At 36.4% G+C, this 238194-nt stretch overlaps 2 protein-coding genes across 4 annotated transcripts in view; both read left to right on the top strand.

Annotated features, from left to right (window-relative positions):
- The first annotated feature begins 19150 nt into the window (after nucleotides 1-19150).
- Nucleotides 19151-197178, top strand: pard3ba (par-3 family cell polarity regulator beta a). Of its 2 annotated transcripts, XM_039648339.2 has the most exons (24): nucleotides 19151-19577; nucleotides 30507-30608; nucleotides 64277-64445; nucleotides 74917-75017; nucleotides 83208-83299; nucleotides 90436-90522; nucleotides 93064-93189; nucleotides 94474-94910; nucleotides 99654-99793; nucleotides 100116-100241; nucleotides 109565-109750; nucleotides 112862-113035; nucleotides 121196-121313; nucleotides 124771-124900; nucleotides 126003-126115; nucleotides 131186-131230; nucleotides 137732-137947; nucleotides 140164-140347; nucleotides 155802-155843; nucleotides 156150-156254; nucleotides 156421-156666; nucleotides 168277-168385; nucleotides 184442-184512; nucleotides 195105-197178. In XM_039648339.2, exons 1-24 carry the CDS (start codon nucleotides 19461-19463, stop codon nucleotides 195445-195447), a joined length of 3579 nt encoding a protein of 1192 aa, XP_039504273.2. In that variant the 5' UTR covers nucleotides 19151-19460; the 3' UTR covers nucleotides 195448-197178. The 2 variants fall into 2 exon arrangements, with proteins under 2 accessions (XP_039504273.2, XP_039504274.2); XM_039648340.2 differs by lacking the exon at nucleotides 155802-155843.
- A 29402-nt stretch (nucleotides 197179-226580) lies between these two features.
- nrp2a (neuropilin 2a) overlaps nucleotides 226581-238194 on the top strand; it is an 87550-nt gene continuing 75936 nt past the window's right edge. Inside the window, exons 1-2 of one of the 2 annotated variants that reach the window (XM_039648322.2) lie at nucleotides 226581-227285; nucleotides 236338-236515. In XM_039648322.2, the coding sequence (XP_039504256.2) occupies nucleotides 227213-227285; nucleotides 236338-236515 (251 nt within the window). In that variant the 5' untranslated portion in view covers nucleotides 226581-227212. The remainder of the gene's footprint in view (nucleotides 227286-236337; nucleotides 236516-238194) is intronic. The other variant, XM_039648321.2, reaches the window with a different exon arrangement.

Here is a 238194-nt window from a genome sequence, read left to right on the forward strand (position 1 = left end):
AACCGTGCTTTTTAGTTGTTCTTTCACTCATTTAAACCACACTCTAAAAAATGCTGGGTTGTTTCAACCCAAATTTGAGTCAAATATGGACAAACCCAAATGTTGGTTTAAAAATGTACCGTTGAAAGTGAAAGTTGAAGTTGGGTTAACATTTTAAATGACAATTTTAACCCAACATTTGGGTTTGCCTATATTTGACCCAGTGCACTATAACATATGCTAATTAAGGGAAAACATTGATTCTTTGATCAAATATACTCTAATTATCTCTATTTTCAGAAGTTGCAAAAGATTTTCACACAAAACACACTGCAGATTCCCTCACGACTCCACAAAGCGTGTTTATCAGGTGGTGTGTTGTGTTAGTCTTTCACAGAATTTTATGACATGCTGTGCTAAACACTCTGACACAGGAGGAAGCTGCGAGAGGACAGGTCTCAGATCAGTTGGAGCTGCCTATCAACCCTATTATGCCGTTCTGAGTAACTCTATTAATGGCCTCTAATTTGGCCCAGGGGATCTGAATGGGACCGGTGGCGTCTGCGACTCCGGAGCCAGAAAGCAAGGGCCATCTGCTGGGGACCGCAGGAAGCAGGTATCCATGACCCCATACTCCCCACAGACACAGACAGGCAGCAGCTGCTCATTATGAAACATGCTAAATGAGCTCTGAGTACTGTCATATAGAGAGGCTCATACCACTAGAGGGCAGCGGCAGCTGTAATTATGTTGCATTTAGCAGATGAGAGCTTTGGAAGACTTTCAGGCTGGATAAATTCAGAATAGCATTCTACCCTTATCATTTCTGCTTTATATGGCAGATATTGTAGTATGATTATGCTGTTCCAAATTCAGTATATGTTTTGGCTAATTTTGCGGTATCTATACTCTGCACACAGTGTGCATCTTTTCCAGATGCATGACCAAATTTGTCAAAATATGCAGTATACAACCTTGAAAAATCACACACAAAAACATCTCTTTAATATCTCACTTGTTTTTTCCAATAATGAGATTAAACGGAAAGCATGTAGAGACTAATTTCTTGTTTCTATCACTCACTCTCACATGCACAAACACACATCAATTTAATAATTAATTAAATCAATAATTGATTTATAAGAAATTATACATTTCCGTTGAATTATAAGAAAAAACACAATTTTAAACACAATTTTTTTTTTACTTTTTTTTTTTTTACATTTGTGCAGTAAAATTAACTTTAAAGATCTACATTTCCAACGCGTTCACATCCTGGGGCATCATTTAGTGACACTTTTGAAATTTCATCTAAATTCAACACACATGGCACCCTTTAGCGTCAAAATAACATCCACAGAGCGTCAAATCTGTGCACGTCAAATTTGCGTCTACCGCGTCTAGTTTGACGCTTGACCACTTTGTGTTAATTCGCTTCAAACTTTTGATTTTACGTGCGTCAGTTTCGCTCTTGACGCGCAAATTAACACAAAGTGGTCAAGCGTCAAACTAGACGCTGTAGACGCAAATTTGACGCGCTATTCAAGTCCGGTGTGAACGTAGCATTAGTCTATTATACAAAAACTGCTTCTACGGGGCCATAACGTAAGATACAAAGTAATAGAGACTTTTATACATTGTCGTGTTACTTTAGAAATACATAATGGATAAACGGAGTCTTTGGACGCCTCAGATATAAAGTTATTCGCTGTCAAAGTGACGCCAAAATCAATGGGAGTCAATGGAATGCTAACAGCAGGTGATGGTCGGCTACAACAGCGGCTCCCGCGAGGCTTCAGTTTCCGGAGGATGGATTAACCCCTTGGTTTTAAAGGGACCTGAGATGATTACGAATTAGTATAGGCCTACAAATTACGGATAGTGCTTTTGATTAAATTGCACCTTAAGGTAACAATATGAATTAATTAGTCAAGTGTCATTCAACAGCATTGACTTGATTTAGGCTACCAACAGTTTGGCGTTTTTTTGCAGTGAAACCCAAATACATGAAATAAAAATGATTGCAATGACTTTTATTTTTATTCCTTTAAAGGAAAAGTCTCCATTTGATCTCCATGTAATCTCATATCTGGTAAGGAGAAACAATCGAGACATTAAAAAGATCTCATTTGTGATCCTTCCTACGGGTCGGCAATCTACACAATGCTTTCAGCGGTGTGTTTCTTTGTGTGGCAGCAGCGTGCTGAGAAACGATAAAGAAAGCTTGCCAAGAGCTTGGCTCTGAGTGGATGCGGATGACAAATGTTTAACCGCGAGAAGTGAATCGGGCAGCTTTACGTGTCTATTGACTGCTCCGAAGCCTTCTGCTCTCACACATCTGCCGGCGCTCGTCTTTGTTTAACCCGTGCTTTGTTATTTCAGAGCCCGAGCACTCAGAGAGTCACATGATCACAGGCTCCTCTGAGCCCATCAAATATTTCGGAGGTGCAGCTGGATTTCTCCTCCAGATAACAGCGTTGTGTGGGAGTGAGGTGCTCGAGGACCTCTCAACACAAGCTTCTCTGGGCTGGTTGAGACTTAATCAAGGTTTCAGTTTAATACGTTTGTTTCTGTTGTTCATGTGATTCTCCACCTATGAATTTAGAAGACAACAGTTGACATACAGTGAAAATACAGACATAAAGTTACACAGCAGCTCAGATCATTGGGCCATGGATGAATTTGCTGAGAAATGTTTGATCGCCCGCGCGCTTTGTTTCTGACGCACTTCACATTTGGTTTTACTCGCTGCTTCAGCCATGACAACATACAGAGGTAAAAAAAAAACACTTGTTGGGCTCTCGCGTCGGAATTTGAGGAAGTGAGGAAAGTGACGTATGCTGTAAAGCAGTCGAATTTTGTAGTTCTTTTTGTCCTCGGGTTCCTACCCACTCCCTGAAGTTACAGAGTGCCAGTAAAAGCGATACAGACCCCGTCAGGCTATGGCAGACCTGTCATTCAACCTATTGTAAGTCGATGTACCATCTCAGGGGTTTTGGAAGTCATAGTGCCGCTTTAAACATGAGCCACGGCATACAACAATGACCTCGCACAAGTCACCACTGCATTCAAAAGACAAAAGGTAATTCAGTCATCTCTCCGATAATAAACTTCAGCTCTCTGGTGCCGCAGCATCATAGATGGACATTACTGCCTTTATTAGGTTATTCTTATTGACCACACAATATTAGCTCTCTCTTTATTATGCATCTTCATTACCATTTTTCAATCAAGGTAATGGCATAGAGATGGAAAAATAGAGTAATGCTTAGTGACAGTGAATGAAATAATGACTGGCGGTAATTTGGTAATTTTGAGTCCGAAAACTACTCTCACGTGCATCGAAATATATGCGCATTCAGAGGCAATTACACAGTCCCTCATTTCACTGCATTACTGTTTGTGAAGTTGCACTCCAAACACATTTAGCAGCCAGTTATCCATCATGTCTGATTGTGTGATTTTGCAGTAATTAAACCCCCCGGGACACACACAAGATATATTCTCTGGTTTATCTGCATTTGCTTTGGGAAATCTCATTATAACTTTCTCTTTGATAAATCAACACCGGTATTTGCTAACAAAATGGAAATGCATGAAAGGCTGGTGTTATTCTCAACAATTCCTGTGGTCTGGATGACCGTCTCTGACATCTGGAATTCACACACATAATGCGACTAGCTGTCTCACTGAGAAACACTATGTTGTATTGTAGTGTGTAGTATGTGACACAGTGTAAAACTAAAACCCCATTTTTAATGAGATTGAGTGTTTGGGTCTTTATCCCCACAGAACTACACAGCAGGGGACAGAGGAGGGTAGTTTGTCTTTGTCACATTAGGGAAAGACCAGGGGAAGTAGTAGGCTAACACAGTCTCATCCCAAAAAGTCATATAACTGACGTCTTTTGACCATACGTCAATATCCGCCTTTTTAGGGCCCCCTTAAACGTCGTTAGATGGCGATCCCGGGCCGTCATACAACTGACGCTTTACCTTTAACGTCAGTTAGGTGACGGGTTAGGTTTAGGTCTGGGGTAGAGTTAGGATCCCATAACCTCATCTACCGACGTTTAAGGGGGCCCTAAAAAGGCGAATATTGACGTATGGTCAAAAGACGTCCCAAAACGTCAGTTATATGACGTCTTGGGATGAGACCGGGTTGACTAGGCGCAGATCTCACAAAAAATTAGGGGTGTTTATGAAGTCAACCATTAGTATTATTGTGGGTTAGTGATTTAAAAGCTTTTTTGGGGTTAAAACTTATCCAAAATTCATATTTGAGAAAATACATAACCAGTCAGAGTTCAACGCTATCTGCTTGCCTTAGCTCGATTCAAAACGGTAAGCTTGTAATAGTGTTTTTAATTCCAGTGGTACTGGCGGATTTCCGTGGGAGATTCGAGCATGTCTTTACGTCATTACGTCACATCTGTACACAAAAAGAAGGAGTCTCGGCTTGAAGTACAACTCATGTAAAGTTGGTAATTCCGCGAATGACTGCAATTGCATATTTTGAACATAGAGGGCGACAAAGAGGAAAAACGCCAGACTGCAGCTTTAAAGGAATGGTTCACCATAGACATATACACTAGACGTCACCTTGGGGTTCTAAGCATAGATATCTATATAAAGGCTAGATATCTCGTCTGCCCTGCTGGCCAATGGAGGTCGACATCAACACTTGGGCGGCAGTGGCTCAGTGGTTCATGTGGGTTGTCCACGAACCGAAAGGTTGGTTCCTCGGTTCCACCTGACCAAGTGTCGAGGTGTCCATGAGCAAGACACCTAACCCCAGCTGCTCCCGACGAGCTGGCTGAGTGTATGAATGGGTGAATGTGAGGCAAAATGTAAAGCGCTTTGGTGGCCATTAGGTCTATGAAGGCGCTATATAAATGCAGTCCATTTACCATTTACCATTTTACCTGGCGGCCATCTTGTCACAGGCAGCTCGCTCACTGGTAACATTGTTTTAATGGTGCATGTACTTTTTAAATCACTGTAACTTGCTCAATTTTCTACCGATTTTCAAACGGTCTGGTTTGTTATAAACGGCAGAGATGTAGTTATGATACTGCATACTTAGGAATAATAAGTGTATAAATAAATAATCATCCAGAATTATAGCCACGTTAATAACGTTTGTAAGAAACCAAACCGTTTGTAAATCCGTCAAGATTTCAACGAGATAAGAGTATTTCTTACATCAGATACCACAGAGCCCGCCAGAAAGCCTGTCTGTGACAAGATGGCCACCAGTGATGACAATAAATACTCCGCCGTGAGACATCTAGCCTTTATATAGATATCTGTGGTTAAGCATGCGTTAAAACCGCCGCCATCTTGGAACAGGGGTGTTGTCATAGGAAGTAGCTAGGTAATGCTGCTATCTGCCTTTACTTCGAATTCATTGATGGTGGCGGACTTTTGTGCTGTGTATGATGCTCATGGATAAAATCTGAACTAGGAAGTTCAGAATGTTTAAAAAAAAAAATTAATTTTTTTTTTTCTGGAATCAATGATAAATACATGTCTGACCACTGGAACAAAAAAAAAAAAACAAGAAAAATCACATTCATGATGATTTATGGTGATTTTATTTCCGTTAGACTTATGTCTACATTGATACTGATGCATTCAAGTGGAGGGGCTCCCCTGTTCCAAGATGGCGGCTCTATTGACGCATTCGTTCCAATGAACTGCCGTGGCCAAGGTGACGTCTGGCTGGCTATGTCTATGATGGTTCACCCCAAAATTAAAATGATCCAATTATGTACTCACCCTCAACCCATCCTAGGCGTATATGACGTTCTTCTTTCAGCCAAACATAATCAGAGTTATATTAATAATATCCTGGCTCTTCCCAGCTTTGTAATGTTATTGAATAGTGTAATGATATTTGAAGCTCTAAAAAGCACATCCATCCATCCATCATAAAATAAATCCATACAACTCCAGTGAGTTAATAAATGCCTTGGAAGATAAAAAATGTTTTTTTTTTTTTTTTTGGTAAGAAAAACTTTATAAACTATAGTCACTGGCAGGGCCGTGCAGAGACCTCTGTGGGGCAGGTGCTCAAAGTATAAAATGGGGCACGGAAACAAGGCTTTATAGGGCTGTGCTCAAAATATCAATACAGTAATATTTCAATACAGATGATTCTGCATCGATACAGCAGCAAATGCATTGATGCAGTTTTGAAAAAGAACCAGAACAGAAAAGACAAATTTAAAGTTTAAAATTAAAAAAAATAATAATTGATGTGCTCTATATATAACTCTGGGATTAGAAACTGAAGCATCTTAAGTTGTCCCAACCTGATGGCTTTTTCTTCTCTGTTATACAGAATAATAAAGAACAGCTGTTATAGTGAACTGTATAGGACAAAATCAACGTGGCCCATGTTTCGTGCAGTACAGTATAGTTTTATTTAATGGAATATCAGCATCTGTGGATTTTTTCATGGCAAAAACTGATTTACAAAAATACAAGAGTTACATTTTATACAATGAAAATAAAAAACAAAGCAAACAGAAACAGCAATTAATACTTTACAAGATTTTTAACATTAATGTGATGCCTGTTCTGGTAAATTCTTACTTAAGTCCTTAAGTGAGTTTGCTGCCTTTGCTGTTGATGTTGTTACTGCTGCTGCTGATACTGCTGGAGTTGATCTGAGACTGTAGACATTAAAATAAACAGAAATATAGGGTATTAGCTGAATAAACCATTTTTATGTGACCATGTCAAGATGTAAAGATTGCTGACAGTGTTTGGAACTGGCTCACTAGTCCACTGACCTGCTAAAGCTACAGATTCTACCCAGGCTGCTAAAGTATATAATACAATAATAGTATATAATAGTAACGTTACTAGGGCAGATGTTCACAGAGGCTTCTGCACACAAAACATAAGATACTAACTGGTATGCCTATGTGATAACTTACCAGAGTTGTGATAATCATTTTTATGTGAAAATATTTTTTTTAATAAATACTGTAATAATAATAATAGTTTAAAGTAAAAATAATAGTTTTTAGTCAAATAACACCCCTCCACGCCCGTGAAACTTTTCTCCCTCAAACAGCAAGCTAACGTTACTTCTACAGCCTACACACAGCAATACAAACAACATCTCTCTGCATGCTCTCTTCACGTCGTTCTAGTAAAATAATAATAATAAGTAAACAAACATCAAAATCACTTCGCTGAGAATAGAACACCACTTACCAGCAACCGCAAGACTTGCAGATATCCTCTGGGAATGCGCGATTGCGCGATTGCGCGTAGCCGCGCGAAATTATAAAATGCGCGTGCAGCGTGAGGAATCAGGTGAAAGGTCATCATGTGGGTCATTTTATTTACGGCTAAATTATTATTCATTCATTTTACTACTAGTTAGATGGGGCAGGCATCCACAAAAGTGCCTTTAAATACAAAAAAAGCTAGGAGAGGAAATTTTGTCTTGACAAAAGGGCACTTGGGCACCAAGGGGCAAAAGGGCAGGTGCTCGAGCACCCAACGCCCCCCCCTCTGCACGTGCCTGGTCACTGGCTTCCGACAGCGGCCACATGTGCTTTCACGAGAGTCGAGCTCTGGCAGAAGTGTGAACTCTGGCCCGATGACGTAGGCGTAAGGAAAGACACCTACGACTTATATTACCTCTTAAAAATAGCATAGGTCCCCTTTAATTAGAAAACAGTATGAACCTAAACGAATGGTCTTATCTGACGGTTCTGACTGATCAGTTTGAGGCAGTCTGACGAATCCTTCACTGAACTGAATCTGAATATAGTCAAGGGTGGACCACCACGCACTCTACATTGCAGCATTCTTGTCAGTAACCTACATATTTTACGCTCATTCTGTCCTCTGTGTTTTCCTCCTCTAAATATAAGTGGGAAATGTATGTAATAAATAAATTGAACAGTGTCATAACAGTTCAATGTCTGTAGGTGGCACTGTGTAGCTAAAGCCAAGCACACTGCCTTCAGCGTCAATCTCACACTTCCCTCCGGGGCTTGGAAAAGATGGTTCTCTGACAATAACGTGCTGTTTGCTCTGAAGCCTTGAGGAGAGGTTTTAGCTTCCTGGCTGTCGAATGACTGGCTGCTGACCTTTCGAGTTTGTGTTTTCACACACCAGCACTGTGCGAAACTGTACATCTACTGATTTCCTTTGTAGATGTTGAAACAGGGCCATGGATAATTTTAATCAGTCCACTAAGAACAAAGAGTGATTAAAATCATGTCTGTGTGGTCTTGGTTGATGTTAATTCCAAAATATTAATCATTTCACTTAAGCCGATTTCTTACAATTAATGCACAGAACATTAAGTGTGATCAGTTAATATTTAGCCCTACAGTTGGATATAGCCTATTTATTTAGATTATGGACTTGAGATTTTTGATATATTGAACAAGAGACTTGTGCCAGTGAGTAAACAACATAGAATCCATCCAGAATGCCCTAGCAACTGTATAGCAACACCCTAGCAACCATGCAGCAATGACCTGGCAATACCCTAAAGCATGTGTAGGTGTTTAAAAATGACTTAAAAATGTAATAAATTAATTTTCAACATGGCACTTGTGATGATTAACAAAAGAGGTCAAATATTATAGAACGCCCTGGGAACATTTAAAACAACATTTCAATGCATTCTCTAATAATGAAGTATATGCTTAAAACGCATCATTGATTTGATATGGAGTTGTTGAGCAATTTCATTGGGAGAAGTACAGTAAAGCTAGCAGGATGTGAAAACACAGCACTAAAGCTGCCACCAATGTCAAAATTATAACTTTTTATTAACTATTTACGCACTTGTGCAATGTAGTACAACCACTATGCATAAATGCAGGATAGAAAAAGAGGAAAAATTAAGAAGCTTTAACGATATACCAAAAATGTCTCCATTTAATCTCCATTAATTCTCAACACAGAGAAGCACTTGAGATATTAAAGAGGTCTCGCTTGTGATTTTTATTTCCCATGACATGATCTTCATTTCAAAATGCTTCTTTAGTCTATGGTGACTCCCATTATGATGCAAATAATACTCATATATGGCTTGAGTCTGGCCTGGATCAATTGTGCCTCTGGACTCATGACATTTATGGAAATTATGATCATAGATCAATACATCCTGCTTACTGCAACTCAATTGTAATTGATCTGTTGTTGGATATAGAGGGCAAGACAGACTTTCTCAGGCTGAGAAAATGAGCTTCTTTGTCGTTGCTGCGGTTTGGAAAGAACTGAAAAACACTTCAAACAGAGACAAGAGAAAAGGTTATTTCTGCCTAGAATTATTTCTGCTTTATGATAAAGAGATTATTTCATAATAGATCTGAATGAACCCGTCTAGGCTGCTTTTATCTTGCTTTCCACTATTCTATGAGGCAGAGCGACCCTAGAAGGAAGTTATTTTGCCTTTCCTTTGAGTATAATGAGATTCACACACATACTTTGATTACTCAAAGTCCCTTTAGGGCAAATCGGTTCACTCTGCGGCCCTTTTGGTAACTTCCCTGTCACACGCGTCATACAAGTACAGCGCAGCATTTTTTTTTTTTAAATGAGTGATCATTTCGCTTGATAAGACCCTTATTCGTCTGAAATCGTTTAAAGCCCTTTGAACAGTTTGCACTGAAACTGTCTTTTGGACCTTGAACCGTTTGGTTCCCATTGAAGTCCATTATATGGAGAAAATCCTGGAATGTTTTCATCAAAAACCTTAATTTCTTTTTTCGACTGAAGAAAGAAAGACATGGACATCTTGGATGACATGATGGGGGTGACGTAAATTATCAGCAAAAGTTATTTTTAAAAGTGAACTATATCTTTAAGCAGAAAAAAAATGCAATAATTGTTAATCAATCTGAATATCCCCATTACTAAAACTAATGTCAGAATATAATTGCTGTGCTATTGCATCAATTGTTCTCAGAGCGTACCCTCGTACCTGAACGAATTTGTTTTCCTCTGAATAATGAAGCTCAAAACACTCCCGATATGCGTCATAATCGGAAACTGTGGAACTAATCGAAATACAACAATTGAAAAGTAAACATGTCAGAGGGAGCTCTCGGCTCCTTTTATCCGGAGTCCGTTTAACAACATCAACCAAAGCATCCTCTGCTCTTTCCTTTCATAATGACTCGTTCATTGAACCTTTTCTTCCTCTCTTTCCTCCTCGTCTCTCTTGAGACTCTCATGCTCCTTTCTTCCTTTCTCTATAGAAGTCAACCGAAATCTTCCATAGCGTTCCTTTGAACGCTCAGCACGTTTAAGGGTCATCTCAGCCAGCACTTCAAAGACGGAGGCTAGAGTTCGTGCCATGCTAGGGGCTCCTAGATCAGGGATGTGATCCGACTGTTGAAACAAAAAGAAAGAACATGTCAGTCTCATAATCTCTGTCAATACAAATTCTCTTTTGATGTGTTTGAAAGCGGAGGAATTTGTGGGGGCTGAGAAGTTTTGATGGTTTAAGTAGTTTAGCATCATGAAAGTCTTTCAAATTCTTCGTAAATCTGTCTGATTTGTTAATATTTACAATCACAAATTTATACAACGCACTGCAGCATAAATGTTCATCAAAATGAACGAATCTTTTTACGAGTCATTTCGTTTGTTGAATGAACCAAATGACTCGGAAAAAGATTTGTTCATTTTGATGAACGAGTTTGAACAGGAGAGTCAGGAACGTGCATCACAGAACAGAGCAAGGTTGAGCTTATAAAACTTAAACTTTATTTGTTTATTTTTTAAATGAGCGATCGTTTCGCTTGATAAGACCCTTATTCGTCGTCTGAAATCATTTAAAGCCCTTTGAACAGTTTGCAGTTTGCACTGAAAGTGTCTTTTGGACCTTGAACCATTTGGTTCCCATTGAAGTCCATTATATGGAGAAGACTCATTCAATTGTTTCATCAAAACCTTAATTTCTTTTCGAATGATGAAAGAAAGAATGATGAATGATCTTAGATGACATGGGGGTGAGTAAATTATCAGCAAAAGTTTTTTTTAAAAGTGAACTACTTCTTTAAGTAACAGAGAAACATATAGCAGAGATCTCATACAGTCTCTCATTATCTCATTTTGTTCTCCACTAACACCTGAGCAAGGGTGACATCATTGATAGTTGTTTTAGTGATCTACAACATAGACTCTTACAACCAAAATAATCTTTACAGCTCTAAAAGCTATTTAAAGAGAAATAAAGCATTAGTATGCTTCTGTGAGGTGTGGTAAATGAATAATTGTAGCTACTCTGACAGGTTTAAGGATCCAGCTGGCTCCAAAAAGCAGAGGAATGTATTAGCGTAATGTTGTCAGTGGTCGTGGTGAGCATGTGTTGCACACCCCAACATGTTTTTCACTGTGATAAATGAACAGTGCCATTCAGTCATATTAAACTGCGAGTTTTCAACGCCAGCCAGCTGTTCCCTCGGTGAAACAATCCCGTTCCTCCCTCAATTTAAGTTCATCACAACCTCACCAAGCCAATTCCTGTTATTAGCGTTATTAGCTGCACCCTGTTTGCTTTTATTCGAAATGTACCTCATGAACGCCCAAATCGCTGTTAGACATTTGCTGCAATTAGTGGGGAAATTAGGACTGTCGTGCTCACTCCAGAATTGCCGTAGTTTTTTCATACAGGATTTGTTCCCTCTTTGCTAAGTGTTAGCATGTCATAATGAACTTTAATTAAGCAGCTCACCAAATGTAGAGTAAATTGCAGTGCGAGCGAGACGCCAGCGAGGTGGGGAAAGATTTGTGACAATCCGCTAATTTGATCCATTAGGCACAGGTGTAAGCCTGCGCTAATGCTAGCGCTTCTGTCTTAGCACCTTACAAAGTGTGAGGATTTTAGTTAGCTTCTTCATTTTTTTTTTTTAATTTTCAACAGGGCAGGTCAAAAAAAAGAAAAGTTTTCATGTAACTTGTAGGGAAATCTATAAAAAAAAAAGACCCATTAGAAATGCAATGTTTAAGCTAAAAATGACAATTCTTTCATTATTTATTCACCGTCACGTCATTTCAAACCTGAATTTTTTTTAATATAGATCGTTTTATACAACAGCAAACTAGTAATCTATCAAACTCAATTTCTCTCTCTTAAAGGGCTAGTTCACTTTTACATTCATTTTTGGTATGTTTTAGCTTTAGCTCAGCCACAAAGCTCCCACACCCTCAGATAACTTGGACGCAGCTGTGGTTACAAGAGGTAAAAAGTTAAAGATATAAATACTGTTTGTTTTCTCACACAAACCACTCGTTTCATGTCTTAGGCCATCAATGTGTACTTACATTTACGAGTCATTAAATCATGTTTAATTTGGACTTCTGTGCATGCTCTTTGGGGTGGTGACCATAGACCTCCATTATAGGCTCTGACTGATAGACATGAACGGTTAGACCTAAAAATATCAAAATTGAAACTACTGCAGAAACAAAGACGCCAAAGGATGCCCTGTAAGCTAAAACATACCAAAATTTTATTTCAAAGTGAACTATCCCTTTAAAGTTTCCTTTTGCACTTTATTGGGATAGAACTGCATCTTAGCATCTATGCTACTGGTGTCAATGGACTTTTGTTTCCAGTGAAGATCAAGGATGATATATTTGGCTATTAAAGTAATGAAGCTGGTACTGTAATTGCTTTTACAGTGGGGTCAAGAAAGTAGGCCTACATAACCCCAAATGTAGCTCTGTACCTTAGCAATCACCTCTTGACTTTCATCAGTCATGAACAGAGAGGGCTTTGTGTTAGCCATCTTTAGACATGGTTGAAGCTGTTTTCATTGCTTAAAGGCTGCTTTGTTCACGAGTAAGTGATTAAAGGAACAGCGCACTGTCACGGCTGCCCACATGAGTTCCTCTGAGAGCCCACAATGGACCTTTAAAAACAAAACTCAGTAAATGACCCAATAAATCTAAGAAAGCAGCAAATCAGCATCTTAGAATGATTTATGATCACGTGACACTGAAGAGTGGAGTAATGATGCTGAAAACTCAGATTTGACATTACAGAAAAAAACAGAACATTTAATAATGAAAATAATATATATATATATATATATATATAATGAAATTGATATTAATTAATTTAATATATTAATATATATTAATTATAATTAATATATTAATTAATATATTAATATTTCTAAAATTATGTTTTGTGCTGTGTTTTTGATTACATAAATGCAGCCACATATATTATGTAAACACAAACTTTTATTTTGGATGCGATTAATCGCAATTAATCGTTTGTCAGCCCTTATATATATATATATATATATATATATATATATATACACAAGTACCAACTTTGTATGTTTCTCTTACAAGTAAAAAGACAAATTGAAATAAAAAAGGGAGTTTGATAGGGAACCAACAGATCTTCTTTATATCCCATATCTATACACCACTGAATCTAAGCTGTTCTCATTCCAGACATGGTGGGTTCAAGGCAAACAGATCTGGGAACCCCGTCTGCTGTTTGGCTATGAGGTGGAAATTGATTTAGGATTGTTAAAACATCGCTTGGTACCCACCGAAGACCAGATTAGGCAATGAAAACAGATGACACAATCCCGTCTGTTTGCACAAGCCTGTCATATCCTGACACATCCAAACCCTGGCCTACCATAACTGTGCGTATAATGAGCATATTCCTCAAAAACAATATGTCTTCTGCTCATGCAAAGTGAACGGTCTCTGTAGGGGTCTATGATGGATTAAATGGAGGATACTGGGCAGATGTGGAGGAGAGGCTGATGAGAATGATTGAATAAGAGCCAAGACAATGTCCACAAAGATCTTCAGAGGAAAGGTAACCTCTGAAAATGCAATCAGGTTTGTTTGTTTGTGTGTGCTCAAACGTTCTGCACATACACTAGATACAAATACACCCGTATAGAATGCAAAGCAAGTCATGTGCAGGCATACCAATGCAAGGAATGTGGAGCGCAACCATGCATGAAGAATTTACATGATAAACAAGCGTCCATCTTGTACTCTAATACCTCATAATTTGGTTTCACTGACCCGGGAAGTTTAAAACAGGCCTTGTATTTCATTTCTCACAAGTCTAAACGATCTCTCTTGGTGGTTATAGATAAGGAGAGCAGAACTGCATCATGGGGGAAGTCATGTCTAGTGAAAATCTCCTCGACATGAGTTAAAATTTAGGAAGCTGCTTTTCTATAAACAGACACACAGTGTATTCAACGGATCTGTTCCCTTTGCTTCACCAGGTTCACAGAGAATAAACCACAAAGTTCCACCCAAAACAGGAGGAACTAATGAACAACAGTGCTAAACAAAGTCAACAAAGATCCAACCCTACAATACACCTTCTATGCTTATGTTCGAATTAGCATACTAGCATACTCAATGTTTTTGCACAAGTAAGATTATTGTACTAGAAAATAGTGTTTTACTTTTCACATTTACCATAATTCATTGTGTTATTAGTTTTTTTTTTCTAGTAATTTCTGAGTGAAATGGTTTCAAACTAAATCCCACTGCAAAGATTACTGGAGTATGTTTTACAAGAGAATACTATTTTAGTCTCGACTTTGTGAAACTCACTAGCAATTTTTGTGTGAAAATGATATTTACATTGTAAAAGTAATGTAAAAAAAAATTATATGATCAATAGGTTATGACAGTATAGTTTGCTTTAACTCATGCAAGTCAATGTAATTAAGTTAAAATGACTTAAACATCCAAGTTGAATGTACTTAAGAATTTAAGGCAGGAACTTTTTTTTTCAGTTGTAAAGCCAATATTTTGAAAAGTAGCATATGCTTTTACATAGCAATATTTTGCAAATGAAGCATTTATGATTGTGATTCATATTACTGAACTGGTTCACTCAGGTTCATTCGACTGAATAATTTATTTAATGATTCAATGATCCATTTAAGTGCCTGTACGTTTGCATATTTTTTGTAACATTACATATTGTAATACTCTGTTTTTAATACAAAATTGTATTTCATTATTTGATAGAACTTTAAAAGCTACACTGTGTTTATTCTTAGCTAAAAACACTTAGTTCTTTCAAAAATATATGTGCTCATTAATGTATATTTACTTCGTATCAGTAATAAAGTATTATCGTGAGTGTATAATATGCCATTGAAAATACATACGGCCATGTTGCCCCTCCATCTTGAAAGTACATTAGCCAAAGAGGGACATACCCTTTAATTCAAGCTTCGCCTTTCGCGTTTACATTTGAGTTAACACACACGAGGTCGCACTAGAAGCCCATAGATATACACTAGACCTCACCTTGGATACGGCAGTTCATTGGAACGAATGCGTCAATAGAGCCGCCATCTTGAAACAGGGGAGCCCCTCCACTTTAATGCATCAGCATATTTGCGCTAGGCACAGGTCTAGCGCAAATAAAATCACCATAAATCATCATGAATGCGATTTTTCTTGTTTTTTTTGGTTAGCTCCAACGGTCAGACATGTATTTATCATTGATTCCAGAAAGAAATTTTTTTTTTTTAAACATTCTTCCTAGATCAGATTTCATCCGTGAACATCATACGCTGCACAAAAGTCCGCCACCATCAATGAATTCGAAGTAAAGGCAGAGATAGCAGCTTTACCTAGCTACTTCCTATGACAAGACCCCTGTTCCAAGATGGCGGCGGTTTTGATGCATGCTTAGAACCCCCAGGTGAGGTCTAGTGTATATATGCTAGAAGCCATGTTAATCTTGGACTACATTGGCCACCGTAGGAGTTAAAACGAAATCGGAATTGAGAGGAACAGAAACTAATATTCAATGGATGGTCATATACATTTTCACCACTAGATGGAGGTAAAAATCACACAATAGCTTTAAAGAGCTAAGACACAAATAGTTTTTGTACACAATTGGATTAAAAATGCACGCCAAATAATATTTTTTTACTTCAAAGAAGGTCTACAGCAACTATATGCCTCTTTTTTCCATCAACAGTGTATAATAATCTCTCTTACTTGAAGGCAAACCATAAAGAACTGAAGACATGAAATAATCATTCGTTTGAACAAGCTATTTTTGCGTGCACAAACATCCCTCTCTCCCTCCTGAGCACATTATTTCACAATAAGGAAAAGATAAACAGCTTTTCTTCAACAAAAAGCGAGCCTCATTCTTTCTCTTGCCCTCTCCATGAACTCATTGAGTGAGCTATGAAATGATGCTCACTGTCTAGCAGCTGTCGTAATTCTTTACTACTTTCAGACTTGCCAGTGCAATCGCAATAAGCATTTAATCAAGCCCAATCAATTAAAACACTAGACGAGGTTATAAGCGTGAAATGAATACTTTGCCGCCACACAAAATGAGAGTGGTAAAATTGTATTATACTCTCCCGCAACAGAGCCATGAAGAAAACATTAGCTTCCTTGTTGTTTTGGTCTGTCGCTTATTTCTTTTTTTCTGTTAGATATTTATAAAAATGATGTATGATAAAGGGAAGCATATACTGAACATGTAACGCTTCCTTTTTACTTAATTATTCAAGGAAGTTTTTTTTAAACACTGCGCACTCTAAACAATGCTGGGTTGTTTTAACCCAAATTTGGGTCAAATATGGACAAACCCAAATGTTGGGTCAAAAAAATATATAATTTAAAAGTTTAACCCAACTTCAACTTTCACTTTCTATTGTACATTTTTACCCAATTTTGGGTTTGTCCATATTTGACCCACATTTCAAAATTAATACAATGAAGGAGATTGATTTAATCATCAGAAACTCAAAATATTATGTTATCTTAACTATATAAATCATTTAAGTTGATTTGACAAAAGAAAAAACGTTGTGATTACAAATCTGTATTACAAATCAGTCTGTAGTCTGTATTTGTAGTCTGTAACATGCACACTTTTTCACTGCACAATAAAAAATATTTCTAATCTATTTGTACTTAATGTTGGCCTCTACTTAATCACTATAGCAGGCATGAAAACAACATAAATTAATTTGTGCATACCTATAAATGATATGACACACATGAGAGCACTTGATTGGCTTGCGAAGTTAATTGCCTTAGAATAGTTGATTTATGTTAGCACTGATTATAACCATCATGTTAACTAGTATCTTGATACCCTTGAGATTTGTCTAATGCTCTCTTACTTAAACAATTCTGAGCATTTGAGGCATGCTGTTTTATAGTTATAATGGTTACCGGATAGCTCCATTAACTCCTCTGTGCTGGCGAAGCAGTATTTTTGATGTCTGGCACATCGGTCATACTCACTTTGAATGTGTGCCTCATAAACCTTATGTACTGTGAGACCATCTATACCCTTCCTAAATAAATGAGTGTTCCAAAAACATTCCCCATTATATTTTATGGCGAAGAAAGGGATTATAAACCATAACTTTCTCCAAATGGCTGTGGTGAGGCTATAGCATTAAATCTGTTGTTGAATTGCATATGAAAAATTGGATATCAGAAAGAGACAAGAGGATTTTGGCTGGCACAGTCACTCCTCCAGATGGCAGAGTTTGGCATCTCCTGTTATAATGATGGGGCGATCCCGGACTAAAGCAGCAGCGCCAGTTTACTATCAAGCGTATTGTTGTCACATTGGTGTTTATACTGCATTTCAATGCTAATAAGAAGGTTTAAGTGTTCAGACTTTGTCTAAACGTAGGCCCTGATGTAACAAATATTCAAATGTGTGTGGTCGGTAAAATGAAAAAATAAATATATTTTATTTAAACTGGGGGAGCGATATAGAATATGTGCATTATTCATCTAAACTAAGAACATGAATGCTATTTTGAATTCAATCAAACTGTGGGAATAATAAAGCTGTCACATCACTATCTTCATGTATATGGCTGATGAGAAGGGTGTAGAAGAAGGTTGGAGAGGTTGATAGTGTAATTGGGTCAATGAAACACTAGGGACACACAATAGTCCTCTGATAATAGCCCATTGTCACTGGAATATGTAGTTGCAAAGTAAGGCCTGGGGACTGTGAACTAATATTTCAAACAGGAAGTAAGGAAGTCTTCTTTAATTTAGATGCACTTTGTACATGTAATTTACACCCACAGGCTAGTCATTAATCTTTTTACTTCATGCAGTGAACATTCTCAGGGTATCTTTCCTTTTTAAGGAGTAGTTCCCTTTAAAAAACTTTTGCTGATAATTTACTCACCCCCATGTCATCCAAGATGTCCACGTCTTTCTTTCTTCAGTCGAAAAGAAATTAAGGTTTTTAATGAAAACATTCCAGGATTTTCTCCGACTTTATAGGGAACCAAACGGTTCAATGTCCAAATGAGAGTTTCAGTGCAGCTTCAAAGGGCTTTAAAGGACACCAGACGATGAATAAGGGTCTTGTACCCTTCGAGTCATGACTCGAAAAAAGATTTGTTAATTTTGATGAACGCGTTTGAACAGGAGAGTTACGAACGTGCATCACAGAAGGCGAGCGTTTGTGCTTATAAAACTTAAACTTTGTTATTTATTTTTGAAATGAGCGATCGTTTCACTAGATAAGACGCTTATTCATCGTCTGGTATCGGTTAAAGCTCTTTGAAGCTGCACTGAAACTCACATTTGGACCTTGAACCGTTTGGTTCCCATTGAAGTCCATTATATGGAGAAATTCCTGGAATGTTTTCATCAAAAACCTTAATTTCTTTTCGACTGAAGAAAGAAAGACATGGACATCTTGGATGACATGGGGGTGAGTAAATCATCAGCAAAAGTTTTTTTTTTAAAAGTGAACTACTCCTTTTGTAATCAATTTCTGCACAAAGTCTCTGCTGCAAAATAGCGGGAAAGGTTCATTTATAAATCTATCTATCTATCTATCTATCTATCTATCTATCTATCTATCTATCTATCTATCTATCTATCTATCTATCTATCTATCTATCTATCTATCTATCTATCATTATGATAGTTTACTTTTAGTTTAGAAACTCTCTATTCTCTATTTCTATCTTATTTTCTAATATGTGAGATTCCCTATAACTTTAGTTGGCTACTTATTCATTCTGTGTCAAGTGAGTCATTCATATCTGTAAATAGGCTACATCTTTCTCTCCGCAGTGATTATTCTAGGGAACTGAGAGTTTAAAGCTGTCTGTCAGTCAATCACGATAGTTTTGCTCTATCTGCCGCTTCCGGTTTCACTCTGGACTTCAGCGCGCGCGTGAACTCTGGAAAAAACACATCAGGACTTTTCTCTGTCATCCAGGATTGTGTCTTTCTCTTCAAAGTGTGGTTTGGGAATGTGTTTACTGGACGATTATTCCGTTCGTGGATTAATATTGCCTTACTGAAGACTTTATTTGTACACTAAAGAGAAGGAGGAACATCACCTGTAACACTTGACCAATGACACCTGTTGACTCTTCGGCGCTGGTTTTAAGAGAAACTGTGTAATAAACAAACTACGAGGATACCTGAACGTTTCATGAGCGAATTAAGATGAAAGTCACGGTCAATTTCGGGGAAACGAGGGTTGTCGTCCCGTGTAAAGACAGTTGGATGGTACGGGATTTGATCGAACAAGCCACTCAAAGATACAAGAAGATTGTTGAACAGGTAACGTGCTGTTTTTAAGTTTGAAATCGAAACACAACTAGATAAATATTAATTTATGAGTCGGATTGTTTAAATAGACTTACTTTGGCATTTTTAATCGGAATTATTTTAAAAACTACACCTGTTTATCGGGTGGCGAATCCTACTATGGCGAAGGCCTGGTTCATGAATATTAATATTAAAGCTTAACCGGGTGCGCCCTCAAGCTCATATCACGTGATCTTGATCTGTCTGTCAACGCTGCTCTTTTTCAGATTTCTGGTTATTGTTTTAAATATTCGTTATCTTTAGACATTCCTGCAATCTGATACTGTGGTAAAAGATTCGTTCTGCACCTATGATCTTTAGGTCTACACAGTATATGTCTGGGAAATTGACTTAGATTGTTAGTCCTCTGTTATCAGTGAGTTTCTCTGCACTTTTGTTTGGATTTATTACAGTTTTAAAACACACACACACACACACACACACACACACACACACACACACACACACACACACACACACACACACACACACACACACACACACACACACAAACACATTATTATTATTATTAGCCTATATAGATGCATAAATATTACACACAGTACTGGTCAAAAGTTTGAAAACATGACTATTTTTATTGTTTTTGAAAGAAGTCTCTTTGCTCATCAAGCCTGCCTTTATTTGTTCAAATATACAGAAAAAAACAGTAATATCGTGAAATATCGCAATTTAAAATAATGGTATTCTATTTTAAATATACTTTCAAATATACATTTTTTTTGATGCAAAGCTGAATTTTCAGCATCATTACTCCAGTCTCTTTTAGAAATCATCTGTATGTAGTACGTGTGCGCGCACATTATTTACAATTACTTTGAAGTTTGTTATTTGGAGTATTTGACAGCTTGGTGATTGTACAGATTGATTATTAATGTGAAAGTGTCATGCATTTATTGTAGTAAAATATTTTTAAAAGTGCACTTCTAATGGCTCAGTTATTGCACTCCAATCTTCAAGTTGTTAATATCATCATTAACTTATACATAAATATGTCCCAACTATATTCCACATAAGAGTTTTTTTTTTTTAATATCAATACATGCTTATATTAGTCCTCACTGAGCATAATCACACTTTTGATAGTATAATGCTTGGTCACTGTTAACTATGCTGGTCCTTTTGTCCAGCTCCTGCAGTAAATGCCAGTTGGAATAAAGCTGGACTGATGTGATGAATACAGCCGTGTCATTAATCGCTCCCTATCTCCAAATGCAGGTGGCAGGCTGTGTTTGATTAGTTTGGCCTGGGCTCTCTGGCTGAGATGGCTGGCTTTATGGGAGGTTTTAGTATGAGGTTTTAGACTGATGGACGTTATCGGCTGAGATTGGCTCAGTCGGATGGGATGGGCCTGTGCCAGGCGTGCTGGGGTAGACGTGGGCGCTGTATCCATTCTGTCAACCCACCTCTCGGGTCTCATGCGTCACTGAAGTATTGAGCCCTTCATCTGTGATAGCGGTGCGTGATGCACTTCACCTTGCTAATTGTGCATATTCACAACAAGCAGGTTGTGTTGATGTTAGATGTAAATTTTGAAATGCAAATGTGTCTGTGGATGGATGTTTAATTTACATTTACTTTGACAGATGAGCTGTTATTAGTTTTAATGGCCGATTTACAATGATGTCAACAATGAAAACACATTATGCATTATTAATGAAGACCAGGGTCCTGTTTTGAAAATGTGACAGGATGATTACTCAAATAAGCTTCAGATTAACTCTAGTAGAGCTGCACAATTATGATTGTGACCTACTGCAGAGGATACAATACATTTGCTGCATTTATGTATTGCAGTCAAGTTTTAAATTCAAATTACAACCTAAGATGTCTATTTTAATTTCAACACTTTTTCTTTTCTGTTCTTGGTTGATGTTTGTTTAGTGTCATGTTAAATCTACTTTTGCTTAAAAAAAAAGAAGCAATTCTGGAAATCTGGCTTAAGAAAATTGTTACAGAATAGGAGAAAGTTATCATTAAATTTAAAAAAAGGTTATAAAGGCAACATTTTGTTTTCTTTAGGAAAACTGACGCACGGCACTGGTGAATCGTTTTATATATTATTAAGACCAAGAACATATGTTAAAGGGTTAGGCTAGTTCACCCAAAAATGAATTTTTTTGTCATTAATGTAATGACACTCCCTCATGTCTTTTCAAGCCCGTAAGACCTCTGTTCATCTTCAGAACACAGTTTAAGATATTTTAGATTTAGTCTGAGAGCTTTCTGTCCCTCCGTTGAAAATGTGTACGGTATACTGTCCTTGTCCAGAAAGGTAATAAAGACATCATCAAAGTAGTCCATGTGACATGTGTGGGTTAGTTACAATGTTTTGAAGCATTGAAAATACATTTTGGTCCAAAAATAACAAAACTACTACGTCTTTATTCAGCATTGTATTGTCTTCCGGTTCTGTTGTGCATCCGCGTTCAGTGACACTGCTGACTTGTATCGGGTGCGTCCGAGCTTCGGTTACAGTCTGAGAGAGACGCACGCTGTACAAAAAAATCTTCGCCGATATATCGGCAGGCCGATATTAGACATTTTCCAAATTATCGGTATCGGCAGTTATAATGGCCAATAAATGAATATTTTGTATCATATTTTGATAATGAATATTTTACCAAAATTTGTGACTATCATGTCCAGTTTTGCTGCTGTTAAATAAGCCGAGAATGAAGCAGAATTAGCTAGTACATTATGTTGTTACAGTGTAGTCCTTTTAACTTTTGACAATGTGACTGAAGTATTTCTTTAATAACGTGTGACGGTTATAGCAATGAGACGCATCATCTCTCCTTGGCCTGTTATATTGAAAATGTATGTTTTACAATTTGTTGCGTGTTTCTGAAATAATAATTAAGAAAAAATATCGGCCGATGTATCGGATTTTAAAACCAATAAATATTTGTATCGGTATCGGACTACAAAATCCTTTATCGGTCTGGCTCTATTCGCAAACATGTCTAAGGATTTCCACACAGAGGAAGATTTGCAGTTTTTTTTTGCCCAGCTATAGCCTATTTATTTGAACCCGAATACAGGGACGCACCAGATACATTTCAGCAGCGTCACTGAATGCGTATTGACAACAGAACCGGAAGACAATATAATGCTGAATAAAGTCGTAGTTTTTGTTATTTTTGGACCAAAATGTATTTTCGATGCTTCAAAACATTGTAACTACCCCACTGATGTCACATGGACTACTTTGATGATGTCTTTATTACCTTTCTGGACAAGGACAGTATACCGTACACTTTTTCACAGGAGAAAGCTCTCTGACTAAATCTAAAATATCTTAAACTGTGATCCGAAGATGAACGGAGGTTTTACGGGCTTGTGACATAGTGATGACATAGTTTTCATTTTTGGGTGAACTAACCCTTTAAGGAAATGAAAAAAAACTACATTTTGGTTTTATGTATAGACGGGGTCGTAACAATGTTGATGTTGGTTTAAATGCTTCTTAAAATATAGTTAGTAGTCTGTCTACCCCCAAAACCAATCCTAAGAATACTGCATTAAAAGTGTCCGTCCCACTCAGTGATGTTTGCGTGTCTAGCAAGATCTTACTGACTGGTTGCAGATTAACTGACATGTGAGGAAAACCGCTTTATTGTCCTGCCATAGCTGGGCTCTGCCGGGCCGCTGCTAACCTCTGAGGGTTGCTGGAGAGCTGACTTGGCAGGCAGTGCTGCTGAGATCACTACACACGGCACACTTCCAAGAGCACAAAGCCATCGGTGTCAGCAGCCATCCCTACAACAAATTGCCTCGGATTTAAATGTCACAATGGGTATGCAATATAGAGCCCTATAGGACTGTTCCTATTTGCTGAAAACTGACCCTATTTACTTTCTGAAGGGGTCATACTTTCTGAAATGACATGATATTTTTATTTTACTATGTTCCTTGAGGTTCACTTATGTTAAAGTTTTTTTTTTTTTTTTTTGCACAAAAATATGCAGAAAAACAATTACTTTCAACCTTCGGATTGATAGGGACGCTAACGATTCATCAACGATCAATTAATTGTCGATAATAATTTAATCGATAAAACTCATTAGAGTGCATAGTTTTGATATGCAAAACACGGGCTGCAAACATGCAAGAAAATTGAGCGCACCATGTTTACATATTCTAAATGTATTAATATCTTCAAGCTATGCAATGATTAGTCTGCCATTTAATTCGAAACAGGCTAGTTAACCAAGGGTCCAAAAAAAAATTCCAAACAAGCGATTTTACTGAGCAAGAACTACTTGTGTACTTTACACGTTTCCAGTAATTTTCCCTTAACAAAATATATCTTAATAGAAAATGTATTTCTTAGTATGTGTTCATTGTTTCAAATCATGGAACGGGGTTGTTGCCTGACTTGTCACGTATCTTCGGCACTTCGGTTTGCAGTGAACGGTGCAATATTAATAATATTACAATATTAATAATATGTTTTGTCTCTTAGAAACATACATTTGACAGTAGTAGTACCTTGAGTTAGGATGCAGATGGATTTATGTCCATTAACACAAACGGTAGCATCTGTAATAATTGTAACAACCTCATTATTATATGGTAAAATTTAAATATTTTGATTGTTTGAGATTTATTAAATTGAAACCTTGGTCCTCCATATAGTAGCATACATTTATCTTAGGTCTGTCAAACGATTAATCCCGATTAATCGCATCCAAAATAAAAGTTTGTGTTTACATAATATATGTGTTATGTAACACATATATGGAGGAAGTGAAAAATATATATGTGAGTGCACTGTGTATAATTATTTTGTATAGAAATAAATACACACACATGCATGTATATTTAAGTAAAAAATATTATTTATATATAAAATATATTTATATATAATATAAATGATGTATAAATCTATATACAGTACAGTCACTATACAAGCATGTGTGCATGGTAACAGCTAGTTAGTCATACTGGCTCTTACAACACAATCTTAATTTAATGGCTTTGTTTAAGCAACTGCCCTCAGATTATGACGGTAAAATGGGTTGCAAATTTTAAAGCGGTTATTAGCCATAATTGATTAATGACTTCAAGATTGAAGCAAATTATTGTGCATTCATGATTGCGAAATGCAAGTCTTTTGGGTCGATTTATCAAAAAATATAAGTGTTATCACTTATAAAATCACTCTTCTCAATAAATTTGAGGTATTTTATCACAAAGTGTTCTGGATGAATTACATGCTGACATTTCATATGCATAAGGGATGTGTTCAGATAGAATATTAATAACCCATCAGTATATACACCTTAGTAATCATAATATGCTTGCCTTTACAAAAAAACAACGCTAATTAAAGGTTGTAGCTGTGAGGAATCATTTACAGTTAGTGCATGTAGAATAACTTCTCAGTTCTCATATGGAGAGGCTGATTACTGTGTGTTTGACATTTGAGACCAAACAACTTCCTGCTGTTTAATCACAGGTAATTGGATCTTGTATTTTCGGATTTCTCATTGTGTTGTATGGATTTCATGGGAGAAAAAACTAAAAGACAATAAATCACTGGAAAATTCAGAATTTAGTTTGTTAAAATTAGAGATAGTGATAGTAAACAAAATAATGTGATTTATTAGATGTTCTGACAAAATTCAATGACTCATTCATAAAGACATTATTGGATGAATCCGCATTTTTGAACTAATCTTGAATAAATGACAACCATAAAGATGTAATCGATACAATCTTTATTTGAAGCGTCAAGTTATTTTCATATCCGAATTAGAAACGTTTATTCCAGTACTTCTGTGATAATTCAAATAATTGTAATAGTGTCATAACTATACGATATATGATAGCATTCTCTGGATCAGCAAATTTGTTTACTGTGATCATAATTCCACGAAATAGTCCGTAGCTTCTCACTTATATTAATTTGTTTCTTCTTGTCGTTACCAAGATGTATGTTAATGATAATGAATCTGTACTAATATTACAGGTTGTTTTGGTGTGGGAAGCTTTAAATGTCTAAAGTGTTACGGGAGTTTGTGTGTGTAAAATGCACCAGGTGTGTTGTTCATCCAAAGCAAATGTTTCTCAGATGGTTTCGTGAAGCTGAAAACAGTCCCAGCAGACATATCTGCCTAAACAGCATGAACACTTTTCCACACCAGCAGGGTGGACGCAAACGGCTGCTTCCTGTTGAGTCTGAAGCAGAGAAAGCGCCTTCACAAAAAATATCAGTGTGTGTTAATCTGGGTTGAATTGAGAGTCACTGTTTCATTCTGGATAGGGGGAACTGCCTCTTTCAGTATCTGATGGTATCAGCTTCCGTTTTAACATGTTTTCGGAGGGTTGAAACTGTATTTTGAGCAAATATAGAGGTTTGGATGCTTGTGAATAGATTGAGCATTTAGTTTCCATTGAACTTCAGAATATTTGCTTGTGTGTAAAAAGAAACTCAGACATCCCTCCTCTCCACGAATCTCACACGGATTGATTGCGGCTGGCTGACACCTGCAAATTATATGCATGTACAATTTCCCAGGAATATCAAGCTAGCAAGGGTGATGCGATCACAAGTGGTCAGCCAAGAAACATTAGTTTAATTACTCTTGGTGCAAAAATATATTAGTCTTGGGTGCATCAATCTATCTATCACAGATCATTCACAGTTTTGAGCAAACTTCTTTTAGGTTTCTATTCTATATTGCACATGTTGAAGTTCACAATGATAGAACATTTAATGCAGTTTTCACCAAAAACAGTTTAGTTGTCTGCTGTTTAACATTCAGAATGACTGGGTGACATGGAGATTTTAGCATTTTCCGTCATGCGTGTCAACAGTTTGATTGAAGTTTCTGCTGAAAAAAAGGCGTTGACCTGGATCTGTTTTGTCATCATGCGTTTCTAGCCAAACACGTTCTTTTAAACCATTGTAGCATTTTTTTTTCTTCCCCAACCCAAGTTGAAAAGTTGTTCGGCGAGTTTGTTTTGTAATGAGCTGATGGTATTCAAACTATGAAAACTGACTTATCTTATCTGGTTACATGTGTACACACGATTGTATGCATTCCCACCGTACATTTTCAAGTTCTCATTCGTCTTGTCAAGGTCAATAAGGAAATTCATTGCAGCCATTTGAGACTTTGTGAAGGATTATTACAATTTAAAATAATTTGTTTCTATATATTATAAAATAAAATGAATTTTCAGCATCATTACTCCAGTCTTCAGTGTCACATGGTCCTTCAGAAATCATTCTAATATGCTGATTTTCTGCACAAGAAACATGTATTATCAATGTTGAAAACACTCATGCTTTTTAATATTTTTGTGCAAGCATGATCATTTTTTTTCAGGATTCTTCGTACAGAACGTTTGGAAGAACAGCATTCATTTAAAATAGAAATCTTCTAATTACTGTGAATGTTAATCAATTTACTGCATCCTTGCTGAATAAAAGTATTAATTTCATTCTTTAAGAAAAATTGTACTGACCCCAAACCTTTGAACAGTAGTGCATGTATGTGTATTTTTTTGTAAATAGTTTAAGTTGTCACGCTGTGGTTAATGGTAATGTGGTTAGTAGTAATTCTTGTTTTGTGTACCTTAAAGGGTAATTCCACCGGTGGAGACATGAATATGTATAGTATTGAAAGTGGGTCATATATGTAGTAGAATAGGATCATAAATTTCTAATTTGGGTCCTTCTTGGCCAATCAAAGGCAGAAAATGACTTTTTAGTGCTTGTGGATTGTAGACAACAATTCCCATAGTGCATTGCAATGCTCAGCTCCGCAGGCCACTCCCACTACTCCACCCATCAATGTAGACTAGAGTTGAGCTCCACTCTACGCTACCGCCTGGAAATCATTTCGCACAATGAAATCAGATAACGCACGCTAATATAATATGACGACCTAAGAGCGTCAAGGCGGCGCCCGCGCCATCAGCCAATGGATTGGCGTGATTCTATATGGGCTTCAGACAATCGCCACATTTACTCTGACGCGTAATTTTACATGTGAAATGCAGATAAACCTTGGAGCATTTTCGGTTATTACAGTTTACGTCGGAACGGTTCCCTATTGGCACCGCGTTTCGGTACCCAACCCTATCCATAATGCACCCGTCTGCATATTCAGTACCTTCGTCCATATTTTTAAAAAGTTTCTGTCGGTGAAATCAAACGCACTGGCACTGATCTGTGATTGGTCTGTTAGCGCATTAGGCCCAACCCCCTATGGGCGGGTTTGAAAGGGAGGGAACCAGTGCTTGTAGTCTTTACAGAAATCCCCCCCCCCCCTCTTACACTTCCTCCTACAATGGCGTAAAATGACGATGATTTTCTCTCATCTCAGGGGAAAATGAGAGAGTGTTGCACGTCACGACCATTCAATAGCATGACTGGATTTCTAACAATGTAAATCTTAATGCAAATGGGTGGAGTGTCCCTTTAAAGCAGTAAGGTACTCAAGGCCATGCTGAATAAAAGAAAAATGTATTTTAGCTGTAAATATATTCATAACATCGCATAGCCATAGTTTATTCCTTAATGCTATGAATCTATGTGCTCTGTGGATCATATATATCAGTCTGTGCTGTGAATGTGCTGTAAAATCAAGCCTTTCAGCAACAGGAAACACACCTTTTATTGTCATCACTTCCTTAGTTTCCATACATTCATCCACATGGAAACACAGATGGACATAAAAGCTGCTATTGTTTCCTAATCATGACTAAAGGGCTTTCTGGCTAAACAAATGTGAGTTCTTTCAGCCAGCATGTCAGACGAGGGCGTATTTTGCATGTGTTGTTATCTTTTTATGTAATGGAGACATTCTCAAATACAGTAAGATATTAAGCATTACCCAACCGCAGTCTGTGTGTTGCAGTGATTTAAGTGGTGGTAACAACATCATGATAAAATGCTGAACAAATAATTTTAATTGGTTAGTAAATATAACCAATGACTAAGCCACGCCCCCTCCACTCACTCGGACAAACAGTCAACATTCGGGGACAGGCGCTATGGCAGCTGTCACAGTAAGAGACATTTCATTGGAGGCAATTGGTGAAAGATTATACTTTATATCATCTCGAAGTCACCTAAAGGGCCTCATTGGAGGGTTATATTAATAATTTTATTGTTGAGAAGGTCGATGAAAAGCTTCAGCCCCAGGCAAAAATGTACAGGTCACAGTGTAAACATGATAAACCGCATATCGTTGCCATCACCGTTTGGTGCTACAGTTAGGGTTGGGTATCGTTTGAATTTGAACGATTCTGATTCCGATTCCGATTCCTTGTTTCGATTCCGGTTCCTAACGATTCTCGATTCCGATTCTTTTAAGAGGCAGGGTCAAAAAAGTTTAGCTAACCTTGCTAACCAACGGTCTTTCTGAAGGAAATAATCCTTTCTGAAGGAAATACTCCTTCTGTAAAAATACTCCTTTTGTCACAAATTTTGCATTTTGCCGAGATTTCGTTATTTTTAGAAAAGTGAAGCCACACTTTGGACCGCCGACGTAAGCTACTCATGTTCGACTCGCGCGGTTATGCTAACACTTCCGGTAGACGCTTCTTCGTTGGTGTTGTTCAGCGGTTTCTTCTTCCGGTCGGCGGACTGTGAATATCGAAACTAGGAATCGAAAGTTTAACTTTTGAACGATTCCGGGAAAAACGAAAAGTTAGTCCCGGTTCCAATCGATACTCGATTCTCGATACCCAACCTACAGTATTTACATGAATCATTCAGCACAAGATTGTTAGCATTTGTTATCTTGTTATTTACAGATACGTTAAAGCTACAATGTGTAACTCTTTTAGTTTACTCTTAGCTAAAAACACTTCGTTCTTTCAAAAATATATATGCTCATTAATGTATATTTACTTCGTTCAAGTAATAAAGTATTCTCGTGAGTGTATAATATGCCATTGAAAACACATACGGGTAAGGGGTTCTAATGTCGGTCACCATGTTGCCCCTCCATCTTAGCCAAAGAGGGACATACCCGTTAATTCAAGCTTTGCCTTTTGCGTTTACGTTTGAGTTAACAATCAAGGACGAGGTCGAACTGGAAGCCATGTTAATCTTGGACTACATTGGCCACCGTAGGAGTTAAAACGAAATCGGAATTGAGAAGAACAGAAACTAATATTTACTGGATGATCATATACCTTTTCACCACTAGATGAAAAAATCACACAGTGTAGCTTTAATGAAGCTAAGTGACATGATGTATAGCGCAGCTAGAACGTTAACGTTTTCTAATGTTAGGCTAACGTTATCCTAAAGTTACGTTAGAGATTTTAAAGATAACGTTCAAATACGTTGTTGACTTAACTTAGCTCAGATGTAGACATCCTTGTTTTATTTATCCACGTTTAGTTGGTGTCGTGGTCTATCGCATAACTTAATCCAGAGCAGACTCTTATCTCGGTTGAGATGTGGCTTGGGAAAGGGTAAAAAAATACACACCATCGCCCAGCCTCTCGGGAACCTAGTGTCGGAGTTGCACGCACCCCATGCACACCGTTTGACCATTTTAAACTTAAAAAGACAAGAAAAAACGAATGAAAACTGACTAACTGCAATGCATTTCAATGGATGTGGGAGCAGAGAGTGTCTGAGTGTATTGGGTTAGCTGTGCAGCCATAGGTCAATTATTCTGTGGCTTAACCAATCAGATTTCTATCCTAATCATTTAATAATTATAAACATAACATGACATTTCTATCTGCTAATATGTTTGTATATCCTTTGATTACATAAATCATTTTTTATAGTTGTAAGAACAAAACAGCATGTTGCATGTCTAAAAACGTCCAAATTCATCTGGTTAGTCTCTGGTATTGTTGTTGAGCGGAGAACTTCACTGATGGACCTATTGTTTTCAACAGGATGGGGAATTCCTGGTACGGACGCACCATGTGGAGTACGAGGACGGGGGGATCCTGGACCCAGATGACATGCTAACAGATCTGGTGGAGGACAAAGACAAGGTACGTCTACCGTGGTACCTTATACATGAGCACTAGAGCTGGACTGAGAGATTTTACTTACTATGAACATTATCTAACATGTTTGTCACAGAAAATGTGCGGTAAACACGTTCAAATGTAGTTAAGTTTGTCTGGAAGTGTCAAATCACTTAGCTTGTCTGTAGCAGTGGTTCCTGAATGAGTTTTTAGTTTACTGAATTCAATTTTCATGATGTTTAGACAGCTTCCAAGTTCAATCTTATTATCTCTAGCAGCTGTTTGGATATTTTTAAGAACAACAACATTTTCTGACCATTAGTCGATGTCACAGACGTAGGATGTGGCCAAAAGTGAGGCAGTCTGAGTGGGTTGTTTAGTCTGTAATTAGTCTATTTTTACCAGTTTGACACATTCATTCAGGTTTTTGGACCAGCTATTAGCATTATTGGTGGGCATTATCGCATTGACAGGGTAATCAGCCAGTCACAGCAACATGGAGGCTGTACCTTCTTTCACACGACTTGTCAAGGTGACAAATAAGAGTGTAATCGACTTTATAGATCTCTAAGCTACAGTTACTAAAACTATCTTTGCAGTCTAGCAGCACGAACAAGCACAGCAAGTTATTTAAGTGTGCTAAACTGATGTTTAGCTGAGACTTGTTTAGCCTGTCCTCCCTGCCTTCAGCGGATTGGTGTACGTGCCAATGACATCATCACTATTTTAGTTTAGAACAAGTTTGGGAACATTTACTTATTTTCTGTCTGTCTTTTTGTATAACAAACTGTGAAACAATATAAACGCAGAGCCCTGACTGAATATTTTCAGCTTGTTGAATAACTACATCTGCCCAGCATAATAATAATGTTAATATTCACACCATTTGTGAGATAAATGTCCATTTTGCATAGCATAATCTCATAAATTGCAATAAATTCAAATGATAAGCCTAATAATAAGTCGCATAAATGGAACAAATTATAAAACCTTAGTCAGCTGGAGCTGAATAATTACTACTAAAATATTCATATGATATTCAGAGCAGCTTATAATGATTAAGTCGTTTTCTTTCTTTTGAATTTGGATCAGTTTATTAGGAATGTAATTGTTCTGGGGGAGAAGTTAGTGGCAGAATGTTATTGGGGACATTGGGAAATGATATGATATTCACTCGGCTTTCTAATTCTTTTGTTTTATTCATATAAACCCTGTGGTTTTGTTGTATTAAGTATAACTTACAAATCTGCAGATGTTAACACGAGGACGCATGGAAATTTAGCACACGTGCATATTATAGGGTGTATAATATGTGTATAATACGTGCATATTATAGGGTGTCAACTATTGATTAAGTCATTCATAATTTATTAAAATTACTAGGGCTGTCAAACCGCGATTAATCGCATCCAAACCTGTCAAACCGTGACTAATCGCAATTAATCACATCCAAAATAAAAGTTTGTGTTTACATAATATATGTGGGTGCACTGTGTATAATTATTTTGCGTATATATGTGTATATATATATATATATATATATATATATATATATATATACTGTATATATTAGGGCTGTGCAAAAATTAATTGCGATTAATCGCATGCAAAATAAAAGTCTGTGTTTACATCATATATGTGTGTGTGCTGTATATAATTATTTTGTATATATAAATACCTATGCATGCATGTATATATTTAAGAATTATTTGCGCTTAAAGTCTGTATATATATATATATATATATATACATAATCTATATTATATAAATATAAATATTTTTTATATGAATAACACATTTTCTTAAATATATATGCATGTGTGTGTATTTATATATAAAAAAATAATTATATACAGCACACACAAATATATTATGTAAACACAGACTTTTATTTTGGATGCGATTAATCGCAATTAATTTTTGCACAGACCTAATATATATATATATATATATATATATATATATATACACACACATGCATGTTTATTTAAGAAAAAAAATATTTATATACAACATATTTATATTTTATATATAATATAAATTGTATATAAATCTATATACAGTATATATACATAAAATATTTCTTAAATATATACAAACATGTGTGTATATATATTTATATTTATATATATATAAAATAATTTTACACAGATAGTACACCCACATATATTATTTAAACACAAACTTTTATTTTGGATGCGATTAATTGCGATTAATCGTTTTAACAGCCCTAGAAATTGCATTGTTACTGGTGCCAGGGAGTTACTTTGCAATTTCTAAGGTGTTTTGTGTGTGTGTGTGTATTTTAAGCATTTTGCTATGCCCTTGTTAGGATGTCCTTGGTAGTTGGTTGCTTTTGTAGTCTCTAGATGTTTCATGTAAACTAGTGGGATTTGTTCACCCATTTTATTGTCCAGGTGAAAATAATTTGTAAATCACTTACAGTAAGTAATAAACCAACTCTGTTTTGAGATGTCATTCATGTCTGTAGCACGGATGGTGCTGGCCGAACTGTGTGCTGAGGTTTAATACTTAGGCCCAGATTTACTAAACAGGGCAATTTAGCACGAAAAAAGCGCAGATGCAAGTTGAATGTTCTGCGCTTGATCTACAAATTACAAAACTTATCTGGACGCAGTCGGATCATTTCCATAATGAACAACATTATCCAGGAGCATGGTAAATTAGCGTCTGGTTTAAGACATGCTTTTTTGGGGTGTTAAATAATGGTGCAAACACCAGTAAATTAACTAGTGCAAACCTTAGTAAATCACCTTGCATAAATGCTCTCCTCCCCAAAATGTTGTGTCTGGAAGGGAAACTCCTACAAATGCATGCAATAAGGTCAGCCACAAAAATACCCTGTCCACGCGCTAATTTTTCACTGTGTAAATCCTGACAGTAGTTTTTTAACGGCAAAAGAGGGTTTGCGATGACGTAAATCTGTAAAGTGTTATGAGTTTGAGCAACAGTGAAAGTGATGCTTGCATTAGTGTTTTTGTTTGTTGTCTCTTAGTTTTGGAACAGAGCTGTTTTGTCTCCAATAAAACAGATTATTGGCAAACGTTCTGGCGTTAAATTTAGGCTTAATAGGAAATGAGAGACCTTTTTCTCTTTAGCTCGCTGCTATCGATTCCTGAACGATATTGCGTTCTAAACGCATTTTTCTTTTTCTTCCTGAAAGTGTTTTCCCTCCATTTAGACTGAAAAACCATTCTTGCGAACTCATTTTTCACACTGACCGGGCCCATTATTGCCCATTATGCAGTCAAGCGGCTTTCGTCTCCGTTATAATAATCTTTATCATCCTTTGGAAACATTCCACCGAGGCGAGGTCTCACCGTTAGTGGCGCATGCTAATCAACTTTAATGCAAAGCCAGTGCGAGGGAGTCACAACATCTTCATTAGACCGTTCTTCACCTCCAACGGAGGTTGATTAGGGTGAAGTTGCCATGGCGATGGAATCAGATTACGGCCCCACCCCTGCTCTGATGCACATTAACCCCCAGCAGGAAATGATGGCGCTTGGCTTGACCCCCGGGCCCGGCCCATGAATATTCAGCGCGGGATGATGAATGACGTTAATGCGTAGAGTTGCTGTAGTCGGCCCCCGGTGGACTCTGGGAGACGGAGAGGTCATGCTAGGAGGACTTGCCACACTGTTTCCTTCAGTCAATTAAACGATTAATCACTCTAGTTCTTCTCTTTTAAATGTAGGACTCTGTTTTCATGGCGGTATTGTGAACTTGCACAAATTTTGAGTTGATTATGATGTTCTTTGGTGTCTCCTTGAGTGGGTAGAGGTCTGAATGTGATTATTCATCCAAAAATCTTTTTCATTTACTTGCCTTCATTCATGTTGGAGTAAATCTGGTTGTGGATGATTTTCTTTTTCCAGCGGAATATAAAATGAGTTCACTAACATAATCTCTGAACTTGTTTTTCACACAGTGAAAGTGAAAAATAAAAATCTAGTAGGTTGTCTAGCCCTTGATAACCTATGATTTCTCTTAAACATATTGGCATGTCATCATTTGTTTGGTGTAAATGTTCATATTAGGGCTGTCAAATGATTAATAGCGATTAATCACATCAAAAATAAAAGTTTGTGTTTACATAATATATGTGGGTGCACTTTGTATAATTATTTTGTGTGTATATATATATATATATATATATATATATATAAATACACACACATGCATGTATATTTAAGAAAAAAAAGTATATATAAAATATCTATATATAATATAAATTATATATAAATCAAATATATACAAGCATGTGTGTGTGTGTATTTATAAATATATACAACATAATTATACACAGTGCACCCACATATATTATGTAAACACAAACTTTTATTTTGAATGCGATTAATCGTGATTAATCGCTTGACAGCCCTAGGTCATATATTCATTATTCATTCATTTTATCATGGTGCCATGTATTTTATGTGATTCGATGAATATTGAATTTTTTTTTTCATTTTCATACATAAATGTTCTGTATTGGTTCAACAGACTTGGGATTTAGTCATATGCACTAATTTTGTAATACTTTTATAGAGTTGTTTTAGAGCTCAGCAACTCCTATTCACTGTCATTGTGCAAAATAGCTCTTTTTGTGCTCCACTGAATAAAAAACACATCATGGTGATTTGGTCAATGGCAGAATTTCATTGTTGGATAACTTTTCACATAAATAAGCACTTATTTTAAAGAAAATCAACACAAATATATGAACAAATCTGTTTTTTAAATTGATAAAGAAGAAACTTCCTTGTTCACTTTTATTCACCAAGTGATTGGACGATGTTGATTTTCTTAAATTGATAAATTGGTATAACACAATTTCTAAGGTAAAACCACTTCTAAGGTTACTCCTACTTGGGTTTTTTTGGATATTATTGAATTACTCCCCCAACCACATTCTGCATTCATTAAACTGCCGTCAGCCTCCAAAGACAAATGTTCAGAGTACAATGTCAATAATACCTGATATCCTGCGATATCATCAAACTGACCATAAAGGATTCCTCACCCACCTTCATGAGCTTATCGTCATGCTTTCAACCCGCTTGTCTTTTTGCCTCATGCCCATAATCAGCCACTCCAGATGATGAATGGTGATTATGTGTGTATGTGTGTGTTTCTTTGAGCTCACTGATAATGACCTAAATCCCCTACTACACCCTATGATAACAGGGCACTTTACTTTCCCAAGATCCGCATTACCTGTACAGCCCTGTCATTCACTTCCACTCACTGTCACCCACTGATGCATTATGGGTCTGTCCCTGTGTGCTCATGCTGTCACAGCAGCCCATCAGTATGGGCAGGTTAACAGCCATAGAGAGGAGAGTTTTATTCAGCATCAAGTCAGGAAAAAATGTAGGGCCTAATTTACGGCCCTATGATTTCCGCGACTTTATTTAAACTTATATAAACTAATATAATTTATATTACTGGACAGGACAGTTTAAACAGCTCATAACCATATTTTGTTGTTACTTGAAGAGTGCAGTGTTATGTTGCATCATGCAATATTTGTCCTGAAAAGGCTACTGAGTAAATGTCTGTATTATATCAATAAATTTAAGGTCATTCCTGATTTATTTATTTATTTTAATACATTTTAATCATTAACTTTAAAAGCACACTCTTTTTACGAATAAAATAACAGTCAAGGTTAAAATTAAAACGGATAAAATGGAATTTGGGAAAAAATAAAACGGATTTCATAGGGTCCTATTTTGGACCAATCGTTTGTCATTTTTAGGATTCTCTAACATCTTACTTTGATGAACTGAAATTTGCTCACCGAATATTATTATTTGATTTAATTTGTCATGTTCAGTTGTTCTTTGTAATGGGATAGTATTGGAATAACAGTATATTAGAATTATGTAAAATTAATGCACTTTCTATTTTCATTTTCATATTTTTGGTGATCAGACATGGTTCATTTTACTTAGTATGAATAAAATGATTCTCTTGGTGAGAATGTTTTGGTAGTTTTTATACACTATACCATATAAAAGTCTGGGTTGTCAGCAAGGCTGCATTTATTTGATCTTAAATAAAAACAGCAATATTGTGAAATATTACAACCTATTTTCTATTTTACTACATTTTAAAATGTCGTTTATTACTGTCATGCAAAGCATCATTACTCTAGTCTTCAGTGTCACATGATCCTTCAGAAATCATTCTAATATGATGATTTTCTGCTGAAGAAACATGTCTTCTGTTTGTGGAAACGGTGGTAATAAAAAAAAATGTAAATGCATTTATTTGAAATAGAAATCTTTTTTTTTAACACACACACGCACGCGTCCATACATTCATGATCTTTCTGTTTTTTTTTACTAAAGAAAAAAATCGTACTGACCCCAAACTTTGAACACTAGTATACTTTTAGTATTGTTAAGTTAAAGTTCTGCAACATTAATATTTATGGCATGCTGGGCAGTCTCATTGCTTCTTGTTAATCAAACTAAACGACCTGTTGCTCTTTTAGGTTTGAGGTTCTACAGTCATATAGTGTATTCAACATGCACTTTAAAATAAAAAAAAAACAAAAAACAACTAATTCTCAAAATCTCATTAACAGTTTTGTGAGGGGAAAACGGTGAAATTCGCTATTAAAAAGTAAAGAAAGAACGTGCGAGAGAATAAAAGGCAGCTTTGTCAGATGTCTGTTTGACTCATTTTAATGAACTTCAATGATAATTCAGATCCTTCTGTTTTAACTGTGCAATTTACCAGCTCTGGATTCCTTGCATACTTCTGATTATTTATAAATATTTCCCCCCCTATTTTAATTGTTTTTTTTTTTCTCTCTAACTCACGGTCATCTTTGTGATGTTTTGGACCTTGTAAGGAGGCCTAATGAATTTGCCATGCTAATTAGCACATATTTCAAAAGCTAATTCAGAATAAACAACTAAGTAATTGGCGTTATTGCAGACTGCAAATTAATATGCAGATTGTGGTGTGTCTCTGGGTCACAAACATTTAAAATATATAGAGGGCCAGCATGAATGCTAAGTCAATAGTTGGCGTCAGTGGCATCCAGCTAATTTTGAAATGCATTTGTCTTTTTTTCATTTCACGTCTGGCGTCATTGTGAGAACGATCATGCTTGCTGAATAGAGCCTGATTGCTCAAGCTGAGCGTTTAACTACTGCGCTTTTCTCAATTTGCCAGCATAGTTAAGGACTATTCAGCTAATATGAGCCGCGGGTTCATTCGATTACATTTCAAATGCAGAAGGATGATTCTAATAAAAAAAAATCTCATAATATATGAAGAATTTGATTGATTAAGGCTATTCAGAAACTGGGGAAATAGCTGTGGGAACTCATTTTCACTGATGAACAAAACAGCCGTGATTTCGTGCCCCGATTTGATGCCCCAAAATCGCAGTTTCAGAAGCATTCAGGAGTGAATAGAATTGTGTAAACTGATATTCTCTGTAAATGTATTCGTGTGAGTTGATGGTCAATGATCTGATGTATTTCCTCCAGCTTTTTTGGCCTTACTTTTTAAAGTTAGAATTTAATGTCTTGTGTAAGTTTTTTTTTTTTTATGTTTATGTGCATCTTTTTATTCCTGTGCTGCATTTACATCTTACTGGTCATGTTTTTGTGTGTGCTGCTGCCAGGGCTGCCAGCGGGTCAAGTAGGACCCGGGTGGAGGGGTTACATTGGTGCCGTGACCCGGATTCAAAGCCTGCTCGGAGCGGGGCAAGTAGGACCCTAGTTGAGGGGTTACATTGGTGCCGTGACCCGGATTCGAGGCCTACTCGGAGTGGGTCGAGTAGGACCCGGGTGGAGGGGTTACATTGGTGCCATGACCCGGATTCGAGGCCTGCTCGGAGCGGGTCAAGTAGGACCCGGGTGGAGGGGTTACATTGGTGCCGTGACCCGGATTTGAGGTCCGCTCAGAGCGGGTCGAGTAGGACCCTAGTAGAGGGGTTACATTGGTGCCGTGACCCGGATTCGAGGCCTACTCGGAGCGGGTCAAGTAGGACCCGGGTGGAGGGGTTACATTGGTGCCGTGACCCGGATTCAAAGCCTGCTCGGAGCGGGGCAAGTAGGACCCTAGTTGAGGGGTTACATTGGTGCCGTGACCCGGATTCGAGGCCTACTCGGAGCGGGTCGAGTAGGACCCGGGTGGAGGGGTTACATTGGTGCCATGACCCGGATTCAAAGCCTGCTCGGAGCTGGGCAAGTAGGACCCTAGTTGAGGGGTTACATTGGTGCCGTGACCCGGATTTGAGGCCTACTCGGAGCGGGTCGAGTAGGACCCTAGTTGAGGGGTTACATTGGTGCCGTGACCCGGATTCAAAGCCTGCTCGGAGCGGGTCGAGTAGGACCCTAGTGGAGGGGTTACATTGGTGCCGTGACCCGGATTCGAGGCCTGTTCGGAGCGGGTCAAGTAGGACCCTAGTGGAGGGGTTACATTGGTGCCATGACCCTGATTTGAGGCCCGCTCGGAGCGGGTCAAGTAGGACCCTAGTGGAGGGGGTTACATTGGTGCCGTGACCCGGATTCGAGGCCCGCTCGGAGCGGGTCAAGTAGGACCCTAGTTGAGGGGTTACATTGGTGCCGTGACCCGGATTTGAGGCCCGCTCGGAGCGGGTCGAGTAGGACCCGGGTGGAGGGGTTACACTGCAGTGATGATGTGTTTTTGTAGGCCAAACCAGAATTTAACAAAAACCTGATAGGATTTTTCCCCATTGGCTGGTGGTATTGCAGAAATAAGCTGTGTGACTAACACAAGTTTATGATTCTTACATGTTTTATTTATCATGATAATCTTCACAAATGGACACCACTTTTATGAATTTCGAAGCCTAAATGCAATCGTCAGAAGTCTTAATGTAGGATATGAACTGATTACATCACAGGCGCATGACTTCAACTTAATTCTTTATTTAAAAAAAAAATAAAACCCTGAAAGTTTGAGTTATAATAGTTTGCAAGAGCGTGATTATAAACACAATTGCTAAGCAGTAGGTTTCCCATGACACTAAATATTAATATTCATTGTAGTTGTGATGGGTGGGCTGATGCTGTCACTTTGCATTTCTAAGAGCATGAGCTGCTTTTAGTTTCGGCTTCTAATATTAGTAGAAGAAAGGAATAGCAGTATGATGCAGGTCGGATCTCATTGGGTATCCATGTATTATGCATTCTCATTTCCATGTGTTTTGCTCTAACCCAGTCTTGGAAATCAATGCTGTGAAGAGGATGATGTTCCTCAATTCTGGGAACAAAGGCTTTGATCAGAGAACTCTGTCCTTTGCCAGTAGTTGAGTTTTGAACACACTGAGAAGAGAAGCACGCTGTAATGAACTTCTCTATTTAATCACATCTTTAGCAACAAACATGAAACATGCGTCATTTAGACTGACCTCTTTCAAAGAATAGCTGATGTACAAATCAACGCTCATTCAGGCGTTCATTGTTGGGGCTTGAGAACTCCATTTGCATTGATATTTTGATATTTTTTCTAATTTGCTTGATCATTTGCAACTTGTGTATTACTATAGTGTTTTTGTATAAATATTACTGTGTAAGTATTGTGATTCATTGATGGTAATATCAACTGCTAATGCCATTATGCTGTTCGATGACCTTAGGGATGCAGTGAGTGCACCATATGGTTATTGTTGAAAAATATATTGGTACAGATTTGAATATTTAGTTGTTTCTGTTTATTTAATTTTTTAGACCTCAATAGATTATAGTAAAGATTTAATATTTGAAGAGGAATGGAGATTTATTTTATTTTATTTTATTTTATTTTATTTTATTTTATTTTATTTTATTTTATTTTATTTTATTTTATTTTATTTTATTTTATTTTATTTTATTTTATTTTATTTTATTTCTGTTGACATTGCCAGTAGAGAGTTAAGTACATCTGGTTTTTTTTTTTTTTTATTTTTTTTTTTTACTTTTTTCTGTTTTATTAAAGTAATTATTGTGTAAAATGAGCATTCATTACATTTTAGCAGTTTTTTTCTTTTTTTTTTTGTAAATTATATTTGATAATATTATATAATCAGCATTTACATATCAGCTATGTTTATTTCAGTATCAGTTTTAAAAGCAGGGTTTTTCCTGAAAATATTTGGGTGGCTGCCAAATTAATCTTTGTATCACCAAAAGATCATTTAATGTGATGATATCTGCCGTTCTGCAATGAGGAGTACTACTTTCAAATAGCTTTAGAAACGCTCCCGTGATTTTTTGTGTTTACACTCTGAAGAGTGTCAAAGCCAAGTTTTCTATTTCCAAGGTGTTTTTGCAGTCTTCACAGATATAGCTGTTGAGTGTGTGAACACAATGGCCAAACAGATGTTTAAGTTATTCAGAATCCGCTCAACAATGGTCAAAATGGCGGAGTTTTTGTTCACTGTTGGTTCTGCATGCTCGCAAATCCTTTCATTGTAACCAACAAAATATAAACGCAATGTCAACTAGAGATTCATTGCACATCATTGACAACTTCATGATTCTAGGATTTTTCACAAGAGTGAAGCTTTTGTACCTATTGACAGCTTCAGTGATTATAATGGAAGACATTTTTGCTCTCTTCATATGAATCATGAGTGTTAATGTTATGGCAGTGTATTTATTTTTTCCTTGACATATTTTTAGAGTAATATCATGGTATTTTTTTTTCTTCTCTAAGGGTTTCAGTGGATTATTCCCATCATCTTTTCTAGACTGTCTTATCGGTTATACATATGATGAATGAGAAATGAACTGGGACTTCCTCTGCTCATTTATGATTCCTCAACTTTCCACATTTGAAACAGTCAAAGTGTCAGTCAGACTTTGTTTTTTCAAGTCTCTACTTACTTTTGTGTTTGACAGTTTCTCTAGACTTTGCTGATGAGAACAGCCTGTTTAACAACCATTCTGTGCGTTGACGATTTCTTTCTTTCATGTGGTCAGATGGCATCATTATGGATGTATTACAGTGACCAAACCAACGGTGTTAAAATTGTAATGGCTGACCAACTTTTCATAAACTTTTATTAAAGGGATAGTTCACTTTGAAGTGAATTTTTGGTATATTTTAGCTTACCTCAAGGGCATCCGAGATGTAGGTGTCTTTGTTTTCGCAGTAGTTTCAATTTTGGTATTTTTAGGTCAAACCGTTCTTGTCTGTCAATCATATAATGGAGGTCTACGGTCACCACCTCAAAGAGCATGCACAGAGAAGTCCAAATTAAACATGATTTAATGACTCGTAAATGTAAGTACACATTGATGGCCTAAGAGATGAAACGAGCGTTTTTTTTTGTAAAAACTATATAAATACTGTTCGTTTTCTCACACAAACCGCTCGTTTCATGTCTTAGGCCATCAATGTGTACTTACATTTACGAGTCATTAAATCATGTTTAATTTGGACTTATCTGTGCATGCTCTTTGAGGTGGTGACCATAGACCTCCATTATATGACTGACAGACAAGAACGGTTTGACCTAAAAATATCAAAATTGAAACTACTGCGTATAGTTTCATACCAAAAATTAATTTCAAAGTGATCTATCCCTTTAAGAATTAAGTCATGTTCTCAATGAATGGGGATTTGTCATTTGTGAGATTAGTGTGGGGTTGGTATTTATTTAACTTTAATTAATGTGCCGACATTACGGTTTAGTTCCCTTTCTAAACTGTTAAATCCAGCGGGGCTCCACGGCGTCTTCATTAGGCCTCACACACTCAGAAACACTTGACTGACAGCTTGAGAACGTTTCTCAAATCTCAGCTCATCCTCTTCACTGATAATTTGCTAACACTTCACATAAGAGACAAGTCACACATATCAGCGCTCCTCGCGCAGAGGTTAGCAAGCCAACCACGGCGAATACAACTAATAAAACGCATTGTGCAAAACGCTCGGCTGCAATTAAAAATCGTAAACCCGCACCTGGGTCCTTGCCCCGTCGACCAATCAGCAGTCATCACACCCTTCATTATTATTATTATCAATTTCCACAGGCGTTCGCTACTAATTAATTGTCTTAACGAATGGGCCTTTCTTGATGAGATAGTAATGAGTCTCAATAGCCCTCTTGAAACAGACGTGGTTTGTCTGGGCTGGATACACACGCTTATCAGATACATGCTGTCACCACCTATTTCTCGGAGAACGTCTCAAAGCATTGATGGATTGTAATTGTTTGTGTCTCATGGTTTAGCATAAAGTAATGGCTTTTATTAGAGATGATATATTGCACTGGAACAAGGCTTCTTTCTGAGGCAACTTCATTTTTTTTATTATGCAAATTGCTTATATGTTCTTCTGAAAGGTGTATACTCGCGTTTCTAAAGTTTAAGGCATCAGCCTGCCCAAAAGACCACATTTACAAGAATGCATCATGTGATCTGATTTTATTATACCAAATATGTTCTGTAAAATCTAAACATTTTCTGTGGACAGTTAAAAGTCAACATGTTGCTTGTAATACATTTTACTAAATTTTTGTGTGAAAGAAGATATGTAAGAAAAATTATATGGTGGGACTTTTTTAGGAGTTTTAGGATTTAAGAGATATCTCTAAATGACAGGTGGCTTTATCTATATATTTGATATTTGATATTTCTATCTATCCATCTGTCAAAGGATTCGGGTGAAAACGTTTTGAGAGACAGTAATACTTTTATTAAGCAAATTAAATTGACCGAAAGTGACGGTAGCCTGAAGACATTATTTCTATTTCAAATAAATACTATTATTTTGAACATTTTTATTCATCAAATAATCCTGTAAAAAAAAAAAAAAAAAAAAACAGTTTCTGACATGGATGACAATCAGAAATGTTTCTTGATCAGCAAATCAGCAGACTGATTTCTGAAGGTCATGTGACACTGAAGACTGGAGTAATGATGCTGAAAATGACATTTTATAATATATTAAAAAAAGGAAAACACTCATTTTACATTGTAATGATATTCCACTATATTAAAGTATTTTTGATCAAATAAATGCCACTTTGGTGAGCACACTACTTAAATATCTATAGGAAACACTGGACGGACACACAGATAGATGGATAAAACACCTTTCATATATAGAGAGAATTCCTAATGGATAAAAAAGTCCCACCATATTTATTTTCTTATATATCTTGTTTCACTTGGAAATGGGCCACTAGCATGTGGATGTCCTGAACACTGCAAGAGGCTGGTAAGGTGTGTGTGCATGTGTGCCCTCTGCTGGGAGATCAATTCTCTCTTCATTTTGTTTTGTCTGTTTTTCAGTTGCAATTTTAGAGACACGACCAATGATATTAACATGTTAAACCCTTCAAACACGCGCACACACACACACACACACACACACACACTGTGTATATATAGTAGGGCTGTCAAATGATTAATCGCGATTAATCGCATCCAAAATAAAAGTTTGTGTTTACATAATATATGTGAATGTACTGTGTATAATTATTTTGTATATACAGTATATATATAAATACACACACATAGAAAAAAAAATATTACTTTATATATAAAATATTTATATTTACATATCATATAAATGATATATAAATCTATATACAATAAAATATTTCTTAAATATATACAAGCATGTGTGTGTATTTTTATGTATAATAATATATATAAAAAATATATATAATAATTATAAAAATATATATAAATATAGCTGCGAGCAGCGATGGCGGGCCCAAGCCGGAGGCACCGCAACCCCGGTTCCTTTAGTTACCTAAAGGCACCCGGGTGGCGGTGCCGAAGGCTTTGGCCCTTTCATGATTAAATGTTAAAGCGGCTTGCCATACTCTGTCATTTCGACTAGTCACAATTATGTTACAGATATCTTAAATGATAATACAAACTATCCAAAGTGTAACGACTAGACAGAAAGACGTTGTTGATATCTACAATGTTAATTCCGGACAGGCAAACTTAGCTTTTAAATGTTAAAAGGGCTTGCCATACAGGGACGTAGGCTCAGAGAGAGGCTCACCATATTCAGACCAAAATATCTGACTTCCTCTTGGTCCGAGCTAATGACTATGTATTAGAAAGTTGTACGGCTTGAGGAGTACAATGTATATACCGATTTTTGTAACTGTAGATAAAACTAACAACCCCACTTTTGTCAAAAGGTGGCGCTATTTAGTCCTTGCACATTGCCCGTTTCTGAAACTTTGCACGTCTACTGGCTAATAAATGTGATGTATCTGTTGAGTTTCAAGCAATTTCAATTTCAATTTGACTGTTGAAAAGAAGTGCGCCGATTAGATACTCAGGATCGGTATCGGCTCTGACACTGCCATCTTTGACGAGGCTGATTCAAATTCTATATTGTGCATATACTATTCTGTTAGGCACAAAGGCACAAAAACTTTCTAAAGTACCATAAAGTTTTTGTGTACTGTATTATTAGTGTTCTGAAGCTATTATGTGATATAGAAATTAATATTTAAGTCATTAAATTCAAGAACACAAACTTTTCCCTCTCTGCGCCTGTCAGTCATTCTCCATTCAGCATTCAAACAGCACGTCACATTCGGTTACAGTCAATGATGAAACGATCTTCAATGATTCAATGTTAATCCTATTATACTGGATCTTTAAGATAAAGGTCTAAAGGTCTATATTTTCGAATGAAGAAACTTTTTCTTGCTGGACTTTATTGCTGTAACTTAATCGTGTTACTTTCTACCGGGTGTCGGACGCTGTCGGTTAGATCACAACACTAGAGTCAGAGCACTATAATTGTTCTTCACGCACACAGTAACTGAAATTTAAAACCTTTAAAAGAAAAGGCTCAATAAACTATTGCATAGATAGATAATGTATAATACACTGTTCATAAATATGTATTTCCTTTGTGCTTTGAACTTTTCAATACGGACTCAATGCGCTGTAACTTCATGTGGCTTCAAGCACATCATTCTCCGCTCGGGATGCACATAAGTGCTTTGTGCTGCACCGTATTGGAGCCGTAATATCATAATGCAGTGACGTAATGACAGATTATTAATTGCCTTTCAATTATATGTTGCTTTATAGCAGCCATGGCTATATTTTTTTTTAATGATTTTTGTTATCTTGTTTTTCATGAATGTATTTTTCAAAAATAAGAGCAATGTGTATTATCTATTATTAATATGGTTTATAATAGCATTTTTGTCATAGATTATGACAAAGTAATCATATGATCCACCAGCGAGGAACCAGCAGAACAGAGTGAACATTCTTTCTGTTTAGTTCAATCCTACTTAATAGGAATTTATTTAAAATGCTCGCTCTACTCCACACCATTAATGTCTTGTGCGGACATCCGTATTTTGACTTTCGGTTTTAAGTAAGCGATTTAAAAGCTCCCAAGTCCCAGCGGAGTCACACGTTGATTAACCGGTGGGAATATACACAATAGGCCTACCTGATATTGAACACAAGAGGGCAGTATAGCACTACGTATGACTCAGATTATTATTTTTTTATGAATTTTACAACAATTCTGGCTGTTTTTGAACGTAAACACAATTCTTAAATGAAAAAAAAGGAAAAATTGGGGAAGTTATAATATTTGTATAATTTAATTTAGAAACAAATGATGTATAATTACATTTTTAGAAGATATGAGGCTTTTAGTGTTTACTTTTTTGACATTACTTTAATCTTTTGCCATAGTTGCACATGTCTATTGGCTAATAAATGTGATGTATCTGTTGAGTTTCAAGCAATTTCAAGCAAGCTAAGAGTCCCAAAAGCATCAAAAAATAATGTTAAAGTTTGTTTCGTTGCCACGGCATTTTGAAAGTGACACACTTCCTGCTGCCAGTTGGTGGCGCTATAACTTTGACTCACAATAGTCACATCCATGTGATCGGTCTCTTACAGCGAAAACACTGCTGAAGTTTCGTCAAGATCAGTTAATGTATGCTGAAGTTATAACACACATCCTGTTCCATGTTTCTCGCCATAATTTCGTTTCCTCGCCACGGCCAAACCGTTCGAGATATCAAAAATCCCGTGGCACTTTTTCATCCTTAATGTCTTGACTTCACGCTGATCGAGTTTCGTCGAATTTGGTTCAGTGCTCTAGGAGCAATAATTTAAATTACATTGCATGTGTTTTAAACACAACCCTAAATAGCCAACTTCCTGTTGGGCTGGGGTAAAAAGTAAGAGTGTGAAGTATATATGAAACGATGAGATCTATATGTGTACCAAGTTTCATATTATTACATGCAAGTGTGTTTGATTTATGGACCAAATTTTCAGACCAAGTTTATTGACCAAGTTAATCTGATTAATAAACTAATTATATAAAACTATTGTCAATTCACTACAATTAAACTAGTTATATGCCTTTACTTATAAAAAATAAAAATAAAAACTTATTTAAAAAATACCAGGCTTGAGAAATGTATTTTCTTTATGCAGGTCATACACACAGCAGTGAAATGGTTAAGCCCCCTCCCCCTGCACACACACACACACACAGACAGCCAGCCAGCCAGCCAAAGGCTCAGAGTGGCCATATTCAAACAAAAATATCTGAGTTTCTGTGGGTCCTAGCTAATAAGTGTCAATTAGAAAGTTGTCCGGCTCGAGGAGTACAATATACATACCAATTTTTGTAACTCTAGTTAAAACTAACCACCCCACTTTTGTCAAAAGGTGGCGCTACTGAGCCCTCACCACGCCCGTTTCTGCAACTTTGCACATGTCTACTGGCTAATAAATGTGATGTGTCTGTCGAGTTTCATGCAATTTGAAGCATGCTAAGGGTCTCAAAAGCATCCTAAAAGCATCCTAAAAGAAGGGCAAAGTTTGATGCGTCGCCACGGCAACAGTTTCAAAGATATCAAGAATCCATTCACAGGTCTACATCTGCCGTATGTTTACATTATACAGATGAAGTTTGAAGCAAATCGGGTAAAAATAAAAGGGTGATTTCAAAGCATTTTGAAAGTGACACACTTCCTGCTGCCAGTTGGTGGCGCTATAACTTTTACTCACAATAGTCACATCCATGTGATCGTCCTCTTACAGCGAACACACTGCTGAAGTTTCATCAAGATCAGTTAATGTATGCTGAAGTTATAACACACTTCCTGTTTCACGTTTCTCGCCATGATTTCGTTTCCTCGCCACGGACAAACCGTTCGAGATATCAAAAATCCCCTCGCAAACTTTCATCCTCAATGTCTTGACTTCACGCTGACCGAGTTTCGTCGAATGTGGATCAAAGCTCTAGGAGGAGTATTTCAAATACCATTGCGAGCGTTTTACAAACAAACCTCAATAGCCGACTTCCTGTTGGGCTGGGGTAAAAAGTAAGAGCGCGAGGTATAGATGAAACGATGAGATCAACATGTGTACCGAGTTTCATATTATTACATGCAAGCGTGTTTGAGTTATGGACCGAGTGTTCGGACCCCGTTCCAGGGGGCGCTGACGAGCCCCCCTGCCACGCCCAGGTACCAGCTTCAGCCCGGCTCTGATGGCCGCGGGTTCTGACCCGTGTGCAAAGTTTCAAGAGTTTTCGAGCACGTTAAGGGCCCCAAAAGTGCCCAAAAGGTAGTAAAATAATAATTATTATAATAAATATAGCTGCGAGCAGCGATGAAGGGCCCAAGCCGGTGGCACCGCAACCCCGGTTCCTTAGTTACCTAAAAGCACCAGGGTGGCCATGCCACTGGCTTTGGCCCTTCATCGCGGATCACAGCTATATATATATATATATATATATATATATATATATACTGTATATATACTGTATATATACATATATATATGAAGCCGGTGGCACCGCCACCCTGGTGCCTTTAGGTTTATTGTGCACGACATGCAAAATGTAACCCTGCTTTGACTGATGCAAGCTCTACAGCACAGTTTATAGTAAGAAAGAATATAGTAAGAAAGAAAAGTAAGCTGTTACTCTGAGATGGTTTGGGAAACAAACATTCATCATGTCGCATTGGTTTTAGTTACTTGTCCTCGAACAGAGCCCTAATCTGTTTATATTTCAGTTACACATTCTACATTGATTAATAAAGAAAAATCAAATGTGTTTTTAATTCATACAGAAATAAAATATTTATAATTCAGCTGAGAATAAAGTTAGTTCAAATTTTAAGAAAAACAAATATATGATCTGAAATATAGCACATTCATTTTTAAATTCATTCAGGTTCAATTACCAAAAATACAATCTTAATTTAATTTAAAGCAAATAATAAATCTAAAATATATGGGTTATATGCATATTTTGTAAAAAAAAGAAAAAAAAAAGAAAGAAAGATATATATCCAAAAACACAAGGCCTTAAACTTTAACAAGGGTGCAACTCTTATCACTACAACAAACATAGTCACACACACAAGTCAAGTCACTTACATTTTATATGCAATATTGACTTTTTAGATGCAATATTGACTTTTTTCTGTTTCAGCAGAGAAAATAGTTAAACAAAGATCACAGCGACCCATCGCGCATCTCAAAGCAATGTGTTTTCTCATTACTGAATGATTCAGCATTTTGAATCCATGACTCGTTCATTAAGACGGTCATCTGGCGACACCTTATGGTGATTTAGGGTTATGTTTAAAAGTATCGTTCTTTACAGCGATTTTTAATTGACTCCTGTTAAACCAATCTCGTAACATTATTGTGTAACCGATTTAATTTGATCAGCCTTACCTAGGGTAACAGCCCTATAGTGTCTTATTATTCTAAATTATTGAATTTATTGATCAAATTTACTAATGAAAAATGAAGCATACATTTACTAGGCTGCCCTGCAGATATTAGGCTACAATATGCAGATTTAAATATACCATTTATCAAATAATCTGTTTATTTTTAGGTTACACATTACATTGTTTAAAAAATAAAAATCAAATGTGACCCGCTCTGGCGAAATGAGTCGGAAGTTGCAACCTTCCATTTTAAGATATGGGCCGATTATGTGGAAAAACCACGAAATAACAAAAAAACAAAAAAAAAAAAAAATTTTTTTTTTGCTAATTTCAAAGAACAGACATTCAAAAATAATCTCACAGGGTTTCGTAGTCGAGATAATTGAGTAAAGGTATTTAAATAACGATTAAAGTTGTCAAAGCTTTAAATTCGCTGAAATAAACATTGCTCTTCTCAACTCCCCTCGTCACCTCTGAGCATTTCCCGGGTATCCCCTGAAACGTTGAACTCACTGGAGGCTTCTAACCTAAACTGCGTGAGTATATTTATCTGCAAGAAGAATATAGCCTATGTAAGGCTGTAACGATCGCGACACTCAGATCCACGAACCTGTGTCGCGGTGTGAGAAGACAGAATCACGACACCGACACGTCCCTTCAACTCCCGAAGTTATCCTTCACGTCCAGACCCAATGCTAGCTACAACATCTTTAAATTACTAGGCTATTAGTATTATTTGAAGTTAACATTATAAAATACGTAGACTTACACCACAAAACTTAAATTATTACTAATTTTTTTTTTAAATTGGGCAATTTCAGCATTATGGAGGAGATCCAATTCCCAGATAATTAAATATTTTAATAAATTGGCCTATGTGAACCACACTGCACAAACCAAAAGTAATACTCACCCGATGAAGAAGGGTTGACTCTCTCCAGAACATAAAATCTTTATTTTATTTTCCGTGTTCGCATTTATGAGGAAAAACAATCCGAACGTGACCGTTCTCTGGAAGCAGCACTAAAACTTTCACATAGCTTAAACATGCAAGCACAAAGCCTTTCTTTAAAGTAAATTTCGTTTTAAAATAATTATCTTAATTTAAATCAATGTTTCATCAACCAATTACTAGGATTTAATAATAAGAAATAAATTGCAGACAATAGGCTAGGCCTAATCACGACGCGGAGACGCGCGGCACGTGAACTGAAGCTTGTCTCATGAACCGAAAGTCAGCGTTTAAGGTATCCTCACAGACATATATATTGAAATGTCTACTTTTAAACACAACCATTCAAAATGAAAGAAAACAGACTGCTCTCTGCTTATGTGGGCTAATCCGTATGAAAACTGAATTTCTCTCTGACTCCTCTTTAATCTTTCTGATTTTAGAACATTTTTGTAAAAGTGACTTTTTAATTATTTATTTCAAAAAAATTAAAAATAAGTTGAGTTTCAGCCTCGTTAAATTGCATTTATATATGTTAATCTATTTGGTCAAATTAAGCTATATAAAATAAATAGTTTATCCCTTAAAATGCTATGGATTTTGAAAGATATCAAAAAAAAAAAAAAAAAAAAACGGGCAAAAAAACTTTAAAAGCGATTTTCTTAGGTTTTCAATTGGAAAAAAAAGGGCAGACGACCAGAATTCAAATCTGTATATCGTTACAACCATTCAAGGTATGACCAAGGTATCATTTGAAAGCTTACAGTGTCCTCTTTCCATATCAAAATCTCAATTTTTAAATTTGGGTCACTGTGACTAATTTTGCTGGATCAGGTCGGTCACAAATGTGTTTTTTATTGTAGTATTATTTTATACAGAAATACATTATAATTATATATAATATACACAATATAACCGTGGGCGCGATTAAACAGTGTTACAATAAAACTCAACATTGTGTTTTTTAAAAATAAATTCAAATAATACAAATCCCGAAATTGCGCTAATTTTAAAATTAAACTAAAACTCATGGCTGCACAAGCATTCATAACTGTGCGCGCCAACAGCGAGGAACCAGCAGAACAGAGTGAACGTTCATTCTGTTTAGTTCAATCCTACTTAATAGGAATTTATTTAAAATGCTTGCTCTACTCCACAACATTAATGTCTTGTGCGGATATCTGTATTTTGACTTTCGGTTTTAAGTAAGCGATTTAAAAGTTCCCGAGTCCCAGCGGAGTCACACGTTGATTAACCGGTGGGAATATACACAATAGGCCTACCTGATATTGAACACAAGAGGGCAGTATAGCACTACGTATGACTCAGATTATTTTTTCTTCTTCTGAATTTTAAAACCATTCTGGCTGTTTTTGAACGTAAACATAATTCTTAAATGAAAAAAGGGAAAAACTGGTTTAATTATAATATTTGTATAATTTAATTTAGAAACAAATGATGTATAATTACATTTTTAGAAGATATGAGGCTTTTAGTGTTTACTGTTTACTTTTTTGACATTACTTTAATCTTTTGCCAAAGTTGCACATGCCTACTGGCTAATAAATGTGATGTATCTGTCGAGCTATCTGTATCTATCTGTTTCAAGCAATTTCAAGCATGCTAAGAGTCCCAAAAGTATCAAAAAAGAATGTTAAAGTTTGATTTGTTGCCACAGCAACAGTATCAAAGATATCAAGAATCCATTCACAGGTCTACATCTGCTGTATTTTTACATTATACAGATGAAGTTTGAAGCAAATCGGTTAAAAATAAGAGGGTGATATCAAAGCATTTTGAAAGTGACACACTTCCTGCTGCCAGTTGGTGGCGCTAAAACTTTGACTCACAATAGTCACATCCATGTAATCAGCCTCTTACAGTGAACACACTGCTGAAGTTTCATCAAGATCAGTTAATGTATGCTGAAGTTATAACACACTTCCTGTTTCACGTTTCTCGCCATAATTTTGTTTCCTCGCCACGGCCAAACCGTTCGAGATATCAAAAATCCCCTCGCAAACTTTCATCCTCAATGCCTTGACTTCATGCTGACCGAGTTTCGTGCCGTGTGTTTGAATTTTCTAGGAGGAGTATTGCACATTCCATTGCGAGCGTTTTACAAACAAACCTCAATAGCCGACTTCCTGTTTGGCTGGGGTAAAAAGTAAGAGCGTGAGGTATAGATGAAACGATGAGATCAACATGTGTACCGAGTTTCATATTATTACATGCAAGCGTGTTTGATTTATGGACCAAGTGTTCGGACCCCGTTCCAGGGGGCGCTGTCTAGCCCCCCTGCCACACCCAGGTACCATCTTCAGCCCGGCTCTGATGGCTGTGGGATCTGACCTGTGTGCAAAGTTTCAAGAGTTTTCAAACCCGTTAAGGGCCCCAAAAGCCGCTAAGAGTCTCAAAATCATAAAAAAAAGGAATTTTAAAGTTTGATGCGTTGCCACGGCAACAGTATCAAAGATATCAAGAATCCATTCACAGGTCTTCATCTGCTATGTATTTACATTATACAGATTAAGTTTGAAGCACATCGGGTAAAAATAAAAGGGTGAGTTCAAAGCATTTTGAAAGTGACACACTTCCTGCTGCCAGTTGGTGGCGCTATAACTCTGACTCACAATAGTCACATCCATGTGATCGTCCTCTTACAGCGAACAAACTGCTGAAGTTTCATCAAGATCAGTTAATGTATGCTGAAGTTATAACACACTTCCTGTTTCACGTTTCTCGCCATAATTTCGTTTCCTCGCCATGGCCAAACCGTTCGAGATATCAAAAATCCCCTCGCAAACTTTCATCGTCAATGCCTTGACTTCATGCTGACCGAGTTTCGTGCCGTGAGTTTGAATTCTCTAGGAGTAGTACTTCAAATTCCATTGCGAGTGTTTTATGAACAACCCTAAATAACCGACTTCCTGTTGGGCTGGGGTAAAAAGTAATAGTTTGAGGTATATATGAACGATGAGATCTATATGTGCACCGAGTTTCATATTATTACATGCAAGCGTGTTTGATTTATGGACCAAGTTTTCGGACCCCGTTCCAGGGGGCGCTGTCTAGCCCCCCTGCCACGCCCGGGTACCATCTTCAGCCCGGCCCTGATGGCCGCGGGTTCTGACCCGTGTGCTAAGTTTCAAGAGTTTTTGAGCATGTTAAGGGCCCCAAAAGTGCCCGAATAGTCGTATAAATAATAATAATAATAATAATAATAATAATAATAATCCTAAGGAAAACAATAGGGCCTTCGCCCTTTCAGGGCTTGGGCCCTAATAATAGAGAAGAAAAATAATCGCAAGGAAAACAATAGGGCCTTCGCCCTTTCAGGGCTTGGGCCCTAATAATTATACACAGTGCACCCACATTTATTATGTAAACACAAACTTTTATTTTGGATGCGATTAATCGCGATTAATCGTTTGACAGCCCTAGAAAATACAAATAAATAGGCTTTGGATTTGGTCATGCAGACTGCCTATGATTACCAACACACAACAGTATTTGGCTATTTGTTTAGAGGTCTTTTTAATCAGTGCAGCAATTTGCCAACCCCTGACGCATAATCTGTGCACATGTCCTAAACTACCAAAGATTAGGAGGATCAGTTTTGTGCTGTGACCACACACTGATAAAGCATTTGTTAATGACTGGTATTGTAACATTTTCTCAGAAAAACACAAGTCCATGTTAGTATCAAAACAACAACCCACTTCCAGAATCAGAACGTTTTTAGAAAGTTCATTGACAACGACAGTGTGTGGATTTTGATGTTGGATTTTCTCCGAGGACACTTCGTAGAAGGTTAATGTTATCATTCAGATTGGAGAACCAACTTGAACAGTCTCCAGAAACTTTGCACAGTCCTTGAGCTGTTGTGTTTACGATGCGATAGTTGCGCGCAATGTAAATACACACACACACATTTTTATCTGGATTGGATTTGCATGCCTTAAATATTTTATTGGAATTCCTAGTGGGATCTCTGTAATAATTGGAGCCAATCCTAAAATATCCCAGTGGGATCATGTTAAATCCCTTAATATTCAAATACGGCCCTTGTGGACAAACTGTAATTCATACAGGGTTTCTTGATTCAAATTTCACTCTCAGAGTCCTATTGGCTGTTGTGTTGGAATAACATCTTCCTAATTTGACATTTAAAGGATGTTCCATGGGAAACCTAAAAAAAGAAGATATTCTTTCAATTCTTTGGGGAGGTGTGATTGACCTCTCAGTTTCCGGCTTGTTAGGTCTTCTTGTGAGATGCCCGATTAGTGCTTTTGATTTCACCTCCGTGCTTTTTTTTTTTTCTGTGCATCCTCCCTTTTCCTGCTGGTCAGGCTTGAGGAACAAAGAGACCAAACATATAAGTGAGATGGACAGCTTGCTTCCAGCTACTGGGATGTCAAACGCCTTGTAGTCAATTTGTCTCAAGCTGTGCTTGTGTGTGTGTGTGTCTGATTACTACCATAGCAAGGCTCTTAAAGCCAGAAAATGAACATCTCTGGCTTTTCTAAGCATCAGCAATGTTGCAAAAAACTGCCTGCCGTCTCAAAGCAGCACAAATGTGTTTTGGTCTCCATGGTAACTCCCTAGAAACCACTGCTGACTCCGGAGTGAAACTCTTCATTTCATTGTGTTCTGTTCAGTGTAATCGACTACATGTACTTACAGTACTATAGGGTTAGGTTAGAATTCGGGTTTAGTTTAGGGTTAGTAATTATGCATCATTTATAGTTATTATAGTAACTATGAAGCATATGTAACAATATGTTACCCATTTATCCCCCCCAACCTTCTCAGTGAATGTAATTTTCTGGTCTGGTTCTGTCTCTTTCATTTATGCGTGTCCATTTTTTTTGTGTGTCTGGATCTATTCTTTCATTTCAAAAAATGAAATGCAAGTCATAGACAAGTATAGGTATATGAAATGTTGTGTTAGTGTAACTGTCATTTATGCATGCATTTATAGTACAATAAATGGGTAAATAAACCTTTTTATTTATTTACAGTATGTGTTTAGCAATTTAGTTATTTTAGTGACTTTTTTTATTTACTTTATTTGCTTTATTTGAAAAGTATTGTCTACCAATGCCAAAAAAATCTTGATATTCATGATATTTAAAAAGCTTACTAAACCTTGATGTGTTTTTACAAAAACAATAAAACCAAACAATTTCTTGAACATTTTCATCAACACTTCATCTTGGTTATAATCTGTCATTGACCTGCCTGCGTGATTCCCTGCCGCTCAGACGTGCGGACGAAACATCACAGTGAGTTTCAGCTCCCAAATCTAGTTCACACACATTCAACATGTTTCCAAACGTGTGTCACAGCCGCGATTCCTCATAAACCCCCTGAAGCACAGATCCGAATGGAGAACAGCCCCCTCCCCACACACTCACACACACGCTTTGATTTACTGCAGGTTCCAGTAAAAGGCAGCTGCGCTTGCACAGCGCACCCTGCAACGTGACAGGTCTTATTATTATTTATAAGCATTCATAAAGAGAAAGGGTACATTTGTCATTAATCTTACACACACACCATATAGGCCCGGGGGGGATTTTGGCACATTGTGCTTCCCACAAAGTAGCTCACGTTAAAAAAGCCCACTCATTCATCAAGAAACTCATGCAAACACATCCGTCATGTATTTTTTCCCCCCTTCCAACGGTCTAATAATTAGCTCTCTCTAATGCTAAGCTAATGCCAGCTGCTCTCTTTCACCCTCTCGTTCAGTGGCACATTTACCCCCCTCAGAGGCACCAGAGGGGCTGACGCTCAAATGGAAGGAGTGATTAAAGAGAGGAGGGGGGGGGGGATACCTGTGGAGCAGCGCCGCCACAATAACCACTTCCTCTTTGACCTGCCATCGCTCACACTTTTTCAGTTTCATTCTTTGCTTTATTCCCCTTTGTAATGTCCTTTTCATTTCCATTTTAATTCCTTTACAGCACAACTTATCACATTTTTTTTGTTGAAAAGTTCTGAGATGTTAACTTTTAATATTTAAATAATTTAGTGACTCATTTCCATGTTTGTGGTTCTCTTATGGTTAATGTTCGCATGCAAGTAAACATAAAATATATATATTTATTACTATGCTTTATTCTGATTGTCTTCATTTATTTTATTTGTATTTTATATATATATATATATATACACACACAACACATTCTCTTCCTAGGGCGTCATATAGTGACGCTTTTGATATTGCATATACATCCAACGCACATGGCACCCTTTAGCGTCAATATAACACGCTTCGGTAATGGGTCTGGGGTAGTCTTAGGGTCGGTCGGTCGGTCAGTATCTAAGTCAGTCACTCAGTCAGTATCTCAGTCACTCACTCACTCAGTCAGTCACTCACTCAGTCAGTCACTCAGTCAGTCAGTCACTCAGTCAGTCACTCACTCAGTGAGTCACTCACTCAGTCAGTCAGTCACTCAGTGAGTCAGTCAGTCACTCAGTCAGTCAGTCAGTCAGTCAGTCACTCAGTCAGTCAGTCACTCAGTCACTCACTCAGTGAGTCAGTCAGTCACTCAGTGAGTCAGTCAGTCACTCAGTGAGTCAGTCAGTCACTCAGTGAGTCAGTCAGTCACTCAGTGAGTCAGTCACTCAGTGAGTCAGTCACTCAGTGAGTCAGTCACTCAGTGAGTCAGTCACTCAGTGAGTCAGTCACTCAGTGAGTCAGTCACTCAGTGAGTCAGTCACTCAGTGAGTCAGTCACTCAGTCAGTCAGTCACTCAGTCAGTCACTCACTCAGTCAGTCACTCACTCAGTGAGTCAGTCAGTCACTCAGTGAGTCAGTCAGTCACTCAGTGAGTCAGTCAGTCACTCAGTGAGTCAGTCAGTCACTCATTCAGTCAGTCACTCAGTCAGTCAGTCACTCAGTCAGTCAGTCACTCAGTCAGTCAGTCACTCAGTCACTCAGTCACTCAGTCAGTCAGTCACTCAGTCACTCAGTCAGTCAGTCAGTCACTCAGTCAGTCAGTCAGTCAGTCAGTCACTCAGTCAGTCAGTCACTCAGTCACTCAGTCAGTATCTCAGTCACTCAGTCACTCAGTCAGTCAGTCAGTCACTCAGTCAGTCAGTCAGTCAGTCAGTCAGTCAGTCAGTATCTCAGTCACTCACTCACTCAGTCAGTCAGTCACTCACTCAGTCAGTCACTCACTCACTCAGTCAGTCACTCACTCAGTCAGTATCTCAGTCACTCAGTCACTCAGTCACTCAGTCACTCAGTCAGTCACTCAGTCACTCAGTCACTCAGTCACTCAGTCACTCAGTCACTCAGTCACTCAGTCAGTCAGTCAGTATCTCAGTCACTCACTCACTCCGTCAGTCCGTCAGTCCAGTGAGTCAGTCACTCAGTGAGTCAGTCACTCAGTGAGTCAGTCACTCAGTGAGTCAGTCACTCAGTGAGTCAGTCACTCAGTGAGTCAGTCACTCAGTGAGTCAGTCACTCAGTGAGTCAGTCACTCAGTGAGTCAGTCACTCAGTGAGTCAGTCACTCAGTGAGTCAGTCACTCAGTGAGTCAGTCACTCAGTGAGTCAGTCACTCAGTGAGTCAGTCACTCAGTGAGTCAGTCACTCAGTCACTCAGTCACTCAGTGAGTCAGTCACTCAGTGAGTCAGTCACTCAGTCACTCAGTCAGTCACTCAGTCACTCAGTCAGTCACTCAGTCACTCAGTCAGTCACTCAGTCACTCAGTGAGTCAGTCACTCGGTGAGTCAGTCACTCGGTGAGTCAGTCACTCAGTCAGTCACTCAGTCAGTCATTCACTCAGTCACTCAGTCAGTCACTCAGTCAGTCATTCACTCAGTCACTCAGTGAGTCAGTCACTCAGTGAGTCAGTCACTCAGTGAGTCAGTCACTCAGTGAGTCAGTCACTCAGTGAGTCAGTCACTCAGTGAGTCAGTCACTCACTCAGTCAGTCACTCACTCAGTCAGTCACTCTCTCAGTCTCTCAGTCTCTCAGTCAGTCAGTCAGTCAGTCAGTCAGTCAGTATCTCAGTCACTCACTCACTCACTCACTCACTCACTCACTCACTCACTCACTCAGTCAGTCAGTCAGTCCGTCCGTCCGTCCCTCAGTCAGTCAGTCACATTTATTCATTTTTAGCTGACGCTTTTATCCAAAGCGACTTACAAAGTGCTATATATGTCAGAGGTCGCCTCTGGAGCAACTAGGGGTTAATTGTCTTGCTCAGGGACACATAGGTGTCTCACAGTGGATTTGAACCTGCGTCTCTCACACCAAAGGCATGTGTCTTATCCACTGCTCACTCACTCACTCACTCACTCACTCACTCACTCACTCACTCACTCACTCACTCACTCACTCACTCACAAAATGTCTGTTTATATACTATATCTCAAAATCATTGCACCGTGGACATGGTACTTCTTTTAGTTTGTCTCTGGTGGCCAGTCAAGTCATGTTCTCTCATTATCCGACACTTACCACTACATTACTGCAGGTTTGCAGTGCACATGGTAGAATTAGGTGTCTCTCTCACACACACAGACACATGCAGAGCTGTAGGTGTGTTTGATTAGCAGGGGTCAGGTGTCATGTTCTCTTCAAAGACTGGGAATGAGGTGCTTCATTTCCTGAGTGTTCACAGCCTGTCTCTGTGTCTCCAACACTTTGTTAAAGAGGAATTCAACTGAGATTAGGAATGTGTGTGAGAGTAATAAGAGAGCAAAAAATACGAGTAAATAAGGAATAAATTGTTAGGCCTCAATGTCATAAAAATATTAGAAAATTATAATACATTTACTTTTTTATTGAATAGTCATCTTTTATCATACTGCTTTGTATTAAAATGATAAGCCTTATTGCTTTTAGAAAATGGCAGCAGTAGTAATATGCTAAAAATATGAAATAAATCCATAATTTATTTTTTCATTCCTTGATTAGCATATCTAAAGTATATAAACGAGTGATTGGCACATTAATATAAAATCCAGTTGTTAGTGAGTCACATTTGTCTATCAGCTTTGAACTAATATGATTTTGTTTTAATATGATTACATCTAAGAAAATGTGTGTATGTGAACACATTATGCATTCATTCATGCATTTAGTTTTTATTTGCATTTATGCATGTATTTATTTGTTTATTTCAGAATACTTTTTCTAATAATGTTTCTCTACTACAGTATTCTTTTAAAACATGTTTATTTACAATTTTTTATTTATAATTGAACAATTTATAACAACACAATTAGAAGTATCATTTTATTTAGAAAATGTGAGTGCAACTTGCCTTTTTGCCTCAGTAAACACCACCAATAACATATTAGAATTAGTAGACATTAAAGACATAAAAAAACCCTTAAACTATGTGTGTAATGAACACTTGAGCGTTCGAATATATATATATATATATATATATATATATATATATATATGTGTGTGTGTGTGTGTGTGTGTGTTATCCAATACTGCGGTTCAGGTGTTTCTTTTCGAGAGGTAATCTCACACATCTGGAGCCGATGTTCAGCACACACATGGAGGCCGGTCTCAGATTAGTCTGGTCTCCTTCTTAATCCCTGTAATTCCAGACTTGTTTGCACAGCATCACCTGAAATCACATTCCAAGGATTTTACCTGTGTGTGTGTGTGTGTGCCGAAGGTCTGTTTGTGAAGGCCTCAGCGCAGGTCACATGGGTGTGATTGATGTCGATGCCCCTCCGTGGGCGATCACGGCAGGAGATTTAGAGAGACTTTTTGTCAGGTTTATTTGTCATCTAGAGTGAGAAAGGGGAGAGATTGAGAAGATGGAGGACTATACAGGGAACGGGTGTGAAAATTAGGAAAGTGATATAAAGTAGGCTCAATGATTTCTGCGATGCAAAAACACTGACAGTCATAAAATCCAGCGATAAAAATGGAATTTACGGTATACTGCGGGGCGTCAGGGAATTTGGCAAAAAAATATTCAAGAATAAATAATGGTGTGGACTTGTGTACGGACTCTAAAAAAAGCTGGGTTGTTTCAACCCAAATGTGGGTCAAATATGGACAAACCCAAATGTTGGGTTAAAAATGTAAGAAAAAATGTATAGCTGAAAGTGAAAGTTGAAGTTGGGTTAATTTTAAATTACATTTTTATTACATTTGGGTTTGTCCATATTTGACCCAAATTTGGGTTGAAACAACCCAGCATTTTTTAGAGTGTGTGAATATTAAACCGCAAAAAGACCAATATTTAAAGCAACACTAAACAAGATTTTTTTTATTCTTGTTCTGCGCTTCGCGTCGTGACCGCATTACCATCTCGGGTGTGCATTGTTTTTCTAATAATTCAATGGCCTGTCGTCAATTATTCCGTACACTCTAAAAATTCTAGGTTGTTTTAACCCATTTTTGGGTCAAATATGGACAAACTCAGTCATTGGGTTATTGGGATTTTTAACCCAACATTTGGGTTTGACCATATTTGACCCAAATTTGGGTTAAAACAATCTAGTATTTTTTAGAGTGTAGATTATCATATCATGACATTGGGTCTGGGTAAAATGGTAGAAATATATCTATACACAATATTGGGTTGTTTTAAGCCACATTCTGGGTAAAATATGGACAAATGCTGGGTTAATGTAATTTAAAATTTTAACCCACCTTCAACTTTCACTGTAAACTTTATTTTGCATTTTTAACCCAACATTTGGGTTTGTCCATATTTGTAACAACCCATCATTTTTTAGAGTGTATAAAATGTATTTAAAAAGTAGAAAAAAGTTGCCACGTTGGCACAGTAAAAGTTATATTGTGTTCTTTCTGTAACCAATAAAAAATATATAACAATAAAACCGAATACCGAATAAAAACGCCTGTCGTTGATGAAACACCTGTGTTTTTGTCTTTGCCGCGCACTTATAGTATAAATTATATCCATTGTTGACGAACTACAACGTCCGTGGGAAGCCCGAACACAGAAGACCTGACAACAGGATGAAAATAACACACTCGACGAGCCGCAGAAATATGGCCATGCCCTTTTTTGCATATTCCGGAGGGAGGGTTGATGCAAATGTTTGTGTTAGTTACATATAAATCCCGTTGTTGTCCCATTCGAGTCGTTTTTGTAGGCATTAAACTTCCTGATTTTTAAAAGGCAATATCTCTATTTACATTGAACTTTCAGCGCTGCAACTTTGCAGATACTGTTCATGCACCAACAGCAACATTACACACTATTCAAAATTAAAAAGGTGAAATCGCAATCAACCACCCCTTTAATATCTCAAGTGTGACTGTATAGGACACAATGAGAATTTATTAGACGGTTTTGACTGGTTATCTCACAATTTTGAATATATATATGCCACAAAGGGTCGGGATTTTTGACTCACAACTCACAGTGACTGTTTTAAAATGATTATTTTTTTAAAAGCTGAGAGTGTGTTTATGTTACGGCCCTCACGAGGACATCTGTGACCTGCCATCCATCATTAATAATATTCCAGTGGCGTTTTAAAGCATTAGGCAGTTTATTGCCCAGCTACTGTTATGAAGGAAGGAGTTTTCATTGTTTGATGTCCAGTTTGCTGGTCTCTGATTAGCTGGAATTGACATGTGCTCTTTTCAGTGAGTCACACTACGATGTTTCAGGAATAATGTGCAGTGTGTATACGGCACACACAGCTGCGGTGATGAATATGTCCGCTCGCACGCTTCAGGCCCAGGAATAGAGTTTGATCAGGTATGAAGCACTTAGAGGAAGAACCAGAGAGAGAGACGGCCATCTATCAAACCCGTGAGGAAGTGATTCCCTGAGATTACTTTTCCCTCTCTCTCTCACTTTTGCCATCTGATCTGGACGATTTTGGTTTATTTTTTAGCACGACAAACGTCAGCCCATCGAATCACGCGGCCCGGGCTCGGGGAGCGCGGCGCAATATTTCCCTGTGATTGATGATGCGTCTTCCTGTTGCGTGTCACTGGTTATTGTTTTCCTGAAAAACAGTTACGGATGCAGATGACTTCATATGGAGCTCCCTTAGTTCTCACCCTCCTCCGCGCTCGCCGTTGATGCTCCTTGTCTTTCATTAAGCCATTGTTTCCTCTGCCAGGTCTTTGACGTGATTGGAAAGGCGAGCGCGGGCAAAGAAGGGAAGTGCTAATTCATTAGTGCCTGGCGAATGAATTCATCAACCGCCGCGGCTTTATGGCCGCTTGTCAACGTGCCAATCCGAGACGGTCAGAGTCCACGGCGGGCGCGCGCGTATACTCTCTCTCATTACCGTCAACCTCCTCTCGGCTCATAACGCTACCGTGACATTATGTTTGACAGCTTCTGATTCCCTTGTCACATCTAATTTGACCATTGATGCTTAACGCACGTGCTCACAAACACAGACACCTGTCGGCTCAGATTTTGTTTTTTAATTTAATTTTATATTTGTTTATCACACTGCCCGCCGTGCTTATAATATGGTTTGGGAAAGACGCTGTATGCTATACTCAACCGAACACACACACACAAGCTCTCAGCCTTTACAGTCTGATCTATAGACAATTAAAGTATGGTTGCCTGTGTAATGTGTCTAATTATTGCCTGATGGTTGTGTACATTAATTTGTCTGTAATTAGTATTTTTAGACGCCTGCATGAATAATAGCATCTCTCAACAAGAGATAATAAGTGCGTGGGTGTGTATTTTCTGAATAGCATATTACTATTCCTTGCAATATATTTGCAGTATGCATAATGTGCACTGTTTGATAAGTTTCTGAATGCATGAAATAACGGGATTCCCTATATTTGCCAACATGTGAACAGTAAAAAATACAAAAATTACAAAAATACAAACTTAAAAAAATGGAATAAAAAAAATCATTTAACAAAACAAAAAAAACACAAATGAAAAAATAAATAAATTAATTAAAAATAATAAAATAAACGAAAAAAACAACAATAAAACAAAACGAAATAAATTAAAATAAAACAAAATCAAATAAAACAAAACATAACAAAAAAAAATATATAAAAATAAAAAAAATAAAACAAAATAAATAAAATAAAATAAAATAAAACAAAATAAAACAAAATAAATAAAATAAAATAAAATAAAACAATTGGACTGCCAACATCAAGACATGCTAAATATATGAATGTGAATTGATAAATATTTTTATAATGTTTAATGCAATTTTAAATGTTTTTATTTTTGTTTAATGTATTCATATATTTAAGATTAGTTAGATAATAAATAAGATAGTTAAATAATAAATAAATATATTTTTAAAAGTATGTCTGCAGTACTTTTGTGAAAAATATTTCATTTTAATTTATAACATTATTTGAAATCAAGCTTTAAAGCTTATTTTAATATTTGAGATAATAACTGGACACTCTTTTGAGTTAAAACAGTGACAACAATGTAGCATGGCTGTTACTGAGTGTTTGACTTGATATCTGTTGTCGTCTAATATGATATATTACATTCAGATGATTTTTATGTGTGACTGAAGTGTCCAAATATATTTTGGGGCCACAATAACTCATTTTGCTCTTAGGAATTTCACATTCACACGTTTCCATACTGTATTCTTTGCAGTCTTACATTTACTGTCATTTTTGAAGCATCTGTTAGTGACATTAGCTAGTTTTTCCATTCAGGGCTTTGCTCTGAGTGAGAATGAAATATCAGTATTGCATCATGACACAGTATCAGACACAAATCATCCTCTCTACCTTCCAAAGAACACCTTTTGCATATTTGAACTTTATGAGCTTGAAGAAAGATGAGAAATTCAATATTAAGCAGTCAAATGCTGTAATTCCAGTTGTGCATGATTAATGGTATGGATTTTGTACAAAACAAACAAGGAAAACTGTTTGATCGATGCACATATAGTATACTGGTACCTCTTTGTTTTCAACATTGTGTCTCTTTTGATGCCCTTGTAAAATGTATTGTTTGTATATATATTTTCAGCTGTGTGTCTTGTTTGTTTGTTAGTTAGTCAAGTTTCTTCTTGTCTGTCCTCAGCTGAAGGCTGTGTACGAGAAGATGGAGGTCCAGCAGAGGGCGATGGTGAGTCCCGAGGGGAGTGTGAGGTCGGGTGTCTCCAGCCCTGACCACTCTGAACCCGAGCTCAGCGTCCTACAGCCCTACCTGGGCAGCGAGATCGAGGTCACCACATCTGCCCTCAAATCAAGTACGTATAGCAGCGCTAGCACTCACATGTCTGCATCAATCAAAAACAAAATCTATAATAGAATCATGCTAAACATTTTTATTTTATTTTATTTTGTTTTATTTATTTTTATTTTATTTTATTTTGTTTTTTTGTTTTATGTATTTTTATTTTATTTTATTTTGTTTTGTTTTGTTATTTTTCAATTTATTTATTTATTCATTTTTTTGTCAAATGATTTTCTTTCTATTTTTATTATAAAATTATTATATTTATTTTGCAATAGATAATTCTTCTGTCAAATAGTAATAGATACTGAATACTTCATACTGAATACTTCTGCTTTGGTCAAAGAGAGATTAAAATCCATAATAGAATCATGCTAAACATTTTTTTTGTTTTGTTTTACTTTATTTTATTTTATTTTATTGTTTATTTTTTTGTTTTATTTTATGTTTTGTTTTGTTTATTTTATTTTATTATTTTTAATTTATTTATTTATTCATTTGTTTTTTTGTTTTGTTAAATTATTTTTTTTCTATTTTCATTATAAAATTATTATATTTATTTTGCAATAGATAATTCTTCTGTCAAATAGTAATAGATAATAGTATCTTAAATCTATTAGTCTCATACTGAATACTTCTGCTTTGGTCAAAGAGATATTACAATCCATAATATAATCATGCTAAACATTTTTATTTTATTTATTTATTTATTTATTTATTTTATTTTTTTTTGTTTTATTTTATGTTTTGTTTTTTATTATTTTTAATTTATTTATTATTTTTTTGTTTTGTTAAATGTTTTTTTTTCTATTTTTATTATAAAATGTATGATTTTTTTTTTACAATAGATAATTCTTCTGTCAAATAGTAATAGATAGTATCTTAAATACTTCTACTTTGGTCAAAGAAAGATTAAAAGGCAGTAAAAGCAGCTGTAGGTGAGTGAGGTATATTTGTGGGTTCAGTTTAAATCGCTGAAACCTCTAAGGGTTAACCAATACTCTGTTTCCCACATGCACAAGTGTCTTTCATTCCCAGCGACCACAGACCGACTGAATGGAGAAAACATCTGTATGTGCACATCGGCATGAGTGTGTGTGTGGTGGTTTTAAAGTGTGTGTAGATAATGTGTTCGTTTTCATAGTAATGTGTGAACTTGTGTGGTTGCATTAGTTGCTGCCAATAATTGAGCTGATTTTGTGTGCATGTCTGTATGTTTGTGTGGTTTGGTGTTAACTTGTGTGTTTTGAAATAACATGAGGGTGAATAAATGATGACAATTCTTATTTTTTTCGGGCGAACCATCCCGTTAAAAATCCTTAGTGACCACCCTCAATGCCCTAGCAACCAGATTTGTGACACAGACGACTGTTAAAGTGGCTAACGCTCGCTCAACGTCCGGCTGTCGGAGCTGTATCAATTCAAATGAATGCAAATGTTACACTTGCCATTCCTGAATCCATCATTGTGACTGCTCACTCAGGCTTGCCCTGGCTAACCTTCCCATAATGCCCCTCTCTGAAGCCAGACTGCAGGCAGATGTCCCTGTGTACACCTCAAGCACTACGATGTCATTACATTACAAAAAGCCCACTGTCAGCTGCACACACAATGCTCGTCTCGCTCATTTATCAATTAAATGATGTTGAGGACAAAGAAACCGTGCCCAATGTAGTTTAGTAGCCGTGCCGTAGCCCTGGTGTGTGTGTGTGTGTGTGTCAGCACTTGGGATTTGATGTTGAAACCTAGCCGAGGCGATAGGGAAGTCAAAGAAGAGTCTTATTGAATCAGTGGCACTAAGGAGGAGAAAGGCCTTCATGGGATCAGGGGTAACTTAATTAGTGTGTGTGTGTGTGTGTGAGAGTGTGTGTGTGAGAGTGTGTGTGGGGTGCAAACAGGAATAATGACAGCATTTGAATGAGTTCATGCTTGGCCAGATCTCAGTTAACTTCTGAAAAGTGTACACTGATAATCTGGTCGAATGTGTGTGTGTGTGGGTTTACGTTGCTATACTTTAAGGGAAAATTTGTCCCCAGAAGTTTGTTATATATGACCAAATATTTTATTCCTTTTTTTTATACAGAGACCCACTGCTGGAAAACTGCAAAACAAAGCAATTAATAAGTAATATCTATTTACGTGGGTCAAAACAGCAGCTCACAAAACAGCATATATAAGCTTTACAACATTTTATTTTATCAATAACTGTTTTGTTTTGTTTCTTTTTTGTTTTCAACTTATTTTTGAATTTAAATTAGGAGTTAAATTATCTTGTTTTTTGTTAAATCAACTATTTATTGATTTTTTAACTATTTTGTTTTTGAAATTTGTCCCCAGATATTTGCTTTTGAAGTTTGACCAAACATAATTCATACTTTTGTTTTTATTTATATGTAAAATTCCATAATTAATATGTTAAAACTATAATTTTATCAATCAAGATTTACAACATTTTATTTTATTTTATTTTAACTGGTATTTGTTTTTCCTTTCGCTAAACCTCTGACAATATTGAGAAGAAACAGTATCGTCTGCAGTGGCTGTGTTGTGTTAAGTGTGAGCTGCTGTTTTGTCTAAATTTGAGTGATAAATAGATAAAACTTATTTGCTTTGTTGCTGTTTTCCAGCAGTGAGTCTCGGAGGGACCCAGAGCGTCCTTGACAAAAGCACAAAGAGATTTGGAAGGCACTTTTACTTCTGTTCTGTCAGGGGCGGGGCATAAGAGTGAGTGACAGTTGGTGACTGCTGAATGAAGATGGTTCGAGAGGGCCCGTGGGTCAGCACTCAGTCTGTGGGTCAAAGACACATTCAAGCACTCTGTAAATGTGAGGTTAAAGAGGTGGAGATCAAACCGAGAGTGATTGACAAGCGTGACAGACCTCTATCATAGCTTGATGGACCACCCTCACACCTGCTGATCTGTCTATCTATCTATCTGTCTGTCTGTCTGTCTATCTATCTATCTGTCTGTCTGTCTGTCTGTCTGTCTGTCTGTCTGTCTGTCTTTCTGTCTGTCTTTCTATCTATCTATCTATCTATCTATCTATCTATCTATCTATCTATCTATCTATCTATCTATCTATCTATCTACAGTATCTATCTATCTATCTATCTATCTATCTATCTATCTATCTATCTATCTATCTGTCTGTCTGTCTGTCTGTCTGTCTGTCTGTCTGTCTGTCTGTCTGTCTGTCTGTCTGTCTGTCTGTCTGTCTGTCTGTCTGTCTGTCTGTCTATCTATCTATCTATCTATCTATCAGTCTGTCTGTCTGCATATCTATCTGTCTGTCTGTCTGTCTGTCTGTCTGTCTGTCTGTCTGTCTGTCTGTCTGTCTGTCTGTCTGTCTATCTATCTATCTATCTATCTATCTATCTATCTATCTATCTATCTATCTATCTATCTATCTATCTATCTATCTATCTATCTATCTATCTATCTATCTATCTATCTGAAAATGTGGAACTAATATATTATATTGATATTATATTCAGACTCATTACTGGTACAACCTAGAAAGAAAGATGGATGGATGGAGGTGAAACTCGAAAATGTGAAACTAATATATTATATAGACTCATTACATGAAAAGTGATATATTTCAAGCCTTTATTGGTTATAATTTTGATGTTTCTGACCTACAGCTATGAAAAACTATTCACAGTATTCTAATTTTTGAATTTGGGGTTTTTATATGCTGTAACCCATAATCATCACAATAATAACAAATAAAGGCTTGAAATATCTCACTTTGCATGTAATGAGTCTGTATATATAATCAAATTTTTTGAGTTTCACCTCCATCCATCCATTCATTTTCTAGGTTGTCATGGGCAACACACTCCAACCATGGTCGTCACATTAGTGCAGTGCAGTTTAAACAAATTAGACCTGCTGTTCATGTTTACTTAGTCATCACACAAGGAAAGGATTGAGGAAAGTGTGTTTTCCCCTTTCGTTTCTTCTCTGATGTAATTATAAAACGGTGCTTTGTTCCGCCAACCAGAGACTGGGAGTTTGTTCCTGCTCAAGCCATAATAGTCCTCAGAAATGGGGCAAATCTGTCTCTCCTCTGACTGTCTCTGCGGCACGAAGCTGTGATTACAGCGGCATCGATCCCTGACCTACACACTCTCATTACACACACTCTCCCAGTCTTCACACTGCTCTCACGACTCCCAGCAGCACCTGAGGTGGGCGGCCGCTCATACCTGTCAGCAATCGATTGCCAATAAGACAGAATTACAGGTTAACAACAGACCATCTCAGACATCGAATTTGGTATCTTGGTATCTTTTTTTTTTTAACATTCATCGTTACTTTCCTCATAGTGATGTGCCACAGATGGGAATAAACACAGTATATAGCCGTGACAAACAGATGAGGCGTGACTAAAAGAATGTGACCCCATTTCACATGACAGACCTCTCAGGGGTCAAAGGTCAAGAGGATTCGCCTTGCTGTTCTTAATCTTAACCCCAGATTTAAGAGTGGTTTTCTTGTTACTTTTATAACGATTGTAGTTGAGTGGGAAGCTATCTGGGAGCTTGCCGCACAATTTGGGACTTTTTACTTGACCCTTATGTTGATTTTTACGCCAATAACACGTTTGACAGAAGTATCTTTATTCAAACGCAGCACATTATTAAGGATGGGGAATTTCCATCGTAAATATATTGCGTTGATGAAATCCAGACTCTGGATTCCCCCATAATTCCCTGCACACAATCTTGGGCCGCATATAGAAGCGCCAGATGTGAGTGCATAATTTCCTTATCTCTGTAACCGCTCTTAATTAAGAGTATTTATGTGAGGCAAACAATGCTGTTATTATAAAAATGTGACATGCTTTTATTTAATTTTCATGTTATTTTTGGAAAGCAAACATTTATTTTAATTGAAAAAAATAAATAATTCCAATTCTGCTTTAATTTTGAATCATACAGTTTGTTTTAAGGAAAACAACTATATTATTTAAAGGGATAGTACACTTTGAAATACATTTTTGGTATGTTTTAGCTTACCTCAAGGGCATCCAAGATGTAGATGTCTTTGTTTCCCCCAGTAGTTTCAATTTTGATATTTTTAGGTCAAACCGTTCATGTCTTCAATTATATAATGGAGGTCTATGGTCACCACCTCAAAGAGCATGCACAGAGAAGTCCAAATTAAACATGATTTAATGACGCGTAAATGTAAGGACACATTGATGGCCTAAACACGAAAAGAGTGGTTTGTGTGAGAAAACGAACAGTATTTATATCGTTTTTACCTCTTGTAACCACAGCCACAAAAGCGCCCATGCCCTCAGATCACTTGGATGTGGCTGTGGTTACAAGAGGTAAAAACTATATAAATACTGTCCGCTTTCTTACACAAACCGCTCGTTTCGTGTCTTCGGCCATCAATGTGGACTTACTGTACATTTACGAGTCATTAAATCACGTTTAATTTGGACTTCTCTGTGAGGTGGTGACCATAGACCTCCATTATATGACTGACAGACAACGGTTTGACCTAAAAATATATCAAAATTGAAACTACTGCGGAAACAAAGACACCTACATCTTGGATGCCCTTGAGGTAAGCTAAAACATACCAAAAATTAATTTCAAAGTGAACTATCCCTTTAAAACGTTGCACTTTTTAAATTATTATTTATGAAAGGCAAACAGCTGTAATGAAAACTCTTGAAATGGAGCTTCAGGTTTGTTTGTCTAACATTTAGTCAATTAATAGTGTAATATTTTCATACTCAAAGCCCTATTACTCATATCGTGGGATTGCCTCTTATTTATTCAGCTGAAAAGACTTATATTCGTAGCACATCCATCTGAATGTTGGACTTTTCCTGGAGGATGAAACCACTAGAAGGGCTGTTCCACTCCTGTGTCAGAATAGACAATAATTAAAGGTTTTACCTTAAATCGCTGTGGTCATTACAGATTTCCCACACATTCTTACTTCTGTTATTTCAATGGGCGTAAAATCGAAATTAACGCCTAAAATTAGATTGCACAAGCGTTTCTTTTGACGATTAACCTTGAGGCTGGTGGAAATAGTGCCGAGCTCCACCAGGTTCTGCAGGTCTGATGGATTTGGGAGCGACTCTTCATCTAGACACTGCACAGATGTAACTCCTCTATAAGAATTTGTAAACATCTCGAAGGTCTGAGAGTCATCAGGGTGTAGTTAGTGGAGAACCTGCAAGTTGGAGGTCTTTTGGTGTATATAAGGTGGCATACACACACAGGAAGCAATCAAATCTCTTAAATTAAAATATCTACACCATCTGTCAGCATTTTTTTTTGGACTCAAGCACAAATGATACTTGCACATTTATCTAAACTTTTTAAGCTCTGAGGTAAAACAGGCCTCGAACGAGTCTGGGTTTCTGTCTAGGTCTCTTTCATTGGCCTTATCTGTCTCATATGCACATTGCCATTGAAATACAGAGAAGTGCAGTTCAATAGTTCAGTGGTGCATTTGAAGATGGCCCTGATGAGTTGAAATATTACAATATCAACGGTTTTCTTAATGAAGTGGCTTCTAAAGCAGACGCGTTTATAGCTGTTATAGCTTGCTTCTGGTTCCAGTACCTTATTAAAATGGCTGAGTCAAAGAGTCTGTGTTAATGACTGCCAGAACACTGAATCAGAGTTTCTGTGCTGGTGTGATCATACTGAAAGGCCTTTTTGATTATTTTTAACAGCCTGAAGATATGAGCAGTCTTTGCTGATGTCTGTTTGACCAGGGAAAATGGCAACTTTTTTAAGCTCTGTGCTTGAGTTTTTTTTGTTCTCTTGTTCTTTTTTGATGTTGATCTTTTTTCAGGGTCAGATTCGCTCTTTCTGTTGATTGTGGCTGTAAGTTCTCAGTTTTCTATTCTGTCACCACATGCAAGATTTTAGGTCTTTAGGAAGCTACTTTAAAACTACTTTGACCAGCTACAAGCCACTCATAAAAGTGTTTATGCTGTACGCTCGTTCAAAGGTTGGTCAGTAAGCTCATTAAAGCTGATCAAAAGAGAAATATTGTAAAATATTATTACAATTTATATATCTTAAAATGTAATGTGATGCAAGAAATCATTATAATATGCTTATTTGCTGTTCAAGAAGGTCTTATTGCAAATTGTTGAAAAAAGTAAATATATATATATTCAAAAGAACAGCATTTATTTTAAATAGTTTGTAACATTGCACTGTAAATGTCTTTACTGTCACCCTTGATCAGTCTCTGATGCATCCTTTCTGATAAAAATTATTCATTTATTTATATATATATATATATATATATATATATATATATATATTAGGGCTGTTAAATGATTAATCACAATTAATCGCATCCAAAATAAAAGTTTGTGTTTACATAATATACGTGGGTGCACTGTGTATAATATATATACTGTATATACACACACACATGCATGAATATTTAAGAAAAAAATATTTATATATAAAATATTTATATTTATATATAATATAAATTATATATAAATCTATAAAAAAATAAATACATGAAAATATTTCTTAAATATATGCAAGAATGTGTGTGTGTGTGTGTGTGTGTATATATATATATATATATATATATATATATATATATATATATAAAACAATTATACATAGTGCACCCACATATATTATGTAAACACAAACTTTTATTTTGGATCCGATTAATCGTGATTAATCATTTGACAACCCTAAAATAAATAAATAAAAATATATATATATATATATATATATATATATATATTTATTTATTTATTTATTTATATATATATTTATTTATTTATTTATGTGTGCATGATAAACAAGTTTATGGTCACTGAGATTAGATTTATATATATATATATATATATATATATATATGTATATAAAAATCTAATCTCAGTGACCATAAACTTGTTTATCATGCGCACACACACACACACACACACACACAGACATAAATGAAGAGCTTGTAGTGCAGTTATTAGTTTTTAGGTTAGAATTTATATATATATATATCATATTCATGAATGTGTATTACGCATTCTCATCACAAGGCGTTATATACGACACTTTTGCAAAAGCGTAGACATCCAATGCACATGGCACCTGTGTTTATGTATGTATAGTATATAAGCGCTTAATTTATGTAACAACATTTGAGTGAGGCAATACCTTTTTACTTATGTAACAGAAGATACATGTTTTTACAAGTAGAGCAGTATTTATCTGGCACAAACTAACTAAATTTAACTTTATAAATGAAGGAAAAATCGTTTATGAGTGAATCTGTGTAACTTTTTCTTTGCACACGTGTGCAAATATAGGCGAATGGCATGCAGTGTGAATGGTTAACCAACTGTCATTCATTAGTGTGGGTGAAATTGCTCAAGACTGCTAACCCGTTGTTATGTAAATGTAGATGCTTGTATGCTAATGTGCTCATTAATGAGGTTACTGTTTCTGAATTAGTCTTTTTTCCAGCTTAGTGTATCTCTCATATTTCTCATATTTCTCCCGTGTAGAAAACACTATTTCCCACGACTTAGCTCTTTTCTTCAGCAGTAATGTTTAAGCATTTTGACCTTGCCAACGTTCAACACATTTGTGTACTTCAGATCCTTGAGATGTCACAGTGTCTCCGGCCTTATCAATGAAGGTCTTGGAGAACCTCTTCAGAATGGAGGCCAAGGACGTTCTGTTGGATATAAAACTCCCTCACTGCATTTTTCCATAGAGTTTTATTCTGTTCCTGTAAAAGACAGAGCTGTTTTTGATGGATCTAGCATCCTGTTCCCGTAGCCTTTTCTGCTGAGTCTAGCGATGGCTCCAGCGTTTGGCAGTTGTCCCTGTTATGGAAACCAGACAAACGCGTGTGATGGGAGACGTTTCTCTGGACTGATGAGTGTGTGTACGGAAAGCTGCTTTGACTCACTCAGATGTCTTTCTGTTTGTGTTGCGTGAGACTTTATTGTTGTGCTTTCATGTGGTGAGTTTAGTGTGATTTTAATTGTGTTTATTTGATCCAATGTGTTTCTGAAAAGAACAGAAAACACTCTAGGTAATGATCAACTAGTGTTTGATCTGTGCTTTTCTGTCTGAACTAAATAAAACTGAATAATGGGAAATGAGACTTATTAAAAAAATACTTATTTTATACAACGAATGAATGCACAAATACGTAAATAAGTACATGCATAACTAAATACAAAGATAAATCTATACATAAAGTAAATAAAACTGACACAAAATGGGAACTGGCTCAAAATGGTCATATGTTGCTTCACTTTTTAATAACCATGCTTATGAATTATACACATTAATTTTTAAAATTGAGTCAAGAAAAAAATAAACGTGTATTATCTTCATTTCATGGTCATATCTCTGAGTGTCTTTAACCATGACTTACCAGGACAATGAAAGTACATAAAAACTGCAATAAAAAAAACACATTTTCATTACTTAAAATAAATAAACATTAACTGAAATAAATAGAAAATATTGAACTTATTAAACATATTTTATTTCAGCTGCCAAGGCAATAGTTTTATATAAAGTTGAAGTACTAAAGTAACTAAAAATTAAATGAATAAAAAACTAAAATCTTAATAAAAATATAATAGTCGAAGAGACGACTCGGCGCCGGCGATATGTTATTCCCTAAATTAATACATGATTAACTAACTGTATTTTTCTTTGTACATTTCTGAAATGCACTTTCTGTAAAGCTGCTTTGAAACAATATGTATGGTGAAAAGCGCTATAGAAATAAATTTGAATTGAATTAAAGGAGTAGTTCACTTTTTTTTTTTTTTTAATTTTGCGGATAATTTAATACTCACCCCCATGTCATCCAAGATATCCATGTCGTTCTTTCTTCAGTCAAAAAGAAATTAAGTTTTTTGATGAAAATATTCCAGGATTTTTCTCCATATAATGGACTTCAATGGGAACCAAACGGTTCAAGGTCCAAAAGACAGTTTCAATGCAAACTGCAAACTGTTCAAAGGGCTTTAAACGACTTCCAGACGATGAATAAGGGTCTTATCAAGTGAAACGATCGCTCATTTAAGAAAAAAAAAAGTTTTATAAGCTCAGATTCAGTTTGCACTGAAACTGTCTTTTGGACCGTTTGGTTCCCATTGAAGTCCATTATATGGAGAAAAATCCTGGAATGCTTTCATCAAAAACCTTAATTTCTTTTGTGAGTAAATTATCAACAAAAGTTTTTTTTTAAAGTGAACTACTAACAAAAATGATAAAACAACAAAATTGCTAAGACTTTAACTAAAATAAAATATAAAAATAAAATCGAATAAAAATGTATATTATTAAATCAATAATCTAAATGATACTGTAATGTACCCTGTTATCGCCACAGTGCTTTTTTAAAGGTCTGGGACTGTTATTGTTCTACAATGACCCTAGATTTGCAAATGCAGCTCTATTTTAGATTTCTAACAATATTCTTTGTCTTTTCCCATCAGCCACCCCTCTGTCCGTGCGAAGCAGCAGTGACCCCGCCCTCGCCTCGCACCTGGATGTCGTTTCATTGGACAGTGAGGACAACAGCAGACCCCAGTCAACCGTGAGTAAACACACATCACCTACTCAAGTCCGTTAGGAGTGTCTGGGAAAGCGTAAACTTGGAAAATCAAGGCCAAATTTGTATTGTGCTTCTGGAGGACGCAATGCAAGACTACTTTTCTTTTTGTAGTGCTGGTGGTCTTATGCATTTAACCTGTCCTTGTTTGCAGGAATTTCAGTGTCAGTTTTCAGTTTTCAATGTCAGAGTCAACATTCATGGTCAAGTTTGATCCTTTTAGCTCCGCAACCATTCAACATTGTTTTCAACAGCAAAGCTTTTACTCTCTCTCTATATATCTCTCTTTCATTCCCTTCCTTTGAGGTCATCTATTAACCAGCTCTTTTTGCTCTCACATTTATAGCAGTATTTGCTTTTCAAACAGCACACTTTTTTATCTGAAAGAAATGAATAATTCAAAGTACTTATGTGATATTTATTATGTTACAAATGATTTTATTTCAAATAAATGCATCAAAGAATCCTGAAAATATGCACTGATGATAATAATAATAAATGTTTCTTGAGCAGAAAATCAGCATATTAGAGTGATTTCTGAAGGATCATGTGACACTGAAGACTGGAATAATGATGCTTTGCCATCACAGGGATAAATTACATTTTAAAATGTAAAACAGTTATTTCACTGTAAAAAAATATTGTTGGTTTAACTTAAAAAATTAAGTAACCTGGTTGCCTTAAAATTTTGAGTTGATTGAACTGGAAAAAGTGAGTTATTGATTTAATCATCAGAAACTCGAAATAATAAGTTATCTGAACTAAATAAATTATTTAAGTTGATTTGACAAAAGAAAAAATGTCATAAAAAATCTTGAAAATATTTTTTTTTCACTATATTTCCTTTTTTTACTGTTTTTTCATCAAATAAAGGCAGCCTTGGTGAGCATAGTTAATTATTATATTTTTTTAAAACGTCCAAAGCAGTTTCAGAATGAGTGAACCGCGTTTAGGATTGTTCTGTATGTACTCTCAGTGCTTCAGACTCGCACAGAAAGCCAACGCAGTATATTTTTAATTCTGAGTGTGACATTTTCCTAAATTATACCACTTTCAGTCTCTCAGGAAACTGCTGAGTGTATCAGGACTACATACATAAAACTGTCCAATGTCTCTAAAATATTAGCATCAAACAGGAAAAGAAAGTGTGCGGCTATTGTTAGGGATTCATAAGGTCTGCAAAATTATAGCTCGCGCAAACACTCGCACACATCCGTCCCAGATTGCTCGGAGTGACAGTAATCATTGCAGTGCGCTCCTCAATGACAGGGTGAGGGCGCACTAATGCATCAACCACAGCACTTTTGAGACTGAGAGGATTCATAAATATGTGTGTGTTCTCTTTACACTCAAATAAATATCTGCTTCTGTCAGTGCCACCGTTGCAGATTCCACTTCCTCCTGGAGAACTTTTTCAGCACTCTTGGCGACATTAGTTTCAGATTCCCACAGATTCACAATGTGATTTACATACATGTAAACATGTTCCTGGATCAACATTCCTACCAGCTCCTGCAGTCAGAGGCCATCTCAACACAATGATAAGAATGATTTTTCTTGTGATTGATTGACCAAAAACTCTTGATTGGACCTGAAAAGTCTGAAAATTTGCCTTTGTTTGAAATAACTGTCATAATATCTTTGTTTTCCTGTGTCATTAACTTTAATTACAGTTTAGCTGCACAAAACATCTTGCTATGCTCCTTGATATTGCAAACTACGGTAACACTTTACTTGAAGGGGTGTGCATAAGACTAACATGACACCTTCATAACCATGACGAATGAAGTAGGGTTTATGCATGTTTGTGTGTGACTTTCGCTTAGTTATGACATTTTGAATACAAATATGACATTGTTTAAGATGTTTTTGACATAAACCAATACATCATAACCTGTCAGTATCTTTGTCATGACAACTTGACATTACTAAGACAACACAACCTGTCATAAACATGACATAGCAGATTAATGATCAAACTTAAGAAACCACCTAGCTTTATTGGTTAACATTACATTAAACTGTCCGGTGGTTGGTTTTGACATTGGCTGTCATAAGGCCATTATAACTTTTTAATGACAAATTCAATTAGTACCACTGTAGTTGAGGTCACGAAAAATATTCATGACAGTTATAATGCCTCATGACAGCCAATGTCAAAGCCAACCACATGCCAGTTTAACTTCATTTTATGTCAAGTTGTCATGACAAAGACATCTTAAACAATGTCATATTTGCATTCAAAATGTCATTATTGAGCGAAAGTCAAGTAATGACACTTGTCATAAACATGCATAAAACTTCCTTCATATTCAAGACATATGTCATGTCAGTCTTATGCACACCCCTTCAAGTAAAGTGTTACCCAAACGGCTATTATTTCTTACTATTTTAATTTATTGTCACAATTATAAACATGCTGGTTTGTAGCGGTTTTACCGTTTACTGCGCTTTCTTCTTGTAATTTCCCTAATGAATCAGATATCTCACAAGAAAACCTTGCGTCCGCATTGCAAAATAAGGTGGATGCGTCAGTTTCAAACTGTATCTTAAAATGTACACTACCATTTATTTGCATTTATTTGATCAATAATACTGTAAAACCGCATTATTGTGATATATTATTACAGTTTAAAACAACTGCTTTCTATTTGAATATTTAAAAAACTAAAACATTTTGCAATAGTGTACTTATTTGATCATTAATTTACTTATTTACTTCGTTTTATGGCGGGTTGACCATTTTGCGAGCAAAGTTGGAATTGGCGATGAAGAAAAATCTCACGTTGCATAGAAATATTTCACCTAAAGGACGAGCCCGTGGATATCACACACAATTTGCAAACTTTGTTATGTCTGTGAATGAGTCTCAAACTGCAGTCAGTTATTCCCTAAAAAGTGAAAGCAAACACTGACAAGCTTTTGGCACCTGTTGTTGTTGTTTTGTAGTCTGTTTTAAAAAAGGCATTTCTCTAAAATCAGGGCACAATGCTTGGTAATTAGGAGTGTTATTCCAGATCATATCCCTGAAATCTAAGGGAAATCTCCATGGGTTTATAGCACTGTTGTTCCAGGCTCAATGTTGTTGATTCAGGAGCACGTTGTGCTTGTGTAAAATCAAACCAAACAGAGTAAAACATGTTCCTGGAAGAGCATCTGTTCTTAACCAGACCTGATCAGATTTTAGGATTATGTTTTGAATCTTGAGTAATACCCTTATGAACCTTATTTATTTTAACTAACCTAACTTTAATGATTGCTGAAGAGGAATGTTGTTCCAAAACCATCTGATCCAGGAACAGAATGTCCTACTGGTGTAAATCACATACACACTGCAGTTTCTGATCTAATGGAAGTCCTTTTGGAAAAGACCCTGGAGGAACTCTGGGCTCCACATTCACTTTACAGCAGAGATGGGGAACCCTGAAGCTCCCCCAGACCCTTATCATCCGTCCCAGGAGCTCGAGCTCACAGCAGTCAACGCCACTGAAGCATGCACACCTTTAAATGATTTGAGGAGTTTGTCTGTGCTGGGCTGTGCTCTGCTGACATCTCTGCTGTGTGTACAGGAGAACTGAGGAATTATGAGACGGGGCGGGGATTCTCTGCTTGGTTTTGTCAGTCATGTTTCAGACTGAAGACAAGATGATTATCAGATGTGTTGAGGAGGCTGAACATGGACATGGGATGTGAAAAATGGCCAGTGCACTCATAAACACCTGGGACCTTTAATTGATTCTCATACAATGCTGAGATCTGGGGACACTCTGAAGAATCTGTCATTCAAGTGGCTGTTTTTAATCTTTTCATTTAGGTTTTGTTCTGTTATTCTGTTATTTGTTTGTTGGTTTGTGAGGAAGAAAGAAACAAACAAGGAAAGAACATTTTTATTTATTTTGTTCGTTCATTTATTCATCCATTTGATTAATTGGTTAGTTCCTTCCTTCCTTCCTTCCTCCCTTCCTTCCTTCCTTCCTTCCGCCTTTCTTCCGCCTTCCTTCCTCCCTTCCTCCTTCCTTCCTTCCTTCCGCCTTCCTTCCTTCCTTCCTTCCTTCCTTCCTTCCTTCCTTCCTTCCTTCCTTCCTTCCGCCTTCCTTCCTTCCTTCCGCTTTCTTTCCTTCCGCCTTCCTTCCTTCCTTCCGCCTTCCTTCCTTCCTTCCTTCCTTCCTTCCGCCTTCCTTCCTTCCTTTCTTCCGCCTTCCTTCCTTCCTTCCTTCCACCTTCCTTCCTTCCGCCTTCCTTCCTTCCTTTCTTCTGCCTTTCCGCCTTCCTTCCTTCCGCCTTCCTTCCTTTCTTCCGCCTTCCTTCCTTCCTTTCTTCAGCCTTCCTTCCTTTCTTCCGCCTTCCTTCCTTCCTTCCACCTTCCTTCCTTCCTTTCTTCCGCCTTCCTTCCTTCCGCCTTCCTTCCTTCCTTCCACCTTTCTTCCTTCCACCTTCCTTCCTTCCTTCCTTCCTTCCTTCCTTCCTTCCTTCCTTCCTTCCTTCCTTCCTTCCTTCCACCTTCTTTCCTTCCGCCTTCCTTCCTTCCTTCTGCCTTCCTCCCTTCCTTCCTTCCGCCTTCCTTCTGCCTTCCTTCCACTTTTCTTCCTTCTTTCCTTCCTTCCTTCCTTCCTTCCGCCTTCCTTCCACTTTCCTTCCTTCTTTCCTTCCTTCATTCCTTCCGCCTTCCTTCCTTCCTTCCTTCCGTTCATTCATTTGTGGTTCGTTTCCACTGAGTGGAACGGTACGGTACAGTACGGTTCCGGTCGGTAAACCATGATCTGGCTTGCGTTTCCACCAATCCACTTGTTGATAAGAAAGGAGGAAAGAGCCACATATGGAAATATTTTGGATATTAGCTCATAAAAGCGACTCCGCGCACTACATATGGAAATATTTTGGATATTAGCTCATTAAAGCGATGCGGCGCACCCGTTTTTAGAGGCGCGCAAGTTCATTGTTGCATAGCAACGACAGATACCACGGTAGAGCACCGCTTCTGGAAAGGAGAAAGCGTTGCGAACTGCGCTCTCTACGACGATGAAGTATTAGCAAAGAATTCATTGATTCCTAGTCCTTGCATTAGCTTTATTACTAGATATATTTATGGAGATGACAAATAAAAAGCCGGCTGAAATGCGTCACTGTCGGCATCGGTGAACAGATAATGGGCCAGATCAGAGTCTATTTTTGCTGCACTATTCATGCTTAATTAAAAGTGAAAGCACACTTTTGATGCACAAAAAATAAATATGATTTCACACAAAAAGTGCACAAAATGCACAGATTTTGCATATCTAGTGTGTTTTAACAAGAACTGCAGTAGGCTATGTCAGAAAATAAAATTACCCATTTAAACGTGTTTTTATTCGTGTTTTATAAAAAAAAAAAATGGAAGTCTTTTGAAGATGGAAGAGCAGAGGAGGGGAACAGGAGGAAGAGCAAGGGGAAGAGATAAGATTATCTTGTCCCGGGCCCAGGCAAGACTGTCAACTGGCCTGGGTACAATTCACAACTTTTGACAGTGGTAACGCAAACTGTAACGCTCAGTAGAAACGAGCCATTACTTTGGTCATTTATTTGCTTGTTTTCATTTATTGCCCATTAATTTATTAAGTTTTTGGTTTGTTTATTTCTTTTAGTTGGTTGACTCGAATACCATGGTATTTAGTATGGTACACCAAGGTACTTTAAAAAAATACCATGGTATTAATAAAAGCATGATATTCATTTATTAGTTTTTGTTAGTCTCATTGTATATAAATGCTAAGTTATTATGAAGAGCAGATTGATGATCAGGCTTTCTTGTTAATATCTCAGTCAGCTCTAGATGGATGGATGGATGAGATGAGGTCGTAGAGAAACACATTTGTGATGCAGATCCCCACACAATCTCTTACAAACTTTCTCATTAGGCTTTGACATTTATTCAATCACTGTATTCCCAAGGGTTTACCCAGTACCCACTGCTCATAAGTCTTATGTAAACACAAACAGACTGCGCACCCCGAGAGCCAAGGACACACATACAGTATTTAATATAGACTCTGCTTCCTCGGCTGATGCTTCTGACCATGAATGTTTTACTGTGTTTACTTCAAGCCTATTTAGGTCGTAAACATATCAGAAGAATCCACACATTACAGTCAGTTTTTTTCCTTGTTGTTCTATCAGGAATATAAGTGTTTTTTTTTTTTTTTAAATAATCTGAACACTTTTGAGACTTATTCAAAGTCCATTTAAGGCAAATAGTTTCACCTGGCTGCCCATTGACCATTTTTATCAAGCTTGTATTTTTAAGTTCAGTAATTTCACTTAAATGACAATTAATAGGTAATCTTCATTGCCATTTAAGTGAAATTACTGAACTTAAATATACAAGCTTGATAAAAATGATCATTTTAGAAGAAAATTTCAAATGGCACTTAGAGGCTTTTGCATCTGAACTCTTCATATATACTTATGTAGCCCTCAAACCGTATTCACTTTATAGCCCTTAATCCTGTAATTGTGGACAAATGGGCACAGAGGGCTCAGGTGTAATCCTAATTTTTATTTATTATAAATGTTATATCACTGTCTTTGATAAAGTTTTGTCTATCCATTTTTGTTTTTTTCTTATTTTTTAATGCATTTCCTTCAAAAAGTACCATATTTTCTATGTAAATTATGCTTATTTTTGTATGTTTTATTTTTTAATTTTTTTTAACTACATTCAAATATCATTCCAATAAGTTCTTAGAGCTAAAACCTAAAGATGAAGTGACTTTGCTGTCTTATTTTGGCTTATTTTAGAATGCTCTAAATTACCGTTTTTCCCCTTCATTTCTATGGGAGCCCATTTTTGACCCAAATACAAGATTATGGAGTTTTTTTTTTCACCCACTTGACATTGTAGAATTGAGTCAAAAAAATGTGTGTTCAGGAGGCAAACTTAGGAAAAGTAGCCAAGTCTTGTACCGCTCAGCTCAAGGGAAGTATTTTAAAAAATAAATCAAAACTATTTTGCCCACATTTGTCCAGAATACGGTCATATATATATATATATATATATATATATATATATATATATATATATATATATATATATATATATATATATACGGTAATATATATATATATATATATATATATATATATATATATATATCTATATACATATTAGAGATTTTCAAGTGTTTGCCTATGCACACTATTAGCCTTTTCTATTTACTTTCAGCTTTGTATAATCAAGATTATATTATACATTTTTGTCTGTAAAAAATGGATCTATTGATGTTTATAAAGTTTGAGGTTGCATAATCAGTTGCTACTAATCACTTGATAATAAAAAAACAAATATTTTCCAGCTAATCAGTTACAAGAACCAATATTTTTGCTGTTACAACCACTGATACAGGGTTGATGATAACTATAACTGATATTCTGTTTTAATCATCCAATAACCAGTCACGTGGTCCTTCAAAAATTGGCTGATTTGGTGCTCAAGAGAAACCATTTTTTTTTTATCACCATTGTTCAACATTTTTTTTAATGTTTCTGCTTTCCCTTTTCAGGAAGGTTATGTCAACCAACCATCTCTCCATTAAACTCTCTATATCTCTGTTGCCGTCCTCATGTGAACAGTGTGCACTCAATAAAGATGAGAGATGCACATTAACAATAGGCCCACTGCTTGTGCTGCCCCTGTGGCCCTCAGGAGCATGTGGCCTAGCGGGGGGATAATCGCTCTCTCCTCAGATAATCTAGGTCACTTTTTGTGTGTTTGATGCATCCTGTGAGGAGGGGGGTCCCATGTGTGTTTGTGTGTGTGTGTGTGTGCCTTGAGTGGAGTACAGGGTGCGTTCTGGACCACCATTAGCTACGGCTCCACAGTGAGGAAAGTGGACACTCCCTTTAATGGTGCATCATTTTGTTTTCCTCGTCTTTGTGTATGTTTTCTATTCATTTGCATTTTATCTATTTTGATCACTGACACCAGATTAGATGTTAATCGCTTGAAAAAGGTGAAAGGAAAACAGTGGATGAGATCATACAGACAGAGATAGACGGAAAGGACGCAATTGGGGTTTTTCAATGACAAACTTTTTATTCACTTTGGCGTCCTGCTCAGGAGGGAACATTGAAGCTTGGTGTCGTCGTTTTGGATCCTCTAGAGAAACTGAAGTCACCATACGTGTGTTTTTGTGTTGACAGGGCGTCGGTCATGCAACGACTGTGAAGGGAGGAGCCATGGACAAACCCAAGGTGGACGTCCCAAACTTTAGGACTGGACAAGTCAGCTTAAGGTGAGGGACTTTATGTATTCTTGCACTGCATATAGTGTATGATTGTGTTTCTACATTCATAAGTGAGGGTTGAAATCATATTTATTCAGTGATTAGTATGAGCCCTCTGCCCGGAGATTAATCTGGGTCTTTGTTTTGTGAAAGTTCTTTGTTGTCAGATTAAGGTTGTTGTTTTAGTGTGTGGTTTCCCTGTGGCCCTAATGTGTTTTGGACATGATGTCTTTGCTTACTGTTGGCACATCATTATTATATATTTAATTATTTTATTAATAAAAAATATATATATATATATATATATATATATATCAGTGACATTAATTTGGATCTATTTATTTAATTATAAATGTATATAAACAAATGTATAAATAATATGTATTTAAATATTTAAATATTAATACTCAGTCTTTTCAGTCTCAACATATTTTTTAAATAAAATGATTTACATTTCATTTTGGCATTTTTAAAATGATATATATATATATAAACAAATATATACTGTTAGGGCTGTGCAAAGATTAATTTGGATTAATCACATCCAAAATAAAAGTTTGTGTTTACATAATATATATGTGTGTGCTGTGTATAATTATTTTGTATATAGAAATACATATGCATGCATGTATATATTTAAGAATTATTTGCACATAAATACTTTATATATAAATACATAATCTATATTATATATAAATATTTTATATATGAATAACAATTTTTTTTGAATATATACATGCATGTGTGTGTAATTAAAATAATTATACACTGCACACACAAATATATTATGTAAACACAAACTTTTAACTGGGATGCGATTAATCACAATTAATCTTTGCACAGTCCTATTTTTATATAATTACTTTATACATTTTATATACATATGTATTTAAATAAATATGTATAAATACAAAATAGTTACCTGTTGTATTTGACACGTTTATTTAAATATATTTATTCATATATATATATATATATATATATATATATATATATTTTTTTTTTTTTTATTTGAATGCATTAATATATGCACTGTAATATTTCAGACAAATTCTGTTTCAAGTCAGATTTCATGTCATATGGTTATTCTTTTTTTAACAAACTTTTTAATGCTTATCTAGAAGCAGCTTTTCTTATTGAAATCCTCATCAAGCGGAAATAATGGAAACGACATAACAGATCTTAGTGTGAAAGGTCGACTCTGAGCGTTGAGATTTCAGTAGATGATTTCACTTCAATATGTACGGCAGGACACAGATTCACTATTTCGTTGTAGCACTAGAGCTTATGTGTGTATATCGTCATTAATATGTACACTTGTTGCCATAGTCACAGAATAGGAGACTTGCATCACGTTTTCTCTTATCACGGGTCATGTGACCTCATCTCTTCTCCCTGAGAGAGGGATGAAGTTTATCTCCCGCCTCTCTTCAGTGCCTCTGTCAATCAGCATTACTGATACACACACACACACACACACACACACACACTTTTACAGCTCATTAAACATCGAAGCGGTTTACAGTACCGCATCACCTGAGCTGAAGCCCCTGAGGTCCATCTGGGATTCAATCAAGTTTTAATAAGAGTGCTTATTTAAGTTCTCTGTATTCTGTGAGATAAAATCATTTCCCCTTCCTGCCTAACAGTTATTATTAAACTTTGAGGTTTTAGGTCATCAATATTTTCGGCTGGACATGGACAGTTGCCGACCACAGATAAACCACACAAGTTGGTAAAGTAGCATAAGATGCCATTTCGTTTAAATGAGGATGTGGGGAGCTAGTGTGGATATAGTTACTTACCTACTTACTTATTTACCTACTTACTTACCTATTTACTTACTTACTGACCTACTTGCTTACTTACCTACTGACCTACTTACTTACCTACTTACTTACTTACTTACCTACTTACCTACCTACTTACTTACTTACCTATTTACTTACTTAATGACCTACTTGCTTACTTACCTACTGACCTACTTACTTACTTACCTACTTACTTACCTACCTACTTACTTACTTACTTACCTATTTACTTACTTGCTGACCTACTTGCTTACTTACCTATTGACCTACTTACTTACCTACTTACTTACTTACTTACCTATTTACTTACTTACTGACCTACTTGCTTACTTACCTACTGACCTACTTACACTCTAAAAAATTCTGGGTTGTTTTAACCCAACTTTGGGTCAAATATGGACTAACCCAGCCGTTGGGTTAAATTTTTACATTACATTTTTAACCCAACATTTCGGGTTTGTCCATATTTGACCCAAAATTGGGTTAAAACAACCCAGCATTTTTTAGAGTGTACTTGCCTACTTACTTACTTACTTACTTACCTACTTACCTACCTACTTACTTACTTACTTACCTATTTACTTACTTACTGACCTACTTGCTTACTTACCTACTGACCTACTTACTTACCTACTTACTTACCTACTTACTTACTTACTTACCTACTTACCTACTTACTTACTTACTTACTTACCTACCTATTTACTTACTTACTGACCTACTTACTTACTTACTTACTTACCTACCTACTTACCTACCTACTTACTTACTTACTTACCTACCTACTTACCTACCTACTTACTTACTTACTTACCTATTTACTTACTTACTGACCTACTTGCTTACTTACCTACTGACCTACTTACTTACCTACTTACTTACTTACTTACCTACTACCCACTTACTTACTTTCCTACTTATTTACTTACCTACTTACTTACTTACCTAGTTAGCTACTTACTTACCTACTTACTAACTTACCTACTTACTTACCTACCTACTTACTTACTTACTTACCTACCTACTTACTTACTTACTTACCTACTTAATTACTTACTTACCTACTTACTTACTTTTACACATGATGTGGCCAAGGCCACATAAATAACAGTACCAAAAAGTTCTAGTTTCTTACTTTGAAACCCATCACTAAATGTCCATTTATGTATTTTGTAAGTGTGTAATATAATGTAAGAGTTTATTCAAACTTCAGGAAAAATAAAAAAGACAGTGACAGACAAGTATGGCATTCGTTTCTGAGGCTGTGATTCGAATGTGAAATTGTTCTCTCATTTCTGTTTCATATAATGTATGGAATTGTGGTATGAAAGTATTTGATAAAGTATTTTTCTCTTTTATCTTGAAATTGATCGCATGAATAGAGGAAATGTTTTCCCCTCTCTGACACTTCTCTGTGTGTTTCGCTGTTGTGGTGTGTGAGCAGTAATAAGCTCTGTATCTGTTTGATGAGCTGCTGCCAGTCTCCGTTTTTATTCATGTAAATTCATGGATGCTCCGCGCCACACTGGGCACATGCAAATTGGCAGAGGAGGTTTTTATTTTGGGAATAATGCAAATGAATGGAGCGGAGGTTTTTATTTTTGTGGTAATGTACTCTGTAGATCAAGCTGTGTTGAAGAATGTTTCCACAGTTGTTGGTTGAGTTTGTATTATCATTCAGCAGATGTATCTGGAACTACTAATCTGTAACTACATTATCAGTCACATGATCACATGGTATTAGTCGCATGGTAGTTTATTCTGGCGCCCATCTAAAATTTTGATATAACGCAGAGGAAAAAAGCTAAATGTTTAAGGATATCTGGTTCTGTGCAGAATCAATGTAATTAATTATTAGTTATATACAGAAATTTGACATTAAACTAATCAAAAGTGACAGTAAAGACATTTAAAATGTTACAAAAGATTTCGGTTTCATATAAATGTTGTTCCTTTTAAACATTCTATTCATTTGAGAATCTTGAATTAACAATGCATCATGATTTTTACACATATTTTAAACATTGATAATATTAAGAAATGTTTCTTGAGCACCAAATAAGCATATTAGCCTGATTTCTGTAGGATCTTGTGAGACAAAAATTTGCATTGCCATCATAGGATATATAAATTAAATTACAATAGGAAACAGTTGTTTTAAATTGTAATGATATTTCAAAATATTATTTTTTTCCGTATTTTTGATCAAATAAATGCAGCCTTGTTAAATAAAAAATTCAAAATCATTAAAAAACTCTTAACTTTTAAACTGTGGTGTATATACTATATATATAATGTGATAAAACATTTCAGTTAGTGAATAACTGTGATTGTCTTGCTTGCCTGAATCTTCCAGAAAAGCATTTTTTTGACAAAGATGGAAGAGTTGACATCCTCCTCTCTCTCCTTCTGCTCTCATTCTCTCCTTTCCTCTGTTCTGTCTTTATTGTGATGAGAGATGCAGGTAGGCACCTTTGCCTCCAGCTCTCATCTCAGACACACTGAATGGCAGTGTCTCCACTGGCTTTCGGCTCATTTGTTTGGTCATTAATGTCGTCCCGCAGGACATAAACAGCAAATGGATTTGCTGCGTGTGTCGACAAGAGTACAAAGTGGATGGTGAATACTTTTGCTTTTTTGTTTGTGTGTGGGTTTGAGTAAATGCTCCGACTGCTGTAGGCCAGAAACGTTCTATACCGCAAGTACACTGATGCAGATGCTGGTCCAATGCATCGCAAATGTCCCATTCATATACTCAGCAAGCATGCTTTATTGCATTACCAAACTTCAAGTAGAGGGGGTAAAAGTTTCCTTCAAATGCCTGTGCCATTAAAACTGATAAACGTTTTTTTTTTTTTTTTTTTTAGAGGTTATATGTGTGTTTCCATATGGTCACATAAGCGGCTTTTGCACCGGACGACCATTTTCATAGTTCTATAACTATTGGTGGAAGGTGTATTCACAACGCACGAACTGGGGACGAACTTACCTACTTACTTACCTACTTACTTACTTATCTACCTACTTACTTATTTACTTACTTACCTACTTGCTTATCTACCTACTTACTTATCTACCTACTTACTTATTTACTTACTTACCTACTTGCTTATCTACCTACTTACTTACCTACTTACTTACTTATCTACCTACTTACTTATTTACTTATTTACCTACTTACTTATCTACCTACTTACTTACTTATCTAACTACTTACTTACTTACCTACCTACTTACTTACTTACTTATCTACCTACCTACTTATTTACTTATTTACCTACTTACTTATCTACCTACTTACTTACTTACCTACTTACTTACTTATCTACCTACTTACTTACTTACCTACCTACTTACTTACTTACTTATCTACCTACTTACTTATTTACTTACTTACCTTCTTACTTATCTACGTACTTACTTACTTACTTACCTTACTACTTACTTATCTACCTACTTACTTATTTGCCTACTTACTTATCTACCTACTTACTTATTTACTTACAGTACTTACCTACTTGCTTATCTACCTACTTACTTATCTACCTACTTACTTACTTACCTACTTACTTACTTATCTACCTACTTACTTATTTACTTACATACATACTTACTTATCTACCTACTTACTTATTTACTTACTTACATACTTACTTATCTACCTACTTACTTACCTACTTACTTATATACCTACTTACTTATTTACTTACTTACCTACCTACTTACTTATCTACCTACTTACTTACTTATCTACCTACTTACTTATTTAGTTACCATCCATCTATCCATCCATCCATCCCTACCTACTCACTTATTTACTTACTTACCTAGTTACTTATCTACCTACTTCCTTACCTACTTACCTACCTACTTACCTACCTACTTACTTACTTACCTAATTAATTACTTACTTACCTACTTTCCTACTTACTTGCCTATCTACTTACCTACTTCCTTACCTACTTACCTACCTACTTACTTACTTACTACCTTACTTACCTACTTACTACCTTACTTACCTACTTAATTACTTACGTACCTACTTACTTACTTATATACCTACTTACTTACTTACCTACCTACTTACTTACTTACTTATCTACCTACTTACTTATTTACTTACTTACCTTCTTACTTATCTACGTACTTACTTACTTACTTACCTTACTACTTACTTATCTACCTACTTACTTATTTGCCTACTTACTTATCTACCTACTTACTTATTTACTTACAGTACTTACCTACTTGCTTATCTACCTACTTACTTACTTACCTACCTACTTACTTACTTATCTACCTACTTACTTATTTACTTACATACATACTTACTTATCTACCTACTTACTTATTTACTTACTTACATACTTACTTATCTACCTACTTACTTACCTACTTACTTATATACCTACTTACTTATTTACTTACTTACCTACCTACTTACTTATCTACCTACTTACTTACTTATCTACCTACTTACTTATTTAGTTACCATCCATCCATCTATCCATCCATCCATCCCTACCTACTCACTTATTTACTTACTTACCTAGTTACTTATCTACCTACTTCCTTACCTACTTACCTACCTACTTACCTACCTACTTACTTACTTACCTAATTAATTACTTACTTACCTACTTTCCTACTTACTTGCCTATCTACTTACCTACTTCCTTACCTACTTACCTACCTACTTACTTACTTACTACCTTACTTACCTACTTACTACCTTACTTACCTACTTAATTACTTACTTACCTACTTACTTACTTATCTACCTACTTACGTATTTAGTTACCATTCATCTATCCATCCATCCCACTTACTTATTTACTTACTTACCTACTTACTTACTTACTACCTTACTTACTTACTTGCCTATCTACTTACTTACCTACCTACTTCCTTACCTACTTAGCTACCTACTTACTTACTTACTACCTTACTTACCTACTTACTACCTTACTTACTTAGATTGATTTACTTTACTCTATGTGAAAATTTAGTGTATTATATGTGTACAATGTAAGTGCGGAGTCAGAGTCTGAATGAATGCTACAGTGCAACACACTTTTCAAGAGCTCTCGACCTGAGGAAATAATGCTGGTGACTGAGAGCACTCCATTGATATCCAAGACAGTTCCTACCCTAATGGTTTTTGGGCTTGTCATTTTGACATGTGACTGTTGTTCTGCTAATGTAATTGCATTCCACTGAAAGTTTCCACTTCCAAAATATATTTTTCAGTTTGTTGAAGTCTTTTTATTTTTCTGGCAAGAAACATTTTAAACCACTAACCTCTGGCACCATTGTGTTTTTCTCTAACTGTAGCAGTCTCACACGGACGGTGAAGATTTCTGGAGACCTCGGGCCTCTTGGAATCAAAGTCGTATCATACTGCTCCTCACTGAGTGGAAGGTAAAACACACACACACACACACATTGTGTTGTAAGGTTTTATGGGCACTTTTCATAGACAAAATGATTTTTGTATGTACAAACTGCATATTTGGGGCCAATCCCAATTCTACCCCTTACCCCTTCCCTTTCCCCTAGCTCTACCCCTTCGCCTTCCCCTTGACCCTTGAAACAGAGTGGCAATGCGTAGGGGTGAAAATATTCCCCTAAGAAATGGGACACCACTACGTTAAACGTCATTAAAGTCGTCGCTAGCGCCTACGTCACAGGAGATGCGCCGATGTTTATCACAACTTCCAAGATCCCGTCGACAGCTGCAGTTCAGTCGCGTGGGTTACAGCTATTTTCTTGCGTCTTGTGAAGTTCGCAGGAAACAACGGAGACGACGAAAATATGTTGCGAGATTATCGTTAGCAAACTACAGTAATTTTAGCGATTTTTTTTTTTTTTTTTTTTTTTTTTTTTTTTTTTTTTTACAAACGTTTCTGTGAAGAAACTGACCGTAAATATGAACACAATATTGAATGTAACATAAAGCAAATCATTATTTGTCGTTATAATACTTATTAAAGCCACAAATACTTAAATTTATGGGTCTCCTTTGTCGCTTGGGCAGCCAGGCTGGGTTAGCAGTGACACTTCTCATACCCCTTCGTTTGAAGTGTGCTCCCGAAAAATCTTCGTTTGAAGGGCTATCTGGCCCTTCACCCTAGCCCTCCCCCTCCAACCAAAAGAGAATTGGGACAGCCCTACCCCTTCACGTGGACGCGCAAAACGGAGGGGAAGGGGAAAGTGAAGGGGTAAGGGGTAGAATTGGGATTGGCCCTTAATCACATTACACTGCATTTTTACATTTTTAAAACACTTAGCATGATTTATAAGGAGTGTTTTCCTCATGGGGACCAAAAATTATCCTTGCACAGTTTGTCCCCACAATGTAGGGTTTACCAGGACCAAACACACACACACACACACATACACACATAGACACACTCATGGTGTTTTACACACTTTCATGATAATGGACCCTTATGAGGTGCTTTATTGTAGAAATTCTTTTGTTCGATCCTCAAGCATTGACTCGTAATCAATTAATTACCTGACTTAATTGACTATAGACTAGAAGTAACAGTTTTTAAAGGGATTGAATGCTACAATGCAACACTTTTCAAGAGCTCTCGACCTGAGGAAATGATGCAGGTGATGGAGAGCACTCCATTGAAACCCAAAATCGAGAAATCTGTCCTTGTCATGTGTGATTAAAAACACACTTTTTTTCCTTTGTGGAAATTCTAATGAAGATGTTGCTATTATTAAATTGTTTAGTGTATGTGTTGTATCCTAGTGGTCGACTGGCATATGAATTTAATGTAAAATTCAGATAATATTACATCAATATTGTGTATTGTATTATAAATACTATCATGCGTGCATTACTAAATTTTAGTATTATTAGTCAGCAGTTTCCCATTCATATTCACCCATAATCCCACACACTTTCAGGAAGTAGCTAGGTGAATGGCTCTTTCAGACTGCATGAACAGGTCAAAAGTTAAGTGTTCAGGGCAAGGACACACACGTGCTGCATGACAGGAAGTCCTCCCAGGGTGGACGGTGACATGTTTCCTGTTGTTGGGGCCTGTGCGCCCTGTTGAGCTCCGGATGGAAATAGACCCTCTCTCCGTAGGTGGTCAAACCTGTCCGATGACCTGGTGAACTACTCTTTGGGTTGTGTGAGTCTCAAAGGAAACCCTTAAGGAAGTAACAGCAAATGAAATCCTGGATTTACTTCATTTTCCCAGTAGTAACAGAATTGATCATTGAAATGGTTGTCTAGATAACTCTGTTCTTGAAATATTGCTAATATTGAGAGTCAATTAAGAGAAAGTTCCTGGAATAAGATTCATATTTTTATTAAATAATAAAACAACAGTAAAAAAAAATAAAAAATAAGATGAAACCTTGTTTCTGGTGTTTCACTCCAAATTTTTACTCAATTATTTCCCCCGTGGTAAATACCGGACATGTGTCCAGGAAGATTTAATTTAATTTAATTTAATTTAATTTAATTTAATTTAATTTAATTTAATTTAATTTAATTTAATTTAATTTAATTTAATTTAATTTAATTTAATTTAATTTAATTTAATTTAATTTAATTTTATTTTATTTTATTTTATTTCATTTTATTTCATTTTATTTTTTATTTAAATTTTTATTCTTTTTTTTTAATTTTTATTTTTTTTATTATTTTAATTTTATTTTATTTTATGACAGTACCTTGCTTAATAAATGTCTGGATTTATTTATTGATTTATTTGTTTGTATTGTATTTGTAGTATTGTATTCTATTTTTTTGTGTTTATTTTTGTGTGTTTTGTTTTGTATGTAATGTAATGCTTGACTTATGAGAGCATTTGGGTAACTCAGGAAAGTGCAGAGGTTCCATACGAGTCATTTTCAGTTGTAATTGAGATGCTTAAATCGAACTAATATCTTTTGTCTCAAATTATGCCCTACTGTTTGTGCTTTTGTCATCAGGACTCTGGGTCTGCATATCCGATCCATCGAGGAGAACAGCCGCTCTGAACGAGAGAGGATCTTTCAAGAGGATGAGTGCATTGTGCAGATCAATGACATCGAGTTAATAGACAAGTCCTTCGCTCAGTGAGTGCCTGACTCTTTCATCTGTCACACATTCATTGTTGTCATGTGGATTACTAATCATCCACCCGCTCTCTTTCTCTCTACTGCATTCCCTTCTTCATTATCCATCATTTTGAGTTATTTTCACTTTCACGCAGTTGTTCTCTCTCCTTCTCGCTCATAGCATGCAAACCATCTATCTATCTATCTATCTATCTATCTATCTATCTATCTATCTATCTATCTATCTATCTATCTATCTATCTAATCTATCTAATCTATCTAATCTATCTAATCTATCTAATCTATCTTATCTATCTTATCTATCTTATCTATCTTATCTATCTTATCTATCTTATCTATCTTATCTATCTTATCTATCTTATCTATCTATCTATCTATCTATCTATCTATCTATCTATCTATCTATCTATCTATCGTTTCAGTGCTATAACTTTAACTCAACAAAAGAAAATGGTCTTCTCTTGCCGCAAGAGTGGAATTGCCCTATTAAGTGGCATCAACGGTATTGGACAGTCTTCAAAAGGGTGACAGATTAAACGAAGTGCCACTATTAGAGGAAGAGTTTGAGTAATGGGTATGAGAGTTAAAGGTTTTGAAGTAGAAAAGAAAAAAGACTGCAGTCAAGCAAGTCAATTTTACTTCTCCTTTACTTGTCCTGAACTGAACTCTGAAAAGTTTGCTCAACACATTTAATGCGACATGAATTGTGCCCTCACACATTTACGGTGCGATGATCGCGATTTGAAATTGAGAGTGATTGAAATGTCTCCACGATCTGCCTCTGAAGAAAGATCATAATATCAACACTTTGAATAATGCTGCATGTTTCAAGGCACAATGACTGTGTTTATGTAAACCTTACATGTATTCGACAGTAAAATAAGATGTTTTTATTTATATTTTATCAAGTATTTAATTGAACATAAAATCTGATGGGAAGCATAAGTGCAGATCCATATTGATGGAAGTGAGAGATTTTTTTTTTTTGTCTTCTTCAATAACCTGTTTCACTTGGATGTAAGTCACAATAAAGAATAATTAATCTATTGCTATTTTAACGTAATCACACCAGTCTATAGTGACAGGGTAAATTCCAGGGAGTTATGTAGAAAGATGGAAACGGTGAGAAGTGATGACTGAAAGTTATTGAGCCAAAAGGCCCTTGAATGGTGCTAATTAAGGAGGCTGTGAAGTCTAGAGCTTTGAAAGACCAAATGGATGTCTTTTATATTCATATTATCTACAAATGTGCATTACAAGGTGTCACTCTTGATGTTTCAGGTCTCAGGAGGTGTTTCGCCAAGCCATGTCATCCTCGGCCGTAAACTTGGAGGTACTTCCTGTTGCCAACAAGCTTCGTTACGAAAAGAGCCTCATCGGTCAAATTTTCAACGGCACCGAACCATCCACTGTGGTCCCTAAAGTCAAGAGTCCTTTCTTGGTCCATAATCTCCGTCCGAGTAATACATCGACGCCGTCCCCGGAGCCCCCTGTCTCACAGACCCCGCCCCTAAAGGAGGAGGAGCTTCACCCTGCAAGACACTCCCCTGTTGAATCAAACCATTACAGAGATACGCCTTCTCCTCCCGTCAGTGCATCCCCCATCCTCAAAGATCGTAGCAAGAGCCCTGCCCCAAAAACGACCCCAGCCCTCGTCGCGGTGGTTAACATGACCAGCAAAAAGCCTGGGAAGAAAATGAAGATCGATTTAAAGAAAGGTAAGCTGGAAGTCAATTACATTTTTTTCTATATCATTGTTTTACTCAAAAATTTGCTACATTGTGGAAATAAAATGGCTTGTGAATGCCTTCTCATGTTGATTTTAAGCTTAATTAATTGTCCGACTCCGCCCAGTTAACTAGAAGGTGCCTCCCACCCCTCCGCTTCGGCTCAAGGGACCTTATTTCGGAAAAAAAAATATGTATGGTAGTCAATGGCGAGAGACAACTTATTTATTTTTTTCGTCTGAACTGTACCCTGAGTTACACATGTGATGTTTGTCAATTTAAAAATAATTATGAAATTCAAAAACGTCGCAGTTTGTCAAAAAACAGAAGAGTAACATTTAGTTTTATGTGAAAATCGCTCAATGAACTACATCTCCCAAGAAGTGAAACATCGAGTAAGATCCGCTGCTCGTGTGTGTGCAGTCTGGTACAAAACACTCAGGCATGACGGCGTAACGTTACAATTATAACGTAAGACTATTGAAACAATGACAGACATTAGCCTCAGTAAAGTTAGCTTCCTTCATTGAGAGAAAATGTGCACTTTTGGGGTTTGTAGTCTTTGTAATTACGTATTTTCACAGTCTTATACCTCAATGGTTTTACATCAAACTGCGACTTTCTTTACTTTAAAATGTATCTTTTAAATTGGCAACCATCATATGTGTAATTCAGGGCACGATTCAAACAAGATCAAAATATTTGTTGTCTCTCGCCATTGACTACCATTCAATATTTTTCCGAAATAAGGTCCCATGGTGGTCGACCGGAAGGGGAGGGACTTAGGCTCTCTATAGACTGTAAAAAAGAATATGGACGTAGTGTCAGTGACGTCACCAGTAGGTTTCTGAAGAGCATTTTTGAAACCCAAAGTGGGCGGAGCTGGCCGTCGACATCTTGTGGGCGAGTCACTTTGCGTCACTCCCGGATAAAGAAAAATGGTCAAACAGGCGGATTACCTGAGGTGACGTGACGGCTAAAAATCGGCTACTAACAGCAGCGGCAAACTCAATTATGGCCTTAATTATGCAGAAGTTTAAGGCTTAATAAAATGTAAACGGATGAGTTATAAAAAAATTCACCCTCCTCACAATTGTAATGAAGGGCAAAATAAACTATAAAGACCAAAACCACTTTTTGCACCAGGCTGTAAACATATTTTTTTCTGTTTTAAAGTTGAGCAAATTAATATATGGGGTAAATGGGATTGACTCTCTTTTGCAGCCTGCCTCTAGTGGCCAGTCGATGAATTGCAGTTTAAGTCTCTTTCATGTTGGTTTCAGGAGAGAGATCGGAAAGTTGCCGCTTGGATTTAACCCATGTCAGAACTGCTGCATAGCAACATCTGTACTTGTTCTTCTTCCTTTTTTACTCACCTCTCTGTCTTTATATCGCTTCTCTGATTGACAGGTGCTATTGTTTAAAACTTTAATGTCAGGTGCTCTTCTGGGACTTGAGATTTCATCATTTGCCATCTTTAGTATGCTGGATTGGCCGCTATCCTCAATGACATCTCTCCCTCAAGTGTGTTTGAGAGAGAGACAGAGCAATTCTCAGCTTCAGTAATCTCACGTGTCCCTTCAGACGAGAGACTCCCGGGAATCGCTATCTTAGCATGATTCTTTAAGCCTCATTTTGCTCTCATCTCTTATTGCGTTTCTATGTGAATCTCATGAAACCGTTCGGTAACATGTGCAGGTCATATTTCACCACAAAATCAAAGGAAAGAAAAATATAAATTATTTTTATTCATTATATAATTATATTTTATTCATACAAATTTAAGCCTTGCATTGTAACATTTAATGACAAATAAGCTCATTTGCAAATAAATGTAATTCTCATTACCAATACAATAAAATAATATATATATATATATATATATATTTAAAGATAAAGTGTATTTATATATCATGATACTATTTGGTAGTGTAATGCCTTTAATTTATGCTGATTTTACAAAAAATAAAAAAATTAAAATTAATCATTGTATTACCATGTTTATACTAGTATTTTGTAGTATTTTTAAATAGTAAAATTGTTATGCATGTACAAATAACTAAATATAATTATAAATGCAATAATTAAATAAATATGTTATGTATATATATATATATTTATATGATATATTTAAATATATGTATAATAAAATATACATGCATTAGGTATAAAAATGACTAAATAATAAACTATGCAATGCACATTAATATATATGTATATATATATATATATATACACAATACTTGTGCAATAAATAAATATGTGAAATACATATAAAAAACAACCTAATAGTTATATTTATGCATGAAATACAAAAATACATATTTCGCCTGCTCTTGTGATTGATTTTGAAATGTGACCCTGCGTGTTTTAGTGAGACTCACTCTTCCATCTACTTTTTTCTGCTTCCCCTCTTCCAGTGGTTCCACTTCCTCTAATCATTTTTTGTCAGGCCACACCCTTTGTCATTGTTTCTGTTGTTCTTCTTTCACACCATTTCTCTCTCCCTCTCTCTCTCTCCTCTTCCTGTATCCTGCTCTCTGCATCTCCCGTCTCCTGTAGATGTGTTCACGTGTGAAATTAAAGTGCAGAGCTGTCTTATCCCCGTAAGGAAACATTTATCAACGAGCAGGGTTGGAGACGGAGAGAAACCGACAGCTTAAACACAGGTTATCAATCCAGAGTTCTTGAAAGCCTTCATCAGCGTACCGTTGACCTTTTGACCTGATCTGGGATCGGATGAGCTTGAGACCGTTTTTGCCATTATCCACCCTGCTCTCTACAACCCATATCTCAGTAGTCAATCATTTCTAAACCAGACTTCAGTGATACTAGTGACACTCTGATGATGTTGGCTTTTATAGTTTAATATTTATAGAAACTGAAAATTAATGCTAAAACTCCAGACAAAATACACTGGGGTCTGAAAATTTCATATCGTCAAAATTTAAATTCAAAAACTCATCTAAAACACTACTTTTCCGGAAAAAAAAAAAAAAAAAAAAAAACAGAGAGAAAAAATGTCAAAGTTGATATTGTGGCTTTATATATGGTCCGACGCATGTCTTTATATTATTAACATTTTACCAGAATCAAGATCAAAAAGTTAATTTCTCAGTGAATTTCAGAGAATTTTGGACATACATGTCAAACGTGGAAATATAAACGGCATCACATTACAATTTCATTAACTTACAGGTTATAAAGTTTATTTTCAGCTATGTTGGGCTCTCAGTTTATTCAGTCATTTGGCCAAAATCTACAAAGTGCTACACAAGGACTATTTAAGACAATATTGGCTATGACTCAATGACAAATACCAGACTAAGACACTCTTCTCCGCTCCTCAAGTACATAAAACATTAACCTTTACATATATTTTCTCGAGCAAAGAAAATGCTGTACTTATTCAAACAAACTTTATTCTTTATTTACCATTGCATTGCAAACAAGCAGAGATGGTCCAATGTGCTTGTGGCACTTATGAGGTTTGACAGACAGTTTGAGGATCCAATGAAGATACGATATTTAGCCACAAGCTCTTTTTAATACTTTCCATTGGTTAAATATTTGCAAAACCCACTGACAGATGTGGAGTTACCAATAGTAATGATTTATGAAGAAAAAAAAAAGAAAAAATAATCCGCCTATCCGCCTATTTTGTTCGAACGAGCCATTTTAAATTGAGAAAAATCTAAGTTTCATTCTGACAGGCCAAAAATTAGGAATATTCATTGCAATAAACAGTTTTAGTTTTAGTCTATAAGCAGTGTTGTGCCTGAACGTTCATATTTTGGGCGAACGTGAACTGAACGTACTGTATAACTGCCTGATGAACATTACTATGAATGCGTTCATTCTGATGTCTGTGAACGCACGCTCTCTCAGTTTAACTTCGTTCAATAGGGTGCCAGATTAGAGCCTTCTAGGCGAAAACCCGGCTAAAACACACGTAAACGGGCCTTAATAAGTAGCGGAAAAACACCCAATCTGGCAACACCAGCCACCAGTGTTGCATCACGGTCGACAAAGCAGCGAGCGAGGAGGCGTCATATGATCATTTAAACAGATTTTTTGACGAGGTCAGTGTCGATGTTGGCTGTGGCAATAATAAAAAAATACAAATGAAAAAAAGTAGCTCGCAACATATGGAAAAAAATAACTTTTTTTAATCATTTTTTGAAGTATGAACTATGAACTGAGCTAGTTCATTTTAAAATGTGTGAACTGAACTTTGAACTAGTTCATGTAGAAAGTGAACTTTCCCAACATTATCTGTAATTAAAAGTTTTGCAAGGGTAAACATATTTTTTCTAGTCGAAAAACACAAAAAACAACCAATAAGAGCTTTTGAATGATGTATTCCAGATTCTCCTTCATATCTGTCAACATCCTTAGAGTTTCACGCATAAACCACTCAATCTCTTTGTCCTTGTCCAGTTTTGTGTCTTGAAGTTTGTGTTGTATATTAAAGTGTGTACAGTATGACCAGAACATCACATCTTTCATTTCAGTTTGCAAAATGTTCTCAGTGTTCTTCCTTGCAGTGAATAGCAAGTCTTTAGAACCTTGTGGAACAATTATGTACTTTTATTATTATTTTTTATCATATAGCAGAGAAAAATATGTTCAGAAGTTTGAAGCTTTTGTTATCCACACTGCTGAAAACGGTTTGTCTGGTTCACTGGATCATTAAATAAATGCTTAATGTTTCTGGCCTTTTTCTCTCTCCAGGCACGGAGGGCCTCGGTTTCACCGTGGTGACCAGAGATTCGTCTCTTCATGGTCCAGGACCCATTATGGTCAAGAGCATTCTGCCTCGCGGAGCTGCCGTTAAAGACGGGCGGCTCAAGTCTGGAGACCGTATCCTGGAGGTATTACATGCTTTCTGCGTCAATGCAATCATGAGAGCGCAACCTGGCTAATGCAAAATCAGAGCTTATTTACAGAACATTAAATTAGGCTGTTCCTTCCCCGCCAGTCATGCATTTAAACGGTATTGTTTTGAATGCAATCTAAATATATTGTTTCAGAATGCATAATGCATTTTTGACGTAATCAGACCAATTGTCTGTCTTGAATCGCACCTGGCCAAGAGACACAATTAATACTGACATGTTTTCCATCTCGTCAAAGTGAAAATGGACATTTTGCTCTCTGTTTTGACAGTTACTGGAAATTGCTTTTTTTCTCTAGGTAAATGGAGTGGACATTACAGGACGCACACAAGAGGAACTGGTGGCTATGCTGCGCAGCACCAAACTGGGAGAGACCGTATCTTTGATGGTTGGAAGACAAGAGGAGTTTTTGCCCAGAGAACTGGTAAGACTGTACTGGAACAGTCAAGAAGTAAAGGATTTTTTCATAAGGAAATTGATTTTTACCAATGATTTATAAACTTTTAGACAGACCTACTGTGAGTTCCAAGGTTCCCATCCGTAAAATAACTATTTAAAGAGTGTTTAAAGGGGTCTTTTTAAATTTTATTATATTGTTGTCTGAGGTCAACTTATGACGTTCTTGGTTTTTACATTCAAAAACATCAAAATGAATAAGTAATAGGCTATTTTCTACCATAGCTCAAAAACGCTCGGTTTTTATGGGCGTCTCGCACTGAAGACTTGGAAGTAAACGCCCACTGCTGTGAGTGGATAACAGTTTTGCATATTATAATGAGTTTCGACTCACCCATCGATGCACTTGGGGGAAATTGTTTTGAAAACGTCCAATGTTATAAAATGGCGATGGGAATGATTCGCCCATACATACTGTTCGCCAGACCCAATATAGACGGCACAGCACCATTCTTTACTCTTAATCGGTCCGCAAATCCAGTCGTTTACAAAACAATCCTCAGTGAAATGAAGCGAACAGACGGACGATGTTTTACCTCATCTGCTGGAATTTCATTAAAAATAAAGTTTATCCATGCAGTCCTATTGGAATCCAGAGAAAGCTTATGCTGCCACGGTCTTCTTCCACAACCAGGCGCTGCACAATATTCTGTATTGCTCGGTAGCTCGATCCGGTTTGTCATCACGAGCTAGGCATCTATGTTATTTAGCTATGCGTGAATGAGCGAATCGGTGGGCGGGGCTAAACCGGCCGTGTTGAAGTAGGCGTTGATCTTCTTCTGCGGGGGTGGTGTTTTATCCTCTTTGACGTCATAGTTCCCCACTTTGAAAAACGAGTCGTTTGTCAATAAAAGCTTTTATTGGACTAATAAGGCCGTTTTCAGTTCTGAAACTTACAGGATATTCTTCTAGTATGATGACCTCTTAGATGTCAAAAGCTCAAGGAAAATTTGATTTCTCAGTTCATCACCCATTTAATAGCTGAAATTTGTGGTGAAAAACTACAGTACCTGTGATGCTCTATAGAAAATTCCACCAATCCGAGAGTTGCAGCAAGCAATCTGGCTAAATGAACATGCAGGGGAAAGCTCACTCTCATGGAGCGCCACAAATGGCGTAATCAAGCTGGTCTCGCTATGCGGTCAAAATACTAAATATTTGTATAATTATTTGCATGCATATTTTGCAATGAACATATACTGTATATACTAGAGCCCGACCGATAAAGGATTTTGAAGTCCGATACCGATACAAATATTTATTGATTTTAAATTCCGATATATCGGCCGATATTTTTTCTTAATTATTATTTCAGAAACGCGCAACAAATTGTAAAACATACATTTTCAATATAACAGGCCAAGGAGAGATGATGCGTCTCATTGCGATAACTGTCACGCGTTATTAAAGAAATACTTCAGTCACATTGTCAAAAGTTAAAAGGACTACACTGTAACAACCTAATGTAACTATTACTAGCTAATTCTGCTTCATTTTCGGCTTATTTAACAGCAGCAAAACTGGACATGATAGTCACAAATTTTGTTAAAATATTCATTATCAAAATATGATACAAAATATTCATTTATCGGCCATTATAACTGCCGATACCGATAATTTGGAAAATGACTAATATCGGCCGGCCGATATATCGGTCTGGCTCTGGTATATACAGTATAGTTTTAATACTATGGATATAACCGTCAACGTGCTTAACACATTTTTGATAACCCCAGCAATCCCCTCCTTTATTTTGAATGTGTCGAATCAGGTTGTGACAGGAAGTTGTACACATGACACCGCAGTTTAACAGGAAGCTTTGGGCTGACGCTGGTCCATCTCTTCTCCCAGATGTTACACGTGGGCCGTGTTGATCGGTGACCCCTTTCAAAGCATCTTTATTTTTATAACAACGTGTAAAAGTGCACTTGTGGCGCCACTGGATCCCTCATCGCAGGAAAAAAGACCACATCCCTTCATTGTGTCTCTGTCTATCCTCAGTTCATTTACACTCTAGTGTCTGCTTATCAAAGGCTTCTGGTTTAGACGGGTCACCTGTGATATATGTGGGCTGCCAAACAATTCATAATCGTTCTGAGTGTAAATCATTTCCTACTTCCTCAATTAAATGTCTGAGATTATTATTAGTATTGTTTTTTTAACTTCAGAATTAGTTTTGTGAATTGTAAAAACTAATTCACGGTTAAATTATTGTTTCTTTTATGGATTTAGCTTTGTACTTACATTTTTTGCTGTGCCAGATCTGTTGAAGAAGAGCAGCTGTATGTCATTGACACTGACTATTATTGGACCATTAATTCTTGTTAGGCACAGAAATACGTCATAAAGCGCTGCTCTGCAGTATCTATTCACAGAGAGAAACCTTCTCCATTTTTCCACCCTATTCAAATTCAAAGTGGGTTAGCTGTGCCACTGCTTAGCCAGGGTAAATTACGGCAGAAATGCGACGGCAGGCAAAGGGAAAAATGACACACTCGGGAGAAATTTTTTTTCAGAGAATGGAAGAGTATGAAAAGATATAATGACAGGTTTGAGTGGATTTCACCATCTGCCTTTTTAGAGGATATGAGTGTATGTGTGTGTGTGTGTGTGTGTGTGCATTTATATTTCATTCCAACCAATGAATGCATCCAAATACCCTCCATAAACACCCACCATCATACAGTATTCAACGTTTTCTTTAACCACCCACTGCAGGCACAAAAATACCATCTTAATATAATTTAGATTTGGCTAACAGTCAGCCATTAGGCAATATAAAGCATCTCTGCTAAAATCCACCAGATCTTTAGACAGGAAATGGGCGACACCATAAATGTCCATCCTGTTAGCAGCTAGATATGTCTGTTTAGAGATGAAGCAGTCTGCGTGACCCATATTTAGAGACCGTTGACAGAGTTAAAGCCTTGTTTTTCTGAATCAACCTTTTGGGATCTAGTCACGGTGCTGATGTGTTGGTGACTGGATATCCTGGATGCAGGAGTGTGTCGCTGAAACGTCCGGCCCTGTTGGAAAATCCAGCTAAAATCATCTAATGGTGCCTAGCTTACCTGATTTATAACTGTCACAAGATGGTTTTTAGCCTGTCCAAGCTGGTGTAGAATCTAGATTAATCTAGATTGGCTAAGGAGTACCATAGTGCATGCCCAAAAATATGGTAATTTTTAGTAATGTTTTGTTAGTGTATGCATATTAACCCTCTGAGGTCTGTGTGTATTTGGGGTCCTTGAGATGTTTTGAGATGCTTATAAACCTATTAATGGCACAGGTGAAATTACACTATATTTAGCTACAAACATTTACATACATGTTGCTCACATATTATGGTAGCCCTGTTTGTGCTAAATATATAATTATATATTGAATATGTAATTTCACCTGTGCCATTAATAGGTTTATAAGCACAAATGTCAGGGCATCTCAAAACATCTCAAGGACCCCAAATGCGCCCTAGACCTCAGAAGGTTAATATGCATACACTAACAAAACATTACTAAAACTTACCATATTTTTGGGCTTGAACTATGGTATTCCTTAGCCGATCTAGATTAATCTAGATTCTACAACCGGTTTGGACATTTTTAGTAATGTTTTGTTAGTGTATGCATATTAACCCTCTGAGGTCTGGGTGTATTTGGGGTCCTTGAGATGTTTTGAGATGCCCTGACATTTGTGCTTATAAACCTATTAATGGCACAGGTGAAATTACACTATATTTAGCTACAAACATGTACATACATGTTGCTCACATATTGTGGTAGCCCTGTTTGTGCTAAATATATAATTATATATTGAATATGTAATTTCACCTGTGCCATTAATAGGTTTATAAGCACAAATGTCAGGGCATCTCAAAACATCTCAAGGACCCCAAATGCACCCAGACCTCAGAAGGTTAATATGCATAAACTAACAAAACATTACTAAAACTTACCATATTTTTGGGCTTGAACTATAGTATTCCTTAGCCGATCTAGATTAATCTAGATTCTACAACCGGTTTGGACATTTTTAGTAATGTTTTGTTAGTGTATGCTTATTAACCCTCTGAGGTCTGGGTGTATTTGGGGTCCTTGAGATGTTTTGAGATGCCCTGACATTTGTGCTTATAAACCTATTAATGGCACAGGTGAAATAACACTATATTTAGCAGAAACAGGGCTACCATAATATGTGAGCAACATGTATGTACATGTTTGTATTTTTGAGAGAATATTGTTTATGCGTGGTTATTGAAAAAACTAAAAATGGAAGTTTCTGAAATAAGGCCACAAAACACATACGAAATATGCATCCAAAATAAGACTTTTGATTAATGCATGTTTTGTTCACAAGACCAGCATAACGCGGTGGCGCATTACTCGACCTTAGGGGGTTAAAGGATGTGTCTGAAGCCGAAATTCGAATTCGGAAAGGCATGGAAAATGAGTAATGCATGGAGCCCCTAAAGAGACATAGTTAGGCTTGCTGTGGTAGTCGTTACATCAGATTTCTTTATCACATGAAGATAGTAAGGAGAGATGACTGACAGGATGACGTCATAGGATTTGATGCGCAACAGATCCAGATCATCATTAACAAATATCTTGTAAAATTCGAGGCCTGTACTGCCGCTCGCTATACTGTACATGGATTATGTGCGAAAACGCATTCAGAAGCCAATTTAACACCCCCCATATTGATAGACAAAATATAATTACCCAACTTGGTCACTATCGCGATGGTTCCCAGTTAGAGAATACAGGCTCCACTCCCGTTGCACGTTGCTTCGATTGCTGTGTGAACGGGACATTTCGAGACTCACACCAAGTAAATGCTATTGTCAATCCCATAAATTGACAGTGTGAATGTGGCCTAAATTTGAGCGTTGCATTAAAGTTCAGCTGACTGATATTGCCATCAGTTTGTCACGTGCTGTGAGATTAAATTAATGCAGTGGGTGGAAATAATGTCTTCAGCAGCAAATTAATTTTACCTGATAGCCAGTAGCAATACATCAGCCAAACATCAAATTAAATTGTAATGTAAAATTTGTTTGTGCCCGCAAGACATGGGCATGCACTGCAAAAATTAATTTAAAAGAATGATAAAATGACTATATTTAGTGATGTTTGTGGCATTCCACTAGACAAATGACACTTGTATTCAAGATAAAATGATCTAAAATCAAGTTTTGATAGAATCATGGTGTGTTGCATCTAAACCGCCACTATTGCATGTTTATCCGGCAAGATATTTGTTGTAAAAGTTGAAAATTGATTTTTTTTTAACCAATGTATAGTTGTTTGAAGGGTCTGCTGTGGGTGTTGCTGTAGACCCTTTGATTCAGACAGGTTTTCTGTGAGGATGGAAGGGTCAGACAGCACATTGCACACAGTTGCACTCAAAGGAAGAGAGGTCAGGCACAGGACTGGTGGAGCATGTTGAAGTCCTTGAGATGGTCTTTGTAATAATTCCTCTTCCCACACACAGGATGTATTCTGCTTTGTCATGGCCTATTTAATTATATTTGTCATTTGGGTCACGGCCATTTCTTTCCAAAAACCAATGGACGCTTTTTAAAGCTGCGAGTAATCTAAAAAGTGTAGATGCTTTCATGTAATAGCAGATGGCGTTCTGACATCAATTCTAATTTAGTTCAATATCTGGGTTAAGGTGCATCGACTTCAAGCCAGGGGCATCAAAACACATTTCCCATGGATTATTTGTGTGTAAATGACACAAAGACTCAAATCAAATCGATTTATTTAAAATGTTGTAGCTCAGGATATCTTGGATGTTTTATCGCCGACGCCAAGTATAAATTTGGATGATCTTTGATTTGTTTCTGCTTAAATATTATTAATATTAACCTATTAACCCGACTTTTTTATTAATTACTATATTTATTACTATTAATATCAGTATGTATTAATATTAATGATTTGTTCAAATTAACGACTATTAATACTAATATCCTATTAAATATAATATATAATTTCTAGGGCTGTCAAACGATTAATCGTGATTAATCGCATCCAAAAAAAAAAAGTTTGTGTTTACATAATATATGTGGGTGCACTGTGTATAATTATTTTATACATATATATATAAATACACACACATGCTTGTATATATTTAAGAAATAGTTCCATGTATATACTGTATATACTGTAGATTTATATATAATTTATATTAAATATAAATATAAATATTTTATATATAAAAATAATATTTTTTTCTTAAATATACATGCATATGTGTGTATTTATATATATACAAAATAATTATACACAGTGCACCCACATATATTATGTAAACACAAACTTTTATTTTGGATGCGATTAATCGTTTGACAGCCCTAATAATTTCATATCAATATGAATTACTAATGTTGATATTAATGTTTGTTGTGTAAATGTATTATTATATCAGTTACTATAAATATTAATTAATTGTTAATACGTTTTAAATTGTATTGATATTAATAGCATTTATGTTGCCAATTTTTTTTATACTGAAATTGATTCATATTTGTATCATATGTAATATCCTGTCAATATGAATCTTTAGTGTTGATGTTAATAATGCATATTAATTATGTGTTAATACTTATCAATTAAGTATTAATACTAATGAAATGTATTATCAGTTCTTATTGATATGAATTAAGACAAATAATAATTAATATTAGTAGAAAATAACCTATTGTTATTAGTCATTAGTGTTAATATTACTTACATATATTTATTATACTTACAATGTCAGTTCATATGAATTACTGTAATAGTAACATTTAAATAAACGTCCAAATATGTTTATTGTATTTGCATTACCCATAAGCCTATTTTATGTGTATGATCCAATGCTGTGTTTACACTTCGCTCCACTTATTCCCAACGTGAATCCATCTTTTGAGTGTCACTGACCTTTTCCCCCAGATTTTACTCATGTACTTGAGTTAAAATAGTTAATCACATGGTGTGTATGAGAGCATATGAGTGTGTATTTGCCCTCAGGAGGACTTCATATAAAGTCTGGGCCTCAAGTGTTGATAGGACCACCGAAGCGGCATCTCCCCTGTTTCTCGTGTGAGGAGACATCAGACAATCTGATATTCTCGCTGGGACCAAAGTTTGACCTCACTTACAAACAGGCCTTTTATTGTGTGCTAAAACTCAGATTTGTCGTCTGCCTCAGGCCATGTACGACACATTATCATCAGTAAGAGCACACACTAAAAGGACTACTTGAAGCTTTGCCCCATTGGCCCTCCTATTTTTCATCATTAGCTCTTAGTTAATGCTTTTTGCCCAACTTCGTGCTCTTACAAAGGCGTTTTTGTTGCTTTTTTCCTCTGCCCATTTCCACAGTAGCTTAGCAACAGGCTAATGTTTAATGTAGTTTCCAGAAGGATGTCAGTCGCGTTTAGCCGATGCACTTTACTCCAGGTTTTGCTGGGTTTTATTGATGCGATTGTGGAGAGGAGGAGGAAACGATGTGGAGAAAAGGTCAAAGGCCATGGCACCGACACCCCTGATCTCTTTGATTTTAGGATGTTTTGGAGCAAAAGAAAGCAAAAAGAGAAGTGAAATGTGTGGGTAGTTGTGCATGTGTGTAAGTGTGTTCAATAATGAGTCTTAAATGGTGTCGTTCTCCAACCCCCGCCCTCCTGAATGAATCCCTGACAAAAGCTTATTATGTTCCCTTTTGATCTGGCACGTTCTTCTGCTCTAACCCTTTCATTTTCAAGTCAAATGACCCCCAATGTGTTTTCCTGCCTCACCATCAGACATTCATTCGTTCTGTCCAAACCCTACTTTATATATTTATCCATTATTATTCCATACATTTGGTCACACATGTGTACAATCTGTCTCTATTTAAACTGAGATCCATCACTAAAATAATATATATTTTTTTAAATAAATTCATAATTTAATATTATATATACATACATATATCACCTAAAGGATTATTAGGAACACCATACTAATACTAATACATACTAAAACTGCCTTAATTCTGCATGGCATTGATTCAACGAGGTGCTGAAAGCATTCTTTAGAAATGTTGGCCCATGTTGATAGGATAGCATCTTGATGTTGATTCGTGGGATGCACATCCAGGGCACGAAGCTCCCGTTCCACACATCCCAAAGATGCTCTATTGGGTTGAGATCTGGTGACTCTGGTGGCCATTTTAGTTTAGTCAACTCATTGACATGTTCAAGAAACCAATTTGAAATGATTCAAGCTTTGTGACATGGTGCATTATCCATGACCACCAGCCTGCACAGTGGGAACAAGGCATGATGGATCCATGTTCTCATTTTGTTTACGCCAAATTCTGACTCTACCATCTGAATGTCTCAACAGAAATCGAGACTCATCAGACCAGGAACATTTTTCCAGTCTTCAACTGTCTTGCAAATTGTCGCCTCTTTGTCCTATTTGTAGTGGAGATGAGTGGTACCCGGTGGGGTCTTCTGCTGTTGTAGCCCATCCGCCTCAAGGTTGTGTGTGTTGTGGCTTCACAAATGCTTTGCTGCATACCTCGGTTGTAACAAGTGGATATTTCAGTCAAAGTTGCTCTTCTATCAGCTTGAATCAGTCGGCCCATTCTCCTCTGACCTCTAGCATCAACAAGGCATTTTCGCCCACAGGACTGCCGCATACTGGATGTTTTTCCCTTTTCACACCATTCTTTGTAAACCCTAGAAATGGTTGTGTGTGAAAATCCCAGTAACTGAGATCAGATTATGAAATACTCAGACCCGTCTGGCACCAACAACCATGCCACGCTTAAAATTGCTTAAATCACATTTCTTTCCCATTCTGACGTTCAGTTTGGAGTTCAGGAGATTGTCTTGACCAGGACCACACCCCTAAATGCATTGAAGCAACTGCCATGTGATTGGTTGATTAGATAATTGCATTAATGAGAAACTGAACAGGTTTTCCTAATAATCCTTTAGGTGAGTGTATATACGGCATATTCCTTCATTTTAAACACTAGCGTGCTCATCTCACTACATCCATTATCTTATTGGAGTGTTCCAGGTTCAATACGAGTTCAACTCCATCGACAGCATCTGTGACATGTCGATTACCACTGGCAATCATTTTGACTCGGCACGTAGTTTGTAAACGCAAGCAAAAAATTGCATGTCCAGTAATAATCCACTTACATTTGTAGTCAATGCGGCAGGATGTTGCACTGGGGTAAATGCTCAAATTTATACAGTGTTAAAAGTCAACTGAGATGCTGACCGAAGTGTGTTATTTGCAGAAAGGAGAGCCGCCAGGTCCACTGCTGGTGGAGGACGGGCGAGAGCAGCTGATGTTTGAAGTTCCTTTGAACGACTCCGGCTCAGCTGGTCTGGGGGTCAGTCTGAAGGGTAACAAGTCTCGAGAGACCGGAGAAGACCTGGGCATCTTCATCAAGTCCATCATCCACGGTGGCGCCGCAAACAAGGTAAAAGCGGCCAGCGTCAACGCTTTGAGAACTTCAGTGATGAAAGTCACTCAAAACCTCTGCATGTCACAACAGAACAACATACAGTGCTGATTTACAGTTCTAATAAAAATTAGGGCTGTCAAACGATTAATCGCGATTAATCGCATCCAAAATAAAAGTTTGTGTTTACATAATATATGTGGGTGCACTGTTTATAATTATATATATATATATAAATACACACACCAAAAAAAAAATTAAATATAAGATATGTATTTTTATATATAATATAAATTATATATAAATCTATATACAGTATATACATGAAAATATTTCTTAACCATATACAACCATGTGTGTGTATTTATATATATAAAATAATTATACACAGTGCACCCACATATATTATGTAAACACAAACTTTTATTTTGGAAGCGATTAATCGCGATTAATCATTTGACAGCCCTAATTGATTAAATATATACATTCTTTAAGAAATATATAAATGTATTAAAAAAATGTTACGTATTTGTACATATTATAATTACATTAATAAATGCAATGTTATTTTAATGTTATCTGTACACTATAGTATTAATAAATATCGTACAATTAGCTTGCATATTTTCATTTAATTTCAGTGTGCTTTCTATAGTAGTAGTCATTTAGTACTTAAACTTGTTTCATTTAGCTTTCAAAGCAAATTTTAAATGTTCTTTTTTAAAATCTAATATTTTATCAAATTATTTTAGCTTTATTTCAATTAAAAAGGAGATTTAACAGTTTTCGTGTTATTTAGTAAAAAAGGTTATTTTTTGATATTACCTATTGCATTAACCACTTTAAGCCAATTTAAATTCAAAGTAAACACTTAATTTACATAATATGATTGAAAAATATTTGACACCATAAAACATACATTCATAAAGCATAGTTGCCGCCCAGTTAATTGTTCCAAATATTGTATTAATTTATAATTAGCACTATGTTTTGGGAAGCAATAATACAGATCTTGCTTACATTTTGTCGAATACACCGTAGTATGCTAACTGTGATTCACCCAAAGTGGCCTCAAACTAAAAAACTAAATGAATAATCCGTTGAATAGTGGCCATTGTAGCCTGTTAAGGTTTTTCATGGTGGTATCTGTTGTAACAGGTGAACCTTAGCAAGCGTCGTCAGAGAGATATGAATACGTCTCCTGTCCTCAATCAGTCCAGTCAGGCAGCAGGTGTTGTGTATGTGTAGATAAGGCCACATCTTCTGGCCCCTATCAGCACTGTGATCAAGAGTGGGCTCAGAGGTGGAGCTGCGTCTCTGGCCCCTATCAGCACCCCACTGGAGAGCGAGCTGCATCACAGGCCTCCATCAGAGAGACGCTCAAAGAAATAGACATTTTCAAAGGCTGAGCTCTTCATTTGACTTCGGCCGTTCACCCTTATCACTCGCTTTCTGTTGCTCCGTCCCCAAGCACTCCAAGATTGAGATAAAATGATGCAATTCTGCTTAGTAATAAAGAAAAACACGTCTTTGGAGCTATTCACGAGGGGGCGTCCTTTAAAAAGCCGTCTTGGGTTGTGATCTTCCAGACGGTCTGCTTGTGTAGTACGCATTTGTATATTTCCTCAATAGATGGGCACAAGTGTTTGTGTCGGTCCTGGCTGAGACCCCCTCCCAGGTCGGTATCAGTGGTCTGCGGTCAGTGACCCCGCTCAAGGGTCAGGATCGTCCTCCGTGACACAGACTCTCAGGAGTCTTTAGCGGCTCCAGTGGCTTTTAGCTGCTAATCTCTTTTGTTCCTCCTCAGCGGAGTTTTATTTAGGAAACCACAGCTGTGAACCTTAATCCAATTCACTCCGGCCTGGTCCTTTCACACTAATGATATGCATCTGTAATTGTATCTGAATTCATACTGGGACGCATTAAACATTTAACAGTGGGGCTAGACGCTGCATAAATGTTTTTAAATCACACTATAGGGCTTTAGTGCTGGGAGTAGCTAGCTAACTTGTTGGCTACATGTTGTAATGTGCTGTTTTCAAGAGTAGTGGCGGTTCATTGAAAATGATTTGTTCGCAAATCGTGTTAAAAGTATATTTAATGCTTTCATCTTGAATGAGATGTGTATGTTAATACAATGATTTTGTATTAAATTTCTTTTACTTTTTTGTGTGCTTGATTATTCTACTATTGATATATAGGTACATTTGATATCTTATAGTTATAATATTATAGTAAAACATTTAAGAACTTTTAATCGTATTAATCTGTCTGTATAGTACTATGAAATGAATGAATTGTATTTTTTTATTCTATTTTTTCTATTTAATTTTAAATTCTGTGCTGAATTTATTGGTAAATCATTATAAAATGTAAGCACTGCCATGATGATTTATTATTATTTTTTTGTATTTTTGTATTTTTATTTTTAATATTTAATTTGAAATATGCCATTGAATTTATAGGTTAATTATATCTTATTATAGGTAAAATGTAAGAGCTTTTCAATACATCTATAACTAGAACTATAGTATGTAGTAGAGCCAGACCGATTTATCGGCCGATATTAGGCATTTTCCAAACTATCGGTATCGGCAGTTATAATGGCCGATAAATGAATATTTCAAAAATAAAATAAAAACGGACGAAACACGCTTCAACCATGTCATGAGTGTTGGAGTTGTATAGTTTGTCCACCAGAAGGCACTCAACACCGTCCCTGTTGGTAACACTCGTGTATAACGCGCCACACATCCTGCTGATCCAGGTTGCAGGTAGCTTATATGGTAATATAGGGACTAATTATTATTTTATTTCATATTTTGATGTTCCTCTGTTCTATTGTGACAATAAAAGAAACAAGTTCTAACAAGGGAAATCTGTTAATGTTTTGTTTCGCGTTTCTGGGAAAAAATAAAAAAAATATCGGCCGATATATCGGATTTTAAAACCAACAAATATTTGTATCGGTATCGGCCTTCAAAATCCTTAATCGGTCGGGCTCTAGTATGTAGTTAAGTTTTTGGGTTTTTTTTGGCTCTGAATCTGTTGGTATATTAATGTATACATCTACCTACTTCTAAATCTACGTGTTGAGTGACATTGGTGTTTGTCTTGTCTTGTTTGCAGGATGGTCGCTTGCGTGTCAATGACCAGCTGGTGGCTGTTAACAGTGAATCCCTGGTCGGACGCTCCAACCATGATGCCATGGAAACCCTTCGCTACTCCATGTCGACTGAAGGGAACCTCCGAGGAACCATCCAGCTGGTGGTTCTGCGTGCTCTGGAGCGCTCGCCCGCACAGGTATGCCCTGTACCTGTACCGTACCATGTGTACCACTCCAGACCGCTTACCCGCAGGGCCTCTGAACCCAGGTCACTGGCCACAGCCCACCAGTATCGCCACTATTGGCATCACAGGCTATCAGGTGACCTCTGAATGGTAGGCCCTGTTTACAGCTGGTATTGAGTAGATCTGATCACGAGTAGACGAGGCAGATCTGTCTCTTTTGTCCACTGTCAACCACTTCTGTCCTAATTTCTTTAATGGGATGGTCTATGGGCTGGTAAATGTATGGGTTTTTCAGATCTTTTAATCTAAAGGGACAAAATAAGCTCTTGCAATTTACATATGGACACAAAAGGGGATGACGGAAAACATAAGGAGAGCAGCAGATTTTGTTTCTGGAAATCAGGAATGGTGAGAGAACATTTTGGTATATTTTACTTCTTCCAACTAAACTTGGATGCCGACAAAGTTTAAATCCCGCCTGGATAGCGCGCTTCCCATAATGTTTACGCATCAGGTCAGTAGGGGGAGAGAAGTCAGTCTTTTGTGGCTGTTCGAACACATTCGACCACATGAGTGTTTACGATACGAAAGCAATCCAGTTGAATGCGTGGTTGAAAGTGGTCACACTTACACTTGTATTTAGCGTCGTCCACTTGTGATATGATCGACCAAAACACATCTTAATTCCAGGTGCAAACAGGACCTTAGTTATTGTGCACAAGGAAAAACACACACATGCTGTGGCTGAAAGGGGACTTCATCCTTTATCTCAGATTTAAATGACTTAAGTACTGTTGTTATCCTACAAGGAGAACAGAAAATAATAATTGTCAATATAATTGTTAAAGGGATTCGTTTAACAATTATAGGGACCGTTTTCGAATCCTTTCAGCCGATTTTCTGATATTTAGAAGAATATCAGTAACCAGACAGTTTCTGGTCTCATTGACTTCCATAGTAGGAAAAATATATATACTATGGAAATCAATGGGACCAGAAACTGTCTGGTTATTGATATATTCTTCTAAATATCAGAAAATCGGCTGAATGGATTTGAAAATGGGAAAACTGATTTGAAGGGAGTTGTAAAACGAGCCTATTTCCAAAAAAGTGGAGTATCCCTTTAAAGCTCTTTGTCCCACTTAAAAAAGCCTAACACAATTGGGGGTCTGTTATATGAGTTACCATGTGAGGCATTGCAGTATGAGTGTGGACATTTGGGATGGAGGTCCTTGAAATTAAATCAGTATAGATCCATTTTTAGTTCTTTTTACATGTTGAAGATTGTTATTTTCCTTGACTTCATGAGAAAGCACTTGTTCATCTCTCCTGCTTCCTGCTTTTATACTAACTTCGTGCACATGCTTGTACAGTATATTCATTTACTATTTTCACTTATTTATTAATGGAACATATACTTGTCAATATCTGCTTTTCTTTTACTTCTTTTCTGTATCGCTGAAGTTTTCTTATTGAATAAAATAATCTCAAATCTTTGCATGCACTCTGTTTCCTTTTAACCCTCTGGGCTTTTCTTTCTGGATCTTGTCTGTTTATTCTCTAAAGAGCATGTCTTGTCATACTTTTCTTTCTTTCAGCTTTTGAGAGATTTGTCCAGTTCTTAAACTTTAAGAGTTGCTAGATGCAGTGTGTACACTACCATTTAAAAGTTTGGGGTCCATAATGGTTTTGTACCTTTATTTAAAAAAAAAAAAAAGAAAAAAAAAAAGAAATTTATATTTTTGTTCAGCAAAGATGCTTTAAATTGACAGTGACAGTAAAGAATACAGTATCTTTGCAATTCTTTTGAACTTTCAATTCATCAAATAATCCTTAAATGTATCACTTTTTTAAACAAAAATATTAAGCAGCTGTTTTCAACATTGATAATAATAAGAAATGTTTCTTGAAGAGCAAATCAGCATATTAGAATGATTTCTGATAATGACAGTGTTGGAAATTCAGCTTTGCATCACAGGAATTTTATATAACTTTTAAATAATTCTAATAATTTTTATTTTTATTTTTACTGTATTTATAATTAAATAAATGCATTATTGGTGAGCATTGGACTTCTCTGAGAAACATAAATGTATAAAAAAAAATGACCCCAAACATTTAAACGGTAGTTTAAATGCTATATCTGATCAAAAATCACAAAAAATTAAATATTAAAGTGGGAAAAATTATGTGACTTAACAGGTGAACATTATATTTATGAATGAGAAAGCTTTAGAAAGCAAGAATCTGAGAAGCATAACACTGCATCAGATAAATGCATTTCAACTGAGTCCATATTCTCTTATAGGCAGTTAAAGGAGTAGTTCACTTTAAAAAAAAAAAAAACTTTTGCTGATAATTTACTCACCCCCATGTCATCCAAGATGTCCTTGTCTTACTTTTTTAGTCGAAAAGAAATTAAAGTTTTTGATGAAAACATTCAAGGATTTTCTCCATATAATGGACTTCATTGGGTACCAAACGGTTCAAGGTCCAAATGAGAGCAGTTTCAAGGGGCTTTAAACGACACCAGACATTGAATAAGGGTCTTATCTAGGACCCTTCGAGCCATGACTCGAAAAAAGATTTGTTCATTTTGATGAACGAATTTGAACAGGAGAGTCACGAACGTGCATCACATGCTTATAAAACTTAAACTTTGTTATTTATTTTTTAAATGAGCGATCGTTTCGCTTGATAAGACCCTTATTCATCGTCTGGTGTTGTTTAAAGCCCTTTGAAGCTGCACTGAAACTCTCATTTGGACCTTTTGGTTCCCATTGAAGTCCATTATATGGAGAAAATCCTGGAATGTTTTAATCAAAAACCTTAATTTCTTTTCGACTGAAGAAAGAAAGACATGGAAATCTTGGATGACATGGGGGTGAGTAAATTATCAGCAAAAGTATGTGTTTGAAACCTTGTTTATGCTTGCATTAATGGGTCACTCGCACAGACGTTTTTCTCTCTTGTAATATTGTCAGTTTTACATGTGTTTCAGGGGGTCCGCCATGTTCACTGGGGTCCCCCTTTTGTTAATGTGGTGGTAAGTTTAAGGAGTCACTCTCTGTATTAAAGAACCTGCATGACGATATCCTTGATGGATTCGGTTTCACATCATGAAATCAGACAAAAAACATTTATCACCTCAAGAAATAGGTGTCTTTGTTAACTAAGCATATTTTTCCAGAAATGGGCTCATATTCAGTATATGTTTTTTCCTTTCTTTTATGGGAACTAGTGTTAACACACATTTTGTTGAGGAGGTAGATCCATTTCCATGAGTCGACAGCTCACTAAAACATAATTTTTCGGCCAAGAGATAATAAAAAAACTGCCGGAAGTTTTTCTTAAGGTCTTCCGAGGTCACATGGTAAAGTTTCTAAATGCTTAGAAATATTCAAATGTGACTTGATTCGAACTTAAAGTCTTTGTATCCAAGGTTAAACTGGCATGGTTCATCTATTCCGACAGCTTCTCATCAACGTCCAATGAAAATGAAGACAAATAGTTATTGACTGACTTTGGGTGGGTGAAGACTGGAGTATTATTGGGGAACGTTAGCTCATCCTCAACCCAATATAGTGGTAGAAAGATGGAGATCGGTGCGGGCGGTAATGACGCTCAATAGAAGGTGATATGTCGCTGAGATGCATTCTTCATTAATCACATGCAGACGGAGCGATCAATATGCCATTAATCACCCAGACAGAGTTGAGTGATAAGAGAACGAGTGGGAGGTTAGAGAATCAACAGTGTTTATGGACTAAACTTAATGAGACGGTTCCTCAATTCAAGAAAAAATACTGAAATCAAAATTAAAAAAAAAAAAAAAAAATATATATATATATATATATATATATATATAAATATAATAAATAAATATATATATATATATATTATATATATATATTTTTTTTTTTAATTTTGATTTCAGTATTTTTTTCTTGAATTGAGGAACCATCTCATTGAGGAAACATCTCAACAAATCTTAACAAAGATCCATGATAATACCATGTTAATTGCTTATATATTTAACCAATTAACATGGTATTATCATGGATCTTTGTTAATATTTGTTACTAGATTAATCCTAGATAAAAAAGGTGAATTTTCATACAAATGGTACCAGCACAGCACTTTTTTGTAATTATTTGTAATTAATTTTTGTAATCATCGCTACTGTACCAAATTTTGTGGTCAGTAAGATTGTTTACTGTTTTTCGAAGAAGTCTCTTATACTCACCAAGACTGCAGATAAAAAATACAGTAATATTGTGAATTTGCATATTATTGCATATTACAATGATTTGCATATTATTTTAAAATGTAATTTATTCCTGTGATCCAAAGCCAAATTACTCCAGTCTTCAGTGTCACGTGATCCTTCAGAATTTGCTGCTCAAGAAACAATTCTAATTATTATCAATGTTGAAAACAGCACAATATTTTTGAGGAAATTGTGACACCTTATTTTCAGGATTCTTTAATGAATAGAAAGTTCAAAAGAACAGCATTTAATGAACTCTTTACTGTCACTTTCGATCCATTTAAAGCATCCTTGTTGAATAAAAGTATTCATTTCTTTCAAAAAACAGCAAACTATTGCACAGTAGACTACTTTAGAGCACAATGATTTCATGTGAAACCTCCATCTTTGTTCCTCCTCAGTCGTTCTTCTCCTTCCTGTTTCTTCCCGCCCAGTCTGATATCTAATCCCGTTACCTCGCTGGATCTCCTCTTGCTCAGCAAGTTAATCAGATTACGCCATGGGTTCCATGAATGAAAGGCAAATTTGGGGTTTTAATGAAAGGCTGCCCGGGGCTACCCTGAGGGTTCCTAACCTCAGCTCACCCTCACTGCCGCCCGTGTGAAGAGGGGAGGAGACATCCATGGGTTTAGGGTCTTGTTTTGTCGGCTCTTTGTCTTTGACGGTGGACCCAAACTCCCTCGTCATTGTTGTCTGATTAAGACGTGCAGCACACAGTCTTTGAAGATGTGTGTGTGTTGATATGGGATGATATTTCAATGAATGACAATATGATCATGTTATAGGCATGTTGACTGATGCAAGGAGAACCTATACTTTGACATTTAAAGGGATAGTTCACTTTGAAATTAATTTTTGGTATGTTTTAGCTTACCTTATTTTTTAGGTCAAACCGTTCTTCTCTGTCAGTCATATAATGGAGGTCTATGGTCACCACCTCAAAGAGCATGCACAGAGAAGTCCAAATTAAACATGATTTAATGACTCGTAAATGTAAGGACACATTGATGGCCTTGGACATGAAACAAGCGGTATGTGTGAGAAAACGAACAGTATTTATATCATTTTTACCTCAGATCACTTGGACGTGGCTGTGGTTACAAGAGGTAAAAACGATATAAATACTGTTCATTTTCTCACACAAACTGCTCATTTTTTTGTCTAAGGCAATCAATGTGTACTTACATTTATGAGTCATTAAATCATCTCTGAGCATGCTCTTTGAGGTGGTGACCATAGACCTCCATTATATGACTGACAGACACGAACGGTTTGACCTAAAAATATCAAAACTGAAACTACTGTGGAAACAAAGACACCTACATCTCGGATGCCCTTGAGGTAAGCTAAAACCAAAAATTAATTTCAAAGTGAACTATCCCTTTAAGGCATTGCAATGCAGTTGCTAGGTGGTTGTTTTTATTTTGTGGTTGCATTTTATCATCCACCAGGCAAAATTTCTCCTATTACTCCAACCACATGATTTGAAATGCAAGATTAGATTTAGTACTAGTTTTTCAAGATAGGTCAGGGGTTTGTTTAAATCCATGTGAGAAATATAGTGATCGTCTCTTTAACAAGCCCCGCTAATAAGGACGATGCAGCGGTTGAAGCCGGTGGGAGGTGAAGATGTAAATCAATAATTTCGACTGTTTAAATTGACTTTTCATTTTTAGTCTGGATTCTAGCAGTTGCTGTCCCATCATTCTTCAAGTACCTTTTGATATTTTCCTGCCAGCTCTCTATTTTTTGTGTGTTAGACACATGCATACGTTAGCCGTTGTCAAGGCACAGATCACAGTGAAAGACAGTGAAAGATGTTGCTTCGTCTCAGCATTGGGGGTTTTAGAGTCATTTTTATGACAAATATTATCTCTGAGGAGAAAGAAAGCCTGGGAATCAGTTGTTTGGTCCATTGATGATCCCTGAGACAGCGAGCAGGAGGCAGATGACAAGACTGACGTTTCCACGTGTAAAAAACCATCATCCCCGCTAATGACTGTCCTCCAGCTGAGGCTTAACGTCGGAACAAAAGAACGAGGCTTTCATCTGTTTTTCCCCGCCGTGTGGAATAGTACGGTATGAATGCATTTAAGCACACTTTGATATGGTGATATCCTAATACCTTTCATGTCCGTCCAGTGAGTCTGGGCTGTGAGTACTGAGTTTGCGTTTGTAGCATGTGGTTTGTATGACAGTATAAAGTCTGCTGTGTTCCTCCTCTGGGTTAGCCGTCCACATAGTGACAGCTGTAGCTCCTTTGTCGTCTGAGAAGTGGCCTCAAGTCTTCACATTGACACATGTTTCCGTATCTGTCTCTTGACTAGTACTGTCTGACAGGATTGCCTTTGGCTTATGAATATTTCTAAATATGTCAGGGTTGCTTTTATCCTTTTGTCATTCAACAGATTTTTTTTTTTTCTAGATCAGGGTAGTTTTCTCACATTTTTTTTTTTGTCAATGTCTTTAAGTCTCTGCAGTTTTCCGTCTAAAACATGCACAAATTTACACTACCACCAAGGTTTTTTTTTAAATAGTTTTTGAATTAAGTCTTTAATGCTCACCAAAGCTGCATTTATTTTACCAAAAGACTGTAAAAATTTTAATATTGTTACAATTTAAAGTAAATGAGCTCTTTTTACATATTTTAAAATTTATTTCTGTGATGCGAAGCTGCATTTTCTGCATCATTCCTTCAGTCTTCAGTGTCAAATGATCATTCAGAAATCTTTCTAATATGATGATTTTTGATGTTTTTTATGGAATTTTTATGGAAGGCATGATGCATTTTAATTTTGTCTTTGTAATATTTCAATGAATAGAAAGTTCAAAAGGACCACATTTATTTGAAATACAAATCTTTTGTAACATTATCAGTGTATTTACTGCAGTGTTGGGTGTAACTAATTACTAAGTAATTAGTTACTGTAATTTAATTACTTTTCCCTTGCAAATGTAAAGTAAGGGATTACTCATCATGTATCTGTAATTTAATTACAGTTACTTCTGATGTAATTGAGGTAAATACTGTATAGATCAATCTGATCTCACAGCGATTCGTATGCATTTTATGAGGTGTCTAAATCGCACTCGTACAACTTCGTATGAATTATTGTAAAATATGTATGAAAAAAGTGTGAAATTTCATGAGATCAGACATAAAACAATAGTGGGTTTAACATCAAAATATATTGTCTGATGCTAAAAAGTATGTTTTTATGATGTAACCTTCTCCACCTTGGTCAGTTTAAGGATAATTCATACAATTTTATAGTATTTATTTGAAAGAATTAAAACAGATTCATGTCTATCCTTGTATTATTCAGCTGGTTGAGATTGATATGGGATTTTGAAAGTAATTAAGTACTTTTTTAGAGAGAGTAATTAGTCCAGTAATCTAATTACACTCTTGAAGAGGTAATTAGTAACTAGTAATTAATTACTTTTTTAGAGTAACTTACCTAACACTGATTTACTGTCACTATAGTTCAGTTTAATGCGTATTTATTTATTTCCCACCTCTAAAAACTACAGACCCAAAACCTTTGAGCGGTAGTGTAGTTTGCTTGCATTCAGGTGTGGAGCGTCATGATGTGTCACGCTAATTTTGATGAAAATGACAAGAATATACTTGAATGCATGCATGTGAGGGTAAGTTGAGAGGAAGTAAACCATTTTTTGAGTGAACTTTACCTTTACTTTTACCAGTTCCTTTACCTTGTTTTATTGTACTGCATGGCAAGTTTCCTCTTGTCAGCATGAGTCCAACATGGAACGGATATGGAAGTTGGTCACCATGCTTTAAAAATGTCTGTTTTTTGTGAAGCCTCCCCATTAGCATCTTAACATCAAGTATGTTAATTGTCTAAAATCTATTCTCTACAAATTTTCGCTCCCTTTAGGAAATTCAGGAAGACAGTCAATCTCTCCCTAGAAACGACTCTCCTGTTCATCATCATCCTAACAGCAACTACACCAACAGTCCCACAGCGAACAGCCGTGCGTCCGAAGCTGCTCCTGGTAAGTGCTCACATGCATTGATTAAATTGCTGGAGGTCACAGAAAGTTGCTGTACTGTTAGAGCATGTGAGGAGAGCGGCAACATTTCCTCCTGAAGATTACGCTCAGGGCCGCTCGCTCAACCCAGAATGCCCTTTGTGATATGTTAGTTTGAGATTATGTGAAATAAGCAATAGCTCTAAGGTTATTTGAGTTCAAGTATTGTTTTAATTAAGTTGCAAACCTTGTACATAAATACAAATGGGTGTGTGGAGAAACTAAGTTAACAAAGATTTATTTTGAGATAAGTTCTATTAGTATATTAGGAGGTTTTTAATACTGTTGAAGCATTATATTGTTAACAAACATACCGATGCCGTTAGAGGTCGACCGATATGTTTTTTTTCACGTCGATGCCGATACCGATCTTTTGAAATCGGGGTCGGCCGATTAAAGCTGCCTATTTATTTTGGCCGATATTTGCTTGGTTTTTAACCTCTATTTGAAAGATAAAATGTAGAAGAAATGATAATTACTTAACATAGACAAACTTTCTCAACAAAAACATTTTATCCTCTCAAAAAAATGTCCTGAAACGTGTATTTTTGGTTTGTTTTGTTTGTTGACGGACAAAGACAAATGGACATAACCTAATTATCATTAAAAAGGAGAAAAAAAACTTTAAATGATTAAATTTTTTATACTTCTAACAATAACGTATTTCTGCTGCTCATTTGGAAAATGACTCTAGCGTCAAACACGTGTTCCACGACAACACTAGGCTGCCCACAGATGCGCCTGCCTAATAATCGGCTTGATATACTTGGATATTTGCCGATTATGTTAAAAAATGCCAAAAATCGGCCGATTAATCGGTCTACCTCTAGATGACGTCCACTCTGATGAGAGTGTCGTTTACATGAGTATGTGACACCTGCTGGAAAAATGAGTCGCAATGAGCACATTTTGTGCAAATTTATTTTCACATTCCCTATTAAAAAAACCTTCATGGTTTGTTGGAATCAGACCAAACATGACTGCTGACTCTATCGACTTCACTCTGGTGTTGCTCAGTCAATTTTGAGAAAAATCAAGTTTTCTGAAGGTTCCAAAACAAAATCACAATAGCAACCATACCTTAAAGGAGTAGTTGACTTAAAAAAAAACTTTTGCTGATAATTTACTCACCCCCATGTCATCCAAGATGTCCATGTCTGTCTTTCATCAGTTGAAAAAAAAATTAAGGTTTTTGATGAAAACATTCCAGGATTTTTCTCCATATAATGGACTTCAATGGGAACCAAACGGTTCAAGGTCCAAAAGACAGTTTCAGTGCAAACTGTTCAAAGGGCTTTAAATGATTCCAGACGATGAATAAGGGTCTTATCAAGCGAAAAGTTCACTCATTTAATAAATAAATAGCAAAGTTTAAGTTTTATAAGCTCAAATGGTCGCCTTGCTCTGTTCTGTGATGAGCGTTCGTGACTCTCCCGTTCAAACTCATTCATCAAAATGAACAAATATTTTTCCAAATCAATTGGTTCATTTTGTTCATTGAATGAACCAAATGACTAAAAAAAAAAAGATTCGTTCATTTTGATAAACGAGTTCAAACAGGAGAGTCACGAACACGCATCACAGAACAGAGCAAGGCGACCATTTGAGCTTATAAAACTTAAACATTGCTATTTATTTATTAAATGAGTGAACTTTTCGCTTGATAAGACCCTTATTCATCGTCTGGAATCGTTTAAAGCTCTTTGAACAGTTTGCACTGAAACTGTCTTTTGGACATTGAACCGTTTGGTTCCCATTGAAGTCCATTATATGGAGAAAAATTGGAATGTTTTCATCAAAAGCCTTAATTTCTTTTCTTTCTTCAAGTTCACCTCAAATTCACAGAAAATGTTATACCTGTTTTGCCTGTAGCTTGTAATTACTGTAGTCCATGCACATTACGACTCATTTTTCCAAGATGGGCCACATGTATGCTTTCCTCTCAATAACAAAATAAAAACAAAAGCGGTGAGAAAACAGCATAAGCTCTGCAATTCGGCACTCCAGTCACGTTAACTTAATTATAGGTACCATTTAAATCATAACTGCTATATACGCCTGCTGTAATGAGATATTTACGAAGTTCATCACAAACAGAAAGACGTATGGTACAGTATAAAGAAATTTCAATGTCGTTTTACCGGTGAACGTTTACTTGAGCGGTTGAAGCTGGCATGGAGTGAAACATTGAGCAGAGCGTCACACTGCTCTGGTTCTTACTACTGGACACATCCTTCATCAACTGGATCATGTGACGGATCTCATCGTTTCGCATGATCGCTTTGGTTGGTGGTCGCCAAATCAAGTTCTGAGTGAATGCACCTTCACTTATTGAGTGCATTTTTAACAGCACACCAAATGATAAAAGTAATTGCTTTTATATAATGTTAAGTGCTTTCATCTAAATTCTCTCACTGTTAAAGAAACAAAAGCGATTGATCAGCGCTCAGCAATAGAAAGCATGCGTTCATCATCAACACCACGTGAAGAGAGCTTGGCTCCTCTGTAAGAGGACCAAATGAGTTCATTTTCTCAGCCGCCTCATTTTCCATTAGCTTTTTCGACTTATACAAGTTGGAAATCTGCCCATCTCATCAATAGGGATGAAAAAGCCAATGCTACTTTTGCTACATTCCCTTCCGTTTTTATGCAACGCGGCCTGACCTTGAAATCATTAAGCTGATGAAATGGATTCTAAGTGGGCCTTATTAGCATACTCGCAATTGTGCCGAGCGCTCGAGAACGGATAACAAACTGTTTTAAATTCACACTATTCTTTCCCCGCGCTCTCCAGAGAGTTGCCGTGCCAACACAAAAGGCTTTTTCCGTGTTTTTTTGGAAACCATTGTTTACTGATTAGCGTCTCTTGTCCGTCAAAGTATGTGGCTGTACTTTAGTCGCACAAAGAGGGATGTGATATTTACACACATCTCATTTTAATTTCAGATTACTTCCCATACTCGTTTCAGTTAGATTTGGTAAAATCTGAAAAACATTCGAGCAGAACTCGTACAAATGGCATTTTGTTGAGTTTTAACGAGGTATAGGTTTTAATCGCGTGTTTTTACCAGCATTAATATTTCATGTCGCTGCATGCGTCACTCACAATATGATAAATGTCTAAATGGTGGATGAAACTGGGACGGTAGTGCAGAACATTGAGCAGTAATGGAGATTTTTGTGTGTTTTTCTCACATGATTCACAACTGAGTGAACGTGGTCAAGTGCGTCTTATTCCTCATAATGGCAGGATTTTCATGTCATTCAAACCTTTATGACTTCATATTTCTCAGAGGAATGCAAAAGGACATGTTAGTCAGGTTCATACAATAGAAGTGAACTACGGCTCAAATCCTCTCATGTGTGATGGACATCAGCTCTAATAATGGTTTATAACATTCAATCTCATATTTCCAAACAGCTCCACATAGATCACATGACGAAAGACAGGAACTGCCAGAGGAGGACTACGAGGACGATGATTTCCCCCCTCCACCTTCTGATCAGGACCTGCTGGAGACAAACCTTCTGCACAAACACCAACCAGATCGGTTAGTTATAGAGCATCAGAGATAATAACTTTGAGTTCTCATATCGTGAGAGCAGATAATCTGGTACTTTGATCAACGCTCAGTATCCTGAAGGCTTATTTCAAAGACTTGAACACAATGAGACCATGTAGAAGAATTATATATGCCATTATCTCAAATATTCATTCAAATACCTAATTTTATCCACTTACATGTTCTTAGTTACTTAATATACTTACAGGGACACTCATACACACATAGAAACAATCATATATAAAATAGTGGATAGAAATGAAATTACGTTTTTTTTTTTGTTGTTGTTGTGAATACTATTTAATTCAGTACTAAAAACATTTATGACATTTAAGATACTAAAAGGATGCATCAAAAGTGAGATATTTTTAAAGTTTCTGTTTTAAATAAATGCTGTTCTTTTAAATTGAAGCAGCACAACTGTTTTTAACACTGATGATAATAATTAAAAAATGGGTCCCACTTTATATTAAGTGGCTTTAAGTACTATGTACTTACATTTAAAAATAAGTACAATGTACTTATTGTGCTCATGTTGTATTGTAAATCACTTTTGGTGCTTAGGGACCGGTGTGGTGGTATGGGTAGGTTTAAGGATGTAATTACATAAATTAATTACGGCTGTAACTACATGCTGGTATTTTTTAAATGTAAGTACAATGTAAAAACATGTATGTACACAATAAGTCCATTGTATCAAAATTATTAATTTGGTACTTAAAGCCACTTAATATAAAGTGGTACCAAAAAATGTTTCTTGAGCAGCAAATCAGCATATTATAATTTCTGAAGGATAATGTGACACTGATGATGCTGAAAATTAGATTTGTCTATCTCAAATATAAAACAGTTATTTTAAATTGTGATAGTATTTCATAATATCAACTATTTTAGTGTATTTTGATCAAATATATGCAGCCTTGGTGAACATCAGAGGCTTCATTCAGAAGCGTTTTATTCCCAATCTTCTTATACTACCGCATTACAGGATTTTGCTTAGATAATAGATCAACCCAACTGACTTGTGAATAACAGTTATAGATATGAGAATGCATTGCCATCAGAAGTTTTTTTTTTTTTTATCTTGTAGGGCTGAAATGGAGCCCGTTTCCTACGTGAACCTCCCCAACAACCAACAATACCCTCAACGACAGACAGTCCCAGATTACCCCAACAACAGGTCCTCTAAGAGCATGGATTTAGGTATGGAAACACACTTACAAAAAAATAAAGTCCAGATAAAATGAACTACAACTTCATTTTGAACACCCAACTCAATTAAGCAAGGCTGACCAGCACAAATATACACACAACAAAAAATCAGCAATTCCCCATCTTACAGACCGAGCAAACTACCACAATCTGGCATCCTATACTGGGACTGTTCAGGCTGCACCCTGACAATGACTTGAAGTGCTATTTCTGTGCATTTATGGCTTGGTTAACTTAGATTGTGGGAGGTTGCTCAATAAGACGCAGGTTTTTGAAGTGAAATGGTGTGTGTTATAGTGTTGCAACTGTTATACTGAGACTTTGTAAGGTTTTGGTCTGTATTTCTGAACATAGTGGAAACCCATTGCCTTCAGTGCAAAATAAAGCCCTATAGCTACACATTTCCCAGTATTCGCCATGGATGACCCCGATAACTTATCCTCTCTCTTTTCCACCGGCTTCGGAAACATGAGGGATATTTCTGTGCTCCACAATGGGAAGTTTTCGCCCGTTTCCAATTACATTTCATTAGGGTGGAGTATTGGCTTCAGCGCCACTGCCACTGCGCTAATCTCCTCACTGCTGAAAGCTGATTGGTTTTCATTACCCACATCTCATAGTGTCTTGCTTTGCTGCCATCTTTTATCCTCCATCCAGACCTTTTCCCCTCTATTTATTTCTTTATCTTTCTCTCTCACTTTTTCGTTTTGTTCTTTAAGTTACTGTTTCAATTTTTCTGTTGTAGGCTTTGTGGCCTGTGCTTCAGTTTTTTTCCTTTGACCTTTTTTCATTTCTTTTTGTCCTTTTTTTTTATTTCTGTTTAAATAAATGTATACACTATTTATGCAGTTTTAAACCGAAGTCTTAAGAAGAACAAACATATTGTTACATAGGCATCAGCATTAGGTCGTTTATTTTTAGAAATATACTTTTTTATGTATTTTTATTTTTCATATTTCTATATTTCTATATTTATTTTTTTCATTTAACATTTAAAATAAAACCATATTAATTTAAAAAAGGATTATTCATTAAAGGTACATGTTATAATTTAACAAAAATGTGCATCAATTTAGAATCATTAGGGTGCATATATGTGGTTGCATATATATATATTTTTTTAAGTTTTCAATTTTAAGTCTTAGTTAAAGCTGTAAAGTGGATGCATCTTTCATAAACCACCAAAGGGATTGTTTTTGGTGGGTTTTGGGGTAATGGCTTTCCAGTCAGGGTCACCTATAATGCGACTGAAGTGGAGAGCAATTTCAGACAATTACTCTAGCATTAACCACTGTCAGCGTAATACAGGTCATTTATATCCAAATACAAAAATAGCCAGCATATTTATTCATTGTGAATTACAAGCATTCTACAACCCTTTAAGGTAATATATCCATCACCCAAGGGTCTACTTTTCTTGTCCTCAAGATGCATAATTTCAGTCTGGCTAATGTTTTCCTCTGTGATATTGCGAAACGTTGAAAGACAACGGTTTTCTCCAGTCAAGCGTGATCCCTATGAAAGATTTGGCTGGATTTTTGGCTCGGCTCGAGTCTCTCAGAAAGAGCTTTATTCTGCCAGTCGCATCATTAGCAGCTGTATGTGTTTTTCTGGGCAGGAGTTCATGTAAAATATGCTCTTTATTTCTCATTTACTGATTGCTTTCAGGCCATTTACCTTTACTTTTATGCAAAAGTGCTCTACACTAGCCAAATAGGGTTTTATCGGAATATGTGGCCTATAACTATATTTAAAAATTTTCTGCAGAACATTTTAGTGAAAAAACCCACATTCAACGCTAATCTGTTGTGGGTGGATGCTAGGTCACAGTGTTCCTAAGCAGAGGATCTGAGTGGATCGCTAGAAGGCACTGGGTGTTGCTGTGGTGTTTTGATAGTACCAGGCTTTAGGCATTGTTGCTAGGGGGTTCTACAGTACAGTAGATGGTTGCTAGAGTGTTTGGGTTATAGGCCAAGGCATTATTAAATGGTTCTGGGTGTTGCTGTGATGTTTTGAGTGGTTGCAAGGGTGTTCTTCACATTGCTATTTTGTTTTAAGTGTTGCTAGGATGTTCAGGGTTGCTGCTAGGCTGTTGCTTGGGGATTCTAGATGGTTACTAGAGTGTTTGGGTTGGTAGCTGGGGCATTCCTGGAGAGTTCTTCTGAGTGTTGCTTTGATGTTTTGGGTGGTTGCAAGGGTGTTCTGCATATTGCTATAGTGTTTTGGTGTTGCTAAGATTTTAAGGATTGCTGCTAGAGAATTGTTTTGGTGTTTTGGGTGGTTGCTAGAGTGTTTGGGTTGGTAGCTAAGGGATTCCTAGAGGGTTCTTGGTGTTGTTTTTTGTGTTTTAAAGGGTTACCAGAGTGTTCAGCACATTGGTAGGGTGTTTAAGTGTTGCTACAGTAGGTTATTCAGGGTTGCTGTTAGGGTGTGAATTTTTGATGGTTGCTAGAGTGCTTGGGTTGGTAACTAAGGGATTCCTAGAGGGTTCTGGGTGTTGTTATGGTGTTTTAAAGGGTTACCAGAGTGTTCGGCACATTGGTAGGGTGTTTTAAGTGTTGCTAGGGTATTCAGGGTTGCTGTTAGGGTGTGAATTTTTGATGGTTGCTGGAGTGCTTGGGTTAGTAACTAAGGGGTTCCTAGAGGGTTCTGGGTGTTGCTTTGGTGTTTTGAGTGGTTACCAGAGTGTTCGGCACATTGGTAGGGTCTTTCAAGTGTTGTTAGGATATTCAGGGTTGCTGTTAGGTTGTGAATTTTTGATGGTTGCTAGAGTGCTTGGGTTAGTAACTAAGGGATTCCTAGAGGGTTCTAGGTGTTGTTATGGTGTTTTAAAGGGTTACCAGAGTGTTCGGAACATTGGTAGGGTGTTTTAAGTGTTGCTAGGGTATTCAGGGTTGCTGTTAGGGTGTGAATTTTTGATGGTTGCTAGAGTGCTTGGGTTAGTAACTAAGGGATTCCTAGAGGGTTCTTGGTGTTGCTATGGTGTTTTAAAGGGTTACCAGAGTGTTCGGAACATTGGTAGGGTGTTTTAAGTGTTGCTAGGATATTCAGGGTTGCTGTTAGGGTGTGGATTCTTGATGGTTGCTAGAGTGCTTGGGTTGGTAACTAATGGATTCCTAGAGGGTTCTGGGTGTTGCTTTGGTGTTTTGGGTGGTTGCTAGGGTGTTTTTGATGTTGCAGAGATGTTCAGGGTTGCTAAGGGGTTTAGCGTGGTTGATAGCAAAGGCATTACTAGTAGATTCTGGGTGCTGTGGTGTTTTGGGTGGTTTCTAGGGCATTTTGCATCTTGCAGTGGTTGCTGGGATGTTCAGAGTGGTTGCTACGGCTTTCGGGATTGTTGCTAGGTTGTTCAGGCTGGCTTCTGGATTTGGCAAACACAGCTAAATATATAATACATTTCTATAAATGTGCTTGTAAAGGATTTTTTTTGTGATCGTTCTTGTGCGCGTGTGGTATTCGGATGCGTTTTTCTGCATGCATGAGTGTGACATTGTGTCTGTGCTATGTTGAGTGTGGATAATCCAGATTTGTACATACTTTCAAGCATTGAAAGGCAAAATATTACCCCCCCCCCCTTTTTTATTTTTCTGTACCTATTTTTTCCCCCCATCAACCCTTTTTGTGTTCTCTCACATACGTGTCTGTCCATATGTACACACACGTGTGTAAACCCACACCGGCTCTCTTCTAGTGTTATTTCTCAGCTGGGGAAATTGAGCTCATAAAAGATGAAAAGGCTTATTTAAGAGAAATTGCAGTGTAATGAAACCCCATTATTGTATCCCATGGTGCAGTGCCTGTGGCAGCAGCTGCTCTTCACTGCTCAATCCTGTTTGTGCGGATTAGTCTCTCTCTCACACACAGAGACGCACACTTTCTCGTTTTCACCACTCACACTCAGGCCCACACACTAATAATTCCTTGTCCTCCACGGGGCGCTACTGTAAATGTCTTAGACATGTCATCATGGCTTGCATAGATGTAGTCGCTCATATGCACTGCAAAAATCCTGTTTTTTTTTTTTTCATTTTTTTACTGAGCTTTCTTAAAAACATTTGTTTGATAGGCAAAATATACATTTTATTACTGTTTAAAATATAATATTACTGTTCAAAATTTGTGTCAAAGATTTTTTTATATATATATTTGATACTTTTATTTAACAAGGATGCATTCAATTGATCAAAAGAGACAGTAAAGACATTTGTAATGTTACATATCTGGTTCAAATTAATGCTGTTCTTTTTAACTTTCTATTCATCTAAGACATTTGTATTGAAAATATTTAGATGCTCAAGTGTTTCAAACTGAGAAAATTTCATACAGAACAGAACTTCTGAAGAAGATACTACACTGAAAAAAAGTTTTATATATATATACACACACACACACACACACACGCATACCTTTTTTTGTCTTTGTTATGAATTCTGCTATGTGTGCACAATGTAACACGAGCTGTTCAAGTGTGTGTGGTGTGTGTTTAGGCAAACGGCAGATGTTGTCAGCTGTACAGAAGCGTAACTGGCTCTGCACTGCTCTTCCTAATTAAAACCAAGTGTGGCTACTAGAGAGAGAGAGAGAGAGAGAGAGAGAGCTACATCTATACACCAGCACACATGTGGAAAAAGATAGATGCACTTTATTTTACAGTATGTGTACTTACCTAAGAAAGTACTGGGTCATATAAGGTAACTGCATGGGTTAGGTTAGGTGAATGTTCAGGGTTAGTAGTATCTGGTTTCCTTATAGGCTTATGTTTGTTATTTGGCTGGTACGTTTAAGCTGGTCAGACTGGGAAACCATCTTCCTCCCAGTTAAACCAGCTGAACGACAGCTTTGCCAGGCTTGAAGACCGGTTTAAACCTTCTAAGTTTTGTTTAACTTTGAAGTTTGAAGCTGTTGATATGCTAATGTCAACCAAATCAGCTGACAATAGAAGTGCAAATGTTAAAAAAGTATTACTGGAGCACACATACTGTACAATTGTTAATGTGACCCTGCACAATCTGAGAGACACAAGTGAGAAATTAAAGGATGTTTTATGTTTGTGTGTTTCAGTGGCGGATGAGAGTAACATGGCCTCCATTCAAGGACCGCGACCCGGTAAGAATTTGAACACACAAAAACTCCACATAAGGACATGATTTTACTACGGTTAAGGAGTTTTGTTTACCCCTTTAAAGGAGTAGTTCACTTTTAAAAAAAAAACTTTTGCTGATAATTTACTCACCCCCATGTCATCCAATATGTCCATGTCTTTCTTTCTTCAGTCGAAAAGAAATTAAGATTTTTCTCCATATAATGCACTTCAATGGGAACCAAATGGTTCAAGGTCCAAATGAGAGTTTCAAAAGACAGTCCCGAGTCAACTGGTTCATTTTGTTCATTGAATGAACCAAATGACACGGAAAAAGATTTGTTCATTTTAAAAAAACGAGTTCAAAAGGAGAGTCACAAACGCGCATCACAGAACAGAACAAGGCGACCATTTGAGCTTATAAAACTTAAACTTTGTTTTTTTTTAAATGAGCAATCGTTTCGCTTGATAAGATCCTTATTCATCGTCTGGAATCATTTAAAGCCCTTTGAACAGTTTGTAGTTTGCACTGAAACTGTCTTTTGGACCTTGAACTGTTTGGTTCCCATTGAAGTCCATTATATGGAGAAAAATCCTGGAATGTTTTCATCAAAAACCTTAATTTCTTTTCGACTGAAGACAGAATCACATGGACATCTTGAATGACATGGGGGTGAGTAAATTATCTGCTTAAGCGAACTATTCCTTTAAGTGTGGTAAAATTCAATTTATTTGAATGAACAGCAGCATCAGAAATATGTTAAAAGACACCAGTGTTCAATATGTAATTATGTTATTAATAAGCAATACTTACAGTAAACAATTCCTCTGCCAAGTTGTAGAGTTTATCAGCCTTGCAATGTCAGTTCCATCATACTGCTTTAATAGCCTACATCTCATTTATGGTCAAACGCTACAAGACTGGCACTAGATCAAGCATGCGATCTGTAAAGCGCTGTGTTAGTTGACTCACAGGCCAGTAATCTGACCCTAGATCAGTGACTGTGTCTCAGCCAAGTCAAATGAAGATAAACGGTGGGCGACTGCTGCCCATTTGTAGTTTGTCAGTTGAGTTGAGAGAGTGAGTTGCTGCAAGGAGGGATTGGGTTAGTGGAGGAAACACACACACACACACACACAGTGAAAGCAGTGACCACAAGGTACAAGACCACAGACACCTACAGACTCTCTTCCAAAACCCGAGTTTTCAGGAAAAATCAACAATAATACATGCCAGAATATAACATTTTCGGTCTGGAAAACAGTTTTGAAGTTTTATTAGGGCTGTCAAACGATTAATCACGATTAATCACATCCAAAATAAAAGTTTGTGTTTACATAATATATGTGGGTGCACTGTGTATAATTATTTTATATATATAAATACACACACATGCTTGTATATATTTAAGACATATTTTCATGTATATACTGTATATAGATTTATATCTAATTTATAATAAAAATAAATATTTTATATATAAATAATATTTTTTCCTTAAATATACATACATACATACATGTGTGTGTATTTATTTATATATATATATATATATATATATATATATAAATAATAATAAACAAAATAATTATACGCAATGCACCCACATATACTGTATTATGTAAACACAAACTTTTATTTTGGATGCAATTAATCGTGATTTTTATGCTTTATACTTACAATATCGGTCAAAAGTTTGAAAACATGACTATTTTTAAGTCTCTTATGCTCATCAAGCCTGCATATATTTGATCAAAAATAAAGTAATCAACACTAATATTGTGAAATATTATTACAATTATGGCTACATAACAAAAATATTTTTATATGCTTTAAAATATAATTGATTTCTATTCAATTCAATAATTGTTATTGCCATGTCAACAAGTTAAAAGGAATTTGTCTTGGTATAACTCTCCATAATCTCCACATTAACATAAATAAGCTGATTTTTCATCACTCAACACACACACACACACACACAGCATAACAACCCAATCGTAGTTGTACTGTACGCATAAACTCAAACACATGTCATTGGATCCTAAATTGCATCAAAATCCAAACCACATGCACGCAGTCAATTTAGCGGCTCTCACAGCATGTGTCTGCATAAAAACATACACGGACGTATTTACATATAGTCTTCACACGACTGTTTTGTATACTTCTTAGGGGTCAGGGACAACGGTAAATACATGAAAGGCTGATTGGAGTGTAGTTTTACAGATGTGGGATCCGATAGATATTGACAAGCTGCAGGCTGTTCTGCTGACGCACTCATTTTTCTCTCTTCCCTCTGGCACGCTTTACCTACGCCAGACTCCTTTATATGCTCTGACATATTTCATTATTAGGATGGTCTTGAAGACGTGGCCGCTCGGAGTTTAATCTGGCTAAAAACCCCTAGCTAGTGCTGGCCAAGCCGACCACTGCGGTACTCTCTCTCTCTTTGCATCTGCTTTGCAGTAAACGCAATATTTTTAAATGGATTTTTCCTGTAAATTCACCGTCTAGTCCAGTATTGTCTCAATTATTGATCATTATTATTAATAGGTTTTTGTGGTGTCTACTAAATGTTTTAGTAATTTTGTGTTATTGTTAATTAAAAAAATCTAGCACAGTAATAATGTTATTTATCCATAATGTCAAAACCAGATTTATTGGCTTGACTGTTTTATCCCTTAAGCAACCTAGAAAAAGCATTGCACTCATGTGATGTTCCCTTTATGGTAGGTAACAAATCATATGACTTGTGTGTCTGTGGAAATTGTGTCCAGGAAACCATAATCCATTATTTCTATAAAGAGTTCATAAGAAAGAGGTGGTGGCTAAACCACTAAATATAACTCTAAGAGAGTCTTAGGTGTTCTGAGAGAATGAGTGAAACACTCTTCACTGGTAATGCTCATATTGAGCTTTAGATATTATTGGACAAAACAATAGTGAAGCATAATAGTTAATAGTCTAAAACGGTGTGTGTGTGTGGTTAAAATGTACACAACATACACATAGGGTCGAAAATGTTAATGGCTAGTGAACTTATTAGAAATTATTTTGAATGAAATGAATGAAAACCATATTCTGCATTGTTAAATTAAAATCAAGCAGTTTTGACTTTATACCATGTAAATTTAAGCTGTATTTTCAAAAGAAAAGATAACATTTACAACTTTTAAATGATATACCTTACATATTAAATGTTGGGTACTTCTTAATCACTATTTAGTTTATTTATTAAAAAATAACTAAATTATTTATATATATATATATATATATATATGAAGAGTTCAGATGCAAAAACCTCTAAATGCCATTTGAAATTTTCTTCTTTAATGATGATTTTTATCAATCTCGTATATTTAAGTTCAGTAATTTCACTTAAATAACAATTAATAGGTAATTATCATTGCCATTTAAGTGAAATCACTGAACTTAAATATACAAGCTTGATAAAAATGTATAATGAAAATTTCAAATGGCATTTAGAGGCTTTTGCATCTGAACTCTTCATATATATATAATAAAAAAAAAATATATAAGATGTATATATATTTTTATTTTTATATATATTATAAAAAATAAAATATATATATTTTATTTGTATATATATATTTTTTTTTATTAAATAAAAATTATTATATATATATATATATATATATATATATATATATAATTATTTTTATACACATATATATATATACATACTGTATATATATACAGTGTGTGTATATATATATATATATATATATATATATACAGTGTATATATTAGTATATATATATATATATATATATATATATATATATATATATACTGTATATATATATATGTGTATAAAAATTATATATATATATATATATATATATAATTTTATTTATTTATTTATTTATTTTTTAATTGAAGATTTAAAACCAGCCAAGTTTTCTTTCAAATTTCTTAAATCACTCCATTTTCCAACCAGTCAGAAATGAACATATGTATTGACTGTTCCTTGTAATTTCATTTTCGATAACTCTGCTACACTATATCTCCCATATAAACTTGAACATTGGAGGTGAAAGCTGTTAGATGATGCTCACCGACCAATCACTGACCTCTTATTTAATTCCTGCGTAAGGATCAAATAGTTCGTTGTTGCGTTATGTTGCATGGTTGAATCCTGCACAATAATACCAGGAACATGAATTTAGAAAATCATTTCTTCATTCTTTTATTCCGGCTTTAAATGCTACTTTCATTGCTTATGTGTCTAAATTAGTGGAGTATAACTCTATGTAGTATCTTTTTGCTAGCAACAAAGCAACGTGTATATGTTTGTATACGTGTGTGGTTGGCATGAAGAGCCGAGTCCCGGTGTGCAGGAGACGAGAACATGTCCATTAAGAGGATAGATGAAAGATGCTGGAGGCATCGCTCTCTCTCTCTCTCTCTCTCACCGGCTTTCCTCCAACACTCCTACACTTTCCTGTGGCACCTCTCCTCCAAATGAAGACCACTCATTGCTCACGGGCTCTGCTCTGCTTTAGTTCACAGTTCACCCTCTCTTCATTCATCTCTCTCCTCTTCTCGCAGGATCTGCCGTTCGCCGGCTTCGGCCCTGCAGCGTTGCTTCTTCTGATTTGTTACTTTTTGTCTACGTCTCATTATTTTCCCTTTTCATGGTAATGGCAGCGTACAGACTTCGCCAATTACAGTTTTATTTCCTACGAACTTGTTCAAACGACTTTCCCGTCTCGCTGTCGTTCTCTCGGTCTGATTCTGTTCCTCGCTCGTCTAGTTTGCTGTAGAGAGCAGTAGTGTTGTGCTGGTTTAGACTGATTTATGTAAGCATCCCAGAGAGGGCCATCCGTGTCGAATGTTTGTGTGTCGGCACACATGAATGCAGTGGAAATTAAATCCACATTCCACAAGATATAGATGTATCCAATGCTTAATTTGTGCATAATGAAATTCCAGAACAAGGACCGGACATGGATCCCAGAGTTTGTTTAATCCAACTTAACTTTAGTTTAAATACACTACCGTTCAAAGGTTTAAAATCAAGATGAAAAAAGATTTCTAATTCAAATAAATGTTGTTCTTTTGAACGTTCTATTTATTAAAGAATCATGAAACAGCGTATTTTGTTTTCCACAAAAAAAAAATATGAAGTACTGAAAATGTCTTCTACTGTCTTCATTAGGGCTGGGTATCGTAACAAAATGTTCGATACCGATACCTTGACTTCGATACCGGTTCCTGAACGATACCAATTTTATGTAACCAGTTTTAGTGATAATATTACCTAAATTTTTATTTCATTTTTCAGTTTGTTGACTTTTTCACAATCGTATTTTGAGCATGTAAAAAAGCACCAATGCTAAAGGTTTCTATGTTTCTGCGTGCTTATTGTTTCACTGACGTTGACGAGATTAACCACTTAGGTACCGAAATTTGGTTTCGAGACATGTTTCGATACTCGGTAGTACCGAGGCAATTCGGTCGGTACCTAAAAAGTATCGAACTTGGTACCCAGCCCTAGTCTTCATAAAGCTGTTTCTGGTGTTTTATCAAATTTAAATGTTTTTTACCACAGCTAAACTTTGTTATGTGCTCAGAAAGGCCATTTAACTATAGTGAAATTATGTGCGTGCTTCAGTGGCTTATTGTTTTATTATTCTTTCTTTTGTATACACATTTTTAAGTGCCGCTCTGAGAACGAAAAATAGCTCTTAAAGGGATAGTTCAGCCAAAAATAAAAACCCCGTCATCGTTTACTCACCCTCATGTCGTTCCAAACACTAATTACTTTCTTTCTTCTGAGGAACACAATTGGGAAACTTCTCCTTTTGTTTTCCATGTAAGGGTTTGGAACGACATGAGAGCGAATAAAAGATGACAGCATTTTAATTTTTGGCTGAACTATCCCTTTAAAGCTCTTTCCTGCATGACATTTTACCTCTCAAGCACTTCTCTTCTCTTCTTTCCCCTGTCTTTCTTTTGCCCTCCCAGTGTTTGCAGCCCTTGGATTTGTTCTATTCCTCCATTGTATTCTCTTGTTTGTGCTTGTTCTAATCCCTCACCTCCTCCTCCTGCTCCTGTTGCCCTTGTTCTCCGCCATTTGCATTGTTTACTGCCTGATATTTGTTCTTCATCTCTCAGTACTTCACTTTATGTTCCTCTCCCCTGGACTACTACTACTGCTAGTTTTCGGTTTAATATTCCTGCACTTCTGTGATGCTCTTTCACCCTCACCTTGAGGTTTCGTCATCCTCCCTTCTCAAGTCGTCTTCCTCCACTACAGACGTCTTTTCATATTTCATATCCGTCTGTTCTTTGACAGCGTCCAGATCCATTAGACTTTCAGCACAACTGTTGCATTTTCAGTTCACTACTTACAACCACCCTGCTGAAAAGATCAGCTTAGACCAGGTTGAATCTATATGATGGTGCTGGTCTTTTCAGCAGGATGTTTCTAATCTTCAAATCTTCACCCTTCATTACCATCCTCCATCCCTGACATCCCTCCATCTCCCCGTCTCAGAACCCCCCTCCTCTAACGGGACGGCGCTGGGACCCAGGTTAGGTCTTCAGAAGTCCAGTTCTCTGGAGAGCCTCCAGACAGCGATGGAGGAGGTCAGTAAGGACGAGGTGCCCTTCCACCGTCCTCGCGCACACATGGTCAGAGGCAGAGGATGCAACCTCAGCTTCCGCCACGCCATCGACAAGTCCTACGACGGGCCTTCGGAACCCGAGGATGGTGAGTTTGTGGAAATATTCAAATTCAGCATTAATTAAATAATTCAAAGAAACTTATTTTTAATCATAATTTAGACTAGGTTGTTTGTCCTTGTCTATTCGAATTTTTGAATTTGAATTTTTGAATTCAAATTTTTGAATTCTAGTTTGAATTCAAATTTTTGAATTCTAGTTTGAATTCGAATTTTATAATTACAGTTTTCATTTTAATTTGAGGTATTTCATTTTGTAATGCGTGTCACGTTTTATATATCTGTTTAGCTTTATTTTAATTTCGATTTTAGCCATTTTAGTACTTTAGTTTAACCGACTAGTAACCAAGGTAACTGTTTACATTTCTAATTTCTGAAAAAAAAATTGAATATTTTTATTTGATTTTAGCTTTATTTCAATCAACGACAATTAACAATAACAACCATAATTTATTAAAATAATTTCTTTAAATATTAATAATGTGATTTTTATTATTAATTTTATTAATTTATATATATACACACATTAATAAGAACATTTTTAATTAATAAAAACGTTTAATAATATGTATCTTAATGTATATTTTTAATTGAATTCTGCCTAGTCAAATATTTTCCAATTATTAAAAAAATACATAATAATTAATATCTTATTTTATTTACAGTTAGGAGTAGATTTATTAGTATAATAATGATCATTTTTTAGACATTTATTAAGTTATTGATTAAGTTTAAGTTAATGTTTAATTTGTGTTTTTAACTGATCATGACGACCAACATGAAAGTAATTTTTTTTTAATTAGTGCACCATCGGTTGCTCATGTCTAATGCAACATAACTCTTTTTATGCCCTCCAATATATTGTTAATGTTATTCTATAGTTGTGTTTTCATTTAAACAGAAGGCTTTCAGTGGGTTTCTGCAGTTTTTGCTCACAACAGCAAAAGTACACTAAAGTGTGTGTGCACTGCATACCATTTGAAGCATTTTGCTGAGCACAGTAGCGAGATTTTCATGAGTTCTGCCAAACATGTGCTAACAGTTTACAGCTGCATACCACTGAATCTCACATCTGCACCCTTCATATTCATTACTCTTATCAAAAAAACCTCTACATGCATTTTTTCCTCATTGTAGCATATGTGGAAATGAAAGTTCATTATTAAAATTCATTATTGGACAATATTCCAAACATAATGTAAAAGAGTTTCATGTTGACTTTAAAACTTCTAAAGTTGAGTGTGGTTGACGCTCCCTTAGCTCATTTGAGAGATGAATTTGACTCTCATGACTGGTTGGGCTTTGTGAGCCAGTGAGGAGTGAATCAGCAAATGCATCAGTATCACGAATTTCTGTCTGAAACTCCAGCAGCAAGTCAGCAAATTCAAGGGCACGTATCAACCCTGCTCTTTCTCATTGACATTAAAGACCCTTCTAAATGAGAAATAGAGGCAGAACCTAAGCAATAGCCAGAGCCTTCGATTGGAACCCATAAGGTGTCAGACTTCATGAATAAATGTCGATCTTTCGCACCTTTAGAGAAGGTGCTGGGTGAATGGAGGTTTATGGAGATCAGCTTTAGTAACAACCTATCCAGTGCAACAAGAGACTGAGGCTGAATCATGCCGAAAAATGTCCAGGCCACATTTCACATAAAAAGTAAAAATAAAGAAGTAAATAAAACTTCTTTCATAAAAAAATCAAGCATATTTTGGGTGCATTAAGGATGCAGATATCAAATATTATTTTTATTATATATATATATATATATATATATATATATATATATAATGTTTGTATGTGTGTGTGTGTGTGTGTGTGTGTGTGCGTTGCATTATGATAACAAGATTTTGTTGAGAAAATTTATGTAAAATGCAACAAAAAATGTATTTCTTTTTTTTATGAAATATGACATTGCCTAATAGACTTTAAATATATGTAAATAATTAATTGCTATTTAATCTTATATTTTTGTGCATGTTTGATTAGTTTTATTTTCAAATTTGCTGATATTTAGATTTTTATATGCTTATTTTTCTTTTAAAAAAGGCTAGAATGTGTAATTTTGTAATTTCGAATGCATAATCTTTTACGTTTAACTTGCAGGTAAATATAACAAAAAGAAAGACTTTCTTCATCATTTACTGACAAGCGAGAGTTTGTTTGGGAGCTTGTTGTTTGATTCCTTATGATAAGATGACATTAGGAGTTTGCTCATGTCTGTGTCTTTGTTCTTCACCAACAGATGACTCTGAGGAAGAGTCTGGAAGAGACACTCCCGCCAGCGGATCCTCTCGCCAGGAACTGGATGATGACAACAAGGTAAAGAAAAAGAAAACCAAAAAGAAGAAAGAGAAAAAGAAGAAAAAGAAGGAGGAGCCCGAAGACCCAGAGAAAAAGGCAAAGAAAAAAGGATTTGGATTGTTGAGGTACGAGTCTGACTGCTTGATATTCACACGCATCACGGTTTCACTCGAGCTTAAAGTTACAAAGGGAAATCTTCAAGACAAATGCAGTGATTTGTGTCAAATGATTCCCCAAAGTGTGTTGGATGCAGCTTTGCAGCTCTTAAAGGCCATATCATGGAAGCAGGACTATCCTGGGTCTTTTGAAATGAAGGAGTCTAGATTTGTCATTGTGCTGATCCATTGATATAGTGAGGTTATTGGAGAGGCTGAATAATGGGCCTCCTGGCGCAGCTGCATGTGGAGGCCTTCCGGTAATTTCAGCACCATGGTATTTGAGGACAAAACAAGTGAACTCACCAATATGCTGTCTTTGTGTGATTTTATAAATATAGCCAAACATAAAAGATGACAGACATACAGTGAAACCCATGTCTTTAAATGAGATCGACAGGCTTGCGTTTGATGGTTTTAATATTTGGACTTCATGCATAATCCCTTTCCCTCTTGACGGATATGAGAACTCTTTTCATATGTGAGATGAAAGATAATTGAATGGCAGTGCAAATCTCCTCTGTGAGGACTGACCCCTGTCCAGCTCTGACTGTCAATTGATCAAACTTGTTTTTTCATGGAAACCTTTGGAAACTGTCACTGTTAGCTTGTGAAGTTGACATGAAATTGTATTCACAACCCATTTGACTTCTCTAATGTGACATACTCATTTATTTATATAGCACTTTATACAATCCAGATTGTCTTAAAGGGATACTCCACTTTTTTTTTTGAAAATAGGCTCATTTTACAACTCCCCCAGAGTTAAACAGTTGAGTTTTACCGTTTTCGAATCCATTCAGCCGATTGTCTGATATTTAGAAGAACATCAGTAACCAGACAGTTTCTGGGCTCATTGACTCCCATAGTATATTTTTTTTCCTACTATGGAAGTCAATGAGACCAGAAACTGTCTGGTTACTGACATTCTTCTAAATATCAGACAATCGGCTGAATGGATTCGAAAACGGTAAAACTCAACTGTTTAACTCTGGGGGAGTGGTAAAATGAGCCTATTTCCAAAAAAAGTGGAGTATCCCTTTAAAGAAGCTTTACAGGGTTAAAGAGGGAAATTATGATTCAATGATTCAAACAGATTTCAATTCTGGTATAAAGCAGCAATAAATAGAAATAGTCTCATTGTTTAGCTGAGGTGTTGATCCAATTCAGTTATAAAGCAGCTCTGTAGATAGAAGTGATGTCATCGTCCAGCTCAGTTCAGTTCTCATCCGATGTGCAGTCGAATCAATAATATTGCTGAATATTAAGACTCAATCCCAATTCACCCCTTGGCCCTACCCCTTGTTTTCGAGTGTACCCCTTGGCCCTTAAAACGGAGTTACGAGGGCCAAGGGGTTGAAATATTCCCCTACGAAATGGAACAACCCTTCGTGAACCCGATACGTCGCCAGTCGTCGCGATGGCTCTGCCGTTACGTAGTTTTTACAGGATTTCTCCATGACAACGAGCGCAGCTGCTCTTAACTTTGAGGAAACAGGATGATTATAACATTCCTTCCACAAAATGTACGTCTTTTTTTTTATTTTGGAAAGGTAATTTATTATACAATTTCTTATAAATTGAATGGTGGTGTCATCTGGCACTAAATTTAAATATTTAACGATGTTGGGAGTGATTTGCGATGCATTCTGTGAACTTTCTCGTAGCCCTCCGTTTGGAGTTTGCCTCTGAAAAATCTCTGTTTCGATGGCTATGTAGGCCTACCCCTTCACCTTGGGATTGAGCCTAAGTGTCCCCAACTAAGCAATCTTAAAAAACAACCCCAAACTCAAAGAATCCAAACGCCATCAGTTCAGAATTGCCTCCACTCCACAAAGCATCTTTCAATAACACAAGCATTTACAAATGCTACGCAATATGACAAAGATTAGTTTTATACAAGTTATATTTTACTTTTAAGATGGCAATATTTACAATAATTTATTTTGTTTACAAAAATAACAATTTTCTCCATTTTTAAATATTTTAAAATATTTAATAAGCATTAAAAGCTACCTGTGTGTTTCCTTGTTTTAGAATCACAAAGATAGGATTAAAAATACATGCATATTTACAGTATAAGCCTTGCCAGTGACATGAGAAAAAAAAAATCGTCCGTAATCGACTTAACTTGTTCGATTAATCGCGATTATGATTTTAGCCCAAATCGTTCCTTCCATATTAACTGCAGCGATTTTCACGCAGTGGTCAAAGCGCCTCAACCACTGTGTTGAGAGTTGCGTTGAACCCATGACACGAGTCACGTGAAAGGGTCTCACAGTTCCTCTCTCTTTAACGCTGATGAAATTCCCAGAAATACGAACTCGGAGCCAAATATCAGTCAGCCAAACAGCTTGGACGTATTGGACCAGGGTTTTTGCCAAACAACTCGTATCACATCTCTGCTTTCCAATCTGCTTCCTTATTGAATTTGAAAAATGACTTAATTAGCCATTGTGTTATGGTGCAATTTAATCTAATTGTAAAGTCTTCACGGGTGCATTTCATCATCTTGGAAAAAGAAGAAGGCAAATTATAAACATGTGAGAGATTGATTCATGGTTTGTTTTTCAACTTTGTAGCAAAGCAAATTTCTTCCCTTTTATGGGTGGAAATGCTGTGTTTATCGTGTGACAGAGTATGGGTTTTGAAGACGGATGCGCTGTTTGTATGGACCGCAGTTACAAATGGGTTTGTGGGATGCTTTTAGCGTGACAACAATAGAGCATCAGATTTTTAGAGCTTTGCGCTTCATAGCTATCTTCGTGTTTTGCTGCCTGCCGTGAATGATTTAGATTCACTTTTCTTTCAGTGTCTTCACAATTAGAGGTATTTCATTGCATAAGCAAAGTGTCAGTGAAACGATGATTGAAGCAGTCTCTATTATTTGAGTTTCTTTTAGACATAAGTGTATAATAACGGATGTTTTGGCTGTGTGTGTTATGTGTGTATATATATATATATATATATATATATATATATATATACTGTATATATATCTTACATCTGTGGTGCTTTTTGAATTGTTTTCTTTTTTTATAAAAAAAACAATTTTATACACACACACACATATATATAGTAGTTTGTATGTAATATGTAGTATACATGCATATTAAAAATAAAATAAAATTGTATGTATATATATATATATATATATATATATATATATATATATATATATATATCGTCCTGTGTGTGTGTGTGTGTGTGTGTGTGTGTGTGTATATATATATATATATATATATATATATATATATATACATACATCTGTGATGCTTTTTAAATTACTTTTTTTTTTATAAAAATATTTTAAACAGACACACATATATATGGTATACATACATGCATAAATACATACATGCATATTAAAAATAAAATTATATATATATATATATATATATATATATATCATCCTGACAGCGTTTCTTAATAATTGAGTTTTTTTTTTTATACAGTGTATATACATTTTATATTGTTATATTTATATATATATATACATTAAATATCCCAATCCTATTTCAGTCACATTATGAAAGTATTGTGAATGAATGAATTGTGAATTTTGTGCATTTAAAAAACAGTTCTTGGTTTTAATGATACTGGATATTTACCAACTATTTGCTAAAAATCACTTAAAAGCCTGCTCTACAAAATCCATCCTTTTAAATATGGAAAATCATCATGCAACATCAAATAAATAAAACCCTCTCATGTGTTTTTCTTTGACATTGAACACAAATTTTGACATTCTCACTCACACACACGCACGCACGTCTGCTGCTTCCCAATCCGTCCACCTCAACTCCGTTTAGCTTTCCAAATCAGAACCAACAAATCCAACGAGGCATCAAGCCAATTAGCACGCCTGTACCTCCTCTACCCAGAATGCATCACACAAGAGTCGTGTCGCACAGTGAGATTACACAGCAACCCTCGTCTTACGTTCCTAAGCCAACAGCGCTTAGACGTATACTAGTTTAGCTATAAACACGCTCATAGTGTTTGTTTATGAGTGAGCAGATGGCTTTGACAGTAATCTGAAATGGAGATGATTCTTTAATTTACTTAAATTTAGCATTTGGCTCTGTTTAATCCCTGGGTGATTTGAACGAATTCCCGCTGCGCTCTTGACATGTTTGTGATGCTCTCACAGTTTGGTGTTTTTAAAGTTGTAGGTTGTTTTTTTGTGTGCAAAAGTTGTACTATTATGGATGTTTGCTTTTGATTCATGTAGAAAAGATCATTTGTGTTTGAGATTCTGTACAGTAACGGCAGCTGAGCTGTGCACAGCCTTTTACGACTCCGTAGAGGAACATTTATCCTTGGCTTCAATTACAGAGCCTATAAAACAGCTAATACTTACTACTTTGTGAAAACAAGCATTAGCGACTGACGACCTAACGGAAATGGGTCTAAAGCGTGGTTATATTTTGAGTTTACAAGAAAGTTTTAATGGTATTTGCATTGTCATGAGGTTAAGTTTGGCCTGATAGCTTTTTAAGTATTTTCTAAGCCATTTAATGAAGCAGTTGACATGGCGTTTTGCAAGATTTATTTTGTCTGCCATGTAAAAATGCATCTTTGTTAATGCATGGAGTAGTTGAAATTTAGTTTTTATTACCCTCACAGAAATAAACAAATGGGTTGATTTGGTTTTAGGAGGTGATTTACGGGCAAATGGTGTGTGTGAAAAGTAGCTAGTATGTTTATCTGCGTCTGCACACACACAAATGACATTGGGTGCACATATAATCATACAAAGACGCTTATAATGGATTCCATATCTGTGTTTATTGTGTATAATTCTAGCGGATATTTAGCATGGCACACATGCTTCAGCGCGGTGTGAGATGGACACATCATGTTTTATTTGCCGTCTGAGTGGGAACATATGAAGCTGTTAACACAATCGCTCAGTGCAGCCTGCGAGAGGCTAATTACTGAAATCTGTTTCTAAAATTGAACCCCATTCTGCAATGATTTCCTCATTTATTCATGCCGATGTGTTCTGTCAGTCAGGCGTTGTGGACTAAAAACACATATTCATATTAGCAGAGAAGGCACACTGACTTATGAATATTAATGAGCTTTTGCATACTTAATCGCTCGTGGCAGGCCCTCCTCTCCATGTTTGTTTGTGAAGGTTCATATGAAGGTTCATCTGTGCCTTCAAACTTCACAAGTCTCTCAAACTTTTTTGAACCTAATGAAACGCTTAGATCGTCTATGAGGGGTATTAAAGCCTCTGTGTATTAAAACAAGTCAAGATGGCAGTTTAAGACGAAACTCAGTCAGTTTATATAAAGAATAACTTTTGTAAAATGATGACAGACATCCTGCCCATATTTAGGTTTATACGATGGGAACCAGGTGCTGTGCAAAGACATGAAAGCACCATAAAAGCATCCTAAAATTAGTCCATATGCCTCATGCACTCCATTCAAAGTCTTATACGATAGCTTTCTGTGACAAACAGACTTATTCACTAATAGTTTTGCCTTGACAATCTTGTTTGACAATGTTCTCTATTCACCTTGAAATGAGCAACTTGGATGTTTGGTTATAATACAATCTTACATAGAACACAAAAGGACAGATTTATATTATATTATATGAATTATTTTATATTTCACAATAGGGCTGCACGATTCTTGCTAAAATGTGAATCACGATTTTTCTCCATGGGAATTGAGATCTCGATTCTCTTACACGATTCTCTTTTTTTCCCCATCCAAAATGTATTGCACTCAAGTAAAAAAAAAAAAAAAACACAAGACAGTCTAATAAAGTGCAGTAACAAAAAAAAAAATCTAAATTGTTTAAGCTGGTTCTTTGGGGCTAGCCTATGTAGCTGTCTGTGTATTACTGTCATGAACTAAAAGTAAGTGTAGGCTATATTTAATATTTTCTGGCTAGTTTACTATAGCTTTTTTTAGAATCAGACATCACACTTTCACCCAAACTGAATAATTACAAACAAGTTTAAATGGGTAGCCTAAATCTTCTAAAGAACAGAGGGGACAGAGCCTTCGCTGTTGCTGGCCCTAGGCTCTGGAACAGCCTTCCAGTTTATATCAGAGCTTCTCAATCTTTAACTGTTTTTAAATCCTCTCTTAAAACATATTTTTTTTCTTTAGCTTTTAGCTCATTGTGAGTTTTTGTTATGAATGTGTGGTTTGTCCTTGTATTTTCTGTCTTTTCTTTTTTTTCTTCATCATGTGTATTGTTCAGCACTTTGGTCAGCCTTGTTTGCTGTTTTTAAATGTGCTATATAAATAAACACAAACTTGAAACTTGAAACTTCTATAAATATTTGAGTCTTCATATCTAAAACTCTCCAAAATGCTCTATGTGAAACTGCGGTCTTCCAAACTTTCGTGTTGTTTGAAGACCTCTCTCTCTCTCTCTCTCTCTCTCTCTCTCTCTCTGCCCTTTCAAGCGCAGCAGTTTCTATTCTACATCATCACTCACTGATCAAACTAGGCTTTGGCGGGACTAATATGTGCTTAAGCGGCCTCCAAAAAGCAGACGATCTGACGGTTTTAGAAGATTAACAAACCGAAATTAAAAAAACAGACCCGCCCTATTTGAGACAAGCTTTTATTTACCCAAACCTGCAGCCACACAGGCGTGTAAAAGATACAGGCGTCTATGGGACTCGCCTATTATTTTTATATAAGTTTTAAGGTACTTCAGTTCTTGTTAAAACTTACTAGACATTGTGTTAATTTTGTCCCTCAAAAGTGTGCTTTCACTTTAATTGAGCGCGCGTTTCACAGCTGCTCACGCGCTGCCCCTGCTCCCGGTGAATACTTTGATTAACATGCAAGCCCCCCAAAAAATATGCGCTGCTCACATGCAACAACTTTAATTTAGACATTCCCTGATGAAACGTCCGCATGACTGATTTGTCAATTATTGTTTTGTTTTTGTGTGAGTGTGACCAATATAACGCGTGAATGCAGCATGATCTGAATGCAGGGAAATACACGGAAGTGAATCGCCATCATTAAGAAATGAGATCGCATTTATGTTTGAATCGAGATCGTGATTTTTTTTCGATTAATCGTGCAGCCCTATTTCACAATATGAGCAGTTGCAATATGAGCTTTTTTTCTATTATCATGAGTGCATCTATTATCATAGAGTCCGAATTTAGTGTAAACCGAATGAGAACATGGATCCATCATGCCTTGTTACCACTGTGCAGGCTGGTGGTGGTGGTGTAATGGTGTGCGTCATGTTTTCTTGGCACATTTTAAGCCCCTTAGTGCCAATTGGGCATCGTTTAAATGCCACGGCCTACCTGAGCATTGTTATGGCCACCATGTCCCCATCCTCTGATGGCTACTTCCAGCAGGATAATGCACCATGTCACAAATCTCGAATCATTTCTAATTGGTTTCTTGAACATGACAATGATTTCACTGTACTAAAATGGTCCCCAGAGTCACCAGATCTCAACCCAATAGAGCATCTTTGGGATGTGTGGAACGGGAGCTTCGTGCCCTGGATGTGCATCCCACAAATCTCCATCAACTGCAAGATGCTATCCTATCAATATGGGCCAACATTTCTAAAGAATGCTTTCAGCACCTTGTTGAATCAATGCCACGTAGAATTAAGGCAGTTCTGAAAGCGAAAGGGGGTCAAACACAGTATTAGTATGGTGTTAATAATCCTTTAGGTGGGTGTATGTGCACGCTCATTTGTGTAATACAGACACACAGCGAGAGTGCCAGTTTAAGCGTACACTGTTGTATTGAGCCTGGACACCACAAGCAGTATCCCATGACACACTCCTCGTCTTCCATCTCCTGCACATTGTGAACGGCGTTCTGAGACAGCCGTGTGATTGATGGACTTCTCTCCAGCAGGCCCGGTCTCAGCGAACGCTGCTCTGACGGTAAAGGTTAACAGCCTCTTTCCCATCAGAGACACGTCTGGCCTGAAAGTGGTCAAATCACATTAACCTTTACTTTCACGCCTTTTTAATATTAGCAAGTGCTGCATAAAGAAAATCCTCTCATGGAGATTCAACACGCACAAGTATAGAGGAACAGCATGGGTGGTAGTTTCAACTTTTTTTTTTCACAGGCAAACTATTATAGGAAGTTTTAAAATGGTTATAAATTAAAAATTTAGCACTAAATGCCAGGGCGTTACTAGCGGTTTAGCTTATGTGTTTTGAGTGGTTGTTGGCACGTTGCGTGCAGTTACTCGGTGGATTCTGACTTGTCCAAGTCCATAGTCAAGTTTTAAAGACTCCTAATTTTGTATCCTAAATTATAAAAGTTTACATACATCCAAGGTCAAAAAACACTTTAATTTGATCATAATAAACATTACAGCATCACCTCAAAGATTCGGTCTCTCTAAACCCCTCCTTCCTTCGAGCACCCTCTGCTCTGATTGGTCAGACAGCCCAGTCTGTTGTGATTGGTCTACTGCTTACAGTACTTGTCTGAAGCCAAACGCCCATTACCATATCTGAATTTCAGCTCCAGAGGCTTCCTCAGCTCTTGCTACACAGTGATACGAACAGTTTTTCCGGATCAATTCCAACACAAATGAAAGTGAAGTGCAATGTAAAGTTGATTCGCAGCACGGAAAACCGCGTCTTTTCGACATGTCGACAACATGATCCAAACTCCAGCTACAACTACAGTGTTTGAGAGCAGGGTAAAGTAGACGTTGTTCACGGTAAGCCAATGAAGACCCATGGGCTGTTTAACAGGAAGTGAGACTGAAATTGCTGATGACTCGTTTTGGCAGTTCAGAATCGATTCTTTCTTTTAGGAGACAATATCTTTATTTGTCATGCACTTTCATTTTTAAAACTTTGAAGACCTTTTACATTCACAAACAGCTATATTACACACTGCGTGAAAGTTAAAGGGTTAATTCACCCAAAAATGAAAATTCTGTCAGTATTTACTCTCCAAACCCGTAAGACCTTCGTTCATCTTCAGAACACAAATTAAGATATTTCTGATGAAATCTGAGAGCTGGATCACTCCTCCATACTAGTCCATAGGATTCTTGAGGGAATGAAACATGTCGGCCTCGAAAAGTTATTAAAGACATCGTTAAAATAGTCGTTAAAATAAATATCGTGAAATAAAGTCGTTATTTTTGTTGTTTTTTGCGCACAAAAAGTTTTCTCGTCGTTTGATAAACTTAAGATTGAGCCACTGTCGTCACTTGGACTATTTTAACGATGCCTTTAATAACTTTTCGAGGCCGGCAAGTTTCAATCCCTCAAGAATCCTATGGACTAGTATGGAGTGATCCAGCTCTCAGATTTCATCAAAAATATCTTCATTTGTGTCCCGAAGATGAACGAAGGTCTTACGGGGTTGGAACAAAATGAGGGTGAGTAAATACTGACAGAATTTTCGTTTTTGGATGAACTAACCCTTTAATACTAAAAAAAAAAAGAATAATGGAGGACTTTAATATGTCCGAAATCACTTATAATTTCGCTTCAGAATCCTTTTATTTAACGCCGTGGGTGAAGACGAATGTTTTCAGATGGACATCATATGGTACAAAAGTCCATAAACGTCATCTGTCTGAATATTAGATACGGAGATGTCGCTCCAGTCTCGCAGCGAGTGACAGATGCATGCTGTCAAACGACAGTCAAAGTGTCATTCTTACAGCGGATCGTCGGCCGTTTTGATTGATATGCGCTTTATGGAAGACGCCATCTGCAGCTTGGACACATGCCACTCAAAACTAGCAAGACTTTACAGTTTGGTCAAATGTGTAAAACATAACGCACATCTGATTTTAAAGCGTTTAACGCCAGAAGGACAAGATTTGTGTCACAGAATGTAATGTGCTTATCACCTCACTGACACTGGGGGAATACTATTTGACAACTTTTAACTGTTTTGATAAATCTGCATCATTAGTGCGATGTCTGAACATATTGGTTTTCTGCACTATTTGAAGATGATAGAGAATATGAGTTATCCAATTAGTGTCAAAATTTGGTATGTAGAGTACATTATCATTGCAAGAGCTCTATTTCACTGAACATCCATTTCTTTTAATTGTACAGTAGCTCCATATGATATGAGTAACACTAACATTTAAACATGTTTGTGTTTGAGAAAAACATTTACATTTAGTATAATATTAAACGTGACTGTCAGTGTCTAATGTTGAAGTAGTCATGATCATTTTTTTTATAGCTTTTTAAATATAGCTTTATTTTATCAGTGAGATTTTCAATGGTTTGGGATTAATATGATAATCCCCTTTTACTGTGTTTTTGAGACTAATTATAGTTACTGTGTTTAATCCGTCAAACCTCTTTTCTGACTGTAACTCATTTATTGTTTCCTTTTCCTTCATTTCTCCTTGTTAAAAACTCTGTTTGTCCTTGATTATCAACTAAAAGTCACCCAATGAAGTCATATACGAGCATTGTGGGAAATGCTTTTTCTAATACTAGAATATACACTTTGAAATATTGCATTTAGTTTTTCTACCAACTGAAATATGATAGTTTTGAGGCTCTTGTTGATAAATAGTTGATTGGGTTTTATGGGTGTTTGTCACTTGGCACTTGTCTAAATGGTGTCCTAAATGGTTACTTACTAGTAGTTGATTTGCAGTTGTCGGGGTGTTGTAGATGTTTGTTAAGGAGTGTCTAGGGTGTTCAGATGATGATGTGGTGTTGTTGTCTCCCATTTTATCATCCTCCATGTAGAAGTCTGATCGATTTTGTTGATGTGTGAACTGATATTTGACTCATTTCATTAGCCTCAGAGAAATATATGTGTTAAATAAATGAATAAATGGGTTCAATTGTGGTTGGGAAGAGCCATTATAAAGAAACATAACACACTACAGTTCAACCTTTTTCACTTTTGATGAAAATTAACATATTTTATTGTTTTTATTTAGCAATGATTCATTAAATTGACCAAATTGACAGTAAAGACATTTATAATGTTAATAAAAGATAGTTTTTCAAATAAATGCTTTCTACTAATCAAAGAATCCTAAAAAATGTATTATGATTCCCAAAAAAATATGAAGCACAACTGTTTTATATATATATATATATATCACATATATACAAACGATTAATCGCGATTAATCACATCCAGAATAAAAGTTTGTGTTTACATAATATATGTGGGTGCACTGTGTATAATTATTACATATTATATATAAATACACACATGGATGTATATTTAAGAAAAAAAATATTGTTTTTAAAAAAATATTAAAAATATTTTATATAATATAAATTATATATAATTCTATATATTTTATTTTGAATGCGATTAATCATATATATATATATATATATATATTTTTTTTTTTTATCAAATAAATTCAGTCTTGGTGAGCATAAGAGACTCTTTTGAATCTTACCGACCCCAAAATGTTTGAACAGTAGTGCATGTGTGAAAAGATTTATTGTAAAATGAACTTGAAAAATTCAACAACAAAAAAATACTTTTTTAAGGCATAAAAACATTGATCAGACAGGAACCAGCGAGCGGGATCTTAAAAGACAGAGGCAGATCCGCTCCTGACAGTTTTACCTAATTAGAAAGATCCTTAAAAACCAGACGGCGGAGAAACAGGCATTAATATGCAAACATAATGATCAGCTTAGCAGTACGTCCCCAGTTCCCGTGGATCAGCCTGTCTGTCTGTGTGAAAATTGAGGTTTGGTCTGCTAAAATATGAGCCTCCGGGTTAGACTGATAAATTGCAACACTCAGTAAACTCGAGTCAATCGATAAACCGAGAGCTGCCAGCGCAGAGCCGGAGAAAAAGCTCTTCACCAAGACGGCTTAAGTATTGTAGGTTACATCACGACATAATTGGGTTTTAGATTTTGTAATTACAGCGCATGCATATGATTCTCATCAACATTTGTGTCATTTTGTCTCATTTCACACATCTTCGCCCTTAACGTTAGCCTGTAATTTTAATTGTAAATTTTAAGTCTCCCAAGAGCTACATAGACCATCTTAATCTCAGGTTAACAACCAAAGTGATGCTAATTCACTTTGCAAACTCAATTTAGACCATATTAAACTGTTAGTTTGCTACCTTGGGCTACGCTGACAACTTTTAGAAGTGTAATCAGCTTCCAAGGGCATGTTTCGCATTTACTACGACAATCGAATCCACCTGAGCGCTTCAGGCCTCAGGTAGATTGAGCCATCAGCTGGGTTTTCATGACACACGGGCTGAATCGCAAACTAGTGTTGGGAAACATAGAGCTTAGCTAGCCTTAGTCTCAGCATGAAGTCTGGTCCAATTTGCAGCTTATTATGGCCAAGAACTGACAGATATGACATGTAAAGTTGCCAGTGTAATTCAGTTTGTTTGTTCGTGACATGTAGGTTTAGTTTAGGGGCATGTCCACATGAGAGATGGCAGAGAGCAGCACTGCAGTGTATGGTAGTGAATGACTTTGCTTTTCAAAAATATGAATAACATGCTTTGGTAAATCATAATTGTGGTGATAACATTCCAGGATTTTTCTCCATATAATGGACTTCAATGGGAACCAAACGGTTCAAGGTCCAAAAGACAGTTTCAGTGTAAACTGTAAACTGTTCAAAGGGCTTTAAACGATTCCAGACGATGAATAAGGGTCTTATAAAGCGAAACGATTGCTCATTAAAAAAAATATATATAACAAAGTTTAAGTTTTATAAGCTCAAATGGTCGCCTTGATCTGTTAGGGTTAGGGTTAGGGTGTGATGTGCGTTCGTGACTCTCCTATTCAAACTCATTTTATCAAAATGAACAAATCTTTTCCCGAGTCAACTCGTTAATTTCGTTCGTTGAATGAACCAACTGACACGAAAAAAGATTTGTTCGTTTTGATGAACGAGTTCGAACAGGAGAGTCACGAACGCGCATCACAGAACAGAGCAAGGTGACCATTTGAGCTTATAAAACTTAAACTTTGTTATTAATTTATTAAATGAGCGATCGTTTCACTTGATAAGACCCTTATTCATCGTCTGGAATCGTTTAAAGCCCTTTGAACAACATGCAGTTTGCACTGAAAGTGTCTTTTGGACCTTGAATCGTTTGGTTCCCAGTAAAGTCCATTATATGGAGAAAATGCTGGAATGTTTTCATCATTCTTTTCGACTGAAGAAAGAAAGACATGGATATCTTTGATGACATGGGGGTGAGTAAATTATCAGCAAAAGTTTTTTTTTTTTTTTAAAGTGAACTACTCCTTTAAGAAGATCCCACATTATTTATTATGTTTTTACAATAGCAGCAATCACCTAACTTTGGAAATGTTCAATACCATGGTTAGCATAGTCAGTTTCCATGAGGATCAGATCCCTCTGTACTGTATTATGTTCACAATGAAAAATGTTGTGTGGCCAATAATCAAGTAGAGTTGTGCGAGCTCTGTGTTGCGTGATGACCGGCGCTGCTCTCACACGGATTGAGCAAGACTGCGGCACATTGATATTCAGGCCACGACTCCCTCTGGTTTTAATGAGAGTGCTTAAGGGCAAGGCAGAGCTAGCATGCCAGCTGCCGGTATTAGATCGCTCCAGCCTAATGAGATAAATACAGTCATTAGTGCGTGTGTGGGGCTGGGAAATGGAGTACTATTGAGGCATAACACACAGGAGACACGGCGAGGGGATGCAGGATCCAACCGGACCCTTCAATCGCTCGTGGACCAGCATTTAGATCATGTAGTCACGACTTATCTTCAGCAAACATGCATGTACGTTATGTCAGTAAACTGAAGCCTCAGGCGATATCTGTGTCAAATTAAAAAGAAATGTAGGAATCTTGGGAGCGGAGGTTTGCGAGGACTCCTGACTAGAGTGTGCGTTTGTGGACTTAACCCTAACCCTAATTCTCAATTGGTAATTGATGTTGTGCAGTTGTCATTGTTATTCAAATATATGTTTATCATGAAAAATGTCAAGAAATATTCAGGTCATTTTTCACAAAAGAAAAAAAAAATCCTCTATTTGCATTATGATAATGAAGCCCATTTTTAGGACCATTAAGATTTTTTTTAGCTTTGTGACATGACAATTAAGCACATTTTCCTTCTCCCCAAATTAGTCGCCTTCGATAGTGCGAAAACATTTTTATTCTCATAACTGTAATGAAAAATTATAATAATTTTCATTTATAATGTTTTTTTTTATGTTATATATTATGATATTTCCATATTTACATAAAATACAGCTTTAACACTATTTGTTCTATGATTATATAATACTAATGTTTTAAAAAATAGTATATTCATATAAATAATATAGTAAAAAAAAGTACAATTGTAAGTTTGCATCATGATATTATTTGTTAAACTGAATTTAATTTATGCAATATAATATTGAATATTCTGAATACAATTATTTGATTGATATCTGTTCATAGAATGAAAATGTTATTTATTTATTTTTATTGAATGTAAATGTGCTTAAATGTCATGAAAAGAATATCACAATCAATGCAAAAAATGTTCCTATCAGAAAAAAAAGGTACAAAAGCTGTCACTGGGGCTGTACCTTTTCAAAAGGTACACTTTTATACCCAAAGGCTGCCTATTGGTACCTTAGTGGTACATATTAGCACCTAAAATGTGCATATTAACACTTAAAATCTTTAGCGCCTAAAATGTACATATTAGTACCTAAAATGTACATATCAGTACCTAAAATGTACATATTTCCACCTAACATGTACATATTAGCACCTAAAATGGACATATTAGCACCTAAAATGTACATATTAGCACCTAAAATGGACATATTAGCACCTAAAATGTACATATTTCCACCTAAAATGTACATATTAGCACCTAAAATGTACATATTAGCACCTAAAATGTACATATCAGTACCTAAAATGTACATATTTCCACCTAAAATGTACATATTTCCACCTAAAATGTACATGATATTAGCACCTAAAATGGACATATTAGCACCTAAAATGTACATATTAGTACCTAAAATGGACAAAAATTTACCTTTTGAAAAGGTCCAGCCCTAGTGACAGCTTTTGTACCTTTTTTCTGAGAGTGTATAATAAAATATTATTTCTTTTTTCTTTTCTTTTGATTTTATAGTGAATTATGACTTCTATTTTGAGATTCACCCATCAAAAACATTTACAAAATAATTTACCATGGACATTATTTTTGTCGGTTTGTATATCCTTTGATTATTTGGATTTTAACGTTTAAGAAGAATAATGATCATCACTAAGCACCCATTCACGGGTTTCACATTGACCACCCAGTTAGTGAACCAGAAGCGGCTTCTTTTTATAGCAGACACTGATGTTTCATTTCGGTCCGTGTGATCATCTCACCCACTCTCTCTCATTATTAGCTTTACTCTGGATATAACCTTTTCCTCTTCTGTCTTTATCTGCCTGTCAGCAAGGAGACCCCGGCTGACCTCAGATCAGTGCAGAAGAATATGTGAGTTTTTGGCGGTTTGGTTTGGCGTGGAAATGGGCTAGAAAAATCACTACCGGGCATTGGGCACTGATGTGCTTGGTTTTGCAGGCGTGTGTGTTTGTGTTTTCAGGCTGGTACATGGGGAACCAATCATTAAAGTTTCTACAGAAAATTCTGCTTTGGTACTTGGAAGTGCAGGGAATCTGTTGAGTCACCAGTTACAAAAACATAACATATCCTCCCTTTTTCTCTTTATGTGTCCATGCCCTCTTTCTTTCTTCTTTCGTTATTTCTTCCTCTCCTCACTTTCTTAAAACCCTCATCCAGGTTTGGGAGGAAAAAAGAGGATAAAGCCAAATCTAAGGCTAAACAACTGGGCGCTTTGAGCGAAGAGGAGATGGACAAGAGTGAGCCTGAGCTGTTTCAGTCCAAGTATGTTAGCCTTTAAGAGTATTATTGTAACATATTTTATTCATCCCATAAAATTCAGTTATAAAATAGTAGTTGTTGTTTTCTTCGTGCAGAAATTAAAGAGGAGGGATGTTTAACATTTCTAGTGTCCAAGAGTTTTGTAAAGAGTGTGTTTTTAATCCCACAGGAGTGAAAGGAACAGCCCTGCTCCGGACCGTTTCACCTTCCCGGACGTTGAAGATGATGATCTGGATCCCAACTATGCTCGCATCAACAATTTCAGAGAACCCCCTGCCTCCAGTCACTCCCCGTATCCACCCGGGACTCCCACCCACAACTACTCTCAGCCTCCCGTCCCGAACAGAGAGGAGGAGCTAGAGGGCCTTTATGCAAAAGTGAACAAGCAAAGAGCCGCCCCTCCAAAGACTGACAGGTGGGAACCAGTCTATACACTTTTTGCATAAAATGACAAATATTGTGCAATATTGTGTCTTTTGTTGTGTGTGTGACCAGTACTGATTATGTATCCGATAACCAGTAGCAGAATAATTTGAATTGTTTTATTTTGGCTTTTTGACACAATTATAAGTAGACATTTGTTACTGTGCGTTCACACCAGACGCGAATAGCGCGTCAAATTCGTGCCTACCTCGTCTAGTTATACGCTTGAACACTTTGAATCCATTCGCGCGTCGTGCGAAATTGATAAGTGTAAAAGTTTACGTGCGTCAGAATCGAAACCCGTTGGCAGCCATCTTTTTTACGTTGATCGAGCATTCATCGAGAGTCACCGCTCTGTATTTGCGTGAATGCACAAATAGCACTAACTAAATCATTCACGCTTAACGTGCCAGACGCTCAGTTCGCGCGAACGAGGCGTATTCACGTCTATGTGTGTGTGTATATATATATATATATATATATAATTTAAAAATGTTATGCTAATAACATTTAATGCTAACATTTTGAAATATTGTTATTTATTATTTTATTTTATTATATTATTATTATTAAATGTTGTTAAATTTGATGTTTAACTGTTATATATATATATATATATATATATATATATATATATAATTTAAAAAAATGTATACTAATAATATTTAATGCTAATATTTTGAAATATTGTTGTTTATTATTTTATTTATTATATTATTATTAAATGTTGTTAAATTTGATGTTTAACTGTTATATATATATATATATATAATTTAAAAAAATGTATACTAATAACATTTAATGCTAATATTTTGAATTATTGTTATTTATTATTTTATTTTATTATATTATTATTAAATGTTGTTAAATTTGATGTTTAACTGTTTTATATATATATATATATATATATATATATACACACATATATATAATTTAAAAAAATTATACTAATAATATTTAATGCTAATATTTTGAAATATTGTTATTTATTATTTTATTTAAAATATTATTATTAAATGTTGTTAAATTTGATGTTTAACTGTTTATATATATATATATATATATATATATAATTTAAAAAATGTTATACTAATAATATTTAATGCTAATATTTTGAAATATTGTTAATTATTATTTTATTTATTATATTATTATTATTAAATGTTGTTAAATATGATGTTTAACTGTTTTTTTATATATATTTTTTATAATAATAATTTCATTATCAGCATTTATTGGTCAAACCTATTATCTCTGTTATCCACTGTTAAAAAAAAAACCTCTCAATAGTCACTCAGTAAAGTGAAATCAAAGGAAAGTTTTAGTACTTGTTGAACCCGTTATCAAAAGCATAAAACATTTTGCTTTGTCATTGTACATGCAACACACCAAAAATCCAGGCACATCGGTAACGAACGCTTTGGCCTTTTAGTGGAATCAAGCTGAAATATTGACAGACGGGTCTGTGGAGTCATTTGTGATTTACTGTGCAGTTCTACAGTCTGTATATACAGTGGGAATGTACGTCTCACTGGTGAGTTTTTAGTCCGGGTTGAGTGGTCTCAACGACAGAGCCCATTGATTTGTTGTCTGGCGGTAATTATGCGTGAGTGTTGCAGTGTCCGCGGGGACCGTGTTCATTCTTGCTCTAGTCCTACCATCGATTCGCACAAGATTATCTTCCTTGCACTGTGCTGTCCACCGAGCTCAGAAGGGCTGTAATCCTATCACACACACGCTCTTGTACATGTTGCTGTGAGAAATACACTGAGAAACACATTTGGATACCTTATCAAGTCTACACACCTCTTTTCCTGTTCATAAATATACAAAGATATTTATAGATTATGACAAAGCACGATATACAGTGCACTCACCTAAAGGATTATTAGGAACACCTGTTCAATTTCTCATTAATGCAATTACCTAATCAACCAATCACATGGCAGTTGCTTCAAAGCATTTAGGGGTGTGACAATCTCCTGAACTCCAAACTGAATGTCAGAATGGGAAAGAAAGGTGATTTAAGCAACTTTGAGCGTGGCATAGTTGTTGGTGCCAGACGGGCCGGTCTGAGTTTTTCACAATCTGATCTCAGTTACGGGGATTTTCACACACAACCATTTCTAGGGTTTACAAAGAATGGTGTGAAAAGGGAAAAACATCCAGTATGCGGCAGTCCTGTGGGCGAAAATGCCTTGTTGATGTCAGAGGTCAGAGGAGAATGGGCCGACTGATTCAAGCTGATAGAAGAGCAACTTTGACTGAAATAACCACAAGTTACAACCGAGGTATGAAGCAAAGCATTTGTGAAGCCACAACACACACAACCTTGAGGTGGATGGGCTACAACAGCAGAAGACCCCACCGGGTACCACTCATCTCCACTATAAATAGGAAAAAGAGGCGACAATTTGCAAGAGCTCACCAAAATTGGACAGTTGAAGACTGGAAAAATGTTGCCTGGTCTGATGAGTCTGGATTTCTGTTGAGACGTTCAGATGGTAGAGTCAGAATTTGGCGTAAACCGAATGAGAACATGGATCCATCATGCCTTGTTCCCACTGTGCAGGCTAGTGGTGGTGGTGTAATGTTGTAGGGATGTTTTCTTGGCACACTTTAGGCCCCTTAGTGCCAATTGGGCATCGTATAAATGCCACGGCCTACCTGAGCATTGTTTCTGACCATGTACCATTTATGCACGTTTTCTTATCTAAAATTTTTTATTTTTGTTTGCTTAATCGAGCGCATACATTTTGTATGTGCATTTTGGGAGTTTGTTTCCATCCACCATTTTTTATGCAATATCCCAAAATGCACATAATGGAAACATAGCTACTGGTGGCTAAAGCCAACTAGACCACAAATCAGAGACTATGAGTACTGGCAAACTTTTTGTGAAGTCCTCATACAGGTTTGGGAATTTTTTTACTTAGATGATTTTCATCATGATAAATGACATAGATAGTATGGTTACCATGGTAACCATGTTTCTGCCACAACACCATAATTCCTACATATATTAATAACACATGCAATTAATCAAGTTGACAGCACTTTTATACACAGCTTTCTGATGAAAATGCACTTAAAATATATTTTTATTTTGTATTTTATTTGAAAAACATATTATCATTATACTACAGTTCATCTGTATTTTAATTCAGTTTATTGTAGTTTATTTTTGCTTGAGTAAATGATCATTTTTCAATCATTTAAAATTTTGTGTAAACTGTCTCTATATTGGCATTTGATGATGAACAGTGTTGGGTCACCATAGAGTAAAATCTGTCAACGTCTGACAAGTGGAACTCACTAATGTGACCGTATGAGTAGATTACGCCGGGTCTTATCAAAGAAGAAAGTGTGAGAAATGTCTCGCCTGGGCCCATGAATTGAAACCATCGCTAGAAGTGTGTGCGCGCAAGTCTCGATTTTCATGTCAGAGAGCAAATAAGAGAGAAAGATAGCGGGAAAGAGACGGTCAATTAACCACAAAGTAACAGTCAGACAGATCGGCGAAAACCCCCTCCTCATCTCGCCGTCTCGCTATCTCCGAGTGCTGATGTCTCATCTACTTTAGCAGGGGACTTAATTACCATTCTATCTCGCGTGTGTCGCCTGACTGCTCCTAACAGCCCTTTGTTCTTGCTGGCATTTTGTGCATAATAGATGTGACTAATAAATGTTAGTGCTGATCAAACATGCAAAATAGAGCCTTGCTTTCCTTGTTTGGGAGAGTTTGAGCGCCGAACGGCCATTTTTTCAGCAGAAATGCTGACACGGAGTCAGTGGCAGCCAGAAAAGCTGGCCCCAGCTCCAGATATCTGGAGCGCATCCAGCGCTGAGGAATGGGCTTAATCGAACTAATGGCCCACCAGCCGTGTACTCCGGCCAACTCTAATTCTGTGAAGAAACTGCTGTTTCTTAACGCCTTCCCTCCAATTCCGTGTTGTTCTCCATCACGTCGGAGCAGTAAACACTGTTAAGATGCATCTCTGGCCAAATTGCGTGTATTTCTACGTTGTTCTGTAAAATTAGGTTTTAAAAGTAAGGTTTACCTCTCACTAAACCGGTTAGCATACTGTCCATCTGTTTTTAGCATGCTAACTAGTTTCCACTAGTACTTGTTTCGACTGGAAAATGATAAATTATTACTTCTTATAAATTATTGAGGCATCTCTTTCAAGCTTGCTTTATTTTAATTATTTCACATTTTTTCTTCAAGATCTATGACAGACTTGGATATTCTCATCGATTCCTGGTGAAAATGTACTTAAAATATAATAATATCAATAATACAAATGTTTCTTGTTGTTGTTGTTTTATATATATATATATATATTAGGGATGCACCGATACCACTTTTTAAGGATCGAGTACGAGTACCGATATTTTTTTCCTGGTACTCGCCGATACCGATACCGATGCCTGATTTTCTAAGAACAACACAATGAGACTAATGAACATATAAGCATCTTTATTTTTTTAACAACAAACTTTAACCAATAAATTTAGAGTGGTTTATTGTCAAGAACAATGAATTGGGTAAGCATTTCTGTTATTTTTATTGCTCTTGGGTTATCTTTTGACATTTTCTCTTGCCTTGAAAAGGTTTGCTGCAAAGTTTGTTGCAGAGTGCTAGTGCTACTGCTAGTGGCAAATTCACCGTGCTCACTTTTGTATTTAAATTTCAGATGTTTTATCAAGTTACTTGTATTATACTGGCTTTTGTACCTCCTCTCGATTAGGGGTGTTAATGGTTAAAACCGGTTAGCCGATTAACCGTTTAAAATTGTGGCGTCAATACATTTGCACAAAACGTTTGCGTTTTTTTTCTTCTGAATGTCGATAAAAAAATATTGTGAAATGACAGCGTTTCTATTAAAGATGTTATGCGACTAAAGCATTTTTTTTCTTTCGCAATAAGTCATTCCAAAAATAATGGCAACGGTCTATATCACAACCACCGCACTAAACATTAGCCTATTATTATTTATGTGAGGAGACGTCGTGTGTCATCCAAGCATTAATGGCAGGCAAAGACACAGAGTTTCTTTGTGTTTCTCCCTCATTTCTGCTCCGAGGTCTTGATTTTGGCATTTCTTTGAGGTTTTGTCTAGTAGGCTATTCCTTAATCTTTTATGATTTAAAAAAAAAAAGAACTCTGCCTCGTATTATGTCCAAACGGTCAGTGTACTTGTTTTGTGTTCATTCGTCTCCCCTTATTTAATCCATAGGCCTAATTGCAAAACGAAAAATGAATGGTTATTTTGTAAAACGCAAAGTTGAACACCAAAATGTTCATTTGAACTGTAGGACTACGTCAAATGCTGCACAAAAATATATAGGATAGGCTATACATATCGACGAATTTTCAGATATTTGTTTGATTTTTTTTGCCCATTTAAACATTTAAAATATTTGGCAAATGAATATGAAAAAAAAAAGATTTTACTGGTTTTCTGAGGCCAAATTAGAACCTGGAAATGATATTTTCCCGCAGTAATGAATGAGTAGAGCCGTAACTAGCCTACAGAAAGGAGATTTATGATTTATAAGATATAATAAATGTGTCTGATAATAAAATAATATAAAATAACGAGACATTAATTGTTTGTTAATAAACTATTGTTTTCTAAATCAGTTTCTGCTAAAAACAAATCTCCATCCCCGGATCCACCTTTAGAGAGAAATACATAATTATAGGCTACATAATTACATCAGAAGATATTGGCTTTCGATTCGAATTTGTTCGTTTTAAATTGGACATTTAAAGCTAAAGCTAAAGCTTTAAATGTCCAATTTAAAACGAACAAATTCGAATGCGGCTGTTTCAGTTCTCGCGCTTCAGTTCACGGAGATCATGATTCATGAAGCGCGCCTGCTGTTAAAGCACAACGTTTTCTTGTTATTGTGAGTTTACGCAAATAAATGTATTTGTCAATAATGTATTATTATTTTCTGTATGACCAGAAATCAAAGAGTATTTTAAGTTGTTTCCACTGAAAGAACTGCAATGAAACTGCAAGTGTTCACATGGGCGTCTCGCAGCCATCAGTGCACGCTCCACACTAAGCACAAACACTGGATATGCGTCAAAATATTGTGTTTATTTGTGCTTTGTTCCTTTTTTGGATAAAGGCGTCTACATATGCAGCCTAATAAAATGTTACAATAATGATGATGATCATAAATATTTATTTGCGGACACTGAGTTTTTGCGAAATGGACTTATTTCTGTTGGCTATTTTCAATTGGCAATTTCAGTTTGAATGGTGATGGAAATGTGCCTACTTTAACTGCGTACTTATCACTGCGTTTTATTTCTATAAATTAATTCGTTTCAAATGGGGTCCAACCAGTTATTAAAGGTTTTAAAAATTAACTCTGTATCTCGACGTTGCAGCGCTCACACTATGGTTAACCGAGTATTAACGGTTAATGAAAAACTTGAAAACGTGCAGCCCTACTCTGGATATTAATGCAGAAATAATCGTGCAGATTGCCATGCGTGGGTCGTCATCATTGATTTTGAAAATATTTCCACACTGCTGAGGCTGACATTGCATCTGGTGTCTCTGTGTGCACTGGAAAGTTCTGTCAGTTACGTCGCGTGAGGTATCGGTCTTTGGTATCGGGGTATTTTTACGAGTACGAGTACAAGTACATGAGCTTGGTATCGGGCCCGATACCCGATACTGGTATCGGTATCGGTGCATCCCTAATATATATATACATATATATATATATATATATATATATATATATGCAAATCTAGCAATACAATTTTATTTCAGTTTTTCAATGTTTAATAGTCTAAAAAGATAAAGAGATTTTATTTTATAATTGTATGATATATATATATATATAATATATATATATATATGTGTGTGTGTGTGTGTGTGTGTGTGTGTGTGTGTGTGTGTGTGTGTTTGTAAATCACATAATATATTTTACAAATGAAAATATACAGATTTTAATAATTTTATTTTAATATTAATAATAAATTGAATTTATATAGCGCTTTTCTCTAACTCAAAGTCGCTTAATATAATATTCAATGGCTTTCACTATAACTTATAGATTTTCATAATGTAGGTACTTAAGTATATATACTAGGAGTATCAGTGGTAACAATAATAACAACAACAATACTTTGTAGTAACAGAAGTAGTTGTTGTATTAAGAAATTATGTAGGCCTATATGAAAAACAAATCATAGGTTTCATATGAAAATATAATAGTTTAATTGAAGGAACAATAACTCTATTTTTTTGTTTGTTTTTTGTTTTTTGGCCTAAAATGTTACATGTGTGTAAGGGGAAAACTAAAGTTGGACAGTAGTTTTACCATAATCCTGAAACTTATAACTATATTTTCAAGCTGTTTATCCAATTAATCAAAATCGAAATAAATCTCATTTCCATGCGCATTTTCTGTGCTGATCCCTGATCTCTCACACTCCTCTCTGACAGCCCTATCACGACAGAGCAAGACTGTATAATTGAGGAGTGGACATATTCATTAAGACCTGGATGGCAGGTGTGTTTAGAAGAGGGTGTCACTTCTGATTACAGGCCTGTGTGGTGGCGTCCAGCTGGAAAAGATGGCAGCCAGTTGTCAGATCTCATTATAAAACACGTCCTGCAGAAATAAGATAGAGGTATAGAGATGAAATGAACAGAGAAGCGGAGAGAAGTGAGTCACGGTTTCTAGTCAATATCTATTCATTCAGGGATTATTTGGCTGTCCAGGCTCCATTTGTTGACAGCTTCACAGTCAGATTGTGGATTAATTCCCTCATCTGTAATCATATTCATTAATCTGTGAAAACTAATCTAAGACCAGCAGCATTCCTTGTCAGACAAGGCCTAAAACTAACTGTTTGCCACACTCGCCCATGGCCGGTGACTTAAATATTTTACCATGAAAAACAATGCAAAAACAGACAATTATGACACCTACATTTTATATACCACTGAAAAGTCACAAAACTTCATCACTAGCCTAATGAATAAATTTAGGCTATAAATGTAAATATAGTTTTCACTGTATAAATTAAACAGATTAATCCTTATTAAAGTTACAAAAGCAGTTAGTAATTTTTTTCTTTGTCCTTTGTTGTTTTATGAACATTAAAAGTGCAGAAAAGAGCAGGATAATTAGGCTGCTGTTACTTTAAAACCTAAAGCACGGATCCATTTTGTGTCTTCTTGCATTTGAATATTTAGATTGGCAAGGCTCACATTCTCAGTGTTACAAAAGATTATATTTCAGATACATGGTGTTCTTTTGATATGGGGAAACCCAGGCCACCTGTTTATACCAAAAAGTCCAGTTTGACACAAAAAAGCAAAAAAGAGAAATATAAAATATTCACAATTTGTTCCATCAAAACTTTTGACAACACAACCAATAATTAAAAAAAAAAAAAAAAGTGTTTAAAAAAATATATATTTTCATATAAATAAATAGAAAATATTTTGTAATATGTAAAAATATTTTTTTCTAACTTTGTATTTTTTTACATTTTCAAATTTTTATTTTTTTGACACACATCTACAATAAAAAATAAATAAATAAAAAAAAACAGCCCAACACAGTCATTGACAAAGTCGCACACAAGATCCTTTCTGTGACGCAAGTATGGATAGGAGGAATTGGGTAGTATCAGTATAGTTCTAGTGAAGTTAATAATCACTTTAACAAACACAACAGTAATATATTAATATCAGTATTAGCGTTGGTAGTATCAATGGTAGTCTTCACAATGATAAAATTCATGACAACAATAGTAACACTGCAACAATGGTGACAATAGCCAAGACTTTTGAGATGATTTGATGTGATCTCACTACACTCTAAAAAATGCTGGGTTGTTTTAACCCAACTTTGGGTCAAATATGGACTAACCCAGCCGTTGGGTTAAATTTTTACATTACATTTTTAACCCAACATTTCAGGTTTGTCCATATTTGACCCAAAATTGGGTTAAAACAACCCAGCATTTTTTAGTGTGTACACGACTAGATCGTGCACATGCTCATAGGTAGCGTTGCTTTCTGTTGCTCAACACAAGCGCTAATTAGCTTTAATCAAATGTAACATAAACAGGTAAAACACAGCAGGAAACGGACACGGTCGGTGATGATGATCTCAGATTGCTTTGTCTAATTCTGTCTCAAAGAAGGAAAGGTAATATCTCCGGCCTTTATACGGTTTGCGCGGCACCGTTATCATAACACGCCAAATGAACTGGTGATGACAGCCGGCCTTCAGACGCGCTCTCGTGTTTTTTGCAGTGTTTCTGTGTGCTATATTCAGTTTCTTTAGCCCTCTAAAGCACTCCAGGTCTGCTCCAGTCCTGTAAATAACATGAATATGATGCATACATGCTTGACGGGAGCTAATTAAACATTGATAGTGTTTCTCATTCAGAGGGTCATGTGGACTCTCAATCAAAATGGCAGCTCTAATTGCGTTCTTTGGGATTAGATAATGGATGCCGTTCCCTCTCCGCGTGTCCTCCTCCAGCTGCTGGAGTGCCATAGATCGCTGCCTCCAGTATTTTCAATTATTTTGAAGTTGGCAACATCTGTGGATGTAGTTTCTAGAAGGTTATGCATTTGTGGTGTATGTGTAAGTCCAATGAAAAACAAAAATGGACATGCATCATAGCACTACGTCTTGCGTTTAGTGTAAGTTGGTTATATATATTTGTTTAGATTTAATAATAATAATACATCATTAATGATATAAATGTACAAGAATAACTGTATATTGAATTAAAACTATATATAATTCATGTATTATACGTTCATTTTAATGTGCTGCTTTAACATGAATTTGCAGAGAAAGTTGAAGCTGTTTAAATGGTTGATTTTATAATGCTAGTTCTGCTTTGAATCAATACTTGCCCTTAGGTTACATGTGTGTTTATGGAGCTCACAGATGGATAATTTAATACACTGAATTTTACATCAAGTGCAGTTTATTTTCACTGCATTTGATTTGGGAATCTGACAAACAGAATTGCACATTAACTTTGGCCTCAAGTCAAACACTTTTTAAACGTTAGGATGAGACAGATTTACTGTGATATGAATGATTACTGAATTTGCTGTGGTGACTTTTATGTGCTTCTAGATTCCCCTTTACTTTACTTGTTTATATTTTCTAGATGGACTATCTTTTTATTGTGATTGATTTCACGGAAGCTCTTTATTTTACAGTGCTGTTCCATGTACTTATTAAAGAAATTACAATAACAGGGTTATATCTACTATGCACACCCCTAAACCTTAAAGGAGTCGTTCACTTTAAAAAAAAAAAAAAAAAAAAAAAACTTTTGCTGATAATTTACTGTCCCCCATGTCATTCTTTCTTCAGTCGAAAATAAATTAAGGTTTTTGATGAAAACATTTCTGGATTTTCTCCATATAATGGACTTCATTGGGCACCAAACGGTTCAAGGTGCAAATGAGAGGTTCAAATGGCTTTAAACGACACCAGAGGATGAATAAGGTGAATGAGACGATGTATTATCTAGCGAAACGATCGCTCATTTAAAAAAATAAATAACAAACTTTACGTTTTATAAGCACAAATGCTCGCTTTGCTCTGTTTTGTTATGCGCGTTCGTGACTCTCCTGTTCGAACTCGTTCATCAAAACGAACAAATCTTATTTCGAGTCATTTGGTTCATTCAATGATTCAACGAAATGACTCGAAAAAAGATTTGTTCATTTTGATGAACGAGTTCGAACAGGAGTCATGAACGCGCATCACAGAACAGAGCAAAGCGAGCATTTGTGCTTATAAAACGTAAAGTTTGTTATTTATTTTTTAAATGAGCGATCGTTTCGCAAGATAAGACCCTTATTCATTGTCTGGTGTCGTTTTCGACTGAAGAAAGAAAGACATGGACATCTTGGATGACATGGGGGTGAGTAAATTACCAGCAAAAGTTTTTTTTAAAAGTGAACTACTTCTTTTACCCATGTAGTTGTAAGTAACCTTGCGTTACTTTTTGGGTAAATACATTAAAGCCCCGTCCACACTACTGCGTTTTCGTTTAAAAACGGAGAATTATAACGAATATGATCTCCGTCCACACCAGCGTTTTATCCGTGTATTGAATTGATCTCCGTCCACATTAAAACGACTGAAAACACAGTTCACGTGACCATTCACCAACACTGGGCATGCGCGTGCCAGTGTAAACAGTGGCTGACGAATCACGGAAGGATACGTCATGACTGATGACACCCAATCACAGAGCCGAGCGTGAGCCGCTGCGTCAGCGTTTCTAAACTCCTCTGTTTTGTCCCGTCTTCACTAAAACACCCTCCGGAAATTCAAAACGCCAAACGGAGCTGCAGCGTTTCTAAACTTCTCCATTTTAGGTCTTCGTTTTTTCCGTTTTAGTTTGGACGGGAGTTGCAAACGTAGCAAAAGTTCTCTGTTTTTAGGGGCCCAAGTACACAACTGTAAAATAAAGTGTAACCGATTGATCTAATTATCTGTGAGGTCATTTGTGAAGATGTTTTCCAGGGTGGTTGATGGGAGTCTGTCTCGTTTCTCTGTCTTCATGTTGCAGTAATGAAGAACGATTGCAGCAAATCCGAAATCAGCTTCAAAAGGCGAGACCGGCTCCAGCCTACGAAGACCTGAGCAACCGAAGACGCCCAGAGTACGACCCTTCACGAGTGAGTGCATGTCCGCTCTCTTGCTTTCTTTCAGGACGTCACAGACTGAAGTCTGGCTGCTTTCTCAGCTCAGATTATCAGGGTTCATCTCGTGGGGTTTCAAGCCAAATCTAAAGTAATCCGACTAATCTGTTCATCTGCTTAGAGTAGACACAGGACCCGCTCACGGACATACATATCATAATGTCATTGTTTAGAATTATTGAGTTTTTTTTTTTCCAGTATTACAAACATAACGTCATATTTCATGATCTACGGCATAATATGATATTATATATATATAAAAAAATGGAACATCCCATGAAATTGTCATGTACAGTAAAGAGCCACTATTTGGACCCTTTCTAAAGCATGATGGGTAAATAATCCCATTCCACTTGCTCTTTTTTTTTATTCACACAAATCATAGTGTTGACTGCATTTGTCGAGCTCAAAATCCAGAACACCAAAGTTTTTATAATATCAAACTGATGATTTCCTTTGATTTGTGAGTAAAGTTTATTAATATCTACAGACCAACATTTGGTTCATTTAGGCTAAATCTCGTAACTAATCATGACTTTGTATTCAATTTGATAAATGTATGTATATTCATTTATTTAGATATTGTTTTGTGTGTATTCAATTATTTATTATTTATCTTAATAATAAATTTTTATTACATTTTATAAATGAATGTATTTTTATTTATTTTTATAATATTTTATATTTTTTTATAAATACAATATATCGTATTACACAATTGATTAAATTTGTATATAATTTAAGCTATTTTTTATTTTGTTATTTTTGTTTACTGATAGAAAAAGAAGAAAATTATACTAGGGTTTTTTTCCAGACATTTTTTTTTTCTCTCCCAGATTTTGGTAACAGGGTTGAAAAAACTCCAGACATTAGAAACAAATAATATAGATTTTATTTCTGTTTATATTTTCTAAAAGTCATGATCCTCCATTTCGCAGTCTTTGTCAGAAAATAATTACCTTTTTGAGGGTTTCAATCCCTGTTTTGTACATCGAGGGCCACTTTCAAAAGTGCATTGTCAAAAGTGATTGTGTGTGTGTGCATGCATTCGTGTGTGTATTCTCCTACTACTTTATGAACTCCAAACTTAAATTTGAGTTGCTTTTTCACCCTTTAATCAAGTCAGTTTCTCTTCTGATCTGCCCTGAAAACTATATTGCAACCACTTATTTCCATATACCCCCACCTTTCTTTTTCAACCCCTTTGTGTCTGTTTTTGGAGGAGGTTTGCTTTAAAATTGAAGGCTTACGATACTCGTGGTATGGTCTTCTGCATGCATACTGTTTGAACCCAGATGTATTTTTAGATCCTGATGTTGTCTAGTTGGCTTGTTCTATAGGTAGTAGTTTGTGTGGGTGTGTGTGTGTGTGTGTGGTGGGGCGTCTGCAATGCCCAGAGCTGTAAGTGAGCTGACCCATCCCTTGACATCCCGCACCTACACGCCGCACCGCTGGGCACACATGTAAATCCAGCTTCCTATCATGGTTTTGTTTTTCATCCCTATGACAGCAGGACGTCTTATTATCGTCTTGGTCTTAATGTGCAAACCGAGGGCTGTTTATCACCCATAAACTCCCAGCACCAGACGTGTCTTGCTTAATACATAACTAAAACGGTATTAATAAATAACTCTTTGGGTCATTAAGGAAGAAAGATCAGCGCATCTCGCCGTTGGTCTCGTTCGCTGGTTCCTCCCTCTGCATTATGAGAGTCTGTCGTTCATGGTGATGAGGCTCAGAGATAAGTGTTAGCATTAATGCTCTCTTTTCACTCATAAATATGAGATGGGCTCAAAGATTATGGCAAGATCTTTCCACAGCCATTTTAATATTCTCTACTGTTAATTCAACCAAAACAATAGACAATTGCATAGAACTGCACGCCTTTTGTTATTTATTTATTTTGACTTGTTTATTATTCATTATTTTATAGATTAATCTTGTTGCTTCAAATCAGTGTTATTTTATTATAATTTATATACTATTATACATTTTATTAATATTTTGAATAAGCTTTTATTTTTTTATAATTTCTGCTTTTATTTTCATATACTTTAAATTTGAATAATTTTGCTGTTTTTTTTCTCATTTGTTTTATGTTTCTATATTTATTTCAGTTTCATTTTTAATAATTTAATTCTTGTTTCATTTCAGTTATTTGCAAGGGGCAACATTTCCATTTTCTTTTTTTTTTGTATAAGATTTACAAGTTTAATCATCTAATATATAAGTTAAAATATACTTAAAGTATTCTTTAAAGAATAGTAAAATAAGTAAAATAAGTTTTCCTCTAATATTTTATTTCTTCGTTATTTAAATTACCGAAAACAAATCAATTTGTATTTGTTTTAGGTAATAATAATGTTTTTTTTCATCCATACAGTAAAAGTCAATGGGGTCTAATGTTGTTTTGACCCAATGTCTTTTTCAATGTCTGACCCAATATTTCCTTTTGTCTTCTAAATAAGAGAGAAAATCAGACAGAAGTGACAGAATTTTCATTTTTGAGTGAACTATTCCTTTGTGTTAAAATAGTATCGAGAAAACCTGCTCAGCTCATTCCCTTTCAAGATTTTTGCTTCTTGTGTAAAAATAAAATAATAAATGACAAATGGGGGCATCCAACAAGATATTATGAAGATGAGCCATGAGATTTATTATTCATTAAAAATATGGGAAAAAAATATGCTGAAACAGTAGGAAAAGAAGCCAGACAGAACCACAGAGATGAGAAAATTGACAATTTCGCTCAAATCCCTTCTAGAAATCACATGGTTTAAAAATGGCAAGGGTGACAGTCAGCCGTTCTCTTCTGGGCACTTTAAAACAAAAACTCAATCTAAATTGGAACGAAGGCTTTTTTTCAGATGCACTTATCGGAGCCCTGAACTCTGTCATTTCAGCGCCCGGAGCCATGCTCGCGTCCACCCAGATGTCCAGCACTTCATTTTCGAGAGATTGAGGGTTGTGTCCAGGGCTGGGCAAAGTTTACAATTATAGTTTATATGATTACACACATCTGCTGGAAAAAAACACAACTTCATTGAGACTTTCCAGGAACAGCTGAGAGAGAAAATAGAGGCTCTGATGCTGGAAAGAAAGTGACATATCTAGTGTCCGATGTTGCATGAAAAATAGTTTGTTAAATGATAGGTTAGAGTTGGCAAAGATTAACCTTTCATTTGGATGCATTGAAGCACATCTACATCACAGTTGTTTTAATGAATGGTGTAATGATTAACAACCACAGGTTAACTAGTTAGTGAGATTGCATTCCGCTTGGCCGCCAGCCAACTTAAATTTGGTTTGAACTTGCCATTATAACATTTCTGTGAATAACGTTACACAATTTACTCCTATTCAGATCAGTCAAAATATATTTCTGGCCAGCATTAAACATTTAATTAAAATCAAATCATATTTTATTTACTTTGCTAAATTGCCTCCATGAAACATTGCTAATGTCCTAATCAAATCAGTCTTCCTACACTTTCATACTACTACACTAATAATTTAAATTACTGCATGCATTACAGAAAGTTTGAACGTTTTTTTTTTTTTTTTTAGGAAGTTAATACTTTTATTCAGCAAGGATGCATTCAATTGTTTGGAATTGACAGTAAAAAAAAGTGTTTTCAAAAGATTCTATTTCAAATTAATCGTGTTATTTGCAATATAAATATACTGTAAATCACATTTTAAAATGTATTCAAATAGAAAATTTTAAATAGAAATAATATATTACTGATTTAACTGTATTTTTTATCAAATAAATGCAGTCTTGGTGAGCACACTTTAAAAAAAGTGCCATTAGTTAGCTTTAGTCAATGCATTAAGTAATGTTATCTAATTATAAGCAATACATTTGTTATAGTATCTGTTAATATGTTTTAATGTTATTTTATTAAAAAAACCAACTGTTCATTGTTAGTTCATATCAGCTCAGGTCCATTAACTAATGTTAACAGATACAATTTGTGATTTGAATAATGTATTATTAAATGTTAAAATTAACAATGACTATTAATAAATGGTTTAGAACTATTCTTCACTGTTACTTCATGTAAATTAATGTAATTAACTTTCTAAGTGTTAGTAAAAAAAACCCAAACTTTTGAACAGTAATATATACATTAGTATATACAATGCACTGTAAAAAGCAAATCATGATTTGTTATCATAATGTTTTTTTTCTTCTATCAAATCAACTTAGATAATTTATGTGGTTCAGATAACATGATATTTCGAGTTTCTGATGATTAAATCAATCTCCTTCATTGTATTAACTCAATTTTTCAATTTCAATGAACTTAAAGTTTTAAGGCAACCAGGTTACTTCATTTTTTTATGTTAAACCAACAATATTTTTAATATACGTTAATAGTTGCTTGAACCATATATTGTCTTATTTAGAGCTGATTGGTAGTTTTAATGTTGACTGTAAAAACGATCCGAGGTATAAAGTTTTTGACAATGTCCGTTTAGTAAATGAACTTGTACTTCATAGAGAAGTGGCAGTTTACTCCGAAATATATGAATGAATATGTGAAATGAATAAAAGGATAAATAGTTGCTGTCAGAATAACAGAAGAAACGGAGAAGGACGTTCAGGCCGCCATAAGGACTAGCATGTGGTGTCGATGCACATACACACACACAGCAGGGATGGTGTATGATTCATTAACAGAAGACTTTAATTGGATTACAGACTGGTTTTCACAGACCTTCAGTCTGTCTCGTGTGTATTAGTGTGTGTGTCTGTTCTTCAGATCTCGTCTATGATCTCATACCGCACAAGTAGGGATGAACCAGTAGAGTTTCTGACCAATGGAAGGAGTAATTATCAGTACATTTATCAGTCCCTCCAGGATTTCACGATTTTTTTTTTGTGATTTTTGCGATCAAAGTGACTGATTTTGTGGTGGTAATTTCCAAAAATTTGTGAAAAAATTTGCGATTTATATATAACATTTGCCATAAGTAGTCAGTCCTTCCAGAAAAACACAGAGTTTTTTTGTGATTGTTGCGGGCAAAAATTGATTGATTACGCGGCCCGTTTTCTTTAAAAATGCGATGGAATATGCGGGATATTTATGCAATTTTATGGATGAAATTGCAGGAATTTGCAAAAATTGAGGGCACTTGCAAAAATTGTGGTTTGATGAAAAAGAGAAAAAAAGTGATTCCCCCAACATCCTGTTCTCACTAGGCTAATGTAAGAGTCATTTCTTATTACTTCCTTTGATAAGCAAGCATACTACATCATAGAAAGTGCTGGGAATATTTAATTTCTCATCTTGTTTTATTTCAGACTGTAACGAGTGTAAATAAGGTGTGGCCCCTTTAAGAGCTCTCTGCAGTGTTATATGTGCGCCTCGAACACCCCATGTCTGTTTGATGCTACTTCTTTTATCTTATGTTGTTTATTAAGTAACGATATGTGACGGTAGAACGTGTGACGGACAGAATACGAGTTCGATTTGTGAGATGTCAATCGCCTCCGTGAGTCTGTCTGGCGTCGCGTAATTGCGTCACTTCATAACGTTCCCATGGAAACAGGGGGAAATGGCTGCTCTTGTGTGAAGCAAACGCAACATTTTTCAACTTTCTGCTAAGATACATGTGACTTTTTTTGCAACGAAAATGCGAGGATTATGAAATTATGCAAACCCCGCATATTTTGCACGGAAATCGGCAATTTATGTGGCGAAAGTGCGGCGTATTTGAAAAAATGCGGCCCCTGCATAAATATGCGGACTTTGGCTGATTTTGCATTGAATAGCTTGTTTTCACGTGACGTCACGCCACTGCGTTGCCATGGCGCGAAACGCAGATGGAGGGCAGGAAGTGATTTTCTATATTTAGGAAGCACTATAACACACTCAAAATGCCTATGTTTTGCGTCGTTTATGGTTGCTCAAATCGATCAAACCACGAGGAGTTTTTATCATGTGCCAAAAGTTGTTGTTCATAAGGGAGGAAAATACAAGAAATTGACAGAAAAATGCCTTGCAAACCTACGTCTGCGGTCGGGAGGAGCCGAATGGGAAAATGCCTCTGTGTGTGTGCAGTGATCACTTCGTCAAATGTGAGTTAATACATTATTTATGTGGCTTATAATTACATTATTCAGGTGTTTAAATACACTTATGTGGCTGTTTGTGTAACATACCAGTTTCCGAACTTTGTAAAGTCAAAGTATGTCTGTAAGACAAGTTAGTTGCTGATATCTACAGCCTCGATGGCAGGCAAATCTCTCAATTCAGTTGAAAATCGGTCCTCTTCATAACGCAAGGATCACGTCCAACATATGTTTCGGTTTTCTGTTTATATATGTCTCTTGTAATAGCGTCAAAGTAGTACAGTACGGATTTTCCCCCTTATCTTGTCCATTGCGCTCTTCACTCCTTGCCCTCCATCTGCATTCCGCGCGTCAACACAATCACGTGACTGCAAACCACCTATTCAGCGATCGCATAATCGCGTTTTTCTGGAGGTACTGATTTATTAGTAGTGTTTCCAAAGACTGGCATCACTGTTACTATCATACTTAGGGGTGGTGAAACCCCTGAAATACTGTGCTATGGGCTGCAAATTGTGTGGCTAAGTTAAAGTTTTGCCTTCTTGCTTACATTGAAGGAGGGACCCAAACGATATCAATAGAGCAGATTATTACTAATTACTTAAAAAGAAAATACTAGGTTCTTTACATAGTAGAAATCCTCCCAAAAGTGAGCCGTACCAAACCGTCCTGAGCCGTACCATGCAGTGGAAAAGCACCACTACAGAGTTTGGGTTGGGCTCTTCTGGTCTAGTAACCACAAAGAACACCCTAACTACCTGGAAAAACATTTCAATCACCTAAAACGCCCTAGTGACCACATTAAACATCCTAGCAACTACCCAGAATGCCTTAGTAATCCCATTGAACATCCAAGTAAAATGAGAACAGAGAGGAGATTGGAAGAAAAAGTAACCGAAGATAGAAAATTTAGACGGTTGTCATTCAGATTGTTATCCTCTCTTCCTCGAAACAGAACAGCTTGAGACGAGCATCCTGGCCCTTTCAGGTCTAATTAAGCCAGCATCTGCATCTCCAAACACACACACACACACACCGGCTTGATGGGCAGCCGTGACGGCGGAGTGTAAAAAGATTGAGTGACGGCGACTAGGTGGCTCTCTGCAGAACCGACAAATAATCCCCAAATCCTAAAACCAGGTGCCTGGGATGTCAAAACATATCAACATGAGCTCAGAGACAGATTAAGAGTGAAAGAAAGTGAGAAAGGCGGGGATGGACGAGGAACAAAAGGCCTTGACTCTTCTTTGCTCTAGCACGCAGGTCACACCTTCTTTGGTAGGTCAAAGACGAGCCTTACAGGAAGGCCAACTCATATCACAGAGGAAACACTGGTTAGGAATCTGAATGAAGCCACTAAAACAAAAAGAAAAGAGCGGTGGGGGAGGAATGAGCAAGGACAGAATAATAACTGTCCCCAATTCTTTATTTGGACTTAAACATGTTTTGCACTTTGGTGGCAGATTATAGCAATTTAAACAGTTATGAAAACTATGTTTTCATAAGCCCCAATTATAGTTTTCTAAATGTGTTTTTATGCAGTTAGACTCTTCACTGTTTGCAACACAGACTGTCAGTTTGTGTATTAGTGGTGGGATTTTACAGCGAATCTTTCTGTAGGTTATGTAGGTGTCTACAAATGACTCATGACTCATTCATCTGATTCGTTTAAAAGCTCTGAATCATTGTGAGTGAGTCATTGAATCACTTAACCGATTCGGTAAAAACACTAGATTATTCAGTAATACGTACTTTATTAGAATGTTGTATTAGAAATATTTTATAATATATTTTATTATATTATATACTTAAAGTAACACTATGTCGTTTTTTTCAAGACCCTTGAGATGGTACATCGACTTGAAACAGGTTGCCATAGCCTGACGGGGTCTGTATCGCTTTTATGTAAGTTGGGGTTTCAGGTAGTATCCGGAGCACAAAAAGAACTACAAAATTCGACTGCTTTACGGCTTACGTCACTTCACCCACCATTTCCTCAAATTGTCTATGGATATCGTTCATTCCAAAGCCGGTGCTGGATAAACAGCGAGTGTGTGTGCGACAGTTGGATGCGGTTGGCTAAATTATTATTGGACAGTTCAGCTTCCAAGCTGTAGGGTAAATATGTGAATAAGGTGATAGGGTGAGCGCGAACAGTAGTCTACATGTACGTATTGAAGAGAAGAAAATGGTTCGTGTTTGTGTTTCTTCCGGAAACAACGGACCATATGAGCAGTGTTGTAGTCGAGACCACCTCACTCGAGTCCGAGTCGACACCGAGACCAGAGAGAGTCGAGTCCGAGTCAAGACCGAGTCCATAGAGAGTCGAGTCCGAGTCGAGTCCGAGACCAGAGACGGTCGAGTCCGAGTCGAGACCGAGACCAGTGAGGGTTGATTACCTAATTTACTTTTATTTACTTAGAGAAATCCTTTTTTTTTTTTTACTGAATATGATCAGTTTAGGGTAAAAAGGCCACATAGTAGGTGGTGTTAAAAGTAATTTTATTACAATTTGTCATGCGCAGTTGCGCACTAGAAAATCACCAATCACTGGGCGTGTCAATCAATTTAAAGAAATATTTTATTAACATACATTAATAATCATGAAAAATATTTTTAATTGAACTCGAGTGGACTCGGGAATAATTCCGAGTCCTAAAAAAAAAAATGTTCGAGTACGAGTCAATTCCGAGTCCAAATGGACACGAGTCCATGACAAGACCAAGACCATTAAAATATGGTCTCGAGACCGAGTCCGAGACGAGTCCGAGTCTCGAGTACTACAACACTGCATATGAGATTCTGCACAGTTCAGCGCACTTGGATCGGCATTCGTAGATCGACTGGTAGAGACTATTTTTCAAAGATGGCTTCTTCCTGTATTCCCGAAGTTGACTGTATAAAATATCTTCTTATTAAACTATATGGGCACTGACAAAGTTCTCAATGCTTCGGTTTGAATGTGGACCCTTATTATGTTACCGTGTTAGTGTGGGGCTATTTTGAGCCTTGTTAGTGGTAATAGCAAGCGATTTTTATTTGTCATTGCTCTATGCCCTATGCCCTATATACTAGCATTATACTAGCGTTATAGGCTAAACTGTTTTTATAGATAAAACTATTTACATTCGGCAATCATGAAAACAAATCTAAGATAACGGTTGACTAGGTAACAATGTGTAATTAGACCAAAGGTTCATTTTGCGCCAGAGTTCTCCTTTAAAAAAAAAAAATCCTAGTATCATCCACAACAATCCATGTGCACGTTGTACAGAGGACAACACATCACTCCCGTACTAGACCGCAAAAGAACCTCCCTTTCACTGGCTCCATACATGCGGAGGTCATGACCAGCCTCCTACAGCCTTGTGTGTAAATCACCCTCTCAAAATGGTTCCACCATCTGCTGCTAACAAGCCTGGGCCGTCTGGGCGGCATGACCATGGCTTTTCAGGGCACGTTAGAGGGCATCGGGCAATAGCGGCACTACATCAAAGATCACAACACTGCACACACCGCGGCCACAGAGACTCCAGGGAGAGACTCAACAAGCGATACGATCACGGCGAGTGTTTGTATTAGCATTGAGGTGGAGTATGCTGCCAGCTTTGTGGAAAGTTTGACCAATGTAGCTTGTTTAACTTGTAATGTCTTCTACAAAGTGAAGTGAACCGAGGCCTTAAACCAAACTAAACCAAGATATTGTGTTGATTAGATGATTCATTCAAATAAAGACTCACTAAATAACCGGGGACTGTCAAAATCTGCAACCTTTAAGCGGCTTCACTGTAGGTTTTTAAATATTGGCTCATTACACAGGAAACAAATTGGAAATTACAAGTAGAATTTATTGTGATTTCGAAATTTTGATTTGTAGTTTAGAGGAATTGAATAGGTAATGGCATTCTAGGAAATGAAGTGCTACTTCTTTATAAAATTAAAGTCATTTTTAATTGTTTGTGTAACTGTAATGTAAAAAAAAAGCCCACAGTGGTCGACACATACTCAAAGTTTTCAGGGACATCACTCACAGCTTGAGTTTCTTGTGGCAAATGCTGAGCGCAGTTTGTTTGTTGAGAAACATGCTAAGTTTGAATCCAACCACAAAACTTCACTTAAGTCCAGACTGCCAATGAGTTTGACTCTGCGCCCAGATCAATGGAATCTAATTACCAAAAAGTAATGATAAAGAACAAAAGTTCCTGAGGACTTTAAATTGGTAGTGGCACCCGCTAAGTTTGTGTGTATGTCCAATATACACTCACCGGCCACTTTATTAGGTACCCATAACAGGTTGGACCCCCTTTTGCCTTCAGAACTGCCTCAATTCTTCGTGGCATAGATTCAACAAGGTGCTGGAAGCATTCCTCAGGGAGTTTGGTCCATATTGACATGATGGCATCACACAGTTGCCGCAGATTTGTCGGCTGCACATCCATGATGCGAATCTCCCGTTCCACCACATCCCAAAGATGCTCTATTGGATTGAGATCTGGTGACTGTGGAGGCCATTTGAGTACAGCGAACTCATTGTCATGTTCAAGAAACCAGTCTGAGATGATTCCAGCTTTATGACATGGCGCATTATCCTGCTGAAAGTAGCCATCAGAAGTTGGGTACATTGTGGTCATAAAGGGATGGACATGGTCAGCAACAATACTCAGGTAGGCTGTGGCGTTGCAACGATGCTCAATTGGTACCAAGGGGCCCAAAGAGTGCCAAGAAAATATTCCCCACACCATGACACCACCACCACCAGCCTGAACCGTTGATACAAGGCAGGATGGATCCATGCTTTCATGTTGTAGACGCCAAATTCTGACCCTACCATCCGAATGTCGCAGCAGAAATCGAGACTCATCAGACCAGGCCTCGTTTTTCCAATCTTCTATTGTCCAATTTCGATGAGCTTGTGCAAATTGTAGCCTCAGTTTCCTGTTCTTAGCTGAAAGGAGTGGCACCCGGTGTGGTCTTCTGCTGCTGTAGCCCATCTGCCTCAAAGTTCGACGTACTGTGCGTTCAGAGATGCTCTTCTGCCCACCTTGGTTGTAACGGGTGGTTATTTGAGTCACTGTTGCCCTTCTATCAGCTCGAACCAGTCTGGCCATTCTCCTCTGACCTCTGGCATCAACAAGGCATTTCCGCCCACAGAACTGCCGCTCACTGGATGTTTTTTCTTTTTCGGACCATTCTCTGTAAACCCTAGAGATGGTTGTGCGTGAAAATCCCAGTAGATTAGCAGTTTCTGAAATACTCAGACCAGCCCTTCTGGCACCAACAATCATGCCACGTTCAAAGTCACTCAAATCACCTTTCTTCCCCATACTGATGCTCGGTTTGAACTGCAGGAGATTGTCTTGACCATGTCTACATGCCTAAATGCACCTAATGCACCTAAATGCACCTAAAAGTTGCCGCCATGTGATTGGCTGCTTAGAAATTAAGTGTTAACAAGCAGTTGGACAGGTGTACCTAATAAAGTGGCCGGTGAGTGTATATTAGGCTTGCTGCGATAGTCGGTTACATCACTTGCCCCAACGTCGTTTAGATTGTTTTATTGTAATCAAAATAATTTCGTTCAGTTAGTGAGGAGCTGACTGACAAGAGAATGGCGGAAGATTTGGTTCCAAAGCGAAATGTAAAAGCGCCTATTTGGTGATATTTCGGATTTAAACTCAATGCAAAGAATTAGTTGTGTTTTTCTAGTTGTTTATGGAGAAAAAATAATGAGCCCAGCATTCAAGCAATTGCCACCCCCGAATTCGTGCAAATTTGAGAAAAAAAAGTGTGCATGGTATTCATAACGGAGAAAATGTCCACTGGTGCGGATCATTTTCAGTTCATTCCATATGAACTCATAATCGCAATTCATTTTTTAAATATATTAAAGTAGAAAACTAATAATATTTCACAATAGTACTGTTTTACTCTGTTTCTGATCAAATAAATACAGCTTTGGCAGGCTAAGAAACTTCTTTCAAAAACATAAAAAAATCTTAAAATTAATTTTAATTCTTACGTATAGCTTAAATGTTTATTGCTAAATGTCTTTGCTAATTTTTTTTTTGTTTTGTTCTCGAGGTATAAAAAAGGTGTGACTGAATAAGTCCCAGTGAGTCCCGGTGACCTTGCTGTTCATGCTCAACATGTGCGTCTTTGTGTTTAAACACACTCCTCGTGATCTCCCTGCATCTGAACGCATGAGTGCTGTTTGCCTATTTGCAAATGTTTGCACGTTTGTTGTGGCAAGTATTTGCCGTCTCAGTCCAGTTCGCCGGCGTAGCATGCACATTTCTCAACATGCACTGCAGCACACGAGTCCTTCATCCGTCCACACAGCCGTTTTGATCTGATAACAGCACCGCAAAGACTCAACTGGTTTCTGGCAGCTCGGTTGCCATGGTGCCCCAATGCCCACTCCCTCCCTTTGGTGAGGTTTAGCAGGGTTGAGCAGGTTTTGTTGATCCTTTTTGACCCCACAGGGTAAAACTCGCCCAGACCACCAAGCCTGCCGTGGCAAAGTTTCAAATTCTCTCTCAATTGGAGTCAAGCGTCTGGCAGCAGGCCCACGTCTTGTCCTTTCTGCCTAAAATGCTAATTACCGAGTAAAGATCAATCGCCTGAGCCCGAGATAACATCTGTGGGCAGTGAAGAGAAACACGTGGGTAATATGGAAGATCTAAAGTCGTGTTTTGTAATAACCGGCGCTATGGAAGCAACTAGGTAGTGTTGTATCGCACTGACATCCAGGGATAGTTCACATAAAAAATGAAAACTCAAGTCGTTCCTAACCTGAATGAGTTTCTTTCTTCTGCAGTTGACGGTAAATATTGAAAGACAATACTATGGAAGACAATAGCTATGTTTTCATCCAAAGTTGCGAATTTAACTTATGCGCAAGATTGTAATAGCGCATAAAACATTTACGAATAGTCAAGTCACCTTTATTTATATAGCGCTTTTTAAAATACAGATCGTTTCAAAGCAGCGTTACAGTGTTAACAGGAAAACAAAGTTTGTTTTGGCTGTACAACAGATTTAGAAGAAAAATATCGTCATAATCCAGCTTAAGTTAGTTAAGTAATGGTTCATTTCTATCATAACAGTTATTATTTTAGTTAATTTATCTATACAGCTGCGCATAAAAAATAATCATAATAAGCCGAATCGGTTTAAGCGCGATTTAATGTTTAGTAACTTTACTGACTTGAGACACTTTAATTATGATTCAACTTAGACTATGCAGTGTTATTTTACATTTGATTACTTTATTACATTATCTGAAAAGTGAATTTTCACTGGTATCTAAAATGTTGCTGTCACAAGCTCCATGGCCGGGAAAAGTATTTATGAGTTTATTACTGGCTGAGCCAGGCAGTAACGGAGTAAATTTACTTGAGTACAGTACTTAAGTACAATTTTGAGGGATCTGTACTTTACTCAAGTATCATTTTTGGGGAGTACTCATGATTTTACTTAAGTACATTTGAGAGGCAAATATTGTACTCTTTACTCCACTACATTTCTATCCATGACCATGAGTACAAGTTACTACTTCTAAAAAAAAAAAGGAAATAAGAAAAATCTCGGAAACCCTCAATTTGTTTTTTCCCTCTCAAACGTGATTGGATTGTGCAGGCACCACTGATTCAGCAATCACCTTCATCTTTCCCCTAAAGTCAACTCCATGGTCAGATTTAGATAAGAGACGAAACCATGGATGAAGACGCAGCAGGTCCGTCCCGGGAATGTGCCAACCCGTGGCCCCACCTCGCCAGACTATTTCAATTTTCTGAATTTTCAGAAATTTTCTTAAATGTTAAATAAAGCAACATGGAAACAAGATGAAAATTGCTTGATTTTACTTTTCAATTCCTTTTACATTTTCCAAGCTATTACATTAACATTTTTCATAACTCCATGTAGGAGGTTTCTGTCCATAAATGTAAGCACTGTGGCAGTAGTAATGCAATATTTAGTTATTATTTAATATTTAGTCAATTTTATTATTGAACCCTTTAGGGTTCTTTGTAACCAGGAAAAAGGTTCTATATGGAATCTTTTGGGTTCATTCATTATCATTTGATTTGTTCTTTCCGGATTAAATATTTCATATTATTGACAAACATCAAGACCCTAAAATGTATTTATGAATGCATGTGAATGATCACAAAATTCAAAATATGGGGGTTAGAAAATGTATATCATTTTATGTAGTTAATCAATATCACATGAAGAGTGCCATTTCAGTTTTTCTCCTCCAAAAATCAGCATGATTAAAATGTGATATTAACAGTTTAATAAACAATGATTTAATTTCAACTACAAATGTTGCAGAATAATGTAATATATGAATGAATAACAGCCTGTAAAGAACCTTTGAGCCAAAAGGGATCTTTCTTGTCATTATAGAACCTTTTTTTTTTTTAGCATAAAAGGTGTTTTGGAGTTGAGTAATGAACCCTATGCTTCATATATAGAACCCCAATGAACCAATTTTTTCTAAGAGTGTAGGAAATGACAAAGGTGTTACTTAATCATCAATATATAAGAACATTGTATGCATTATTTTCCCTTTGACGTCTATTTTGGTTTTGTTATGATTACAATGAACAACTAAAACGTATTCCTCGCTATGCGACTATTCCAAAGCTTTGCAAGCTTGTATAAGATGAATAAGTGGAGTACGCAGGGTTTAACAGTAGTCTCATATGACCGCAGTGGGATTGTGGGAGTTCTGCGTGTGGCAGATCCTGACAGATGAAGGTTACAGGCATTATGTAAAGAAGGGTAGCTCATTTCTGGGGACTATGTGAGGAAAATGGTGGCATTTGTCTCAATGAGGCGGTTATAAGCGCATGTAATGGCGGCCCTCGGCTCTACCCTGCATGCTAAGTGTGATCTTTAAACACAAAGGTGTCTCGCAGGGATCGAATGTCACCGAGAGTAAGAGAGACAGAGAAATGACGACGCGCACACGCCGTAAAGGTCAAATTTAGAGAAGCGAGAGATGATTGTGGGAATGATAGACTGCCGCGCATGCCAAATGATCTGAACGATATACAATTCCCTGCTTTCCTCTGTTCCTCTCATTCTTTCATCCGTCTATTCTGGCCATACAGGTGATCAGTCTTTCCCATTGTCAGAATTTATACCACCACTCTCCAGCTTCTCTTTCACAGATAAGATCCCACTTTTGGGAGCAATGACCCGGGGTTGTGTGTGTGTGTGTGTGTGTGTGTGTGTTAAAACTAACTTTTTACCACACCTGCCAATGGCCGGTAACTTATATGATAAACTCATAAATACTTTTTCCGGCCATGGAGTTTGTAACGGCAACATTTTAGATACCAGTGAAAATTCACTTTTCAGATAATGTAATAAAGTAATCAAATGTAAAATAACACTGCATAGTCTTCACTGTATAAATTAAACCGAGATGAATCCTTATTGAAGTTTCTCAAGTCAGTAAAGTTACTAAACATTAAATCGCACTTAAACCGATTCGGCTTATTACGATTATTTTTTTATGCGCAGCTTGTCAGTGACGTGCGGCTCTATAGATAAATTAACTAAATGAATAACTGTTATGACAAAAATGAACCATTACTTAAATAACGTAAGCTGGATTATGACGATATTTTTCTTCTAAATCTGCTGTGCAGCCAAAACAAACACTGTAACGCTGCTTTGAAACAATCTGTATTGTAAAAAACGCTATACTGTATAGAAATAAAGGTGACTTGACTATTCGCAAATGTTTTGTGCTATTACAATTTTGCTATCACTTAATTTTCATAGTTATTCATGCTTTTTTTGTGATTACACATCTTTTGTATTTCCGTTGGGTATGCTTGTGTACAGAAATTACGCTCTTCAGCTTTAAAACTCATCTGAATATCACATTAGCTGAGTGTGACAATCTAATTTGATTTTCCTTTGCTTTGCAGATCAGAGGGCCTGATCCACGAATGGCTCCGAAATACAACGACGTGGATCAACCGTATGCCACTGTGTCCAGGTAAGCCTGTGTTTGCGTGTGCATTTTCCCTTACACCCAGGTTTGTTTGTTCTTGTACCATATGCTGGACATATGTGGCACTGTTGGATCCGTAGAGTCAACAAAACAAGACGGAGGAAGGTGGAGGTGGTTTACACACACACACACACACACTCAGTCTAATCCTCTTTCAGCTCCCTAATTAAATCTTGAGTGTTTGCCTTCCGAGAGCTTTCCTCATCCCGGAATATTCACCTGATCTGCTCCCAAAGGACCGGGATCCAGACAGGAAGCTGGGAATGCTATCCTGGCTCACATCCCGGGATCTTAAGTGCTTTAATAATTTTTCTCCACAAACATACGCAGATATGACGTGGCTCCACTGTGGTGTCTGACAGTAGGTCATAGTGTAAGAAAAATAGTTTTGTGTGATACTAAAGGCCAGTAAAAGTCATATTTGAATCAAACTTTACTCTGATTTTAATTTAGACATTTTTAAAGCCATCAGATATGATTGTTGTGGTAAAATTTGTGGAAATGTTCACTAAAAACATGGAGAATTCTTGGTTTCTTGTAGTCTACAAACAATAAAACAACAGTTTCTCAATTTCCACTTTGTTTTTAACCCATAAACGAAGATTCTGTCATCCAGTATTTTGAAACAAGTTTTTTGTTCATACAGGAAAAAAGTCAGTGGGGTCTAATGTTGTTTGGACGCCAACGTTCTTCAAAATATGTCACACAGAAGTAAGGCAAATGTTGCGTCTCAATCAGCTCCCTAGTTCAGTAGTCAGGGCACTGGTTAGGGAGACTATTTTAAGGAACGTCTCAATCGCTAAATCTTTGCAGTGCGTGGTGGAATCCTTCGCTCCATAAAAAGTCCCACAATGCACCGTGAAACCAGGGAGAATCGCTGCTCACCATGCTCTCTTAATGGAAATTCAGAAAACCAAAACATAGCCTAAATCACACAACATATAATGATGCATGATAAGTGTTTTGAAAAATCAAACCGCTATTTCATTATTTTCCAGCATAAAAATACATCGCTAGACAGGTAGTGAACATAATCTCGCTAACATTTATAGTTAGTTTACAGCTATAGATGTACTGATGATGTAAAATGAGGATGTTGTAATGTCGCCGTAAATAGTCATCAGTGCCCCAATGTGTAGCGAGTCAGGGTCCTTAATGTTTACCAGTGCCAAATTCATGAACACGATATACTGATCCACGACCTAGAGAGCTGATTGCAGTTTTGAAACAACATGAGGGTAAGCAAATGATAACAGAATTTTCATTTTTTTGGATGAACTATCCTTTTAAGGCCAAAAAATATACTTAAGAACACACATTTCTTTCCAAAATGTGTCTGAAATCAAATCCGAATGCAAAAAGAAATATGTTGCATATTCTTGTTGATGCTAATCAACAGAAATGGGCATTAGCATTGTAACTTGGTTCGTTGTTATGGGAAGGAGGCGGTGGGAACCGGCAAACATTCCCAAAATTTTAAAAACAAAATAAAACAAAAACAAAAGCAAGACAACAGCCTCTCGAAGGACGACTGCTGTCACATAATAAAACATAAACAGCAAAACATAAATCCAGGCCTGGTCCTCTCTCACCCTTCACTGTCGCCGCTCCTCCTTTATGCCTTTGCTCCTCCGTGAGAGATGCGAGACCGGTGCGTCGTGCAGATGTCGCTCATTATCAATCACACCACTGTCCTGCTCGCCACATACATCAACTTAGTTTTCTCACGCAAGTTAGTTAAAACTGCATTTTGAAATCTTCTGCACTTAAATGCTAAGAGATCTGTTTTTATAAAAACAAGAAGTACCATGATATTTTTTATTTTGTCAAACAATGCAATGCTTTGAAGTATCTTAGTAGGGATGCTAGTGGTAAGTAAATATGACAATCGTTCAGTAAATTGGTATATGTTAGCACTATACTATGGTACTACCACAATCTGTAGTTAAACCATGCAAATTACATAGATTTGGACCCTTTAGTCGTTTTGAAATCCACCCAAAGCCACATCAAAGCATATTTTCTAGAACTTAGACCTGCAAAACACCTACAAATGAGACATCAGAGCAAGTTGGACAAAGTTTTCCTTACTTATAAAATCATTTGTTTTGACTTTTCTTAGGCTCCACATCTTGTTTTGATATTTCCCCCCAAAATAAACTCCCACCTCAGCCCTCCTGCGGCTCCCAGCTCTCCCCGAAGCCCCGCTGTATTCATAAGTGCGGACTATTTAAATGAAATGAAATACATTTTTCAGGGCTGAACTTTGTGCTGTGGTTCCCTCAGGGTGCTCATTCAGGCCCATTTCCTTTCAAATGACTGCGCTCCCTTACATTAGCATATATTTCCCAGTGCGCGGTTTCTCCTGCTCTCTCTCTCTCTCTCTTGCTCTCCCAGTGTGTGTATGTGTGACTCAGTAGAAGCAAAAGTGCTTGTTTCTGTCTTTTCTAAAAGTTCCTTAAGGCTGAAACCGATCACATCAAACAGTATGTCACATCACTCTTGTCACAGAGAGCAATTTTATACTGTGTTCCTCTATAGGAGCCATAATGCAGTAGTCACACACAATCACTCAGTTTGCTGCAGGCCTGAGGCTGGGCGATGTGGTGTAGTGGTTAAAGCTCAGAGCTGGTAAGCAGAAGGTTGCTGGTTTGAATCCCAAATGAAACTAACCGTGAGCCATCACTATTGTTCATGGCGCTAGTCAGCGGAAAGCGGACAACATTGTGAAATTTCCACTTCGTTCTCATCCCAAGGCGTCATATACTGACGCATTTGACATTTCGTCTACATACAACGCACATGGCGTCAGTATGAGACGCAGATATCTATGGGCCACAAGCCGCCTCCTAGTGGTCTAACCCTAACCCTACCCCAGACCTAAACCTACCCATAACCAAACAAAGCTCTGTGTGTGTTATATTGAAGCTAAAGGGTGCCATGTGCGTTGGATTTAGATGAAATTTCAAAAGCATCAATACATGACGCCCTAGGATGATAACGTGTTGGAAATTTCCACTCCGTTCTATGTTACATTTTTGTTTAAAATGTTTCCTTTTAAATGGATTTTATGTCATTCTCACACACAATAACTAGTAGTCAAGTTTCGAAAAGTTTATTATATCTATAAAGTAATTTAACATTACATGTTTTTACAGCATTGCCGTATTTTGTCACTTTACTAAAAGTGCCATTCTGTTTGTTCTTTGCAAGATTAAACCTGAAGATACTGAACCTAAAGGCATAAGGATGTTCATCCTGATTGGTCGGCTTTTATCAGGCATATCTGGTGACGGAACTTACCGAACATCTGAAACAATGTGTGTGTCTGTGTTCTGGGCTAAATGCACTCGTTGTATGTGCGTAGCTACACATGTTGGTATTTTGACCAGCTGAGAACTCAAGCGTCAGCTAAATGAATAAATGTAAATGCATCAGAGTTCATTTTAATTGAAGCAAACATGCCAAGTGTGAACACACCCTAAGTTTTGCTGTGTTGTTTACACTGTATAGCATTTAATTTAATATAAAACAATATATTTTCCTGTACTATATAAACACATCCAATACAGGTTAGCTTTACTGCTTTCGCATAACCCTTGTCACTATATGGGAATACACTTAAGAAATGCTTTGCGTCTGAGGTAATTCCATTTGCATACAAAAGAATGGTTTCCGTTGGCGATTAACCTCAGCAGGAGGTGGATTAGGGTGAAGAGCTCTTTCTCAGCAGACTCGCCGGCTAATCGGTCTTAACCCTGCATTTGATTGGATAAAGATCAGCCAGAGGCAGGAGGTTACACAACGCCACTGTTGTCTGCAAACAGAGGCTGAGAACAGACTCCACCGAGTACAGTTTGGACCTTTACCATCTCAGCATGCGTTTCAAATTAGCTCATTTGAAACAATAGTTTCCCTGAAACCAAATCATTCAAATTAAAGGAAAGGCTCCATTTAGCTGGAACAGACAACAGAGCCGTCAAGAAAGCCACCAGTTGCGCGACTGCCAATAAAAGCAGCCCTCCTGAACACATCCAGCTCTGCTAGAGAGCATGCAGTGAAATTGTGATTAAGAAGTATTCGTTTATTTAAGATGGCGAGGTTCTGCCTCTATGGAAAGGATGTTTTGATTCAGATTATCAGGAAGGAGTGTGCTTTTCTTTGTTCATTCATCTTGGCAACAGAAACCACTATTACTTCTTTTCATTCTCATGACATCTCTCTCCACTTTATATTGCGTTTTGGCTGCGGCTTTGCTTCCAAGTAAATAAAGCGCAGTGACTGTGCTCTGCTTTAACATTGTTTGCCTTGAAACACAGGAGCCGTAATGAAATCAGTGTTTGGAAATGAAACTCTTATTTTGTTTTCTGCCTCCATCAGCTCCTGTTTTCCCTACGGTCTTAATGTCTGGAACTTGTGCCATAGATTAAATACAGTAAATCTAACCAATTCTACAAACATAATTGGCTATAGATTTATATAGTCTGACATATAGGTAGATAGACACTGAATCTGTCTGTCTGTCTCTCTGTGTCTGTTTATGTGTCAAATTATCTATCTGTACACTCTATAAATGCTGGGTTGTTTTAACCCAACTTTGGGTCAAATATGGACAAACCCAAATGTTGGGTTAAAAATGTAATTAAAAAATTTAACCCAGCAATTTTTTAGAGTGTATATATCTGTCGATTCAGTAAGAGGGATTGTCATCTATCTGTCTGTCTATCTATTAGAGGTTGACTGATTCATCGGTTTTGCCGATATATCGGTACCGATAGTTGATTGGTGGAGCTATCGTTATCGGCAAAAATCCACACCGATAGTTTTTCCGGGTTGCGTCCGTTGCTGTTTGCATCTGCTGCTGACTCTTTGGATTTATATGAAATGGTAACACTTTACAATAAGATTCAATTTTTAGCATTAACTGTGGTTAATGCGTGTTATAGAAGACAGTTGTTCACTGTTTGGTAATTTCAACATTTAGTAATAATTTTTTTTTCAAGCTTACAATGAAAAAGTGTACAACATAAGACAATAATCCAAGAACAGAATAATTGAAGAAAAATTCACCGCTGCTTGAAAAGGAGTGGGATGAAGTTTTAATTTGAGTTTTAATTTTTTATTTGATCTGTTATTTCCTTAGTTAATGTACTATAAACTAACATGAACGATCAAGATACAGTTGTATTGCTCAAATAATAATGCATGCAGTAAAACTGTATATTGTATATAGGATGCATAGTTCATAAAAGCTATACTATATCCTTGTTAACAAATGGGACTTACAAAGTGTTGCCTATGAAATTTACAAATGTTTCTATATGGTTATAGCTAAAAAAACACATATTTTACCCTTTAATATTTTAATGTTTAAATTATTTTCTGTAGAACATTTTTATATTTAGCACATTTCAGTTCAGCACTGTTTTACTGTGTTAGTGTTAGTTTGTTTTTAATCCAGTATTCATTAAAAATATCGGTTGAATGATCGGTTATCGGCATGCATGGTCAAACCTAAATATCGGTATTGGTAAAATCCACTATCGGTCGACCTCTACTATCTATTTAGCACATTTCAGTTCAGCACTGTTTTACTTGGAGTGTTAGTTTGTTTTTAATCCAGTATTCATTAAAAATATCGGTTGAATAATCAGTTATTGGCATGCATGGTCAAACCTAAATATCGGTATCGGTAAAATCCACTATCGGTCGACCTCTACTATCTATTTAGCACATTTCAGTTCAACACTGTTTTACTTGGAGTGTTAGTTTGTTTTTAATCCAGTATTCATTAAAAATATCGGTTGAATAATCGGTTATCGGCATGCATGGTTAAACCTAAATATCGGTAAAATCCACTATCGGTCGACCTCTACTATCTAAATTTATATATCTGTTCATTCAGATATCTATCTATCTATAATCTGTCTGTATGTATATCATTTGTTCTATCTATCTGTCTGTTTATAAATCTATCCATCTACGTACAAACTGTAATTTCCTGATCTTGTTTTTGTTGTGTTTTATTGTTCAGTCAGTCCATTAATCTATTCTCACTCATTGACTGGTCATAATTTCATCCTGTTACTTATGATTCAACACACCCTCCTTTGTTCGCCCTCACCCACCAGCTGTTTGGCATTGTGTGTGCACGTCAGTCTCTGGGGGAAGACACAGGAGTCGAGGTCAAATTAGGAGCCAAGAGAAGAATTTCCTTCCGAACGTCTTGGGCAGGTGCAGGGAGCTCATGCTAACAGATTCCTCCCTTGTCGTAAGACGGAAAATATGTCCGCGGACGCGGCTCACTCGCACGCGGGTTTCTTCGAGTGTTGATTAGTGCTAGTGTGAGAGTGATAGATTGCAGGATGTCATTACTTTGTTTTTTTGCTCTTGTATGTTAAATCACACCGCCTACCGCAGGCTGTAGTGTCTTTCACACACAAACGCAGGCATGTTCACTCCCAAACGTGTCCCTGTGTTCTCCATCGCATTATTAATGTGAATTCAAAGTTGGTCAAATAAGCACATGTGGTGCTTTAACACACACAAACATGACCTTTATCATAACAGCACGTCCATCTCTTACCCATACATGCACGTGCTGGTCCATCGATCTCAAACACATGTGCTTATTCATACACTCCCTCTCACACACATCATTACGAACACTTGCACACATCTGGCCATCACGCACACACACAAACCCGTTTGCTCGCTCAGCTGTGACCCTAAGCCTCTGGGCTTACTTTAGGTCACTGGATCACGGGGTCAGTTGTAGGGTATGGCTGTAGTGTTCGCTCACGCTAGAGTTGGTGTCCGTCCCAGCATCTGTGTGTAAGTCTGCTTTAATCCTCCTCAGCTGCCAGCATACAGTCTATAACCCACGGCATTTCTCATTATGGCTAATCTAGCACGCTAGCCCACTGTATATATCTCACGGTATAGTGGCCATGAAGTATGTGTAATGTATTCCAGTCTAAATGGGGTATACATATATTCTAGTGTATATGAGGTATATATCATTTATTGTACACTAATTTACACAAATATTCTAGTGTACAGGCTATAAATTATATATAGTTGACTAAATGGGCATATATTTGTTTGAGGAAATACATGCATGTGAAATATTCTAGTGTAAATGGGGTATAGATGTATTCTTACCTTAATGATATATGCAGTTACATTTCAGATATTTTTGTGGGTTATATGTCATAACTAAATTGACTCTAATATATTATAGTGTACATGGTGTACAGTAGGTGTCAAATGATAGTGTATATGAGGTATATATATTTTTTATCATATGTTCTAGTTTAAATGATTTATCGTAGGAAGTATATATCATTCTACAGTACTTAAGATAAATATAACATAAATATGATTTTCTAGTATACATCTATAAATCATTAATGCTTATTTTTTTAATATCTAGTATATTGTATGTGAGTTATTTATCAGTTGTTCAAATGTGTATAAGTTTCATATTCTAGTGTAAGTTGGGTATTTATATTTAATAAATTGAATCCTTTAAGTTAAAAGTGATCTAAATGTTCATACTGTATATCCCCTTGATGAGGCAGTTGGTAGAAATAGTCAAATTAGGTCTATACTATATATATATATATATATATATATATATATATATATATATATATATATATATATATAATATTAATGTCCAGCTACTAAAAATGTTTAGATTTGATATATATATATATTAATGTCCAGCTACTAAAAATGTTTATATATATATATATATATATATATATATATATATATATATATATATATATATATATATATATATATATAATATTAAATATAATAATTATATTACAGATTATATTATTAAATATAATAATAATTATTAAATATATTATTTAATATTATATATATATATAGTTCATGCAAACAGCTTTATATATAAAGTGAATTGTAAAGATTTAAGGATGCATTCCCTGAGGTCTCACAAATGTTTATTCCTGTAGAATCATCCTGCAATTATTACTTATTAGTTTTCTGTAAATCACTCATCATAGAAGCATTTGTGTTCGACAGTCGTTCCGAAAGAACAAAATGAAACTACGTTTGGTAGTCTAGAGTCTTTAGTCTGGCTATGTTTGGCCTTTATCTGTCTCAAGTGTTTAAACGAACACACACACTGCGTTTAGGGTTAAGACTGCAGTATTTCTGTTTCAGTTGTTCTTGGGTGGTCAGAGCTGACAGACACACTACACACGCTGCCGACGGATCATAGCCACACACACACCACAGTACAGTGCACAGTCTACACACACTTCTTTGTTTGTAACTAACTTTGGCAGGTGAAATGGTGAACGGACTACAGTCACGCTTTAGAGCGAACTATATTAAACATCAACTGCTGAATGCATGAAACCTTCACACGCGTGTTCTGACATAAAGGCTGCCGCTCCGCCTGTGTTCGTTTATTTAGAGCCCTTGTGGAGCTTGATGGATCGTAGATGCATGTAATGTAGGTCGTAACCCTGAAAATATTAAGAATGCAAATGCATGTTTTTTTTTTTTTTTTTTGTATAATACAGCATCCATTACCCTTCTATCTATAGATGGCCTCCATTTATTCATGCAGTTTTGTAAAGACCCCTGCTTAATGCTCTTTATTTCTTTGGTCCTGATGTAGCCGCTGCTTTTATCCTGTTTGGCTTCATTTCCCAGACTGCATACTTTCGTGTGTTTTTTTTTCATGTATTATTCACAAGACACATTTACTTTAAAAATGATAAGTAGTACAACCTATTTTTGCAAATCAGCTCTCTTTGAGTTAATGTAAATGTTTAATTTGCAGGAAGTTTACACATTAAGTATTCCAGTTGTAGAGTTTACCTTCTTCCTAATGATTTTGCTGATGAGCGAACCCAACCTGTAAAAAGACCGAATAATACGTCTTTGGCTGAAACCCAACAGCCAGACCCTGTTGTGTTCACTAGTATGGAATGATGGTTTGTTGGTTTCCTTGCAAGGCTTCTTAACTAGCTTAACCTGCAAAACTTTGAGAAACCAGCTTCAAAAGAAGCATGCTGGTTGGCAAATTTCGCTTGGGAGTGTCATTGGTTATGTTGGTCGGCCAGTTAGACCATGAAAATTTCCGTCATTTACTCGCCCTCCTGTTTTTACAAACTCGTATGCTTTTTTATTTACGCCATGGAACAAATACTGAGAATTTTAAAACCCTCACCACATTCGTCAAGCTCCAGAAAAGGCAAGAAACAACTCCAAGTAGTCAAGTACTCAAAAACAAGTAGTCATATTTGATTATAAATCACGTTATGACTATATTTCAAGTCATATGATAGTCTTGTGATGAACAAATGAAAATTTAAGTCATTATCCTTCCACTTTTCCACAGCAAAAATGGGGCGAGAGTGCACTTGAATTTGACTGAAGTCAAATAATTAAAGGTACAATATGCAAGATTGTTTCGCCACCAGGGGTCGCAAACCTCTTACAATAACAAAGGTGTACATTAATGACGTATATTCTGCATTAAGCGGAATTATGGATCTTGTCGTCAAGCTGATGGATCTTTAATGGATGAGTTAATACAGTGATGTTTTTAACATGACTGGAGTAATGAAGCACACTCAACGCGAGTCCCACGGATATACATGGAATAAGGACATTTAATTGTACTGAACTAGACGCTGAGACACAGGTCAGTTTATTAGAGGAATTAAACTTGAGGTAACGCAGCGCTGCTTCACTTGCTCTAACAGTTTCACTAACACACTAAGCGGCATTTGTGCGTGTTGAATGTTAGTTTGTTGGCTGTATGGGACTAAGCTGGATCAACATTAGAGAATAACATACAGATCATATTCTAACTTTTCATCATGTTGAACTATACAACATTGATTGGTTTTATATACAGTACATTGATTTGTTCACCTGTTTGCTAAGTCGAAGTTAGCCGCGGATGTCGAGCTCTCGGTATCTGGAAAGATGTTGATCTTCATTCTAGTCCTCTTTTTGTCTCAAAGTCTGCTTGCCATGGTCCATAATGTTTGAACAAAACCCTGCTAGGGACGCTCACGCTGTTGGGCACGCATAACAGGCATAACCGACCCAGTTGTCCACGTCTGTCGCCATGGTTACTATTGCAGTACGAGGTCAAACCTGGCGGAAACCGAGGGTAACGCGGATATGACGTCATTGACCGGCGACTCCTCACCCCTGCTCACACGCCCCGTTTCCTTGGTTAAAAATCGCAATTTTCTCACGATTTACAAATAGTTGGAAACATTTGGGATATTGTAAGTAATCAACTAAACAAAATATATAACATTGGCCCTGTGTTTTTTTTTATATATTTAACTGCAAAAATCCTGCATATTGTACCTATAAGTAATCGTAAAGTCATAAGACTTCCAATGTATGAAATAACATTTATGCAATTTGTCAATTTATTGTTTTGTATTCCATAGAAAAAAAACAACAACATTATGGTGGGTAAATACATTTTTGACCAAACGATTCCTCTAAAAATCTTAGCCTTACTAGTTCCTTCATTAATAACAATGGCTTCGGTTTTCCAGGAGGATGCCCATGGAGGACTACCCGAACCAGAGAGACATCGGCCATTACCCGAACCCCATCTACGAGACCCATCGAGACGACTATCCTTCACGCTCTCCCCGGTTGCCCGTACCCAGACCCACGGAGGCCACGGGAGGTGACTACCCTTCATATCCAGCGCAACAGAGGGGTCCCATGAGGTACGATATCCCACCCTCGTCCAACCCAGGTGCCAGAGGACCACCGCGATATGAAACGCTAAACCAGGGGAACTATCGGACGGCCAGTCCTGATCGCTACGGGTCATACGGAGACGAACAATACCAAGATCCCCGGCAGAAAAACCCAATCGGAGCTGTCTAGAGGAGGAGGAAGTAGGTTTGTGCTGAAAAGGCAAGTGGTTGTGTAAAGTAGGTAATGTTGGACACTGAAGGAACAATCTAATGAATTTTTTAGACTTATGAGAAGAAAAAGCTAATAAAATTGGCTTGGAGTAGCCATCGATTACTGATTAATTAATAAACTTTGTGAATTTTTATTATTATTATTATTAAATGTCAGCCATTTTTCCTCTTAAATAGCAGGATGGGATGTGTGTATTGCTCAGTTTCTGGACATCAACTCAATTTTACGCCAGTCAGTTAAGTTTGAATTGTACAGCTTTACGAAGCATTTAGGGTTGTATGTACATTTTGCATGTGTTTAATTCATGACACCACACAAATGTGGATATGATGGTCTGCTGTGGTTCGTATGGCCATTTATGCCCCTAGTTGTACCATTCGTTTTGTTGATGATGTCATTGGTAGCTTCTAATTATGCTACGATTTTTCCAGAGTTGTCTGTTTATGTATCGGGTGCCTTATGCTAAATCGAGAAGGTTTTAAGTCTGAAGAAATTTACCATCAGTTTACTTATTTTGTGGTTGAAGAATGTTTTTTCTTTTAGATTTTTATTGCATTTTGTTGCCTTTGCAGGAACCTTGTCATCCTACAACACTTCAGTTAACGTGAATCAATCCTAAAGTGTTTTTGTGCAATGTTTAAGGGTAATATTCTCTTTCTATCCCTTCCTCCTTGATTAATTTTTGTTAAACTTTTCTGGGATCCAAAAACAAGGAAAAGGGCGAGGTAACACAAATGTCTGATCTGATCTCAGTCTCGAACAACTGTTTTGACTTTTATCTTAGGTTTGAGATTTTAACGTTCCTGGCATCTGTTTTATCGTAGTGTGAAACGCTGCCCCCTAGGCGCAGTACAACTTGTTTCGTAAAATCTGTTTATGTAGTTAAAAGACACATTACCAGGAAATACAGGATCCCGTACGAACCAACTTCGAAAACAAACGTAATGAATTTTTGCACCTACTTTATATTCAGTTTTGCACATTTAATGCCTGAGTGAAGTGGTTTGCAGTAAAATGGATGGATTGAAACTGGAGATGCTGAGAACATGCAGAATACAGTACATGACTTTTTTTTTTATCTTGTACACATGCTACTCATAAATCAACTTAATACTATGTATGGATATTCAATCGATGTTCAATCTTGTGTCGGTCTCGTCACTGAAAAGATAATATTTTTTATATCACATTTTTTTCAAAAATCTATCTTTGTGTTTATTTTTTATTCTACTGGAATTTTTATTCTATTTTAATGTTTTAATTTAATCTTTTAATATATGTTTTTCTTTATTGACGGCATTTAAATGATTTTTTTTTTTCAATTTATTATAAACTCAACAGAAGAGAAAATATTGTGCATTTTTCTTATTTAGTCTTTATTTGTAAAAAATAAATTAGGTTTTTTTTTTTTTTTTTGCTCTTATATTTTTATAAAAATCAAGATGCTGGTCTGCATAACTTTCGGTCTGTTTTTATTTTTTAAAGCGGTGCAAATGTTGTATTAAATGGGAATAAATGTGTGTCACTACACACGAGATTTACCAAAAATGAATCTAGATGTTATTGGCCTCAATTTTGCGGCAAATAAAATGGTTGTGACATCAGTTACGAATGGTTACGACATTTTGGTACCTTATTTGTTTATTTTAAATCAAATATTGTATGTTTATTTGTAAATAAAATGGTGTTTTGGTTTATGACAGATTGATAATGACCTCAGTTATGATTACATCCCTCAGTGAAGCTGTTTCGTGTTCACTGTTCTATTGTACAGTCGTATAGCTTCAAATTCATAATGATGACTGAGTGAACATACTTATCTAACATTACTGATAATTACTCCAGCTGATTAGTTCTAATTCATCCTCTACCAATTAAGCTACAGAGGGCTGCGCTGAAGTTATTAGGGTCTAATGGACCTATTTGGAAATCTTGCTGATAAGGAAATTGGCATTAAAGTGTTTGCATATATCTGGGCAGAATTTCAGTTTAATTAACCCGTGGATGAGGAGAGAGAGAGATGTTAGGTGGGAATAATGCATTGTGAGAGCAACAAAAGGTTGATCAAATCTGAAAAGAGAGAAAAGAACTGTATCTCTTGTGTGATGATGTCAGTTTAATCTTCATTATTTAGGGACAGGACGGGACCACCACGTGTGGATATCAGGATCTGCCTTATGTTCTGCACTCCTTCTCCAACAGCGATTTATTATATACTATGTAGACTTATACTCAGTTTTTTTTTATATGGATAAAGAAACTAGCATTTGTTTTCAATACAATAATCTACAGAAGTTAGAGTACAATAATCAACAGAAAATATTGTTAATCATGTTTTAACTTTGACTCATTGATGCATTTTATTTGCTTAAATGTGAACGTTCATTTTCTATCACATGCTCATCTCTATGGGATCTGGCATGTTGTGTGACCTCTTACATTCTGCAATTTTCTTCCGATGTTTATTAGTTTTAAGTCAACTACATAGAGACTTAACAAAAGTACAGTTGCTAAAACTTGTTTAAAGGGATAGTTCACTTTGAAAATAATTTTTGATGTTTTAGCTTACCTCAAATGCATCTTAGATGTACAGTAGGTGTCTTTGTTTCCACAGTATTTTCAATTTTGATATTTTTAGGTCAAACCGTACATATCAGTCATAATGGAGGTCTATGGTCACCACCTCAAAGAGCATGCACAGAGAAGTCCAAATGAAACATGATTTAATGACTCGCAAATGTAAGTACACATTGATGGCATAAGACACGAAACGAGCGGTGCATGCTCTTTGAGGTGGTGACCATAGACCTCCATTATATGACTGACAAGACACGAACGGTTTGACCTAAAAAAATTCAAAATTGAAACTACTGTGGAAACAAAGACACCTACATCTTGGATGCCCTTGAGGTAAGCTAAAAAAAAAATTCAAAGTGAACTATCCCTTTAAAGGGGCTACATGTACAGGTAGGATTCAGAAACCCTTGTTATAGCGACATCGGTGGCCGTTTAGTGAACTGCTGCCAGCAACACGGAACATACACATGACTGAACGCGATTCGAGGCCCTGATATACTCACGGGGAAGTTCTTTTTGTTTTTCAGAATAGCTCTTTCTGCATTATCCTGAACATTGTAAACATTCATCCTGAGTCCTTCACATAAAAATAAGTTTACACGATTTCATAGACAACCTAAGAAGTCGGGGACGGTCTTGATTTTAAAGTTTCGTTACAAGATGTTCGCACACTGGCGATTAATACATGAAAATTTGTAATTAATAATTAAAAATGTCTTTGGGATGTGCTGGAGTAGACACAGGGGGCTTGACTATTGTAATAAAGATGTTGTGTTGTCAATGCAAGAGTCCAGCACTCTGTAAAGTCACCTCCAGCACATCCCAAAAACGTTAAATGAGTTTAAGATCTGATGCCAATTCATGTGTGAAAATGATTCTTCATGCTCTTCAATTTGAGCCGGATGAATCTTGTCATCCTGGAGTATGGCCATGGTGTGTATTCCTACATTGTTGTTTAAGAAATGAAATGCTACACACTCCATAAATTAGGCTTAGAAGAACTGTTGCCAAACATTACATGTCAGAAACATAATAATCTCTGCAATAATGATCCAATTAAGCATTTTCCTGTTTCAATCCATAGTTAATTTTTTTCAGCCGGGCAGTGTAAATATAAAACGAAATAATCAGTTTTTAAATTAATAAGTAAAAAATATATATATACAAAAGTATACGCTGACTGACAATTATTTTTGAAGTATTGGACCTCTCTCACTACACCAAATTTAATATACTACTAAGACTCATGTACCATTCCCTATAGACTCCCTGTAATGGCCTTGAAGCTCTCGATGACCTCACTATGAAAATGAAATGCACATTTCATCCCTCTGTGTTCTTGTACTTCACAGTCATCAACCGTTTATTTCAATTATGTGCTCTCCTTTCATTGGCGAGTCTCATATCCATGCTGATCTTGCCAGTTGAGTAGATTTTGCTCATTTCATTATGCGGCCATTATAAGAGACTCCAGCAAGACGTTATCAGCGTAGCCTCAGAACAGACCAGCCAGAACAAATCCTGGCCTGCCCTTCACCTGCCTTAAATATTGCATGGAAGAGCCTTCAGTCACGAGTGCGTCATGTAATTGATAAGAGCACACCTGTTTTACAGCCAACACACTCGAAGACAACCGGTGTGGTGAAGAGATGAGTCCCCCTGAAGAGATGGGTCCCACCTTAGGACCCAATAGTATGCCAGTAGTATGCCTGATCTAAATATGTTCTCGCTATAACTTGATAAAAGCAGTTTGTTGCCATCAAGTAATATGTTTATTTGTTTAGAGCTTTTCATAGTAGGTTGCGTCAACAGCATAGGAGAAAGTCCGTGAAATTTAAAAATATTACTGTTATTGTGTCATGAAATAAATTTTTTAGTCAAGAATGTAGTTGTTTAAAGTTAAAATATGTGGTTTATTTACTATCTAAGTACTATCTATCTTTTATCTACTATGCAAGCTAACTAAAAACACTAAGAACGAGAAATGTTTAAATTTACAATCTACAGCTTCGGTTATATACTAGTATATGAAACATATAAGTTAAAATACATTAAGGACTCTTTATAACGTACTTCAAACGTCTCTTATAAAAAAGTGATTTTCTCTAATTTGTAACCAGGCACTAATGCGATTACCCATAAAACTAGCTTTGAACCAATCGGATCGCTTGGGTCCTAAGGTGGGACCCATCTCTTCACCACACCGGCCTGCTTTTAACTCAGAAATCTGATGCTAACCGAAATATTGTTTGCTGAACAATTTTGACATTGAGCACTTACTGATCAATCTTCAGTGCATTCTATAAACTAGGAGAAGGGTCAATTTCTAGAAAACACACCTAAAAACATCCATTAGGCTGCAGATTCAGTTAATTCACACACACACATTTTACCATGCAAACTTTTAAAGATGCTTATAGACCCGGACGTGCATGTAGTTAAAGTTCAGTTATACATACATTATATTATACATTAGATGACTGCATTGCTGTAGCTATTAGCAAGATGTTATTAGATACAACCGATGTCTACAACAATGACTAAACGGCTAACATTACCAACAGCCCACATGACTGAGGTGACGTCAGCCAAAGTCATTTTAACCGCGATCTTCATACTATTGATCATTGATCAAGAAAATAGTCCTTCACTTAGAATTGAATAGATTATCAATGATGTATGCGTATTTACATTTTGCGGTATGAGAAGCAAAGGTCAAGTCAAATCGTCCTCATTTAGAATGACATGAAGCTTAATTTAGATCTATAGTACTTCATGTACACACACACACACACACACAGCTAATGACCTTCCTCAGCTGACCGGCTGGCATGGGCCGTTGGAGGTGCTGCCAGGTGTTTTGGTTGACAGAACAGCGCGGGCTGCTCGTGTCCCACATTTCAGCCGCAGTATCGGGTTCCTGCATCAGGATAAAAGGAACGCTCCTATTAGCTTAGTGCTAAGAGCTGCGGCCGGCAGCCAAGAGATGTGTATCTAAGACTCGCTGCATTGGCACTGATGTTGGGAATGCCATTTTTCCTTGCACACAAAGTACTGTGGTAATACCAACACTCTTAGAAGAAATGGTTCCATCCCCCGCTTCATATATGGAACTCCAAAATTCCAAAACTCCAAAATTTTTTGGTAAAAGGTTTTATTGGCCAAGTATGGAACCCCAGGGTTCTATATAGAACCCAGAGGAACCCTTTTTTAAGAGTGTATAGAACCTTTTAGGGGTTCCAAATAAGTAGCGCTGATAGAACCTTTTAAGGTTCTATATAGAACCTTTTCTTCTAAGAGTGAAGATATTCACTGAAGTATCATTTTAGTATATGAATATGGTACTTAATTACTACTTAAGAACCCAAAACTATGCTAAAACGCTAAAGGGTGCCATGTACGTTGGATGTATACAAATTGTCAAAAGCATCAGAATATGACGCCTTGGGATGAGAACGGGATGGTGTTACAAAAAATGTTGATACTTTGGAGTACCATGAACATACCATGGTATTGTCATCTGATACCATAACTGTACTATGGTACTACCGCAGTGTATTTTATCACTGTACTTTTAGAAGTAACTCGTACTTTGACATTCCTAATTTACCACAACAAGCCCTATAAGATAAATAGATGCCTCTGATTAGAGATTTCAACCTCAAAATCGGCTTTTGTATGTTGACGCAAACACAAAGGTACTATGAAACTATCATTTTTGTTAATGATGATGTTATTGTTGCTCGCAGTACTGGTTTAAATACCATGCTAGGCTGTTTGAATAATAATTCAGTAAAGTACCATGGCATCGCTACAGGGAAATGACCTGTACATTTTCATAAGCTCAACAAAATAAAAGCTAAATAGTGACACTAATACATCAACCTCTATGTTGGACATTGCTGGGGTTGAACTTTGATAAAATAGCGCAAATTTAAATTAGAAAATGTCCTGGGTAAAAGATTGATGATAACGTCACAGGCTAATATAATATTGTTAGCAGTGTGAGTTATGCCAACTTCAGTTGATACATTTCTGCAGACTCAGTCTGGATGGATAACCACCAAGAACAACAACCCATTTCAAAAAAGAAATATTGATTAATATGAGCATTGAAGATGAAGATTTTTCTTCTGACTCATTTAGTCGATAATTGGGAAAGGGCATTTTTGGAAAACGAAGCGATACAGGCATGTGCCTTCAATTAAATCATAGTTCTTGGACAAGACCTCTGCAGCCCTCATAAATCACACTGATGGATCTCTCTCTCTCTCTCTCTCTCTCTCGCTCAATGTTTATGCATTCCAGAATTCTCCGTCGTCACGTCTACAGTTACTGTAGAAACCGGCACGCCAATCCAATGAGAGATTCCAGGTGGAGAATTCCACACGACCCGGTGCAGTCAGGGCACCGCCGGGAACGGAGCGCGTCGTATTGGCACTAAAGCCACACATCTTCGTTTAATTCGACGCTGCCGATTCAGTAACAGCTGAGAAATTTCTCTTTCTCGTTAAGATGTGCAATTACTGTCTAATTGAGACTGGCGAAGCGTAAATAAACTCTGAGGTCACACTTGCTACAGCAATTTCCCTGCAGACGGATCTAGAACTTGACCGAATTCACAAATTTGATTTTACGTTTCACGCTTGTTTTCTTCTCCAGCTGGCAGACAATTGGCCGGTCAGGAGCGGAATCGTGTGATTTCAGGGCTCATTTCCCAGGCAATTCCTAAAAGAGACTTTAAAAACAGCTTGGGAAACACTTTGCATTGAACAAAACATCAACCCTTGCTATCAGATACGGGATGTAGCAGGGGAATCATTTTACTGCTCAGAGGTCGAGCTTTTTCTGGAAACTTTGTCTCAGATGTTTTACATAAAAGTCCAGGTGAAAAATAAATCGACATAAAATATGTTTTTCCCCCCTATATTCTTTCTTTTTTGTTCTTTTTTGTTCTTTTTATTTTTTAAAGGGACAGTGCGCATGAGCTATTAAAGGGATAGTTCACCCAAAAATGAAAATAACTCTCAAGTCATCCTAGTTGTATATTACGGAGGCGTATTGCATTCACTTGAAGAAAAAAAATCTACTCTGTTTTTCTGAATTAACGAGTTAATTTTTCATGAGAAAAAAATTTGCTCTGTTTTTCTGAATTAATGAGTTAATTTTTCATGAGAAATTTTTTTTTTGCTTTGTTTTTCTGAATTAACGAGTTAATTTTTCATGAGAAAAAAAGTTTGCTCTGTTTTTCTGAATTAATGAGTTAATTTTTCATGAGAAAATTTATTTTTGCTGTTTTTTCTGAATTAACTCATTAATTCAGAAAAACAGAGCAAAAAAAAAATTCCATTAAAAATTAACTCATTAATTCAGAAAAACAGAGCAAAAATTTTTTTCTCATGAAAAATTAACTCGTTAATTCAGAAAAACGGAGCAAAAAAATTTTTTCTCATGAAAAATTAACTCATTAATTCAGAAAAACTGAAGTTTATTAACTTTATTAATTTTAATATATATATATATATAGAGATGTAGATATAAATGAATACATTAGATTTGTATATGCATTGCATTGATTACAAACATGAGCTGTATGTAAATCATGGGTATACTGGTGATTATACTGTAGGTTGTATTTAATTTAATAAAATAATGCATAATCAATTCGCAGAAGTGAAGATCACTTGCACAGGTCATCATGTCAATGAAGTTAAAAGATTTAATGTCACTTTACAAGGATAGTAAAAGTCATTGTTTTGTATCACACATCTCTACAAACTATAATGTTAATGTTTGGTGGCTATGCTTTCAAAAAAAACATGCATTTTTGCAAGATTAGTACTGTGAGGTTTTTGCATGAAAATGCTGTTGATTATTCTGTTTAGAATTTTTAGCATTAGCATTTGTCAAGCAAATCTGTTCAATTACTTTACATTCCATAGATCTGTCATATAGACATAACAAACCACGGCGATTTTCATCCATCCACTCGCAGCAACCCCCCGCCCTCTTCTCCTTCACACACTCGACCCCAATCACCCGCGAACCCCGTGACCAGCAACTGCTTGCCCTTCTCACTCACTCCTCTCTTCCTGCACAAACTTTCCATCCCTCTCTCATTCCTCTGGTTTGGGTTACCACCTCGCTGGGCTCCGGCCGGCCCCTCTGACCGGCTTCACTGGACGCTTCAAGCATGGCTCACTGTATTCAAGCCGTGTGGATCTCGTTTATCACTTTCCATAGTCCTCATCCATTACAGGTGTGAAATGGAAGATTCTTTCTATTAAATGACTTGCGTACCTGTACAAGCTGTCATTACGTTCAAACAAGGAATTTGTCCACTTTCTGAATGCATGGTCCCGGTTTTATTGAGAATGATTCGTTTGTGCATGTTTTTTTCCAAAGAGAAAAAAAAGGCCTCAAAATCTTTGAACAACTTTAGTTTAGTTAGTTTTGAGACAAAAACTTGATATTTTTGGGGAGTATTTCAGGAAATGATCCGTGAGAAGCACATGAGTTCATTGGCAATTTAATCTCCATTTGCTCTCCATTCATGTTTAGGAGAAGCAACTGACAGATTTTCATCCTATTTGTGATTTTTTTTTTTCTATTAATTCTGTGTTGGATATTTAAGATGTTACTGTAAATATTCTCTGTAAATCCCCCATCCATGAAGCCATTAGCAAGTAGACAGGGGTAAATGAAATATTTAGTTGTGTTTATGTGTTTACATGCTTTACATTTGCATGAGCGTTTTTTTTTTTTTTTACACAGCACACATAATAATGATTTGCATGTTGTGTTGTCATGTCACAAATGGTGTTTGTGTACATTAACCCCCCCCCCATCTCATTAACTGGGAAAGACAAAAACATGAGCACAGACTCAATCTCATTCCCATAGAAACTCCAATCAGTGATGCACATGCTAACCTGCCCCTCCTTAAAATATGTGTGCCATGACATCCCTCATTTAGCCCCCTCTCATTCGCACTGCTGCTTTTTATTTTTCCAGAGTGCTCTCCCAGCATTTCATATTCAGACCGACATTCTGCCATCAAAACCCTCAGATCAAATTAAATATACTGATTGTATTGCAAACTGCAAACTTTGATTAATTGTCCTTGCAAAACTCACAAACTTAATACCAGAATGTGTCAGGTGGTTGTCCACTTTCTGAATGCATGGTCCCGGTTTTATTGAGAATGATTCGTTTGTGCATGTTTTTTTCCAAAGAGAAAAAAAAGGCCTCAAAATCTTTGAACAACTTGCTCTGCCTCTGAAACGACTTTTGTTTGAAAGACAGAGATGTATTGTAACTTAAGTAAGTAGAACTACAAACTGTTCAAAGGGCTTTAAACGATTCCAGACGATGAATAAGGATCTTATCAAGCGAAACGATCGCTCGTTTAATAAATATATAACAAAGTTTAAGTTTTATAAGCTCAAATGCTCGCCTTGCTCTGTTCTGTGATGCTCGTTTGTGACTCTGCTGTTCAAACTCGTTTATCAAAAAGGAACGAATCTTTTTCCGAATCATTTGGTTGATTCAACAAACGAAATAAACAAATTGACTCGTTCATTTTGATGAACGAAACCTTAATTTCTTTTCGACTGAAGAAAGAAAGACATGGACATCTTGGATGACATGGGGGTGAGTATACTATCACAAAATTTGGACAGTTTAAAAGCTTAATTTGGTATTAACGGGAATAGAAAGATCGGATAACTCTTATGGTATTTTAACGTTTATCATGGTGCAAGATCTTGGCTCTTGGACTACCATTGCAAGCGCATTACTAAAACTCAAATTAACTAAATTAACTAAATGCGCTAACTATGTAAAAAAAAAAAATCTCAAAAGTTGAGAACTAGGTCTGCTAATGGTTAAACGTTTGAAATTAAATATTTATTTTAACTTTTTTGAAACCATGAACGTGTTGTAAATTTTGATTCTGAACATTACACCACAGTCTGCCTCTCTAAAATACAACTAACAAAGCTGAAGGAAGTGTCAAGGTAACAGCAGAGCTATTGTTCGTTCAGAGCAACAGCTGATAAATCCTCTGTGATAACACACACTGTTGACATGAGCAAACCGAGGCCTGGACCGACTGAAACACACCCACACACACTGAGCTAAAGCATTCGCACTTGATTTTGTCCCCAACACACACACACATCCCCGACAGGCACGTCCAGGCACACGTCGGTCTCGCTCTGACCGCCACCGCTGCTCTGTGGTTAACCTGCGCGCTCTACCGGGGTCACGCCAAATGAAGTGTGCTGGGATCCGTGTATTTTTCAGGTCAGGGCTCATTGGCATCAGCCTGTGAACACTGGGAATACGGTGAAGGATGATATATGTCTGCTTTCAGCAACCGTCCAGACTCTTTCTCTCTCACACACACGTTATCATTGGATCTCAGTCCATGTAGGCAGGACTGGTTGCACACTCTCACTTACACTAAATGTCTCTGTAGTGAGCGCTTGTGTGGAGGCGGTCAAAGGTGGTCACTGAACCACATCTCATATCTTCACCATGGGATCCTTGGGTCATAAATCATAAAGAGTATTTTGACAGAAATGGGGAAAGAAACCCCCCCCCACATGACATGTGGCCCGATATATTATAATAAGGGTTATTATAGTTAACTAAAACCATAAAAAAAAAAACATGTTCATACTTGAAATATAATAAACGTGGTAACACTTGCCAATAAGGTTTCATTTGTTAACATTGGTGAATATTATTAACTAACATGAACTAACCATGAGCAATACATGTGTTACTACTGTATTTGTTCATCTTTGTTGATGTTAGTTAATAAAAATGCATTGTTCCTGTTACTTCACATGCAACTTTTGATTTTAATAATGTATTAGTAAAGTTGAAATTAGCAGTAAATGTTGTAGAAGTGCAGTTCATTATTAGTTCGTGTAGTTAACTAATGTTACAAAAACAAGAGTAATAGTTAATTTTATTCTATCTAAAGTTTATTTTAATATTGAATTTTTATTTTTTAATAATATATGATGATGATGATGACAATTAGTGCTGTCAAAAGATTAATCGCATCCAAAATAAAAGTTTGAGTTTACATAACATGTGGGTGCACCGTGTATAATTATTTTATATATATACACGCACATGCTTGTATATTTAAGACATTTTTCATGTATATACTGTATATAGATTTATATATAATTTATATTATATAAATATAAAAATATATAAAAAAATATAAATATTTTATATATAAATATATTGGATGGACTTTTATTTTGGACTATATTGGACTTTTATTTTGGATGCAATTAATCGCGATTAATCGTTTGACAGCCCTAAAAATAATATATAATGATGATAGTATTTTTTTATAATAATGTTTATTTGTTTGTTTGTATATATTTGATTTATTTTATTTAAATGAAAGTTTTTTTTTTTTAATTTTTACTAATAATTGTTTATTTACACATTAGCCAGTCGTTGCATGTGTGTATAGTGCAGCGTTAGGGGAATTTTGATGCAGTTGGCCTGTGTTAAGACCTTGTCTCAGAGCCCATGCTGTCGTGACATTTCAACATGAGAGTCACGTCTCTCTCTCTCTCTCTCTCTCTCTCTCTCTCTCTGTTAGTCTTATTGCGGTTCACCTGTTCATTACATGTCAACAGAAAGTGACAGTCTTCCTCAAGCCACAGGTATTTCTCAACATTCTCTCTCTCCTTTCTCTTTGAGCAGCCTCTTGTTGCCTCACTCTACAGACATGGTTTTGATATAGACAAATTCAGTTGCCTGTACTCATACACAACATGTGTCTTTCTTATATAGCATGCCTGATCAATCCAAACATGATTCATCGATCCATATTGATGAAAAAAAATGTTTTTCTTTATAATTTTTCATCAATGTAGAAAATGCTTTAGCAAGCTTGGATTCAGTGTAGTTTAAAACACATTTTTTATGATCCAAATGAATACCCTCTAAAAATTGCTGGGTAGTTTTAACCCAACTTTGGGTCAAATATGGACAAACCCAGCCATTGGGTTAATTTTTTAATTAATTTTTTAACCCAACGTTTGGGTTTGTCCATATTTGACCCAAAGTTGGGTTAAAACAACCCAGCATTAAAGTCAAATCCAGCCCTAATTTTTTTTTTTAAATCCTTTTTATCCCAGAAATACAGTACATTATGAAAGCAAAAATAGATTGCAAATTCTGCTTATAGAATATTTTACACGCAAAAAATGCAGGATGCAAGTCTATACATTTTATCCTTGCATATAGTAAGACAAAAACATAAAAGTCTTTGTACTAGTTGGCAAAGTCCTACCAGGCAGAGAGAGAGAGCGAGAGAGAGAGTCTCCTAATGGCCAGTTTGGCAGTGTGTGTCTCTGCAATTATTTGCCTGGCTCTTACCCAAGTGTGCACACACACACTCATGGTTTCACTCACCCATGAGTGACAAAAACAGACACACCACGCAAAATATAGACCCATGAGCGCCTTAACAAAGAGTACAACGCCGTTATTAAAAGACGCTTGCAGGTTGCACCGTTGAGTCAGTAATTATATGCTGACCCGAAGTGTGATGCAGATAAGAAATAATTTGAGATCAGACCCCAAAAGAGTGACTCTCATGGGCTTCACGAATACACACACACACTCACACACATACAAAAGCAATCTCCAAATGGATCTTAAATGATGCCCAGCGTCCATTCTTTTTATACCAGCCCACATCCAACCACACACACAAGTGATAAATAGAGCCCATTAATGGTCACAGGCATTGGATTTATTTGTGGCAGGCCGTGTGCTCGCAGTGGCACTTTAAAATAAGCTGAGCTTCTGTATTATAAGACAAAGGACGTTGCGCTTAAATAAAGATCCATTTACTGTGAGAAAGTGAGAGAGAGAGATTCTGGGGGAAGTGAAAGCAAAGAAAGGATCTTAAAAGGACTGCATCCAACAAAAGCTTCATGTAATATCGAAATGAACTTGTCTTTATCGTTGTGTAGCCATTGTCAACGTAATTGCTTGTTATTGTGGGATTATTGGCTCATAATGAGCAAGCGGTGCAAGCGCAAATACTAAATAAAGGTTTGTCGTACCCAATTTATGGCATTTTTGAAGAAAGAGCAATGCAGTTAGCAAACATAGACAATGTCTATTATTGTGTGAATGTGATTGGCAGAAGAATAAAGTAAGAGTAAAATAGTTTTATATATATATATATATATATATATATTTTCCCCCCAATTGGTTTAAGAATAATCATATCTAAAATACTTATTTCAGCAATTCGTGTCTGTAGCATCCATTAAACTATTATAGCAGTTCAGAAGAAAAGGTTATTTCTCAGGTTGACCTTTTTCTCAGATTTGTCTCCTAAACTCAATAATGGGATAGTTCACCCAAAAATGACAATTCTGTCATCATTTACTCACCCTCGTGCTGTTCCAAACTTGTATGAGTTTCTCTCTTCTGTTGAACAAAAAATATGATATTTTGATGAATTTTGGTAACCAAACAGTTTACTTAGTATTCAAATTTTTATTTTTTTGGTAAACTATCCTTTTGAGAGAAATAAGACATTAAATGAGTAGTTCACTTTAAAAAAAAAAATACTGATAATTTACTCACCCCCCTGTCATCCAAGATGTCCATGTCATTCTTTCTTCAGTTGAAAAGAAATTAAAGTTTTTGATGAAAACATTCCAGGATTTTTCTCCATATAATGGACTTCAATGGGAACCAAATGGTTCACGGTCCAAAAGACAGTTTCAGTGCAAACTGCTAACTGTTGAAAGGGCTTTAAACGATTCCAGACGATGAATAAGGGTCTTATCAAGTGAAACGATTGGTCGTTTAAAAAATAAATAACAACGTTTACGTTTTATAAGCTCAAATGGTCGCCTTGCTCTGTTCTGTGATGCACGTTTGTGACTCTTCTGTTCGAACTCGTTCATCAAAACGAACAAATCTTTTTTCCAAATCGTTTGGTTCATTCAACGAACGAAATTAACGAATTGACTCGTTTTGAGACAAAAACTTGATATTATTGGGGAATATTTCAGGAAATGATCCGTGAGAAGCACATGAGTTCATTGGCAATTTAGTCTCCATTTGCTCTCCATTCATGTTTAGGAGAAGCAACTGACAGATTTTCATCCTATTTGTGATTTTTTTTTCCTATTAATTCTGTGTTGGATATTTAAGATGTTACTGTAAATATTCTCTGTAAAATCCCCCATCCATGTAGGCATTAGCAAGCAGACATGGGTAAATGAAATATTTAGTTGTGTTTATGTGTTTACATGCTTTATATTTGCATGAGTGTTTTTTTACACAGCACACATAATAATGATTTGCATATTGTGTTGTCACAAATGGTGTTTGTGTACATTAACCCCCCCCCCCCCCCCCTCATTAACTGGGAAAGACAAAAACATGACCACAGACTCAATCTCATTCCCATAGAAACTCCAATCAGTGATGCACATGCTAACCTGCCCCTCCTTAAAATATGTGTGCCGTGACATCCCTCATTTAGCCCCCTCTCATTCGCACCGCTGCTTTTTATTTTTCCAGAGTGCTCTCCCAGCATTTCATATTCAGACCGACATTCTGCCATCAAAACCCTCAGATCAAATTATATCTACTGATGGTATTGCAAACTCAACGTTTGATTAATTGTCCAAGCAAAACTCACAAACTCAATACCAGAATGTGTCAGGTGGTTGCCAGTGCATTTCTTTGTTGTTTATATGGAGTTCTTGGTGGTTGCATTGGGTGGTTGTTAGGATGTTGCTATAACTTTTGTGACGCAACATAACACGCCAATCATTCTGGGTGGTTGCTGATTAATCTTACTTTTCCGTCTTATTTCTAACTTACTCCATCTGAACACTGTTATTTATCTGTATGTGCGATCTGTTTTCTTCATTCTTAGTTTGATGACAATTAGCCGTGAACTGTCTCTTAACACCCATTGTAAACACCTCCTCCAGGAACTCTTCACTGATAACGGCAGCCAATGAGAGTGTGTTAATGAGTGTTGAGATGGCTCAGTAAACTCTCAATCTGACAGGGGGAGTGGCAGCGTCCTGTGACGGAGACGGATAGAGAGCTGAAGGAGAACTTCAGAGTCTTTCAAGAGCACTACATTGTTTGGTGCTAAAAGTTGTTGACAGTGTTGCCAAGTCCGCGGATTTCCCTGTGGAATTGGGTGACTTTTACACTGCTGCCGCGGGTTGTTTTTTTAGTCCAATTGGGCTAGTTTTGGAAATGTTTGGGTCAGGTTTAGAATAGCAATTGAGCTGGTTTTGTTTTGCAAACCTGGCAACCCTGGTAATTGAGGAATGGCAGTAGGAAACAGTAGAAAGTACAGTACACAGTGTTGTTCTTGGCTCTGTTATTTCAAATTTACAGTGATCTCTGAAGGATCATGTGACACTGAAGACTGGAGTAATAATGCTGAAAATTCAGCTTTACCATCACAGGAATAAATTACATATATATATATATATATATTTAAAATATTGTTAGTATTTCTTCAGTTGAATCCATTTTACTACTGAAATAACAACAAACATAACTTTGATAGAACAAAAACATTGTTCCAAGCTCTACTTTTTTTCAACATAGTCAATATATTGAAAAATAATGGGTATTAGCTAAATCACTGATAAATTTCTCATGCTGTTTGATCTTAGTTTTCTGTAAATTACACTGTTATCAATATTATACGTAGCATGTTGTTAAAGCAGCAGTGCAACTGTGTCCCATGATGCATCTGAGAACCATATTGTTTGATTAAAATGTCCTTCATATGGGGTCACTCACAGTGTTTGTTTTCTGCCCTCAGCTTCAGTGTGAGCTCAGCTTTACCTTCACTTCTTATATAATCAGCTGGTGTCTGATGAGAATGCTGTCATGTCACCAGCAAAAAGCATGCCCATCATCACATCCCCGGCCAATAGCCTGAGGAGAGGTGGGTCACGGGCACTCTGATTGGCTGTGAGGTGTCTGGTCTGCCTTCAGGCTAGTAGTATCTCCGTCTGTGCCTGTCCAGCTGCTCATATGTGTCTATGTTTATGTCTGTGTGTAGAACAAAGAAACATGGGTTACACTTTATTTTCCAATATGTGTGCTTACAGTGTAGTTACCCAAGAAAGTACTGCTAATATAAGGTAGCTGTGGGTTAAGGTTAGGTTTAGGGGTAGGTTCAGGGTTAGTACCAAGTTATAGCCCAGTTGTAATTGCTATAATAAGTACATAGTACATGCAGATCAGGACTGTAAAATAAAGTGCTACTGAAACATTTTTTACCCCTAACCAAAAAGCAATGTTTTGGTACTTAAAATACATGGTATTTTGTATACAATTATACTGACTAACTGACTATATCCATTTAGAATATATTTCAAAGAATACCAAACATTGTTATACTATTGTACATACCTCTAAAAATTACCATGGTATTATATTTTTTTGACATATCAATAGGTATTTTTTGGAAATGCTTTGGAATACCATATAAATACCATGTTACATGAATCCCAGTGTTATTCTTTCAAATATTAATACTGTGGTAGTATGACCATGTCCAAACAAAGTTTTATAATAATACCATGCTGTTTGGAACTTTTTTGACGACTGATCCGCAGGTCTTTCTCGTTCTTAAACATAAGAAGTAAAACAGAGAAATGAAGTATAATGTCATATCTGGCATTTTCTCTTGGCATTGGCAGTCAACACAGCCATTACTAAATGAATCTACTAATGAATCTTTTATTATCCTCTTAAGGTAAACTGACTACTTTAATATACTCTATCCAGATACTCCATCCACAAATGGTCAGAGTGCTTATACACTCACAGGCCTGTGTAACACACTTGTTAAAGGGTTAGTTCACCCAAAAGGAAAATTCTGTTATTAATTACACACCTTTATGTCGTTTCAAACCTATACGACTTTCGTTCATCTTCAGAACACAGGTATTTTTAGTGAAACCCTGAGCTTTCTGTCACTCCATTGGCAGCCATCGCTCTTTCAAGGACCAGAATAGTAAAGTAAAAAGTATTAACCTCTATTTTATTAAGCGACGCGAGTGTTTTGTTTGCGCTTTGTAAAACACAATTTACCACTTTATTTAGAAAAAAAAAAGCGTTCATGTGCGTTCAAAGTGCGTACATCTGCTCTCGCGTCATCGCCATTAACACGCATGCGTCGTGTTGCACTCGACGTCACATTCTGGGCGGTAACCCGGATGAGCGGACATTATGGAGGCACTCGGATGTAAACAACAGCATGGACTGCACTGTCTATGTACTACTGAACACATTGTTAGTCTAAAGAAACACAGGAAAACCCCGAGGTAGGTGCGAAATCATATGGAGAAGGACTTATCAAGCAGGGGAGAGCGCAATATTTTGACAAACTAAAGTATGTGGTAATATGTGGTAAAGGTCCGAACGAGCTAGCTTCTCTATCCCGTACTGCAATTCTTCCTTCTGTTTTCTTATTCCGACATTGGCTACGTGCATATTGTCAGCCCAAAAAAGCACATGAAATCAGCAGAAATAATCAGCCAAATTTGCGAGTCCGTTCAGTTCAATGGCATTGTTTATGTTCTGTGCCTCCAAAATGGCCGACTTCCGGATTGATGACGCGTCGTGTAAATGACAAAAACCTTTGGATTTGGAACTAGGGACAATTTTCCTTTTTCTTGGGAAACGATCCCTTTTAGTTTGTTTGTAATATTCATATTTTATTTCAGTTATATCTCAATTTACATATATGTTTTTTTTTGTTTAGTTTTAGTTATTCACGTGAAGCAAATCCGCACCACTTGATTCCAGACAGATGTTAGTTTGTTGCTAAGCTAACGACTCAACATTCAACAGATATTGAGTAAAATAATCCTAATAATTTTGTTATTATTTGTAATTCATAACATTCACCATATTGAATGAACCAATGAAGTTCATCTTAATGCATTCTAGAGAGGGACACAATTAAATATTTACATTAACTTTATCTTTGGTTGATAACTAAACATTGCATTTTTGTTTGTCATATATATATATATATATATATATCCCCCCCCCCCCCCCGAAAATTTAGATCATACAATAATTGACAGACTTGAGTCACACTCTGTTGAAAGACCCTTATGAGTTCTCAAGTGCATGGTTTCTGCATTTGTAGGCAATAAAACAGGTGAGTGACCTTATATGACACATTGGAGGAACTCTGACCATATATAGACAGAATATTACAATAATGTTGAGGTTAGACTTTTTTTTTTTGCTACCCTAGCAAACAACAACACTCAAAACACCTTAGCAACCTCATCCTGGCAACCACCCACTACCACTTTCTTCAGAAAATCTAGCTTAAAATATTAAAAATACATTGTTTCTCGTCACTTCATGTGAGTGGGAATGTCTCCTCATGATGTTAGTGTTAATTAGACGGCAGTCATGTTTATTGTAATGTTTTTCCTTGTGAAAAAATAAGGTGTGATATAAACGTGGTGTACTGTAAGGGTGGGTCTCCAGCAGGATAGGTAGATTAAAGGATACATATGCATAAATTACAGTGTGATGGAAGAGCAGTGGGTGGGCTGAGACACTGTGCATATTTTTAGAGGAAAGGCAGGCTTCAGTCGACGCTCCACTGTGTCTCACCACTTGCGGAAGACAAATTATTGTGCACTGTTCATAAACTATCTTAGAGGAGTTCTCATGCATAATAAACTATCCTGTTATTTATGGCAGCGGAGGGGCGTATTTTGTGCTTCTTCATGCTTGTGTACGTGTGTGTCATGGATGTTTAGATGTCATATAGTCTTATCTCTTTGCGTATGAAGGAAATTTATAGGTGTTCACAAATGAGAGTTTATCTAAACTATTGCACTGCTTGACTTTTGACTGTGTGATATATTTTTAAACTATCTTTTAAACTAACCATGATTCTAACATCTAAACTTTACTTCCCTTTTGGCTTTTTCAGGCCCAAACACTCTGAAAAACATGTACTAAACGTTCTGTTTTTAATGGAAAATTCTAAAGTGCTGATGGTGACAAATATCAAAATATATACTGTGTGCTTTGTGTCACGATATTTTGAGCAATCAATTGAACTCTTAAAACTTTCCGCTTTTTTTGATGATTCAAGATAGTTTTGCTTGTGCCAGTAACAGAGGGGAAAAATGTGGAGGCTTGCTTTATAAATTGAACCAATCATATTGATAGAAGGTGACAACATGTTATTCATTTGTTGTGTCTGTCTCCATTCTATAAAAACTGTTAACTGGTGGGATTCTCTATGAAATTTTTCTGAGATCCTCCAGCCTTGTTCCTTGATCGTCCAAGGTTAAAGTGTTTAAAGGACTTTTGCTGAAGTCTGTCTGTCATTACTGGTTAGTTTTAGTATAGCAGATTAGTCAAAAAAAAAAATCATTCACTTTGATACAGAAGCTGGAAATTTGGTACAGATACCCTCTAAGTGCCACTATTTTGGAAAAAGACATTGGCCACTCAAATTCAATATGGCGGCCAATTTTCAAGATGGTCGCCAGTGCTATTAAATGCTTATTATATCAAGTAGTCAAACAGTGATCCAAGCATAATATTTGATACAAAAACTCTCTAAAGAACAAAAATTCAAGATGGTCGCTATTTTTAAAGATGACCACCGTTCCTGTTGAATATTAATTATTTCAATTGTTCAAATGGTGATGCAAGCATAAAATTTGGCAGAAATACTCTTCAAGGACCACTCTTCAAGGAAAAGGAATGTGTCACTCAAATCAAAATGGTCACCATCTTGAATTTTTGAGTGGCACTCTTGAAATATGCCATTAATCTGCTGCACTATTTAGGGAAGCAGGTGAGTTAGTTTAGTAAAATAGATTACTGTTAGGGAATGTCCATGTGGAGACGACCCAGGTAGACTTAGGTAAGTAGTTAGATTTAGGGAAAAATCGACCACAGTCAGCATAATGCGGCTTACAAAGGAAGAGGCGACAGCTTTTTTAGGATTATTTATATAGCATTTATATTTCAGTGAGCTTTTATTTTTATATTTTAAGTTTACATTTTAACTTTTAGTTCAAATTTTTGTTTTTATTATTTGTTTTCGTTTTATTTATATTTCTGTTGCTTTTTTAATTTAATTTCTGTTTTAGTCATTTTAGTAGTTCAACTTACTTGGCTTAACTCAACTAGTAACAAGTTTTTCCATCTAAAATTCATATTTTATTTTATTGGTTAGTTTTAGTTAATGAGAACAACACTGAGAGGTGTCCTTACTGACAAATCGACCAATTTCACTTTTATTTGTTTTTTTGACATTTTAGGGATGGGAAAAGTCTCTTTAAAGCAAGTCATTTCCCTTGACAGCCATATTTGAAATCAAAGTTGGTCAAAGTTGTTGCTCAATAGCATATTTCAAATCAGGAATAAAATACGACAACAATGAAATCACAAATTGTCACAAATCATGCAAAAAATAATTTTCTGGCTGTATGTGCATGTGTGTGCTACACTTTCATTTCCGCCACAGAATAAAAAATTAAAAAAGTAAATAAAATAGTTAAATAAAAAATTATTTTTCCACAAATTGATGGAGAATTGCATGATATAAACTCGCAATTTCTCGTTATAAAGTCAGAATTTGTAGATATAAACTTGCAGTTGCGACAAAAAAGTGAGAATTGCTAATTATAAAGTCAGAATTGCGAGATATATAATCCCGCAAGAAAAAAGTCCGAATTGTGAGATAAAAAGTCAATTGTCTTATATTCCGTGGTGGAAACAAGCTTCCAGTTCTTCTATAACGTCTCCCTGACGAAGCTTGTAATAGTAGTTTAAGGCTGACACTGGTTCATCTAAGATTTGAATCTTTATAGAAATGACTTTTAAGACTTGTAGAGAGAGAGAGTGACGGTTGGGTTTTGTTTTTTGCTGCTAATCTCCAATAAAGAGTACAGACTCTTTCATTTGTATTCTTAATGTGACAGCACTACCGCCAGCCAGGCCTTTAGCACACATCTGTTCCTCATCACTTTTCAATTATCCCCGTGAAAGTGACCCGGTCCCTTAGCCGTCACCCCATCACATTCTCAGTTTGTGCCATTAGAATGAAAAACAAACCTATACTCCTTCTTGTGTGTGTAATGTTTTCTTACTTTTCCATTCTTCATTGATTGATTAACATTTTCAGCACACGCCATTGTGTAAATGTTTGGTGACACTCCATGAAAACTTGGAAATCTATGAAGCTGAAATGTCACATTTCTTGTAGCCACAAATACCACTGTTGGTTTTAGGAAGTATGGTATGCTGAAAGACTCTTTTCCAATGCTAAAACACAGAATAAATGAAGAATGAAAGAAGAGTTAGCTGCCGTCTATGTATAAAGTCTGACTTCTCAACTCTTTGCCATACTTTTTCATTGCCCATCATAATTCATGATCAAAATCTTTTCTTGTCTTGACAAAACACATTGTCAGAAAGGTCTGAGTCTCAAGGTTCCATATTTTGTAACGGAAGTGATATTTGGACAGAAATGTATTAATTTGTTACAGCAGAATGCATGCAATTAAATTCAATGGAATTTATGTCATTTTTGGTATTACACCTAAACAAAATCTCATGAGAACTTCAATTTTTGTGATATCAACTTCAACTTGGATCACAACTTGGTTAGATATATGGCTTTGATTTTATCAACGTGATCTCATGAGAATACGTATGTATGTGTACGTAAAGTGTCGTTCTATCATACGTATATATAATTACGTTTTATGTGCGCAGAAACGTATAATACTGACGTATTTACAGTACTAAAACGTAAAATATTTACGTATTGACAGCACAAAAACGTAATTTATTTACGTATGAACAAATCCACCGACGTACACATTGTACGTATCACAATTTATGCATATTAATATCGTAGCATTATGTTTTGACTCTATTGCATCCCACTGTCTTATTAATTAAGTTTTCAGTCGCATTATTGATATAATACTCATAAATATTAACATTTTGCTCGTTTCGCCTGCATGGTGTTAAACAATACACTATAAAACCTTAAAAAAATACATTCTTTAACGTTACTCGTTCAACCATTTTGTAATAGTTTATTTACCTTGAGACACATAAAGCGTTTTCTCCTATAAAACACAACAAAAATTCACAAAAGACATCAATTTTAATAGTTTGATGTAATCCAAATCTTTAGAATCCATAGTTGTTTGCAAGAAACAACTCCTAATTCAGCGATTTCAGCCTCTTAGTCGTGATCTCCATTCTCAGCAGCGACCGTAACGTTACAAGTCAAACCCCGCGCTGGTGATGAATTCAAATTCAAATATTGCGCCCATACGTCATCTTTTACGGCAGCGATATCAAACGTTCATTGGCTCTTCCCTGCTTCGTCACAGTTTGCGACATGAAGGACTGTAGACGGTTGGTTAGTTTAGTTCATTTGAATTTTGAAATGGAGAAGCGCGAACCAACCGAAGCCGGATTAACATTTTCATTAGTAATTTAATTTCTGCTCTGTACTTCATACAAAACTATTACAATACTGCCAGAGAGAAGACTGCGACTGCAACGCTTCATCATGTGAACGGCTTTTGGTATCGGTTTTGACATTTTCGCAATAAATAAATTATTGTGATTATACTTGTCTGTTAGTTATGTTTTTCTTCATAATTGTAGTTTTTTACGTAGTTTTAAGGAATTGTTATGGTAGGTTTAGGGGTAGGAGTAGGTGGCTCAAATATATTTTAATGCTATATTGTTAATAAAACTGCCCTTTCCCAACACCTGTCTGTTACGTTTTATCCTTTTTTATATTAAGTATAAAATGGGTATGTTTAGGTTTGGGATTAGGGTTACGGGATCTTACATTTATCTATAAAATAGTAAAAAGGGAAATTATCCAGATATCTTTATGATATAGAATATACGTAAATAGTTTACGTTTTGTAGCTGTAAAAACGTAATAATGTTACGTTTAAATGTTGCAGATACGTCTATATTATACGTTTCAGCATCTATCCAAACGTACTAAAAAGTACGTGTTCTATCTTTGCAAAAACGTAAAATAGCTACGTATTAACAATGAGACCAGGCTGATTTTATAGTAATTTTATAGAAAAAAAAAATATTTTGTAAAATATACAGTGTAAAAATGCTACAGTGCAAAACTGTTAATTGGTAAACAGAAAGTTTCCGTACTATACACGGTAAATAACTGTGATATAATTTTACAGTAAAATACCGTTAAATTTACAGTTTTTGAAAGTAAAAAAGGACAAATCATTGTTTAATTTACAGTGAAAAACCGTAAATTGACATTCCCACAATTCCCTGTGTGACACTTCACATTTTATGTATTTTTGTTGAAATAACTATATGGTTCCTCATAGTTTTATTGTTTTTTTTCTAATCACTTATGTATATTAGGGTTATATGTTACATTTAATGTTGTTAATTTAATGTTTATTGCATTTTTTTTAATTTCATGTTTCCATGATGGTGCTTAATGTTTGTGTGAATTACATTATACAGCTTCTTTAATTAAGTATTGCCTTATACAAGTATTCACATTTGTGATGAGCTGTGATTGACAACCAATAATCATCACAGCAGTGATGAGAGTTACATGAGCAGTGTATTACAATGGTCTAAAACAGATATCAATACATCAATAAGTTGGTAAATCCACATTTTATCAGAAAATAAATTACGGTTTATTACTGTAAATTTTAAGTTAAGTCTGTAAAACCATTAACGTTCCTACCGTATTTTTAACGGTAAAGTTCTGGCAACCACAGCTGCCGGTTTTTTACTGTAAAATTTACGGTTTATTTTTTACAGTGTATGTTTTGTATAAAAGAAAAAAAATAGTACTGTATATTTGATTTAATGTAAATTTAAAACTTTCATAACTTTTTCATACTTTTTTATTTTTTTATTTTTCAGCAATAATCAGCAGTGTTTTCTTTAAAACAAGACTAAACTTAAGTCTTTATTACAAAGCATACCTGAATTACAACCAAGTTTTAATAGTGCATTGTAATGTCCATTCTCAAAAAGATGGGTGACAATTAACCCCGTTTTGTGCCAAATCAACCGTTTGGATGAGCATGTTTTTGAAAAATTATTAAAAATATTCTTCAGTTTTTTCATAGCACCAATTAACATCATTTTGTAAAGTTAAGGCTCTGACAGTGTAATATATGTAAAAAAAAAAATATGCTTAGCTTGCAAAATTTCACCAAAAACAGTTCACATGGCTGGGGTGATTTATTTGTTTCTGACATCCATGTTAGAAGAAGTGTTGTGACGAGTGCTGTTGATTGACTGTGAAATCTAGTGGATTTTTTTTTGGCATAATATACCTCAACCAGATGATGGAGATGGCCAAATCAGTTTAAGTTAAGTTAGGTACTCCTCTCAATAAAAAATAGTGATTCAAAATGACATTTTAGAAGTTAATGCTCCATTATGTCTCGAAATAGGAACGATAAACCTCAGAGCTTTAAATGTACTTGTATGGGGGTACGTTTGACTCATGTTTCCCAGATTCTTCCATGCATGGATAAAGAAATGGGACGTGTGGATGGCTATAATATTGCAGCAGTGCTTTTGGAAGAAGAGGGCTGCACGAATGGGATATTTAATGTTGACGTGTTACGGAGAGGCTATGACTCACGCCCTTGTGTAAATACCGAAGTTCCCCTGAGTGCTTGGTAATGCCACAAGCAATACATGTTCATAAGTGTTTATGCATTCATGCAACACAAGGACAGGAAGTGCACAAAAAAAATCTGATACGTATTCATTGAATCATACGTAACTTCATCTAAACTAATTACTCACAGGATGCATTCTTTCAATCTATCTTCGCTGTTTTCTAGCAGGTTTTCTGTGTCCACATGCGTCAGAACACTGTTGTCAAAATTTTTAGTTTTTATTAAAAAAAAAAACATTATGAAGTTAGAAAATCGTCCTTCGTGAGCGGCCCCTTATATAGTAAGAAAAAATAAAGTCTCTGAACCTCATTTAAAACAAAGATGTATTTAAGAGGATAAAACAAACAGAGGAGAATGACAGCAGGCATATGGAGTGAAACAGGATATGACCTCATAGTCTTTGAAGCCCTGCCATAGCTCCTGTGTAGAGACGGGTGTTGAGTGAGAAAGACCTGATGACCAATTGTACACATGGTTCTCTGTTCCTCACACACTGGAAAAATGATTTAGAAAGGATTCAGTACTTTCTATTCGGTAGCATTTTATTTTACAGTCCTGCATGTACCTTAACCCCTTATACCTTATATTACCAGTACCTTATTGGGTAACTATATATTATAATGTTTGAAAATATTAAGTAAATCCTATATTTGTACTCAGTTCAAGCGTGAAGAAATGCTCTTGGTTGTTGTGTCCTCAACTTCCAAAATAACAATCCAAAAATAACATACTGTAACTTTTAACACAAATATGTTTACAGAGTAATGCAATTCAATAAAATCTAGTCAATGTGATGGTGTTACAAAGTCATGTTTATCATACAGATTAGACAACATGCATTCAGTCCACCACATTATTGCGCAGATTTATAATGTTCCTTAAACATATATTTGTGTTACTTTAAAGTTATTTTATGTGCTATCACATCAGATATGTGTTATTCTGTCAACTGAAATGCTGTAAGATATTTACTTTATTTAAACTCGAGTTTATGTGTTGTTGTATCATTGACCTTTTTGACATTTCCCCCAAAAAAAGGCAAAACATGTGCAACTTTTTTTAATGATATCTCACCTTTTTTTTTTTGTTTAATTCATTCATACACGGATATGTTCAAAATGCACAAAGTCAGTCAGCCTCACCAGGAACCTTTTCGAGATATGTTGATTTTCGGAGGTGAAATTATTGTAAGGCAAAGCTGTGCGCACATTAAAGCTCAGCTCAGGTCACAAAACATTATAAAACACCCATGCATTATAATCGAAAAAGTTTCTAAACAACCATAATTTAGTTTATAATGACTATTTCGACCTTCTAAAAGTTAGTGTTTGTTGTTGTTGATAATATATCTTTAGGATTTGCATATAAATGGTATCTGTTGTGATTGGCTCTTTTAGATTGTGGCATGAAAAGCACTGTAACCGTGTCTGCTTACAGTTAACTTGAAGTTGCATACATGCATAAAAATATATAAAATTAGCACAAGTCCAATAAATTGGCGCGTTTGAGTAGTAAGTAAAGCTGAATGTTAAACAATCATGAAAATCTGTCCTTCCACTTGACTACTGTAAATTCCTGGTGTGAATGCCTCCCCAAAAGCAGTTCTCAGTGAAGTATTTTCGGCATGGCATAGCTCTGCTGTGTCATTATAAAACCTCTGTCTGTAGTTAGAGCTTTTGATTGTAGAGCTTGGTTTGGGTGGGGTGGGTTGTGTTCTGTGGCCGCTGGTCCAGAAACATATGACATTTCGGACTTAGCTGACGTTTGTCATTTAGTCTGTGCCAACGGACTGAGAAACATACCTTTAATCCTTAAATTGTGTGTTTGGCACACACACACACACACACAAAAAACCATTCATGTTGACGCTTTAAAGTATGGAACATTATACTTCACTGTATACATTTTAAGTTAAATAGTAAGCATTATTCTATGATTTACAGCAAGTTTAAGATTTTATGCTAAGATTTAATGTGAGTGGCATTTAGTTATCATTTTGGAAATTAAATAGTCTTGCATGAGTGAAAAAAAAGATATTGTGGAGCTCGAAAAGGGATTGTTGAGCACATTGCATCCTAGGAAGTGTGTTCTGATGTGTTTTGGCCCAAAGTGGATTTCATTAATTTATGCAACACGAAATTTGCATGCTGTGTATACAGTCAAACCAAAATTTATTCAGACACCATCAACATTTCTCACATTATCACAGTATATTCGCTATAGTTTAGAAAATGGTAATATGACAATCAAATCACTCAGTTGATATTTCACTGGTTTTGTCCATCCGTCTCAGACTGTCTCACAAATGAATCGGTTGAATTTAACCCCTTAACTGTCACCGTCCCGGTACCGGGACGCCTAACTTTACTTCACTATATTTCTATTAAATCCTAATCTAATTATGACAAATTATATATTGTTGGAAAGGTCTAAGACTTCTAAATAGATATTTTACCCCTGTTTTGTGTTAAAAATTATGTAGGAAGAGTAATTGATGAATTTATGACAAGAGTGCACCTCAAAAAATCTGCATCATAACAGGAGTTTTGACCTTTGTCACAAAAAGTCGATGCACCCACTTTTAATCATTGAAACTTCTGTTTTTATGCTAAAAGTTCACAATAAACATATAATCTAGTATTTTTCAATAAAAAATAAAAAATTTTAGTACATTATTATCCTCTAAAAATGATAATATTTATATTTATTATCCTCTAAAATATAATATTATTTTTTTATCGCCTTTTTTATTATATCACATATTTTAGTAGTTATCATAAATTAGGTATCATTTGAAAGCTTATAAACTCAGAATTCATCGTGTGAAAACTGTTTTATAATTGAAAGTTGGGTTACCATAGAAACGGTACTTATTTTATCAGGCTCCTCCCCTTTTGGGCATCATTATATTTCATAATTTATGATCAAAACCTTTTCTAATCTTGACAAAACTGATATTGTCAGAAAGGTCAGAGTCTCAAGGTTCCAAATTTTGTGACAGAATTGATATTTGGACAGAAATGTATTAATTTGTTAAGGCTGAATGTATACAACTAAATTCAATGGAATTCAATGGCACCCAGTGGCTATTTTTGGTACTACGCCTAAACAAAATCTCATGGGAACTTCAATTTTTGTGATATCAACTTCAAATTTGGAACATAACTTGATAAGATGTATGGCTTTGATTTTATAGAAATTTTTATAAAATATTTATTTTATATAAAATAAAAAATATATAGTACAGTATATTTAATTTACTGTAAATTTAAACTTCCATAACTTTTTCATACTTTCATTTTTTGAAGTGTTTTCACTTCAGCAATATTCTGCTGAGTGTTTTCTTTAAAACAAGACCAAACTTGGGTATATATTCCAAAGCATTCTTAAATTACAACCATTTAAGTTTGAATAGTGCATTTTAACCCCATTCTCAAAAAGGGGGGTGACAGCTAAGGGGTTAAGTACTCAATTAGACAGAACGGTCAACCAATTACCAAGCAATGCTTAATTTTGTACAGTCTGTGGTGTAAAAAGGTCGCAGTAGCAATTAAAGGAAAAACACATGGTCAACACAAGTGTCTAAATCATTTTTGTTTCCACATTTGTATACCTTTTACTGGTAGTCCTCTGTATGAAGAATGCTTGGGTGTAATATGTCACAGTTTATTTTGCATAACTAAACTATAATAGCCCTGCACCCACTAGTAAAGAAATATCAGAAATGATATCTGGTTGTCTGGCTATTTTTTGGTTGGACTGCAACTGCACACATAATAAGAGTACTATTCTCTTCTGAACATTGTGCATGAGTGCGGTGGAAGAAAAATGAAATCCTCAATGTATCCTTTAACAGTCTAAAAGGATGAGATTTTTTGAAATAAGAAACCGTGAAATGTTATTTCATCAGGAAGGAATGGCTATGCACTAGACATTAATCTAGTCCAACTGCTGTGAAGGTCGACAGCTCTGGCTTTGCTCCTGCTCTGCCCTTGACGACCCGTGTGTGGTCAGGTCTGTCCCCCTGCAGGTCAAATCAGGCAATGACTTCTGGGCTATGGCAGAACATGAAATAAACATTGCCACACATTGCCTCATGTAGCCTAATTGTCCATTGCCCACGTTGTCTCATATCACCATGACCATTATTATGGACGTGCATGGGCAAGATTGTGAACTTTGCATTTGTATCGCATGCATGTCACCTTCCTAGAAAGGTGAACTTGCATTTGTACCATTTATCATAGTTTCATCATGTCATATGATATCTCGAAAGTTAATTGCATTTCAGGCTGTGTATTGCTAGAGAGGAAGGCCAGTCAAAATCCAAAAATAACATGCACTGTAGCTTTGTGTGAGTGTGCGTCTGAGTTACTGGAAACTGATGAGGTACACAAGTGTGTGTACAGAGAGAGAGAGCGCTGATGTCGGATTCACAAATGAATCATTGTTTTTGAAACATCTGTACGTCACATGACTCTTAGAGAGAACATTAACAATTTGTCTTCAAATTGTGTTCAAAAACTGAAGTTATCACAAGTCTAATACTTTTCATTGTTCAATTGCTGCATTCAGCAAATGTTTGAAAAGACAATAAACTGAAAAATGTACTATTGTGCTTTATACTTTACAGTAGCCTAATAAAAACAAATAGGCAACAATACAGTAATAAAATCAAATAGGCAACAATTCACCAGTTCTGTGCCCCCCCCCCCCCCCTCCCAAAAAATAAAAATAAAAATACAATAAATAAAACAGATAATAAAAAATCTACAAATTAATTTTTTAAAGAATTCATTGAAATTAAGCGGTTCGCTCAAATGAATCCGAGTATATGAGGGCGTGAAACGATTAATCGCGATTCAGTGAACAGCTTATCAGAGCTCTGGAGAAAGTGTGGTATTAGGTTTAGTTTAGGGTATGGGTTTTCTTGAGGCTTTTTTTGTGCGTCTTGATATGATACACGTCCCCAACAAATTTCGTGCATGTAGGTTAAACGTGGACGAGGGGCTAATTTTTAAATTTTTTAAAAAAATTTTCATTTTGCCACGCCCATCCGCGAAACCCAAAAAATATGAAATTTTTCACCAGTCCTGACATGCGTGCCAAATTTGGTGAGTTTTTGAGCATGTTGCGGCTGTGAAAATGGCGCTTTCACGTGAAAATGGCGCTTTGCAGAAAAAAAAAAGAAAAGAAAAAAAAAATAATCCTAACAGTTTCAATCGGGGCCTTGCTCCGTTAGTGCTCGGGCCCTTAGGATATGCATAAAATACTGCGCGGGACCTCTGTGGTAACTACTTGTACGACGACCAATTCTATGGATCCGTTCATTGAAAATAATAATGATAATAATAATTTGAGTCACTTGATCCTTCTATATTTATTTAGCTAGGCTACTATTATGCTAATAATAGCTAATAATAACAACAAGCTATGGGTAAAATACCGCGCGGGACCTCTGTGGTAACTACTTGTACGGCAACCAATTCTATGCATCCGTTCATTGAAAAAAAAAATAATTTTAGTCACATAAAACTGCATTTATTTAGCCACTATTATGCTAATAATAATGAGAGAGAGAGAGAGAGAGAGAGAGAGAGAGAGAGAGAGAGAGAGAGAGAGAGAGAGAGAGAGAGAGAGAGAGAGAGATGTTCTCTAATCAGTGACAGAGGGGAGGCGGGCCAAGAAAGCTCAGTGTAATGCGATAGCTGCGCCGCTCAGAAATGCTATTACACACATACTGACTCACTCACTCACTCGCGCTCTCGAGCACACACATCCACACGCGCTGCTGCCACAGCTCTGCGCGAGCACACCAGTGCGCTTCAACACGCTTCTGTGCGCAACACCAATCCCTCTCCTGTCTGCCCGTTTGGACAAAACTTGGTGCCTCCTGGGTGTGATCGAATGACTTACGAGAGCAAGAAGATATCAGAACACTCAAGCTGTGTCCGGAGGGCAGCGTGTTTTAAGCAGACGATTAAGGGGACAAATCCCTGCGGAAACCTCTATCAACCCATCGGAGACCAATAAGGCGATGGAGCGCAATAACGCACGCAAATCCGCGACTGCTTTATAACGGAATACAGCTGAAGACCTCTGATTTATTTGAAAACAGGCTGTTTTATGACAAGGCATGACTTTTTATCTACACATGACATAGATCATGTCATGCACAGTTTGCATTTGCTGTGCGCAATGGGCTCAACAGAACTGCATTTGAATAGGACATTCTGAGCATTATAAAGGCAAACCGGCTATTTTGTTTTCTTTTCTTAGTCTGAATTATCGACATTTGTTCCTTGAAGAAGATCACTAGTTGAACACAGGTCACTTCTTCAAGGCAGCACATTTTTGGAAAGATGGATTTCTGGATATCTTACCAAGGAATTGCATTTATCTTTTGCTTCGTTTTGAAAGTCAGCGCAAAAGAAAGTAAGTTTGTCTTTTTCTTTTTTTTCTTGAACTTTCGTAACGGTATCAGTGTGTCTAAATTCCCATCCAGTGAGGCTATCCGCAAATGGCAAACAGATTTCTCTCCTGGCGAAGCGAACGTGTGTTTCTGCTGTCCGGGCAAACCATGCCGAGAAAAGAAGAGCTTCTGGTTTTATTTAGTGAAGGAAAAAGAACAGCTTTATATCTAACAAAGGGCAAATGAATGGAACAGATTATTTGAGCCATGACCTGAGTTAATGATATCCTTAAAATAAACGTTTTGAGACATTATAGCCTACCTATTTGTCCACAATAGTCATGTCTAAAGATGAAACCTACGGACTTAGGAAGCTGGACAACTTAGACTTCCAGACCAAACTGGGCGGCCGGTAGTTAATTTATAATTATAAAAAGTAAGTTTGAGTAAAAACCGTAAAACATAGGCTTTTAGAGCCGGATATCACATAATAACTTCTTTAAAGTTTCTCAAATAAATCATAATGCAGCTCTAGCCTACCCGTAATGTAGTTTATTCAATAAAGAACCATAGCAAATGGGTTCAATAAAGATCAATTGAAATACATTTTTAACTGGAAAAATCAGAAATCACAAAGTGATCTAGCCATGTTCACTGCAACCTTGGGAGAAAATATTGCTACGTCGCGTTACGAGTTTAGTATAAGTGATTTTGGAGGCTATTCAACTGTTATGTGTAAGTTTTTGCGCTTACCTATTTATACGGTCGCTAGGCCTATGAAACTGAATAAGTTCATTACGATTTTCATAAGATAGTGCCATACAGTTTTGTTAGCTAATGTCTTGTTGATCCGTGCTAAAAATGATTATTAGGTTTGCGCGAAAACATTAGCAGATGAAATTTACTTGAATTAAAAAGGTCTTTGTATATATGGTTCCTCACCGTTGAATAGTGAACAGTTGTTGAGGACGTTTAGAAATGGTCATTGTTGGTCTTCATAAAGGACTTTCACTGGAAAACAGTGTCAAGGCGCGAGCGGACGGCAACGCGCACGTACAAAACACGTAGCCTATCGCGCATTTGTTCATTACGACGTGTTTCGCCCATTTATTCCGGAATAGCAAAACAGTGGTTCATTAGAAGCTGTTAAATAAGCAGAAGTGTATAAACATGCCGTCCAAGTTTTCTCGGGAGATGTCAACAATTCATCGTTAATTTTAACGTCAACTGCTACTAAAAGGGAAATTAGCCTAAGCATTTGATTTGGCTAATTGGTCTTTTGACTCAAAAGCGTATTACTGTGACAGTATACATCTTAATGATTTTTAGTGTAGGCCTACGCTGTATTTACAGTGCAGCACCTGCAGTTTTAGGCCAACAGGTTAAATAAATGATGAAGCAGCTTAATAAGTAAGAGAAGGAAATTTGCAGCTGCAGATGAATGAACCCTATAGTCTAACTTTGAATATTGATGACATTATGGATTTGTGGCTTGACTTGGACTCTCCACCAATGTTGCAATTGCTCTTAATAGCTATACAAACTTTACAAATGCTATTTCTACGAAGGAATAACCACTTTAAAGTGGCTGACGCTTTAGAAAAGGAGCTCATAATTTGCACTAGTGTGAAGAGCAAATGAATAGGCGTTTTACACTATTGTTTATTTTCTGCAATCTCTTAAAACATCTGTAATTACAATTTGATATGTTCATATTTATTTGGGGGGTAATTCATGTAAACAGTTTTGATTTGTGAGCTTATCTTGTGCAGACAATGGCAAAATTTCAAGGTCATGGGTTAAAAAAACCCATTTGGACTAATGCCTGAAATGTCTCGCAGGTAGCCTATCTGAAACGCCCCCTCCCAGAGCAGCACCGACTGCAACAAGCACAACACTATACGCTGAATTATGGACAACAAAGACACCACATCTCTTGTTTGAGGTCCATGCCTTTAGGGGCCCTTCTCAGTTTCTGTCCTGGCCACAAAAATGACACGTTGACCCACATAGAATGATATCAGGCAGTCCATATGTTAACAGTGCCTTAGCAATGGCTCGTTTTCTTTTATGTTCAAATATTGTATACCTCCCAATCACACCTCATATTTACATCTTGTCAAACGCCGCCCTCAAATCTGGAACCTTTACTATAGGAGTCGTTCCAGGTAGTTTTCCTGTTTAAAAGGAAAAAGGATCACATTGATGCATTTTGCTGTGTATTTTAAGTTTTAGGGGTTTAGATGATGTTTTTAGAGGGAGGAAAGCAAATTAAACTGCATTGCTTGCTGCCATGTTAGGGTGTAATGGGTAATTGCTATATGTTTTTGGATGGGTATTTTTGGTGGTTGCTTAAGAAAATAGCCAACCTCCAAGTCTCTATGATATTCTGGTACTTCTATGGGATGATTTTCCCAATTTGAGCACACTCCAGGCAAAGATCCTAAGTCTTATGTCTTCGAAAAGTAATGGCATGCTTCTCCAAGTTGCACAGTTTGAGGTATCGCCTGTGTATGTAGCGCAAACAGTGAAATGTTTAGGATTAAGGGTTTATTTAAATCAATTCTTAGCATTAGTGATAGTGATATTCAGCCTACTGTATGTTAGCAGCCTTCCTTTACCTCTAGGACAGGTTTTTAGCTTGACATACCTGATTAAAGGATGAAAAGACACATATAAATACTTCACGTGAACAAACAAAGCACTTAGTTCTCCCCAGCGTTCCTGCAAATAGACTGAAACGTACACACATCGTCTTTTCATCTGCGACACCCAAAGTGGTTGTGTATGCTGTTTCATCCTATTTTTCTGGTGTTCATGAATAGAAGAGGTACTAATCTATGCAAAAGCTAGCAGTCTCAGCTCGGAAAAGAAGGTCAAAAATTTGCATTTGAGGCCAGGAAACCACGACCGGATCAATCCCTGCAGAGGCAGTGGGTGCTGAGTATTCCCTGGATTGCTCGAATTGAGGAAGAATTAAAAATATAGCATAAATAATTGAAATTGCTCCTCCTAGTTAGTGTCATCTTGAGCTTTTAGTGGAGCATGCTTGTGGGTGTAAGAGGGAAGACGGATAACGTGACACATTGATGTTTGTAAATTAGGACACCGCAGAAGTTCTGGTGAACACTGTAAAATTCACGATGCATGATCAGATGTGCTCTGGGAATTGGTGACTGGAGTGTATTATAAAATCTGATTGGATGCACTGCCTTCAGAGTCAAAATAGCTGATGCATGTACATATGTGACCGCACACCATTGGAATTCCATGATAATTTAGCATTCTTTGTTTCTTAGAAACAGCCTAAAGTTGGTCAAAAAACTGCATTATGATTACTTTTATTAGGCCTACATGTTTTTTCTGGTTTATAGTGCTGTTTATAAAGTTCTGTAGCTCTTTTTAAAGAATATAGGAGGTTTAAAGTGATGTGTAATGTGTAATATGTAATGTGAAAAAGAGAAGTCAGGAAGTTTCAGCAATGAAAATGAAAAAGGGAATTCTCTCAAAAATGACAATTCTGTGATCATTTACTCACCCTCATGTTTTTACAAGCCTATATGAAAAAAAGTAGACCATAAAAGTACAACGAAAGAGGCCAAAAAGACTTTAGTCTGTCATTTGAAGCCATATGAAAGCTGTGTGTGAAGAATAGAATGAAATTTCATTCGCATGGATTCTTTTGGTAGCAATGAAACTTGTGAGAAAGAGAACGAGAGAGTGCGAGTGAGCAAGAGAGAGCTTTGGTAAGGATGAATGGATCGGTGCTGATTTCCTCACCGCGGGTGACAGCACTTTTTAATTAAGGTGCGAATGGAAGGATGGAGAGAGAAAAAGAGTGGGAGAGAAAGATGGAGATATATCATGGCCTCTCTACATGGATGCAACTTATCGCAGCGGTGACAGCTCGGCACAGCGATGATTCCATTAATAGAAATTAATACCAGCAGAGATGAACAAAAAAAAAAAACATCTGGGCACAAACACATAGCCTAGCGATTTGCATTTAGGGAGTTGTTCATTTAGGCCCTTTTTAGTTTTTTTCTGCAGTGTGACTTTTTTAGTCTTTTAAACGCCTCCTCGTTTTATTAAAGTGTTAGACTAAAAAAATGAAAGATTTATCCATTTTTATTATCTTTGTTGTTCAAAACATGTTGGTCTTTCAGACTGAAAATGAAAAATTTAAACAAAACTTTTGCTGATAATTTTCTCACCCCCACGTCATCCAAGATATCCATGTCTTTCTTTCTTCAGTCGAAAAGAAATGAAGGTTTTTGATGAAAACATTCCAGGATTTTCTCCATATAATGGACTTCAATGGGAACCAAACAGTTCAAGGTCCAAATGACCGTTTCAGTGCAAACTGCAAACTGTTGAAAGGCCTTTAAATGATTCGAGACGATGAATAAGGGTCTTGTCAAGCGAAACAATCGCTCATTTAAACAAAAAAATAACAAAGTTTAAGTTATAAGCTCAAATAGTCGCCTTGCTCTGTTCTTTGATGCACATTTGTGACTCTCCTGTTCAAACTTATTCATCAAAATGAACAAATCTTTTTTTCGTGTCATTTGGTTGATTCAACGAACAATATGAACGAATTGACTTGGAAAAGGATTCTTTCATTCGAACAGGAGAGTCATGAACGCGCATTTGCGAGCATTTGAGCTTATAAAACTTAAACTTTGTTATTTTTTCGTTTTCGTTTCGCTTGATAAGACCCTTATTCATCTTCTGGAATCCCTTTAAAGCCCTTTGAACAGTTTGCAGTTTGCACTGAAACTGTCTTTTGGACCTTGAACCGTTTGGTTCCCATTGAAGTCCATTATATGGAGAAAAATCCTGGAATGTTTTCATCAAAAACCTTAATTTCTTTTCGACTGAAGAAAGAAAGACATGGACATCTTTGATGACATGGGGGTGAGTAAAATATCAGCAAAAGTTTTTTTTTTAAAAGTTAACCCTTCCCTCTAGTGATCCATAACTACTGCCACTGGATCACCGAACCTGAGAACTGACTCAGTCCGATCTGTGAGAAAAAATATTCAGACTGGTGTTGTAAACTGGATTAATTGGAAAAATATGACTCAAAAGAAGGATTTGTTCACAAGTCGGACATGGCTACGCCTCTCTCGGATTGATTAAGTTTGAACTTTGTGAGAGAAGTGGCGATGTGCATTATGAACAAATCATTCAGTCAGATGTCAGATCTTCTGAATGAATCGGTTATTTCAGGTCTGAAATGTTTACAAAGACTCACTAAGCCAGGGATCCTGTCACAGCTAATGACTTTTTTCAGTGTGTTCCTCACAAAAAAAGATGGTGTACAAGTCATATGGATTTTATGTTGGGATGAACAAACCATTTAAAATGACACAAAAAACACATTTTTATTCTTTGTTCATTCCAAAGAAACAGGTCTGAAATCTCTTCTCGAGGCTGTCTGTAGCCCCTCTCCCCTTCTGTCTCCCTACATGAAAGGACAGATCTGTCTAAAAAAGTGCAGAGCACGCAAAATCCCCCCTCATGGATTAATCCTCAAGACCCTCTTCCCTGAAAACACACAATGGAGCGATAGACACAGCCAGAGAATACATTCAGACTGAATGAAAATGCTAGAAAGATTGCTATCTGTCTGTCTGTCCTTTTGTGTTCCTGTAATATATTGGGTAATAATACTGAGATGAGGTGAGGAATTGAGGGCTGGAAGGGAACTGTCAAGTTATCTTTATAAAAAGAAAAAAAGAAAAGGAAGCCTATTGTTAGAACCATTTTTCTCCCATTGTGACATTATTTTCATGATCACTATAAAAACAAACCCCCATTACTCATGAATCTAATGAAAAAAAAATAATAATAACAATAAAAATGTGATTTTAAATGGTAAATTATTTATCATCATATTAACATTTCCTTTACATTTCTTTAATAAACTGCCTTTGCTGATTTCAATGATTTCAACCATCACTGTAATGGTTTTCAAAATCAGCTTAATGATTTGTATGCGATACACTCTCAGAAAAAAAAAGGGACAAAAGCTGTCACTGGGGCTGTACTTTTTCAAAAGATACACTTTTGTACCTAAAGGGTGCATATTGGCACCTTAATGGTACATATTAGCACCTACAATGTACATAATAGCACCTACATTTACATATTAGCATCTAAAATGGACAAAAGTTTACCTTTTGAAAAGGTACAACCCCAGTGACAGCTTTTTTTGTAACTTTTTTCTGAGAGTATAGATAGATGGATAGATGGATGGATGGATGAGTATCTCTGTGTGCGCTTGGCTTTTCCCCTTCAGAAGATATAGTTGAAAGGGTTAGAAGGATTCGGTTGTTGCCTTAAATGCCACCTCATTTTTAAGTGTACCTTTTAAAGAGACATAATAGCAGTGGAAATGTCAACACTTGAAAGAAGCCCCAACCGTAGCTTTTATTCAGACTCTTACGACTGGCACATCAGCACGTATGGGAGTTTTGGCTTCAGGCGATAGTCTACTCCTTGTCTCAAGATTTTCCACCACACCAATGCATAGCGCTGGAGATCTGTAACGTGGTTCTAGGATGCCCTGCAGCTCGCTTTTGAAGGGCAATTTCACAAGTTTTCTGAAAATTCGTAGTTATTGAGTGTTCTGGAGTTGTGTATTTGGGGGTTATGAGTCTCATTTGAAATTTGATTCTCTCTGGCTTCATCTCTATTCCTTTTGTTGCTTTAATATCAGAGACTCAAGAGCAATGTTAGAAATTCTAGATTCTGTATAGATTCGCCGGTATAGATTCTGTTATGCGCTAGCTTTTACCAGTTGTGGGGTAAGAATGTAGTCGTGAAGTTTGTTCGGTCAGAGAGGAGGAGTTGTTTTCCTAACGCTTGCTAGACAGCCGTGTTTATCTCTGTATTTGCAGAAGCCAACATCAGACCCAGAACTGTCAATCAAACCACCCTCTTCCTCTCTAAACCTGCACTATTCCCACTTTCCCTTTCCGACGAGTGCTGCGATGTATCCTTCTGAACATAAGTGTGTTAGTGAGTTCCACTCTCCTTTTGTGGAGGTGTACATATCGCTTTTTATTAGACAGAAAATATAATCTTCAGGCTTCTCTTCTTATGTGGTTGGTTGTAATGTCCATCACTTTAGAGAGTAGATCAATCACTTTATGCAGTACCTTTTTAACTCTGTAATGAATATGCTTCTATTATATGAAAAATTAAATATGCTCAGTTCAAGTATACACTCTAAAAATGCTGGGTTGTTTTAACCCAACTTTGGGTCAAATATGGACAACCCCAAACGTTGGGTTAAAAATGCAATTAAATAATGTAACCCAAAATGGCTTGGTTTGTCCATATTTTACCCAAAGTTGGGTTAAAACAACCCAGCAATTTTTAGACTGTACACTTATATTTATATATATATATGTGTGTGTGTGTGTGTGTGTGTGTGTGTGTGTGTGTGCGTGTACCATCTGTTTTTGAAATGTTGATTTTATCAAAGTGATTCCTGTAATTTGGAATGATTTAGGCATGTTTTTAAGCTGCTGTATTCTCAACAATAATGATGTCACTTCCTGGAGGATGATGTCATTCAGGAAGTTTTTATTGAAGACTAACAGGATATAAAGTGAAGTGCATCAGGACACACATTAATAACCTATGAATTGAATTGATCACCAATTTTAAACAACATTTCAAAGAAAAGTTTAGTTAACAAATAGCTGAAATAATGAATAGATTGCTATGCTAACAATGTTTAATTAGTATGGTCCTAGTTTTTAATTTTAGAGGATAATGTCAAACATTCTGAGAGACGTGACAAGTAAGGCATCTTCAGGTCAATCTTAAAGTGTGAACTAATTTAAAATGAATATATTTGGGATGTTCTGATAAAAGCACACAAATTTATTTGATTTGCATTTTTACAAATAGTCAAATATGAAGGTTACGTGAAAATATGTTGCTCAGAATCTTCTAATTCCTCAGTTGTCGTTTGGCTGATATGTGCTTAAAAACCCCTCACCGCACGGTTGTCATGGTGAAAGACCAGAAAGTATTTCTGTCTCCTAATCTTAGCTCCATTTAGAATAATAATGACCAGAATGATATCCGCTATGTGTGAGGGCGGCATAAAAAAATGTTAGAACGAACGCTAGCACGTGGAAGGAGTGTTCGGTGAAGATAGCAGGGAAAGCACATTGGGTGGGGTGATAGAAGAAGGCTTTGTTATGCTGGATCCTGTTGCAGCTTTGGGGATGACCCTTGAACCTCCAGAGAAGAACCCTGCATGTCACTTCCTGTCTTAGAGTTGCGGTAGACTATAATATTTTTGTAGAGAGCATCATTGAATGCTTCTATTAGCATTGTGGGGAAAGGTTGACAGAAAAGGTAACACTTTACTTGAAGGGGTGTGCATAAGACTAACACCTTCATAATCATGACATGACATATGGAAGGTTTATGCATGTTTATGACAACTGTCATTAAGTGTCTTTTGCTCAATAATGACATTTTGAATGCAAATATGACATTGTTTAAGATGTCTTTGTCATGATAACTTGACAAAATGAAGTTAAACTGTCATGTGGTTGGCTTTGACATTGGCTGTCATGAGGCAACTTATGTCATGTCATGATTATAAAGGTGTCATGTTAGTCTTATAAATTGTTACCACAGAGGATATAAGGTAAATGTTACGAATTGTCAAATTAAAAATGTATTTATTGTAGATATACAGTATCCACACAGAAATACCATTTGGGAGATATAATTTTAGCTTTTGAAGTCGGCATTCCCGAACAGTTTTACATAATATGACCTTGGTGACATCATCCAACATGCATTAGGAAATATCGTCATATAGCAGTGTGTTTGTCTTGACAACTTAAGTATTCCTCTTAGCCATGCAGTTCTCACTGAGGGATTTGGTAGCACTTGTGATTTATGTACTTAATTTGCCTTGCGTTCACGCCACTTTGCTTGGCCAGACAAGCGTTAAGTATATGCGGCTAATAACGAACTTATCTGAAACACTACCTCACCTCACTTTCTTTCTGCTTGTCTCTTTCCCATTTGTCCTAGTGGAGACATGTGGAGGCCACCTGGATGCCAGCGATGCCGGTTACATCACTTCTCCAGGATACCCTCTGGAATACCCGCCCCATCAGAGCTGCCAGTGGGTGATCAGCGCACCCGAATCCTCACAGCGCATCGTGCTCAACTTCAACCCCCACTTTGAGCTGGAAAAACTGAATTGCAGGTGAGAAGAATGTGTGGGATAAAAGAAATTAGATTGAAAAAAGGGGGAATTAAGCAGTGGTTCTACAGAATGACGAACGATAAGGATGTGTGTGCAATTCATTTGCCTCCGATTCTGAGAGAGAAAGGTGTGAGCAAGGGGGAAGGGAGAATGTGGAAAACAGAGATATGTGGTATGAAGACTTTAAGAGAAAAGGGCGACTTGAAGAGCAAAAGTGCAAGGTGGAACTTAGTGAAAAGAGGAATGACGTTAAGAGAGATATAATAGGGTTTAGAGTGAGCCTAAAGGGCTTATTCAGGGATGCAGTGCAGCTGTCACAGGGAAAGGGGGTCGTCTAGAAGGCTTTTTGTGGAACTGTTTCCCCTCAGCTGTAAAATTAATTATGTTCATCCACAGGCTCTCACTTCTCAGAGTCTGACTCGCATTATGACCAGTTCTACCAACGTCAAACCCTTTCTTTTACCCTTAAACAGGGGTCAATCCTGTTTCTGGAGGGCCACTATCCTGCAGAGTTTAGGTCCAGTTGTTATTAAGCACATCTAAACCAGTTAATCAAGGTGTTCAAGGTTGCTAGACACATTTAGGAGAATGTGTTGGGGCAGGTTGGAGCTAAACTCAACAGGACAGTGGCCCTCCAAGAGCAGGATTAGACGCCCTTATCCTACAAGCTAATTGTTTAATACATTTCTAAAGTTTTACTGTTGTACAGATGCCAAGATATATTCTGTTCATCAACAAATTTACAAAGTGAATTCAGGTTCTGCATTTTTAATGGGGTGTAGAACTGTATTTGGCCAATCCCACTTGCAATAAGAATAGTGATAGCTAGCAATGAAACAAAGTTGAGTAGATCGCAATGTGGCTATCTATTCCCCAAAGTCATGGCAAATCTGGACAAGGTCTACATCGTTAAAGAGATAGTCATTTCAGTAATTAAAATGAAAGCGACAAAGCGACTTAAAATTGCTATATATGTCTGAGGTAACACGCCTCTGGAGCAACTAGGGGTTAAGTGTCTTTCTCAGGGACACATTGGTGTCTCACAGTGGATTCGAACCTGGGTCTCTTACACCAAAGGCATGTGTCTTCTCCACTGCGCCATCATTCACCTGAAAATGAAATTCCTGTTATCATTTACTCACCCTCATGCTGTTCCAAACCTGTATGACTTTCTTTCTTCTAAGGATATTCTTACCCTCAGTTTTGAATCAACATGAGACTGAGAAAACAGGGTGAACTATTCCAGTTCATTTTTGGGTGAACTATTCCATTAAGTCTCTCTAAAAGACTAGTGACAAATGGTCTTGCACTTTGGATACATTAGTCTAAATTACTCTCTGTGAATTTATTGTCTGAAATTACTATTTGTCTTCTTCATTGTCCCTGCTGGTGTGAAATGTTGTTTTTAAGCGCTTTCCTTTATGAGTGGTTTAAACCCACTGTGGCTTCCCCATGGGCCGCCAATTTGTATAGGAGCAGTGGGGAAGGGGGTATCTGTAGGATTCCCCTTAAAAACAACCAGCTGTGAAGAGACAGGCACCATTTTAAATTGGGCCGTGTGCCAAGTCCTCATTTATGTTTATGTAAGCAAGCAAGACATTCACTGCTTTATGAGGTTTTGTGGTACATTTGGAGATGTATCCAAATTGTCAAGGATTGGGAGACAATGGGAGAAGGGG

Source organism: Pimephales promelas, chromosome 6, assembly GCF_988280905.1.
Source record: "Pimephales promelas chromosome 6, fPimPro1.hap1.1, whole genome shotgun sequence".
In the NCBI taxonomy this organism is placed as follows: Eukaryota; Metazoa; Chordata; class Actinopteri; order Cypriniformes; family Leuciscidae; genus Pimephales; species Pimephales promelas.

What these genes read in the sequence shown, in the direction of transcription:
- pard3ba (XM_039648339.2), top strand. Translation starts at nt 19,461, where the DNA reads ATGAAAGTCACGGTCAATTTCGGGGAAACGAGGGTTGTCGTCCCGTGT. An exon ending in TGCTCCTCACTGAGTGGAAG is followed by an intron (nt 90,523 to 93,063) that starts GTAAAACACACA and finishes TTTTGTCATCAG; the next exon opens with GACTCTGGGTCTGCATATCC. An exon ending in TGGAGCGCTCGCCCGCACAG is followed by an intron (nt 113,036 to 121,195) that starts GTATGCCCTGTA and finishes CGCTCCCTTTAG; the next exon opens with GAAATTCAGGAAGACAGTCA.